The sequence below is a fragment of the Bos indicus genome, chromosome 7 (assembly GCF_029378745.1).
Source record: "Bos indicus isolate NIAB-ARS_2022 breed Sahiwal x Tharparkar chromosome 7, NIAB-ARS_B.indTharparkar_mat_pri_1.0, whole genome shotgun sequence".
In the NCBI taxonomy this organism is placed as follows: domain Eukaryota; kingdom Metazoa; phylum Chordata; class Mammalia; order Artiodactyla; family Bovidae; genus Bos; species Bos indicus.
The window spans coordinates 59,871,502-60,078,395 of NC_091766.1; the positions used below are offsets into that span (position 1 = coordinate 59,871,502).

At 42.7% G+C, this 206,894-nt stretch overlaps 1 protein-coding gene and 1 long non-coding RNA gene across 2 annotated transcripts; one reads left to right on the top strand and one right to left on the bottom strand.

Moving 5' to 3' along the window:
* Window positions 1–20,389: 20,389 nt before the first annotated feature.
* On the bottom strand, window positions 20,390–139,688 carry LOC139184196 (uncharacterized). The gene is made up of 3 exons (XR_011567741.1): window positions 138,942–139,688; window positions 42,998–43,106; window positions 20,390–20,803 (listed from the first exon to the last, which is right to left on the bottom strand). It is a non-coding gene; the product is annotated as an uncharacterized lncRNA (long non-coding RNA).
* ADRB2 (adrenoceptor beta 2) lies at window positions 52,288–54,353 on the top strand. The gene has a single exon (XM_019965194.2). The coding sequence runs from the start codon at window positions 52,547–52,549 to the stop codon at window positions 53,801–53,803; it is 1,257 nt and encodes a 418-aa protein (XP_019820753.1). The 5' UTR covers window positions 52,288–52,546; the 3' UTR covers window positions 53,804–54,353.
* Window positions 139,689–206,894: the final 67,206 nt, after the last annotated feature.

The following is a 206,894-nucleotide window of genomic DNA, read 5'->3' on the forward strand; positions in this document are numbered from 1 at the left end:
GGATGAAATGGCTGGATGGCATCACCGACTCGATGGACATGAGTTTGAATGAACTCCAGGAGATGGTGATGGACAGGGAGGCCTGTCATGCTGCAGTCCACGGGGTCGCAAAGAGTCAGACATGACTGAGCAACTGAACTGAACTGAACTGAATGACATAGGTAAAATTTCATGTCCAGCATATATTATTTATAGCAAAAGATGTCCCAGGTAATAATCAACGGACACAATGTATTTATGACTTCTTTCCTAGATTTGAAAGTAAGCATAACATTCTAGTGGTGATGAATAGCTGTATCTTTGCTTTTTAGACCTACTGTTGGTCCTTCTCTTGACTGGTTTGATGTAGAAACCTTGTTTAGCAACAAAGAATCAGTGATAACATTATTGGGAAAATTAAGCCTGCTGTTTTGCAATCTTCTTTTCAACACGGTATCCAGGAGGGCATCATAGTGAAGAGAATGCACTGTCTGTACACATAAACATGGATGTCCCGAGTGGCCCCAACTCAGAGGAGAGGCTGCAAATGCTACTGAGAGCTACCTCGTTGCTGAGCATGAAGAGGCCCTGGCTGGCCTGTGGAGAGTCTTAACTGATATCCCGGCAATTGAGTCATGTGAGTTACCAAGGGTGAGGGATGTCAAGTAAATAAAACATTCTCACCACAAAAATCCTCTCCAGCTCTACAGGGAAGCCTGTGACACAGACATCCCCAACAACAGTAACAGCATCAATGAAGTATTTCCTAAAGGCTCAGGAGCTGAGAATCCCCAGGCCACAAATGAAAGAAACACTCTATAGTTAATGATATATAACTCATCCATTTCTAGGAAGAATCTGGGTAACCTATGACAATATAGGTAAAGAGCTGGGATTGGGACTTCCCTGGCAGTCCAGTGGTTAAGACTCCATGCTTCTGCTGCATGGGGCATGGGTTCAATCCCTGGTTGGGGAATAAAGATCTCGCATGTCACATAGTGTAGCTAAAAAATAATAAAAATTATTTTAAGAAAGAGCTGGGATTATATACAATGTTTTCTTCATGTATGGGTGCAATCCAAAATTTAAATTCACTCACATTTCATAAATTTTACTTTTTAATAACATAAATTATACATCATATATGTGTATATAGAGACATAGATATAGATTCACACTTGCATGTGTGCATGTATGTGTGTGTGTGTGTGTGAGTATTTTATGGGAGTTAGTATAGTCTAGAGAAGAACACTAACTAGGAATGAAATATAAATTATAATCCTAGCTTTTCTAACAACACATTGCAAATCGCTAAACTTTTCTGGGCCTAAGTTTCTTCAGCTTTAAAGCAAAAATGTTAGATTTCTTTTAGTATCAGCTGGTACATCTTAACTACATGCTCTCATGACAAAGCTACTTCATTTAGTTCCCCCAGAAAATTAGGCGAGGTTGGCCTTGTTTCGGCTTCCTAGGTGGCTCAGTGGTAAAGAATCTGCCTGCCAATGCAGGAGACATGGGTTCAGTCCCTGGGTTGTGAAGATCCCCTGGGGAAGGAAATGGTAATCCACTTCAGTGTTCTTGCCTGGGAAATCCCATGGTCAGAGAAGCCTGGTGGCTACAGTCCATAGGGCTGCAAAGAGCAAGACATGACTGAGAACAGTCTTTCATATGTTTCCAACACACTTTCCTTCATAACACTTGCTGCAGGTGAAATAAAACAATACTTTCCATAATTTTATTGGTTAATACTTGTTTCTTTGAATGCAATTTAAGCTCCAAGAGGACAGAGACCATGTCCTCTTGTTTCTCACTGTACCCCTGTACTGGAGCAATATTGGCTTAGGTTTTGGGCAATGAATTAACAGATAATAAAAGACAATAACCTGTGAGGAAGATATTAGTTCTGAGATTTCAGATAAATGACACTTTAACACATTAAAGGCCCTTACCATTCTTTTAAGTCATCTATGACCTCAACTGTCTAATCCAAAATGCTTCCCAATTCAAATGGCCCCTTCTGCAGTTTCCACCACCAACCATTCCCCTCCTGGCCTCAGTGATAAAGATCCATCAGTTTCCCTCTGTGTCCCCAAAGACTCCTCTGTTTGCTTCCTCAACTCTTCTTTCAGGCTTGCCCTCATTATGGTATTTCCTAAGACTCACCATCTCATCTTTTTGCCTTTCATCACATCTTTTTGCTCTTCTCAACCTGGGCATCTCAGGATGTGAGTATATTGTTATACATACACGCACACACACACACAAACACACACACATGATTTATCCCAGTATTTACAAGATATACACCAAAGAGGAGTTCAAAACTTTAGGGAGTAAATATTTTTTGAATGACTGAAACTACAAATTACCTTGACTTTAAACGCCATCCCTCAGTGTTTCCATACAGTGCCAGCTCTTTGTTTTTGTTTAGTCGCTAAGTCATTTCCAACTCATTTGCCAGCCCATGGATTTTAGCCCTCCAAGCTCCTCTGTCAATGGGATTTCCCAGCCAGGAATACTGGAGTGGGTTGTCATTTCTTTTGCCAAGGGATCTTCCCAACCCAGGGATTGAGCCCACATCTCCTGCATTGGCAGGCAGATTTTTTACCACTAAGCCATTAGGGAAGCCCAGCTCTATATTCTAAATAAGAATTTACTCATTTTCTTGGGCTGCCATAACAAGCTACCACAAACGGGGTGGCTTAAAGTAACATAACTTTATTCTTTCATAGCTCAAGAGGGCAGAAGTCTAAAATATCAAGGTGCTGGCAGGGTTGACTTCTCCTGGGGTCTAAGGGTAGTGTTCCATACCACTTTCCTAGCTTCTGGTGATTGTCAGCAATCTTTGGTGTCCCATGACTTACAGATGCAACACTCCAAGCTCTGCGTCCATTTTCACATCACTTTCTTCTCTGTGTCTCCTTTTCTATCTCTTGGAGACATGGAGTTCAATCCCTGGGTTGGATTTGGGGCTTACTTTAATCCAGTATGATCTCATTTCAACCTTCACCTTAATTACCTCTGAAAAGACCCTTATTCCAAATAAAGTCATATTCTGAGGTTCCAGGTGGACATGAATCTGGGAGAGACACTATTCAACCCATCGCAATCTACCTTCTGGCTCCTCAAAATTCATGTCCATCACATGTGCAAGATATAGTCACACCATCCCAACATCTTCTAAAGTCTTAATCCATTCCATCAACTCATCTCAAATCTCATCCAAATACTATCAACTCAAAAAGCTCTAAATCTCATGACCTAAATTATTTAAATCAACCATGACTGAGACTCTGGGTTTCATCCATCCAGGGACAAAATTTCTGTCTATCTGTAATCTTATGCAACTAGATCCGCTCCCAAAATGCAGGGATGAGTTTAGGATAGACATTCCCATTCCCATAGTGGGAAATGGGAGAAATAAAATGGCCTCTGGTACCCAACACATCTAAAACCCAAGATGCAAATTCCACTGGGTTTCACGGTCTATTAAAAAATCCTTTGTGGCTTGGTATTTGAACAATTTGACTACATAAAACTTAAAAATGTCTAGACAGCAAAATAAACTATGAACAAAATTAAAAGACAAATGACACATTGGGAAAATGTAATTCATATGATCAATCACGTTTCCCTAACATATATATGATAAATGATAAAGAACAACACTCCTTACAAAAGTAGGGAAAGAATAGATGAAATATTCACAGAAAAGGAAATTCAAAAGCTCTTGATTATATGAAAAGATGATCCACATTACCCACAGTGAAAGAAAGTGAAAGTGTTAGTTGTTCCATCATGCCTGACTCTTTGTGACCCCATGAACTGCAGCCTGCCAGGCTCTTCTGCCCATGAAATTCTCTAGGCAAGAATACTGGAGTGGGTAGCCATTCCCTTCTCCAGGGAATCTTCCCAACCCAGGGATTGAACCGGGATCTCCTGCATTGCTGGCAGATTCTTTATTGTCTGAGCCACCACTTTGCCAAGATGAACAGCGTGAGTTGAACAATTTATTTGGAGGGATATTTAGCAGATTCTAACAAAGTGACAAATGGGTTTATTTTGACACAGCAACTACATTTCTGGGAATTTATCCTACAAATCAAATAACATACTTACAAAATGACCAAAAAACAAGGTAAATTACTGCAGCATTGGTCATGAGGGCAAAATATTAGAAAATATATGAGTGAACATTAACAGAGGAACTACTTAAATAAATCATGGTACATTATGTAGCCACTAAAAAATGAAAAAGCTGTTTATATAATGATTAAAAATATTCTCCAAGACATATTGCTAAGTGAAGGTAACAAAACAGTGTGCAGAATTCTGTGTATAGAGGGATTAAATAAACATAACCACATGTGTATATTTGCACAATACATGCATAATGTATCTCTGAAGGCTGTCCAAGAAACCACTGATATTGGTTGCAGAGAATTGGTTGGCCAGAGGCAATGGTAAAAGGAATGCTTTCACTCTAAAATTTTTTATACCTTTTGAATTTTGAGCACTGAGACTAGTTTATCTATCATAATTAACTAACTTATCAGTTAACTGAATTCTTTGAAAAGTTAATAGAGACTACTAGTTAAGCATGGCAGGTTGTAAATACCATTTATCTCTATTTCCTCCTGACATCTACTACAGAGATAGAACAAGACATTTTTTTTTAAAGTAGTAAGTCAACAAAGAAAGTCAAAAAGAAGAGACAAGAAGACAGTCTCCAACATAAAATGCCAACAAAATCTTGGAAGGAGAGGGCAGCGGTAAAACCAGCCACCCAGGAACTAGGCCCCAGGATTTGTGAGAGTGAGAATAGGGTGAAACCAAAACACATTTTGTTTTTATTGTTTAGTGTCTAAGTCGTCTCTGACTCTTTTTCGACATCATGGACTGCAGCTCATGGACAGAGTAGCCTGGTAGGCTATAGTCCATGGAATCACAAAGAATTGGACACAACTCAGCAACTGAGTGTACACACACACACACACACGCACAAAACACATGTAAATTACTTGAAAAACTAACTGCAGCATAACTAGGTTATTCAGAAATATTGAGAAAGGTAATAGAGGTTACAGTTAAAAGGGTTGAAAGTGGTTGGCTCTGGGAGTTGAAGCTATTAATAAGATACAAATATGTGGGGCAGAGGATTTTTTCTCATTAAAAACTAATAGCTTGAATTTTAAAAATATATACATTTTTGTATGTATATATGCATTATGTATGTACATATGTATGTACATATGCATTACTACTATTATCTCCCTACTTCTTAAGGAAAAAGGAAAAAGTACCTTAAGAAGTTAGTATTATTCAGTGTCATGCTAATATATTTGAATTTTGAATTGTCAGTGGCACATTTGAGCCTTTACAAAACTAAAAATGACAGAAAATGATCAAAAAGAAATAACAAGGTGTAAATTTACTAAAGAACCAAGAGAAAATTGGGGAAAAAACGGAATGAACTGTTAGTGATATTACAGACAGACAGTTGGTATTACAGGATATTTTTCTTTCAAATTTTCATTTAAAAAATTCTCTGTTCATAAGTAACAGAAAACTTTTATAAACATTTTGTTTTATTATGAAACTATTTTAAATTGAATCTATGCAAGTAAAATTCATCCATATAGTAAAAAAAATTATTCTCTGTGGTTAAATACAATTTATCTTATCAAAACAAATCTGGAAAAATTCAAAGAAATCTACTAGCATAGTAAAGAAGAACAGAAGCCATCAAAAATACTTTCGATAAAATTCTCTATCAAACTTTGACAGAAAGCATCCTGGTATTAGGAATAAACAGAAAAATAAGATGTGTTTTCTGTCCTCCAGGAATTTAATGTGATATTTTTAAATTAAAAAAAGGTAAAAGGTAATTCTGAAGGCAATCAGCCTTGGGATTTCTTTGGAAGGAATGATGCTAAAGCTGAAACTCCAGTACTTTGGCCACCTCATGCAAAGAGTTGACTCATTGGAAAAGACTCTGATGCTGGGAGGGATTGGGGGCAGGAGGAGAAGGGGACGACAGAGGATGAGATGGCTGGATGGCATCACTGACTCGATGGACGTGAGTCTGAGTGAACTCTGGGAGTTGGTGAGGGACAGGGAGGCCTGGCGTGCTGCGATTCATGGGGTCGCAAAGAGTAGAACACGACTGAGCGACTGAACTGAACTGAACTGAACTGAAAAGGTAAAATGAATTGTTATTTAACATGTGGAAGAACATTCGATAAAAAATAACATTAAAATCATTCATTCATTGAGCAAATAACTTTGGGATGATGTCTATGAGTCAGATACTTTTAGGCAGTGAATTGGATAATGATGAATAAGACACTGACCCTGAATTCAATACTCATAATTATCATCATAGTCATTACTATAATAGCTGTCATTTCTTGAGCAATCCTTACATACTAAAGCGAAAAGCCTTAAATAGCAATAGAGAACAGAGAGAATTTGTAGTCAGGGAAAGGAGTTTCAGAGCCAGGAATTCTTGAGGTGGGGCAGTTACAGGTGAGGGTGAGTACCAGATGGTACATGGCAACACAACGCACCATGACAAAATGGAAGCCACTCAAATGCATAACGACAAATTAGAGTCAGATAAAGTCTACTATGGGACATTAAAACAAAGAAGTACCTCACAACCATTAAAGAAAGAACTACAAGGCCATAAAGATGCATATATAAAATAATGCCAAGTGGAAAAAAATAAAACAATAGATTGCATAAACCCATGTGGAGCCAAATAAAATCTCCATTTGCACCTTGATAATGACACGAAGAAAACAGAGATAAGAAAGACAAGGAGTCAATAGCTTAATAGTTTAAAAAGAGGGTTTTGTTTTTGTTTTTGTTTTTAATTTCCTAGTATTACATAAGCATAAACTTTTTTTAAAGATGGAAAATTATCTTTGGCCATTTCCAAATTATCCCCTCTGCTAAATCAGAAGATTTAGCATACCTCTACAACTTCCAAATGTAACTCATTTTTTTACTCTTGTGCCCACATTAGCTGTGCTATATGCAAGGCTAAGGAAACATTCATAAATAACACAGATCTAACAAACTTCTTTTAACCAAATAAACCTCAGTTCAGAAATGCCTGAAAATATCTGAAACAGTAAAGAACAAAAAGCAAAGATATTGCTTTATTTTACCTTGAATATCCATGGGCTCAATGAGTTTTTACAGCTGGAAGAGAGTCGACAATTTTAGACTCAGTTCAGTTCAGTTACTCAGTTATGTCCAACTCTTTGTGACCCCATGGACAGCAGCACGCCAGGCTTCCTTGTCCATCACTAACGCCCAGGTCTTGCTCAAACACATGTCCATTGAGTCAGTGAGCCATCCAACCATCTCATCCTCTGTCGTCCCCTTCTTCTCCTGCCTTCAATCTTTCCCAGCATCAGAGTCTTTTCACATGAGTCAGTTCTTCATATCAGGTGGCCCAATTATTGGAGTTTCAGCTTCAGCATCAGTCCTCCCAATGAATATTCAGGACTGATTTCCTTTAGGATGGACTGGTTGGATCTCCTTGCAGTCCAAGGGACTCTCAAGAGTCTTCTCTACCACCACAGTTCAAAAGCATCAAGTCTTCAGCACTCAGCTTTCTTTACAGTCCAACTCTCACATCCATACATGACTACTGGAAAATTCATAGCCTTGACTAGACAGAACTTTGTCAACTAAGTAATGTCTCTGCTTTTTAATATGCTGTCTAGGCTTCCCTGGTGGCTCAGAGGGTAAAGCATCTGTCTACAATGTGAGAGACCCGGGTTCGATCCCTGGGTCAGGAAGATGCCCTGGAGAAGGCAATGGCAACCCACTCCAGTACTCTTGCCTGGAAAATCCCATGGATGGAGGAGCCTGGTAGGCTGCAGTCCATGGGGTCACAAAGAGTCAGACACGATTGAGTGATTTCATTTTCACTAGGTTTGTCACAGCTTTTCTTCCAAGGAGCAAGTGTCTTTTAATTTCATGGCTGCAATCACCATCTGCAGTGATTTTGGAGCTCAAGAAAATAAACTCTGTCACTGTTTTCATTGTTTCCCCATCTATTTGCCTTGAAGTGATGGGACTGGATGCCATGATTTTTGTTTTCTGAATGTTGAGCTTTAAGCCAACTGTTTCACTCTCCTCTTTCACTTTCACCATGAGACTCTTCAGTTCCTCTTCTCTTTCTGCCATAAGGGTGGTGTCAACTGCACATCTGAGGTTATTGATATTTCTCCCAGCAATCTTGATTCCAGCTTATGCTTCATCCAGCCTGGCATTTAACATGATGTATTCTACATATAAGTTAAATAAGCAGGGTGACAATATACAGGCTTGATGTACTTCTTTCCCTATTTGGAAGCAGGCCATTGTTCCATGTCTGGTTTTAACTGTTGTTTCTTGACCTGCATACAGATTTCTCAGGAGGTGGGTAAGGTGGTCTGGTATTCCCATCTCTTTAAGAATTTTCCACTGTTTGTTGTGATCCACACAGTCAGAGGTTTTGTTGTAGTCAATAAAGCAGAAGTAGATGTTTTTCTGGAACTCTCTTGCTTTTTCTATGATCCAACGGATGTTGGCAGTTTGATTTCTGGTTCCTCTGCCTTTTCTAAAACCAGCTTGAACATCTGGAATTTCTCAGTTCACATACTGTTGAAGCCTGACTTGGATAATTTTGAGCATTACTTTGCTAGCGTGTGAGATGAGTGCAACTGTGTGGTAGTTTGAGCATTCTTTGGCATTGCCTTTTTTGGGGTTGGAATGAAAAATGACCTTTTCCAGTCTTGTGGCCACTGCTGAGTTTTTCAAATTTGCTGGCATATTGGGTGCATCACTTTCACAGCATCATCTTTCAGGATTTGAAACAGCTCAGCTGGAATTCCATCACCTCCACTAGCTTTGTTCGTAGTGATGCTTTCTAAGGCCCACTTGACTTCAGACTCCAGGATGTCTGACTCTAGGTGAGTGTTCACACCATCATGGTTATCTGGGTCATTAAGACCTTTTTTGACTAAGATCATTTTAGACTAGTGGATTTTAAATTCTGTCCCACATAGCTGGCTTAGCTACCATCTTTATGAGAATACGGTAACAGGGTGAATAAGCAAACTCAGTTTATTTGTTTCTACCTGCCTCCCACATCTTCCTCTGGTGCTTCAACTACACAAACAATTCAACCAGAGCAGGTTTGTTAATATCTGCTTCATATCTCAGATTTCCAAACCTGGCAGCATATGAAAATCAAATAGGCAGATTTTAAAACATAAGAGTCCTGGAATGGAGTCTTCACTCCGGACATACTGAATCAGAACTTCTAATAACAGAGTCCAACAATTAGTATCATTTTAAGGGTCTTCATTTAATTCTGATATGATCCAAATACAAAAAAATAAAAATAAAAATTCTACAGAATACTAGAAAGAGACATAAAGCTTTGCTGGAATGTTTCTAGTTATGGGCCCACAGATAAAGCTCAGTTCCCTTGACCAGGGATTGAACCCAGGCCCTCAGCAGTGAAAGCATGAAGTCCTAACCATTGGACAGCTGGGAAATTCCCAAGAGAACATGTTTAGTTACTAACAGAGAATTGGGGATGTCCCTGTAGCTCAGATGGTAAAGAATCTGCTTGCAACCCAGATCAAATCCTGGGTTCAATCCCTGGGTCAGGAAGATCCCCTGGAGAAGGAAATGGCAGCCCACCCTAGTATTTTTGCCTGCAGAATTCCATGTATAGAGGAGCCTGGTGGACTACAGTCCTTTGGGTTGCAGAGTCTGACATGACTAGGTGACTAACACACACACACAACAGAGAATTAACTTTCCATCTAATCCTATGCAGAACCAATGAGCTCCCTCCTTCTGGACAAGCAATGTGACAAAGCTGGCTGCTCCCACAGTATGCTGTCACTCTTCCTTTTGCTAACCAGTTCCATCCACTTTGCCACAATGGTCAACCACGTTCAAAAATCAGTCATAATTCCTCAACTACTGGCCAGAGCTGGTGACTCAAGCCAATCCACTCAGGGTACTTCTCCAAGACTTTTAAAAGCCAAAGCCAGAATTGAGACTATTTTCTCTGAAGTCACAGGGCTTATGTTGTTCAGTCACTAAGACATGTCCGACTCTGCAACTCCTTGGACTGTAGCATACCAGGCTTCTCTGCCCCCCACTAGATCCAAGAGTTTATTCAAATTCATGCCCACTGAGTCAGTGATGCTATCTAATCATCTCTTCTTCTACCCACTTCTGCTCCCTTTTGCCCCCTTCTCCTTTTGCCTTCAATCTTTCCCAGATTCAGGGTCTTTTCCAGTGAGTTAGCTCTTCACATCGAGTGGCCAATGTATCAGCATCAGTCCTTCCAATGAATATTCAGGATTTATTTCCTTTAGTTTTGACTGATTTTATCTCTTTGCAGTCCAAGGGACTCTCAAGAGTCTTCTCCAGCACTACAATTCAAAAGCATCCATTCTTTGGCAATCAGTCTTTTTTAGGGTCCAACTCTCACACCTGTACATGACAACTGGAAAAATCATAGCTTTTACTACATAGACCTTTGTTGGCAAAGTGATGTTTCTGTTTTTAAATATGCTGTCTAGGTCTGTCATAGCTTTGTGAAAATATAAATCTAGGGCTACTGGTGGCCACGTGTTTGGCCTCATTGTAGTGGATGCTGTGATGGCCCAGCAGACATGCTACCAGATTTAGGGTTGACACATTGCATTTACTTCCCCTAATGCTGTGAGAGTTACCTGCTGGAGGCTTACAGCTGAGCATTTCCTCTGAGCTAAGGGAACTCAGGATATGTCCTCTTAAGCATGATACACCCTCTCCAAGTGCAACCAGCCTATATCCAGTGACTGGCTAATACAGAGTATAAAGACTTGGCTCCTGTGCTTCAATCCTGACAACCCTAAAGAACTTCCCCAGCTTTCGGAGCCCCTAAGTGGTAAGTGGGCTAAGGCCTTTGCTGTGAAAGCACTGCAACCCAACTTTTCCCTTAACCCAGCCCCACTTCCTTCATTTTTGCAGAGCTGTTGTTTTGAAAAACACTACAAACAAATCTCCATCTTAGAGTCTGTTTTCCCAGAAAACCTGGCCTATGTCACTATGGAGGAACCCTAACTGTAGAAGGAGGAAATGAGGCTGAGCAGTGACAGCTGAGATGGGAGACACCCAGAGGAAACCCAAATAAAACTCTGGTTCCCCAATTCTCTGTGACTTTCTAATTGTGTGTAATCACAGCTGGTATCTTACCATCCTGATCATGGGATGCTCAGGTGTGAATGTAATTGTCCATATGTAGACCTGTTAGGCAGAGAAGGCGATGGCAGCCCACTCCAGTACTCTTGCCTGGAAAATCCCATGGACGGAGGAGCCTGGTAGGCTGCAGTCCATGGGGTCGCTGAGGGTCGGACATGACTGAGCGACTTCACTTTCACTTTTCCCTTTCATGCATTGGAGAAGGAAATGGCAACCCACTCCAGTGTTCTTGCCTGGAGAATCCCAGGGACAGGGGAGCCTGGTGGGCTGCTGTCTCTGAGGTCGCACAGAGTCGGACACGACTGAAGCGACTTAGCAGCAGCAGCAGCAGACCTGTTAGGCTAGAGTATGAGACATTTTACACTGATTGTACTTCTATTAATTTAGCTTAAGGTTAGCTCAGCTTTTTAGCAGCCCAAAAATCTAGTTGGTTTATTAGAGCTTGTGTTTACCAAAGACTCCTACATCACTTTCTGTCAAGCCAGCAACTGCACTCTGCATCCAAACATCATTTACTCTTCTCAAAAAGCTGCCTCAGCTTTACGACTGGCAATATTTCTTACCCCTTCTAAACACATGCCCCAAATATGAGTCAAGATGTGAAAGGGGTGTCAGGGAAGAGGAGGTGGTAAGGTTGCTTTTTTGAGGTTTATAATACTAAACAGTAAATATTGAGAACACACTTCTGAATTTCTGAAACTGCACACACTGTTCACCCATTCTATGCTCAGTCATCTTGAGAATTAGAGAGGACTTTTTATAATGACTTGAAATTCTTATAGTTCTTATTTAGAATCAAATCTAACGTGTGTTGTGTATTTAACAAAAATCCCAGAACACTGACTTTTCCTATAATGTAGCTATATTTGACAATTAGATGCGCTGGTGATCAAGTCCCACTGAGAAAATTGAAGTGGTGACAGATTTAGGACAAGTTTATTTTCTTTAGTTTCTAATTATGAAGTGTTTGGAGCTAAAGGGAACTTTAGAGACCATCTAGTACCTGAATGACAAACACCCGCCTTCCCTGACACTCTTGTTCCTAGAACCAAACGTGAACATTGTTAACTGAATTCATCTATCTGCACACAGAGCCCGAGTGCTCAGAGTCTTCTACCCTGGAGCCCAAATCATGCCACATAGTTCTTAGCATGCCACATCAGACAACAACAATCAATTAACTGTTTCTGGCAAACTAGACAAACTTTATTTTCTCCGTCTGTCCCAATCACTCTGCTCTCTTAAAGCCATGAAATCATTGACCATGATTTATACAATGGTTAATAATTGAGCTTGAACTCCTGGTTCCCTATTCAATGTTCTCTCCATTTTCCCCATTCTGAAAATTATCCAATCTTTTCAATTATTATAACCCTGCAAACTTGCCAGGTATGCAGAATTCTGGCCTAACTTCAACAGGCGTGTCTTCCAGTACTGAATGTCTACATAGCTATTCCTCATCACACTCGTGATGCATATGGGAACATGAAGACCATCTGGAGAAGTGGTGGAGCTAGGGCTCAGTACCCACGGGGCCTCACACAATTCAATAATAATAATAAAACACTAAGGCAAATAAGAACATGCCCTGTACCCAGTGACTCACAGCTCTAAGCTAATCCCACGATAGCCCCACCTCACTATTAAAAACTTGAGAGAGAGAGGGGAAAAATACAATTCCATGTATGTCCATCTGTTTGGTAACCACAACAACCAGCCATAAATGGAAAGTGGCTCCTGATGAACGGTTTTGTTTGCTGTTGAAGCCATCCCTGTGGCTCCTGAGCTATTACCTGGGGGCTTAAAGAAGCAAGTGGGCCTTGAGGTATTTGGTCCCCTTAAAATTCTACATGTCTCTAGCACCAGCACCATTTTCCTCATGTCAGAGAATGGCAGAGTTGTAGGGAGGATGGAAAATAACTGTCTGGCATGAGGCGCCCTGGGAGCCAGTCAGAAATTACAGGATGTGTCAGGGTCCAGGAAAATATGGGTGTGCTGATGGTGTCATGCTTTCTCCTTGGCACAGGAAGAACACACCTGAGTCTCCAACCCCCTACCCCAGAGGGTCTGAATGCAACAGAGGAATGAATCTTAGGGGTATCAAACACAATCCCATCACTTAACAGATGAGAGTGAGGCACAGAGAGGAAAAGAGACTGGCCAAGGGGCACATAGCAAGTACAACTGATGTTTTTCCAAGGGCAAGTTTTTGCGAAGTAACAAGAAAGGAGCTAGGAACATGGAAACAATGGAAGCAATGATAAACTGAAATAATTTGTCCAGTGAAACACCACTTGGTCTTTACAGAGCTGCTCTCTATGGAGAGCAGAAGTCCCATCCCTAACCCCTACCCCACTGATGGGTCTCCTTTCCTCCCCAGCTGACTCTTACTGAGGCAAAACGCTAGCTACAAAGTGACTCACTTTGGAAATGGACTTTGTGACTCAGACTCTGCTTTCTAAACACTAGATCCAGCTCCTAAAGATTTTAGGGATTTTACTAGATCTACAACAAGCTGGCAAGAGGTCGTCCTTGCCAATGCAAGGACATTGTCCTTGCATTAAAGATAAACAGTTGGTTTGTGAACCAGAAAGACTATATGATACAAAAGAAGGAATTCATAATTAATTCACTGATCTTAAGCTAGGATCAACCTAAATAAAATTCCTTATGATTATACAGTGGAAGTGAGAAATAGACTTAAGGGACTAGATCTGATAGATAGAGTGTCTGATGAACTATGGACGGAGGTTCGTGACATTGTACAGGAGACAGGGATCAAGACCATCCCCAGGGAAAAGAAATGCAAAAAAGCAAAAATGGCTGTCTGGGGAGGCCTTACAAATAGCTGTGAAAAGAAGAAAAGTGAAAAGCAAAGGAGAAAAGGAAAGATATAAGCATCTGAATGCATAGTTCCAAAGAATAGCAAGGAGAGATAAGAAAGCCTTCCTCAGAGATCAATGAAAAGAAATAGAGGAAAACAACAGAATGGGAAAGACTAGAGATCTCTTCCAGAAAATTAGAGATACCAAGGGAACATTTCATGCAAAGATGGGCTCGATAAAGGACAGAAATGGTATGGACCTAACAGAAGCAGAAGATATTAAGAGGTGGCAAAAATACACAGAAGAACTGTACAAAAAAGAGCTTCACGACCAAGTAATCATGATGGTGTGATCACTCACCTAGAGCCAGACATCCTGGAATATGAAGTCAAGTGGGCCTTAGAAAGCATCACTACAAACAAAGCTAGTGGAGGTGATGGCATTCCAGTTGAGCTATCTCAAATCCTGAAAGATGAAGCTGTGAAAGTGCTGCACTCATATGCCAGCAAATTTGGAAAACTCAGCAGTGGCCACAGGACTGGAAAAGATCAGTTTTCATTCCAATCCCAAAGAAAGGCAATGCCAAAGAATGCTCAAACTACTGCACAATTGCACTCATCTCACACGCTAGTAAAGTAATGCTCAAAATTCTCCAAGCCAGGCTTCAGCAATACGTGAACCATGAACTTCCTGATGTTCAAGCTGGTTTTAGAAAAGGCAGAGGAACCAGAGATCAAATTGCCAACATCCACTGGATCATAGAAAAAGCAAGAGAGTTCCAGAAAAACATCTATTTCTGCTTTATTGACTATGCCAAAGCCTTTGACTGTGTGGATCACAATAAATTGTGGAAAATTCTGAAAGAAATGGGAATACCAGACCACCTGACCTGACTCTTGAGAAACCTGTATGCAGGTCAGGAAGCAACAGCTAGAACTGGACATGGAACAACAGACTGGTTCCAAATAGGAAAAGGAGTACATCAAGGCTGTTTATTGTCACCCTGCTTATTTAACTTATATGCAGAGTACATCATGAGAAATGCTGGGCTGGAAGAAGCACAAGCTGGAATCAAGATTGCCGGGAGAAATATCAATAACCTCAGATATGCAGATGACACCACCCTTATGGCAGAAAGTGAAGAGGAATTAAAAAGCCTCTTGATGAAAGTGAAAGAGGAGAATGAAAAGGTTGGCTTAAAGCTCAACATTCAGAAAACTAAGATCATGGCATCTGGTCCCATCATTTCATGGGAAATAGATGGGGAAACAGTGGAAACAGTGTCAGACGTTATTTTGGGGGGCTCCAAAATCACTGCAGATGGTGATTGCAGCCATGAAATTAAAAGAAGCTTACTCCTTGGAAGGAAAGTTATGACCAACCTAGATAGCATATTCAAAAGCAGAGACATTACTTTGCCAACAAAGGTCTGTCTAGTCAAGGCTATGGTTTTTCCTGTGGTCATGTATGGATGTGAGAGTTGGACTGTGAAGAAAGCTGAGCACCGAAGAATTGATGCTTTTGAACTGTGATGTTGTAGAAGACTCTTGAGAGTCCCTTGGACTGCAAGGAGATCCCACCAGTCCATTCTAAAGAAGATCAGTCCTGGGTGTTCTTCGGAAGGACTGATGCTAAAGCTGAAACTCCAATACTTTGGCCACTTCATGCGAAGAGTTGACTCATTGGAAAAGACTCTGATGCTGGGAGGGATTGGGGGCAGGAGGAGAAGGGGACGACAGAGGATGAGACGGCTGGATGGCATCACTGACTCGATAGACATGAGTTTGGATGAACTCTGGGAGTTGGTGATGGACAGGGAGGCCTGGCGTGCTGCAATTCACGGGGTTGCAAAGAGTCAGACACAACTGAGTGACTGAACTGAACTGAAGCTAGGATCAGTGCTCAGATGCACAACATCTTTTAATTCTCATAACAACTCCATGAGTTAAAATGATTCTTCTATGTTTTCAGAAGCTAAGGGGCAGAGATTATAAGTAACCGGAAATGGAGTTTTGAAGAGGTTAGGTGAGTTGCCCAAGTGAGTAGAGTCAGGATTCCAAGACTTGTCATCCTGGTTTCCTCTGTCCTCCACCCTTGCTTCCCAAACCCCACACCCTACTATAGCACTTTCACATGATCAAGGCATAATCACCTCTCTTATTTTATCAACACAGCAGTTCTTTGATGGGTGTTAGCAGACTATATTTCACATAAAAAAGATTTTGGAGATAGAAAATCCATGTGGCCTTGAACATATTACCTCTTTTATGTGGTTGAAGTTTTCCTCATCTATAATATAGGAGTAATAAACTCATCTACTTGATGGGTTTGCTTTAAAAATGAAATAATGTAAGCAAAAAGCACTTTGTATAAATTGCTAAGTGTCATTCAGTGAAAAGTGAATAAGAGAATGACAGAGATGGGAAAAGAACAAGCCAAAAGCTAACCTAATGAGCTGGGTCTAGTATTAATTTAAAATCATTCATTGGCTCATAGCAAGTAATAATACTAATAGACAATATCTACATAATGCTAAAGTTCTATGGCTTATATCAAGTTTTTGGAACATAATTCTGTTTAAACCAATAACCAGTAGCCATGGTTTGACATTTTCTCTTTATTTTGTATAGCTATTTATAGTTTTCAGGATGCTAATGTATATGTTAGGGAAATTGCAGCAGCCCTACATTAGAAACTTTACTTAATTCTAACAACGCTCTTCTGAAGTGGGTGCTGGTTGTTATAGAAACTGAGGCATGAGGATTCCCGGCCCCTGGCTCCACAGCCAGTAAGGGGAGGAGCTGAGTTTGAACCTGTATCTGTTCTGCCTCTCAGGTCCACTGAGGACCCTGCTTTCATGGAGTCACAACCTTACTGAACCCTAAGCAGGTCCAGATCTCAGAGTTCCCCACTCAGGAAAGAGCAATGCTCAGTCTACAGAAGAGAGTCTGAAAACCCCTTTCCCAAACTCTAAAAGACTGCCCTAGAGATGAGGATAAAAGCCTTCCTGTGTGTCTCCAGGCTTCATCTCAAATGTGCTGCTCTGAGTTAGGTCTCCTTTTTCTTTCTCATTTTTCTACTCCATATATTTTCCCACAGTGCTTTTTATTGGACCTCTATCCTTCAAACCACAACTCCCCCTGCAGTACTCTGCTCTCTCCTTTACCCCAAAACCCACTTTCCAGTTCTTCTCTCAGCTTATGACTTATTCCTCAGTTAACTCCAGCCTCACCCCTGCATGTATCACAGCCCTCCCTGTCCTTGGACAGCCTTCAGCAAAAGGTTTGGCGAGTGGGTTCTAGAGTCTGATCCTGAACCAAAATTTAGACTTTGTTCTTAGGTGTTGTGTGACCCTGGACAAGCAAACTTTATTACTTGGTTTTTATGTAAACCTCAAAGCATCTGTCTTACAGAACCATTATGAACATTAAAGGAGATAATACTTGACAAGGGCACATAATCTGATAACTAGTAGCAATGTACTTTTATGCATATCTAACTCAATCATTGGTATTACTCTTCCCCCATCCTTCTTTCAGTCTCTGGAGAAGCATTCTCTCTCTTTTTCTTTTCTCAAGCCAAACCATCCATTTCTTCAATCCTTTCCACCTTCCTGCAGGAACCTAGTCCCAGTTCTACTCTCCTTCTTCTCAGCATCATTTACTTCCTCTCCTACTCACACTCACTCCTCCTTTTGGACCCCCATCTCTGTTATAGACACCACGACCCCCTGCTGGTAGCCCAGGCTGAACCCTGACAATCCATCTTTGTCCTTTGCCTCTACTTTACACATTCATGCTCACCAAGTCCCCATGATTCTTCCCATGTTGCCTCCCTGGCTTTTCTCTCCTTGAACATCTCACAATCCTCCTGGCTATCAATCTCCCTTCTTTCATCACCACATCGCTCCCTTTTTGATCTTGCCCCTTTTCTCTCCATATTCTCCATCCTTGGAGAGCCCTCTCCTCTCCCTGTATGTCAGGTAGTATTTACCCTTCAGAGCAAGACTTGTCCAGGTGTCTCATCATTTAGAGTCCATGTTCAAGTCTTCCCAGTTTTCAAATGATACGATTATACATTTATGCTTATTCACTGACTTAAAATCATCTCAAGTACATATCTCATATGTCTACATACCCTCTTACAATGCCTTATAGAGTGCCAAACACAGGAAAAGTTTCTTAAAATATGCACTGATTGATTGGTAAAGGATCTATCTGCAAGCTTTAGGAAAAAGGAAGCATCTGAATAATAGCTAACGTTTTCTCCATCCTTATTATGTGCTAGGCAATGGAATAAGTGCAGGAAAAATAAAATAAAATGAAAGACTAGTATCTATGTGCCCAACATCTTATGTGCATTGTTCATTTAATCTTCATAATAGCCATATGCAGCAAGTATACACCCATTATATCCATTTTGTAAACGTGGTTCACTATCACAGCAGAAATGAATATTAGGGCTGGGCACATTTCAATCTACCAATTAATTCAACTCAGTGTTTATTAAGGCCTCTCATCTCCTTTTTTCCCCCAAGACTCACTCAAGATCAACAGAATCCTAAAAATGACTGCAGATGCTTCAGTAAGTCAAGTGACTATGTAGTCTATGGTTTTCTAGCCTCAGTACCTTTGTCCCACTGCCTGCAAACCAGAAAATGCCTAAAATTCAATACAAACAACAGTAAAGAACACCTACACCTATATTTAGGAGCCATGGAGACTATAGATTCTTCATAAGGAACAAAGTTGGCATGCTGAAGGTTAAAATAGCATTTCACCTTTAAAAATAATAATAGTAAACATAATAAAGCTTTCATTACTATCAAACTGAAATACTCCAAAGAAAGTTAAGTGCCTCAAAGTTTTAGTGAGTTGTGCTAATCAGAACTAGGAGGAATCAAGTTTATGTGCCTTTACTTTGTGTCAGTGGGCTATGGAATGATAAATAAAATACCATCCCTTTCTTCCCAAATGTATAGTCTAGCAGTTGGGTTACTGAGCTAAGTGAAAAAATAAAAATGCTCAGGCAGTCCTATCTATTAAAACAATTAGCTGTGTGGGAGAGAAACATAAATAAGAGGACCAGTCATTTCACTAAACCATGCAAATGACCATTTGAACCTTGACTAAGCGTTTTTATTTATTCACTTATCCCATAAATATTTCTTGAATTCCTACCATGTGCCAGCCTTTCTTCCAGGCTCTGGGGATAGAGTGATGAAGAAGGGAAGCAAAGTCTCTTCCATTTTGGGTCTTACATTCTTGTGGGAGAGGAAGACAAGAAATAAATAATGATAGTATGGCACAACAGAGGTAGTGGCAAAACTATGGAGAAAAAGCAGCAGTACATGGAGCCAGAAAGTAGCCAATGGAGGGACTAGGGCTTGAGGTCCATAGGTCTAGGATGACGTCACTGCAAAGATGTTCTGCGAGAGAATCCTGGGCAAAAAGAGGGAGTGAGCCATGTGGGGAATGTAAGCATCCCAGGTGTAGGGGAGAGCAAGTGCAAAGACCCCCCAAACAAGAGTAAACTGGCATCCTTGAGGGAAAGCCAGTGTGACTGGAAAGATGTAAGAAGGGGATGAAAATCAGGTTGGAGAAGCAGATGGGGCAGATCACTGGGCTCCAGGGAGGCTCTATTCTCTTCTGTATGGTTTGGAAAGCCATTGAAGGGTTCTGAGCAGAGGAAGACCATGCAATCTACACTTTTAAAAGACTACTCGGACTTTCCTTGTGGTCCACCTGCCAATTCAGGGGACATGAGTTTGATCCCTGGTCCAGGAAGATACCACATGCCACGGGACAACTTAACTCATATACCACAACTACTGAGCCCATGCTTAGACCCCACAAGCCACAACTACTGAGCCCACTTGCCCAGGAGCCTATGCTTTTCAACTAGAGAAGCCTCGGCAATGAGAAACCCTGCAACTCACTGCAACTAGAGAGTAGCCCCTGCTCACCACAATTAGAGAAAGCCCATGTGCGATAACAAAGACCCAGTGCAGCCATAAATAAACAAATTTATTTTTTTAAAGGCTACTGTATAACTGATTGTTACTGATTGTTTCATGGACAGAGCTGTCCATGAAAGACCAGGTGATTTCTAAAATAATAATAAAGTTTTGTGCTTGTCATGATCCATCTGAGATGATCTCAGATCATGGATCCCAGTGCAGAAAAGACACAAGAAGGAGGAAGCCATATTTTGTGATGGCAAATACATGTAGTGATGCAGGCAGAAGCCAGTAAGCAGTGTAACTTAGTATTTCCCAAAGAATCTTATGCTAACAGTAGTTTCAAGGTGTGTGAATAAATGTTACACAGTAAATGGTAGGGTCAGCCTGAGAAATGCTCCATTTTCCTTTTCACTAGAGCTTTCTTAGAATCTTCAGGGTGCTCATTTACATAAGGACTGCAACAAGACCGAAGTTGGCAGGGTTCTCTGACGTAATTCGACCGCAGGACTCTTCACATAAAACATGCACTGGAAAACCAAAGGGTAACAACTTCAGCTTAAAACCAGCTAAGACCTATTTGAAGGGATATAATGAGTAACAGACCTTGAATCCAGGGGCTGGGCATTTTGGGTTAATATAAGGCTAATGGAAACTTACCAGAACTCATAACAAATAAAAACATGAGAAGGTCACTTTCGGTGTCCTGTTTAGAACTATAGGTAGAGCAAGGTCTCCAAACATTCCACAGAGTTTGCAAGATGATCCACTGGAATGTGGGAAGAAAAAATATCATGTCAGTTTTATACTGTTTCAAAAACCCATAAAAGAAGATAATATTCTAATGCTTAATACATGGGTTGTAAGTAGCACATATGATTTATAAATACACACATTGGGTTTGAATGTTACGGATAAGGATGTATGTCTGATCACAAAAATCTTGGAGGTTGCTAGATTAGATGACTGGAAAAGGAGATGCACGGTGCTTGCATCAAGATATGGTTGTGAAAGTGAAGAAGGACTAAAATCAGGGACTTGATGGGAGTGGCATTTGGCAGGAGAGGCTATTAGGGAGCTAGAGGTGGTCAGCTGTGGCAGCTATGACACAGTGGACGTAGAATGGAATGAATGAGGGCTCCAAGCCTAGGAGCTCTGGAGATTACCGAAGTTTCTATTGGGGAAATTGAGAAAGAATAGAACAAAAAGGCAAGTCAATCATTATGAAACCTTAACTGTATGCAGCAGTAACTGTTATTTAGCCCACTCTCCAGACCATTATAAGTGTTCAATACATGTTGGCAAGATGAATGAATGAGTGAATGAGTATATGCAGAGGACTCGGCAAAAAAAATATAGAGCAGGAAAATCTGGTCTATGAAAATAATCTAGATCAAGATCTCACACTATTATCATTTCCTTAAAAAATTATAAAATATCTCTGATATTTATTAAATTGTTTTAACATGTGATCAATACTACTTTCAAAAGAACAATCTCTTGAACATATCTTTTTGAGGATAGCCTTTAAAAAGTTATGTCATATATATTCATTGTAGAAAAATCAGAAAATGTAGCTAAAATCCAAAAAAGGGGAAAAAAATAAAGCTTATCATATCACCATCCAGAAATAACCCATACCTATTTTTACAAAAATGTGCTTAGACTATATACACTACTTTGTAATTTTTACTCAACAGTATGTTCTGAGTATCTATGCAGGGCAATGAATGGGCTTCCATGAAGTCATTTTCAACACATTCCATCAAATGGAGCTATTACAACCAATGCTCAATCAACCCTCTACTATTAATTTAGAAAGCTCATTTTTGCTAGTTTGTTTCATTATAAAGGTGCTGCAATAAAGACACAGCAACGACATCTTATCTTTATTCTTAATTAGTTTCACAGACATAATACCTGGAGGTTGAGTTACTGAGTCATTTTAAACATCTTTGATTTACATTTTCAAATTGTTCTATGGCAATTTTGAATGAGATTTCATAACTTTTGTGAACTCTTTAGCTTACACTGCACTTTCTCCTATACCTAGACCCTACTTGATTTCTGTGGCCACCCCCATGAGCAGGTCTTGCTGTCCGTATTCAACAAATTAAAAGAATTTCTCAGAAGTCAGGAGCCTTTCTCAAGGTTACTCAGCACTCACACTGAGCTTCCATGAGGGCCCTCTCTACATCCCTGCATGAAATGACAACATGTCAACAAAAATACAGTACCCTGATCTGTACTTTCCTCTTCAACAGAAAAACACACTAGCTCAAGTTTCTAATGAGGGTGTTTCAAAATTAAACAATACTTAGATATTGTCTGTTTGACACTGAATTCTCTTTCCTTGTAGAGAAGTTTCTTGATATCTTGCCAAAGTTTATATATATAAACTTTGTTCTTGAGTCAGTCCATTTGATAAAATACAGTTGTTTATAACTGGTGCTTAGTTGCTGGTATCTTGTGGTGTTTGGATATTCTTGTTTACATTTAAGCAGAAAAAGGATCAGAGAGATACAGAGCTCAAAAGAGCTTTGCCCATCATTTCAACTACACCCTAGCTAGTTTAGAGAAGAAAGTCTGTGTCTGATTGGGAAGTGACTTGCCCAAGGTTACACAGTCAGTTAATAGCACAGGCTCAGAGAAGAGTCTCCCAATCCCTAGTCACAACTCTAGTTAACATCACAGATTCTTGTGATTAGTTTGTACCTAAAAATCATAGTCTATACACATAATTTAGCAGTTGAAGAAACTGAGACACAGCAAGAGGAAGTAACTTACTCAATGATACACAATAAATTGATAGTAGAACTTGATATGACCCAGGAATCCTGATTTCCAGTTATAAGGCTGATCCCAGACTCTACTCTCCCCCAGCAGAATCCACACCAGGACCAAAAGCCAGGACCAGGGTGGGTTGGATGAGGCACTCACCTAAAGGGCACCTTTTAATGGAACACTAAGATAATATTTTCATGCAATTTTTTTAAAAATCAAAATTAATACAGAACATTTAAAAGGAACAAAATGTTTATATTTTAAATCAAGATAGTATCCGACCTTGCTTTTGCATGATTCACTTCACTCACCTCACTCTAATTCTGGTCTTTATTTAAAATTTGGATTTTGCTCATCGTGGATATGTTTGCATTAACTTGTGCCCGAGGCAAATGCCTCATTCACCCCACCCTCATTCCAGCCCTGTCTGGGGACCTCCACCTGGGTCTGAAGAGACCTTACAAGTCTTCAGTGTTGGGACATATTGCTCATAAGGAGCTACAGGCTTATGATTAATGGGACCAATTGCTTGGACAGAATAGACCTCTAACTGGGTCCTGGGGCCACAGGAAACCAGCAACTAAAGAAATTGTTTCTGGACCTAAAGTTGTTAATAACTTAATTTCTCATGATACTAGCCTAAGCCCTTCAAAGATTAACTGTTTAGCAATTTGTAAAGTTTGGTACTTAATTTCATAAATCAGCTGTTAAAGCCCTGGGTGTGATGAACTGGTTTGTCAACTAGTATGAAAGAAATATAGGCCTACATTTTAATTGACCACAAGCTCAACATGAGCCCATGATGAGAGGTGACTGCCAGAAACACAAATAGAATCTTGGGTTGTACACATGGGCTCACAGTTTTCAGGAGCTGAGAGCCTAATTCCATGGGAAGTCAAAGCCAAGAGAACATATTTTGGACTCTGCAGGAAAGGCTCAGGGTTGCTATTTAAGGCTGGAAGGGTGCTTGTTATGGCTTGAATTGTGTCCACCACATAAGAAGTTGAAGTCCTAATCCCCAGTACCTGTGAATGGGACCTTATTTAGAAACCAGGTCTTTGCCAATGAGAAAGTTATGGTTAAGGTCATTAGGACAGATCCTAACTGGGTATGACTGGCATCCTTATGAAAAAAGGAAATTTGGACACAGAAACAAACACACACACTGGGGAAACATCATATGATGATGAAGGCAGAGATCAGGATGAAGTATCTACAAGCCAAGGGATGCCAGAGATTGCCACCAAGCTGAGAGGAAAGAGGAGCAAATTCGTCCTCAAAGTACTCAGAAGGAATTAACCCCTTTGATCTTGGGCTTCCAGCCTCCCAAACTGTGAGACAATGAATTTTTGTTATTTTAAGACACCCAGTTTATGACAGTTCAAGGAAACTAATACAGTGGTTTGGACAGCATTTGGCCCAGAAGCACCCTTGTCCCTGCAGGGAATGGGACAAACCCTCCTTTCAGATTCTCATAGACAAAGTCATTCTCAGGTTCATCACAGGGCTCAGCACGTCCTTGACATGTGGTGACTATTAATTAAGAAAGAAATGAATTTCAAAACAATCCACTATTGTTAGGGGGGAAAAAAAGAAAAGGTTGAAATACCAGGTTACCTTCCTTCAACTTCACACTCATATTAAGCATGAACCATTTTAATCTCATTCCATTTTCAGGATATGAATCATAGGATGCCAGACACATGTCATAGATATTATGGAGTTCAGCTCTCCACTCTACAGATGAGGAAAATCAGATTTCATTGAAGAAGGGACTAGTTCTCTCCATATGCATGTCTCCCTTCCATTTGGTGGAATCCTTTTTCTTTCATCATTACATTAACATATCTTCTAGTACTCTGCTGTCATTGACAGCTTAAAAGTTAAGTGAGAAATTATTCCAGTTCACCAGAAGTTAGGAAAGATATGATGCCCATGGGTGGTTCTCCTATAAGAATAGAAATATCTAATATTTAGGGGGAATTTATTTATGCCAGGCTACCTGCTGAAAGCACTTCAATTGAGTTATCACATTTAAGGCTCACAGCAATGCTACTAGGTAGGTTTTATTTTTTCCCTGACTTACAGGCGAGGAAGACAAATCCAGAGATGTAAAACAACTCCCCAAGTGGTAGAGTTTAGATTTAAACCAAAGTTTGGGTTTTGAGGTCCATGTTCTTAACCCGCTCTGCTGTGAGCTGAACAGGTTTGTGTGACTGAACAGGCCTGTGAGGTCATATAAAGCAGTGGAAAGAGGTCTTGGCCAGGAATCAGGGAACTTAGGGGACATCTGGGCCAGCCATGAACCTGCTTGGAACCTCAAACATATCTTTGCATCTCCCAAGGCCCTAATTCCAGAGAAGGCAATGGCACCCCACTCCAGTACTCTTGCCTGGAAAATCCCATGGATGGAGGAGCCTGGTGGGCTGCAGTCCATGGGGTCGCTAAGAGTCGGACACGACTAAGCAACTTTACTTTCACTTTTCACTTTCATGCATTGGAGAAGGCAATGGCAACCCACTCCAGTGTTCTTGCCTGGAGAATCCCATGGATGGAGGAGCCTGGTGGGCTTCCATCTATGGGGTCGCACAGAGTCAGACACAACTGAAGCGACTTAGCGGCAGCAGCAGCAGGCCCTAATTACCTCATCTGCAAATCCAAATGACTGGATGTTGAGATATTTCTTAGTGAGCCACAGCTTTATTCATTAATTCCACAAATATTTATTGCATGTCCGTTATGTGCCAGGCACCATTCCAGACACTGAGAATGTAACAATAACCAATATAAACAAAATTCCTATATTCATGGAGCTTGTATTTTAGGCATGTTGAGAAGGTGAGGAAGACAGAATTAAAAAGTTGAAAGTTTCAGAAAAAGATAAGCCCATGAAGAAAATAAAGTAAGGATAGATTGAAAGTGACAAACTATTGAAAATGCCTCAAATTTAAATTAGATGCATATGGAAGCTTGGTTTACACCTGTGCTCTCTGTCAATAAATCTTTCATCCTGAATCCAGCTTCATAATTTAATTTTAGTATTGAAAGTGAAGTCATTCAGTCGTGTCCGTCTCTTTACAACCCCATGGACACCAGGCTCCTCTGTCCACGGGATTTTCCAGGCAATAGTACTGGAGTGGGTTGCCATTTCCTTCTCCAGGGAACTTCCCAACCCAGGGATCGAACCCAGGTCTCCCACATTGTAGACAGACGCTTTACCGTCTGAGCCACCATAATTTTAGTATTATGTGGTCTCAAATTATATAATTTGCTCAGGTTTAATCATAAATATTCATTGTTTTAAGCCTATTTGAGAGACTCCTGGCCAGAGTAGGTTACAGAAAAGGAGAAACAATGGATGGTATGTTAGTCAATTGGGTTAAAAATATCTTTACTGAAAGATTGCAGATGATCTGGGGTCATTCAGATTGCATTTGATCCAAGAAATGGTCTTCGAGGTCCACAGATTCTCCCTCTTACAGGTCTCTAACATTCATTCATTTCTGTCCATGTTCACCACCATTGCTCATGTCCAGGCCATCAGCATCCTCCGTCTCTGCCTCCATGCTCACCCTCCTCCAATTTATTCTCCACACGGTGGCCAGGGCTGTGTTTCTAAAATGGAAATGTTATCATGCTACTGTCCTCCTGAAGTCCCCCGAATGGTGGCTACATCACTCACAATGGTGGTGGTTGCAAATTCACATGCATTTGCCAAAATTCATAGAGCTGCACACCTAAAGAGAGTAAATTTTACTGTGTGTAAACTACATCTCAATAAATCTGACTTTAAAAATCTCTATCATAGGTGTTGTTCTCCAGGTAAAAATTAAACTTTTCACAGGGTGATGGTATTACATAGCAGGTTAGATATTCCTTCTCAGCCTGAATTCAAAGTCCAGCCTCATAATATCACTTACTAACTGTGTAATCTTAAACCCTCTATTTGTCAAAATGAGGTAATAATACTACCTACATCTTTGAGTTGTCATGAAGTTTAAATGAGCTAACTCCTATAAAGCACTTAGAACAGGCTCTGTTAAATATATAGTATTTCTAACAAACCTTATAATACTCTTCAAGATTAGAATCTATATTAGTTCGAAAGGGTTGCCATAACAAAGCACCATGGACTCAGTGGCTTAAGCAACAGAAATTTTTGCCTCACAGTTCTGGAGGCTAGAAGTCCAAGATCAAGATGTTGGCAAGGTGTCGCCAAGATGTTGGCAAGATCAAGATATTGGTCCCTCCCTAGAGCTGGGAGGGAGAATCTGTCCCAGGCCTCTGTCCTAAATTCTGGTGGTTTTCTGGCATTCTGTCATTCCTTGGCTTACCAATACATCACCTCGATATCTGCCTTCATCTTTTCATGGCATTTTTGCTGTCTGCAAATTTCTCCCTTTTTATAAGGACACCACATCGCTCAGGGTCTTTCCACTCTGCCATCTTGGCCCCTTCTCTCCCTTGATGGAGACAGCATTTTAGTTTCACCTTAATATTTGCCCTTTGGTATTTTCATGGTGCTGTCCCATTTTCATGTCTAATTTCTGATACAGGCTCTGGGGTTTATCTAATTGTTTTGTGTATATATATATATATATATATATATATCTTTATTCTGGCTTCTTTCCAGATTTTTCTTTATCATTGGTGCTCAGCAATTGGATTTTGATATGTTTTAGTGCAGTTTTCTTTTTGTTTGTCCTTCTTGCCTTTTTTTTTTCTTTTACATTCTTGGATGTATAGGTCTAAAATTTCCTCAAGTATGGAAAATTTGTGAGAAATTTTTTTTTTAATTTCTGTCTGCATTTTTTCCTTTTCTTACTCCTATTACATGTGTGTCCAGAGGCTTAATATTTTCCCACAAGCGAATAAGACTGCTTTTTTTTTCCCCTCTCAGTCTTTTTCTTTCTGTGCTTCCATATGGTCATGTGGTTTCTTTTACTATGTCTTCGTGGTTACTTATCTTTTATTTCTGTAATATGTAACCTACTCTTAAATCACCCTGTTATTTTTGTATTTGATATGCTATATATTTTTTGGAGAAGGAAATGGTAACCCACTCCAGTATTCTTGCCTGGAGAATCCCATGGACAGAGGAGCCTGGTGGGCTACTGTTCATGGGGTCGCAAAGAATTGGACATGACTGAGTGACTAAGCATTCATATTGTAGGGATCTACCTTATTCCAGTATGACCTCATTTTAATTTAACTACTTGCATCTACAGCAATCCTATTTCCAAATACGGTCACATTGGGAGATTGGAACTTCAACATATAAATTTTAGGGAGAAAAAATTCAATCTATAACAGGCTCTGCCATGTTCTTTTACTATTTTTGCCCATAATATCTTTTCCAACAAACTACAGTAGTCACCAATTTGTTTGGCAAGCTCTTACTCATCCCTCAAGTTTCAGTTAGATAGTGCTTTCTTGGAGGATTCCTCCTAACGTTTTGCAAATCCATCAATCATAGTAGAGTGTTTTTCACATTCTTCTAGAGTCCCTGTGCTTTTGCTTCCCACAAACTTTATCTCTTTGCACTGTTCTTGCCTGTTTACTGCTTGTCTCACCACAGACTTCAAGAATCTTCTCAACAAAAATTCCCTAAAATTATTTCTTAGACCACAATTTTTTGTTGAATTAATGAATGTTAAGATCTCTTTCCAGATTCTGGGCATCACCTATTTTGTTTCTGTGGATGTTTAGAGGAAGAAATTTGCAAAAAAAAAAAAAAAAAAAATAGAAAGCAAAATTTTTAAAGCAGCATGTCAGTTCAAATTTAGTTTGAAGATAGGTATCCGTGATAGTTATTTCCAATAAAAGGTATTTAATACAGGGACTTAGTTGCACAGTTTTTGGAAGAAACATAAGGCCAAAAGAGAATGCAGAGAAAATTCAGATATTAATGACTGCAAGAAGCAGCTACTACCAATAGGGCTGAGGGAATAGAAGGGAAATGGAAATGTTACCAAAAACTCAGAGTTAGAGGAGGGTGTCAGGCATGGCTTAATCTCTGTGGCTGTAGCTTGGACCTCTGATTTGGACAACACCATGGGTGATAGCTACAGGATGTGCTGAAGGTTGCTGGAGAAGGCAGTGGCACCCCACTCCGGTACTCCTGCCTGGAAAATCCCATGGATGGAGGAGCCTGGTGGGCTGCAGTCCGTGGGGTCGCTAAGAATCAGACACGACTGAGTGACTTCACTTTCACTTTTCACTTTCATGCACTGGAGAAGGAAATGGCAACCCACTCCAGTGTTCTTGCCTGGAGAATCCCAGGGGCAGCGGAGCCTGGGGGCTGCCCTCCTTGGGGTCACACAGAGTCGGATACAAGTGAAGCGACTTAGCAGCAGTAGCGGCAGCAAAGGTTGCTGGAGATATAGCCATGACTGTCCACTGCTGTCAGAGGAAAACATCAAGATACCCAACAAGGTATCCAGGCAATGTAGTTTGCAGACTCCTAGCCCCAGCATCACAGAGCAGGGATAAGAAGGTGGGATAGGAACTGAGAGCCAATGGATACATAAAAAGCACAAACCAAGAACCTGATATAAAGATAAACTGATTTCACATAATTACGAAAGATTTCCTGCCAACAGGTTTCAAATCCCAGCTCTGTCACAAGTTGACTGTGTCATTTGGCAAGCAGCTTCCCTCTGCTGAGCTTCAGGCTCCCCACCCATGGCAGGGGGAAGGAACTTGATGATCCCCTAGGGACTTTCTAAGTATGAGCAGGGATTTGACAGCAGAAGCACCAGGGAGTTCTTGGGGGTTTCTGAATGATGTTGTTACTCTAGAGGATCCAATCTCAGGCTTTAGCCATCACATAAATATGACATTTCCTTTTTCCCATTCTGCAGCTACTGTTTACATGATCCAAAGAAGGCAGAGGAAGGAAGCTAGGGCTGCATTTCTCCAATATGGTGACTCTCTTAGACAAACTGATTCCAAAATAGCCATTAAAGGGAATGTTTCCCATTTAGTTAAGTGATCAAGTAACTGAAATGCAGGGTGGGGAGGTCAGGGTAGGGAGGAGCAAGTGGGAGGAGGCAAGTAAAAATGGCAAGCGTATCTGTGCACACAAAGCCTAAGTCTACTATGTGTCTGATCCACAGTAACAATATTTCTCCAGTCCTCTTGGCCTGGCCTTGCTCTTTGCCTCCCATGCATGGTCTTGCTGGGAGTTCAACCATGATGTAGAAGATTCAGTTCAAGTCTCAGCACAGCCACACACTAGTCAGGAGACCTAAAGCAAGGCATTTATTTTTGCCTCCTGTGAGCCTTATTTTCCTTGCCTGCAATTCTGCCTGCCTCTCATGATCGTAAGGATCAAATGAGCTAAACTGTGTGGAAGAGTCTGCTCACTGTGGGTACTGTCTATAAAAGTATAGTTGTTTAAAAAAAAACACATAAAGCATTAAAGTGCATTTGTAAAACTGTACTAAGTATACTTACGATTTTTGCACTTACATGTATGCTTTTTACTTCAATAAAACAATGACCCAAAAAAGTGAAACTGTAAGAAGTAAAAAGGTGGTTTAAATTTAGTTTATGAATTAAATAGTATTGTGTGATAAGAAATGATCTACTTAGATAACAAAGCCTATACTGTACCGTGCTTAATTGTGTCCGACTCTTTGCAACCCCATGGACGGCAGCCTGCCAGGCTCTATCCATGGGGATTCTCCAGGCAAGAATACTGGAGTGAGTTGCCATGCCCTCCTCCAGGGGATCTTCCCAACCCAGGGATTGAACCCAGGTCTCCTGTATAGCAGGTGGATTCTTTACCATCTGAGCCACCAGGCAAGTCCAAGAATACTGGAGTGGGTAGCCTATCCCTTCTCCAGGGGATCTTCCTGACCCAGGAATCAACCCGGGGTCTCCTGCATTGCAGGCAGATTTTTTATCAACTGAGCTACCAGGGAAGCCCCAATAAAGCCTATAGTGTAACTCTATAACACAGAGCTAAATACTCTAGATTTTATAGACATAGGTAAAATTCTGTAGGTAGATCATTTACTTTATTCTAGCTTTACAAAAAGGATGAGTGTTTAGTGCAGAAAACTTGGGAACCATAGGAATGCACAGAGAAGAAAATAAAAATTAATTATAATGTCACCCCTGTATACACAAAATTAATATTTCTCTGTAAATTACAAATGCTACTGGACCAGGAGGGTCTGACCGGTGACAGTGTTCTTTATTCTTTTTCCTCTTTTCTATTGATACTTCTTAACAGATTCAAGAATCAAAAATTCTTGTAAGCCAGGTGGCAATGCAAAGGCCTATAGAAACCTCAAAGCTGGGATATCAAGTGAAACACCATTACAAGTGTGATGATAAATGGCAGCAGAACACTGGCCTGAAAGGAAGGGACTGTTGGGGAGTGGTGTCGGCTGTGGCAACTCCAGACCATGTGCCCCAAGGGCTACTTAGCTCCAGCTCATTCTTCTATATTGCCAGAGAAGTTGAGTGTATAAATATGTGGAAGACCCCAATTTTCAAATGTTAGTGCCTAAATAATGTGTTAACTCTATAAGCCAAACCAAAGACATATGCAGGTCAAATGTGGTCTATGGTTTTCAGTTTGAAACCTCTGCTAAAGACAAAGAGAGTAGAGGTGGGTACATTGAAGTTCTTAGCCAGGGAAGTAACTGGAACAGAAAATTTCTGAGGCAGCTGGTATGAAGGAGAGATTGGAATGGGAAGAAACTAGAGGTATTAGAAAGACAATATTCCAGGTGAGTAATGACTGGTGCCTTTACTGGAGCAGTGGAAACTGGGGGGATGGTCGGTAGTTTCGAGAGAACTGAGGCAGGGAGGGGTTGGGATGCTAAGAGGGGCACCAGTGTTGCAGTTTTGCCTAGAGCCCCGGGGACCCACTGTTCAAGTTTGAGGAAGGAAACGCCTTGTTTGATAACAGACGACTGTAGAGGAGGAACTGCTTAGTATTAGAGACGCTTCCTCCCAAAATAGCAAAACGACTATATAAGCCACCCATTAGTGGGGTTGAGGGAAGAGCTGAGAAGGTAGCAGAAAGGGAAGGGCACGTGGGCTGAGTGGTCTGGATCAGAGGTCAAGAGAAGAAAGGAGGAACAAAGTCAGACCAAGTCCTGTACCTTGAAGGGACTGGGGATGCTTAGTCTGAAGAAAAGGCACAAAGGAAATGGTAATTGGCTGGTTTGTCGACAAAAAAGTATTTACTGAGCATCTACCTGTGTCAGGGTTTTAGCTGGTGCTGGTGTTTTGGGGCAACAGTGATAAGCAAAAACAAATAAAATTGATGTTGTGCTTAAGGGAGTCTTCTGGAAAGATATTGATTGAATAATCTCACAAACAATAGGTGATGGGAAGGAGGAGGGTATAGTGTTCTGAGGGTGTGTCCCAGAGGGTGGGGACCTGTACTTCCATAGGAAATGATGATTCATCTGAGAACTAAGAGTTGAGTAAGCGCTAGTGATAAAAACATAGGGGAGGAAAGGCTCATAGGCTTCTAGAACAGCACGTGCAAACACCTAACTCACAGGAAGGACTGAGGAGGCCAGTGTGGTGGGAGCACCGACGAGGGACATGGCGGCTGTCTTCAAAGGCCCACAGGGCTGTTGAGTGGAAGAAAGACAAGGTTTGTTCTATGCAGTCTATAAATGCATCCATTAGGGGTGGACTTCCATAAGAAACTGATGGGGGTGCTTAGGATCTGTTGTTTGCTTTTAGTTAAAATAAAAATTCAGTTCGTTTCACACGTCCTAGACCCTGTTCTAAATAACTGTCTCATGATTCTACACAATAGCCTCAGAAAGTACATGTGCCCTTAACCACTGCTGTGTAACAAACTCTGCCAAACTCTGGCTTAAACAGCAATCATTTTATCATCCCCTCTCTTGACTATGAACGGGGTTCAGCTGGGTGGATCTTCCTAGGGGCTTGTCATGCATTTTAAGCCAGCTGGTGGCTGGGGCTGAGCTAGAATGGCTGGAAGAGCAAGGGGCATATCTCTCCAAGGGGCTTCTCTACCTCGTAGTTAGCTTGGACTGCCTCTTCACATGAGATCTCCAGGCAGTTATAGAGCAGAGGTTTTCCTCCAGAGTAAGTCATTCAGGAGAGATAGACAGAAGTTGCCAGTCTTTATGATGACTAGCCCCCAATATGCTGCAGTGTCACTGCTAATGTATCCATTGGTCACAGCAGTCACAAGTCAGACCAGATTCAAAGGGATGAAAGAATAAAGCCCATCTTCTGATGGGGCAATGCATGTGGATAAAGGAGGGAAGGAATCAATGATGACTGTGTTGGAGATAAAACACCACAATACTACTGTACAGATGAAGGGACTGAAGCCAAGAAAGAAAGCTGCCAAGATCACAAAGCCAGCAGCAAGTGGGAGAAGTAGGATGCAGACCCAGGTCTACATGACCCCAAAACATCCTGCATTTTAAGCCCCGAGACATTCTTTCAGGGGCAGGATGGAGCAATAAGGAAAACCCTGCGTTCTGCTCCCAGTATGGCCTCTGACTTGCTATGCAACATAGACAAGCTCCTTCCCGCCAAAGGCCTCAGGCTCCTCCTCTATGCAGTGAGAGCCAGGTGGCTCTAGGATTCTGAGTGTCTGAGAATCTGTACTGCTTCCTCTGAGCTGGGTGGGCACCAACTGGCTCCTTCTCCCACTTAGCCCATCAGCCTGTCATCTCCACAGCCAGGCAGGAGCCTCTGTTGTTCCTCCTTGCCTTTCCTCTTAGCAACACTCTGGTTTGCTCTCCTAGCTGCTCTGTTTACCCAGGCCCTCCTCCACTTTCCCGTGGTAACCATAACCAGTAAGTAATGCCTTAGGTCTCTCCAGCCACCCTTAAGGGCTAGTTTCTCTTGACAAGGGACTTCATAGAGGCTGAAGCCAATATCTTTTTTATGCCAGACACACAGCAGACTTTGCAGCTCTTTGCAAATAATCAGTAGGTCACAAGGATATGTCAAATGAAAGCTTACATAAATGAACCCATGGTCTTGTTTTGTGCAAACTGCCAAGCTGTACACTAGACAGCAAATTCATTGAGTACAGGAACTGCAGCTGATTTATTCATCATTATATCAGCTATAAAAAGAAACTGGGCCAGAGTGGGTAATCAAAACATACTTGTTGGTTGCACCAGCTAACATATTTTTTAATCCCTGCTGTTCAATTCTGTAAGTTTCCACTTTATGGTCCAATTCATCCTCAAACATATTTAGGCTTAAGTTACCCTTCTTTGTCTACTCTCCTCTGTCATTCTGATTTTTTTCCTCTGTCTTTGTGAGTCTAGTTCTGTTTGTTTTTTTTTTCCCTTCCCCTAGGAATATTCATTTTCAACTTAAGCCACTGAAATTTAAGCTAGCCTACATGCCTGTTCCTCTCCTGTTCAGTCTCAACTAAAACATAAGAATAAAAAGTGAGAAGGAAGATTGAGAATCAGAAGCCCTGGCTTCCAACCCATTCCTCCATCTTTGCAATGTTTCTCAACTTTCTTTCTTATCATAAGTCTCAGTCTCCCCACTCATACTATAAGAGGATTGGAATAGCTTTTTAATGGATATCTTTTTAGCAATGGAAGGTTTGTACAAATCTAATTGTATGCAGAGGCAGGATGAAGGAAAAAACTGAAAATGTTAGTCGCTCAGCCGTGTCCAACTCTTTGTGACCCCATGGACTGTGGCCCACAAGGCTTCTCTGTTCATGGAATTCTTCAGGCAAGAATACTGGAGTGGGTAGCCATTCCCTTCTCCAGCGGATCTTCCCAAGCCAGAGATTGAATCTGGGTCTCCTGTACTGCAGGCAGCTTTTTTTGCCATCTGAGCTAGTAGGGAAGCTCTGCAGAGGCAGGATATAGAAAAGCAACTACAAGGGGAGCAGCACTGGTTGGGGTGGGGACCCAGGACCTCCCACCACCTCCCTGTGTCTGTGGCTGCCTCTGAAGGTCCTCTACTGAAGCGGGGGCTCCACGGAGCTAGGCCATCCTGAGGGCACTCCCGTTGCAAGGTGGAATGGTTCATAGTCCTGTTAACTCATCATACTGTCAAAAATGGCCACATCAGTAGAGATACATATTCAGTGAGTGTGAGTGAAGGTCGCTTAGTAGTGTCAGACTCTTTGCAACCCCATGGACCATACAGTCCATGGAATTCTCCAGGCCACAATACTGGAGTGGATAGCCGTTCCCTTCTCCACAGGAATCTTCCCAACCCTGGGATCGAACCCAGGTCTCCCACATTGCAGGCAGATTCTTTACCAGCTGAGCCACCAGGAAAACCCAAGAATACTAAACTGGGTAGCCTATTCCCTCTGCAGTGGATCTTCCTGACCCAGGAATCTAACTGGGGTCTCCTGCATTGCAGTTGGATTCTTTATCAGCTAAGCTACCAGGGAAGCCCCAGATACACACTCATGTACACTCCAAATAGAAGACAGGCCAGCCCCAGAAACTGCTTTAACAAGCCTTGTCTTCTCTCTTTTTGCTTCCTCATTAGTTCAAAATTTTTTGCCATCTTTATTTTCATTTCCTGGTTTCTTCTCACATCCTTCCTCTTCCCCTCTAAAGAAGTTACTAAAAAATTCTAATCATTTCTACTTTTACTCCTTTGATGTTATCTATTGTACCTCCCCTCCCCACACCCACCCTCAGTGTCCAAAATTACAGAGAATACACTAACTTTTGCTTAAATTGCATCTCAGTTTCTTCACCAACAAAAGTTAGTCAAAGGGACAGACTCTTATGGCCATGACAGTATATACCAGAATTCTGTGGGTATTACATTTTTTTAAAAAAACTACACATTTAAAATGGGACTTCCCTGGTGGCTCAGACAGCAAAGAATCTGCCCACAATGAGGAAGACCCGAGTTCGATCCCTGGGTTGGGAAGATCCCCTGGAGAAGGGAATGGCTACCCATTCCAGTTTTCTTGCTTGGAGAATCCCATGGACACAGGAGCCTGGCCAGCTATAGCCCATAGGACAGCAAAGAGTCAGAGGCAACTGAGCGACTAACATACACACACACTCACTTTTTAATAGTACTCAGAATGAAATTCAAATAGAGCAAATGAGTAAAAAAATGAAAGCAAAATTATACATCCCACCTTCCCCACCAGCCCCATCTCCCAGTCCCTGGCCCTCTATATACTTCAGTTGAGTTCAGTTCAGCCACTCAGTCATGTCCGACTCTGCGACCCATGAATTGCAGCACACCAGGCCTCCCTGTGCATCACCATCTCCCAGAGTTCACTCAAACTCATGTCCATCAAGTCGGTGATGCCATCCAGCCATCTCATCCTCTGTTGTCCCCTTCTCCTCCTGCCCCCAATCCCTCCCAGCATCAGAGTCTTTTCCAATGAGTCAACTCTTCGCATGAGGTGGCCAAAGTACTGGAGTTTCAGCTTTAGTATCATTCCTTCCAAAGAACACCCAGGGCTGATCTCCTTCAGAATGGACTGGTTGGATCTCCTTGCAGTCCAAGGGACTCTCAAGAGTCTTTTCCAACACCATAGTTCAAAAGCATCAATTCTTCGGTGCTCAGCTTTCTTCACAGTCCAACTCTCACATCAATACATGACCACTGGAAAAACCATAGCCTTGACTAGATGGACCTTTGTTGGCAAAGTGATGTCTCTGCTTTTGAATATGCTATCTAGGTTGGTCATAACTTTCCTTCCAAGGAGTAAGCGTAATTGTTTCTAAGTGTTTTTCCAAAAATGTTTGTGAAAATAGAAATACACGTTATATATACAAAAAGGTGATACACATACTGTTTTGTTTCAACTCTTTTCATTTAATATCTTAGAAATCTTTATCACATTTATCTATCCCATCCTTTCGAACTGCAGCATAAAAGTCCACTGTAAAGTTACCCTAATTTGTTTAGTCAATTTACACATCTCCTTACTGATATATATTTGTGTTTGGGGAAGATGCCACATATGATAGTTTGCTTATATAAATGGGGACATGTTACACTGTTGTTCTATTGGCTTTTTTGCTTTATGATATATTTTGGACATTGCTTCATATCAGCTGGTACAGAGCTACCTCTATGTGATAAGAGTTTTTTTCTAGAGCAATTTTAGGTTCATAGCAAAATTGAGAGGAAAGCACAAAGATTTCTTATGTGCCCCCAGCCCCACACACGCACAGCCTCCCCCAACCAAGTGCTACATTTGTTAATAGCTGATAAAGCTACACTGATAAAGCATCATCACCCAAAATCCACAGTTTAGGTTTCACTCTTACACAGTTCATTCTAAGGACTCTGAAAAATGTAGAATGACATGTATCCAACTTGTAGTAACATATGGACTAATTCCACTGTCCTAAAAATCCTGAGTTCTGCCTATTCATCTTTCTCTCACCCTTCACCCCAGGAACCACTGATCTTTTTACTGTCTCCACAATTTTGCCTTTTCCAGAATGTCATAGAATTGGAGTTATAGGTAGCCTTTTCAAATTGGCTTCTTTCACTTAGTAGTATGCATTATGTTTCTTCCATGTCTTTTCATGGCTTAATAGCTAATTTCTTTTTAGTGCTGAATAATATTCCTTTGTCTAAATGTACCACAGTATATTTATCCCACTTACCTACTGAAGGACATCTTGGTTGCTCCCAAGTTTGGCATATATGAATACGGCTGCTACAAACATCCATGTTTGCATAATAATCCATTGAATGTCAGCATACAAATTTATTAAGCCATTTTCTTTTTACAAACATTTAGTTTATTTCCAGTTTGGCAGCTTTTTTAATTATGCTAAACAACACTGCAAAAAATATTCTTTATATATATCCTTTGCATATCCATGTGCGTATATCTCCAAGAGAAATTTCTAGATTCCTAGCAGTGCAATTGCTGAGTCAAAAGATATGTGCATTTTAAATTTCAATGAGACAATAACAGTGTCTACCTGAGTCTGGTTCCAACCCCGAGTTTTTGCAAAGCACTCAATTTTGCAGCATGTTAGATAAAAAACGGTTTTTGCTCTTGTTTCTGGATTTTGCATGTCAATCTACTCACTTCCTTTCCTCCCTCATTGCCCAGATGACCACACCATATGCTCCCACAGCTTGTCACACGTCCCTCTCCCTGTGTCAACCTGAATTCTCTGCTTGTGAGGTCTGTCCTGTATTTTCTCGCAGTGTTAATCACAATCCTCTATAGAAAATCAGCCCTTTGCAGGCACCCAGCCCCACAACTGCATACACATAGTGCATTTGATCTCACCACCAGGGTCTGAGGGCAGGTGGGAGAGGAGTAAAATTGCTTTACAAATATGGAAACAAAGATCTGTTACCCTAAGACCCACAGGAGCAGTGCCGGGGTTTCTTTCCTTATCTGCTCCTTGGGCACAGCACTGCTAGGCAAATTTCTGTGAAATAGCCTCATTTATCCCACTATCAACTTCTTTTTCTAGATTTTACCTTTTCATGGCCTGCCTGCCTCCTTCTTTAATTTCTCTTAAACCTCAACTGCTTATCCCAGCATTCAGGGGTTTTCAAAATACATAGCCTGACTCACATCTTACTGTTCCTCTCCTGATATATCAGGTGTTATCAGCTGTCCTGCAAAAGCTATTCTCCTGCAATATGTTCCTCAAACATAGTTCAAGGTTTCCCACTTCCACATTCATTCACATCATCTCTCCTCTATGGTATTCTCTCTTTCTGCTCCCTGGTGACCCAAATCACATCCATCCTCAAGCCAAGCTCCATGGTCACCAACTGAATGATACATTATAATTTCTCTTTATCTTCACCCACATAACGAACAAGACCAGCCCTCTGTTGATTTCAGATCTCCTTTATACCTTTTTGGTAGCCTTTGTCACACAGTCCATCATATCATAATTTTCCTACTTAACTTCACTGTGTTACAGTAAATCTTTGGGAGGCAGCTAACTGTGTCCCCCAGAGCTTTCAGCAGTACCTGCAGTTATAATAAGGCAGCCACCAAAACTCCCATATGCATGTCTTTAACATGAGAAAAATGCAATCATTTCATATAATTTGCTTTTATACCTCAGTGATAAAGCATGAACAACTTTCTGAGTCTGCAAGTTTTGGTTACTTCATTCTTTTTAATAACTACAATTCATAATATGTTTCTTTTAATTCAGTGAACGATTTTCCCTTTCTGAACAATTAGTTTCATTTTCATCACAAGTGAAACAGTATCTTTACATAAACACCTGACATTTAAGAAACAAATTTCCAGCAACAGAACTGCTAGGTGAAGGGATATATACATTTTAATAAATTCTACCAAATTACTCTCCAAACAGCTGTATCAATATATTTTCTTTTTTAAAAAATCTTATTAGTCCCTTGGCTAAAGACTCTATTACCCAATGCTCTCTGCTCTTTTGGAAGACTTCCCCATGCCTTCTCCCCAGTGTTATCTGGGGTGATGGAGAGCTGAATTAGTCCTCTTCTATTCATAATAGCAAGTTCCTAGCTCATAGCATTTACTTCAACTACATGGAAATGAAGCTTACATACTAACATCCACTACTACCCTGTAAGTTTCTTAATTGCAAGAACCTTGCCTCTTTCATTTCTTTATATTCTCCAAACCTATACAGACTGGTTCCAAATAGGAAAAGGAGTTCGTCAAGGCTGTATATTGTCACCCTGTTTATTTAACTTATATGCAGAGTACATCATGAGAAATGCTGGACTGGAAGAAACACAAGCTGGAATCAAGATTGCCGGGAGAAATATCAATAACCTCAGATATGCAGATGACACCACCCTTATGGCAGAAAGTGAAGAGGAACTCAAAAGCCTCTTGATGAAAGTGAAAGTGGAGAGTGAAAAAGTTGGCTTAAAGCTCAACATTCAGAAAACGAAGATCATGGCATCCGGTCCCACCACTTCATGGGAAATAGATGGGGAAACAGTGGAAACAGGGTCAAACTTTATTTTGGGGGGCTCCAAAATCACTACAGATGGTGACTGCAGCCATGAAATTAAAAGACGCTTACTCCTTGGAAGGAAAGTTATCACCAACCTAGATAGCATATTCAAAAGCAGAGACATTACTTTACCACAAAGGTTCGTCTAGTCAAGGCTATGGTTTTTCCTCTGGTCATGTATGGATGTGAGAGTTGGACTGTGAAGAAGGCTGAGCGCCGAAGAATTGATGCTTTTGAACTGTGGTGTTGGAGAAGACTCTTGAGAGTCCCTTGTACTGCAAAGAGATCCAACCAGTCCATTCTAAAGGAGATCAGCCCTGGGATTTCTTTGGAAGGAATGATGCTAAAGCTGAAACTCCAGCTCTTTGGCCACCTCGTGCGAAGAGTTGACTCATTGGAAAAGACTCTGATGCTGGGAGGGATTGGGGGCAGGAGGAGAAAGGGACGACAGAGGATGAGATGGCTGGATGGCATCACTGACTCAATGGTTGTGAGTCTGAGTGAACTCCGGGAGTTGGTGAGGGACAGGGAGGCCTGGCGTGCTGCGATTCATGGGGTCGCAAAGAGTCGGACACGACTGAGTGACTGATCTGATCTGATCTGATCTGATACTTTAAGGATGTCTAAGTAAATGGGCCTGTGTGTGTGTGTGTGTGCATGCACACACACGCATATATGTAAGGTATCTGCCCTCTGTATTCTGGACCCTGTATTGGGATATTGGGGATACAAAGATGGATAAATTAGTATTAGAAAGCAATGAGGAATGATGCTAATATAGGATAGGTGCTACTGTTTGGGGAGATGCAAAAGCAAATACTAGAGACATCTATCCTGCTCTCAGAGTTAGCAAGTCTTCCTGGAGGAAGCTGACAAAGTATGAATAAATGTGTGAGTGGTGCTGGCAGTGGGGACCATGCAGGAGATGAGGGGAGAAGGGAAGGAAGTATAGTAGTCAAAAGAGGCTGCCATGAGTGGAGGAAAGAGGCTGGATGAAGCCCAGAGGCTCAGCGCAGATAACGTCCAACCAGTCTCCCTACTGCGATAGGACAGTGCTGCCTCTTCATTGCAGCCTGCAGCGGCATGGTAGAATCTAGCTCAGAGACCCTGACAACCAGGGTGGTTCTACCTCAGCAGCCTGAATATGCAGTCCTTTCACTGAGTCTGAAATATGAGTTAAGTCGTTCAGAATCAGGCTTTTGATCAGACAGAGCTGGGTCAGAAGAACTTCTAGTCCTCCATCTACCTATGGTGTAATCTGTGGCAGGCTGCTTAATTTCTTTAAATCTTAGTTTTCTCATCTGTGAAATGGGAATAAGTGTGCCACCTCATAATGCTCTATGAGATGAGATAAAAGTTGAGAGTATGTATGTAAGGTGCCTATGGCCAGCTCCTGGTATGTAGAGTACACACATAATAAATGAAACCTATGCCTGCTGCCTTTCAGATCCCTTCACAATCACCAAATAAATGACTAGGAAGAGATCGCTTGACTCAACCTTCCCATTTTACAGATGAGGAAACTGAGGCCCAGTGAGGGGCAACTGTACAATGTGAGGCTAGACTCTCTTCCTCTGGGCCAGCATGTGTTTCACCACCCCACAGTGATCAGACTCCACTGAGCACCTGCACCTCCTCCTCTTGAACCAGTGAAGTCTTTTCCCCTGTGGCACCAGCAAAAGGCACCTTTGGCGGGAGGCCAGCCCTGCTCCCTTTTAAGCTCCTGAAGGCATTTCTCCTTCTTTGCCCATCCTCCCCAGCTGCAGTTGGCTTTACCTTCGCCCACGGTTTCACTGTCACCCCTACGTCTTGCCTTCCTCTCTTCTAGTAGATACTTCTTGATCCCTCCAATCATTTCATCTCCACTTTCCTGCAGGGCACACAATTTCACTTTCTTTCCTTGGGCTCCAGTGCTGGGCCATTTGCAGTTAGGGGGTCTTCAGCCCAAGAGACTTCATGCACAATCTCTTTCCTGTGAGAGGTTTCCTGAGTGCTGTGGCTAACAGATCTTTCCATGGCTTTTCTAGGTTTAATGTTAATAATTAATTCAGCACTTACTATATAGCAGGGCAGTTCTAACCATTTTTCAGATATTAACGTATTTGTTCCTCTAAACACCTGCAAGGGGTTGTAAGATATTGTTATCAGTAGGCCCAATCTACAGATGAGGAAGTCGAGACACAGGGAGATTAAGTAACTTGCTTGGAGTTTGACAGCTAAGAATTGGAAGAAGCAGGGCTTCAAACCAAACAGTTGGCTCCAGAGATGCTCTAGAGTGTCTCACAGGATCAAGTCATGCTTGGGCTTCTGTCTGAAACCATCACTGACTGGCTTTGCTTCTGCCACTCCCTGACTGGTTTCTCTTGGGAGCCCATCCTTCATCAATTACTTGCACACAAACCCTCATCTCAGCAGCTGCTGCTAGGAAATCCAACCTGAGACTTCTTCCAACTATTCACTCCAAAAGTTACCACTATTAGTAGTTTGATATGTACAAAGGATTTTTTCCATGTTGGATAAATTTATTTATTCATTTAAACGACTGCCCTTAGAGAAATATGTCGTGAAATTGAAACTGCACTAGAAAATGTAAGATGACAATAAGGACAACAATGATGATGATGACAATGATAAACACTTTTTCTGAAGCACTGCGCTAAGTTCCTTAAATGTATTATTTCCTTTAACCATCAAAAAGCATCCTCTGAGAGCACCACTATTCAGGGAATGCTTACACTGTAATGACAACCACCAACAGACACATTACCCCAAATCTATTCATCTTTCAAACATTATTATTTTTCTTTTGACCATGTGGCATGTGGGATCTTTGTTCCGACCAGGAATCAAACCTACACCACCTGCATTGGAAGTGCAAAGTCTTAACCACCGGACCATCAGGGAAGTCCCTAAACATTTTAACTTTCATTTTGATGTCCAACCAAAACCTCCAACTCAATATGGCTATATTGAAATTCATCACTTCTTCCTATCCTACAAACACTTAGGCTAAGCTGCTCTCCTCACCTCTGCTTAGCAATGGCCCCCATTCCTTTGATTCATCTCCTCAATCTCCAGCAATCCAACTTGGGCTGATTTCTTCTGTTGTCTGGTCTCTTGGTTCTCTCCCTCCCTTTCCAAACCCAGTTTTTCATACATTCTTTCTATTCCCTTAACAGTCAGCCAAGAGATTTTATACTTATTTTATACACAAACATTCTGAGGTCCAGAGACCTCAAGTATATTACCTGCAGCACTCTGTTAAGGGCAGAATCAGGACTGGAATCCAGGTCCACTTGGCTCCAAAGGCCAGGTTCTTTGCACGACAGCTGTGTGTTCCATTAGTGTGGCCTAGGGCTGAGACACCAAAGGTATAATAAGGAATTATTTTAAACACTTCAGTAACACTACACTTAATAACAGTGTAGGAATTATTTTTACCCTTTTCAATTTTCTTTTGATCTTTTAAAATATGGAGAAGGTCCTACTGAATGTTAGAACACCATTAAGTTCTCCCTGGAACTTGCTAATCTTACTTTTCAGTAAAATGAAAGCAGACTTCAGGCTTAGAACTTGGAAGGCAACAAAGTCTAGCTAGAATTTATTAACATTGCTCTGTGTTCATGGTTACCTTCTATTTACGGCTGGTGACACTGGTTTTCCATGTGCAGTAGTGACAATAGTACAAAATTTTCTTTAAAAATAAATGTATTTGAGTTTTAGAAATAAGTCAGCATCAAAAAAAAGTATTCAGTAAGTAATAGTACACCTCCTACTCAGAATAGCAGGAATCTCAATGGTGAAATATGCCAAAAAGAAACCAAACAAACATAGCCAAGTTGCTTTGTGGGGTAGTGACAGTTTTTGCTTGCCAACTCTTTGGTAGCTCTTCAGAGCAGGAACTCATCTCCTCAATGGCCCTCAATGTGCTTCCTTCCCACTACAGGCTTGTTCAGTTCAGAATAGGAAGGCCCTTAGATGTCATCTATCCCTACCTCCCATTTAATGGCCAAAGACTACAGCTCTAAGAAAGGTGACTTTTTTAAAGCTATCCAACCCCAAAGAAAGGCAATGCTAAAGAATGCCCAAACTACGACACAATTGCACTCATCTCACATGCTAGCAAAGTAATGTTCAAAATTATCCAAGCCAGGCTTCAATAGTACATGAACTGAGAAATTCCAGATGTTTTCAAGCTGGATTTAGAAAAGGCAGAGGAACTAGATTCAAATTGCCATCATCTGTTGGATCATCGAAAAAGCAAGAGAGTTCTGAAAAACATCTATATCTGTGGTATTGACTACGCCAAAACCTTTGACTGTATGGATCATAACTGTGGAAAATTCTTCAAGAGATGGGAATACCAGACCACCTGACCTGCCTCCTGAGAAATCTGTATGCAGGTCAAGAAGCAGCAGTTAGAACTGGACATGGAACAACAGATTGGTTCCAAATCAGGAAAAGAATACGTCAAGGCTGTATATTGTCACTCTGCTTATTTAACTTACATGCAGTGTACATCATGAGAAATGCTGAACTGGATGAACCACAAGCTGGAATCAAGACTGCTGGGAGAAATAACAATAACCTCAGATATGCAGATGATACCATCCTTATGGCAAAAACCGAAAAAGAACTAAAGAGCCTCTTGATGAAAGTGAAAGAGGAGAGTGAAAAGGTTGGCTTAAAGCTCAACATTCAGAAAACTAAGATCATGGCATCCGGTCCCATCACTTCATGGCAAATAGATGGGGAAACAGTGGAAAAAATGACAGACTTTATTTTGGAAGGCTCCAAAAATCACTGCAAATGGTGACTGCAGCCATGAAATTAAAAGACACTTGCTCCTTGGAAGAAAAGTTATGACCAAACTAGACAGCATATTAAAAAGCAGAGACATTACTTTGCTGACAAAGGTCCATCTAGCCAAAGCTATGGTTTTTCCAGTAGTCATGTATGGATGTGAGAGTTGGACTATAAAGAAATCTAAGTGCCAAAGAATTGATGCTTTTGAACTGTGGTGTTGGACTCTTGAGAGTCCCTTGGACTGCAAGGAGATCCAACCAGTCCATCCTAAAGGAAATCAGTCCTGAATATTCATTGGAAGAACTGATCCTGAAGCTGACACTCCAATACTTTGGCCACCTGATGAGAAGAACTGACTCACTGGAAAAGACCCTGATGCTGGGAAAGATTGAACTTGGGAGGAGAAGGGGACAACAGAGGATGAGATGGTTGGATGGCATCACCGACTCAATGGACATGAGTTTGAGTAAACTCTGGGAGTTGGTGATGGATAGGGGCCTGGTGTGCAGCAGTTCATGGGGTTGCAAAGAGTCAGACACGACTGAGCAACTGAACTGACTGACTGACTGATAGTATTATAGTTGTCCTGGGACCAGAACCTAGGTCTCCTTATGCCCAATTCATGCCCTCTCCTCTGCATCAAACTGATGATGACTTTCACTTACCATCACACCCTTGTTCATTCCCAGATCTAAAGGAGACTCCCAGAAATTCTGGTTGGATTCAGTAAGGGAAATTAAGCCCCATTCCCTAAAGCAGCTGTTACACTGCAAGCTCTTAGGAGGGTAATACTTATGTAGCACCCTTGGGAAAACTGGGAGGAACAGGCACTCAAACACTTTTCTGTGGGATTTAATTCTCTTATAAAACCCCAATGGAGGAAAGCTGCTAGAGGCTAGCCCCTTTGGATGACTGACTGTCCTCCGGCCAAGAAGTCCTTCATATGACCATCTGAAGTTCCTCCTGTTTTAATTTAATGCCGTCTCTTTTTGTTCAGTCCCCCTGAGATGCAGAGAATTTATTAGCATGTATCTCATAAAACACCAGTATAGCAGGAAATTACATTAATCTGATACAGTTAGCTGCTCTGAAAGCTTTGCTGTTTGCTCTGCTTGCTTTATGGTTGCCAAGGTAATTGTAAATTGATTGTTTGATGACTTGCTCTAGGATCACTCTAGGTATTGATATTGAGACACTGACAAGCCCAAGTATGACTAGTAAGATATCTGATGGTGAAGAAGACTCTAGACCCAAAGGAACAGAAATATTTAACCTAAAGAGTAGAAGACTCAGGTGAACTCGAAGGGATTCTACCAAAATCTCAAGGACAATCTTGAAAGAGAGAGTAGACTTGTTCAAGTGCCCTCAAGGGGGCAGACTTAAGATCCATGGGTAGAAATTATCAGAAGATGGATTTCAGTTCAATATCTGGATAGTTGGAGAAACGTACACCAATGAAAAGAACTGGTGTGCTTGCTTTCATTAGAGATAGCTGTCAAAGAATTTTGGCAGATGCACTATGTAAGGAGCTACCTAGGCTAAGAGATGCTTCATTCAAAAGTCACTAACATCCCATCCAGCTATATAACTCAATGATGAAAGTCATTTTCATCATCATTTTTCTTACTAAGGAATCAAGTTTTATTCCTTTCAAAAGTCTTTTTCACAAAAATTCAAATTAAAAATAAATTACTCATTATTTATATTCAAAGTGGCCTTTCACAATGTGATCTGATAAGACATACATTCTTTAAATACATTTTGATTCAAAAATAAGATTTCAATAATAGCTATCTCTTTTCCAAGGCAATATGCTAAGCTTGCATGCATTTAGTCTCATTTACTGTAAACTTAATGAGGCAATACCATACAGAGATCATACTAAAGACAAACATTTGAGATCATCATTTAAAAAAAAGAAAACTATAGATTTTCTCAGTTTAGAGGATCATAAAGATGGAAAAAGTCTTCAAGATGGAGGTCAAAAATATTGTAAGCAATTATCCTCCAGTTGGGAAGATCTCCTGGAGGAGGGCATGGCAACCTACTCCACTATTCTTGCCTGGAGAATCCCCATGGACAGAGGAACCTGGTGGGTTTGATAGATAGATCACAAAGAGTCAATACATCACAAAGAGTCAGACACGACTGAAGCAACTGAGCACATCCCCCAACTATAAATAAATTTTTTAAAAAAGAAAAAAAGACTGATGTCAAGTAGCTTACCATCTGTTTTCTTCTAGGAAACATTCAAGTCTTTCCTCCATTTTAAGTTAATTCTTGCATATGGTGTATCATTGTGGTCTAGTTTCATTCTTTTGCATGTGTCTGTCCAGTTTTCCCAATGCTGTTTATTGAATAAGCTGTTCTCTCCTCCACTGAATATTATTGCCTCTTTTGTTGTAAATTAATTGACCGTATATGCAAGGGTTTATTTCTGGGTCTTCTACCCTGTCCCATTAATTATGTGTTTGTTTTGATTACTACAGCTTTGTAATATAGCTTGAAACCAGAGAGCTTGATGACTTCCAATCTATTCTTCTTCCTCAAGATTGCTTTGTCTATTTGGGGTCTTTGTGGTTCCAAAGACATTTTAGGATTGTTTGTTCTATTTCTATGAAAAATCCCGTTGGGATCTTGACAGGAATTGCATTTCCATTTCCTTGTGTCTTCTTGAATTTCTGTCATCATGGACATCATTTTCTGATAGTTTGTTGTTAAGGATATAGAAACGCAATTAATTTTTGTATGTTATTTTGTACCCTGCCACCTTACTGAATTCAATTGTTCTAACAGGTTTTGGGTAGCATCTTTAAGGTTTTCCACATAAAGTCATGTCATTGTTAGAACAATTAATTGCATTTCTATATCTTTAACAACAAACTATCAGAAAGAGGAATTAAGAAAACCCCATTCACAACTGCATCAAAAAGAATAACATGCCTGGGAATAAATTTGACCAAGGGGGTGAAAGAAAGACCTGTACACCAAAAATGATGTCAATGATAACAGAAATTCAAGAAGACACAAAGAAATGGAAAAATATTCTGTGCTTATGGAGTGGAAGAATTCATATCATTAAAATGACCATATTACCCAAAGAATGGACATCTTTGCCATCTTGTCCCTGATTTTAGAGGAAGAACTTTCAACCTTTCACCATGTAGTATGTTTGTTGTGAGCTTGTTATATGTGCCCTTGGTTAGGCTGAAGTACATTCCTTCTGTATCTACTTTGTATAAACCTCCTAGAAGAAAACATAAGTGGTAAGCTACTTGACAGTGATCTTAGCAAAAAATCTGTGAATCTGAATCCAAAAGAGAGGCAATAAAATGAAAACCAAGCAAGTGGGACTACATCAAACTAAAAAGCTTCTGCACAGCAAATGAAACAATCAACAGAATGGAAAGGCAACCTACTGAATGGGAGAAAATATTTTCAAATCATATATCTGATAAGAGATTAATATCCAAAATATATTAAAAACTCATAAAATTCAATAGTAAACAAGCAAACAATTTGATTTCAAAAAATGAGCAGAGGATCTGAGTATACATTTTTCTAAAGAAAGCATACAGATAGTCAACAGACACATGAAAAGAAGCTCAACATCACTAATCACCAGGGAAAGGCAAATCAAAACCACAATGAGCTATCACCTAACATCAGTTAGAATAGCCATTACCAAAAACAAAAAAAGCGTTGGTAAGGATGTGGACCAAAGGGAACTCTCACGCACTGTTGGAGGAAATGTAAATTGGTGCAACCACTATGAAAAAAAGTATGGGGTTGAGTTCCTCAAAAAATTAAAAGTAGATCTAACATATGATGCAATTATTCCACTTCTGGGTGTCTGTCTGAAGAAAACAAAAACACTAAATCAAAAAGATGTGTGTACCCCCATGTTCTTTACAGCATTATTTACAACAGCCAAGATAAGAAAGCAACATAAATATACACTGATAGATGAGTAGATAAAGGAGATCTGATACACACACATAAATGGAATACCACTACATCATAAAAAAGAATGAAATCTTGCCATTTACAACAATGTGGATGAACCTTAAGGGAATGATGCTAAATGAAATGTCAGACAAAGACAAATGCATATGATTTCATTTGCAAGTGAAATCTAAAAAATAATACAAGTGAACAACAAAAGAAAACAAAACAGAAGTCATAGATACAGAGAACAAAATGGTGTTTGCCAGAGTGGAAGGGTCATAGGGAAAGGGTAAAACAGGGGAAGGGGGTCAAGAGGTACAAACATTTAATTATAAAATAAATAAGTCATGGGGATGTAACGTATAGCATGGGGACTGCAGTCAGTAATATTGTAGAGCATACTTGAAAGTTGCCAAGAGAGCAAATCTTAAAAGTTAACTTTTAATGCATGGTGATGGATGGTAACAAGACTTATTGAGGTGATCACTTCACAATGAATACAACTACTGAATCATTACATTGTACACTTGAAACTGATGTGTTATATGTCAATTACACCTCAACAATAAAAATAAATGTTTTAAAAGATGGAAATAATCTTGCCTAAGCCAAGACCAGTCTAAGAGTTTTCTAAGGCATCCAGATATTCATGTGAGAGCATTCCTTGGCTCACAGAGCCTTACTCCTCTTTAAACATTTGTTTGGTAAATCAAAATGTGACTTTTTTTCCTGTTTGGCAGGCAGGAAATGACAAATCAGAGTCGTAAGGGATTGATAAAATATGTAGTTAGACACTATCAATCACCATAAAAGAGCCTGCTTTTCCTTACATCTAACAAAGGTACATTTAGAACTTTCCAGTTCAACTAAAACATTAACTCTCTAAGACCACAAGCCCAGTAAGCAGTGCTAGTCACACTCCTCCACTGGGAAATGAAGCTACAATGTTGGGCGGTGAAAACACGTGAGACCAGGAACAGACCTGGACTCCCAGTCTTCCCTGTCACCTTCGACCAGACACTTTCCTAATTTTCAAACTGGAAGCGTGGAGAGAATAAATGATCTATTAAACTCTTTTCCATTCTGTCTTTAATCTTACAATTCTAAAAAAGGAGGTCAGGTAAAAGACTCCTGGCATGAAGACATTTTGAAATTTCTATCAGCCACAGTGATATAAGAAAAGAAAGGGGAAGAGATTGAGAGGGGTGCCCATTTGGCAAAGCTGATGAGGCAAAGGCCTGGAACTTTGTTGACATAGCAGCCTCCCTTCTGGATTTAGTGTTTGTGGGTTTTTTAAAAGGTGCTTCCCAAAATAATCAATGTTAAAATTTTAAGTGACTTACATGTATATCTAAATGATCAATTAATGTTTGTCCTATAAGGGCTTTCTTTGTTCCTTTATTGTTATAAGAAGGTTAAACAATATGCTTATTTATTTCATAGCTTCACAAACAGGAAGGAGGCTTTAAATGGCCCAGTTTCACAATTTGGGGTAGATATATATTTAAAGAAATATTGCATAATTGCATAATGCACACTGCCTCTTCCTAAAATGCATCATACCAGAGCCAATTTTGGAAAACACAAATATGGGGTGGGTATATTTTGAAAACTATGTGAACATAATAGATTCTTAATTAATATGTGTGGCTTTTATGGGAAATATTTGTTATTTTAAGGCATCTGTCATGCAAAAACAATTTCTGCTAGTGAAGAAAGTTAAAAAGAGCATGTAGTTTAAATTTTGTTTCTGAGTTATACTTCTTGTGTAAATGCCCATGTTACTTTTGTCCTAAAGCATTTTAGTGTTCTATTAGAGAATATGAACAATATCTTCTAAACTACTAAGTAATTTATATAAATTTATGTATAACCTTTATTTGTGTGGCATTTATAAGTGCAAATCATAATTACATTTGTCATTATATCATCTGATTCTCATTCAGCACAATGGAAGTGACTTAATTCCTCATTTAGACATAGGGGAAATTAGGCTCCACATTTTTTATTTGCCTAAGGAATATGAGCTAGAAAGTTCTAAGATGAGAATTTGAAACCTGGTATTCCAATTCCAGTTGTGGTCCTTCTTCCCCATCCTCTATTCCTTTCTGCACTGTGGTGACACGGTACATTGAAAGGATTAAAAGATGGATTTTAGAGTCAAACAGAACTGAGTTCAGCTTCTGCTTCTGGCACTGCCTGGTCTTGTGCCCATGGGCAAGCTATTTTCTTCTTTGAGACCCATTTGTGAATTAAGCTAAAAATAGTTATACCCCACCCCACCCTAACAACACACACCATGGGACTGTGGGAAGGATTAAATGGAATAATGCATTAAAAGCACATAGCAGAACGTTCCATAAATGTTAGCCATTGTTATGTTATTATGTAATCTAGAAAATATGTTCAGTTACACTGCATGAAATACTTTCCATGTTTCAAAGACACAAATGATACATGGGAAATCAAACCCTGAAAATTAATTTTTTAAACAGTAAATTCATATGCCACATGCAAAGGATAGTATTTCATGGACAAAGACTCTAGTTTTTTAAGAGAAGTTATCTTTTGCTTTCTGTGGTTTCAAAACATTTCTTAATGTTAACACCTTCTTAATAATCTGAGCCATATGAAATTGTCATCTATTTAAAGTCAGATACCACAGAAAAGTGGCAATTTCATATGGCTCAGCCCAACAGATCAACAAACTACCGAACAGAAGATTTTTTCTAGTTGCAAAGGGATTATTGAAGAAGTTGAACTTGAAAATTATTTCATTTTCAACATATTCTCATTTTAACGGAGAAGGAAGGAACGATGCCACACTCCCTAGAATTAAGAATTAAAGCATACAACGTTCTCTTCCTATCCTCAAGCACATACATGTATACCCCAGCTCCAAATGAAATCCCAAGAGTAAAATTAGGTCTCAACCCCTGCAAATTCCCAAGGAGGGCACCAAAAGTACTGGACAGCAAGCATGCTGAGGAGATTGGCTGCTGCTAAAGTCACCACCTGTGGTCTTGCCAAATGTCTGAAAGGGAATATACCATGAGTCCTGTGTACTGGGGAAGATGGAGTGGATGTCCAGGGGGCAAGGGTAAAGAGTTTGGAATATCCAGATGGGGAAGTCCTTCTCTGTGGCACACTGCTTGCCTCCAAGTGGGCGTTTGTATGCTATTTGTTTACTTTTTTTGTCTGTATGTCCGTGTCTTTATGCTTCCGGGTGCTCCTGGTTTGCTCCTGGCCATGTCTCTTGTGTTGGACAGGGGTGACTTTGTGCCAGTCGGCTTCTGTGCCTGCGCGCTCGTTAGTGCGCTGGATGGGTGTGTCTGAGTGTCTGTGGCTGTGGTTCCGTATAAGTCTAAGCATGTATGTCGGGGTACAGTGCGCCTGCCTGTGCGTGTCTCGGTGGGCACGATCATCTATTTCCGAATGCGAGGGAGTGCCGGAGTATTGCCATCTACCCTGAGACCAAGCCGCACAGGCGCCCCAGGCAGACAGGTAGCAGTCACGAAAGAACTGGCACCTTCTAGTTGGCTGGTAAGCTCGCCAGAGCCGGCTTCAGCCTCCGGGGCCAGCCGAGAGAGCCCCGAGGGAATGGTGGCCGACCCGCCCTCCTAGAGCAGTTGGGTCCCGCCCGGGCCAGCCCCTGGAGCAGGCAGGAGAAGGGAGGGAAGGGGCGGGAGAGGGCGTGGGCCTCGCCCCTTTGGGGCTTCCCGCGTTCTATTGGTTGAAAGTTGTAGCACGTCACGGGGAGGGCAGTTCCCCTAAAGTCCTGGGCACATAACGGACAGCGCGCACTCAGAGACGGCTTCTCCAGAGCGCAAGCTGGAACTGGCTGAACTGACAGGCACTGCGAGCCCAGAGTAGCCCCGGAGCTGAGTGCACCACGCACCCCTACCACACCCACACCCACCCACGGCCGCTGAATGAGTCTTCCAGGTGCTCGCTTGCTGCCCGCAGCGCCCCGCCGGAGGTCCGCTCGCTGAGGGCGGCTGGTGCGCCGGCAGCCTGTGCGCTCACCTGCCAGCCTGCGCGCCATGGGGCAGCCCGGGAACCGCAGCGTCTTTTTGCTGGCGCCCAACGCAAGCCACGCGCCGGACCAAAACGTCACGCTGGAACGGGACGAGGCCTGGGTTGTGGGCATGGGCATCCTCATGTCGCTTATCGTCCTGGCCATCGTGTTTGGAAACGTGCTAGTCATCACAGCCATTGCCAAGTTTGAGCGTCTCCAGACGGTCACCAACTACTTCATCACCTCCCTGGCCTGTGCTGACCTGGTCATGGGCCTGGCAGTGGTGCCCTTTGGGGCCTGCCACATCCTCATGAAAATGTGGACTTTTGGCAACTTCTGGTGTGAGTTTTGGACTTCCATTGACGTGTTATGCGTCACGGCCAGCATTGAGACCTTGTGCGTGATCGCTGTGGATCGCTACTTAGCCATCACGTCACCCTTCAAGTATCAGTGCCTGCTGACCAAGAATAAGGCCCGGGTGGTCATTTTGATGGTGTGGATCGTGTCTGGCCTTACCTCCTTCTTACCCATTCAGATGCACTGGTACCGGGCCAGCCACAAGGAAGCCATCAACTGCTATGCTAAGGAAACCTGCTGTGACTTCTTCACGAACCAACCCTATGCCATTGCCTCCTCCATTGTGTCCTTCTACCTTCCCCTGGTGGTCATGGTCTTCGTCTACTCCAGGGTGTTCCAGGTGGCCAAAAGGCAGCTCCAGAAGATCGACAAATCTGAGGGCCGCTTCCATGCCCAAAACGTCAGTCAAGTGGAGCAGGATGGGCGGAGCGGTCTAGGACAACGCAGGACCTCCAAGTTCTACTTGAAGGAACACAAAGCCCTCAAGACTTTAGGCATTATCATGGGCACTTTCACCCTGTGCTGGCTGCCCTTCTTCATTGTCAACATTGTGCACGTGATCAAGGATAACCTCATCCGTAAGGAAATATACATCCTTCTAAACTGGTTGGGCTACATCAACTCCGCTTTCAATCCCCTTATCTACTGCCGGAGCCCAGATTTCAGGATTGCCTTCCAGGAGCTTCTCTGCCTGCGCAGGTCTTCATTGAAGGCCTATGGGAATGGCTGCTCCAGCAACAGCAATGACAGGACTGACTACACAGGGGAACAGAGTGGATATCACCTGGGGGAGGAGAAAGACAGTGAACTGCTGTGTGAAGACCCCCCAGGCACCGAAAACTTTGTGAACCAGCAAGGTATTGTGCCCAGTGATAGCACTGATTCACAAGGGAGGAATTGTAGTACAAATGACTCACTGCTGTAATGCCGGTTTTCTACTTTTTAAGACACCCCTTCTCCCCAGTACCCTGCAACAAAACACTAAACAGACTATTTAACTTGAGTCTAATAAATTTAGAATAAAGTTGTACAGAGATGTGCAGGAGGAAAGATATCCTTCTGCCTTTTTATTTTTTATTTTTTTAAGTTGTAACAAAATATATTTGAGTAACTGTTTCTTGTACAGTTCAGTTCCTCTTTGCCTGGAACTTGTTAAGTTTATGTCTGAAGGGCTTCAGTCTCAAAGGACCTGGGGCTGCTATGTTTTGATGACTTTTCCTGCATATCTACCTCATTGATCAAGTATTAGGGGTAATACATTGCTGCTGGTAATTTGTATCTGAAGGAGACCTTCCTTCCTGCACCCTTGGACTGGAAGATACTGAGTCTCTCGGACCTTTCGCTGTGAACATGGACTCTCCTCGCCCCTCTTATTTGCTCAAACGGGGTGTTGTAGGCAGGGACTTGAGGGGCAGCTTTGGTTGTTTTCCTGAGCAAAGTCTAAAGTTTACAGTAAATAAATTGTTTGACCATGACTTCATTGCACCTGTTTCTCCAAAACCCCTTGACTGGAGTGTGCTTGCCTCCCCCACTGGAAACTGCAGGTAACTATTTGTAATAACTGCCCGGTGACTTAATGTGGAATGACATGCACTGATTGCTTAACCCTTTCGTTTGCCTTTGAATCTGCCACTGCAAACCTGCGTCTCTTCTAACGCTGCTGCTCTCACATCAGTTCTTTCACTGTGTGCTCACCCAGCATAGCTCATCTTGCTCTTCTTACGAGTATTATTCCTATGTTGTAACATCAGAAACACTGACTCATAGAACTGGAGTTATGGGCATCTGTTGTGTGCTTCCATGTGCCTCTGCTGCCCACCTTCCAGTTCTACTTGTTTTGCAGCTGCTTATATTTTTATCTTTGTCTTTTCTCATAGTAGAGATCATAGTGCATCAGGGCTTGGCATTTTGAGGATAAGGAAGTTCTTGTGAAAAAGTTGCTCAAACATAGCCCTGAAATTCCAAGGGAAATGAAAAAGTCATGGGTTATAGGGAGAAAAGCTGGAAAACATGTCACTGGTGAAAACCTCATGATCTAGAAACAGGGTTTGAACCCTCCTCCTTTTGAACCGCTGTCCTTTTTTGCCCCCTCTCCCTGTGACTCTAGTCACTTCAGGACAAATCAAGATTTCTCAACCTCATACTTTTAACATTTTCAGCCAGAGAATTCTCCACTGTGGAAGACTGTCCTCCACATTGTCGGATGTTTAGCAGCAGCCCTGGTCTCTACCCACGAGATGCCAGGAGCATTCCCTGAGCTGTGACAACCAGAAATGTCTCCACTCACTGCCAGATACCCCTACCTTGAGGGATGAAATTGCCCCTGGTTGAGAACCAGTTATGAACTTCAAAAATCTAAGCAGATGTTTCGATTCTGCCTAATATAACCACTTCATTTTGCAGAGCACCAGAGAGGCATTTTTCACACTTTACCCAGTTAGCGACCGACCCTGGGCCAGTGTTCTACTCCATCACACTGCCTTCCAAGCTTATTCACCAGCTGCCCACAGACTGACTGTGAGACATGAATCGTTTGAGAGGGTTTATCAATGAAGGCGAGGCCTCTGAGCCATTACTGCCTGTTTGTGGAGAGATTATAATACTGTTAAGAGGGACGTAAGGGAAAATCATGAAAGTAAACACATTTCTTTTCCCACCCCCTTTCTATTTTTGCCTGTGTGTTTGAGCCAGAGCTTGGCCCAGGTTTGACGGAGTGGATCGTCCTCCTTGGCAGCGCCAGCCAGGAGAGGTTCAGCCTGCAGGGTTCATTGCCATTTCACTCGCTTACAAAGCTGACTCTACTTCTTTCTTCTCTTCTATCCCAGCCAGGGTGCCCAACCAGAAAAGCATTAGTCTCCTCTGCTTCCCATCAGCTCAGTGATAGTGTGTTTCCAGGCGAGCCCTGACATCTCAAGAGAAAGTTAGCTGCCCGTGTTTCTAGAACATGCCATCAGGCTTCAGAGAGTGTGTGCCATTCAGCACTTCTGCTCTTTCTCCAAGGGCTTTCATACCTATTATCACATTCTTCTCCTGGTCTGGCCCCTACACTCAGAGATGCAGGCAGCTTCTGCAGTTAATCTTCACACTCCTCATAGCCTCATGGGATCTTGGACTTGGAAGGAGAAAGCATAAAAAGCATTTGACATCCAAAGAGACTAAAAGCCTGCAAGGGGGATGACCTGCCCAAGGTAAGAAGCCAAGGATGTGAGAGTCGGAGCTAAAGCCAGGGAACCCGGCTGTCATACCAGGAACTGGCGTATTCTCTCCACCACATTGTCATTGAATTTTGCCCTCACCCTCAATCGTGGAATCTTTTCCCTGGGGCTGTCACATTAACAAATTCATTTAAGCAGATGTTTTTATTTCTTTTGAGTCCTTGATAAAGAACACAGGCAGTACACAAATAATCTGCAATAGGGACAAGTGAAAGAATTATTCCTTTTTCTCAGCAAGTGTTCACTAGGATATCCTCAGCATTTAGAGAAACTGGAAGATTCCTTGACTCTTTATGACCTGAAGGGATTTCAAGCCACTCCAGGTAGAAATTTCCTGTCTTATTTAGAAGAAAAAAAAAAAGGTGGAAACTTTTCTATCATCATTTGTAAGTCCCATGGACAATAAATATTATTAATAAACAATGTTATATACATCCTTGTTTGACTAGAGGAGCAAACAATGTAATTTCAGTTAAACACTCTGCTATGAATGTTAGTTCATAAAGTCCCAGCTAAAATGGAGTTTAGCCTAATTCATGTTCATTTAGAAATACTTCAAATATAAGAACATTGATCTGTTAAGAGTTTGGACAAGCAAGAGCATTTTAAGCCTATCTCAGTTCCTTGCTTTCTATATCCTTTTGTTCTGCTTTGTTTCTTTGTGGAGGCAGGCATTTGTCAGTGTCTCTCTGTCCCTCTGTTTGCTGACAGGTTGGTTACATAAGGTTTGTGCTGGATTCATCGTCATAAAGTTGTCTTTGCCTGGACAGCAAGTTCTCGAAGTCTGTCAAATGAGAACCTTATCCTGAGATGCGAGCTGACAGGTGTGCAAAGTGGCAGGCCAGGGTGGGCCTCCTTGGTGAGATCATTATTGGAAGAGGGAATCTGGGGAATAGGGAGCTGGGAAATAGGAACTGTCCTTACACGCTGCTGAGAATGTTTCTGATGTTTCACTTCTACTGCCTAAAGAAGCCTAGGCCGGTATCAGTCAGGTGGTATTTACAACTACTGTATGTAGCAGGGGAAAAATATAGGTTTTAGTCTCTGAATTCTGGAGCATACTATTAATAATACTATGTAGATATCTTCTATGAAATCTTACTAAATATTAGGGACTGTATTAGATACTTTTGGGGGCTTCCCTGGTGGCTCAGATGCTAAAGAATCCACCTGCAATGTAGGAGACCCAGGTTCAATCCCTGGGTCGGGAAGATCCCCTGGAGAAGGGAATGGCAACTCAACTCCAGTATTCTTGCCTGGCAAACTTCATGAACAAAGGAGCCTGGTGGGCTACAGTCCATGGGGTTGCAAAGAGTCAGACAGGACTGAGTGACTAACACTTTCACTTCTTTCACTTTAGGCACCTTTTAGGCACGGAGAAGGCAATGGCACCCCACTCCAGTACTCTTGCCTGGAAAATCCCATGGTCGGAGGAGCCTGGTAGGCTGCAGTCCATGGGGTCGCTAAGACTTTCACTTTTCACTTTCATGCATTGAAGAAGGAAATGGCAACCCAGTCCAGTGTTCTTGCCTTGAGAATACCAGGGACGGGGGAGCCTGGTGGGCTGCCGTCTATGGGTCGCACAGGGTCGGACATGACTGAAGTGACTTGGAGCAGCAGCAGCAGGCATTGTGTGACCTTGACAGTCTTATGAGGTAGGTAGCAAAATTGTATTCATCTAACAAATGAAGTAATTGAGTTTCAGAAAGGTGAAGTCACTTTCCAAAGTCACATAGCCAGCTAGTTGCAGGGTTAGGACTGGAACCCAGGTCCGTGTGATTCCTGAACACACGGAAACCAGGGAGCAACATGTGCCAGTTTATAGTCCACGCCAGAGCAAGTGTTAGAACTGGAAACACAATACCTTGTTGAGAGAAGAGGGCGATTGCTGTGGGTTAGGGCAGGGAGGAATGTTCCCTTGGAAGCATGTGACTGCAGGGTTTGTTGGGAACTGGGATGGGAAACCAATCACTGAAGTACCTGGTTTGCTTCCCTGAGTCTCTGCTTTGTCTTCTCGTCAGAGAATCAGGCCAGATTGAAAAGAGGATATGAAACTTTAAAACAAGCACAAGGTAAAGCAGGAACACAGCCTCACATCCTGGAAAATTCATTTTCTGGTTCCAAAGTTGGGAAGGTCTGCTACATTGAGCAGGTAGCTGGACGTTATGGAAAATATGACCTGCCTTGGTGGCCCTCTGCATGTGCTGGCCATTTTGAGCTAGAATTCTAGGTCAATGGAGATGAACTTCTGACAACAGAGAGCAATGAGGGTTAACACACCTGGAAGGATGCTTTTTATTAAATTCAGCCCTATGCTAACCCCTACTTCACACAGTGCAAATACAATTTGAAGGAGGAATTTTTGAAATACCTAAGAGAACAAACTTCCCAACCACTTTCAAGAACTTGAGAAATTCTTGTGTTTTATGAATAATAGGAGGCAGGGTGGGGTGAAAGAGGCCTGGACTAGGATTCATGCAACTAGATTTCAGGTCTCAACTCAGACTCTCCTCTGTCTGTTTGCCTGTCTGTTTCTCTCAAGTTGGGTAAGGCAGTTTTCCTGTTTTCTCAGTGCACCTCACTTTGCTCATCTGTAGAATAGTGAGGCTTGTGCAGGCGGTCTCTAAGCTCTGCTCAGCTCTGAATTTATATAGCCATTAATTAAGAGGCTAATTAGAAGACAGCAGTTTGTTTCTAACTAGAGCTGATGGCATTTGTCATAAAAAGAATGGTTTAATATACCAGGGGTGTTCAGCTTGCAGAAGAGAATGCCATGAAGCACAATTTGGTGCATGATCATTGCCTTCAAATATTCAAGGACCATCTGGGGAAGAGGAGCATATCTGGTTTATATGAATAGCAGAAGGCAAGTAGAACCTTTCAGGAAGATAGATTCATGTTCAGGGAAAGGAAAACTTTTCTGAGAGTAAAACAGCTTCTCTATCAGAATAGTGTCTCCTCTCATTGGAAGCATTCAAGAGAAGTGCAAATAAAGCTCTGTGTGGGATGAAGCACAAAAAGTTCCTACACTGAGCAGGGCTTGGACTAAGACCCTTTCCAAATCTGTGATTCTTTGTCCCAGAAAACAATAGACCTAAATGTTCTTAAAAAAATATTCAGACCATTCCCTAATTCCAGCCGGCCTTCTCCCCAATTCCTCTGGACTTCAGAGGTTTCACTGCATTCCTAACCAGGAAACCTCCGGGGGAAATCAGGATCTCAAAAGTCCTTGGCCATGGGGGGAAATCCAGAAATAGAGCAATAAGGTTAAGCAGTTTTCCAAACTATTAGACCTTTTCATCAGCTGCTCTTCCCATGCCTTTTGCAAATGACCTACTAACTCCCAGAGAGAAAATACTGAGAGCTGAAAAGTCCTCTCTGCAAAGGCTATTACATCCTTCTCCACCCTTTGAATCATTGCACTTCCTGTGGTCTTTCCGTCACCCTCACAGGACAGGAAGGAAGGGAGGCAGGTTGCTGGCCAGCACAGGGAGCACTTCAAAGCCCTCTGGCCCAAGATTCTGAGGACCTGGGAACTATGTAGTATACCCCTAACCACTGAGCAGCCTCAGGCAGATCACTTCCTTTCTCTAGACCTGTTTCATCATCTCTTAGCAGAGAGAGTTTGGTTTACCTAAGTCCCACCTTTCCTTCTTTCTCCAAAATTCTGTAAGATTTCAGGAAGTATTCAGTGCTACACATCTGGTTGTATGGCTCTTATTTTAAAAGTACATTTTTATCTTGCTAAAAAAGGAATAGAACTCATTCTGAAACTTTTAAAAATCTATTAAAACACAAAATGAGACGTGTGTGTGTGTGCACGCACTCAGTCGTGTTGTACTCCTTGCAGCCCCATAGACTATAGCCCACCAGGCTCCTCTGTCCATGGAATTTTCCAGGCAAGAATGCTGGAATGGGTTGCCATCTCCTGCTCCAGGGGGTCTTCCCAACCTAGGGATCACACCCATGTCTCTTATACCTCCTGCATTGGTTTCTTTACCACTAGCACCACGTGCGAAGCCCCACAAAATGAGATAAATCACACATAACATTATCACCTAGAGATACATCACACAGTTAAATGTGATGTTATGCTTTCAGTCTTTGTCCTAAGCATGGCTATACAAATGGGCTGAAATATATTTTAAAATAAAAAACAGAATTAGATTATTCATAAAATTGTGGGCCCATTGATAATACTTTAATAGATGCCCCCTTGAATATGTTTTATGTATAATATGATCTAGATATCACAATTGCTACTGGCCTGGCAATAGAGTATTTAGCAGTTTTTTGACTTTGGAGTACAAAGTATCATTTCCAGAACATCTGGATCAAGAAATCTGAGTTAGAGCCTAAGAATCTTCATTTTAGCATGATCCCATGGATTTTTCCAAGGACCATATTTTTAGGAATAAGGTTACACAGATAATTTTGTACATTAAGCAGAACTCCTCCTCTCTTGTTGCTTGTGGATGAAAAATATGTTTCTGTACTATACTTGTCTCTTTGAAAGCATGCTTTCTGCACCTGGCCTCTGATCTGCTTTCAGAGCATGGGAAACTAACCATAACTGCCAGGGCAGGGCTTTATCTGCATTGTTAAGTGTCTCTGACCCACCCCGTTGACTTGTGTTAAAATCAGTCTATTCAAGTTATATAGTGACCAATACCTACCATTTGAAAAGTGCAACAGCAGGTTTCTATTCCATAGAGCACCTGTTGTGATCATGATGGCTAATAACTACAGTGTGTTTACTGGGAGCCAGGCCTTGTACTTGGCGATTCTCCTGCATGATCTTGTTTAGTACTCACAGCAACCCTACAAAACAGGTACTATTATCTTTGTCCCCATTTTATGGATTAGGAAAGTGAAACTCGAAGGGGTCAACTAAGTTGCTGAAGATTACAGACCACACTGAAATAAAACCCACATATCCTGAACAAAAGCCCAGTGTTTTACCACTAGGGTAGGCGATCTTTCCCCTGTAGGGGATCAGGTAAGAGAGGAGAGAGACAATGCTAAGAAGAAATTTTTAATGGGTGTTTTATTTGTGTTTTTATTCCCTGGGGATTCTTTTCAGAGAGGTTTGATCAATTTCTGAGCCTTGAAACTAAGGGGCAAGCCTATATCCTCTAGGTAAGCAGTGGCTAAGTGTAGACTAGGAAACCAGATTGCCTGAAATTTGGCAGCATACTCTTTCACCATTATTCAAGCTCGGTTTGAGTGATCTTCTCCCAGGGCCAGGGAGGAGGCAGAGGGTGGCGCTCACTAACAGCACATGGGTTTGTGTGAGTCCAATCACTTTAGAGGCAGGGAGCCCCTGACATCTGGAAAAGGGGTGCCCCTCCCATTTCTCTGCCCAGGTGTGTGTCTGCATCAGAGTCTCCACAGTAGAGAATATCAGGGAAGTATGGGTAATGAGAGAATGCATACCCTCTTAGTGTGCTAAGAAACCCTAGATTCCAAGAGGCAGGCTCAGTATCAAAGTAATACAGGGGCTAGGAGATGACCATCTCTCCTGGCTTGTCTTATTATTTTTCTGGTGCTATGGGGGAAAGGGGGCTCCCTGGTAGCTCAGCAGTAAAGAATCCACCTGCAATGCAGGAGACGTAGGCAAAGTGGGTTCAATCTCTGTATTGGGAAGATCACCTAGAGTGGGCATGGCAACCCACTCCAGTATTCTTGCTGGGAAACCCCTGTGAACAGAGCTTGGTGGGCTATGGTCCATGGCGTCACAAAGACATGACTGAAGTGACGGAGCACGCATGCATACATAAGAAAAAGACTGGAGTTTCTGAATGTGTTCATTTCTCCAGGAAGAGAAAACAGGTTTTTGAAATCACAACAGCAACACCCATGGCAAAGCAGAATTGGATTCCTAGGTAATCCCTGCTTTCTTTCGATCATACCGTGTTGGCTTTGCAGCCTCAGGACTTGTGCCCAGAAGCCACAAGTGCTGTTGGGGAGCTTCCTTCATTATTAGACAATTCTGTCTCTCCACTACTGCCTGGTGTTTCTCTTTATAAAAATTATAGGGGTGTCTCTAGATACTACAGTCAACCCTGACAAGCTGCCAGGTTTTTATTGTTATGTTTAAGAGCGGTTCACAGTTCTCACAGAATGTATGCAACAGTAAGTGTGTTCTGCTCACAAATATTCAGACTTCCTTTCTTCTTTCAGTTCCCACAGCGTCTTTTTATAAATCCAAATGCTCACCTAGCCTCCTCTCTATGAGAATCGAGGTTCAGTCTCGAGTGTGTGGTGAGCAGCCTTAGAAACCACTTTCTATGAAATTGTGGAAGAGTTGGTGGTCTCGGTTTAGGTAGTGAGCCTTCTGACATTATTTTATGTTATTGCAGTGGGTCCCAAACCTTACAGAGTCCCAGAATGATTTGGGCTGAGAAAACGCACATTCCTGACCCTCATCCCTGAGATTCTGACAGGACTGTAGTTGGGGGCCAGGAACCTGCATTTTATCACTATTTCCCCAGAGGACTGTGATGCAGATGCTCCTAAGATTGCAGTTTGGGGACCTAGGGATCACACTGTCTTCCTCTCCCCACCCCTCCTGCTCAAGAGCACAAAGTGGAGATGTAAAAATTGATTCTATACAGCTGCATACATTCACAAAAGTAATCATTCTGTCAAATAAACAGAATCCTAATTTCCCTGTGTTATCAAATAAAACAATGTAGTTGAAAATAATTTATAAATGATGAAAAAAGAAAGTTACTATGAAAGACAGCAATGATAATAAAGTGCATTGAGCAATTAGGCACTTGATTAAAAATGTGTTTGTGACAGCATGGCATCAACATAATTATACCCCATAATAACATCACTGTCCCAGACCCTCGGCATGTAGACCAAGAAACAGCAGCATAGAAAGAAAAAAGGATCTTGCTGCAGGGATGGACTCTTTGTCCAGTGCTCCTTCCTCTTGGACACTCTGCTATGATTGAGTCAAATCATACTGAGGTCTATCTGAATCAATTTGCCTAATTCACATAAATCCTATCCTAGTTAACAGTCTGAAGAGGAACCCACCCAGCTTCAGAGAAGAGGGTGATTCATACACATACATACACCTCCATGGATGCACACACCCAAATAAATACACATAATACACATGGACTTTTACACTGATGCCTGCACCTGTATCAGCACAAACACATACACATGCATTTTCACTTAGATGTATGGACACGTCTCTGTTCTTCTGTTTATACTCCCAGATGAATGTGTACACAAGTATTAGGACTACACCCATATCAGCACAAACACATACACACTCACCTTCACTTAGATGTATGGACACATCTTTGTTCTTTTGTGTATACTCCCATAGGAATATGCACACAGGTACTAGGACTACACCCATATCAGCACAAATACATACACATGCATTTTCAATTAGATGACTGGACACATCTCTGTTATTCTGTGTATACTCCCATAGGAATATGCACACAGGTACTAGGACATAGACCTGCTTAACCCAAACATTCTCCCTTAGATAAATACACTTAGGGATTCATAAGCACACTTTTGCATGCTCCAAATGAGAAAATATGTCATGTCACATAATCATGGTCCCATTGCTACCTAAGAACACACAGGTTCCTGTGCTGGCCCTTCTTCCTGGGTAAGTTTATATATACCCCTGATTCAATACATGTCTGTTGAGTCCTAACAAGTGGCAGGAATTGTTAGGTGCTGAAGATCAGTAAGTGAACAAAAATAGTTTATCTTTGCCCTTATGGAGTTTGTGGTTGAGGGATTTTTTTTTAATGCATGCAGATTTTTTAACTGTAACAGTTTCTATGAAGAGACTCAGAGTGTTTTGAAGGAATCTGTCTAATTCTGAGAGATTAGTAAACATTCCCCCAAAGAAGTACAGTTTCAGCTGAGAGCTGAAGGAGGTCTAGATAATTTCTAGAAAAGGAGAGGAGGGCAGAACATTCCACTCAGGGAGAAAAGCATGTACTAAATCCTGTAGTGAAAGGAAACCTCATCCCTAAAAAGGACTAAGCAAAGGTCAATGTAGAAAAGATGTACAAAGAGGTGGAGTGTAACAGGACTACACATAAAGGGCCTTTTAAGCTGCATTAGGATTTAGTTATTTATCCTAAAAGCATTTAAAAGCCACTTATATGTTTACAGCAGAGATCAGATTTTGTATTTTGAGAGATCAGATTTGTATCTCTGAAGATATGACTACCCACACAAAAGCATTCTCAATACAGGTAAGTGCACACATATGGGTTCCTATGTACATAGTTTCCTATGTATACTTGTACATTTTCCTAAAATGCATATTTACATGTAAGTATTCACTTGATGGGACATAGATGGGGAAACAGTGGAAACAGTGTCAGATTTTATTTTTCTGGGCTCCAAAATCACTACAGATGGTGACTGCAGCCATGAAATTAAAAGACGCTTGCTCCTTGGAAGGAAAGTTATGACCAACCTAGATAGCATATTCAAAAGCAGAGACATTACTTTGCCAACAAAGTTTGTCTAGTCAAGGCTATGGTTTTTCCTGTGGTCATGTATGGATGTGAGAGTTGGACTGTGAAGAAGGCTGAGCGCTGAAGAATTGATGCTTTTGAACTGTGGTGTTGGAGAAGACTCTTGAGAGTCCCTTGGACTGCAAGGAGATCCAACCAGTCCATTCTGAAGATCAGCCCTGGGATTTCTTTGGAAGGAATGATGCTAAAGCTGAAACTCCAGTACTTTGGCCACCTCATGCGAAGAGTTGACTCATTGGAAAAGACTCTGATGCTGGGAGGGATTGGGGACAAGAGGAGAAGGGGACGACAGAGGATGAGATGGCTGGATGGCATCACTGACTCGATGGTCGTGAGTCTGAGTGAACTCTGGGAGTTGGTGAGGGACAGGGAGGCCTGGCGTGCTGCGATTCATGGGGTCGCAAAGAGTCGGACACGACTGAGCGACTGATCTGATCTGATCTGATTCACTTGCAAACTCTGCCTCTGTGAACACACCCCTATGTATTTATATGCATGGTATATATAAATCCAGTGGGCATTAGGAGTCAGAGAAACACCTTCCTTGCTGGGTACCACAAGTTCTAGCTAAACCGGCCCCTGGTGCAGGGACAAGGGAAGTGGCGTATCAGATCTGAGCCCTCTGACTTTGGAGCTCTGGGCTTTGCGGCCTGGCTTCATGACTGTACTTCCAGCTCTGCTCCCCCTCTTCTTGGCTCAGGGCACTCAGTGACAAGGTGGGGTTTCTTCCAGAACAGGGTAATTCACTATTCTAGGCCCAGGCCAGGAGGGGAGGAAGGGCAGGTCGGGTTGCATAAAGATTGCCTTGTGCCCTCCCAGAACTGTAAGCGGAGCCTCTGCCCAGCTCTAAGCATGAAGTAATCTTTGCATAGAATCAGCAATCTGAGATATAAACACAAGGATCCACAATCAGACGATCATAATGGGGCTCAAAGTAGTGTGTTCCATCAGCAACCACTGTGTGAAATGGGACATGGAGGAAGAAAAAGAGAAAGCCTCGCAAGAAAGCCTTTTCAAGGCAAGATGTCTGTGACCTTCATTGCCCCTGGCACAGAAAACGCATGTAAATACATATTTACACATACAAATCTTCCTCAAGCAGGTATACCATCTCACAGCAAGTAATTTATGAGCCACAACACCCTGCATTATTTTCCCCTCCAAAAAACTCCAAAGAACTTCTAGAAGTACTAGAAGTATATTTATGCACATTTTGCTCCTGTTTACCAGCCAAGCCAGCAAGGCCCTTGATCAAAGGGAGTGACAGCCTCCAGGGAGATCAATAGAAACATTCGTGCAGAATTAAAGACTCATCTAGAGCCAGTATTCTTGCCTGGAGAATCCCATGGACAGAGGAACCTAGAGGACTACAGTCCATGGGGTCCCAAGAGTTGGACACAATTTGGCAACTAAACTACTACTAGACTCTTACACCTATACTCTTAAGGATGTTCCCAAGTGATTTTTTTTTATATTCTAAAAACTCTTACACACTGAGATTTTATATTTTCAAATATGTGCTTGCAAAATGTTTTCCTCCACAATTAAAAGGAATTATATAATGTAATTTGAAGCTCTTTTTATTTGCTTCAGTCTATGTAAGGAACAGTCTTCTTTTCTTTCAGTCAGGTGTTCTTTTATGCTACTGCAAAAGCAAAGTATTACTTTGCCAACAAAGGTCCATATAGTCCAAGCTATGGTTTTTCCAGTAGTCATGTATGAACGTATGAGTTGGACCATAAAGAAGGCTGACACTGAAGAACTGATGCTTTTGAACTGTGGTGCTAGAGAAGACTCCAGAGAGTCCCTTGGACAGCAAGGAGATCAAGCCAGTCAATCCTAAAGGAAATCGACTCTGAATATTCATTGGAAGGACTGATGCTGAAGCTGAAGCTCCAATACTTTGGCCACTTGATGTGAAGAACTGACTCACTGGAAAAGACCCTGATGCTGGCAAAGATTGAGGGCAAGAAGAGAAGAGGGCAACAGAGGATGAGATGATTGGATGGCATTGTTGACTCAATGGACATGAGTTTGAACAAATTCTGGGAGACAGTGAAGGACAAGGAAGCCTGGCATGCTGCAGTCCATGGGGTCACAGAGTCAGACATGACTGAGCAAGTGAACAACAGCAAGCAGTAAAGTACCGTATGCATCAAGGACTGACTGAAGACCACAGCACTGTGCCCACGGGGCTGCAGGATAGCAATTCCTCATATTTATCTAGCACTGGGCAGTTTACAAAGGGCTTTTTTATAAGATATTTTATCTAATCCTCTTAACTCTGAGATCAACATAGCTGTTCCCATTTCACAGATAAAAAGATTGAGGTTCAAAACTTGCTTAAGGGCATGGCACTAAGACATAGCAGGGTCTTCATACTCAGTCTTCATTCTCATATGCAGAAAAAAGTACAAGTTTTTTCACACTCTGGTATCCTCCTAGGACCCAGGGCTCTTCTTGCTGTATTTTTCTGTTTTTTGCTGGAATTTAACTTAAAATTTTAGAGTTAACACTCACCAGCACAGAAACCACAGCTGCTGAGCTGCAGATAAGTGATTACCAGCTCCAGGGACAGTCCCCAGGATGCTTTCAACACTGACAAGCCCTGAGCTTATGTGAGCTCATGCTAGATGTAGGCAGGGCCTCGCTCTATCAACTATGACTCAGAGCAGAAGCTCCAAGCCTTCTGGGTTGCTCGTGTCAGTCACCAGAAGCACTTTCACCATGTCAGAGCTAAAGAATCACATGTCCTGCTTTACATACATGCCCTCCTGACAACTTAGGGCTCCACTGAGGCTGTCCTTGTTCACTCTGCCTAATTTCTCTTGGATCCGGATGTTCCTGTGGGAAGACCCAGTGTGATTTGCTGCCCCAATCCCACATCCATTGAGCCACAGCCTCGCCTGCTTTTAAAGGCCAAGTTCCACACCTTGATAAAAATTGCAGGTTCCAGGAAATATTTCAATTTCTTGAAAATGGCTTGTGTTGGGTTGAAATTATTTCAGTCAGAGCAATTAAGTGTTCTTGTTTTACACACATATCTTCCAACAGAATTGCCTTCAGCACAGGTGAACTCTATTTAATGGATCTGGGCAAGCTTGGAGTGAATGACAAATCTAACCACAAGGAAAGCTCCCGTTGGCCATCTCTTTTCCACAACAGAGTATAAGCTTATCTGGTTTACTTAGCTTTCTAAGCAATGTGTGACTAATTTGTTCATTCATTCATTCAAAAGACGTTTCAACACTTCTATATGCCAGAACCTGTGATAACTACCAAGGATACAGCAGTGACTGAGGTAGGCATGGTCGGTGTTGTTTTCATTTCTTACAATCTAATGGAGAAGGCAGACAATGAGAAGGGAATTATAAATGATGTTTGGATCAAGTTCTGTATACTCACACCAGAAAAACCTAAGTATACTAATGAACAGGAGTAAGGGGTGGGAAATTGGCTTCTGAATTTTGCCAGTACATTCAGAAAGTTATCTGCTATCTGTCAATCTCAGACTGGCCTCTAATAATGCATAAAAATATTACTATCACCTCTTTAAAAATGTCTCTGGGAAAATTGGAGTTGATGGTGTCTCACAAAGTTATCAATTGTCGCTATCTTGACCCACCTCTGAAATACTGTGCCCAGTTCTGACGGTCACACATTTTCAAGGGAGCATTTGAAGCCTTTCTAGGCTTGCCAGATTCAACAGATAAAAATACAGGACATCCAGTTTCAGATAAGCAATGAGTTCTTTTTCATATAAGCATGTCCCAAATATTGCACAGAACATGCTGATACCAAAAGTTATTCACTAGTTATCTGAAATTCAGTTTAACTGGGCACCCTGTATTTTAAACTGACGGCCCTGTTATAGAACCAGAGGGAAGAATGTAAAGAAACCCAACACCCTGTCTCAAAATGAATAGTTGAAGGAGACTGGTTTTTAGCTCAGAGACAATAGTAAGAATCTCGACCTGTGTAGGGAAGCATTTTCCAGTGTTTCTAAAAGCATATATGGAAAATAGTAAAAGTATATACTAGGAGGGGAAAAAAAGATTTTGAGATTAAAAAAAAAAAATCAGGAGGTTAAGAGTTTGGGAAATATTGCATGCCCAGTATTTCCATTTTGGAATCCATACTCTGCATCAGCATAGTAAACATTCTGAGCAGCCTTGCAGGAAACATATCTGGTTGACCTGATTTAACCTAGCATGCCCACAGAATGCTATTTATGGGCTTTTGTCTGTTTGTTTTGATATGTTTGTTTTATAGAGGACACCTATTAACACTGTGCAAACTTACTCCGCTCAGCACACTTTGGAGAATGCTGGTATAAAATAAAAACATCGTCTTCAAATATCCAAAAGTCTTGCTGAGTAAGAGGGAAGCAGATTCAGTCTTTGTAAACCAAAGGGCAAATCTGGTCCCAGTGCATGAACACATTTGGGCAACAGATTTTTGACCCAGTTTGAGGGCTAGAACTTTCTAACAATTATAAGAGTCGTCTGAAAGGTAATGAGTTCCCTGTTCTTGGAGACATTAAAGCAGAAACAAAACTGCCATCCGGGATAGTAGAGGAAACTCTCATTATATGTAGGAAATTCTCCAGGGGTCTGCTATGAAAGGCATATTTACATAAAACACAGAACAGCAATCTGTCTTTAAATCTTTGTCCCACGATGTATATTATACCCTTTCTGTTTCTGAGTCCATCCATCTTGGAGTCACTCTTTCTCTGTTCCTTTCACATCTATGAGCCAAAACCTTCTAGGAGACTGGTCCTCACAAGTTAGTGACCTTTACTGAGATCAGGGCATCTTCATAGTCTCGCCCAGCTACCTTGGGTCCTGGCTTTTGGGAACTCTACTCTGAGCCTCTGGGAGGGCCTTATAAATCTGAGATGTAGCACAGAACTCAGTTAAACTTGGCAGTCCAGAAAAACATGGGATCTGGAGACACCCAGCCCAACATAACTCTAGGACTATGAGACTGCCCTATATAGTGTCCATGGTCCAGTACAGATCACTTCATATCTAAGGCACTCGGCATAATAAAAGACAACAGAGAGTCAGATCCCAGCTCTGCCCCTTCCTGAGTCTATGACCTGGACAAAATGCTGAACCTCTCCAAATGGTATTCCCCTCTGTGGAGAAAAAAAACAACAGAAATGATGACACGTGTACCATAACATTATGAAAATTAAAAGAGATTAAAAGTGCGTAAATGACCCAGCAGAATGCCCAGTACACAGTGGATGTTGAGCAAATGTTTATTTAATGGATGACTGATTGTTACTATTATGGTAAAAAAACTTCCAAGTAAGTTAAAAGACTTCTCTAGAAATTCACTAATCAGTGTGCCAAGATTTCAGGCCCCAGCCAAAGTGACACACTGGAAATTGTCTCCGACACCTTCCTTTTGAGAATCCATGCTTAAGAACATAAAGTAATGCATTCGTATTAAAGATTACAGTTTTCCTGCCTGTGGTGCTAGGGCCAGGGCAAGAAAGAGCACTGAATGCAGGGGCAGGTTGCCCTGGTTCTTGATTTAAAGGACTGCAACTCATCCATTCTGGATTCCAGTTCTTGTCTATAAAATAAAGAAAGGGGTTGGACTAGGATAGTTTCTAGGTTCCCTTAGCTGTGCCTTTGATTTGGGGCAGTGAATGCAGATATTTAATTGATCCATAGTACTTAATGAAACTAAAGGGGTGCGTGTGTGTGTTACAGAAGCCCATGTGTGTTTGCACATGGCCACACTGAGTATACACAGGGTGCCTTGTAATCACTTTAAGAGTTGCCTGTTCTTGTGCCTGTCAGTAGATTTGGGAAATAAAAAGTTAGACCTAGAATTAGTTTTGAAGCAGTGATATGAGCTCTGACCTCAGAATGGGGAAAGCTGGGTTCGAATTCCAGCCTGACTCTGCCAGCAAAGCTTGTCTCCACCTATAGGGTGTGATGCTAACCTTCCTTCCCACCTCTTCCTCCCCATCTTTCACGTGAGAGGTTTGTTTCCAGGATCTCCAAGCTTTGTGTCTCTTGGGAAAATGTCTCTGGTCTATTTTTGCTTGGATTTGCATGCTGTCCACAAGGATTATCATCTGACTGACTCAAGTTTTGCTTATTTCTTTTGTTTGACCTGCTCTGGTTTCATAACACAAGCTCTCCAGCCAATTTTAGCCCTTCTTGGATTATGGGAGTGTCGAAGTGAAGGTATTTCAGCATTTGTCACAGTTTCTGCCTAGGATCTCTGTCTCCCCCCTTCCCCACCCTGCCCCACCCCCTGACGCTCCCTTTTCTTCTGCACAAGCAAAAGTCCTCCCCGTCCCTGGATGACAGGCTAAGCGCAGTCTGGTTTTCACATTAGCTGAGTGGAGGCCCTGGAGTCAGAAATCCTTGGCACATGAGTCACTTTGTCTCTTTGTGCCTCATTTCCCCCAACTATAAATAGGCGGAGTCTCCTGCACTTTCTCATCTCCCTGTGTGTGAGGGCCCCCATGGAGGTGGTTTTTTGAGATGAGGTCTCCCTTTCTCACTGGCAGGTCTGAACATCAGAGCCAGGAAGTATTCTCTAGGAAACAATGTGTCTCTGTCTCTGTGCTTCTCTTGCTTGTGGCCCCCTCCACACCCACTTCATCACTGTCTGAATGAACCTTCTACCACAGAGAACTCAGTCTCTGCTAGAAATCCTTCAGTGGCTCCCTATTCCTCTCAGGATAAAGGCTTCAGCAGATGAGCCCACAAGGAAGCACAGTGGAAATTCACATTGGGAAGTAATGATGCAGCCCACAGTGTATTCCTTCATTCAGTCCTGTGAGGTTCCACAGGCAACGTGCTGGGAATAAATAGAGGAGGAAGACCTGGGCCCTGGGTTTAAGAAGCTTACGCATTTTGTGAAAAAGTATGGAAAACAATAATGTTTTTAGTTTTTAAGTACTGGAAGTGCTCTTAGAAATCACTGACCTTGCCCTACTGCCTCATTTTTACAGTAGTGGAAACTGTAAAATGTCACACAACTGGCAAATTATAAGAAAATGTGTCTTGTAATAGGTCTCCCTGCATCTGCTCTGCCTCTGTCACCAGGAATCATTCTGCAGCCAGAGTCATCTTTCTGAGGGCCATGCAACCTTGTCCCTCCATGGGAAAGCTCTCTGTGGCCCCCACTGCAGCTAAAATAGAAGCAGAACTTCTTCCCAGGCCTATGTGTGGACTGGTCCGTGCAACCTGCCTGGCTGTCCCCTCTGACTAGAATGCTCTTCTCCCAGATTGTCAGGCTTCTTTGTGCTAGTCAGTCTCACCTCTAAAGACACTGCCTCAGGGGTGCCCTCCCTGACCACACATGCAAGACTGATGTACGACTCCAGTCATTCTCCTTCCCATCCCCTTGACTGGACACATTCACAGCATGGACCACCATCTGCATCATCTTGCATGTTTACTGATTTTTCTCTATTATCTGTGTCTACTCACTAGAGGGTTTGCTGCAGGGGAGCTGATATTTGCTCCTGTCTTTAGCAGAATTGGCTCATAGTTGATACATAAGAAATATTTGCTGAATAAATAAACTAACAAATGAAAACATATTGAAGGAAATTTGAAAATGCAGAACAGTATAAAGAAGTAAATAAAAATCACTCATATTTTCCTTTTCTGGATTTTACTTCTGTTAATATTTTAGATTATTTTTATAGGTTTTTTATGTGTGTGTATATATATACATACATAATAAATAATATATATTTAAAATTTAAGATTATACTAAGTTGTGGTTTATATCCTGCTTTTAAACTTAACTCTATTTTGTATCTCATGTGAATGTATCAAAAGTAATTTAAGCATTTCCCTATTGTTGAATAATGATAATTTAATTTTTTCTAACTGATCTGCTTTCTGCCCAAGCCATTCTGATAGAACTTGGCCTTTAAGATACTTGTGGTAACTGTTCCTTGCCATGAGTAGTTGGCAAGGAACAGGAAATATCTACAGACCAACTCTCAGTCTTGTCTGTTTTTTGTGACCTCTTTCTGTAGGAATTGACTTAGTTGGTAATCTATTTATTAAGATTTGTGGTTAGTAAACTAAAGAGCTGTGTTTCTACCCCTTCCTGTTTGAAAGATAAGCCGATGTAAGTGTTCACAATTGAATGGAGTAAATGGAGAAATGGAGACAATCAGGGTACATTCAACGCAGACTCAACCCAGGGGTGTTTTTCCTGTTGAAATTAACACTCAGGGACACTCAGGGACAGAAGATTCAATTTATAGACATAAAGTCTGCATGAATTGAAAGGAATATTGAAGATAAAACTTCCTCATTTTAAAGGAAAGGAAACTGAAGTTCAAACTGGGGACAACTCCTTACTCAGGGTCCCATAACAAATAATGGGGGAGCTTCTTTCCACTTCTCTCTCCCCTTTTCCTGCCTTCCTCTGTCCCTTCCTTCCTCTTTTCAGTATTGACATTAGTCTTTCATTAACTAGATTTCAGAAAAGATTACAGAGAGCTGGGAAGGATCTTAGAGATGAACTGCTCCAGCTAGACGAGCGAAGGGCGTTGTAGCAGGTCCCATATCAACAGCTTGTGGCTGGGCTAAGATAAGAACCACTTCCTCTTCCTTCTCATCCCTCAGGCCTTCCACTGCCCCAGCTTTGTGGGGCCCTATAAACAGTCACACTTGGCAGCATCTGCTTGTAGGCTTTTACCTTGAGTGCTAAAAAATCCTATTATTCTGCATGAAGAATTGAGAGATCAGAACCTTCAATAAAAGCCAACCAAGATTTACTGAGGACTGGCTGTAAGTGTAGCACTGCAGCAACCGTGCTAAGGATAAAATGTGCATGCAACTAGACATCCCTCTTTTACCATCCGCACTCTATCCAGACTCATGCACCCTCAGAGCACACCAAGCTCTCCCTCATTCTTACCACACTACTCATGTGACCTTTTGATTGTCCCTCTCCCCTACTAGGCTTCCTAAGAGCAGAGGCTCTTTTTCTTTCTTTTTTTTCTCAGCACTCTAATACCCTATGTCACAGATCAGTACCTGGTATGTAATAGATGCTCCATAAATATCTATTGAATGAATGAATAAAAACATAGTCTCTGGGTTAGTTTGCCCAGGCTACCGTAACAAATACCACAGACTAAGTGCTTTAAATAAACATTTTCTCATAGTTTTGGAGACTGGACATCCATGATCAAGTGCCAGCAGAGTTGGCTTCCTCTGAGGTAACCCTTGTACCTTACCACATGACCTTTCCTTTAGGTACCCACAGCCCTGGTGCCTCTCTGTGTGTCCTAAATTTTTTTCTTAGAAGGATACCACTCAGATTAGATTAGGGTCCAATCTGACTTAACTACCTCATGAAGGGCTTCACCTCCAAATATAGCCCCATTCTGAGATAAGAGTGTTTAGACTTCAGTGTATGAGTTTGAGGAGTACACAGTTCAGTCAATAACAGTCCTCTCACACTTGACCAGCTCACAGTTTAATGAAAGGGATGGACATGCCCAAAAATGGAATGATAAGACAATGTAATAACTGCTGTAATACAGGAAAGTAGGAGCACTGTGGAGCACAGATGACGGTTAATATTCATAATAGCTGCATCACCAAGCATCTCTGTGTACCATGTACACTTCCAAGCATAGAATGTATTAATTTAATACTTGTCAGGATAAAATTCAGAAAACTTTCATTAGTGCCTGCCATGTCAATCACTATGCTTCAGCCTAGAGGTCTAAATTATACATAAGCTAAGATCACAGTGGACATACTCATGCTGCTTAATAAGGAAATGCACACACTCGTATGTCTAGATACTGTCCTAGTCCATTTCTGCCATGTTTACAGCTCCCACACTAGTTATTACTCACCAGCCAGGTAATTTAGTCTGTGCCTAACCAGGAAAATGGGAATCACTTTAGTCTTTGCACATGAGAAATTTCATACGGGTACTGTCATGATCAGTACTTTGCAGATGAAAACACTAAAGCATAGTCAGCATGTAGCTTTCCACATGTCACATACCTAGTAAATTGCAGGCCCAGAGCTCAAACACACTTAATCTGGCCACTACGTCCACCTTTTAACCAGGAGCCCACGTTGCCTCTTCATGACAAGTGATCATATTCTTTTTATCCCATCAAGAGGAGAAACATCAGATCCCCGCAAAGAAAAGGAGGGAAATCTAAGCTGAGTCTTCTCACCATAGTGAGGTGAAGAGAACAGAGAAGAGAATTGCAAATAAAGAATGCAGGATTAAAAGTCAAGGGCTGGAAGGAGCTGGCTGAGCAGGCAGCATAGAGGGCTGGTGGTGAGTGAGGCTAGAAGATAAGCTGGGGTCAGACCAGGTGAGGTCTTGTTTCATATGATCATAAAATTGACCTTGATTCTCCAACCACTGACAAGCTCTTGGATATTTTAGCAAGAGATTAACTAATTAAATAAGATTAACTAATCTTATTTTTTCATTTTACCAAGAAGGAAACCAAGGGCCAGAGAGAAATGACTTGCCCAGGTTAGTGGCAAAGATGACACAAACAGCAACTCTTCCAATCCCAGCCCTTTTATACTCTGTTAAACTTTGCCTATATAAGCATATGAAAACTAACATAATTAGATAAAACATTTTTTTCCTGTTTTTTCCATGATTTCCATCCAGTTTTCATCCACTTTTTTTTTTTTTTGGTCAATTATGTATTTTTCCAAGTTTCAACTCATTAATATCTTACCATCTGAATTGACTACTGTGGTTCAAAGTCAGAAATATCCCATAGAAATTGCAAATAACACAGTTTCCTGTGTGGCTTTACAGTGTCGCCGAATGGCTCACTGGTACACCTTATAGACTAACAGGACCTATACATAGAGATATAGAGGTAATGGCTGGGTTTGTTTTAGCAAACAAATATATTAGGTCAACAAGCATTTACTGGTGCCTGCTGGGTGCCAGGCACTGTGCTAGAACCTTAAGACCCAAAGCTGTATAAACTCGGTTCCCAAATGAAAAGGCTCTCACCGTTTAATGATGAAGTGTGCACACATACAAGTATAATATACAGTCTCAACTATTTCTGCTATGCCTACAGCTCCTCATAGTAGTGATTACCCAGCCAGAGGAATCAGGCTGGGTCCAATCAAGAAACGGAAACCACCCTTGATCTTTCAAATAAGAAATTTAATATAAGGAATCAGATGCACAGATGATAGAAGAGCTGCAAAGCCAAACAGGGGATGCTGAGGAATCAGGGATTAACAACAGCAGGAAGATGCTGCTGCTCCTGGTTTTGGAGAGACCCAGGAGAATGTGGTGGTATAAGATCCCAGCAGCAAGGGCACTTATTTGGCAGGAACTTGAGGCACAGAGTACATGAAGCCATTTGTCAAAGATAACACTGGAGGCAGAAAGAGAGGAGAAACAGCCACTTCTCCCCTCCTCACCTCTAGTTTTCTGTCATAGATTCCCATTAGCCAAATTTTCCTTGAAGCAACAGCGGGGGGAACCTTCAGCGTGGAGATCCCTGTGATGCAGAGCAGAGCCATGGAAATATGCAGAAAGAAGTGGAAAGCAAACAGGGGCTGATAGGCACCCCAGGTGACCTTGGGCAAGTCACTTCATCTCTCAGTCTTTGTTTCCTCATGGGCAATTTGAGAAGAATGATTCCTCTCACATTTGTTTACGAAACTTACATGAAATAAAATCTGTGAAAGCACTTTATAAGCTTCAAAAGGCATGTGTACAAACGTAAGGACTTTTATTATTGGTTTTTTAATCCCAAGTGTCTTGGACTTTAGGCTCTGCATGGGGGCGATGGGAATATGATGGTGTTCAGGTGTCACTGGGAACTTCATAATGCCTAGTTAACCACCTAAGTAGAAGGAAGTAGCTCTGCTTTTTACTGCTGGCTATTTCAGTCTGTCACTCTGGTCCATCAGCCTTTGAAATCTCTAACTGATTTTGAATAAACTGGCACATAACCAAAAGGGTATCAGAGCCTGCTCTCAGTTCTATTTGGGGATCTCTCTGTGGTTTTGAAACAAAAAGTGACAAATAAATAGGTCCCTAGAAATTACTGCAAGATCATTTGTTCCACAATTTTCATTTTACACAGGACCAGAGAAAAGATGGGGCTTGCACATTGTCACATGACAAATTCTTGGCAGAGACAGGCATGGCACCCAAGAGAAGTCGCTCTCCTTTTTTTACACATCCTCCCTTCCTTGGAACTTCGGGTTTCAAATTAATCTCAGATAACAGTTTGTACTTTCAACTTTTCCTTCTTCTTTTTAAGTCTTTAATCTCCTTCATAATAATCTTTGACAACTCAATTTCATGGGCTTCTTCCTCTGTACTCAGCTGATTGTTAACAAAAGCTGAGTACTAAGCCATATCTATTTTAAGTTGAGAGGGTGTAAACTTGTCTAAATAACTCAATTTCCCTTTGATATCAGGCATAAGAGAGTACCATCACAAATTGTTTGAGATCAGCCTTTCTGCCAACCTCAAGGCTTCTGGGGAAAATCATAAAGTATGATCCCTTCCTTTCTGCTTTTTTTGTAACCATAAAGTAGAGGTCATGGCCAGAACATCTATCTAAGCATCAAAGCACTCTCATCAGGCTCAAGAGAAAGGCATTAGTTTTTACCAATGGCAAAAGGTGGTGTGACTCTCTTGGCAAGAATGGTCCTATGTTCTGTAACATTTAATGTATCTCAATTGTGGATGTATGTATGTCAGTGGATGAAAATTTAAGGGTTTATTTCTCACTGACAAGTGAAGAGATTGTGCTTTCATTCTCTGTAAGTTCCTTTCTGGTGCTAACATTTAAGAAATCAGTATCCCTCTACCAAAGAAGGCCTATTATGGTAACAGAGGCACTAAGATAGTAATAATCCCCTGAGTGACTCATGGAATTCCCAGTGGCCCAGTGTGAATTGACATTTTAATGGTGCAGAGTTTGGGCATCTTAAAATGTCAGTTCTGGAATAGCATCGGTCATCATCATTCACTATGGGTGCATTGAGGAGTCTGGGACCTGAAGGTTATGGATATCCATTCACTGGTTCCTTTAACAGAAGTTTGTTGTGCCTGTGCTATGTGCCAAGCACTGTACTAGACCCTAGGGTACAGAAACCAATAAAACAGATGAGGTATCTTTACTCAAATATGCTAGTGGGGCAGGAGGTGTGATAACAAGGAAACTAAAACACAAGCAAGATAATTACAGTTTGTAATAACTGTTTGAAAGTTAGTAAAAATATATCATGGATTCATTCATTTTATTTAATGGCTATTGAATAATTTGGGATGGGGGAGTGACTCTTTGCAGAAGCAGCAAGTAAGGTAGAATCTGAAACTTGAGAAGAAAGCAGCTGTAGAAACCAGGAGGTAAAAAAGCTGTAGGCAGAAGGAATAGTGTGTGCAAAGGCCCTGAGGCAGGAAAGACTCAGGAGAAGGCTTTAAGGAGCGGAAAGGGGACCAGTATGGCTGGAAGGTAATAAGGGAAAAGTAATATGAGGAGTGTCTGGGACCATGTTGGTCTCATGGGCCCTTGTAAGGCCCTTGTAATGGCATCACCGACTCGATGGACATTAGTTTGAGTAAGCTCCAGGAGCTGGTGATGGACAGAGAAGCCTGGCATGCTACAGTCCCATGGGGTTACAAAGAGTCAGACACGACTGAGTGACTGAACTGAAGGCTCTTAAGCGAGTAAGCAACTTGATCTCCAATTTCTGTTTCTTAAAGACCCCTCTGACTGCAGGAAGGAGAATGTATTGTAAAAGGCAAAATGAGGCCATTTAAACAGCCCAGATCAAAAATAAATAAATAAATAAATTTATAGACAAAACTAGTAAAAATGGAGATGGAAAGAAGTGGAAGGATTTGGAGTATGTCTAAACATAGATCCTGTTAAGACTTGCTGATGGCCTGGATATGGAAACTAAGATCAGAGGACCCAAAGGAAATGTCTAGGCTTTTCAGCAACTGGGTGAATTGATGTTCTCTTATTGATGTAGTAAAGGAACATTAGAGGTGGTTGGGACTAGAGAGACCTATTTACTGCAAAAGGAAATGGAGCTCTAGGTTGGAGAGTGTATAGGTATATGGATGGCACAAGAATTGGAATATTAGCAAATGTCATCTATGCCTTAAGAGAAAGTGAGACCTTGAATTACTTTATAGCAGTGATAGTCAATGGGTGTGATTTTTGCCTCTAAGGGACATTTGCAATGCCTGGAAAGACTTATGGTTTTCATAATTTGGATTGGGGGAGCAGCAGATTGAGGTCCTTCTGGCATTTAATGGGTAGAGGTCATGGATGCTGCTAAACACGTTTCAAAGCACAAGACAGCCCCCATAACAAAGATTTATCTGGACCAAAATATCAATAATGCTAAGGCTGAGAACCCTGCTTTACCAGTTGCTTTTTAAAAAAATTTATGTAAATGAATGTCCAGGGACGAGGGTCCCATATTTGTCAGTCCAGAAGAACTGTTAGGAAGGAGCCTGGACTTGCTTCTGTGGCAGAGACTGACAGGAGCCGGTGAGTTTGAGGCTTGCAGAGTTTCCCTGGGCATGGGGTGGGGTCCCTAGGAGAAGGTTCTGAGCCCTGGGGGCCTGGCAAGAACAAAGCATTGACTGAATTCAACAAAAAGCACTGCACCCACAGAGAGGCCAGGTGGATGTTCTGCCAAGTGAGAATCTCTAAACAAGTAGGAAGATTGACAGGGAGACTTCCTTTTTGATGCAGCAGTTAAGACTTCATGCTTCCACTGCAAGGGGTGCAGGTTCTGTCCCACATGCCACAAGCTGGGGCCAAAAAAGGCCCTAAGCCAGACTAATTTAATAACTGTCTCTGGGCGAGGGGCCTATGTATATGAGTAATTTTAAAACTTCACCAGGTACTGTCAGGTGGGGCCAAAAAAAAAGAAGATTCATGGAGTTGAGTCTTGGAGAAATCAAAGGTTTCCAGAGGAAGAGAAGGAGGCTGGGGACCCTAAAAGAAGTAGAGAGGTAGGGAGCAGGAACAGACACCACCACCCCAACACACACACCATGAATTTAGACTTCTTACAGGTGGTTTCCGGGTTTCCCAGGTGGTACAGTGGTAAAGGATCTGCCTGTCAATGCAAGAGACACAGGAAATGCAGGTTCAATTCCTGGGTCAGGAAGAGTAGGAAATGGCAAGCTACTCCATTATTCTTGCCTGGAAAATTCCACAGATGGAGGAGCCTGGTGGGCTACAGTCCATGGGCTCACAAAGAGTCAGACACAACTGAACGACTGAGCACTCACACACAGGTGGTTTCCAAACCTGAGATGCTCTAGAGTCTGCTGGTTCTGCCCCAGGACAGTACCTGGGGAGGTTTTAAAAGGACTCATACTTAGACCCCTCACTCAGAGACAGTTATTAAATTGCTCTGGCTTAGGGCCTTAGTACTGGAATTTTAGAAAACTCTTCCAGGTATTCCAGGTTGAGAACAAACGTTGACACCACGACGCCTCCAAGGCCAGGCAAGTAAAGGAAATGGGGGACAGGACAGGCCCCACTTCAGTGGGTAGCCTGTGCGCAGCTACAGCCCACTGTTGCCTTGTAGAAATCTGGGCTTATTGTTGCCAAATCTCCCTGTCTTCTTTTCTGCTTTTATTTTTATTTTTTTCCCAATAAGCCTGAAATCCAGATTTTTTTTTTTCAATGTTGCTTCCAAATATCTTAAAATTCCATGCCAAACAATACATGTATGCAGAGTACATTGGACCCTTGGCTGTCATTTGGGAACATCGAGTCCAGTACAGTGGTTTTCATGCTTTTTTAAAAGAAGTTCTTAAGATATAGGTTTTCTCCAAACAAGTTATAGATTAAATAAATCCAAGCAGAGCTTTGGACAGATCAGGGGAGAGATATAGCCTTTCTTTCCAGCCCCAGGCAGTTCTTATAGCTTCAGAGTGAAGGCCCTCTGGTTCTGAAGACCCTCTCTTGTTCATTTACCAGATAAAGAAATCAAGGCCCTTCAGGACACAGTCCCTGAGCAGAACCAGCCTTATGGGCCCATTTGAAAATGTGTGGTGCTTAAAGTTGTCACTGTGATGAAGCAGACACTCTACTGGCATTTGGTATCTGGGAACCAGGAACGCTAAACTTCCTGCAATTTTCAGAAATCATTCCCACACAAAATGCCAACAGTTTGCCTTCTGGGTAACAAAGCAGAGATCCAGAGAAGGAACACCAGCTGGCAAAATCATGGCAAGTGCACACTAGAATATTGGGCCTTGCCCCACAAGCTTGGGACTTTCAGTTGTACCCATAAAGAGAGGTCACTGTCTGGGGTCAGGTTGGCCTTACTCCAAAACACAAAGGAGAAAGGGATATTTTAAAAGTTAAAACCAAGTGACCTCCTCAGATGAAGTAGTAGGTACTACATAAAAAGCTAAGTGTCAGACTTTGACTCTGAGAAAGGAGATGGAGGTATCCGGGCTGGAGGCCAGCGGTCACCACTAGGAGGAGGCAGGTCAGCTGCTGCAAGAAGCGGAGGTGCCGGGAAATGCTGGAGGCAGGGCAGTCGTGCAGGTTTGCTGGCCCCAGTGGTCATTTAATCCCTAGGCCAAAATATGCCAGGTTCAAAAATAGGATGTGGGAGCAGAAGGTGAAAGAAGGGTGTTCCCCAGCACTTCAAGGAAAGTAGAGCCAAAAGAGAGTTCATCCTCTATTTTTGTCATCATAATGCCACATGTTACACAGTTTTCCCACTTATAAGATCATTACTGCAGAATTACCTTCTCAACAACAAATGGGTAAAGGCAGACTTACCCACATTTTATAGCCAAGGAGATGGAGTGCCTCAGTGGCACTTATATGATGCCTTCCTTTTAAAAATATGATTTTGTTTGTTCATGCTCCAATAATCAGTCTTGTGGGGAAGGTCAGGGGAGGGATTCCTAGTCCCAGTCTTCAGACCAAAAGTTTTCAAACTGGGAAGGGTATCAGAATCATGGGGAAACTTGGTAAAAACACAGTAAGCCCTATTTTATTTTAAGAAATTTGGGCCTCTGTTCTCTCTCTTAGAGCACTTACTCACCAACACCAAACCAGTCTAAGCCAGCTCAGTGAGACAATTTCACTTTTCATGTACTTTAATGTCACAGCAACGCCACAATTACTATATGGGTTTTTAAATGTTTAGTGTCTCGGCTGATGATGGAGATGAGACAACATCCAGTGGTGTGTTAGTAAGCTGACTCTTGGTGAGAGGAGAGTCCTTGGTTTGTAGTATACCTCTTTCCATGGGGGAAATACTCCTACCATGGCCATGGCATCACTGAACGTGGAGTTGAGAAAGAGATGCACACAACCAACTGTTCTGAGACAGTATGAGACTGCTGCAGCACACATTTCTATGTTCCATCTCCAAAGCTGGGGAATCTTTCCCCTAAAATATCTAGAGCTAGGACATGGGACAGGTCCATGGGGAAAACAAGGAATGTATATTCAAGGACAGCATCATTTTCAGTGGCAAGAATATTGCTCCCACTATTTTATCACAGTCTTTGAAGGACAATAGACATGACTTTGAATCCCAATTTTGTGATTGGCTGTGTGACCCTGGAGGAGCCTGAACCCTCTCCAGATCTCAGATTCCTCGTACCTAAACTACGAACAATAACACAGTCTTCATAGGGAAAACTTAAAGGCTACAGGATATAAGATATAGATTATATATATACATATAAAATATAAGCTAGTACTCCTCAGCAACTAGTGATAATGAATGTTCATGCTCTCCCTTTCCTCTCCCATATGCCCCACATTTCAGACTAAAAACACCCCATAACTCTTCCCACAAAAGACTCAATTAGGGCAGTCGCTTCTCCGGGCAAACCACAGCCAATTGAAGTGGAAACCATCTGCATCCTTGCCTCTTGACTCAAAATGTCTGGAAATTTGTCATTGGACTACAGTCTCCCCATCCCCACTCCTATTCTCAAAGTATACACAAGTTGGTTTCCACAGACCAACCTGGAAGCCAAGCTGTGGAAATTTAGCATATTTGCATTGCAGTGATTTTGTCATTGTCACTTTATATGCAAAAATTTTAACGGAGAAGTCCAAAGGCATTTTGCTTAAGTCGTCTGGGCTTTAGACTGGGGCTGACCCTGCAGAAAGTCGCCTTCACCATTCTGCTACAGATGAAAAAACACTGAAGCTATGGATTATGTCTCTGCATGCTCCTCCCTTCACACCAGCTAAGGTGTTTTCCATTTCTCTTGGCGGGGTCAATTTCCCACATGTTCTCCTAAGCTCTTCCTCTTGCCTCCCCAGGGCTTCTCACAACAAACCTATGTGCTTGGGCGGTGGCGAAGGTTGGGGCTGCTGAAACGTGCACCGGATATGCGTCTGTCTTTTGTTTATCAGCCCCAGCCTGGCCCCTGTGGCTGGAGCAAAGGGCCTGACTGTTCAGGTGACCCTGGTCTGCCTGCGACCTGCCCCTCTGGCCTGAGGACATGGAACCTTCCTCTCAGCTCTGCCGTTCATTTACTGCTCTGGGTCCCAGGCAAAGACCTTCCCCTCTGTCCCTCAGTTTCCCCATCTCTGAGGAATGGTGTCTTTGTTTCACATGGGACATGGTGTATTTTACATCAGTCTTTTTACCTGTGGTTTCCTGTTTAACCGCACTGCAACCTGTGACAGAGAGACCTGTGACAACTGGGAAGGTTGGACTGCACCCCAGGTCTGAACCCCAAGTCCAGAAGTTTTGCCCTACTCCCAGCTGGCTTTTTTTAAATAAAACTTTATTGTTTAAACTAAAACTTTATTTTTATAGAATATTATATTTAAATTTCTGTATACATGCCAGCGTGCTCACTACAAAAAGTTTAGTATCCTTTCATCACCAAACAATTGATACCATTTACTCACTTTGCCCTCTTCCCAGCCCCTCCCTCTTCTCTGGTAACCAGTACTCTGTGCTCTGTATCTATATGCTTGTTCTTGTCTGGTTTGGTTTGTTTATTTTTTTTTAATATATTCTACATATGAGTGAAATTGATAGTGTCTGTCCTTCTCTGTCTGACTTAGCATAATACCCTCAAGATCCAGTCCATGATGTGCCAAATGGATTTTTCATTCAAAGGAGGAGGCTAGGCTGAGGCACCAAGTCAAGGGCTCTGTTCCACTGTGCATGACTTCCTCATTGCCTTGGCCTCTCCCCAACTTCTCGCTGCCCTTCTCTTCTATGAGAAGCTGCTTTGCTACCTGAGAGCCTTTGGTGTGGCTGGGCACACCCAGTTTGTGTGATGTGAGCCTCATATTGCAACCAAAGAGTTATGTAGGAGACATTCAGCCTTTAAACTCCCCATCTGAGTCCCAGGTTAGAAGAGCCATCACAAATTTTCCTGATCTTTTTTTTCTCTTTTGTGCACATGTATCCTACCACCAAACACTCTTTTGGGATACAGGATGTGTGTGTGTGTGTGTGTGTGTGTTTCCTTTCTTTCTAGTTCATTTTGGCAGAGTGGAGAAAAGGTAAAGTATTTGTGAAATTCATCAGTTCCACAGACACCTGGGTAAGTGTGGACCACAGAGTTAACTTGTTTGTCCCATGTGATTGCCACTTAGGAGAGTAAAGATGAGGGTGCTTAGAATCCAAAATACATTTTTTAGGTGAGGGAATTTCCCAGCATATCCTGAAACATTCCTAGCCCCTACCCTGCTTTTTCCACCAAAGATTTCTCTGACCTCTCTAGCTGGGATGAATTTCTTCATCCTAAATGCAAACCCCACCTAAAATCTCAGTGACCATGCTTCTATTTAGCACTTCATCATTCTCTGTATCACTTATCTGGTTCTCTTGGCAGATTATAAATTCTTCCAGTATAAAGACCACTTCCTAATCACACTACCACCAGCACCATTACCCAATACCTAATAATAATATTGATAGGGCTTCCCTGGTGACCCAGTGGTAAAGAATCCGCCTGCCAGTGCAGGAGATGTGGGTTTGATCCTTGGTCCGGGACTATCCCACAGGCCATGAGACAACTAAGCCCATGTGCCACAATTATTGAGGCCACGCTCTAAAGCCTGGGGGCCGCAACTACTGAGCCCACGTGCTGCAACTACTGGAGCCCAAGCACTCTGGAACCTGTGCATCACAACTAGACAGCAGCCTCCACTCACTGCAACTAAAGAAAAGCCCGTGCAGCAATGAAGACCCAGCACAGCCAAAAATAAATAAATACAATAAAAATATTGATAATAATAACACCAGCTTCTATTTATCAAATGCTTATTCTGTGTCTGAGACTAGTCAAATAATCTCTAATTTCATTTTGCACCAGCCTACCGAGGTAAGTAATATTACTATTCTCATTTAAGTAACTATCCAAGGATTATGGGGGCTTCCCTGGTGGCTCAGTGGTAAAGAATCCTCCTGTAACGCAGGAGACACAGAAGACGCTGGTTCGATCCCTGGGTCAGGAAGATCCCCTGGAGGAGGGCATGACAACCCACTCCATTATTCTTGCCTGGAGAATCGCATAGACAGAGAAGCCTGGAGGGCTACTGTCCATAGGATCGCAAAGAGTCAGACACAACTGAAGCAACTAAGCCCCCACGCACCAAGGATTATGTAGAAGTAAAAGGAAGACCCAGGGTTTTCAACATAGGTTTATCTTAAATTCTTTAATTCCCAAGCTGGTGTTCCCAACTTTTAGGATTTTCTGCCAACAGAGTAGTTGGGAAAATAGACCCTCAACAAGGGAATTCCAACCTTGTCTTCCTAAGAATCAGCATTGTCTGAACAGAAAGAACCTTCACTGTCATCTCACTGATGAGGGAATTAAAGCCAAAGAGGGCAAAGTGAGTCAGCTGAGGTGCCCTGGCCAGCCAGTTGGTAGCACAGCACAATAGCCAGCACTCGCCATTTCCCGTGCTGCCTGCAACTTCTCTGCCTCTTACCTTCCTAAAGAGTTTTCCGGGTACGGGAATTGCTTGGTATTGGAATACTTAAGCAGGAAGAGGGTGTGGACACAAAGGTATGTCATGCCCTGTGATCACTCTGCATAGGAAACCACCCAGCCTCCCCGAAGCTTTATTTTCCTGAAAAGTTGTGTGTAGATCAAATGCTTACTTTCCCATTCCAGTAAGTCAGCCTCCAGAGTGTGAGTCAGTCTGGTTTGTGGCAGGAGTCTATGCCCAGACTGTCTTTGTGTTGGCTGTCATTAACCTTATGTATAATTGTATGTATATGGACTTTACATACAGTATACAGTCCATATACAGATACTATATATTGAGACATAATGTGTATATATATGCATGTATATATATTTTATATACATATATTCTGTCATTTTTAAGATTGCATACAAGTACTGCATTTCAGACTCTTTTGTTGATTAAGAAGGCTATTCCATTTCTTCTATGGGATTCTCGCCCACAATAGTAGATACAATGGTCAACTGAGTTAAACTTGCCCATGCCTGTCCATTTTAGTTCACTGATTTCTAAAGATTTGAAATTCACTCTTGCCATTTCCTGCTTGACCATATACATGTTTTATACATATATATATAACACACATATATAAAACCTCATGAAATTATTTTCTTTCATTGTAGTCTGTGTCCCTGGGTTATTGTTTAGCCCACTATCGACATTTCATACCAGATAACTCTTTGTTGTGGGAATTGCCCTGCACACTAGGATGTTTAACAGCATCCCTGGCCTGTATCCACTAGATGCCAGTAGCGTCTCCTCGCCCTCCACCATAACAACCAGAAATATTACCAGACATTGCAAAATGTCCCCTGGCAGAAAAGTGTGCCCTGGTTAAGAACCACTGATTTAGCCTCCTGTCTTCCTTAGTCCTGTGGTAGAGAGAGGGTTGCTAACTGGTGAAGAGAGCAACTATCCAAGACTTCAGCTAGGATTTACACAGTAAGGTGCCCTAACCTGCAATACGAAAATATTCTTACGGCTTCCATGTGTTGCATGCGTGTGCCCAATAAGTGATTTAGCACACAAATCTCACAAGAACCCTGTGGGGCAGTTATTTTTTTCCCCCACATTACAGAAGGAGAAACCGAGGCTCAGTGTAGCTTGTCTAAAAAGTCACATTCATGTAAGTGTTTCTAACCAATGGGTCCAGTTCATGCTAGGTGCATGCTGCAATCTCTTAGGTGAGTGGGGCAGAAATAAAGCTTCAGAACCACTCCTCTGTGTTCTTCCTCTTGTTGTTACCAGAATCACTGACTATCAGGGTTGAAACAGACCATCAGGATAATATATCTAATGAGATAGTAACCTGATGATTGTGCAAATAAATGAGTAGGACAACTATAGGGAGTACTCAGATGGAAAGGTGCATGTAACTAGGGAGGAGACCTGGTCTGGGGTCAGCATAAGCTTGTGTAGAGTGGGTGAGTAGTAGTTAGTGGGTAAAGTGAAAAGGAAAATGTTACAAGCAGAGAGATCCCTAAAGTGACAGGAAGGGGCACCATGACCCAGGCTGGCACTGCAGAGGGATTTCCTAGGGTTGGCAGAAGCTCACTGCAGAAAGGGCACAGGGTACAGGGACTTGGAAGTCCTATAAGGGTGGTCGAGAGTGAGGAGGAGTGACTGTGATAAAAATCACACAACGTCATGCAATACCACCTCCCATTTTATAAAGTAAGAAACAGACCCAGAAAAGTAACTTGTTCCAGGACAATGAGGGTGATCACACGGGTGATGTGAGAACTCAGATATCTTGCCTCTGAGTCAATGATGTTTCAAGGTACAATAACATCTCCTTCAGGTTCCCTGGCATTGCCTGTCCCCCCTGCACCCCAGAAGGAGCCCCCCAGCTCTTGGAACTTTCCACTTTGCCCTAAAGAGAGGTGAAGATGCTGGACTAAGTCCATGTGTACCCTGAACACCGTTCACAGGACCATGCCACAGGAATGATATCCAACAAAAGACAAGTTCATGCTTGGGCTCAAGTACTGGATCAGGAACCAGGAACCCCTAAATAACTCATGAACACAGAAGAAGTTACAAAATAGTTGTCCACAACTGGGATCTGACTCACAGGTATGTTTTGTTTGGCCAAGAAATGCTTTCACATGTTTTTGAAATATATTGCCACCATTTAAAATTAGATTTCATATAAGATTCAGATTTTTAACCTGCATGACAACAATTACCTGGAGCTACTGCATACGCCTCCTCACTTTCTGCAGGTGACCACCTGTCCACTCTGTTTCATCCATCTGCTCTGTGGACCTGAGCTGAGCTGACCTGCAGCGCCATGTACCTGCCCTAGCCTGCACTGCAGAGTCCCACAACAATCCTTCAAAGATCTGCAGACAGTGACCTTGGAATGGCCCCTCAAGTTCTCTGCCCGCAACTGAAACTCTCCACACCAGTTCCTTCAGTTGTCCCTCCTTTGCTTCTGGCAGTAGTGTCCTCCCTGTCCTGTTACTCTCTCTGACCGCACTCCCGTGGTCAGCGTCCCTCTTAAAGGGATACATTCAGAACAATGCTCCCTAGGGTGCGGGGCTGACCCAAGCAGAGGATTTAAAAGAAGTTTTTATATTACACACTACTAATTTTTATCCTGGCAAACAGACCAGCAAGAGTATGCCAACTTAAATTGAAAGTAGCCTTCAGCAAGCAAAGCTCACGCTCTCTCTCTTAAGACTCCAGCTAAATAGAGTAATACCTGGGGGAAGAACATCAAATCATTTCCTGAGACTCTATGTGGGCATACCTGGAACAATGTGGGAGGAATGACAAGCATCCTGAAACAATTTTTCATTTGTAAATATAAGCACTGAGAAGAATCTAAGGAAAATAATTGTAAAAGCCCTTGTAAAATGAGTGATCTAACTGGCTATCTGAGGCTACTGCTGGTTCTCTCTGCTCTCACCGTGAACCTGGGTAGACTCCTTTTGCCCTCTAAAGTTAAAGCTGCATGGGTAGGAAGCAAGAAGACTAATGGTGCTTGTAGGAAAAACACTACCCTTACTCTGGGGACTTTCCTGGAATGGTGATCATTTACTTAACACTCCCTTTAAAACTGACTTCAACCCTAGTCATAATTTTTTAGCTTATCCTCATCCTAGAACATTTACATTATCACAGGTGTGATGTGTTGACTATGATTCTAATGCATATTAAAATGAATACTCAGAAAAAAAACTTAAAATAAGATTTGTCTGCATACCACCTAATTATCTTATTTGCATACAACACTCTGGGAACATCAAACTTTGGGTTCATGAGTATACTTCAGGAATCCCTTGAATACCCTAAAACCGTATACTACACTGTATGTGGGGAGAGGGGGGATTTTTGTTGGAAGAGATTGCATAAATTTGGTGTGATGCTCAAAGTTCTGTTCTGTAGAAAAGCTGAGAACTAGTGCCTCCAGTTGTATCCCCAAGAACCTGTCAGTTCTTCAGCAGGGACTGCGAGAAAGGACTACTGCTACTGCTAAGTCACTTCAGTCGTGTCCGACTCTATGTGATCCCAGCCCACCAGGCTCCCCAGTCCCTGGGATTCTCCAGGCAAGAACACTGGAGTGGGTTGCTATTTCCTTCTCCAATGCATGAAAGTGAAAAGTGAAAGTGAAGTCCATCAGTCGGGTCCGACCCTCAGCGACCCCATGGACTGCAGCCTACCAGGCTCCTCCATCCATGGGATTTTCCAGGCAAGAGTACTGGAGTGGGGTGCCATTGCCTTCTCCGGGGCAAAAGGACAGCAGTTTCTAAATAGCCTGCCTGGAGCTCTTTTCAGCAAGTTTCCTCCCATCCTCCCTTTTAAATGTCTTCTAATTGATTGAGGAAATACAAATCAGTTCCTTGGTGGGGTGGGAGCGGGAGGGCTTCACTTGGACCTGAGCCTGGGAATTCGACAGAGTGTAGCCTAATCCCGGCTCCTTCTAAGTTCTGAGCGGGTGCTGGAGTGACAGCACCCTGGAGAAAGAAGCAAGGCTTTGTTTAAAGTGACTTTGTAAACACTTGGTAAAAGCCTGCAAAACCTGAATCACACTGAGTACACACAGCTTCAGCAGATCACTCTTTTCTTTTCGGAAGATGTTCAGTTCTATGGCTTGTTGCAGGGAAAGTAGCAAGAATTAGAAAGCCTCTCCCTCCAGCACTGCTTTGCCTGGCGGAACTCCCTGCTGTTTCTCCACCTGCTTGTTTTGCAGCTTTTCAAATTTCCATATGTCTGACCTGAATTAAGTGCCTTTGATGGTCTGACTGTAGGAAAAGACCCATGACTTTCTCAGGCTCTGTAAGTGAGTGTACTGCTCCAAGCAGACCAAATATATCCCATAGTAACCTTGATCCTACCCTGGAGTCTCTGGACAGGGAGTTTCCCAAGAGGAGAGGCAGAGTTGCTCATCAAAGAGCAACTAGTGGATATGCAATAAACGTTGAATGAATGAATGACAGCTACGACTAGGGGCAATTATATGTGCCATATACAAGGATGGAAAAGGTAATCAAAGAAATCTTCATAGTAGAGATGATACTTGAACGAGACCTTGGGGTTGGGTATAATTTTAATAGCACAGGAAGATGCTATGATATGATTAAACAAAGCGGTTCTGGAATCTGGCCTCTGATTGGTTTTGAATTCTGATGCTCCCATGTGCCTATTGTGTCCTTGTGCGAATTTCTTAACCTCTCTAAGCCTGAGAGTTCTCACTTACAAATCAGCGATAAGGACTACCTGAGCATGAAATGAGAAAAACCACCTAGCATACTTAGCACAGAGCCTCAGTAAATGTCAGTATTGTCAGCAGCCCACATCAGAGAGGAAAGCAGAGTGTGCATTCCATGGGGTTGGACTTGACTGGAGCACAAAGGAAGCAGTCAGTTTGCCTATGATGTCTATCATATCCAGTGTGATCAGCTCACCTGAGCTACTCTTGGCTGAAGCTTGCCATCCTGCTCAAAGACTTCAGAGGGGCACATAGAAAGAAAGATCAACCCACTCACCCTTCTTTTCAGGCTTTGTTCCAACTGGCTGCATTGCCCTATGCTGTCCAGTGGTCGACTGCATTTCCTCTTCTGCCTACAGGGTGCTTGGCATCAGGACAGAACCTCTAGGGTCCAGCCATGGGGACTTCTACACCTGAAGGCCTCAGAAGCAGACCCTTCTTGTGCTTGCATTTCCTTCGGAGAGAACTAAACAAGGAGGCCCAGCAGCCACAGTGTCAATCTACATCAAAGGAGTCAACATGCAGAAAGAGTCATAGAATTGCCAGATGCTGATGCTGAACTTTGATTTAGGCGAGTCCAACTAGGCCTGCACATATATGGAGCAGGTGTCTCTCGGTGCCTTGGGTCCTGGTAGATCATGTTCATTCCTCCCATGTTCATTATTATCTCCTATGTATCTGACCTAGCTGCTTTCTCTTTTCTTCATTACACTGATATTATATCATGGCAGTAAGTGTTATATCTCTTGTATCAAGATAGTGCAGACCACATACTAAGCACTCCATTAGTATTTGCCAAAATTTGGAAGAATGAATGAATGAGTATTCACAGTACCTGGCACATGGTACATGACACATAAACAGTTATCAAATGGTGAGAGTTTGCTTCCCTGGCTGGGGAACAGGAATGAAGATGGTATTAAGTAAGTAAGTGTTAGTCGCTCAGTTGTGCCTGACTCTTTGTAACCTCAAGGACTGCAGCCCACCAGGCTCCTCTGTCCATGAGATTTTCCAGGCAAGGATACTGGAGTGGGTTGCCATTTCTTTCTCATGGGATCTTTCCAAGCCAGGGATCAAACCCCGGTCTCCTGCACTCCAGGCAGATTATTTACCGACTGAGCTATAAGGGAAGCCCAAAGATGGTATTGGAGGGAGACAATTTTATTCAGAGAGGGCTTCCTAGAGGTGGCTTTTGAGCTAGACCTTTAAAGATGGAACAGAGGCCCAAAAGGAAGGCTGAGAAGTAGAGCATTCCAAGCAAAAGGTAGAAGTAGTTAGATAGGATAAGTATTGGGGACATTTGAGAAATTAGGAATAGTTTGGCTTGGCAGGAAGGCTAGAAAGGTAAAAAGGAATTATAGGAAACTACACTTGGAGACTGGAAAATTCTGAAAGAGATGGGAATACCAGACCACCTGACCTGCCTCTTGAGAAACCTATATGCAGGTCAGGAAGCAACAGTTAGAACTGGACATGGAACAACAGACTACTTCCAAATAGGAAAAGGAGTACGTCAAGGCTATATATTGTCACCCTGCTTATTTAACTTATATGCAGAGTATATCATGAGAAACACTGGGCTGGAAGAAGCACAAACTGGAATCAAGATTGCCGGGAGAAATACCAATAACCTCAGATATGCAGATGACACCACCCTTATGGCAGAAAATGAAGAGGAACTCAAAAGCCTCTTGATGAAAGTGAAAGTGGAGAGTGAAAAAGTTGGCTTAAAGCTCAACATTCAGAAAACAAAGATCATGGCATCTGGCCCCATCACTTCATGGCAAATAGATGGGGAAACAGTGGAAACAGTGTCAGACTTTATTTTGGGGGGCTCCAAAATCACTGCAGATGGTGACTGCAACCATGAAATTAAAAGATGCTTACTCCTTGGAAGGAAAGTTATCACCAACCTAGATAGCATATTCAAAAGCAGAGACATTACTTTGCCAACAAAGGTCCATCTAGTCAAGGCTATGGTTTTTCCAGTGGTCATGTATGGATGTGAGAGTTGGACTATGAAGAAAGCTGAATGCCGAAGAATTGATGCTTTTGAACTGTGGTGTTGGAGAAGACTCTTGAGAGTCCCTTGGACTGCAAGGAGATCCAACCAGTCCATCCTGAAGGAGATCAGCCCTGGGATTTCTTTGGAGGGAATGATGCTGAAGCTGAAACTCCAGTACTTTGGCCACCTCAAGCGAAGATTTGACTCACTGGAAAAGACTCTGATGCTGGGAGGGATTGGGGGCAGGAGGAGAAGGGGACGACAGAGGATGAGATGGCTGGATGGCATCACTGACTCGATGGACGTGAGTCTGAGTGAATTCCAGGAGTTGGTAATGGACAGGGAGGCCTGGCATGCTGCGATTCATGGGGTCACAAAGAGTCAGACACGACTGAGTGACTGAACTGAACTGACTGACACTTGGAGAAGTTTCCCCAGTACCATACAGCATCTTAAAGACCATGCTAAAGAAGAGGAGCCTATCTCCATCTGGCAATAGAAAGACAGTGATGGTCTTTAACTACAGAATAGGAAAAACTAGAGATTTCAAGAATATTAGAGATACCAAGGGAACATCTCCCACAAAGATGGGCACAATAAAGGACAGAAATGGTATGAACCTAACAGAAGCAGAAGATATTAAAAAAAGGTGGCAAGAATACACAGAAGAACTATACAAAATAGATCTTAATAACCCAGATAACCACAATGGTGTGATCACTCACCTAGAGCCAGACATCCTGGAGTCTGAAGTCAAGTGGGCCTTAGGAAACATCACTATGAACAAAGCTAGTGGAGGTGATGGAATTCCAGTTGAGCTATTTCAAGTTCTAAACGATGATACTGTGAAAGTGCTACACTCAATATGCCAGCAAATTTGGAAAACTCAGCAGTGGCCACGGGATTGGAAAACACAGTTTTCATTCCAATCTCAAAGAAAGGCAATGCCAATAAATGTTCAAACTACTGCACAAGTGCACTCATCTCACACGCTAGCAAAATAATGCTCAAAATTATCCAAGTGAGGCTTCAACAGTACATGAACCGAGAACTTTCAGAGATTCAAGCTGGATTCAGAAAAGGCAGAGGAACCAGAGATTGAATTGCCAACATCCACTGGATCATCAAACAAGCCAAGAGAGGTTCAGAAAAACATCTACTTCTGCTTTATTAACTACACCAAAGCCTTTGACTGTGTGGATCACGACAAACTGTGAAAAATTCTTCAAGAGATGGGAATATCAGACCACCTGACCTGACTCCTGAGAAATCTGTATGCAGGTCAAGAAGCAACAGTTAGAACTAGACATGGAACAACAGACTGGTTCCAAATAGGGAAAGGAGTATGTCAAAGCTGTGTATTGTCACCCTGCTTATTTAACTTATATGCAAAGTACATCATGCAAAATGCTGGGCTGGATGAAGCACAAGCTGGAATCAAGATTGCCAGGAGAAATATCAATAACCTCAGAAATGTAGATGACACCACCCTTATGGCAGAGAGCGAAGAAGAATGAAAGAGCCTTTTGATGAAAGTGAAAGAGGAGAGTGAAAAAGCTGGCTTAAAATTCAACATTCAAAAAACAAACATGGCATTCAGCTGCATCACTTCACGGCAAATAGATGGGGAAACAATGGAAACAGTGACAGACTTTATTTTCTTGCGCTCCAAATCGCTGCAGATGACGACTGTAGTCATGAAATTAAAAGACTGTTGCTCCTTGGAAGAAAAGCTATGACAAACCTAGACAGCATAAAAAAGTAGAGACATTACTTTGCCAACAAAGGTCCATATAGTTAAAACCACAGTTTTTCCAGTAGTCATGTATTGAAGTGAGAATTGGACCATAAAGAAAGCTGAGTGCCAAAGAACTGATGCTTTTGAACTGTGGTGTTGGAGAAGACTCTTGAGAGTCCCTTGGACTGCAAGGAGATCCAATCAGTCCATCCTAAAGGAGATCAGTCCTGAATATTCATTGGAAGGACTGATGCTAAAGCTGAAACTCCAATACTTTAGTCATCTGATGCGAAGAACTGACTTATTGGAAAAGACCCTGATGCTGGGAAAGATTGAAGGCAGGAGGAGAAGGAGATAACAGAGGATGAGATGGTTGGATGGCATCACTGACTCAATGGACATGAGTTTGAGCAAACTCCGAGTATTGGTGATGGACAGGGAAGCCTGTCGTACTGCAGTCCATGAGGTCACAAAGAGTAGGACACAACTGAGTAACTGAACTGAACTGAACTGTGATATGATCTGACCAATACTTTAAAAAGAATAACTGGGAGTGTCTTGCAGAGTGTATGTGAGCTGGGAGGGAGACAGAAAACAAAGACCTGAAGCCAGAAACAGAGAACATTGAATGTTGACTGAGCAGTGAAGGGAGTGTCTGAGATGAAGTTTAAGTGCCTTTGCGGTGAGTTGAAATGGGAGCAGCCTGAGTAGAAAAAGAAGTCAGGAGGAGCAGCAGAAGGGGCTGGGAGTCTAGATGGTGTTGAAAAGATAAGCACTGAGAGGGGTCCAGGGCTTGGTGAGCTGCCAGGGATGTCAGGAGAGAAGACCATGGTTATTTACCCACTGTGAAATAAAGACTAGCAGAAGATGTGGTGAGGCTGGACAGAGAGGAGACAAGCAGGAGATCTGATCTGACTAGTTAAACCACTTTACTAAGAACCACAGCTGAACTGAACCAAGTCTGAATCAGAGAGAGAGAGAGTGTGTGTGTGTGTGTGTGTGAGTGTGTGTGTGTGTGTATGCACTCACCTGTCTGAGCTGGGGAGGCACAGGGAGAACAGGCCTGAGTGTATATGTCCTCCATCTATTTACTCTTCTCAAGTTTGCTCCTGTGTGAACAGACCTTTTTAATCCCTGTGCTCACAGAGAAGGAAATATCAGCCGTAGCTCTGTTTCCAAAAACCTTCACATCACCCCTCTCCCCGGCCACCCTTGTCCCCAGGTTTCCAGGACCAGAATCTGCAGCCAGGTCTCTGGGTTGTAGGACCCAGAGTGAAGAATCCTATAGGGCAGCCTATATATCAAGACCCTCCAACAAGCTCAGATCCTTGTGCCAAGGGAAAGCTGGGCAACCCAGGGCCTGCATTGCAAAGACGGGGCAGGTCAATGCATGTCTAGCAGGGACAGGGGACATGTTGCTGTTGTCCCAGCAGACTGAGGTGGGAATGCTGGGAAGGCAGGATCACCTTTCATCCAAGTGTCTAGTTAGCCCAAGGTGAAGATTTCATTTCCTCCACTTTGCTGGGGTGCTTGACTTTGTTTTATGATTACTTTCTACCTCTGAGCAGATGTAACCCATAGCTCTGGGATCCATATTTTAGAAAAACAGATTCGTAATCTTTTTTAGCAGCAGAACTCTTTCTTCAAAATGACATCTTGCACTAAACCCCAATATATAAAATATATTTTTAAATGGATGATTAATGTGTTCCTTAGTTTGAATATTTGTTTTTTGATGGCAAAGATAATATTTTCCAAATTTCAGAAGTATATACAGGAGACTGTAGGGTTCTTTATGGAGTGAAAACCACTGACCAAGTCCTCCTCCCTTTTCTGGGGTGATCAAAAGTCACGATCTCATCTTTCACAAAGTGAAATTAAAAACACAAGGTCACTGCCATCATGTCTCATAAAGAGAGACAAAGACAACACAAGGGCATAATAGCATCTCACAGCATTTTCAGTGGTTAAACCGGGATAGGAGGGGACTAGCATTATGTGTTGGAAAGAGGAAGGTCTGGGCCCTGTGTTTTACTGTGGGCCCTGGAGAGTTTTGGCTCTAGTCTTTGCAGAGTTAGCACACACTGGGTGACTCCTGAGAAGTCCTTTCCTGTCTTTGGACTCTGAGTCCCCAATCATGGAGGCCACTTTCCATGAGGGTCTAGGCTGTGGCTGCCACTCACCACATTTGGCACAGAAAGCTGCACAATTGCAAAACCACCAGGGACAGTAAGTGTGGCACAGAATGGATGTAGCTCCTCTATACGTCCAAATTTACATATGATAATGAGTTCTGTAGGGTGACCACAGACCAAGCAATGCAAATGAACTTTTGGACCACCTCAAGTGGTCCCAGGAGGAGCAGAAGCATAGCAAAGAAAGACGCAATTATACTCCCAGCCCTGAAGCCAGACCTAGATGTCAGCCATGACTGTATCAGTTACTCACTGTGGGTTCCTGGCCAAGATGCTCGCCCTCTCATCTGTAAAATGGGAACAGCATGATGCCTCCCTGGCAGGGTTGCTGGGCTGGTCAGTATGAGGCTGTACAGTGGGGAGGGCTCAGATTGAAGCCAGACCTGGGTTCAGATTCCATCTCTTCTACTGATAAGCAAAGTGACTCTGTAAATCTTAGTTTTCTCATTTGCCAAACAGAGATAACAATCAAATCAGACATGTTTGTAAAACACTATAATTAGCATGGTACTTAGAATACAGAAAACATCCAGGGGGAAAAAATGATATGACCAAGTGTAAGGAAAATTTGGAGGAAATAGTGCTAGCTATAGATGAAGATGGGGGAGACTAGAATGAGGACCTAGCTTGGCACCCTAGCCATACCCTACTTCCTGAGTGACCTCCAGAAGGGCTCTTCCTCTTTCTGGGTTACTGTTCATCTGTACAAAGAGGATGTTGCACTCCACAACTGGATTCTAATAGTCTCTGGGTTTTTGATAGACTTTCAGCTTCTAGTTACAGACTCACAGAACAATCTAGGAGTCAATGTCCACAGTTCCAACTAAATGTCTTTGGGATCAGGTGTACATTAGGCATGAGTGAAATGAGCCATCTTGAATTATGTTGTTTTCTATACAGTCACAAAACTGATCCATTAAACACGAAGGGCTATTCTTCACATCTACCAAAAAATGTACTCACTCCCATTTCTCTTGAACCACTGAAAGAAAGTGAAACTCACTCAGTCGTGTCCAACTCTTTGTAAACCCACAGACTATACAGTCCATGGAATTCTCCAAGCCAGCATACTGGAGTGTGTAGCCATTCCCTTCTCCAGGGGATCTTCCGAACCCAGGGATCAAATCCAGGTCTCCTGCACTGCAGGTGGATTCTTTACCAGCTGAGCCCCCAGGGAAGCCTAAAAGTACTGGAGTGGGTAGCTGTCCCTTCGCCAGGGGCTCTTCCCAACCCAGGAATCGAACTGGGGTCTGCTTCACTGCAGGGGGATTCTTTACCAGCTGGTAAGGGAAGTTGACACAGTTTGAACCACTGATGCAGCCTCAAATTTGAAGAGACTAGAGGGGAAGAGGAGTAAATCAGGGCACTCAAGCCCCACCTTAAGGTGGCATCTGTTAGCAACAGTCAATTGTTGCCAGACAGAATGAAGGTGTGCTACTGGAGCCTCCAGATGTTCAAAAGTTGGGAGCTAGTATGTTTTTGTGTGAAATCTTCAGTTGGCAAACAATTCAAAATTTTTTAAATACAATACTTCTTCATTGTCACTTGAGCTCATGGAGGCATTTTGCAATTTCAAGTATAATCAGTTTCTAAAACATAAGAGCAGGTTTTGGCTTCTGTGGTTCAATACTCCCCATCTCCATTCCCCCAACAGAACTTGGGCACGTGCTCCAGAAAATATGCTCATCACATATGGTAGAACCCAGGAAGAGCTTCTGATTGAAAAGCACCTCTCTGTGGCCATTGTTTTCAAACTTTAGGGTCATAAAAATCACTTGGGAATAAAAGCAGCCTAGGAGTTTGGATACATGAATCCCTTAGGCACCACCTGCGGAAACTGATTTGGCAGGTCGGAGGTGGGCCTCAGGAATCTGCCCAGATAGATGGTGGCTAGACCTCCCTTTGGGAAGATGATCTCTTGTCCAGCCAGGGGCCAGTAAAATGGGCAACTGTGGAAGTCCTGGCTGACATGGGTACTTGGCACTGCAGGGTGAGCAGACAAATTGACTGCTATAACTGATGGGACACAGATGAAGGACAGTTATCTGCCTCTTCCATGGAGCATGGACAGAGACTCACTCATTCACCAGGTGTTTAAGAATTCACAGAGATGTGAGAAAGATAAGAAACCATCTGAGCCACAGAGCCAAATCAGATGGAGGCAAAAATATTGTTCAGCGCCTGGACTGTTTTCACTCTTGGTGAAAACATCTCTCCATGAGCAGTGGGCATCTGACACTGCCTCTCTGAGTAGGAGCACTGTTCTGCACCTGATTGATCCCTGTCTTACTGCTCTCTAAGAAACAAGGTCTGATGGGTTCATCCAGTCCCAGCCAAGGCACAGTGCTCCTATTGGACAGAGCATACACACTGTTATGTCTTTGGGTCATTGCCCCATTCTATATTGTCACCTATAGTCAGGGTACCAAGGTCAGGTGATGCTAAGAACACCAACCAATGTGTCAGGAGCCTCCCAGAGGAAGGTTAGGGAGCAGGCTCCTTGCCTGGACCACCTACTTTGATAATACAGGTGAGGAAAGTATCCAAAATGGCCAAAGAGATAGAGGCTCTATGAGTCTGAGGGACAGACGCTCCAACAGAAGTGCTTTCAGTACTGGCTGGTGCCAGACACTACACACAAATGGTAGACCAGCCTAGTCGGGGAGGGTACAGGCTCTGGAGTCACACTACTCAGGTTCTTATTCCAGCTCCACTTGAGTTTCCCAGTCTTCCAATAAGAAGGATTATAATAGTACCTCACAAAGGGTTTGTAAGGGTTAAATAAAATCTTGAGTGTAAAGCCTTTAGCACAGAGCCTGGCATAGAGCAAAAGATAATATTTAGTTTAAAAGGGAAAAGAAAGAAACCTCCAGAGAGATTCTCTTCTCAGAAAACCTTCTCAAGAAGAACAGAACAATACTGCAAGAGAAAACCCAAGTTCTGCAGAAATATGAGCTAGTATTGCTATTCTGCAGTATAGAAAAGAAATGTGGATTCAAGGGCATCTGTGTGTGATGGGGGGGTGGCTGTGGAAGACGGAGGCACTGCACTAGGAGGACACCAGGGTCTGAGTCCTCTCTCTACTGTCTGTGCCTAACCCTGTGACCACCCATAAGCAAGGCCCTTCCTATGCCTGGGCCTTACTTTCTCCATTTCTAAAATGACCCCATAGGACACTTCCCACTCTAAAACACTGGGATCTTGTGAGGATCAAGAATGAAAGAATAAAAAACAGAGATTTAGTCAAATAACGTGAGATTCTGAAACAGATGTTTTTTAAGGGGAATTTACTCTGAAAGGTAACTTTAGGCTGAAATAACAGCCAATTTTGCTGTTATAAGATGATTTAATTAGGACCTAGGAATAGTCTTCAAGAATGTAGAGAAGAACATTACCTAGAAACAAGATTAAGATGGTCCTGTGCCATCCTAGGTGGATAGCACACCCTGGCCCATTTCCTGGGGAACCATTCCCACAAGTGGGAGGCATCGCCCAGGTGGCTTTAGGGCATGGTCTCTGACTTCATTTTGATCTCTACTCAAATGCCACCTCCTCAGTGTCTCCTCCTAACCCTGTTCCTGACTCTAAGTTTACTTCTAACTACCCAGTCTCATAATAAACTGTGGAAAATTCTTGAGATGGGAATACCAGACCACCTGACCTGCCTTCTGAGAAATCTGTATACAGGTCAGGAAGTAACAGTTAGAAATGGACATGGAACAACAGACTGGTTCCAAATAGGAAAAGGAGTATCAAGGCTGTATATTGTCACCCTGCTTATTTAACTTATATGCAGGGTACATCATGAGAAACACTGGGCTGGAGGAAGCACAAGCTGGAATCAAGATTGCCAGGAGTAATATCAATAACCTCAGATATGCGGATGACACCACTCTTATGGCAGAAAGTGAAGAGGAACTAAAAAGCCTCTTGATGAAAGTGAAAGAGAAGACTGAAAAAGTTGGCTTAAAGCTCAACATTCAGAAAACAAAGATCATGGTATCTGGTCCCATCACTTCATGGCATATAGATGGGGAAACAGTGGAAACAGTGGCTAACTTTATTTTTCTGGGCTCCAAAATCACTGCAGATGGTGATTGCAGCCATGAAATTAAAAGATGCTTACTCCTTTGAAGGAAAGTTACGACCAACCTAGATAGCATATTAAAAAGCAGAGACATCACTTTGCCAATAAAGGTCCGTCTAGTCAAGGCTATGGTTTTTCCAGTGGTCATGTATGGATGTGAGATTTGGACTGTGAAGAAAGCTGAGTGCCGAAGAATTGATGCTTTTGAACTGTGGCGTTGGAGAAGACTCTTGAGAGTCCCTTGGACTGTAAGGAGATCCAACCAGTCCATACTAAAGGAGATCAGTCCTGAGTGTTCATTGGAAGGACTGATGTTGAAGCTGAAACTCCAATACTTTGGCCACCTGATGCAAAGAGCTGACTCATTTGAAAAGATCCTGATGCTGGGAAAGATTGAGGGCAGGAGGAGAAGGGGACGACAGAGGATGAGATGGTTGGATGGCATCACTGACTTGATGGACGTGGGTTTGGGTGGACTCCGGGAGTTGGTGATGGACAGGGAGGCCTGGTGTTCTGCAGTTCATGGGGTCACAAAGAGTTGGACATGACTGAGTGACTGAACTGAACTGAACTGAACCCAGTCTAAACTGTCATTTCTGTCATCCTTAAGGCCCTTAACTTACAATGTGTGTCATATTATATATCATCTGACTCCCTCAAAGGGCCATCAACTCCACCTCCACTGGGGCAGAGAATGTTTTCTTCTTTCATTGCTGAACCCCCAGATTTTAAAACAAGGCCTTGAACATAGCAAATTCTCAATAAATATTTGGGGATAGAAAAGAAGGAGGAGGAGAAGGAGAAGAGGAAGAAGAATGAGAGGGAAAGTAATTCTACATATAACATTCTCTTTTGTCCAGGGGAGCAAAATCTGAAGTTAAAGAATTAACTTCTAATTATTAAGATTCAGAACTCAGCCTCCTAATGAGGAAAGGAACTGAGCGGGTAGCAATCACCGCCTGCCCCACCCCCCGCCCCCCGCCTCATTCCTACAAAGGTTTCTCTACATGGAGCAAAGGAGCCACATGTAGAGGGCAGTGGAGGCACTGCCCCAGGGCAGGGAGGCCTCAGGAGAATGCGGACTTGAAAATAGACATTCCACCTGGAATAGACCCTGACTAGGGAGGCTCTCCCCCTTGATTGTGGAGGCTGTTTGCCGGCCTTGCATGGGGCTTTGAAGGTTTGGACATTCAGGAACTGTCCTGAAATTTCCCCCTTCCGTATCCAGGAGCCCTGTAACTTTCAGGAACCTGATTGTCTAGGGAATATAAACAAAAGAACAAAGGCAAAATCGACACGTTGGAAGGAAAGGAATCTCAGAGCGCACGGAACATGAAACGTGCTTGGAATGGAAACACCGCTCAGAGTGGCATGCAGAAGGAATACCAGCACAACACACACACTCCACCAGGGAAGGGTCCAGACAAAACAACAGAATTCTATCTTGGATCTCAGTCCGTGTTCACAAGAATTTCACAGAAGGGGCACGTGCCCAGAGTTTGGGCTTCTCCTTGCAAAGCAAACTTGGCTGTCAGCTGCACCTCTGCCTGCTCTCAGAGAACAGAAGGGAGATCCAGGCAGGCTTGCTTTATTTATCAAACATGGTCTCTTTCAGGGAGAACTGTGAAGCAAACATCAGGAGCCTAGGGGCCAGCACGGCATTTTCACTTTACAGTGTGTATGACTTTTGGCAAATTCCCTCCCCTCTGCAGGACTCAGTTACTCCTTTCACAGAAAGATATCTGGGCTGCATTTGGGCAACTTTTTCTCTCTTCTTTCAAACCTCCTTGTCAGTAGTTTCAAAGCCTTCAGTGTACTTTTCTGGCTTGCTCCCTCTCCTAACCCCTCTATATCTCATTTATCATTGGCAGATAAATTGCTTCCTGCTTGATGGGGCATTGCCTCTCCAGAATGGGGAACCAGTTTGAGTCTCAGGCACAGACAGCCAGGGTGAAGTGAGCTCTCATGGCTGCCCAGCCTTGGGTCAATTTTCATCTATGGCACCAGGACTATCGGGCTTGCCCTTTCTTTCTCTTTCTCTAGAATCAGTGGCAACACTACCTGCTTTGCCATGTTCCCCACCATTGCTTGTGACAGTGGGACACATCAAGGGGAAAAAACTACCAAAAAGGACCCTGCTGCTGCTGCTGCTGCTAAGTCGCTTCAGTCGTGTCCGACTCTGTGCGACCCCATAGATGGCACCCCACCAGGCTCCCCCCCTGGGATTCTCCAGGCAAGAACACTGGAGTGGGTTGCCATTTCCTTCTCCAATGCATCAAAGAGAAAAGTGAAAGTGAAGTCGCTCAGTCGTGTCCCACTCCTAGCAACCCCATGGACTGCAGCCCACCAGGCTCCTCCTCCATGGGACCCTGAGTCCTTGGCTTTGAGTGAGAAGGAGGAGCTCTCCCAGTGTATGACTCTGGGGCTTCAAGGGGTTCCTTCTCTGCTAAGCAGCATCAACTTCCTGAACTATGAAATAGAAATTAGAACTCTGACCAGCCAACTCAGTGTTTTGTGAGAATCAGTTGGAAAAATAGATTCAGAGGAAACCTTTGAATTGCTGCTTAGACCCTTGGGTCCAAGACGCTCAGCCACTGCTCTGACCTTCTGACCCTCTGACGTGCTAGTCCCTCACCGTGCCCATCCTGTTAGTGTCTCCGGCAATAACAATGCCATTTGAGCAAGGGCTCTGGAGTCAGACTGCCTGGATTTTCATACCAGCTCCCCTGTTATCATCTGTGTGATCTTCAGCAAATTAATTTACCTTTCTGATCTTCAGTTTCCTCATTTGAAAGTGAGGATAAAATAGAAACTACCTCAAGTGTTGCTGTGAAGATAGTGTGTTAAAAAAGCATCTGACGCAGCACCTAAGATTTGTGAGTTCCTCTTGTGGTTAGTGTTCTCTCTTTAAAGACATCCCCAAACTGTTGATGACAGCCTGGCCATCACAGATAGGATTAGTGTAAGACCTGACGTAACTAATGAAACTACTATACTGAAGTGAAGTCGCTCAGTCGTGTCCGACTCTTTGCAGCCCACCAGGCTCCTCTGTCCATGGGATCTTCCAGGCAAGAGTACTGGAGTGGGTTGCCATTTCCTTCACCAAGGGATCTTCCCGACCCAGGGATGGAACCCAGGTCTCCTGCATTGTAGCCAGACGCTTTTACCATCTGAGCCACCAGGGAAGTCCACTCTACGCCTGACATTACTAATGAAACCACTATACTAGGCATCCTGAAAATAGTGAGTTCACAGGGTATGGTCCACAGACCTTGGAGAAATCTCAAGACACTTTCAAGGGATCCCCAACACCAAAACTATTTTTAGGGTAATACTACGTGGGCTTTTTCACTGCAGCGATTTTTACACCAATGATGCAAAAGCAATGGCAGGCAAAACTGCTGGTGCCTTAGCCTGAATCGAAATAGAGATTCCCAATTGAACATTTCATCACTGTATTCTTTACTGCTAGGCAACAGAAAGAAAGAAAGAAAAAAGGCTGTTTCACTTAACACTGTGTTTTACTAAGCAATAAATATTGTTGATTTTATTAAATCCTGACCCTTGAGTATACTTCTTGTTAATATTTCTGTGATAAAATCAAGACAGGCATAAAGTACTTCTGCTGGACAGTGCAATATAATAGCTGTCTCAAGGAAAAGTACTGCAGATGTTGGATTTGCAGTATGATTCAGCCGCTTTTGTCACAAAAGAACATTTTTACTTGAAAGAAGGATGGACTGCCTAACAAACTTTGTTATTAAGATAACAAAGGCATTTGGCAGACATTTCCTCAAAAATAAATGAAGTGAGTCTGTCACATCAAGGAAAATCACTACCAATGTTTGTTGCTAATAATAAAATTCAAGCTTTCAAGTGAATTTTGGAAGACTTATATTAGCTACCACAAACTCATTAAATTCCGGAAGACTTATATTAGCTACCACAAACTCATTAAATTCCCAATACTTAAAAGATTTTTCTAAAGATGTTGAGGTAATATTAATTAAAGCAATTTTTATATTACAGAATGTAATGTGCTAATATTTGGAAGGTCAGCATAACTCAGAGATTTTTCCAAAGGTGTTGAGGTAATATTAATTAATGCAATTTTTATATTACAGAATGTAATGTGCTAACATTTAGAAGGTCAGCATAACTCAGTGACCTAATTTTTTTCCAGAGAACAATGCATGATGTTACAGAATCATGCATGGGTAAAAGATCCATTTAATGTTAGTTAGACCAAATGAGTTATATGTAATAAAATATGAAAAGTTCATTGATATGCTTCCCTATTCCACATGTCAAGTTTTAATGTAATATCAAAGAATACCTATAATTATCTTAAAAACCATTAAATTATTTCTCCATTTTCCAACTATGCCTCTGAGCAAAGCCAGACTTTATTTAAACACTTCAACAAAACAGCACATTGCAACAGATTAAATGCAGAATCAAATATAAAAATCAAGTTGTCTATTAAGCTAGATGCTAAAAAGATATGCAAAGATATAAAATGCCATTTTTATCAATATTAGTTCTTGGTTTAAAATTTTTTCATAAAGATATGTTAATTATGTTAACATGTAATGGGTATATTTTCATTATTTCTGTTATTTTTTAATGAATTAATAAATCAATATTTTTAAAACTTATGTGTATTAATTTCTTACATGGTAAATATTAGTAGATATAATCTACATAAACAAAATCCCTTTGTGGTCCTCAATCATTTTTTATGAGAGTAAAATGATCCAAAACCAAGAAGTTTTAGAATCACTTATATAAATGTTTGAGAAAGAGACAGCAAAAGAGTAAATAGAAGCTCCATGTGCCAAGCACAGGGAGTAACTGTCTATTGTGCTCTCTGTACATCATCCAACACCAGGAACACTCGGGAATATCCTGTCCAACTCTGTAATAGGGAAGCTCACAAACTGACTACTACCCAAAAAGGGTAAATAGACCATAGAGGAGTATGAAAACTATGTCCCCAGAGGAATGGTGAAAATAAGTAGGCAAATTTACCCTGGAGAAAAGCAAAAACAAAGATAAAAATGAATCTTATGGAATATGAATAGCTTCCTCAAATCTTTGAAATAGTATCAGTTAATCAAAGGGATGTAAAAGAATGCCCCCAAATGTGTATTTTGCTGCATCAGTATTTTTCTCCCCTGTTGTCTCCTCTCTCGTTCTCTAATTATTCTATCCTAAAATATTGTTTCTGGTCTCTTTCATTCCCTTCTGTTTTTTCTTTCTTTTCCCAGTTTTACTTCTTTTTCACACTCTCTCCTTTCTCTTTTTCCCTTTTTTTCATTTTTCTCCCTAATTACCCAATAATATATGAAAAACATATTTTTGTTATTTTTTTTGAAGAGTTTCCTTCTTCAAAATGGTGAGTATGAAAAGAAGAAAAAGAAGAAGAAAAGGAGGAGAAGGATGCAGGAGGGGAAGACAAAAGAGAGGGGTGGGAAAAGAAAGAAGAATAATAATAATTTAAAAATCTTCTTTTATTCCCCCTCTGTAACCTGATATATTTAACAAGTCAAAGGTTTAAATGTTGGTAGCTTCCAGTGTAAGAGCAAGAACATCCACATCCACCCCAGCATGGAGAGCAGGAGGGTTGAGGAACGCTCAGGCCTGGGCTTTAGGTACTATTTATCCCAAAGCTATCAAAGAGAAAGAAAAATTCACAAAACATATTTTATAGGCAATAAAAAAGTAAATAGAATAGAGAGCTCTGAAACATTTTCAAAATAAGACATAATAAGAAGATTCCTCTTCTAGCAAGGTAATTTAAAGATATAGACATAAAACTATGCATAAAAATATTTGTCTCAATATTACTTAAAATGATTAAGAACTGAAATACCCTAAATGTCCAATAATAAGTGAAGAGTTAAGCATTTCTTGAACACTTATGAATAGACTATTAAGTCACCAAGATTATGTTAGATTTTTTCAAATAATCAAAATATCAACTTATGTTTAACAACTTATTAAATTTCTTTTTGTTGAGCTGCTACCCTACAGCAGATACTGGGCATTCAGTGGTAGCATAGCCCCTGCCCTTACAACTTAAATCCAAATGAAAAATATAGATTTTAAACAATTAATTACACAAATAATTAATTAAATGCCACTTAAGTCCTATTTCAATAAACATGTAAATCTATAAAACAGTTTCTATTTAAAACCCTGGAGAAGGGAAAGGTTACCCACTTCTGGCCTGGAGAATTCCATGGACCATAGTGTCCATAGGGTTGCAAAGAGTTGGACACGACTGAGCAACTTTTCACTCACTCACTCACAGATTTAAAAAATAAGGCTTGCTGGGCTAAACAGAATCTAGTAGGTGGCAGAGCTGTAATTCAGACCCTTATGACATGACTCCAAAGCCCAAACTGTAAATAAATCACAGGGAGGGAACAGAACTACCAGAAGAGCCATCCGAGGCCCCACCAGGGAAAGGACCTAGCCCAGACCTGTGTATAAGGAGAAACGTTATGGACGAAGCAACCTCAAGAATGGGCTGTAGTTATTTATGAAGAGGCTTCCAGACAAGGACCTGCAGACAGTCTGAGAACTGAAAGACCAGGAAAACTGTGTGTGTGATACTGACAGGGCTATGGGAAGTAGGTATGAGGCCAGAAGGGTAAGCAGGGAACTGGGGAAAGCTCAGTTAAAATATTTAAGTTTATCCTTAAAACTATTGGTAGTTTTCTAAACAGAAAAGCATCAGGGTCAGTTTTCCATTCACAAAACAGAATTTTGGCAACTTGGTGGAGAATAATTCGAATGAGTCAAGAACAAAGGCCCAACTGACAAAGCTCATTAACAATTCTTGGGAACTAAAAATACAGTCTGGGCAATAAAATGAAATCTAACCTTTTCTGCTTTGTGCTAGGTCTAGTTTCACTCACTCTTGGAGGGCTACATATATTTGCCTCACGCCCAGCACCTCAGACCAGAGTTCTTAGTGTGAAAGCGGTGGCTGGATACCTCCACCTGGCTGGCGGGCCGTGTGCAGAAGCACTGCCCACAGCACCACAATTCAAGATGACGGTAGTGGGCTGTGCACAGCAGGTCTGTGCAGAACACTGCAGAGCAAGGCAGTGGCATTGGTAGGCTGTGTGCAGAGACGCTGCACAAGGCACCACAACCACCCAGAGCCACCAAACCTACTAGAACTTACAAGAGCCCTAAAAGCAGCCCTGCTCTATGGCCTTTGCCAGGACGAAAACGTGTGCTCTAGAGCAAGAGCTTGCACCTCTCCATTCTTTCATCAAAGAATACAGCTTTCAGGACTTCCCTGGCAGTCTGGTGGTTAAGACTTGGCCTTTCAATGCAGGAGGATGCGGGTTTGACCCCTGTTGGGGAGCTAAGATCTCACATGCCTCTCACCCAAAAAACCAAAACATGAAACACAGGCACTATTGTAACAAATTTAAAAAAGATTAAAAAAAAAAAAAAAAAGAATACAGAATACCTTTGCTTCTGAAAAAAAGAAAGAGTGAAGACCCAGAGGCCAATTAGGAGGCTATAGCAATCAATCCGTAGACAGATGATGATGATAAGAACTAAGAAGAAAAGGACCAAGGAGAGGACATCCCTGGCAGTCCAGTGGTTAAGACTCCACACTTCCATTGCAGGGAGTTCGAGCTCAATCCCTGGCCAGGAAAGTTCCACACACTGCACAATGTGTTCAAAAAAATAAATAAAAATGCATATATCTTTATTAAAAAAGAGAGAGAGAGAACCAAAAGGAGAGAAAAGATATCTGTTCCCAGAAATACACTGAAAGGAAAGTTGACAGATACAGAGATTAATTGAGTATGGGGAGGTAAGACAGAAAGGCAGAAGTGGGATGCTAGGATGATTCTCAGGTATAGGCAGATCAAGTAATCTGCCAATTGAGGTACCATTTGCTGATAGAGGGGACACAGGAGCAGAAGGATGCCATTCTGTGGGAGGAGGTAATGAGTTCACTTTAGGACAAGCCAAGTTTGAAGCACATTTGTGACATCTAGGTATCAATGCCCAGTGAGAAGGTTCAGTGTGAAGCTCAGGAGAAGAAGCTGGGCTAGAGTTCTGTATATCTAATGATTGAGCCTTGGGAATGGATGAGATTTTCTTGGGAGGAGTGTGTAGTGAGAGGACAGGAAGGACTAGGAGAGAACCTAAAGAATGCCAACATGTAAGGGTTGGGCAAAAGAGTGAAAAGCATAACAATGCCTGGAGAATGAGCAGCACACAGAAAGGTAGTAAGGAAAATGCCTACAAAGGAGAAGCGTGGTGTCCTGGAATTCTGCCAGGAAAATAATTCCAGAAGGTAGAAGATGCCAGAAATAAAATTATGCCTGCATGCTCATGTCCAACTCTATGTGACCCCTTGGACTATAGCCCACCAGACTCCAGTGTCCATGGGATTCTTCCAGCAAGAATACTGGAATGGGTTGCCATTTCCTCCTCCAGAGGAATCTTCCCAACCAAGGAACCGAACCTGAGCCTCTGCATTGCCAGGTGGATTCTTTACCACTGAACCACCTGGGAAGCCCGAAATAAAAATATAGAGAATATCATAATATTTAATTCAGACACGGAGGAGGTTATACCTGACCTTTTGATTCTGTACTACTAATAAAAATTATTTTAACATAATATTAGTTAACATTTGTTGATCACTCACTATGTGCTGTGCATTGTTTTAAAGACTAGACACATATAAGTAATTTAATCCTCACTACAATCCCATGAGATAAGTAATTATCCCATTTGGCAGATGCAGAAACTGAGAGGCAGTTAAAGTAACCTGTTCACATTCACACAACAAGCAAGTGTTGGAGTCAAGATTCTTTAGGGGAGTTTCTTCCTTACTTGTCCCAGGGACAGAGGAGAAAAAATAAACTGAAAGAGCCCTGGGCAAGAAAAGTGAAGTAATTCTGAGGTTGCCAGTACACTTCCATTCCAGAAAAGTCCAGGCATGAAAGGAGAACAAACTGGTCTTTAGACACTCTCGGTTCCTTTTTCCTAGTGGCTCAGGAGCAGACAATGGTTTTCCCTGAGCCAACTGCTTTAGGCCCTGCTGGCTTTAACCACATAATTAGGTTATTTGAAATTCTAGTTGTCAGATGGCTGGAGCACATAGGTGAACTGAAGATCTCAGAGGATTACTAAAGAGCAAAAACAAAAAGATTTTCTTAGAAAACCCAGTTTGATTCCATATCTTCTTACCTTTATACTCATCAACTCATTTAATTTTCACAACAAGCCTAAAGTAGATAAAGAGCAGGTGTGACCTCTGGACCTTTGCACATCCTGTCCCCTCTTAGAACATTCTTTCTCCTCTCCCCTTTTCTCATGTTATTGCTTGGTCATTTAGCTTATTTTCTATGCCTTGGTTTATTGAGCCAAATGAGGGGATAATTGTCTTTGGTTCTGAACCAGATGAGATTATGGTCTATGTATGTCTCTTCTTAAAGAGAAGAAATATCAATATCGGTCCATCCTTAGCAGCCTGGTTACACCAGAAACACTGAAGGATAAGTAAAACCCAAGCTACTTAGAACTTTATGAGGCTTGAATCAGTCAGTATTCAGTTGGGGGTATATTCATTATGAGTGTTACAGAATACCTTACACAACTGTGAGTGATGCTGGGGAAATGAAAGTCTTGAAAGCATATTTAAAGGATTAAAAAGGGAGCCATAGTAAATTTTAAAAGTCAAGCATGTCTAGCCACCAAAGTAGGCTCACAAAGGGATAATGCATGAAGAGGTCTGAAAGACCATTATCTCTCAGAGGTAATGGTACTGCTTTGGGGGGTACCAAGGTAAGGTAGTGATCCTGGAGCTGCTAGTTATCGAGAGGAAGAGCTGACTGAGCTGAACCCTACTAGGTACCTCTGTGCCTGTCACCACATCTGATCACAGTGACCTCCAGACAGCATCAACGGCTGCTTCCTCACTTCCTCCTTCTGAATCTTATACAACTTCCTCTTTTGCACAACTCTGGTCTGGGACCAAAAAGGGAAACATACATAGTTTCCAACTGAATTAAGTTGACATAACCAAATCCAGCACACTTGAAAAGTAAAAAGTAAACTAAGTTAAGGGTTCACCAACATGGGAAGGGTTATCATATTACAGTCACTGTCATCCATATTACAGTCATCCCAGTTTGTTGTCATATTCTATAGCTTTTATCTACGCAATGACACACTCATTTATCCCCTCTTCTCTGTTACCACAGCCATCACCCTGGTTCTTGCCCAGGTCACATAGCTAGCAAATGATGAAACCAGTATTTAAGCTTACATATTATCTTGCTCCAAATCAAGATTATAAGCACTCTGTACCTCCCAGATGGTCCAGTGGTTAAGAATCCACCTGCCAATGCAGGGGACACGGGTTCAATTCCTGGTCCAGTAAGACCCAACATCTCATGTGGCAACTAAGCCTGTGAACCACCGCTACTGAACCTCCATTCTAGAGCCTGCAGGCTGCAACTACTGAAGCCGGCCACAACTAGCAACTAGCCCCTACTCACTGCAACTACAGAAAACCTGCATGCAGCAACAGAGAGCCAGCAGAGCCAAAATTAAATAAATTAATTAATTTTTTAAAAGTATAAGCACTCTACTGCACCACATCCTCCTCTAAGTGGTTCTCAATAACTGTTTTCTCATCCAGCTAACCATTGCCAGAATCAACATCACTGTAGCTGGAGCAGCTCTTAATTATCCTACTGTGTAAGGGCCTTTGCTTTACAGATAAGGAGATCATTCCCAGGAAGGTTAAATGACAGCCCCTGATGGTGGTAAACTGGACCTCTGGCTTGCTATCAGTTGCTTTCCATTATAAGAATTGTCTCCTTCCCTGACTAGAAATTGATCCTAGGCTGTGGCATGATGAGACCCATGTCCTCCCTACTGGAAAGCAGGAAGAAAACCCAGCACACTTAGCCTTTGCTCATTCTGTACCGTCTGCCTACTAAAATTCAGCTTTACTATGCTGGTCCTCAAGCCATCTGTTTCCTGTTTACTAAGAGTATAGAGAAGTGTGAGTCAGAAAGATAGCATGCCTGCCTTCCAGGAGCTTCAAAATAAATAGTGACAATTCTGATAGGAACACTGCGAGCAGTAGACAAAGGTTCCATGAAAACAAACACTTAAAACTTTCCATTCATACAAGCAATGGAGTCAATGAGTTGAGTCAATGCAGTCAAAGGCTGCATGTGGAAATTATAATTTTTCTGGAGGAGATAGAATTTTGAGAAAAGTTTAAATACTTCAAGATATGGAGTCCATCCAACCAGAAACTGGACAATGGGTGGAGCACAGGTGCATCATGAGAAGACATGGAGATGGGAAAGTGTCTCAGACTGAAGGGGAAGTGAATTTTCTCACTCATTCAATCATTTTGTTTTCAATATATACTTAAGATGCACTTACTGTGAGCCACGAATGGTATGAGAGCTTAAAACAAAGGGGCCTAATCTAGAACAGTACTGAACGAGGACATTTACGCTAAAATCTGAAGCTAGGAGACTGGATAAAGTCAGGGAGAGCATTCCAGGTAGGTGCAAATAGCAGGTATAAGAAGGTGAAAGAGAATCCTCAGACATCGGAGAAACTAAAAGAAGGCTATTTATTGTTCACAATGACATATTATCATGAAATGAGTAATGGGTTGGTTAACAAGTACCAAATCATAGAAAGTCCTTTAGTTTATTTTATGGATTTTTATAGTTGCTGTGGCAAGTTAAAACTTAACCCCCAAATTCTTTTGATATTCCTCCCACTGGGTTCTGTAATGCTATGCCAGATTCTTCGTTCAGGTCTTAAGAAATGGCAACTTCTACTTCCTGTCTTTTTGGACACTTGAAATCCAGCCACCATGTTGCAAAGAAGCCCAAGCAGATTATAGGGAGGCCCACATAGAGAGACCATATGGACAGGAACTGAGGACCCTGACCCTTGGCCCTGGCTGAGCTTATAGACAATAGCTGGTACTAACTTGCCAGCCATTTTCCAACCCCATTCAAGCCACTTCAGTTGATGCTGAAAGGAAAAGAGATGAACCTCTCTTACTGAGCTCTGCCCAAATGGTAGATTCTTAATGTAAATAAATAATCATTATTGTTTTCAAGACAGTAAAGTTTGGAGTACTTCATTATGTAATAATAGATGTCAGGAGTGTAGGGAAATAGGAGGCCATTGGAGAAATTTGAGTATTAAGAATTTTGCTTCTAATTAAAGCTTCCCCTTCCATTTGCTGGGGAATATCACAGTTATTGAGGCTTCCCAGGTGGCACCAGTGGTAAAGAATCCACCTGCCAATACAGGAGAGCAAGAGACACAGATTCAATCCCTGGGTCAGGAAGATTCCCTGGAGAAGGAAATGGCAACCCATTCCAGTATTCTTGCCTGGAACATTCCATGGACAGAGGAGCCTGGTGGGCTACAGTCTATGGGACTGCAAAGAGTCAGACACAACTCAGTGCAAGTGCAGGCACGCACCCACGCACGCACACACACACACACACACACACACACACCATATCACAATTATTTACTTCATAGAGTTGCTCTGAGAACTGAATGAGACAGTGAAAGTAAAGTGTTTTACAGAGTTGCATATTTAATAAATCCAGACTTCCCTGGTGGCTCCGATGGTAAAGCGTCTGTCTACAATGCAGGAGACCAGGTTTTGATCCCTGGGACGGGAAGATTCCCTGGAGAAGGAAATGGCAACCCACTCCAGTACTCTTGCCTAGAAAATCCCATGGACGGAGGAGCCTGGTGCAGGCTACTGTCCATGGGGTTGCAAAGAGTCAGGACATGACTGAGCGATTTCATTTTCACTTTCACTTTTAAACAAGTGTTGGTTTATTATTATTGTTATTTTTTGAGTTTAGAGAAAAGAAAGAGAATGTAATAAAAACTATTGCATGAATCGAAGATTCGTGTTCAGTTCAGTTCAGTCACTCAGTCACGTCCAGCTCTTTGAGACCCCATGGACTGCAGCACGCCAGGCCTCCCTGTCCATCACCAACTCCCAGAGTTCACTCAGACTCATGTCCATCAAGTCAGTGACGTCATCCAACTATCTCATTCTCTGTTGTCCCCTTCTCCTCCCGCCTTCAATCTTTCCCAGCATCAGGGTCTTTTCAAATGAGTCAGTTCTTCGCATCAGGTGGCCAAAGTATTGGAGTTTCAGCTTCAACATCAGTCCTTCCAATGAAGGTTCATGTTAATGTTTACTTAATTTAAAATGGTGACAGGAGGGATAAAGTGGGTAGATTAGAAAACTATTTAGGATGTAGAATTGATGGACAGTCATAATTGATGTATGTAAAGGATGAAGAAGGGAAAAAACCTCAAGAATAGTTTCAAGGTTTCTGGCCTTAGAACCAGGTCAACAAGTGTAACAGACAACTGCTGAATATATTTTTCAGAATCTTTTCACTGTCCAAGTAATTTTACCCTAACTTCCTTCTGAGGAATCAACCTGCCTCCACTCTCAATCCATTTATTTTGAGCAGGGCTGATCTCCTCCACTTCCCCCAGGTTAGACATGTTACCTAGCCCTAAGCTCATTTCCCATGTAAGTAGTTCCAGGATTTGCAAATGCACTGAGACTCAACTTTAGGGCTCCTTGTTTCTTTGTCTTTGGAGGAGCTGTATCTTTACTTTGGAAGTTGAACCTGTAACTGTACAAACTGGAACTACTGCAGCTGTCTCCCTTATGAAGAGCCAACACTGTGGTAGCAGAGCCAGAGATGAGAACATCTGAGTGCTGAATCAAACTGTACCTGAGGTACATGACAATACCTTTCAGTTATGGAAACCTAAGAATTTCCTTCTGTTTTCTTTCACATAAGCCACTTTGCTTTGGGTTTATTTACACTTACATCTGAAGGAGCCCAAACTGATACCTTAGTGATGCTAGGGAAAACTGGAAGAGGGACAAGTATTATGCTATAACTGAATGGGACGTTGACAACTTTAGAGATAGCAATGTTAGTGGGGAGGTTAAGGTTGAACATAAATTGGACAAAGTAAAGGGTAACTGAAAGGGGAAGAAATGGAGATGAAAAACCTAGACTGGTGAAAAAGTGTGGTCATTCCCAACTTTACTAGTCATCAGAGAAATCAAATTAGAACCAATGTGATACCATCACACACACACACACACATATACCAGAATGACTAAAATGAAAAAAATAGGCAGTTTCAAGTATTGACAAGGATGTGTAACAATTGGAACTCTCATACACAGCTAGTGGGGTTGTAAATCTATGGAACCACTTTGGAAACTAACAAAAATGCATGCTTATTGTACCATAGGGCATGTAAAGGAATGGTCATACTCTCTACTTGTAATAGCTTTAAACCAGAAACTACTCAATCCCCTTTAACCATAGAAAATACCATGGTATATCTCCTCAATAAAATACTATACCACAAGGGAAATAAGTGAACTACAAAGCTCAAAACCAGGCAGAACAAATTTATGGCACACTGAAAGTCAGAATGGAGGGTAATGACTACAAGGAGCAAGGTGGGATCTTCTGGGATGCTGGCAATTTTCTATTTCTTCATCTGGATACTGGTTACACAAGTGTGCTCACTTTGTGAAAATTCACTTAACAATTTATGCACTTTTCTCTATATTTGCTATACTCTGCTTAAAAGTTTAAAAAAAATAAGAAGTGTAGATACAAGGAGTCATAAATGATGGAGTATATTTCCCGTAAAGTTGGAAAGGAGGCTGGAGATCTGAAAGTAGGTGATATAATTGGTTTCATGTCTAGTGTCTCCAAGTCTTAGAACCCCAGAAACGTCAGGGACTACATTAACCTAGAACAGGTAGGCTGCTGTCTATGGGGTTGCACAGAGTCGGACACGACTGAAGCGACTTAGCAGCAGCAGCAGCAGGATAATCTTCAGTCTTCACTTATTAAGCTGTGCCAGTACTTGGCACTAGGGAGCTCAATGTTGAGGCTTCCCTGACTAGAGCAATGCCAGGCAAGTCTGGTTAAGTAGCCCCTTGACCTCTCTAAAGGTGAGACCCTGTGCCATGCTGGGGTCTGTAGTGGGAAACCAGAGGGGCTGGAATGGTATCACTGTAGCCTTGGTGGTCTGATAAGTTAGGATACCTGTTAGGATCGTAGATTGCCTTGTAGGATTTGTTTCAGTGAACCTAAGAGAGTCTTACTGGGAATAAGTCTAAGGCATTGGGGTCCCTAGACCTGAGGCTTGGAAGCTTTCTACTCAAGTTTCACTGCCTCTCAAGAATGAAGGGCTTCCTTTGATCTCCTAGAACTGATTGACTGAAGTTGCTGAGAGAGCCATGCAGATTCCAGCTCTGAATTCCTCAATTCCAATTTCTTCACATCTTCATCAGCCTCACTGTCTCCCCTGTAGAGTCAGTTCAGGCTCCCTTACCTTCTCTTTTGAAGCCCCAGGAGCCTTCCAGATTCGTGTGTTACCGCTCTCCATTCACAGAGTCTTCAGAAAGATCCTTCTAACATGCAAATCCAACCATGTCATTCCCCTGTCTTTGGCCTTTAATGGATCCCCTCTTCTTTGGTTTCAACCCAAACTTCATCAAGAGGCACAGGGACCTGGTACTTGATCACCTGTCCAGTATCATCTCTGGCCACCTTTCTGCACAGCCCCCAACACTTGCCACAGTCCAATCAAGATGCTGAATGTGGAGGCTATTTCACATCTATTGCCTTCAGCCCAAACACCTTCCTTCTCTGTCTATCTGTTAAATACTTATTTATCTTTTAAAATCACAGCCAGGCATGACTTCTTCTAGGAAGCTTTCCTTGACAGCCCCTACTCCTTCTCATTCTGATTTTGTACTTTCTTCCGCTGTAGATGTTACATGGTGCTGTGTTTACTCACTGTGTTTGTATTCCTAAAAGTCCAGATGATGGGTGGCCAGGATTTGGTCTTACTCATAATCCCTATTCCCAGTACTTGCAATGGCATTTGGTATGTGATAAAATCCCATAGGCAGAGGAGCCTGGTAGGCTGCAGTCCATGGGGTCGCTGAGGGTCGGACACGACTAAGCGACTTCACTTTCACTTTTCACTTTCATGCATTGGAGAAGGAAATGGCAACCCACTCCAGTGTTCTTGCCTGGAGAATCCCAGGGATGGCGGGGGGGGGGGGGGTGGTGGGCCTGGTGGGCTGCCGTTTATGGGGTCGCACAGAGTTGGACACAACTGAAGCGACTTAGCAGCAGCATGTCATTTTTCAGTAAGGTTTTGATGACCCTTCAAAGTACAGCTCTATGGCTATCATTGAACCATAACTTTCAGGAAGACTTTATCATTATTATTGCTTATGTGCATACATGGGTTAATGATAAGCAAACTAAAATCCTATAACTACTTTATGAAGGAGGCTATTTCATCTGATCCTTGCAACAGGGAGCTTGATAGAACGTCCCCTCTCTCAAGTCCACAGTCCTACCCACAGACTAGCAGCACAGAAGTCTTGAAAGAGGGAGAAAGTATTAGAGCTTCTCTCGATACTCACTTTCACCTCAGTTTTAATTTTTTTATTTTGCATGTTTTGTAGTATACCTGATAATATCTTGGTATATATGTAAAATGCTCATATTATGTAAGAGTATTCAAAATTATCTTACTGATAGAGGGCATGATCAAAAAGGTTTGAGACACTGTGTTAGGTACTGTGGTCTCCATGTTAGAGCACTTGAGCAAGGAACAGGATGTGATCTGCCAGCCATGTTGCAAGGTGTGCATTTCATAGTTTGGTGACAAATTTCTGGCTGGGTTAAATGCTTGAAATCAATTCCCATCTCCCCATTTTTCCTATTCCTGTTTCCCAACTACTAGTAGTGGCAGCAGGACCAATTAACATGCAGTGAGTGCTTGCTCTGTGCCAGACACTGTATTAAACATTCTTACATGTCATCTCACTTAAAACTCATAAAAAACTCTGAGGTAGACACTATTATCCCTGATTACAAATGAAGAAACTAAAGTATAATAACCTGTTCAAGAACTACCAGTGGCAGAGCCAAGATTCAGCCCTAAGCCATTTAGGAGTTCCTTGAATAAGCAGGTAGAGCTGAAGGGGTAGTTCTGGATTCAAATACAGACTTAGTCATTTATTAGGGGGGCTGTACAACAGTACTGTGTCTACTTAGAGATACGTGATACGTTGTTTTAATGTCTAGTCCAAATCCTATAGTGGCCCTCCCAGGCAGAGGCAAAGAAAACATGATGCACACGGGATCCTGCATTTCTGATGGATGTTGTATGCCTCACAGTACCAAAGGGAAACTGCTCTTATAATAAACAGTATAATTCTTCACCACCACTGCCCCACCACCACCTGCATCATGGCAAGAAGCCCAAAGTCCTAAGCAGTAAGTACATCAGTGTTTAAAGTGAGTCTCAAGTGAAAAGCACAGCAAACCAGTATGTCTTGTCTTCTGATGGCACGACCTCACCAAATTGTTTACTTGAAACCAGCAACTGAGAGAAGGCAGAGAGGGTGAAAGATTTTCCAAGGCAGGTAGCAAGACAAGCACCAGAGCAGCTGACAATGGCTCTACCTGCTTCTCTAGCAGTCCCGGGGCATGGGTCCTGGATTGTCTCTGTATCCTAGCACGCTCCCTTCATGCCTTGAGACTGCCCTGTAGATCTCAGTGCTTCAAGAGTAACACCAAACAAAGCTCACCTTCCCACCTAACATCTGTATCCATATCATGCTCTTTTTCAGCCAGCTCCCCCATCCCCTACTGCCTATGGACATATGACACCACTTCACTCTACCCAGGAAATTCTAAGCAAGGACAGAGGAGGTCAGTGTATCCCTGTGATGATGAAATAACTTGGCCAAGTCGTGACGGACTTAGAAATGAAACTGAAGCTTGGTATCTGTCTACTGCCCTTTATGGAGAATCCCACTGGGTTCAGAACCTGAATACCGTAAGAATGTCAGGTTCATAATGTACTTGAGGAGCTTAACTGAGACAGAGTATTCTCTTTTCCTTCCCTCTTCTCAAGGAATGGAGTCTGGCTAGGAAACGGCATGACCATTTCCCAGGCATTCAAACCTGGGTTGGTTTATTTCTGGTACCCAGGCTGGAACAGGCCAGGAGACCCAATTAGCAGGATTCCCACTCCTGCTGCTAGGAATATAGTCAGGAAGGATTCCTTCTCCTGTTGAGTCCAGGCTGTGATTGAAACCAAGTACAGAAAGAACATAGATCATCAGAGCAGAAAGGGTCCTCTGAAAAAGTGATGAAGTTGATAATGATAATATGGAAAATGATTACAGTAACAGCAGCTAGCTAGCATTTATTGAAGCTTGACTATGTCAGGCACTGTGATAATCATTTTACATGAATTAGCTCATGTAATTTAACCTCTTGATACTACTGCTGGGCCTCAGTTTCCTTACTTATGAAACAGGGGTGCTTTCCCACAGTTCTCTGGCTCTAACAATCTCAGCTCCTATGACAATTTTGAAGGTGGTCCCTGACTACCTTCAAAACAAAGCTCAAAGGAACTTGACAACAGCAATGCTTCCTTCTTCAGAGTGCTTTATAGTTATTTTACAGCACTCTTTCTCCACTGAGTTGAGCCCCCAAATAGTCCTGGGAAATCAATTAATGGGTACATAGAATAAACAATTTAGTTCGTGCTTCTTATAAAACATTTGGCTCCCAGGCTTGTAAGAGAGCATCAGAAAGCATAAAACTTTGTTTAGTAAGTACAATGTACTAAAAATATCCTTTACTAAGACACTGGAGAAAATTAAAAGGGCACCGGCTTAAGAATCAAGAGTTCCAGATGCTGATCCCTGCTCAGTCACAGCCTCAATCGTGTGACCTTGGGCAGACACTTCAACTTGACCTCAGTTTTGCCATGCATACAATGCTTTCTTGACTCTGCTATTCTGGGATTCTGTCATGTAGAATAGGTCTTCTCAAAGCGGTATGGGCATTCCCTGGTAAATGTGAGTGACCTTTTATTTGTTTATTCGGTTTGTGGTTCTTATTGTTGTTGTTAATTTGTTTAGCTTGTTACTACCAGTGTAGTCCATACCTCATGCAGCTAGAAACCCAGGACACATTTCTCATCAGTCAGATGAGCCGCTAACTCAGGAGTGTCAGACACTTACTTCTATTAAAGTGTTCAATGCTGAGGAAGGCTCCCAGAGCTGTCTGAGACCCTGTTGGAGTCTCAGGTTGGAGCAAGTTCACACCCTGCTCACAGATCATGACTGATCACCAGTTCCATCTCCCAATCTGGAAATGGACCCCACCGATGGTCTGAGATGTAAATGGCATCCCCCCCCAAAAGCATTTATCAGAAAAGCGTCCATTACTGTCTCAATTTCTAAATCCTCTGGGTGGAAAATAAGATCCAGAGATCTGTGGGTCTTTGTAGGGCTGAGCAATTATACCTGTGCTCTGCATAGCACTAATGAGAGTTCAGTGTAAAGGCTACTTGTAAGGGAGTTTTAACACAGAGGTTGACTGGAGAAAAAGTAGGGAAGGAAGTAAGGAGGCAGAAGAGAGGAACAGAAAGAAAATTAGAGGAAAAGGAAGTCTGTACGATTAAACACTTGTGTGTTAGTTGCTCAGCCATGTCTGACCTTTTGTGACCCTATGGACTGTAATCCACCAGGCTTCTTTGTCCATGGAATTCTCCAGGCAAGAATACTGCAATGGGTTGCCATTCCCTTCTCCAGAAGATCTTCCCAACTCAGAGGTCGAATCCAGGTCTCCCACATTGCAGGCAGATTCTTTACCATATTAGGGGATATAAGATGAGTCTTTGAGTTAAAGACCATGGAGGGTTCAATGTCCAAATAATTTTAGACAATGCTGACTATTTTATTTCCCCTCATGGAAATTTATAGCATGCCTTAGCATGTTAAAATCCTTGTAAAGTTCTGCAATTAAAAAAAAATTTTTTTAAGTTTGTCTTAGTCCTAACCAAACTTTTTGGAATCTGAATTACAGAATCCAGTTTTCTTGTAATGCTTATTAATATTCCTGGAATGGATAGTCAGGAAAATTGGTCTAAGGAAACTCAGGCTGCTGGGGTGAAGAGGTATAAAAAGGTCACTGGTTCTTATTTCCAAGGAGTTTACAAAACTGTGGGACAGTATTTGCCTAAATGTGGAATTTTACAAGATTAAAACCAGTTTAGGGTAATAGGTCTGTCTGAGAGTGTTTAGTTGTGTACAACTCTTTTGTGACCCCCATAGACTGCAGTCCACCAGGCACCTCTGTCCACGAGATTTCCCAGGCAAGAATACTGGAGTGGGTTGCCATTTCCTCCTCCAGGGGATCTTCCCAACCCAGGGAACCTGCATCTGATCGGCAGGTGGATTCTTTACCACTGAGCAACCTCTAATACAGCCACCCCATTTTAGATAAGAGTAACACTACACTTCCCAGGATTCCTTGAAGTGAGGCTTGGCCATGTGATTAAATACTGGCCAATGGGATGTAAGCCCAAGTAGACAAGTCAGGCTCTGGAATGTGTCCCTAGGAGAGGGAGTGTGTCCTTCCCTTCCCTCTCCCCCTGCTGTCTGGATTGAAGATATCACAGTTGGGTTTCCCTCCTGGATCTTGAGGACAAGATTCACCCCCTAGGGGTGGTGAGCAGAAAGAAGCCTGGGTCCCAAATGACTAGGCTGTCCCTTTGGTGTTTTACGTGACTGAGAAATAGACTTCTCTGTTGTTTAATTTAGGGCTTCCCAGGTGGTCCAGGCTTCCTAGGTGGCTCAGTGATGAAGAATCCACCTGCCAATGCAGGATACATGCCTTCAATCCCTGGGTCAGGAAGATCCCCTGGAGAAGGAAATGGTTACCCACTCCAGTATTCTTGCCTGGAAAATCCATGGAGAGGGGAGCCTGGGGGGGCAGCAGTTCATGGGGTCCCAAAGAGTTGGACATGACTTAGTAACCGAGCATGCATACACACACGCACACACACACACTCGTTTAATTTAGCTGCTGTTTTTGTAGGTCTTTGTTATATACATGCAGACTGGATGCTAACTAATATAGCCACTGACTACAAGTTGTAGCAGTGGATAACATTGACCAAGTTGTAGCAAGGATAATACGCAAGTGAATAAAAATCTGAGTATTGCAAAGAAAACGTGGAACCCTAGACATATTCCATATACACATAGAGTCTATATATCATTATATTTCTTAAGAAAAATCTTTTAAAAATACCAGTACTTTTAAATATTTTAAATATTTTTTTTTTATCACAGGTTGTTAGCATTTGCAAAACCACTCACAAAGGATCATAACAGCATTAGCCTCATGACACTAAGATAGAGAACTCCAAATGAAATTTGATTTGATGAGGCCCTGGAGTAGGGCCCAAATGACATCTTTTGTGACATGCTCACAGAAGAGCAGCTAGAGCTGGGGTCTCATTAGAAATCACACAATTCCCATCAAAAGGGACATAACCTGTGGATTAGTGCTGGTTTCTCTCAAAGTTAAACAGACATCTTACCATATGACCCAGCAATCCCACTAGTAGGTATTTGCCTGAGGGAAATGAAAACAATTGTCCAAGCAAAGACTTGCACGTGAATGTTCAGAGAACTTATGCAAATAGCCAAAAACTGGAAATGTCTCAGATATCCATTAACAAGAGAATAGATAAACCAAATGTGATACATACAGTGGAATGCTTCTCAGCAAGTAGAAGGATTAAACTATGATACATACAACATCATAGATGATCTCAAAATTATTATGGTGAGTGAAAGTAGTCAGACATCAAAGAGCACATTCTGGATGATCCCATTTACATGATATTCTAGCAGAAACAAGACCAGTCATAGAAGTAACAGACATCAGATGAGTTACTGCCTCTGACTGCAGGTAGAAGTGCAAAGGAATGCAAGTGAATTTTCTAAGGTGATGAGATCATTTTATATCTTAACTAGGGCAGTGATCTGATAAGTATATTCATTGGTCAAAATTCATCAAATTGTACACTGAAAATAAGTGCACTTTATGGTATGGAACTTCACTTTCAATAAAGTTGATTTTAAAGTGTTTTTTAAGGTACTGTGCTAAATGGGGGAAAAAGAAATGCCTTGGAGAAAGAAGGCAAATAGTGATTTGAAATGGATATCCTAAATTTAATGTTAAAGGGGCAAATGTTCTGAATTGCCAGTATTTTTTCTGTCTTTGTTTCTTTCTTTCTTTCTTTTTTTTTTTTTTTTCTTTTTTTGAAGCAAGCTTCTTCTTGCATGAAGATTCTGGATAGCTGTGCTCTAAGAGAAGCTGAAAGCATTGATTTCATGAAAAAGCAACTCTGGGGCTGCCAGTAGGTAACAGAGAACAAATGAGGGAATGCACAGGAGGACCAGACTTAATTGTGCATGAGCCTTCCCTAGGGCAGAGCTTCTCAAATCATCCGTGGTAAAGGACCAGGTGCTTTATGCTGGGGCAGTGGCTTGTTCGTTTTGTAAAATAAAAAGTTATATATTCTAGAGGTCATGTGTCTCCAAACACATCTTCTCAGTGATGTCTGGCCTGTGCACAGACCATTAGCAAACATGCACAGACTGGTCTGGATGCTCAGAGCACTAGCTGGGGGCTTCCCAGAATTGCTTTGAGTCAGGTCCCATATCAGCAGAGAGGCAGAAGCCAAAGACAACTGGGTTGTGAATATGAATGTGGCCTTGTTCGAACACAGTGGACAGTGAGGTCTGAGGAAATGTGCTCACAAAGATTTCAAAACAGGTGCACAAGGTCAACAAAACACTGTTTTGGAAAGTTTCATCTGGCAGCACACACAGGACAGTAAGCAACGGAGAGGCCTGAATCACAGGACTGACGTGGAAGTTATTGCAAGTAACTATGTGGGAGATGACTGGGATTTGAACCTTGATGGTGGCTGGGGGACTGGACAGGATCAAGTGTTGGCCAGAGGGCTAGGAAGGGATTCACAGAGACTGGTGATGGAGTGGAGAGGGGCGAGGGGGTGAAGCCGGGTCAGAGCAGGTCCTTTGATATAGGAGGACGCTGGGAGTCTGAGGAATGAGAAGGGAAGGGAAGAAATTTGTGTCTGCAGCCTCCACTTGCTCTGGGAAATAAGAACGAGGTTCCTGGGTATGCAGGGGCTCCCTGGGCCCAGCAGTCTCCTGAGGGCTGATTTGTTTGTCTTGGCTTCTGGTCCAACAATCCCTGACCCACTGCCACCCACGGTACCACTCACAGTGGGTAACAAGGGGAGACCATTAGACGGGGTGGGAGAGAGCCTTTATGTGTGCCACTTTTCACACCTGGCATGCCTGCTTCCCAGGTGGCTCAGTCAAAAAGAATCTGCCTGCCAAGCAGGAGATTCAGGAGATGCAGGTTTGATCTCTGGGTCGGGAAGATCCCCTGGAGAAGGATATGGCAACCTACTCCAGTATTCTTGCCTGAGAAATCCATGGACAGAGGAGGCTGGTGGACTACCATCCAGGGGGTCACAAACAGTCAGACACGACTTAGCGACTAAACAACAACATGCCCACTTCCAGCTCCTCCTCATCTTCTAGGCCCCACCCAGATGTCACCCTGGGGGTGAATGACTCACCCTCAGTTAAGCTGCTATGGCTCTCCAATGTGTTAGAGCACAAAAACCACATCCCAGCACAGCTGCTCATGTCAAGCTGCCCTGCCACATTGTAGCATCACTGTAAGGGTCACATCCAACACAAGCTTCACCAACCCGTAGCACGTTGCCTAATGCAGATGACCATGCTCAAGATGCAACATAAATGGATGAGGGAGACACCAGAGGAAGGCACAGAATAGGCAAGGAGGTCACGTGAAATGTACTCAACAAGCATGGAGGTGAACAAGGACCAGAAGTCACATGAGATTTATTTCCTCTGCTCTTGATACAGGTATGGCAACCATTATTTGAAACTTGAAACTTCTTCAGCCCCAAATACTTTAGGGGCTCCTCTCTGAATGAAAAAAAACAACTGGCAGGCTAGGTAGAAACTATACTCTGGATTTAGTCAGCAGTGCCCAGAGCAGTCTCTGCTTCAAAGACTGTAAGAAGCTGGGCTGAAGCTGATCTGACCAGTAAACTGAGGAGTCACTACCTTCAGTCTGAGAACAAAGATCAAAAGGGAAGCTGGGCTAGGACTTCCCTGGTTGTCCAGTGGTTAAGAATCCATCTAGCAATGCAGGGCATATGGGTTCAATCCCTGGTCAGGGAACTGAGATTCCACATGCTGTGGGCATGTGGCAATGAAAGATTCTGAATGCAGCACCTAAGACCCTGATGCAGCCAAATAAATAAATAAAAATATTTAAGTAAATATGAAAGAGAGAAACTGGGTCACCCTTTAGCTCTACAGTCCTGAAGTCACTGGTGAGACTATAGAAAGAGGTGGAATTATCACAGATCTGGAGATGGAAGCCCACTTTTGATATGAGGCTGCCCATGCCTGGGGGGCCAGAGAAGGCAATGGCACCCCACTCCAGTACTCTTGCCTGGAAAATCCCATGGACAGGGGAGCCTGGTGGGCTGCAGTACATGGGGTCGCTAAGAGTCGGCCACGACTGAGCAACTTCACTTTCACTTTTCACTTTCATGCATTGGAGAAGGAAATGGCAACCCACTCCAGTGTTCTTGCCTGGAGAATCCCAGGGATGGGAGAGCCTGGTGGGGTGCCGTCTATGGGGTTGCACAGAGTCAGACACGACTGAAGCGACTTAGCAGCAGCAGCAGCAGCAGCAGCATGCCTGGTGGGTGGGGAATAGCCTGGGGTTTATGGTTAGGTCTTTCCTGATGGGTTGATGCCCTGGCCATATAGGAGGTGACATGCTTTGACACCCCTTCAGCAGGAACAATCATCCCAGGGATTTTCTGATCCAGAGAAGAGGCTTCTACAGTACAGAGGAAAGGGACTGAGACCCTGGAGGGAAGATACTAGAACAATCAGAAAGGGGAGTTTTCAGTAGGAAGCAGAGATTCCTGGATGGGAAACAGTCAGTAGTAAAACCAAGGCAGTCCAGGGCAAACTGAGATGATTAGAAGGTACCTAAGAGATCATTGCCTTGTAGTTGTTTTTCAGTCACCAAGTTCACACAGAGGCTAATAAGCAGGGTTGGGACTGGAGCACAGATCTCCAACTAGCCCTGCAGGCCTTTCCCTCAATGGTGTTTGCTTTCAGCATCCTCTGGACCCTCACTTTTTCACTTCCATGACTGCAGCTCCTTCCTTGGTACTACCCTAAACAGAGTATCTTTTGACAGCTGATTACCTGCTACTTGTTAGACAGGAGGGATACTGATGTGCCCTGGGAGCTCTTTGGCTTGTTCTCTGGCAACCTCTATCCTCGTCTAACGAAAGAAATGTTCTTACCCAAGCCTGGGCCAGTGGCTCTGCTTCTCTTTTCACCCCTGGGCCCCAAATTAGACGTAAAGCCTCAAAAGAAATAAAACCCTCTTCCTGTGCCACCCTTAGCACAGCCAGGGGAGAGGGCAGGGTGTAAATAAATGCACATCTGGGGAAACTCAGCAACCAATGGTACAGACCATCTCCAACCACCTGCAAATGGCACCTTCAGTTTTCATCTCTTCTCATTCCTTGGAGGATTGTATGGTTAAGTTAGAAAGTGATTCCCCTGCCCAACCCTCTCAGAATCAGCGGTCCAAGAGTGTGAGGCCCTGGGTGACGCAGTCCGCAGATGTGTGGCAGTGCATGCTTCCCAAGGGACGTAAGATCCAGTGATGGGTGAATAGCTGTACTTCCACAGGCTTTCAAAACAAGCACGTAGAAAATGAGCCCCAGACTGTCTGTTTACAAATGTGTTTTCTTCTTCCCTCTTCTCATGCCTGAGTCTGTTCAGGAATGTCACATTCCAGGCTTTCTGGGCTGACCACGAGTCACAGTGGCAGCCATCGTAATGCCACATAGTCCAGAAGGTAGTACTTCTGAATGAGTCAGGCAGGAGTGCCCGGTGTAAAGCTGCCTCATACTGCTTCATCGTGGGACTCCAAGGCTTGGATCACTGGGTGGTGTGTTTCAAGATTCTTGAAGATAACATGCAGTTTGCTGTCCAGTTCAGTGAGTAACAAAAACAGAGAACTTGGACCACAATAAGAATGAGTCCATTTCTATCACTTTCATAGCCACTCTCTCAATGGATTCTTACAATATCTTTGTGAGGAAAGCTTGGCTGGTGAAGTTCAGAGGGTGGAAATGCCTCAGATCAGATGACTGGTAAGGGCCAGGTAGGTCTAGAAGCCAAGTTATTGGAGGTAAACATGCTTCAGAGCTTTTCCCACTGCACCATCCAATGTCTGTCTACTCCATCCCCTTTTATAAGTGGATCTGCTCTTTAATCCATTATGTGGATTGGCAAAGTCACAGAGGCTTTTCTGAAGCATTGAGGTGGAAGTTTTGCAGTAAAGCAAATGAGGATTTAAACAAGGATTAAATAAAATAAGGTTTGGGAAACAGCAGAGTGTCCTGGCTGAGAGCCATCACTCTGGAGCTTCTGGACCTGGATTCAAGCCCCAGGTTTGCCACTTACTAGCTGTGTGACCTTGGATATGTCACATCACCTCTCTGAGTTTCATTTTCCTGAAGTGTGGATAAAATCAGTACCTGCTACATAGGGCTGTGAGGATTAAATGTGAGAATGTATGCAAAATAGCTTAGCAAAAAATGGGCACTTGATAAATATTTGCTGAATAATGAACTGAAATGATTGGCAAGGCTGGGATATGAAAAAAAGAGCTGGTTGACTCTGCAGCCAGGGCTTTTAACTTTTTATGAAATGTTGATGCCCAAACTTGTCAAACACCTACCACCAGACAGTGAGGGTAGGAGGCACTCTTGAAAGAGTTGGGTGGTTCTCCTTGAAGCCCCTTCCTGGCCTCAAACATCCATACCTCTCACCTGTTTCCTTGGATAAATTACAAAGACCTTCCAAAATGAGGAGTTTGGGAAGGGAGTATAAACTTCATACCAGAGGTATGAACTCATAGCTGATGAGCAAAAATAGTTGGGTAGATCTAGTCTCATTCTACACCCAAGATGGGCTGTTTCTGCCTTAGGGGTTAGAGTTGTGGTGTGCCAGGGCAGGAAGGGACCAGACAGAGATGCTGTTTGGTGAGAACATGGAGGCCCAGAAAGATGAAGCAGCTTGCTCGAGACTGCACAGCCATGCTGTGGCAAAACCATGACTGCAGTCCAAGCTTCTTGCCCCAGACTCCCTGCCACCACCTCCCTAAATACACAGGCTTTCAAAATCATTAAGGCACAGAATCAGTCCAGCACTAAGCTTCTGAAATCCCCATGGGCCCTCCCACAGTTCCTCCTCAGGACAAAATCGCTCAGGGGTAAACAGTATTAAAAAGCCTTTTGAGATGGCAGAGGAGGTGTTCTCTCAGACAGGGGCTCTGAAGAGAAATTGAGCTGAAATACTGATTCGATCCTCAGATCACCTGGGCTCCACATCGTGTGCAATTTTACCTTTTCAGTATTTCAGATGGTGAAGTGTCACGTTTATGAGCCTGATGTGCCCTGATAAGTGCATTCCAAATGTCTCTGCAGTGATGCCAAAGCAGGGACACACCTTGTTCAGCCCTCACTGGAGTCTTGGGGAAACAGGTTGCTCCAATCCTTTGTCAAGTTTATTAGGAGGTACCCCACCCACCCCACCCATGAATTCCAAACAGCTTCGTTCTCACTGTCCTTCACAACTAGGTCACTGGCCTGGCAGGGGAAAAGATTCTGAAATCCCAGAATATTAGAGTTCAGGAACACTCAGAGGAAACTCCTTACCTCTCAGCTGAGGGAACTGAGGCTCAGGGAAAGGGTCACACTTTGGGCTCAAGGTGAGTGTTTTGGTTGTTTGGCCCACAGTTTCCTTCCTGAGTGGTGGCCTGAGCAGTTCAGATAACAGAGTATCTTACCAAGAAGCCAGGGTTCCAGGGAAGCAAGGAGCAAAAAGAAGCACCCAGCCCTAGGAGCTTCTAGGAGCACTTGGCAGTCCAGGGAGGCCTGATTCTTACTGCACATGTATTCCAGAGTAAGCAGCCAGGAATTTGCATAACATGAAGTCATGCCTCCTTCAGACCAAAGAAAAGGAAACTTTTCCCTTTTCACGTCTTCTTTCATCCCTAAAGCTGGATTTCCTAAACAAGTATCACTTGGAAAAGGGACCCCCTTCATTTGTAGTAAGAGATATGTACTTTACATGCAAGGAAAGATAATCCCTAGTTTCAAAGCTAAGCCACATTCCTAAGAAATATTTCCTCCTTTTGAGGTAATTCAATTAAAACAGTAGGCACGGTTCTCTGGGAATATATAGTTCTAGAACTGAATAATCCATTAGATCTAGAAAGCTTGCTTGTCCAGAGTCATTCATTTTTGGGGGATTTGAGTTTAGGGCTGGGGATTTTCTTTCAGGTTTGTTTGGTTTTGGTTGCCGGGGGTGGGGTCATTCTCAAATATACTTGGAAAGACCCAGTTAAGCCCAAGCAAAGTAACAACAATCCCTCTGAAAAACAAATACTCACAGGTAAGAATATGCACAGACTCAGGAAACAAATGTTGATTCCTAAACTCATCTTTGAGACCTTCTGAAAGCTTTTTGCCTAAGAGAACAAAGACAGCATAGGTACCTCTATGAATCAGACCTTAAAAACTATCTGTTCCTTCATGTATCACTGTATAATACCTTCAGACTTTGATGAGAAAATACTTTAAAACAAATCCATGAAATTTGAAAAGAAAAAGGTGTGTTTTCCAGAGAATCAAGTAATGTTCTCAGCAGTAAAAAGCAGGAAAACTTTATCCTCCTCGGGGCTGCTATCCCAGGCAAGGCTTATCGTCTCTCTGCAGACTGCGGATTCTCCCTGATAATTGAAGGACGAATCAGAGAGGAGTCTGGTAAACAGAAGGCACTCAATAAATGTTTGTTTTATAAGTAAGAGCCAGAAAGAGAATTTTTATAGATTGGAAGTAAAAAAAAAAATAAATTTACTTTGGAGAGTGGTAAGAGAAATGAATGCTTCATCTATTTCACTTTGAGCAAAGATTGACAGGGGTTAATACTGGTCCTTATAACAACATCACAACTAACACTTACTGAGTGCCTTCTCTATGCCAGGCACTAACATACAGTGTTTCCTATCAACTTCTTCATCTAGCTCTAAATAACTGTCATCATATCCTTTTTACTGGTTGGGTAACTTAGGATTATGGAAGTTGAATAACTTGTCTAATACATGGCAGAGCTGGGATCAGAACACAGGTCATCTCATTTCAGAGCCTGTGTCTTAAATCATTATGTTCTACCACCTGCCAATCTACAGAGCTTTTTGTAATTTAGTTAATTAGGGCCCTGGGAGTAGGGTATTTTATTTTCATTAATTAGCAGAAAATAAACTTCAAGTTCAGCATGTGCTATTGAGTGCTGAAGTGTGACTCTTGACCTGGTTCAGGAACTGTTGGAATTCCTCATTCAGCAAACCTAGGTTCATTCATTCAAATCCATATCAGCACCTTAGATAAAACCAGGTTCTGTACTCAATATGGGAAATGCTGAAAGAAGAGACACAGGGCCTGCCTTCGGGGAGTTCCCAGTCTAGTGAAGAGAAGCAAACCTGTGAGTAAGTTGCCACCATTCAATCTGGCAAGTGCTGTAGTCAGTGCATGTGTGAGGTCCTATGAATAGCAGAGCCGAAGATGTAGTGAATGTAGTGCTTTATGTGAATTCATGATACACAGCAGGAGAAGCCTGAGATTGAATCCTGGCTCCTCCATGTAATGAGTTGAATGACCTGGACAAGTTCCGTAACTTTCTAAGCTTCAGTTTTTAATCACCTTTAAATGCTGACAGTAGTATAATTCATGCTTCATCCCACTGTTACACGATGAAATGATACAATGTCTGCTGCAGCACATGACCTAACACATAGTAAATGCTATATAAATGGAAGCCATTAGGGAGGACTAGTCTAGGGAGTCAGGTATGATTCTACACAAGCCTGGGATAAGAAGACTTAGTTGAAAGTGGTCATTTCAGGAGAAGAGACTTTGGAAAGAAGCAAAAAGGGGTAAATATGCATTGTGTGCTATGGGGAAAGAGTGGTTTACTAGGACAAAAAGGAAAGCAATTAGCAATGTCCAGTACTCTGGGCACAAGTGTGCAAAGACACAGGTACAAGGAATTTTTTGTAATGGGATTATGGATGAGTGAACACACAAATATACACAAATATATAAGTAAACAAATAAATAAATTGAAACAGCCATCAAAGAAGACTGGTGAATAGATGAATGAATGAACAAATAAATAAATGGTATTTCTAAACCTCAGTATTTATCACAAGAAGATTGGCTAAATGAAGTGTGATACAGTTATGAAATGGAACACTGTTAGGACATTTTAAAAATTATATATGTCTGTATATACTGCCTCTTGAGAAACCTATATGCAGGTCAGGAAGCAACAGTTAGAACTGGACATGGAACAACAGACTGGTTCCAAATAGGAAAAGGAGTATGTCAAGGCTGTATATTGTCACCCCGCTTCTTTAACTTACATGCAGAGTACATCATGAGAAACGCTGGGCTGGAAGAAGCACAAGCTGGAATCAAGACTGCCGGGAGAAATATCAATAACCTCAGATATGCAGATGACACCACCCTTATGGCAGAAAGTGAAGAGGAACTAAAAAGCCTCTTGATGAAAGTGAAAGAGGAGAGTGAAAAAGTTGGCTTAAAGCTCAACATTCAGAAAATGAAGATCATGGCATCTGGTCCCACCACGTCATGGGAAATAGATGGGGAAACAGTAGAAACAGTGTCAGACTTTATTTTGGGGGGCTCCAAAATCGCTGCAGATGGTGATTCCAGCCATGAAATTAAAAGACGCTTACTCCTTGGAAGGAAAGTTATGACCAACCTAGATAGCATATTCAAAAGCAAAGACATTACTTTGCCAACAAGGTCCGTCTAGTCAAGGCTGTGGTTTTTCCAGTAGTCATGTATGGATGAGAGTTGGACTGTGAAGAAAGCTGAGTGCCGAAGAATTGATGCTTTTGAGATGTGGTGTTGGAGAAGACTCTTGAGAGTCCCTTGGACTGCAAGGAAATCCAACCAGTCCATTCTAAAGGAGATCAGTCCTGGGTGTTCTTTGGAAGGAATGATGCTAAAGCTGAAACTCCAGTACTTTGGCCACCTCATGCGAAGAGTTGACTCATTGGAAAAGACTCTGATGCTGGGAGGGATTGGGAGCAGGAGGAGAAGGGACGACAGAGGATCAGATGGCTGGATGGCATCACCGACTCGATGGACATGGGTTTGGGTGAACTCCGGGAGTTGGTTTTGGACAGGGAGGCCTGGTGTGCTGCAGTTCATGGGGTCACAAAGAGTCGGACACAACTGAGCAACTAAACTGAACTGATATACTTACATGGAAAGACATCTGCAGCATAGCATTAAATAAAAATACCAATTGTAGAAGGGTACTAAAATAATCCCAAATTTGTAAGTAACAGCATAGTGGAAGGTTTACCAAACTATTTTATAATGGTTGCTTCTGGGGAATGGCTTAGAGTTGGGGGTCAGGGAGTGTTGGCTTAGCCACATAGTGCTAACAGGTCCCCTGGACCACAAGGGAATTCCCAAGGTGATGTTTCATTTTCTACTCTACATACTTCTTCAATATTTTAATTCTTTATAAAATGAGTATTATTGGGGGTATTTTTATAATAAATATTTTAATTTAAATTTTAATACTTTGAAAGAGTTGAATAGATTTTTTTTTTTAAAGGATTTATTCAGAGGTCATTTGTTACCCATCAAAAAGCAGGTTCAGTGGCAGAGTAGTGGTGCAGATTGACAAAGGAGTGCAGTGAAAAGTGGAATCAGCAGTGGTAGCTCTTCTTTGCCCACATGTCAAACAGAGGACAAGGAGCCAGAGAACAGCAGAAAGTAGGGGTGCTGCAGAAGTCTTGAAGGAAGGTCCAGGGTGGGACCAGGGAAGAATAAGACAAAACAGGTGACAGGAATACATTTAGTGGGGAAGAAAGGAAGGAAGGATGGAGGGAGGGAAGGAGGGAATGAGATGGTGGTTGACAATCCTGAGTTCCAAGAAAATGGAGGGTAGTCTCAGGCTTATCAGTAGGGCAGGTAGGAGGTGGTTTCCTGATTAGGTAGGTGAAGTGGTGAGATGGTGACCTCAGGTTAGAGGCTTGATGCGATAGATTGCTGTTCAGTAGCTCAGCTGTGTCAAACTCTTTTTGACTCCATGGGCTGCAGCAAGCCAGGCTTCCCTGTCTTTAACCATCTTCCAGAGTTTGTTCAAACTCATGTCCATTGAGTTGGTGATGCCAACAAACCATCTCATGCTCTGTCATCCCCTTCTCCTCCTGCCTTCTATCTTTCCCAGCATCAGAGTCTTTGCCAATGAGTCAGCTCTTGAGATTAGTGGACATGATTTCTGACTACTCAGAGGGGATGGGATGAAGCACCTCCTTATTACTCCCAGCTAAGGCCTTCCCATTCCTGGACTCCCCATTCCAGGTTTCCAGGCTTCCTTGTGCCAGCCCACCCTTGGCTTTCTCCAGACACAACTCTTTGTTTGCTGTAGTGCCCCTGGGGATATAATGAGGAAGGGCAGAGGGTGGGTGGCCTGTGACTACAACTACTAACAATGCTGCTTCCAGGTATTTTGTCCCCAGTGGAATAAAACTTTTTTTGTTGTTGTTAAGGAAAGGAGACTGGGACAAGCTCTCTAGAGTACACTAGAAGTACCTGAAGGTGCTCAGAGCCAAAGTCTTTCCTCACACCCTGGGTCACCTGGGGATTAGCAGACGTGTGTCCTCATTTTTCTACTTGAAACTATAACCAGCAACTCATTAGCGTTGACAATTTCACTATTGCTGAAATCACCCTTGGCTCATGGTACTTGGAAATATGGAAGGACAGAAGAAAGAGGAAAAATAGTAGGAGAAAAAAAAAAATGGGAACAGGGAAGAATGTGAGTCTCCAGGTCTCAGAAGGAAGTAAAAAGGGGTGCCCTGCAACCGAACCAAGAGGGTTTGGGGTCTTGGGTGAAGAATTTTAGATGTTTTCTTTGGGCTGTTCCATGTGAGAATCCATCCTCCCCTCTCAAACTAGGAGGCTGTTCCAGAGACTGAATGAGATGCACACAGTTTCTGCTCCTCTCCAGCCCAAATGTCTAAGGTAGACTGGGTTCAGGATGGGCACACACCCCTGCTTGGGGGAGTGGAACAGGATGATCCTGCCAGCCTGGGCTGAGTCGGGGTCTGTGCCAGGTGAGGTTTAGTCCAGAGGAGATCAGCTAACAGTCATCTAGCACTCAGTGACAGAGTTCCTCCACCTTCTCTGCTGTGTTGAGGATCAGAAGGCTCTGGGCCAACTGCAGCAGAGGTATGGTATCTAAGAATACTTTAAGAGCTTGGAGGAACCTTAAAGATCATCCAGACAGAAGTGATCACTTCCTCCTCTTGGTCTCTACAGCACTTCTTGAAGGTAGCATGCTGTATTTTTAATTTATTATCATGCATCTATTCAAAAAACCCTATTGTATTCACTGTGGCATTGCCAAAGCGTGGCATCTACCCTGAGGTAGATTCAGCTTCCCTTTGTGTGTGCTTGTTGCCTTTATTGGTGAGAAAAAAATGAGTCCAAAAAATTGGAAAGACATTCCAAGCTATTAACTTGAGCAGGCTAATGACATGCTGACCAAAGGATTAGCTCCAGCCTGTAGCATTCAGGCCAAAACATGAAGGCTTTCTACAGGGTATAGCAAGATGGAGAGAAAGCAGTTCCAACACAGTGTGTCCTGAGCAGGGGCAGCCTGGGAGCCACATCATGGAAGCAGCCTTGTAAGCAAAAGTAATTTACAGGAATATCTGACTAAGGAGGCCAGATCCTCCAAAGATGCTCTAACCCTAAGGTAGAGTATACAAGTTACCATCTTTCGTTTTTGCATTAAGAAGTGACCCCATCTCCCTCCAAGGAGAGTAAGCAGTCCTTCAAACCTTCTCAGATGTGTTTAAAAAGTACCTTAAGTAAAGTTAGGCGTCCAGGTGGGTTGCTGAGTTGTGTGTCAGGGACTCTGTCTGTGTGCTCAATCGTGTCAGACTCTGCTACGCCATGGACTATAGTCCACCAGGCTCTTCTGTTCGTGGGATTTCCCAGGTAAGAATATTGGAGTGCTTAGCCATTCCCTTCTCCAGGGACCAAAACTTCTTCACCCAGGGATCTAACCCCGGTACCCTGTGCCTCCTGCATTGCAGGAGGATTCTTTACCCACTGAGCCATTACCAAGGCTCAGACTTTGAATTAAGCCTTCATATGACAGCCTTCAGAACACTTTCAAACAAAAGAAAGGAGAAATCCTTTGAAACAGTATCTGCCAAAGTGTTTCCTCAAAATACTAGTCCCCACATATGTTTTTGAAAGAAAAACATGGTTCTGTGACCAAAAAAGATGAATAAATGCTGCATTCTACCCCTGCTCTGCGGGAGTCATCACATACATTAGCACCTCAAAGTCACTGAGAAATCCTGTAGTAAGGAATCAGGTTGAATTTTGTTCAACCCAGTATTGCACAAAATTATGTCACCAGGGGACACTTTGTTCCATATTAGACTTAGGACAATGGTTTTCAGATGTTTTATTCATAGTACACTTTCAAATTCTGGAATTTGGGGCAGCACACTTGAAATCAGTAAAGCAGGCAACGGGCAGGGGCAGGTCCGATGTTTAAGGTCTCTCCACGGGACCATCAGAACTGTGTGGTTCACTCAGTGCCCCTCAGTCCTGAGTTGAAGGCTGACTTGAACTTTGCTTTGCCCTAATCATGCTTTCTCATGAACTCCAAAACCAAGTTGCCACCTACCCCAGTAAAGTCTTCGCAAGTCTTCCTTGAAGTGCCTCAGCTTTACACAACACCTCTTTACAGCCAGTTGACCTGGCTCTGCGGCACATCCCTCCATCTACTTAGCTCAGCAGGCACCCTTGCAACAGTGTGATGTGCAGCTGAAGCAAAAATAAATTTTACACACATTCAAAAGTTTGGCAGCACATCCATAAATAATTTAAACCACACAGGCTGAAAGCACCAGCCCTGGAACTGGTATTCCAAGAAGAAACTAGAAGGGCTGTTGCAAAGAGGCATTTATGCAAGGTTATCTCGAGGATAACACTTGCTCCTCAAGAGGCATGGGCGGTTGGAGGGGGGATGCCGGGCTGCTGGATCCCTGGGAGCTGGGATCCAAGGTCCTCCCAAACAGGGAGACAGAGAGTAGTATATAAATATTATTTTCCTGTTTCCAGTTCTTCAAACTATAAATTTCCTTGGAAGCGTTTCAGTATCTATTTAGTTAGCTACATGCTTGTGATGTGTTATTTTCTTAAAGCAACCTACGAGGAAAATATGGTAACCTTTAATTAATTCTCATTAGGGGATAGGGATATGTGAAAGAACGTCCGACAAGAGCGAAGGCCCCTGCACCCTCCTCCTGCCTCTGCCTTATGAGCAAATAGCTGCACTCCTCTGAGGCTCAATTTCCTTAGCAGTAAAAAGGTGGGTTGAATTTGATAACTTCTAGAACCCTTTCAAAGCTGATATTATTCTGACTTACGGAATGCACAGGAAATAGTTCTAAAAATAATACATAAATAATAAATGAAGTATATGGATGACATTATTATTGAATGATTATTTATTTACCATTAACATTTATTGAAAACAATGTACCAGCGTTGTTCCAAGTTCTTTGCATGTTATTATATATTTAGACTTACAACATTCCTATGAGCTATATGTCATTATTACCTTGTTTTACAGATATTAAGATATTAATTTCTTACAGAGATTAAAAAGCTTGGCCAGGACAACACTGATAGTAAGTAATAGAGATAAGATTTGAACTCAACATCTTGACTCCAGAGTGACTATGATGTTGATTTTTCCAAAATATCAAGCTTAAAAATGTAGTAACAGATGCTGGTGTATCTTTCTATATGAAATGTGTGTAAAATATAAATCTAGGAAAGAAAACCCAAATACCTAAAGGGGGAAGATTTCTAAAAGGGGCTGATATGATAACAAAACTAAAATTTCCAGCCAAAACACAGACTGAAATCTATTTCACATATGCCCCAGTGGCCTGACACGTTGGACCCGGGTTGTTAAGTTGCCATGGCAAAGTTCCGGAGCTAGGTTCAGGAAGGAGTGAGGTAAACTGCAGGGTGAGCCCCAGAGGGAGGAAGCTGGCAGGCATCCAAGGGAAGGTAGTGTGAGTTAGACAATGGAAACAGAATCCTTGCATCGAGAAGAGCTACTAGGAAGCTTAGAGGTCACCCTATCAAAGCTCCCCCCCGAATCAGGCATTCCCTTTACAACAACCTGATGTGTATTTATGCTGAGCATTCCTAGAGATGGAGCTTGCTCTGATTACCAGAGAGCCGTTTCCAATTGCTAGACACCCAAAGATATTAGAAAGATCCATTCCTTTAATGAGACAAAATACGTCTTATGGTGATTTCTGCCATGGGCCCTGGTTCTGCCTCTGAGGGACTCCAAAATAACATGTGACCCACCCCCCTTTCCTATGATAGCCTTCAGAAATTAGAAGGTTCACTGAGTCCTTCACCATCAAGCTAAAGAGACTGGTCCCTGCAGATATTCCTCACGGGGCAATTCTAGTGCCATGACCATCCCAGTTGCCATCCTGTGGGCACTATCAGACTGACTGAGACCACAGCTTACTCACCTTGGGGTCCTTTGCAGGACCTAGCTCAGGGCCTGCCACATGGTAGTAGACACAATGTGATTTTTAATTTGAACAAAATGGAACAAGGAAACTGCAAAGGGGAAATATGGTTAAAAAGTGAGAGCCTACGTCCTTGATAGCGTCATTCAGACAGCAGCTAGATCCATTTCTAGATCTGGGGCCATTTTCTAGATCCTGCCTAGGGGTTTCATTTTCTTCATGTGCTGCCACTGGGCTTTGGGAACACTGATCCCTGCCTGACACTTAAAAGGGGCATTTTAGGAATCAGCATTATGATCCTGGTGCCTAGCCCAGGGCCTGGCGCCCAGTAACTACCAGATAAACACCGAACAAATGACTAGCAATGGCAGGTTATTATGCACCTACCACGTGCTGAGTTCTTATGTATATTATGCATATTACCTGATTCAAACTTGCAACTCCATTTTAAAAAAGTAATATACCCATTTGGCTAATGAGGAAACTCAGAATCCAAGAGGTTAAGAAATGTACCCAAAGTGACTCACCCAGCAAGTGGAAAAGCCACAATTCAAACCCAGACCTGCTGATTTCTAAAGCCTATTGCTTTTAACCACCTAATACCCTCCTAAGACAAAAAATGAAAGAAAGATGGAGAAGCAGAACAACAGAGAGACAGGAAAAGGAAAGAGCATTGAAATTAGCTTTTGAACTATAAAACTCTCTGTGAGAGGAAGCTTTGAGACCTGTGTAAGAGAGTGTTGCTTTCTAGATCCATCATGTCCAGGTTTTTCTAAACTGGAAATCAGAGGTGGAAAATTCTAGATTCTGATGGCCCTGCTTGGCATGCGGAGGCTGTTGTGGGGCTGTTTCCGTAGCTCTCAGGGAGCTCCAGAGAGCTCCATTCATCTATTGATGGACACTTAGGTTGCTTCCATATCTTGCCTATTGTAGATAATGTTACAATGAACACTGAGTGCACATATCTTTTCTAGTTTCTGCATAGTCAGATAATACCCAGAAATAAAATTTCTAAGTCACATGGTGGTTATGTTTTAAATTTTTTGAGGAACCTCCATACTGTTTTCCATAGTGGTTATACCAATTTACATTCCTACCAACAATGCACAAGGATTCCCTTTTCTCCATACCCTCTCCAACATTTATTTCTTGTCTTTTTAATAACAGCCATTCTGACAAGTGTGAAGTGATATACGAAAGTGGTTTTTAATGACCTGTTTAGTCGATATCCCCTATAAAGTCTGAGTTCCATGAAGCAGTAGACTGTATCTGTTGTGCTCACATTTCTGCCCCCAGAGCAACAGTAATCATGGAAGAAACATCTGAAGGTAGTCAGATGTTCTAGCCCAGCTTTTGTCTGTAGCTGGCTGTATGCTTCAGGAAACTCCCTCCCCATCTCTAGGCCTGTTTTGCCAAAAATAAAGTGAGACAGATGGGCTAGATAACCTCTGAGGCTTCTCACCATCTTTATGTTCTAGATTCAACAACTTGAGAACATCAGCCCAAAGCAAAATAATTTTAGAGCAATATCACTTGTGAAGGAAGACCCTGGGAATGTAATTCCCTCCTGTGGTATGGGCTGTGTTTACAAAACAAACCCAAGAAATCATCATAAATCATTCCAAGTGGAGCTTTCTGAGCTGAAGCAACAAGACAAAAATACCTCCGGGCACAGCTCTTCTGGGCCCCCACCCAGCTAAAGGGAAGCAGGGCCAGCCAGCGCTGTACCCTCTGAAGAGTCACTTACCGGGTTTTTTCCACACTGGGCCCCTCAGCAGAGCTTCTCTCCTGACCTTAAGACTTCTCACTCCTTCTAGGACCTTCACCATTCTAGTTCCTGGCAAAGAGGAAGTGACCTGAAAAGACAAGGGATTGAGTTCTTGGTCAACCACTTCTGAGATGTGTGTAACTCTCCATAAATTTTTCCTTCATTCTGATCTGATCTGTCAAATAGGAGTTGACATAAGGTTCTAACAACCTTTAAAATACACAGAGGGGAAATGCTTTGAAAATCTTAAAAGGCTATAAAAATTCAGGGATTACTTTTGACCATTTTTTTCTGACTTGTTCATTGACTAAAAGGCAGCCACCAAGAATCTCAGTATTTTATCTCTAACTGGGGAATGGAAGGCTTGGTCCCCAGGTCAAAGAATCTCAGGCACCCAAGCAGCAGGTGGTTGAATCACCCTGGACTGGCTTAGCTTGCTGTAAAGGAAGATCTAATTCAAGCTTCTTGTGGTGTCCCTGAGTCGAGGTCACAGGCCCTTGCTCTGAGGCAGACCCAGCCCCAAGAGCTGCCAGTGGGTACAGAAATGCCTGAGTCCCAGTGATTCTGGGGACTCTGAAGTCACAGTGTAGCTGAAGGATTTAGAGCATGTACTTTGATGCCAGACAGACGCTGGTTTCCTCTCTGCCACTTACCAGCTCTAGAAGGTTCTGTTTCCTCTTCAGTGAGAAGAGCTGATTGACCTCAATATTAAAAATGATGCTGCATGTAAAGCATTGAGCTTGTGAACATGTCACATGTGAGCCATTCAAAAAATAGCATTATTGCTATTGTTATTTTTGTTGCCATTTTTATTCCAGGGTCAAAAGCCTGCCTACTTTGGTATACACAGTACCCCATCCACCCACAGACACCTATACACACACACACACACACACACACACACACACACAGGTCTTCTCTAAATGTCCTGAGTACTCTTTCTACTTCCTGCCTTGTCTAGCTTTGCCTCGTCCTTCCTGTTTTCCTCTAACAACTCTGCAAGACAAATACTTCTAAATTTACCTGTAACTGACCTTATTTTACCCAGTATTCCTCAGAACATACATCTGGAAAGTTTGGACAAAGAAGTCGTGGTCAATAAGTTATACCAAATTTAAGAGCCATTATGGAAATGCTGGGCTGGAAGAAGCACAACCTGGAATCAAGATTGCTGGAAGAAATATCAATAACCTCAGATATGCAGATGACACCACCCTTATGGCAGAAAGTGAAGAGGAACTAAAAAGCCTCTTGATGAAAGTGAAAGAGGAGAGTGAAAAAGTTGGCTTAAAGCTCAACATTCAGAAAACAAAGATCATGGCATCTGGTCCCATCACTTCATGACATATAGATGGGGAAACAGTGGAAACAGTGTCAGACTTTATTTTGGGGGGCTCCAAAATCACTGCAGATGGTGATTGCAGCCATGAAATTAAAAGACACTTACTCCTTGGAAGGAAAGTTATCACCAACCTAGATAGCATATTCAAAAGCAGAGACATTACTTTGCCAACAAAGGTCCGTCTAGTCAAGGCTATGGTTTTTCCAGTAGTCATGTATGGATGTGAGAGTTGGACTGTGAAGAAAGCTGAGTGCCGAAGAATTGATGCTTTTGAACTGTGGTGTTGGAGAAGACTCTTGAGAGTCCCTTGGACTGCAAGGAGATCCAACCAGTCCATCCTAAAGATCAGTCCTGGGTGTTCTTTGGAAGGACTGATGCTGAAGCTGAAACTCCAATACTTTGGCCACCTCATGCGAAGAGTTGACTCATTGGAAAAGACCCTGATGCTAGGGGGGAATGGGGGCAGGAGGAGAAGGGGACGACAGAGGATGAGATGGCTGGATGACATCACTGACTCAATGGACATGAGTTTGGGTAAATTCCGGGAGTTGGTGATGGACAGGGAGGCCTGGCGTGCTGTGGTTCATGGGGTCACAAAGAATCAGACGCAACTGAGCGACTGAACTGAACTAATGGAAACACCCGGGCACCCAAGTAACTTGGTTTAGGAATTAGATTCTGGACTGTTTGGAGTTGAGATTTTTAGACCTGGCTTAGCCACTGATGATAACTGCCAAGGGATTTAACGCCCCTAAAATCTTCGTATCCTATCTGTAAAACTAAAATATCTATCTTTTTTTCCTAGCTATATAAAACCTTGTTTCTCTAAGAAATATTTTTGCAGAAGCCTGATATGTAAAACATTTAACAGAACAACAGCTCTGGATACAGGAGGGGAGGGCAGGCTCTTCCTTGATGACCTTCCTTGCCTTCACATGGTCTTGCACCTTCCCTCATTCCCAGAGAAGCCTAGAAGCACCCACGTATATATCCAGAAGGCTTCAGAGAGTCCTGTTGATGTAGCTGTTTGTACCTCAGTTTCCTCAGCTGTTGAATGGAAATAATAAATACCCCCACAGCATAGGTTATAGGAATTTAGTAAGTTAATACAAAAAAAGTCTTGGCACAGAGCCTGGACTAAAATATCCAGTAACTGTTAAACATCAGTATTATCATTACTGCCACTTGATTGTTAAGGTCTCCATCAACCAGAAGCATTAGGAATCTGTGATCATGCAGATGCACCATAAACATGCACTCACACACCCATGCGTGCATGCTAACTGACTTCAGTTATATCTGACTCTTTGCAACCCCATGGACTGTAGCCTGCCAGGCTGCTCTGTCTGTAGGATTCTCCAGGCAAGAATACTGAAGTGAGTTGCCATGCCACCACTCAACCTCCAACCTCCACTCCTTTCAAGACACAGGAGAGATATGATATTATTTCACAAAATGGATATATTCTGTTTCTATTGAAAGTAGGTTTTATAAAACAATATTTCAATATTTCTTTCACTCCTTGATTCACTTGACAAACATTTACAAAGCTCCCATTTCGTGTGCCAGGACTGGTATTAGGGATATAAATAGAAGAGACAAGGAAAGAAAGAGAGAACTCACATTAACAATGCTAGTTGGGCTGTGTCCAATGGCTAGTGACCCATGCATTCATTCACCCAACAAATATTTATTGTGCAACTACTATGAGCCAGGCAGCACGCTGAGGACACAGTGACAGTGAAGAAAAATCAGGACTCAGCCCTCTGGGGTTTTCATTTCTAAGGGGTGTAGATAGCAAGGGCTAAGAAATTACATGGAAAGAAAGAGCCATAGGGTGTGGGAGGAGGAGTGGAGGGAAGGAAAGGCAACCTGAGTGGAGAGAACAAGAGGACTTTGGCTGAGTTGATTCAAGAGAGGAACAAGGGTGTGGCCCCAGAAAAGGCGGGGCTAAAGGGAACAGTATGTACAAAATTATTTATCCAAGGAATTTCCAAAAACACTACTGTTTGCTTCTATTAATTTGTTCCTAGAAGGACACATATTACTTTTGGGGGAACTAACTTTTTTATTTTAAATGAGCTCTTTTATAAACAATTAGTGAAAGGACATTTGATACAAGAAATATGACTTTAATTATAACCTAGAATTAGTCTTCTTTTCATGAGAAATTGGCTAAGGTATTGTTTCACAGAACTTTTCATTCTGGAAAGTTAGTTTGAAAAGAAAGTAAATAAATGCTTTTAAGAGACACTGAGCATGACTTTCAATAGGGTGCCCAAGATTTACATTCAGGAAGCTGGGTTGGAAAGCTCCTTTATGCAGGAAAGAGCTAGAGATTTGGAGAAGACCCAAATTTGAATCCCCAATTTTTAGTAATTGAAATTCCTCTCTCTGAACCTATTTCCTCTTTGGTGAAATGTGGAGCCTGACATCTACCACAGAATGAAAATATCACAAGAGATAACAGATGTGAAAGTGACCCATAGATGTTAAAGCATATAAAAGCTATTTGTATTTATTTTAACTTCCTTTGTTTTCCTTGCCACAAGCATCATAAGATCAGATTATTTTTGTGACCCCGATTGCTTTGTATTAGGAAGGAAGAATCAATATCTAACAATGGCATTGGAATTGTCTTGGGCTCACATGTCACCAAGCACTCTCCAATATGATCTGTCAGTGAAGCCCATTCAAGCAAAGAACCTTCCGAAGCTGATCCTAAATTACTACACAAGTAGGACAGTTAAAGACAGACGTTCATTAAGACTCTGAGCCAGAGTCCAGCTTCCAGGACTCTGCCATCTGCCCTCACACACACCATACAACCTTGAGTTTATTCATCACCATCTACAATATCAACTCTTTCCTTCTTTTTTTCCCATCTGAATCCACCAAAAAACAACCTGTGTGTTCTTATACTGGTTAAGGTCTCTGATCTTTAGGGGGTTTTTTTGTTGTTGTTTTTTATCCATAAAAAGGACATGATAAAGGAAAACTACCCCATGAATTGTTTTCAGGATTAAAGGCGATTATGCATTGTAAGGATTTTACACAATTTGAGACTACTGTCAATACTCAAAATGTTTGCTATCATTACTATTACTTGTAGTATTTCCTTCCATCCCTCTCTTGCTTCCTTCTCCCCTGTTCTGTCACTAACTTGGCTCCTCCTTCCTCTGCACTCCCCACTTCCTCCTGCCTTCCCCTGTCTGCCTGCCCTTGCCCTGTGTGTCCTTGCCTCCCCTCACCCTGACAGCTTCCCCAGCCATGAGTCATGGGAGTTTGCTCCCACACTGGCTCCCAAAAGGCTGTCACTGGCAGGCTGGCAGGCTGCAGAGGAGACACAAGCCTGGGGCAGGAGACAACTGCTGCCAGGCTTTCATTCGCCAGATGGAGCCAGCCTGGAGCTTGACTTTAGGGACATTCTAGGACGCGAACAAGCATCTGTGGTGCCACCAGCCATTATTTTGGGGGACTGAAAGAGGACCAGAGTCCCTGAAGCCTGGGAAAAGAGAAATGTTGTATCACCCATCTTTGCTTAAAGGGGAGAATGATTGATTCTGGTCATTTTAAACCATTCTTTTAATATCTGGGAAACTCTCCACTAAGTCCTCTCTCCATCTGTAAGTGCCAGGGCCCTTAGCTGAGCCCTAAGCCTCTTCCCATCTCCTTCCACCCCTTATTTATCTCCCAGTTTGAATTTGGCATCAGACACTGACACCCACTGACTTGTCCTCTCTCCTCTGTGGGACTCAGAGCTCCTAGAGCACAATCCTCTGTCCTGTGACACTAATTGTTTTAGTCTTGTGCATGTGGGTAAGGAGCACACTTGGAATCAGAGAGACCATAATACTGTTTGCCAGTTTGTTGTTAGGACCCTGTACATAGTGTTAAATTCTCTATTTGCTCATTTATTCATTCAACAAATATTATTGAGCACCTACTGTGTCCCAGGCACTGTGCCAGGTGTTGGAGACAGAGGACTGAAGAAGGAAGGCAGTCTTTGCCCTCAAGCAGCCCACAGGAGGGAGACAGATGCAACAGAAATCACAAGCAGTAAAAATAATACACCGGGATGAGTCCCATAAATGAAACATTGAGGAACTAAGCTAAACATAACTGGGTGAGAAGGGTGGTGTGCTTAGTCACTCAGTCGTGTCTGACTCTTTGCGACCCCATGGAATATAGTCCACCAGGCACTTCTGTCCATGGGCATTCTCCAGGCAAGAATACCGAAGTGGGTTGCCATGCCCTCCTCCAAGGGATCTTTCCAACCCAGGGATCCAACCCAGGTCTCCGCATTGCAGGCAGATTCTTTACCATCTGAGCCATCAGGCAAGCCCTGTTTTAATGAAGTGGACAGAGATGGTCTAGAGCAGCAGTTCTCAGCCTCAGCACTATTAACATTTTGGGCCCAATAAGTCCTTGTTGGGGTGGAGGTGAGGCTGACCTGAGCACCGTGGGATGCTAAAAAACAGCATTGGTGGCCTCTACCCACTAGATGCCAGTGGCCATCTCTCACACTGTGGCAAAAAAAATGCCTCGAGACATTGCCAGTGTCCCCTGGGGAGTGGAGGAAAGGGACCAAAATTACTCCCAGTTGAGAACCTCGGCTTAGAGTATGAGTCACACAGACTCGAGTCTTTGAGTCCTTCTTCTGCCATCTATTTGCCATGGTGACTTGGAATAGGTAACTAAGCTCTGTGAGCCTGTTTCCTTGTGCATGTAACAGAGAGCTGCTGTGAGGCGTAACGTCTCTTAGTGCCATTATGAGGAAGAAATGAGGTTAACAGTTCACAGAAACCCCTCAGTAGCATAGCAGTTGCTGCTGCCGTCACTAACACTGCGTGTGTGTCTCTCCAACTGGCCTCTGGCCTCTGGCCTCTGGGGGACAGGAACTGGCTCACAAGCCTGTCTGTGCCCCCAGAGCCCACAGGTCAGAAGCCAGGACTCCTGACAAACCTGGTGAACCTCTGAAGCATAAATCTCACAGTCCCCCCTCCCACCCACCCACTCACACAGGACAGAAGAGATAATCAAGGCCAACACAGTGACTGGCTCTGATTGGACCCCAGGTAGTCCCAGTTCTCGATTTGATATCTGGTCAGAATCAGGCTTTTTTAGTGAAGAAAGAGGAGGCTCCTCCCTTCCCTGCTAAGTGTAGTCTGTACACTTTGGAAAGCTCATTCCCTCATGGGGAGTGGCTGATGAAAGATAATATTGCCTCTGGTCTTCCTCTTCTCCCTCAAACAATTGAAGGGGCCTTTCCTTTTCCCGTTTGGCTGGTTTGAAGCCCCTGATATGTTTCTGCATGTCAAATCTTGCCTCTGCACAGGATTTGAGGCTCAGCCAGACTGAAAAGCATTTGTTTTCAGACTTCCATGCCAATCTGGGGTGAGCGGGCTGGCATCTTGTGGCCTCTCCAGCTCTTCCTGAGTGTTCCACAGAACTGGTCTTGAGAGGAGGGACAAAGTCAAACTTTCTTCAGCTTCCTCATTCTTCTTGTTTGTTGGGGAATGTGTGATTGCAACCACTTTGTGCAAACTTCACACGCATCCTCACCTCATCATCCTGAAACTCTTTACAGATCTAATCATCCAGGATTCATTCATCTTCATAATGTTAGTCACTCAGTCGTGTCCAACCCCATGGACTATAGCCTGCCAGGCTCCTCTGTTCATGGGATTCTCCAGGCAAGAATACAGGAGTGGGTTGCCATGCCCTCCTCCAGGGAATCTTCCCAACCCAGGAATGGAACCCACATCTCCTGCACTGGCAGGAGGATTCTTTACCACTGAACCATCAGGGAAGCCCTCCTCCTTGACATAGATAAAAGCAAATCAAGAAGGGCATTTACAGAGTAAAGTAAGTCAGAAAGAGAAAAGCAAATATTATATATTAATGCATATATGGGGAATCTAGAAAAATAGTACAGATGATCCTATTTGCAAGGCAGGAATGAGATGCAGACATAGAGAATGGACAGGCGGACATGGAGAGGGGAGAAGGGAGTGAGATGAATTGGGAGATTGGGACTGACATATATACACTACCATGTGTAAACCAGATAGCTAGTGGGAAGCTGCTGTATAACACAGAGAGCTCAGCTTGGTGCTCGGTGGTGACCTACAGGTGTGGGATGGGAGTGGAGGTGGGAGGGAAGTCCAAGAAGGAGGGGATAGATGTATACATATAGCTGATTCACTTTGTTGTACAGCAGAAATCAACACAACATTGTAAAGCAGTTATGCTCCAATAAAAACAAAAGAAAAACAAGTGCATTTACCTTAGCAGTTTCATCCCCTAAGAAATTATTTCAAATATGCTCTGAGGCCTTGCTTGTCCTGTGCCTGGCAATTTTTGCTCAAGTCCTTCACAGCTTCCAGATCCTGTGCTGAAGCAATTTTGGCAAGAGAAAATACGGCCTGATTTAAAAAAAAACAGTGTTTCCCGAAAAACGATAATATACAAGATTCTATTCTGAGCACTGTGGTGGTTACAGTAACAAGTTCAGCCCAGTGCTCTGTGATGCCCTGTTATGGCTGCACAAAAGTGTTCAATGAGTGTTCATTGGGTGAGGGTGTGGCTCTCTCTAGAGGGGAGCGAGGATTAGAGGACGGATGTCTGTTGAACACCTGCCATGTACCAAGACCTTTCTGGGCACTCTTGGTCTGAAGGCAAACAAGACGATCCTGGAGACAAACTTAGACCTGGAAAAGATAGGTCGGTCCACAGCAAATGTAATGTCATTTGGTAAGTGCTAGGGCTGGAGAAGACTCATGAGAGTCTCTTGGACAGCAAGGAGATCAAATCAGTCAATCCTAAAGGAAATCAACCCTGAATATTCATTGGAAAGGCTGATGCTGAAGCTGAAGCTCCAATACTTTGGCCACCTGATACAAAGAGCCGACGCACTAGAAAAGACTCTGATGCTGGGTAAGACTGAGGGCAGCAGGAGGAGGGGGCAACAGAGGATAAGGCATTGGATGGCATCATTGATTTAATGGATATGAGTTTCAGCAAACTCCAGGAGGTAGTAAAGGATAGAGAAGCCTGGCATGCTGCAGTTCATGAGGTCACAAAGAGTCAGACATGATTGAGTGACGAACAACAGCAAAGGAGAAGGCTATGAATACTGGAAGAGTGGTGCTCGGCCAAGCCTGGGGGTCAGAGAAACCTTCCTGGAGGAAATGATACCCAAACTGAGTCATGAGAAGTGAGAATGATAGATCAGAATAGATATTTTAGATGACAACCAGAGGCATGAGGGCTGGTGGGAAGTAAAACAACTGGGCTTCACTAAAGTGTCAAGAAAAAGGCAGGCAGTTGCAGAGAAGGCAATGGCGACCCACTCCAGTACTCTTGCCTGGAAAATGCCATGGACAGAGGAGCCTGGTGGGCTGCAGTCCATGGGGTTGCTGAGAGTCAGGCACGACTGAGCGCCTTCACTTTCACTTTTCACTTTCATGCATTGGAGAAGGAAATGGCAACCCACTCCAGTGTTTTTGCCTGGAGAATCCCAGGGACAGGAGAGCCTGGTGGGCTGCCGTCTCTGGGGTCGCACAGAGTCGGACACGATTGAAGTGACTTAGCAGCAGCAGCAGCAGAGAATGAGACAGCAGGCAGAGTCAGGGACTGTGAAATGAAGGGCCCTCATGGCAAATGTGCACACAAGCTGCCCAGAGCCTGCAGACCAATCAATGGCTCCTGTAGGGTCGGCCTCAGTCACAGAGAGTCATGGGGTCTGAGTCCCAGCCAGCAACAGAGGGAGGCAGGAGCATTTTGGTCCACTGTGGGGTGACACTGAAGGGTAACTTTCACTCCCAAGTTCCCTACCCGATTGTCTCAGGTTCTGTCAGGCCTGCTTTGGCTTCTTCCTCTGCCCACTCCTACATCCTCCTCTTCTTTTCACACGTATCGATCCTGTATCAACATCTCACACCCCAAACTCCATCCCCATGTCTGCTTCCAGGAAACACAGCCTGCTTTAGCCTACAATGACAAACTAGAGATTGGACAATATTCCACCACCATAGCATTCAATCATTTTTCCTTTGAAACAAAGACAATCCAGGTAGAGGTTTACACAGATTCTAACATTCTTCAATGTATATAGGATACCTAGTTCACAACTTGTGAAGAATTCCCAGAGAATCGGCTGGAACTAGTTATAAATTCCTTCACTCCTTTCTCACTGTTAAGGTGGAAATCTTCCTCATCACCCATGCATGCATGCATGCTAAGTCAATTCAGTCATGTCCAACTCTTTCCAGCACAACTATATGGACTATAGTCTGCCAGGCTCCTCTGTCCATGGGATTCTCCAGATAAGAATACTGCAGTGGGCTGTCATTCCCCTCTCCAGAGGATCTTCCTGACCCAGGGATGCAACCTGCGTCTCTTATGTCTCCTGCCCTGACAGGCAGGTTCTTTACCACTACTGCCACCTGGGAAGCCCTTATCACTCATATTTCCATATAAAAGAACTTCATCTTGAAAACAGTTCTGCCATCTTTCCTCCCACAGCCCTCCTTACAGGAGGAAAGGGGATTTATCTGACTGCTCAGTGTAGAAGAGATTCAAGGTTCTGGGTACACCCTCTCTTCTCCTGGGACAGGTTCTAGCAGAAAGGGGACTGCTATCAATCTGTGCCCGATGCCATGCAGGAAGCTTGGGGCCAGTTTTGTACCTGCTGGAAAGCCTTTGGTGGCCCTGTCCTGCCAGGCACTGGTGAGACACATCAGCACACCCATTTGACTCCACAGCTAAGGAGAACCCCCAACCCAGCTTCAATCAGTAATAATGCTGACATCTCAATCTGCATCTTCCTGACAGTTCTCAGCTCAGCCACGGAAGAGGGATGCTATTTTTCAAGCCCTCTAAAATACTCCAACACTCATAATCCAAAGGTTTAAAATGTATTAGTTTCTCGGCACTCAAAGAATATCAATAAATTCCAAGTAAAGTAAATAAATGATCAAATAAATGTATTTTAATCTATCTAAAAATATAATGCCACCAAGAGGAATTGCGATGGTATAAGTCAGTGGAGGGCTCCACCTGCACATACCAGGGATGATGGACAGAAGCTTCAATTTAAATTCTGCTTCCAATTGCATAATATTGCCTTAGTGGTGAGCCACAGCATACTTAAACAAGGGACAAGCCAATGAAAACTTCAGAGTATTTTGCGTTAGGAATTTGGCCAAATATTCTGTGTGAGGACCACAGAACTTTCTAAAAAGGTTAAAGTGTCTTTTCCTCTAATGTATGTGAAAAAACAAGCAACAAGTCAGATGAGCATCTTTTTCAATCAATGACTAAAAGGTAAGCAGAGTGGTGGGCTTCCCTGGTGGCTCAGCAATAAAGAATCCGCCTGCAATGTGGGAGACACAGGTTCGATCCCTGGGTTGGGAAGATCCCCTGGAGGAGGAAATGGCAACCCACTTCAGTGTTCTTGCCTGGGAAATCCCATGGACAGAGGATGCCTGGCAGGCTACAGTCCATGTGATTGCAAAAGAATTGGAAACAACTTAGCAACTAAACAACAACAAAGCATAGTTAGTGGTAGGGTATCAGCTTAAAGAGCGTAGGATGTGAAGTCCACAGACCTTGTTCCTGAGCCTAGTTACCATCACAGACTTGCTAAAGGGCCACACTCTAGTCATTTTAACTCTCTCAGCTTCAGTTTCTGTACCTGTAAAACGTCCTTGAGAGTACCTGACACATTCTGCTCACAGGGTCTTATGAGAATCAAGCATGATGTTATATTCTAAATCATACTAAAGGATAACATTTATTGGAAGCTGGGTGCTAAAAACAATGCTTTGGTCCTCACACCTGTAGTCCCTGCAAAACTGCCTTCTTTGTGCTGCTTGACAGACATCAGTCCAAAGTGACCACTTATTTTAAAAGATGAAGAATGAAAAGAAATATGAAGAATTGAGAGAGGCAGGGATTCTGTCACCACCTCGACCCCACCTTTCCCATCCCCTACTCCCCGCCCCCCCACCTTCTACTTTCTCTCTCTCCCCTTCCCCTGCAGCTGTTCCACATTCTGGCTACATTCCAAAACTTCTTGAAACAGAACCCTGCCAAACACCACACGGTCCTCCTCAGAGCATGGTCCCATCATGTTTTCAGGAACCGCAGGGATCTATGTGAGAAGGAGTCAGCACGTGTGGAGGATGTTGGTGACTAGCAAGAGGCCATTATCTGGGGCCAAGGTCTCCAGGCATTTCAGGGAGGAGAGGTGGGTCTTAAAATGAATAACTGGAGGAGGGCTACAGGCAGGGTGCTGGGCTACTGAGGTTTCTGAGCAGAGTGGGGAAGGGACATGAGGCCAGCATCCTTCCAGACTGGACATTCTGGAAAGCTTGGTTGGGGCACCTGGCAGCTGCAGTGGGCTTGAAGATCTCTGCAGGATGATGCCTGTAGCCTTGTCACTAAATCTGACAGTTCCACAGGAGCACAGGGATGACAGAACTTCCAGGCTGCAAAGTCCGTTCTCGCACCACATTCTCCATTTTTGCTTTAAGTCTATGTCTTCTACACCATTCTTTAATTTTTTTAAATGACTTATTTTTTTCCTTCAGGAAATTTATTTTTTAAAGGACATTTTAAAAATCACTCTCTGTGATAGAACCCTCTGGAACTCACCCTTTTCAGTGCTCCTCTTTCCAGGCATGCGGGAAGGCTGTAATCCCAGCACCTCCCCCTCCTTCACTGCCTTGATGTGGGTGGAGCCTCCTGGTGGTTCTGGCCAATGGACTGTGGAGGAATGATTCAAGCGTTCAATGAAACAAGTTCAACAGATTGCTATATTTATTAAAACACAAAACTATTCTATGTACTTTCTACATTTTCATATACTCTCTAGTGAAAAGTATTAGTCACTCAGTCACGTCTGACTCTTTGCGACCCTAAGGACTGTAGCCCACCAGGCTCCTCTGTCCATGGAACTCTCCAGACAAGAATACTGGAGTGGGTAGCCTATTCCTTTTCCAGGGAATCTTCCCGACCCAAGAATCAAACTGGGGTCTCCTGCATTGCAGGCAGATTCTCAACTGCAACCAGCTGAGCTACCAGGGAGTTGTGCCTAAATAGTAGCAGTTCAGTAACATCTACCATACCTGCCTCTCTAAGTTGTTTCCCCCAGTCCACTGTGTGTTTGTCAAAGCATCCTGTTGGTTTTCTTTGGGACACGTCACAATTTGTAGTCACATCAGTGGGGAGTTTTGTTTTACCTGTTTATTCTTTTTCGCCTCTACTCACAAGTATATAAACTTCACAAGGCAGGGACAAAGTGTTTTGTGTTCACTGCTGTTCCCCCAACACCCAGCAGCATCGTTGGAACAAAGTAGAATTAGAAGTAGCAATGTAATAATAATCATCATAATCAGATCAGATCAGATCAGTCGCACAGTCGTGTCCGACTCTTTGCGACCCCATGAATCACAGCACGCCAGGCCTCCATGTCCAACACCAGCTCCCGGAGTTCACTGAGACTCACGTCCATCGAGTCAGTGATGCCATTCAGCCATCTCATCCTCTGTCGTCCCCTTCTCCTCCTACCCCCAATCCGTCCCATATACATCGGGCATATATTTACACGTTTTACACATACTAACTAATTTAAGTGTTCTAATAACCATTTTGAGTAGACATTAACATTGCCCTCATTTTATAGGTGAGGAAACTGAGACAGACATAAGAGAGATTAAGAAATTTGACTCAGATCACACAGCTGGTAAGTGTCAGAGCTGAGACTCCGTCCTTTAGTGCACCACAAATATTTTATTGAATGATGAATGCATTAGTTAAAACAATAATGGTTTGTGGTCTTCCTGATGTCCTTATATTCCAAGTACAAGTAGTGCAATTTGCCTTAGAACAAATGAGAATGATTAGCCAAATCAATAGAATGAGTATGTGCAGGGAGGTCGTAGACATTAAGAGGAGCAGGCAGCTGTTTTCCATTAAGAGGCAGTAACTCAAGCTTCATGAGACAGATCTGATGGCTGGGCTGCAGACAAGAAGAAGGGTGTGCTGGCAGAGACATGGGAAGCTCACTGGGCTCCAGACCATGTTACCTGGAGGACGCTCCCTGCCAAACCCAGTCACAGCCAGAGCTCCGAGAAAGGAGTTTGGGGAGCAGCTGAGAACTGACTGCCCCAAGAATTATGCCAAGGAAGTAAGAGAAACCAGCCTCTGAGTCAGGCCAGGGAGATTTCTGTTCTGTTCTGACCTGGCCTTTAGAGGCAAGACCTTCCTGGAAGCCACACCTTACTGAGTCCTGTGAGGTGGATCCCAACAGCTGCCGATGTCAAGAAGAAAAATAATCATAGTACAAGGCAAAGAAATCCATCGTGTTCTTGTCATTTTTCAGGTACTATGTGAGGCAGGGGCTTTAGATAAGTTATCTCCTTTAATTCTCGTAATAACTCTGGTGGTAACTTCAAACTTCATTTTGTCAATAACTATTTTTCAAGTCACTGCTTATGTTGAGGAAGTAAGTACTATTTTTAATTCTCTTCTACAGATGAGGAAAAAGAGACTTGAAAAAATTAAGTAACTTGCCCAAGTTAGATATTAGAACTTGAACTCAGGTCTGCCCAGTGCCAAAATCGTGTTTCTTAACCTCTACTCTGAATTGCCTTCTGATTTTTAAAACCACCTTTTATTTCTATCTATGTGTGAGGTACTGTACTGTAATCATTAGAAAAAAATCATTCAAGGAGATAATGTTTCCTGGCTCATAACAAATGGTCAGTAAATATTAGCTTAACAGAAGAAGAAATATTAGCTTAGACCTAACAGAAGCAGAATATATTAAGAAGAGGTGGCAAGAATACACAGAAGAACTGTACAAAAAAGAGCTTCACAACCCAGATAATCACGATGGTGTGATCATTCACCTAGAGCCAGACATCCTGGAATGTGAAGTCAAGTGGGCCTTAGGAAGCATCACTACAAACAAAGCTAGTGGAGGTGATGGAATTCCAGTTGAGCTATTTCAAATTCTGAAATATGCTGTGAAAGTGCTGCACTCAATATGCCAGCAAATTTGGAAAACTCAGCAGTGGCCACAGGACTGGAAAAGGTCAGTTTTCATTCCAATCCCAAAGAAAGGCAATGCCAAAGAATGCTCAAACTACTGCACAATTGCACTCATCTCACACACTAGTAAAGTAATGCTCAAACTTCTCCAAGCCAGGCTTCAGCAATATGTGAACTGTGAACTTCCTGATGTTCAAGCTGGTTTTAGAAAAGGCAGAGGAACCAGAGATCAAATTGCCAACATCTGCTGGATCGTGGAAAAAGGAAGAGAGTTCCAGAAAAACATCGACTTCTGCTTTATTGACTATGCCAAAGCCTTTGACTGTGTGGATCACAATAAACTGTGGAAAATTCTGAAAGAGATGGGAATACCAGACCACCTGACCTGCCTCTTGAGAAACCTATATGCAGGTCAGGAAGCCACAGTTAGAACTGGACATGGAACAACAGACTGGTTCCAAATAGGAAAAGGAGTTCGTCAAGGCTGTATATTGTCACCCTGCTTATTTAACTTGTATGCAGAGTACATCATGAGAAACGCTGGGCTGGAAGAAGCACAAGCTGGAATCAAGATTGCCAGGAGAAATATCAATAACTTCAGATATGCAGATGACACCACCCTTATGGCAGAAAGTGAAGAGGAACTCAAAAGCCTCTTGATGAAAGTGAAAGAGGAGAGTGAAAAAGTTGGCTTAAAGCTCAACATTCAGAAAACGAAGATCATGGCATCTGGTCCCACCATTTCATGGGAAATAGATGGGGAAACAGTGGAAACAGTGTCAGACTTTATTTTGGGGGGCTCCAAAATCACTGCAGATGGTGACTTCAGCCATGAAATTAAAAGACGCTTACTCCTTGGAAGGAAAGTTATCACCAACCTAGACAGCATATTCAAAGCAGAGACATTACTTTGCCAACAAAGGTCCGTCTAGTCAAGGCTATGGTTTTTCCAGTAGTCATGTATGGATGTGAGAGTTGGACTGTGAAGAAAGCTGAGTGCCGAAGAATTGATGCTTTTGAACTGTGGTGTTGGAGAAGACTCTTGAGAGTCCCTTGGACTGCAAGGAGATCCAACCAGCCCATTCTAAAGGAGATCAGTCCTGGGCGTTCTTTGGAAGGGCTGATGCTAAAGCTGAAACTCCAATACTTTGGCCACCTCATGCAAAAAGTTGACTCATTGGAAGACTCTGATGCTGGGAGGGATTGGGGGCAGGAGGAGAAGGGGACAACAGAGGATGAGATGGCTGGATGGCATCACTGACTCAATAGACGTAAGTTTGAGTGAACTCCAGGAGTTGGTGATGGACAGGGAGGCCTGGTGTGCTGCAATTCATGGGGTTGCGAAGAGTCGGACACGACTCAGCGACTGAACTGAACTGAAATATTAGCTTATGTTATCCTACATATTGTATGTTTATATACTGTGATGGTTAGTTTTATGTGTCAACTTGGCTAAGCCACAATGCCCAGATATTTGGCCAGACACAGCTGGATACAGCTGTGAAGGCATTTCTAGATTAAGTTAACATATAAATCTGTTGACTTCGAGTAAAGCAGATTAACCACCCCTCATAATGCGGATGGGCCTCATCTAATCACTTGAAGAATGTAAAGGAAAAAGACTGTCTTCCCCTAAGGAAGAGCGAATTCTACCTCCAGACAGGCTTCAGACTCAAGTTGCAACGTCAGCTCTTCCCTAGGTCTTCATCCTGCTGACCTCTCCTAAAGATTTTGGACTTGGCAACCTCCACAATCACATGAGCTAATCCCTTAAAATCAATCAATATTTATCTATAGATATATATATCCATGATGTATATATTACTGCTTCTATTTCTCTGGAGAAGCTTGACTACTATACTGGAGTGGGTTGCCATTTCCTTCTCCAGGGGACCTTCCTGACCCAGGGATTGAACCCAGGTATCCTGCATTGCAGGCAGATTCTTTACCATCTCAGCCACCACGGAAGCCCAGAGATATATAAAATAATGAAATAATCAGATGAGCAGATAAAATCTGGAAAGGTCTATATGAGAGGCAAAGAATTCAAACTGCCCAAATTCTTCCTAGAAATCTAGCTCCTAACGAAGAATACAGCCTACAACTGTCACAATCGTCTCTACTTATGTGAAAAGCTGGTTTTCCTAATTTGGTTAGAAATTAATTAGAGATTAATGGTAGCTCTTCTCATTCTCTCCTCCCTCCAGGCCTGTTTTCCATCAATGACAACTTCAGAAATGAACAGGCAAGTCTGCTGAAAGGTCAGGTCCTTCCTTTGCCCTCTCCCCTGCCCCCCGAGCTCAGTGTAGGGATGGGGGCTGGCAGTGGAGGTGCTGAAAAAAGAGCTCCTGTCTGGCAGCCAGAAATTCCGTGGGCTGGGCCCAAGGTCACCACTCACCAGCCTAGTCACCTGGGACAGACCTCTTTCACAGGTCCCGGCTTTAGTTTCCTCTTTACCACAACAGTAATGATGATGATTACTCTGAGGGTGACTACAAAAATCAACATGAAATCCTATTTGTGACACTATTTCATGAAGAGTAGGTTTTCTCTCTCAGAAAGCAGTCCATGTGTTAGTCATTCCATTGTGTTCGACTCTTTGTGACCCCATGGACTGTAGCCCACCAGGCTCCTCTGTATATGGAATTCTCCAGGCAAGAATACTGGAGTGGATAGCCATTCCCTTCTCCAGGGGATCTTCCCGACCCAGGGATCAAACTCAGGTCTCCTGTATTGCAGGCAGATTCTTTACCATCTAAGCCACCAGGGAGTCCCTAGGAAGCAGTCTGGTTGTTGAGTAAATGTCAGCATATCAGCGCAGGCTCAGCCCTGGGTAGTGCTCTGGAGTCAGTTGGCCAGGATGGTTGATGGTCACAGCTCATGTGCCTCATTGCTACTGATAGGGAGGGCATGAATGGTCATAACAGCCCCTCCAGTGGCAGGCATTTCAAGCTCCAAATACTTAGCCTCATGTTCTCTTCCTAATGGCCCCATCAGCTAGGCAGCCCAGGGAGGAAGAGGTTACACTCATGACCACACACCAGGGACAAGACCTGGCTTGGCTGCAGCCCCATCCAGAAATTCAGGGTCTGTCCCTCCCGAGCTCCAGGTAAGGTCAGCTGACAGAACTTAACCTAATGATTCAGGGGCCAGGAGAACAAAGTGACTTGGTCACAAATCCTCCTTCTAAAGCCAAGGCCCTCTCACCACAGAGGAGAATCGGAGATAGATGAATTCTGGAAAAAGAAATTAATTTGAAAAAAAAATAAAATAAAGAAAGTGCCAGCAAGATTCTAATCCAAGAATTCTAATCCAAGAATCTATCCAGAAGAACCGAGAATCATTCATCAAATGTCTCCTGGAACTCAAACCTGATACATTACTTTCCCTGTTATCTTAGGATTTGGGGGAAGTGGCACAGATTTTCATATGACTAAGCTTGGTCACCAACTCACTCTGTGACATTAAACAAGTCATTTAGTATCTCTGAGTCTCAGTTTTCTCTTCTAAAAAAATCTAAAGTGGTACAAAATTAGTTTCTCAAACTTTAGACATTAGACTTTTGGAATCATGATTTTTGTCATCACACAGCTAATGTTTGCCAACTATTGGTCTCTGAAAGTGAAAAGGGAAAGTATTAGTCACCCAGTCATATCTGATTCTTTGCCACCCCATAGACTGTTGCCCACCAGGCTCCTCTGTCCATACAAGAATTCTTGAGGCAAGAATACTGTACATGTATTTATATATTTTAAAAGGAAGGAAACATGCTATCACTTCATAAATGTAAAACAGAGTCTTTTGCATTAATAATTTGCAATGAATACATAATTATTATAATTTTTAAAATTCTCACATGCCAGATTCCTAAAAGCATTCCTCGTACTCCCTCTGGGGGTCGCTTTCCCCCAGTCCGCCATTTCGCCAGTGAAAAATCTTGATCCCTTGCAGCACTGCTAACTCCCAAGGAAGCCTTCCTGAACCCCTGCATTAGGCTAGTTCCCTCTGCCAGTCCCTATGGAGTCATTCATTGTGCTTCTCTGTCGTTCACGGAAGTCTGTCTTCCCTGCTAAAAGGTGGTGGCGAGGGTATTTGCTCTAGTGCGCATTGCTACGGAGAAGGCAATGGAAGCCCACTCCAGTACTCTTGCCTGGAAAATCCCATGGACGGCGGAGCCTGGTAGGCTGCAGTCCATGGGGTAGCACAGAGTCGGACACGACTGAAGTGACTTAGCAGCAGCAGCAGCAGCGCATTGCTACATGTATCACCTTACTTAACAGTGTTACCTTACCTTATCTAAGACTCAGCTTCTTTAGCCTCCGAAGGAGGTTTATTTTTTCTTCAGTGAATGGAATCTGGAAAAAAAAAAAAAAAAAGTTAAAAATAATTTGGGTGAGAAAGGCAGAAGAGACTTAAGGTAGCCCAGAAGAGTTGAAATCAAGGGAATAATCTGTCAACTGGAGGAGATAGGAAAATGCTTATATTATTCAATATAATCTACAATATTCAACCTAATTCACTCCATTCACATTATTCATTACAACTTTTATGACCATAGCTGATAGTTATTTAGTGGTTACTATTGTGCCAAGTACTTCTGTATGATTTCACCTAATTTCCACAACCACTATTATTACCACTTTTTGTTGTTGTTCAATCGCTTAGTAGTGTCTGACTCTTTGTGACCCCATGAACAGCAGCACACCAGACTCCTCTGTCCTCTACTATCTTCCAGAGTTTGAATTGCCCTCTGCTCTTCCCCAGTAGCATATTGGACACTTTATTCTCACTTTACAGATGAAGAAATTAAGAGAGAGACTACATATGTGGTCCAAGAACACAACCAGTAAGTGGCAGAACAGGGACTTGAACTTGAGTCTGCATGACTTGAGGCCCTATGCTCTCACCCCAGGTAGTACAGTTCTGGTACTAGGCGCCATGGTCACACCTCCTCCAGGCTCCAGGCTGACCATCTGCTCCCCTCCAGAGGCTGCTCGTCTTGTGACCAGCTGAATGTGATTGATTCCTGAGAGGACACAGCAGCACATGTCTTATCTCTTCTTTAACTGTCAATTTCCTTCTGAGCTGTCCCTCTTCCTTTCTCTCCCTTTCTGATCCTTCCTACAAGCATCACCAGATTAAAGTTTGTTGCCCTCATCGTGTTGCAGGAAGCCAGCGAGTGCCCCTCCCTCACCAAGGAGTGAGAGTGGCTCTGAGTCTGTCCCACAAAGCAATGGGGCCTCAAGTCATGCAGACTCAAGTTCAAGTCCCTGTTCGACCACTTACTGGTTGTGTTCTTGGACCACACACATAGTCTCTCTCTTAATTTCTTCATCTGTAAAGTGAGAATAAAGTGTCCAATATGCTACTGGGGAAGAGCAGAGGGCAATTCAAACTCTGGAAGATAGTAGAGGACAGAGGAGCCTGGTGTGCTCTAAACAGAGTTCCTGGTGGCTTCTAAACAGAATTCCATGATGGGAACTCAAGGAGAGAGCATCTGAAAGGGTAGGTCAGCTTCATCTTTCTTACACAATTACTCCCTGCATTGCATCAGTTGGACAAGGCTAAACTCAGGAAACTACTAACAGAATGGCCCTGGGCAAAGAATGCAAAGACCCAGGATTTCTTCTGGCTAGGCCACTAAGCAGGTATCTCTGGGCTGCAGTTCTCCTCATTGGTAGTATGGAAATGCCCAACCTGTCCTACAGCACTAGTTGGGGACCCAAGCAGAGACAGTGGACAATATTGTGCATGTGAAGTATGCATGAGGTGTATGGGTAAGCAAACCCATGTGAAGAATTATGTTTACTTTTAAACATGTCTCTCTCTCTAACATTTGAAAACCTCTTTTCCCTTTTTCCCTTCCATGGGTCCTGGTTCCCATTAATACTGATCTCCTGTTCATGCCATTTTCATTTCATCTTCCCGGGTCCTCCAGATGCCATCTCCTCCCTCTGCCTCAGTGCAAATTATAGGTCTTTGGGCCCTAAATCCAACTGACTATTTTCTCTGATCCAACAACCTGGACTGCTGATTCGGCGTGACCCAAAGTAGACATCAGCTTAAACAGACCTGCCACCTCTGTGGTCCTTTACATTGTCTTGGCCCTCATCACCTCCCTGTCTCTTCCTTAGAGATTTCTGGCCATCCTGGGACAGGCAAAAGCTGATTGGGTCACCATCTCCATTATTCATCCTCTATGCTCACAAACTCTCAGGTGAGGCAACCACATGGAGGTGGCCCCATCCCTGAGAACTACTGCCCTCAGCTCTGCTCCAGGCCAGCCTACCACCTGCTGCAACTGCCCCACAAATTTCAGAAATTTAATGGACAAGCCAGGTCCTGGAGCAGCAGGTCAAAGAGATAAATATTCTGATTAAAATATCCCTTATCAAGAGCCAAGATATTTGCATGATGAAAGACATGCCTGCATGTGCCCTTCTTCAGCCCAGAGTAAGAGGGTCAGAGCTTCCCAGATCCCACAGGGAATAGGAATGGTTGCCCGAGGCAGAGCCATGGAACTGTAGCCTCCTCAGCAACAGCAAACTCAAGGGCATCAGGTTCTTAGCTGTATTCAAGAGACCCTGAGCCAGGGCTCACCTGTCCCAGATGGACAGTGATTAAAAATTTAACAATAAATAAATGCTTTAACCTGGAGGAGCTTAACTCTAGGTTTTGAAATTTAATCCTTTTTGCCTCCTGCTACAAGTCTTTCCCACCTGCCCACTTTCTGGAAATTCAGACTGAAAACCTTCTGCAAAGCTAAATTCTTGGTGTTTTTAATTAATTAGTCTGGGAGATGGTGAAGGACAGGGAGGCCTGGTGATCTGCAGTCCATGGGGTCACAGAGTCGGACATGCCTGAGTGACTAAACAGCAAGTTAGTCTCTGAGACATCAATAGGTGTGATCCTCACTTACAGAAATTAACACATGAAAAAAACTCCACTGGAGTGAAAATTCACATCACAAATGGTTGACTCTTTAAAGTGAGATCCCTATGTATATTGAGGATATAATTTGAACTCCAAAAGTTCAGGCTCCTGAACTGAGAAGGCACCCCAAGTATTTAAGGTACAAGCCCCTCCTAATCAAAAGTTTTAGGCTTGAAATGCTTCTATAATTATACAGATGGAAAAACAGAAGACAAAGAGGGGAAAGGACTTGCCCAATAGCACCTGGCAGCTCAGATGGACCTGTGCACAAAAGCCTGGTCTTCTGATCCCTCTGCCAGTGGCTGCTTAACCTCTGGATTTCTGCTATATGACCGTTCCTTCAAGAATGAGCTCAAGAAAGAATTAGGTAGCCCTAAATGGGCTCTGTGGAGAAGGCAATGTCACCCCACTCCAGTACTTTTGCCTGGAAAATCCCATGGATGGAGGAGCCTGGTAGGCTACAGTCCATGGGGTCGCTAGGAGTCAGACACGACTGAGCGACTTCACTTTCACTTTTCACTTTCTTGCACTGGAGAAGGAAGTGGCAACCCACTCCAGTGTTCTTGCCTGGAGAATCCCAGGGACGGGGGAGCCTGGTGGGCTGCGGTCTATGGGGTAGCACAGAGTCGGACATGACTGAAGTGACTTAGCAGCAGCAGCAGCAGCAAACAGGCTCTGACTTTTTCCATCGCACTAATCAGTTTGTAATGATATATGATTTCTCAGTGCCCCTCCTTCCAACTAGACAGTGCTCTCCATGAGACAGGGACCTGTTTGGTACACCAGAGCTTCTAGCACCTAACAGTGCTCAGCACGTAGTGGAAGGTCAATAAATATGTATTGGATGGTTGGACAGATAGGATTTACAATGATGTCTCCCACATAATAGAAAATAGGAATACTGAAAAGAGGGGGGTTTGCCCACAACCAGGAACAAGTCTGTGCCATAGGGCCAGTGAAGGCAGGGGAACCTCACTCTCCCTCAGGCCTCAGTGTCCAGGATTGGACCGAACAGGCTTTGACAAGCCTTCCAACTCGTAATGGTCTATGTATATTTTGAATTTTATGTAATGAATCCAGGATATGGATAGAACACAAAGTGCTGAACATTATGCATGCATGTGTGCTAAGTCACTTCAGTCATGTCAACTCTTCGCAATCCTATGGACTGTACCCCACCAGGCTCTTCTGTCCATAACACTCTCCAGGCAAGAATACTAGTGTGGGTTGCCATGCCTTTCTCCCGGGGATCTTCCCAACCCAGGTATCGAACCCTCATCTCTTACATCTTCTGCATTGGCAGGCCAATTCTTTACCACTAATGCCACCTTAGAAGCCCCATTCCAACTCATAAAAGGGCTGGGGACCCTGAGGCCCCCACCCCACCAGCGTTATGGTTTCACACCGCCCTCTAGTGGCTAGAACATGTTACTAAACTTGTGGTTTGTTTTTGTTTTTGGGGGGTTTTTTTGGAAAACTGAGTTTATTATACTCAGCCAGTTTGTAGGCCTGGCTGAGTATAATTAATAACTTACATATGTATGAAATATATTAAATCCATCAGGATATTCATTTATCCACTGAACAATTCACACCCAGGGCCTACTATACACCCAGGACAGGTGTCGGATATATTCCCTGCCCCTGCTTGTACCTCAGAAAGGGAAATAGTTATCACACACAACTGGGTAAAGGACCGCTGTGATGAGTGTTAAGAAGGAAGTATACAGAGTGTTAAAGTGGAATACAGCAAGCGATAGACCCCCTTAAGGAAGGCTTCTGTGAAGGAATCTTGCTTAAGCTTCTATTTGAAAGAGAAGGAAGAATTAGCATGACAAAAGTGAGGGGGTGGAGGCTGGGGGAGAAAGAGGCAAAGAATTCCAGGCAAGAAATAGCTGGAGAGAGAAGGCCAGGTGGCCTGGATGTAGAAAGGCACCAGATGAGGAGGAAAAAGTAGGTGGTATTATCACCCCCATCACTTCCTGTTAGTGTGGAAACTGAAGCCCAGAGATGTGATGTGAGTTGCCTGTAAGACACAGCTTCTGAGTAGTGATAGAGAATATGAGGCCCAGGGGGCCAGGGTAGACACTGAAGGGTAGAAAGAGCTGTGGGGATGGGAGGCGAGGCAGAGAGTGGCTGTGGGGGCTGGAGGGTGTAGCACACAGCTCATTCAGCCTAATGAAAGCTTAGGCAGTAGCCGCTGGAAGGTACTTGAAAGGTCACCTAGGCCTCCCTGGTGACAGGTGAGAAAACGGGCCCAGAGGATGGTCAGTCACGTAGCCAGTGGAAGGCAAAGCTCCTTCCCCCACACCCTGAATCCTCAGGTCTGCAGGAGATCCCTGCCCCCGGTGCTCTGGTCCCCTTTGATGGACTCCTCTTGTCCCCAGAATGGTCTTCTCCCAGCCTATGAGTACTTCAGTCCTAGGATACATCTGCCACACCCTGGGGGCAGGGGCTTCCGAGTCCACACGGATGAACTCTGCATCCCGTGGACCTTGCCCCCAGGCCCACACAGCAGGACCAACCAGCTATTGCTGCACTGAGTTCCTGCCATCTCTCTTGGTGTACCGTGTGCCCTCTTTCCCTTTGGGGCCTGCCCGCAAACACTTCTCTCCACTCACACTACTCTTTCCTCTTCTCCCAGCCTGGATAACTGTGGTCCTTCTCCAGGTTTTAGCTCGGAGATCTCCCTCTACAGAAGCCATCCCCATTCTCCCTGGAGCTCCCCTCTATCAAACTTCCCCAGTGGAGCACTGATCACACTGCATTCTAATTGCCTGTTGTCCTTTCCATCTCTCAAGTAGGCTTGAATACCCGGAGGCCAAAGACCACATAGATCTCATTTTCTCCTAATTCTCCAATTTCCAGCAACTGGCCCAAGTGCCTGGCACTTAGAAGGTGCCCAGAACTATTCCTTTAATAAATAAAGGAAGGAAAATAAATTACTCAAACCTCCCAGCTCTACGTTCTTCATTTCCATCAGCCCATCATCCTCTGCCCTCTTTATGTCCATTTGGGCCTGTTCACTGCTATCGTCTAGCCTGAGAGAAAGAAAACAGCTCTGACCCAGCCCAGGCAGTGATTCATCAACCTTATTACTTGTGGCAGCTGCTGGTGTCCCCTCACCTCCCAGGGAAAACAGAGCGAGAAGTAGCAAGTACTAAGTGCATTACTAAGTAGTACTTAGTAATGTAAGTAAGTAGTACTTAGTACTACAAGTACTAAGTAGCAAGGCTACCTTTCAGACTTCTTAGCATTCCATCCACCGCTGACACTTGTTTGCCTGGTGACTCAGAACACATTTGAAAGGTGAATTTTCTTCCTAACCAGCTTCCACAGCATTCTGAGGCTTGGGTTTCACTGGGTGAGCCTACAAACCATCATGGACCCAAAGCCCAAAACTCACACAAGGTGGCCCACAGTGAATCAGCTATCCTCCAGCTTGCATGCAAAATGGAATCTGATGGTCCTGTTCAATCAAGGGTGTGTATCTGTTGAAAGCCTACTATGAGCTAGGCTATGTTAGCAGCTTTCCACCAGTGGAAAATAGTCAGACTTTGTCCCTCCCCTCTGCAGAACAAACTTCTGGTAAGAAATCCAGAATTAAGCAACTTATTACACAATTGTTCAATGACAATTAAGATGCAAACTGAAGAGGAAAAATGCACAGTGCTAAGAACACAGCCTGAGTGCCCCAGCCTCACCTGGTAGGTCAGGGCAGCTGCCCCATGGCTGTGACCTTTGGGTTGAAAGCTAAAGGAGTAGGTGTTAAGTAGGCAAAGTAGGGTGAGAGTGTGTGTACCTGTGAGTATGGGCATGCACACATTTGGGTACATGCAAACATGTATAAGCATGTACAACCATAGGTGTAGTATGTGTGTGTGTGAGCATATATGTGCCATATATGTTTTTTGTGTTCACTGTTGTTTAGTCGCTAAGTCACATTTCAGTCTTCTGTGACACCATGAACTGTAGCCCACCAGGCTCTTCTGTCCATGGGATTTCCTAGGCAAGAATACAGGAATGGGTTGCCATTTCCTTCTCCAAGGCATCTTCCCCACCCAGGAATCGAACTTGCATCTCCTGCTTTGCAGACAGATTCTTTACCTCTGAGCCACCAGGAAGGCCCACATATTGTGTGTATACATGTATGTATGTGCATGCATGCACAAATGTGTGCACACATATGCCATAAGTATAAGTGTGTCCAGGTGTGAAGGCATGCAGGTGCATATGTGTGTGTGTGTGTGTGTGTGTGTGTGTGTGTCCCAAACACATATGTGTCTCTTAGAGAGTAAGACACTCTTCAGCTTCTGGGCCTCTTTTCCACCATAAGAAATCATCCTTGTGAAGCAGATTTCAGTGCTTCTCCGTGTGGAACTGAGGCTCTCAAACCTCTTTCAACTGTGGATCATTTCAATGACAATAACAACAGCTAATCTACGTTACCTGTGTGATGGTCTCAGTGCCACATGCTTTGTGTTCCTTTTCTAATTTACTCCTTCTGCAACCTCAGAAGCAGGCCTGGCTATTGCTCCATTTTGTAGAAGAGGAAACAGAGATTTAGAGAGAGGAAAGGTTATTCCTAAGGTCATCCAGCAAGTTAGTTTGGGAGCTGTGATGTGAACACAGGTCTGACTCCAAAGCACGTGCCCTATTCCACTGAACTCTCTTTCCTGTCGTGAGGGCAGGGGACATGGTGGATTGGCGATATAGCAGGTCCCCTCCCACTGTTACTGAACAACACCCTCCCAGCAATGACTGGAAAATGTCTTCAATGAAACCCAGACCCAGTTCAATCACTGATTCATGATGCCTTTGGAAACATCTCTCCCTCTTTATTACCCTTGAGTTTTCTGAACTCTGCCATTGTCCAAAGATAACTTGGCTCCACCACACACAAATTATAGGATGGTTACATATCTCCCAAAAGCTCTGCTTCTTCATCACTAAAATGGAGCTAATACTGCACTGCAGACAGCATTACTGTAGGGATTAGCTGAGCATATGCATGCAAAATGCTCAACCCGGTGACTGCCTCCTAGCATATGCTCATTAAATGTACTGTCACTGATGCCGAGGAATCCACTGGACCTCTACTGAATGTCCACCATGCCTCCTAATAGCCATGTGACCTTAGCAAAAGTTACTTAGCTGTCAAATTTTCCTCACTTGTAAAAGAGGAATAAAAATAGGACCTACTTTATAGGTTTCAGGACTAAATGAGATAATGCACTTAGTACAAACTAATTGCCCTGCAAGTGTTGGGTAACATTATTATTATTTGAGTATATTGTGCAATAATATAAGCAGGGATTATTTAGGGTCTAATTTTGTCCCAATTTGAGGGTTTAGAAGAAAATTCAAGGAAGGAAACAGGGTTTGCTAAATATTGGATTGTTCATAATTTTTTTTTTCCTTGCAAAACCAAACCTGGCTCATGGGTCAACAGAAAGTCAGTTTCCTTTTGGCTCTGAGGTCAGTGGTTGAATGCAGTTTATTCTTGTGCTGGCTCACAGTTTGGTTCAGTTCAAGGCCATGACCATGACTAAGTGATTCACCCTTGCCAAAAACCATAATAATGGTTATATTCTAAATATTTATACTACAAGAAACCAAACTGGCCCAAACTTCAGGGGTCATAGGTGCCACTCATTCACTCAATGGAGTTCATTCATCCAACTCAGAATTGTTAACCATGTACCTTGTGCCAGGCACTGGGTCATGCTGGTGGCTGATGGGTTGGAAACCCATATACAACCTTGGCTGATTTTGGAGAAGACTGAATCAGGACTCTCAGAGACGGTAACAGCTCCTGAGCTGTGCAGAGTCCTGGAGAGAAAGCAGGCCGATGTGTTTGGTGCATCTCACAGTGTGTCCTATCTGACCTGGGAAAGGTCCTTAGAGGTCATCTCAGCAAATACATGCATTTGACAGGTGGGAAAACCTAAGCCCAGAGAGAGAAAGGGAAGGCCCTGATATCCCCAAACCGGGCTAGCATCCTGCTCTCCTGACTTCTATGTCAGCACCAGAGTGAGCCCCCTCCTTTACTCCCAGGGTTTCAGGTTCACCTCATACAGACATGTTGTTCCACAAACAGCCTCATAGTGATAATAAGAACAAAAAGGCAGGACTTCCCTGGGGGTCTAGTGGTTAAGAATCTGCCTACCAATGCAGGGGACACAGGTTTGATTCCTGGTCTGGAAAGATCCCATGTGCCATGGGGCAGCTAAGCCTGGACGCCACAACTGCTGAAGCCCGCTCAGTATAGAGCCTGTGCTCCCCAACAAGAGAAACCACGATGAGAAGCCTGTGCAGCATGATAGAGAGTAGGCCCCTCTCACCACAGCTGTCCAAAGTCCACGTACAGCAAAGAAGATCCAGCACACCCAAGAAACAAGTCGATTTTTTTTTAAAAGACAGCTCTTATAAAATGACTTTTAAAAAAAGAATAAAAAAGCAACCTTACTAATAATAGTATCTACCATTAACTGGGTAATTACTTGATGCCAGGTATTTTGTTAAGCATTTTATACCTCTATCATTTTAATAATCAAAACAACCACAGTGGAAGGTCATTGTTACTCCATTTAAAAGAAAGGACACTGAGGTTCAGAGAGGGGAAAGGATTCTCCTATGGTGACACAGCTAGAGGTTGCAGAGCCATAACTGAACTTGATTTTGCCTGGCTTCAAGCCCAGTATCCATGTATCCATGGTCACCATGAAATGTCCCTCATTAGGATACAGGACACAGGGTACCTTCCTGCACTTTTCTAGGCTGGCAATGGTTTGATGCCTACAGCTGAGAGGGGAAACAAAGAGCAGCAGGTGAGCAGCAAAGGGGTTTGAATCCAGTCCAAGGATTGAGCACTCACTAAGATCCAGGCTGTAATAAGTGATGAGGATGGAGAGTGATGGAGCACTCACTGTCTGATAAGGATGGACAAGTATAAGGTCTGTTGCAGTGTCTGACCCAAGAAGGGATATACCAGATGCTGTGAGATAGCAGACCATTTTCTTTTCTTCTGTGCAGAGAGAGAGCACAGTAGAGTATTAAGCCCATGGGCTCCAGAGCCAGACTGGGTTAATTCCCAGCTCTGTCTCTTACCAGGTATGTGACCTCATGCAGTATTAGCATTTATTAAGTGTCATTTTTTGCTCTATAAAACTGGGATAATAATATGTACTTTTTAAAATTGAAGTCTAGTTGATTTACTCTGCTGTACAGCAAAAGTGACTCAGTTATACATATATAATCTTTTCTTATTCTTTTCCATTACGGTTTATCATAGGACATTGAATATAGTTTCCTGTGCTATACATCAGGATCTTGCTGTTCACCCATTCTAAATGTAATAGTTGCCTCTACCAACCCCAAACCTCCACCCCCTCCCCGCCGCCGCTGGCAACCACAAGTCTGTCCTCTGTGTCTGTGAGTCAGTTTCTGTTTTGTACATAGGTTCATTCGTGCCATATTTTAGGTTCCAGATACAAGTGATATCATGTGGAATAATACCTATTTTCTAGTATCATTATAAAGACTAAATGAGCCACTATTTAGAACTCAAAATAATACCTAACACATAGTAACAACTAAATATATATTAGCTACTTTCAAAAAATTATGTAAACTAGAGGTAATAGCTGATCATTCAAATTAAGATACTTTGGCCTATATAATAACAGAGTATCTGACCCAAAGTGGCTTTAACAAGAAGCTTTTGTTAGTATCTCTCACAATGAGAACCATCTGGAAGACAATGATTCCAGGCTCAAGGATGTTCCCAGGAACTCAGGACTGTCTCATTCTTCTTCCCAACATCTTCCACATATCACTGACACCTCTCTTCATATCCAGAGATGGCTACGGCAGCTCCAAGCATCACATCTTCACAGAGCCACACCCACAAACAGAACAGAAGGGACATAGAAGTCTCTCTTACACGTGTCACTTTCTTATGAGGAAGGAAAATATTCCTTCAGAGCCTCTAGGAAGACTTCCCTTGTCTGTTATTAGCCAGAACAGGAGCATGGGATCCTTTCAGCCATGTAGAAGGCCAAAAGGCAAGATTCTGGCATTTTCGGTCACTACCTACAGCTGGGCTCTAGAGCAAGGAATATGGGAGGAAGAAGAGCTGCTGAGTGGGCAACTGACCTGCCTTGCAGGACAGTCTTGAGAAGGAAATGTGAGAAAAGGTGCAGGAATCCTGTGGAGTTAATCCCTTTCACTATACACATGTAAGCTAACATTCTCATAATTAATAATTGCAAGGCTAATTAGAGTCTGCAGAAAAGCAGGATGTCAGTGATTCTAGGTAGTGCTGTTCTTTTTCTGAGGCCATGACAGATGAGGGGAAAATAAAAGGAAGCCAACTGCCTCATGGCCAGACACTAAAACTGACATTGCATGACTTCCTAATAACCCAGACCCAGGGAACAACCAGTCGCCAAATTCCCCTGTCAGTTTGGTAGGTTATAAATAAAGTCTGGAGAGAGAGAAAGTGAAGTTAGTTTAGAACACTGGTAAGAATTCCTCTGATAGGTGAAAACTTTTGTTTAGAAAACATGGTCTAGATCAGGGATCAGATAGGGTCTCTGCAGGGCCAGATAGAAAGTATTTTAGGATTTGCAGACACTATGATCTCTCTAGCAAGTAACCATTGCACTGAGTACTATGAAAGCAGCCAATATGACCCAATAAAACTTCATTTATAAAAACATGTGGAGGGCCAGATTTGGCTCACAGACCATAGTTTGCAACCCCTGTTCTCTATGCCAAGTTACATAAGACACAAACCTAGGCCAAGGGTCTCAAACTCAAATGTGCATGGGCCTACTCAAGGCACATAAAGAAGTAAGCAGGCTGGGTGGGGTCTCTGGTGGTGTGGAGAATACATGACTCATGGAAAGAGGGCAGTTGTAAAAAAACCAATATAGTCAGATCCTCCAGTTTTTCAAGAAAGCCAGAAATGCAGATGTTTATATTTTCTAATTTTTTTTAGTGTTGGCAACTAATTCAAAATTTTAAATCTGATGCAGACCAAACAAAACCCACTGGGTGCAGACAGTGTGTGACCTCTGGCTTAGAAGATCATCCTTCTTGAGCAACATGCTATGACTACCAAGTACGCATGACACATTTGAGTGACACGATCCAGGAAACTTAGCACAAAGCCATTCTGACCTATTGGGAATGGAATGTATAACCGCTACCATCCTGCCCGGTGGCCAAGCCTAAGTGGGAGGCCGTACACAGGAGAGTCAGCAATTAGCCTGTCTGTACTGTTTTCCTCTCCCTACCTCATTTATGCTCTGCTTTCTCATAGGGGTGGCATCTGCAGTGTTCTGTGACGTTGGATGCCGTGTAACATTCCTCTTACACACCTTCCCAACATACCTCAGAGGAGCAATGAGGTCATGTATAGAAAGGTATTTTGCAAACCATAAAATCTTGGCCAGTTTCTGACTTTCACTGACCCAAATTCAGAGGCTCCAATGATGGGTATATTCTTTAGAGACCCCAAGAAGCAAGGCAAGGAGGACAGACACAAAGAAAAAGGAACCAGCCACTTCTGGTACAAACGCCCTTATGCTGTGTCTGACCCTACTCTGAGGAAACCCGGGAATCACGTAAATCCCTGGGCTGCAGACAGCTCAGCATGTGACTCCCTGTCCTTGGCTGTCTTTTAGCTGCTGCCCTCACCTATTCTTAACTTCTTTACCCTTCTTCCAGTTTCTGTCCACCTGAGGGATCCTAAGAATTTGCTGGGAGCCTCTTCTCACCCAGTTCAGCACTCCATCTTCCCACCTTCTGCCTGGAATCTCACCTTTAAAGGATATACTGGCCTGCCTTTCTCATCTCTCAAAACCACTCTCTTGTTTCCCTCAGCCTTATCTTGGGACGAGGAAGGGAGCACCAGGCAGAGACAGAGAGACATAGAGAAAAAGAACAATGCAAATTTTCTAGCCCAGATTCTGTTCAGATGCCCACTTGCCCCATGCTCACTTTGGTTCAAATTAGGTCAGTAGTTTTCCAGTGGCTCCTCAGCACCTGTGATTCTTCAGAACTGCCTTAGGGACCCAGGTAGGAAAAGTAAGGGAGATGCCACAGGTCAGGGGTCACTTCAAGAGAGAAGTTCTATCGTACCTGTTTTGTATATTATAGTCCTACATAAAACTATGATTGAAGAAAATTATTCCATTGCTTAAAAAAAAAAGTTTGAAAATTTCCAAGCTAGCCACCGTAGCTAGATCACATGGAGAAATTCAGGCTCCTATACTGAAGAATCCTATAGGATACCCAAAGGTAAGCAGTATTTTTTGGCAAAAGGCAACTCAGGGAATATTGGGCTAAATTTTTGCCCAAAATTAAAATAATTTTATTGAGTCTCATATGGGGAAAATGTATCTGTTCACACACAATTCAAATTATCTATGTCATTGAATGAAGAATAGCATTGAGGAAATGAATGACCACTTAAAATGAATATCTGTTTATATCTACTTAGTGGTGATAGTACTTTTGCCTGGAAAATCCCGTGGACGGAGGAGCCTGGTGGGCTGCAGTCCATGGGGTCACTGAGGGTCGGACACGACTGAGCGACTTCACTTTCACTTTTCATTTTCATGCATTGGAGAAGGAAATGGCAACCCACTCCAGTGTTCTTGCCTGGAGAATCCCAGGGACGGGGAAGCCTGGTGGGCTGCCGTCCATGGGATCGCACAGAGTCGGACACGACTGAAGTGACTTAGCAGCAGCAGCAGCAGTGGTGATATGGTGGAACATTTCTAGTTTTTCACTCTGCAGATGGGTTGTGGAGTGCTTCTCAAAGCTACCGTGAGATCCCAGTCATTGCTGCTTAGTGGATAGATCATTCCTAGGTCTCTCTGGGGATTGCCAACAGGGCAGAAACTCTATAGTGTCCAAGGTGCTGTTTTCTTCCCCTTTTTGCTCAAGTTCAGATTCTTCCCGTGTGGCCTGCAGATTTATCCTACAAGGATCATAAACCCCAGGTCTGTGAACAAGCAGGCAGATCAGGAAGGCAGCGCCAACTACAAGGAGCCTGTGGGCAGAAGCCAGAATGAGTAAAGGGATGTGTTCTGTCAGCTGTGCTTGAGTCTAAAAGCCCTTACACACCCACTCTGCTGCTAACTCAGCAGACAGCTCAGACCAACAGCTAACTTGGGAGGAGGACCTACAGGTGTGAACACTGACCAGCTCCAAAAGAACAGAAGAGGCATTAATCATATTTTAGAATTGTACATTCTCAGACTTTAAGAATCAGAGCCTCTTAGAACCTCTGGCCTTCAAGGAAACAGAGAGTTTCTCTCCAATACTGCTTAACGGTTAAATTCCTGGGCTCTAGAGGCAAACAGACTGGAACTCAAGACCACTCACATTCACTGGAGGGTGTGGGGCTGCTCACAAAAGGGAAGATAAGAGAAGGCTCGAGACAACCTCAGAGCAGGAACAGAAGTTCCCTGGCAATCTCCGCCAGGAAATGGAGCTATCATCCAGTCCTAGGAATTCTTCTGCTCTCAAGTGATAAGCTCAGGATTCCAAGTTCTGGAAGAGGGAAATTCCAACTGGACTTTCCCTTGCCTTCACAGTGTGATTTGAAGAAACCTCGGGTACCACAGTGAGAGAGGGAGACAGCTGATTTACCATTCCAACAAGACCAGAAACAGAGAGGAATATAGCTTCCAGAGAGAAACCAGGACTCATGAGCAGAGTATGAGTGCTGCCTGGGACCACAAACCACGAGCATCTATTAATACCACCACACACCTGCCACAGGGCTGCTCAGAGGATTGACAGAGACAATCCACGTGAAGGACTGAGCATGCTGCCTGGCACACAGTAAGCTGTCTGTTAGCCATTAGCATCTTTTGTGACATCTTATGCTTCTTGTGACGCCCCCTCCACAACGGGCCTGTCATACAATTACCTCTAACTGAGGCCTTTTCCTCTTTGGAATCATGGCTCCCTAGCTACCTTTTGAATGTAAAGACCACTTGACTGGGGAACTTGAAAAGATTTTGCTGACCACAAGATATAATCCATGCCACTTCAGTTCAGTTCAGTTCAGTTGCTCAGTCATGTCCGACTCTTTGTGACCCCATGAACTGCAGCACACCAGGCCTCCCAGTCCATCACCAACTCCTGGAGTCCTGGAGTGAGACCAACTGTGGCTCAGAAAGAGACTTTCACATGGATTTTATTCTCTCCATTATCTGAGTAATGTCCTATATGTCATCTCCCTCTAATCCAGTCAACCTGAGTCAAGTGTTGAGTTCTGGCAGCTTACTTTCATCACACTGTTAAGTCAGGAAAAGAGAAACAGAAACCCTTATCAGAAGACATGACTCAGAGACCTTAACTCCTTAATATTCCACTAAGTTAGGAACAGGCTCCTTGGAACATCACATCAAACCTCAAAAACCCAGGAAAGCACGTGTGAGAAAGGGGATACCCACCTGCTTCACTGCCCCCAACTATTGCCCTATCAAAGAGCTGCTGCAAAACTCTAGCATCTGAAGGCATGATGGCTTAATTTGAGGCATATGCTCACTTCAACCTCAGTCATGCAGAAAGAGGAGAGTACATGCAAAGTCATCCTTGTCTGGCCAGTTGAAGCCACTTTACCTTAAAGGACAACTAGGCTAATGGGTGACAGATTTAAAGTGCTGCCTCCAAACTCACTTCCATTTTTTATTTTGATATTTGATTGGGAGTATCAATACCATAACTCGGTAATATATATCTTCAGCTTGGACATCTCTAGTTTCCTCCCTCTAAAGCAGCCAGTTCCATCCTTAATTCCCTCAGCAAACATCTACTGAGGCCCACTAGCAGCCAGTTACTGTGGAAGGAGTTAAATAATAATCATAACTATTATTTATGGAGGTCATCCGATGGGCTGGACACAACTGCCATGCTTTACTTATAGCATCTCAATTCATGACAACAGCCCTGTGATGATATCACTTTGTTCTTTTGTGATAACTATTCTCACTGTTTAAGTAACTAGAACGTTTTTCATTACGTTTCAATGATTCTGCTTCCACTTACCTCACTCTTGATGTTCCTTTGCCCTCAGAGGAGGCTGACAAATGAAACCAAACAGGAGCAGAGATGGCAGTATCTAAAAGATGACCTCACACTCCCCTACCTTCCCGCATGTAGGGAAAAGCTTCCACCTGAAACATGAGGTGGGGCTGATGAGAAAGTCCAATCTATGCTCTCTGTTGCACTAACTCTGCTTGCAGAAGCAGCAGTTCCCAACGACTGAAAGTCAGAACCATCTACAGCTCTGAGGTGAAAAGGGAAAAGAACACAGAGGTGAATGAGGGTCAGTGCTGGCTCCCCTGAATCCACTGGTCTCCTTGGACCCTCAGATGCCCCTGTGGGAGCAGGGGTACCCAGGCCAAGCCATTGTTTCTGTGGAATCTTCTCACCAGTGTCTCCCCTGGCAGGACCAGCTGTTTGGCTGTGTTTAAACTGTCATCCAGCCAAAGCAGCTTGGTGGCACGCCCAAACACTAACCCAGAAGACACACCAGGTCTATAGACCATGCCAAAACTGTTTTCAAACACAATTTGAACCAGCCAGTCAATTTAAAAATGCTCCAAGCAGAGAGCCAATGAGATTTGAAAACAAGGAAAACCAAAAATCAAAAGCAAATACACACACACACACACACACACACACACACACACTTATTCACTCATTCACTATTTAAATCTTGCCTTTTTCCAGAGAAGATCTAAGATGTCACGAGCCAAATTATTTAAAAACAAAAATAGTATTAAATTTGTTCTGCACATGTCAATGGGATCACAAAAGTTCAACTTAGGTTAAAGTTCAACATTCAAAGTATAGAGCATGTTTGCATGTGTGTGTGTGTCCATCTGTGACTGTCACAGCTCCACAGAGTCTGAAATGCAGGAGGTTCTTTCTCTTTTGCAACAAAACATAGAAAGATACCACAGTGCAGTATTTTCCAGCCAAGTCATGCATTCACTCCTTCAGAATCATACAGAGAAGTCCAACCATTGCTGCCCACTGAATGGATACAGTGGTTACAGATGTTTTGAATATAGTGACCCAAAAGCCACACACAACCACTGCACACACAAAGCTTACATTTAAGGCAGTTGGAGGCCAACAAAGTATGCTCTGTGCTGAAACCAGGGCATTCACATCCACAGGCCCAAGAGATGGAAAGGCACTTAGAAGTCATCTAGATGGGTTTTTCCCAAGTGCAATCATTCAAGTACCAACCTCATGGTTTTTGCCATATGCGAGTATCACCTTCATAGATTTCTTTAGATGGTCTCATCTACATAAACACTTATTTTAAGAGAAAACTCTATATCATTGCTGTAAATGGAAAACTGGGGTCACTTGTTTTAAAAACAAAAGTAACCATAAAAATAAATGAAACAAAAATAAAACAATGTAATTAGAGTCTCATCTGGATACATACATACAGTCTTAGGAAGCCTGAACCTTAAGTCGGATCTCACTATCTAAAAAAGTAGGATCAGGAAGAATTTGTAAGGTGTTAGAGCTATATTAACACTACTCTGAGATGTTCTCCTTTCCTTAAGCAAGAGGATTAAAGGAGAATTAAATTTTGCACAGTCATCTACTATGTGATTTAATTGTTTTTAATTATTGTAATAAGCAGTTACAGGATTTGGGAAATCATGTCTAATCCAGCCCTCTCGTTTTGGAGAAGGAGCTGGGGCCCAGAGACGGGTGGCAACTAGACCAAGGGTGAACAGCACCTGAATGGCAGAGCTGAAACCAAACCCCAACTCCCTACGTTTCTATCCAGACCAGTATGTTCTACTACAGTGAGCTGCAGATCAGCAAACAACTAAATAAATTCATACATTTGCTCTTCATCATGACTGAAGACCAGTCTTGATCCATCTCACTTTTGGATGGGAAGAAACCAAAATCTATCTCAAACTGGCAGACGTGGTGATCCCTCTCATTAACAAAAATCAAATTTTTCTTTTCCTCTTTCTGTTTTCTCCTTCCACTCATTTTCCACATGTTATAGAAGTTCTTTTGGTGGAAATATCCACCAAGATCCCAAATAAAACCTAGCAAGTTTGTAGAAACTTCTGAATGTCCTACATCCTTAGCTAACTTGCTATGGTAAAGTATTCTGTGAGGAAAAAAACACCTAGCCCCACCCTTTAAGGACACTTGTCCTCTAAACTCTCAGTGTGCACATCCTATACTCAGCAGCCATCACCACATATTGATGGTAACACTTTAAATCAAGTCCAGGAGACAGAAGTGGGGCGGGGGGAGGCGGGAATCCTCTCTTGTCTTCTGAGGTCACCTTCATTTTGCCTGCCCCCAACCCATCTCAAAGAGCAGCTCTTGGCGTGGTCCCAGGGAAAATCATTGATGCCAGAGGCACAGGAACCATCTGCCTGTCAAGGAGGGTACATTCCAGCATCTCTACTCCTTCCTGGGAAGATGAGGCCAGGGTTGCAAAGCACCCCTCACAGGACAAGAGGGAGGGAAAGTGGGATGTGACAGTGCCTGAAACCTGGCTGATTTTTTTCTCTTTACTTGGAATCTGGCACAGGACATTTTAAGGCTTCTCAGAGGGACTGAAATCCATGCTTTATGGTGAAGACTCTCAAATTCAGCTTCTCCTTGCCTGCCTAACCTCCTGGGGTAGACTGTACCTACTATCTTACATGAGCAGCACAATAGCCTTGTGCCCTCTAGGACAAGTGTCATGTGAGCATCCAGAAAGCAAAGAGAAGTGACTCTTGTTCCTAATGTGGAAAGAGCAGGACTTCCTATGATACAGCTGGTGTTGCCTGAAATAGAACAGGATTTGAGCAAACGGTTTTCACTAGGCGGGCAGGAAAAGCCGAGTGTGGCTTGATGTCTCATTAGTGGTGACTCAGACCCTCACTCCTGGGTGCCTGCTCATCCTGGTTGGGTCTGACTCTTTTCCAGTCACCAGGCTCAACAGCCAGATTCCCTCTTTGCCAGTGCTTGTTGTCCTGCCAGCCTATTTGATTTCCTGGGGAGGCCACGCCCCTGTCCTTCTTCTTATGTCATTTACACTCAGTTCCAGTTTCTATTTTGAAGTTGGCTAGGTCTTGGTCAAACACTCCTGTTGGTTTGCAGAACACCTTCTGTCCACCTCTGCTCCATATGGGAGAGATGGTGATTTATATTTATCTCAACCAGAGGCAGGACTTTTTTTGGAGCTGTTTTCAAATCTGGGGAATATGCCCAGCTGCTACCAGAATTAGTTGGAGAAAAGTGTACCACAGGTGTCAGTTCAGCCAAGATTGCATCAGACATGCTGCATCAAAAAGACTCCATTCCTCAGACTTTCCATCCTTTCTCAAATCAACCCTCATTCAGTCTATAGGTAGTGAATCCTGACTATGAACCAGACACTGTGCTGGGGCTACAGACAAGGGAAAAAAAAAACCCCAGTCTCTGATGCCCAGATTATGCTTCAACATGGAAAGCATTTCACAGAGTTACTATCAAAACACTGTGAGAGTCATAGAGAGAGGCAGCATGAGCAAACCCCTATCTGTCTCTCCAGCTTGGCCCTTGGCACTCCTAGCCTCCTCACCCGGCTTTGGCTTCTGTGATCTTCATTCAGTTCATGTGAAGCTCTGTGCTCCTTAGAACAATAGCTTCAGCATCACCTTAAAGCTTGAGAGATACACAGGATGTGGGGGCCCATTCCAAAACTGTTGAATCAGAACCTACATTTTAACAAGATTCCCAGGTGATATGCATGCACTTTAAACTTTTAAGATGCATTGATGTAAGAGGTTAGTAGCAGTGAATTGTTAAGCTGGCACCTGACTCATTACCATCCTCTCAGTTTGGTTGTGTGTGCATGCTAAGTCACTTCAGTCAGGTCTGACTCTTTGTGACCCTATAGACTGTGGCCCGCCTGGTTTCTCTGTACAAGAAATTCCTCAGGCAAGAATACTACAGTGGGTTGCCATTTCCTTCTCCATCTCAGTTTGGTTAGAAGAGTCTATTACTCCATACCTTCACTGGATTGAGTCCTTCTCAAATTTTAACATAAGCACAAATCAATGCAGGGAAGAGATTCTGAGTCAGTGGGTCTAGTGGGCCCCTGGAGTCTCTATTTCTAACATACTCCCAGGTAATGGCAGCAGAGGCTCATGTACCACTCTCCCAATAACAAAATCGAAAGGAGCCTGACAGATCAAGAATCTGAATTGGCAAAGCAGAAAACCAGACCATGCACTTAGGATGACTTCACTCAGCAGAGGCCCCTCTGTTTCCCCCGTACACCTAGAGGGCAGGCAGCATCTCTGGTCCCTGTGTTCTCAGCACCTCCTTTTGTATTATCACAGAGGCATGTGTCATCGCTGAATGAATGAATGAACATCAGTCAGTTTTCACCTCTCCCCTGCTTACCAATGTCTAGTGGTTCCTTATATTTAACAAACTCCATGAGACCCAAGCTGACCTTGGTCCTGCCCACCTCCTTGATGCCTTCTTACTTCTCTCGTCCCATTCATGACCACCACACTAGTTTTTTCCTATTTCTCAAACACACCAAGCTTTTGCCTGCCTCAGGATCTTGGCACATGCTCTCCCCTCGACCTGGAATGCCCTTCCTCCAGCTCTTTCCATAGCTAGCTGCTTCTTGTCATTCACAGCTCAGCTCAAATTTCACTTCCTCAGCAAGGCCGACCCTGACTGACCTGTCTAACCCAGCATACACACAATCTACTCCCAAACTCTCTGTTCTAAATTTTTTTCTTAGCCCTTATCAACCTGAAAATACTTCATTTGTTTATTTACTTTTCTGTCCTGATTCTCCTAAAAGAAAGCAAACTTCAAGAAAGCAGGGACCTTGTCTACAAGCTCCAGTCCATAGTAGACAGTTGTGGAATAAATGGATAAACGATCTAATACACACCATAATCAGCTTCTATCGTTACAGCAAGAGAGGTAGAAACTGAGCACTATGTGAGGCCAGCAGAGGAAATGATCACTTCCTCTCAGGGTAAGGAAGTGGGGGTGGTGATCAAGGCAGGCTCCCTGAAGGAGGTGGTATTTCAACTTCGCCTTGAAGTATGGAAAGGATTTTGGTGAGCAATGAGAGATAGAAGTGGCCACCCTAAGCAGGAAGAACAGTTTGGAAGATGGAGTGGGAGGAGAGAACAGAGCATTCAGCTGATGTGGGGACCTAGTATCTGCCCAGCTCAGGGCTCCAGGCAGAGACAGCACTCACTATAGTTGTGACAGAGCGTAGCAGGGCTCCTGCAGCTGAGCAGCTGAGGTCACTGCCTCCCCTCAGGAAGTCCTCGGTCACTCCCTTAGCCAAGATGATGAAGGCCAGATCTCTGTGGCAAAACAGGGCACGAGGAAGAGACAGGGCCCAGGAATCAGGACCCACCTCCACCCCACTCTGCACTTACTCCAGTGTGCCACTTTTAGACCTGCCTGACTTCTGTCCTCTTGCCTGTGTGGGGCCAGATAGTTGTAATTATTCATTAAACCCCTGTGATCATCGGTTTCAGGTTCAAGTCCTTGTTTTAACTCTGAGCTCCATAAGAGAAGGACCCATGTTGGTCAGCCTTATTCATAGTTCTGTTCTGAGAGCTAAGGGCTGGAAGAAGACTGGAACATAAAAGCTCTTCAGTAAGACTCATTCATTCTTTCATCACTACTGATGAAGCATCCAGGTCATGCCAGGCACTGCATTTCTACACGAAGGATGCAAGAATTACACAGGGCAGTGAAGGTCTCCACCCTCTCAACTGTAGAATTCACATTCTATTCTAGAGGCTAGATTTGGCCAGTCTTACTGTGTGACCTTAGCAAGCCACTGAATTTTGTAAGCTGCCTAGAAAATTGAAGGGGATAGATAGATCACCTAGTTCATAATTTTGGACTAAATTTTGAGGGATTCTAGGATTCTGTGGTACTTGCTGGGTGCAGCAAACAATGATGTGTTTCTCTTAAGAAAGATTTAATTAGCCTAAACAAGCTTTTATTTTCTTTTCTGTTTGGGGTTTCCACCTAAAAGTTGATGTTTAAAGTAAACTCAGTTCAGTTCAGTTCAGTCGCTCAGTCGTGTCCGACTCTTTGCGACCGCATGAATCACAGCACGCCAGAACTCCCTGTCCATCACAAACTCCTGGAGTTCACTCAGACTCACGTCCATCGAGTCAGTGATGCCATCCAGTCATCTCATCCTCTGTCGTCCCCTTCTCCTCCTGCCCCCAATCCCTCCCAGCATCAGAGTCTTTTCCAATGAGTCAGCTCTTAGCGTGAGGTGGCCAAAGTACTGGAGTTTCAGCTTTAGCATCATTCCTTCCAAAGAAATCCCAGGGCTGATCTCCTTCAGAATGGACTGGTTGGATCTCCTTGCAGTCCAAGGGACTCTCAAGAGTCTTCTCCAACATCACAGTTCAAAAGCATCAATTCTTCGGCGCTCAGCCTTCTTCACAGTCCAACTCTCACACCCATACATGACCACAGGAAAAACCATAGCCTTGACACTGTTAATGAAAAAGTTGTTTGGAAGCTACCACTTTTAGTCCAACCCCTCATTCTGGCCATGGTAGGGGCCAGAGGGGAAGAAGGTAGAAACTAGACATGCTTTCAGGTCGAGCGCAGCAGTAGGTGTTGGGAAAACACTCTGGGAAGGCAGTGCATGAGGAAATGCAGAAATGGGGGTGAGCCAGGGAAAGAGCAGGCTTATAGAGGTCAACAAGACAAGGTAGAAACCAGCACTCTCCAGCTCTTAGGGGTGTTAAACTACACGCCTGATAGCTGGTTATGACCAAAGAATTTTCTGGGAGGTCTAAGAGCAGGTCAGAGGACCAGGGTCTCAAGGAAAGGGAAGAAGGAACTAAATAAGGTCCCTCCCTGGGAAAAACTAGGACTTAAATACATACAAGACTTACACCAGAACTGAAATCCAAGGTGGGGATTTGGCTGGTTTATGAAGGAGGAACCATGACTCACAGCAAAAGTAAGAGTCAGAACTGACTCTACTTGGTATCACACTTCCTGCCCAGAATACTTTAAGTCTCCCACTAAGGCTTGTCCAAAGTCACATGGCGAGTAAGGGGTAGGAATCAGAAACACAGCTCCCTGTACCTGATCCACTGAGCAGGACTCTTTCCACTACCTAATTCATGTGATGCTTGCTGGGCTAGACTCCAAATCCAAATGGGATTTTCTAAACCTCAAGACAATGAGTTGTTTATTGCTTGGTGAAAATGAGGAGATCATTTTCTTTTAACTGAGTTCTGGCTCGTGTCCTCAGGAATTAGACTGACATTTGTGTTTTTAGCCCACTAGGGAAACTGGAAGGGCTTTTTCTGTCTCTAGCTCAGCACCTCTGAGGCGATCTTAAGGCTGATCTGAATTCTGTCTACATAATACCAGAGGAACAGGTCAGTCCAGGCCAAAACTAACAAATGAGAAATCACTACTGGATTAACAGGGCTTCCCCGGTGGCTCAGAGAGTAAAGAATCTGCCGGCAGTGCAGGAGACCTGGGTTTGATTCCTTGGTTGTAAAGATCCCCTCGAGAAGGAAATGGCAACCCCGTTCCAGTATTCTTGCCTGGAAAATCCCATGGACAGAGGAGCCTGGTGGGCTGTAATCCATGAGGTCACAAAGAGTCGGACACGACTGAGTGACTAACACACACACTGGATTAACAACAAGGTCCTAATGTATAGCACAGGGAAATACACTCAACATCCTTTGATAAACTATCATGGAAAAGAATATATATAAAGAAAAGAATGTATAACTGAGTCACTTTGCTGTACAGCAGAAATTGGCACAACATTATAAATCGACTGCTGCTGCTGCTGCTGCTGCTGCTAAGTCGCTTCAATTGTGTCCGACTCCCAGTGACCCCATGGATGGCAGCCCACTAGGCTCCCCTGTCCCTGGGATTCTCCAGGCAAGAACACTGGAGTGGGTTGCCATTTCCTTCTCCAATGCATGAAAGTGAAAAGTGAAAGTGAAGTCACTCAGTCGTGCCCAACTCCCAGCGACCCCATGGACTGCAGCCCACCAGGCTCCTCCATCCATGGGATTTTCCAGGCAAGAGTACTAGAGTGGGGGTGCCATTGCCTTCTCCAATAAATCGACTATACTCCAATAAAAAATTATAAGATCAAATAAATTCCTACTATTAATAATGTTTGCTCCCTTAGTAGCCATTGTCCTGTTTGTTCTTAACAATCTTAGATGCAGGGGGTTGGTCAGGCTGTATCCCCACCTTAGCACCTCTGCCAAGCCACCCTGTGTATTCTTCAAGGGACTTAACATTCTCTTACATAATAGTCTATTTGGTTTATCCATTGCTACATGTCTTCCCCGGAGAAGGCAATGGCACCTTCTCCGGGGAATCCCAGAGACAGGGGAGCCCAGAGAATCCCAGGGACAGGGGAGCCTGGTGGGCTGCCGTCTCTGGGGTCACACAGAGTCGGACACGACTGAAGCGACTTAGCAGCAGCAGCAGCACATGTCTTCCCAACCAGAATACAAGCCCCTTGAGACATGGAATGTATCTGTCTTGTTTAGGGCTTTATCTCCAGGGCCTAAAATATGATAAATGCTCAGGAAATAATTGTTGTATGAATGAATGAGGCAGATCTGTATGTTTTGAATAAAACTAATGATGTATTTTGAGTAAAAAAGAAAAGTTAGCTAATGAGAACTTATTGTCAAAATGATCATAGAAAGTATCCTGGAAAAGAAATTCAGAAGTGAGGAAGGGAGATTCAGTTATTAATGTTTACATTTCTATAGTTTGAGTTTTAAAATACTGAGATACTTTATTAGTACTATCAAATATGCAAAGATACAAATTTTGGTAACAGGCTGTGTTGGAGAAGACATGGAGAAAAAGGCACTCTCAAGTATTATAAGAGTCTACCTTATAGGAGACTATTATTGGGGGCAATTTGACAACATCTATAAAAACAACAAATGTACATACCCTTAAGATTCTATTTTATTTTTGTGGAATTTATCTTATATATTATATATAATATTATATATATAATAACAAAAACATGAAATGACATTTATATAAAGTTTTTTGTTGTTGTTGCAGTGTTGTTTACAATGGCAAAATGCTGGAAACCATCAAAATTGACATCATTAGAGACCCAGCTATATAAATTAGGGTCCCCGTTGTGCAATGGAAAACTTGGCATCTGTAAAGATGAATGAGGATGCTCTCTATATATTTATATGGAAAGTTTTCCAAGACAACAACTTGAGTGTAAAAGCCAAGTATATAGCATGCTATAATTTGTGTTTAAAAAATGGAAAGAGTATGTCATTAAATTGCTTATTTATGCACAAAAGATTTCTGGAAGAATACACAAGAAACTAATAAAAAGCACTGCTATGGATAGATGAAACAGGGGTAAGGGAAGGAGACAGGATTTGTATGCCATTCCATATTAATCTTTTACTTGGGAACTATGAGAATGCATTACATGTTTATGTAGTTTTCTTTAAAAATATTTGCTTGCATAGAGATTGCTAAAAAAAATGAGCTGTTACAACATATTTTGGTCTTATGAAAGATCATTTTAGTAGGTTGGACCAGCAGAAGCATGATTTTTGGGAAAAGAACTGAACCAGGAAAAGTCACTAATCCTGGGCCAGCTCTGACATTGACATTGACGTTGACATTGACATTGACGTTGACATTGATGCTGATGCTTGGGGAAGTTGTTCCCTCCCAGGGCTTCAGTGCTCCCACCTATAAGATAATAAGGGTGAACTGGAAACTTTTTAAAGGTCCCCTATTGCTCTGACATTCTGGGATGTATTCAATGGCTAAGCTTTAGTTAATTTTAATTAAACTACATCCTCTATAAAATATGTCCTATTAAGGCATTCTGAATACTTTTTTTTCACTTTGCTTCATTGGTGTTCTTTTTTTAAAACTGCCTTGTTACGGTTACTTTTGAGAAGCTCTCATCTTGCATCTGCTAAGGTTACATGGTCATGAAGATGACTACGGCCTGGGATATGGCAATAGAGGACAGGCCAGGTCCTGAGTAGAAGATGACCCAGAAAGAGACAGAGAGTAGGAGCCACCAAGAAACAAGATTCAGCGGGGTGGAAGCAGCCCATAAATTCATACTGAACCAAGAGACTCAGTTCATCCAGATGGATATTCTAGGAAACCAAATGCAGCTCCCTTTTTCCCACTTCTGCGTAATTGGGAGCTGAATTGCTCTGATTGGTAACATTTTAAATGAGGTAATACACACTGGTTTTACCTCACCAAACAGAAATGTTCCCCTTCTATTAACAATATTCTACATTCCTATTTCTGCTGCAGGGGTGGGGGGGGTGGAGTTTTCTGCCCCTTCCCTTGTGCTTCATCCCTAGGTCCAGGTGTCCCCAGCTGGCCAAACAGTAGAATTCTACCCTGCCACAGTGATCATCAGACCCAGGGCTTTTCTCCAATGCATCGTGAAATAAGATGGTTTCTTTACTGTTACTATCAAATCTTGGGGGAGAGGGATGTAAGAGAGATGCTGGTCACCATGATGAAATTGCATAAAGCTTGAGGATAGAGGAAAGCAGAAACAAGAGATGGCAACAGCTTTGACATTTTGTTAACATGCTCCTGAAACCTTGTTGGTTTCTAAGTCACATGGAGCGATACATTTTTTAAAATTATTTAAGCCAGTTTACTTCACCTCTGTTTCTTGCAGTCAAAGGACCTGCATATAAATGCCAGCTCCAGCAGATTGACAGTGACTGCCTGAAGAATTATATTGAGAAGAATCTTGAGGGCCTTATCTGGGCTCATGACTCATGAGAGAGAAGAAAAAGATGTAAAATGGTACATCTTTTTGACTAAGATGAAACCCCTGACTCATCCTCTGCCTCACTCTGGACTGGGCAATACTTCATTTCTTTTCAAGGCATAGTCTTTCAGGTTGGGATATGGGAAGGAATTTGTTAGCATGTGTCCCCAGAAAGGTAGATGTCCACATTTACCTAGAGGTTTAGTGGGGGTTCCTACTTTCAAAGAAACGTGGTGCCATAAGTAAATCTCTTCCTAGTTGTTGTTGTTGTTCAGCCACCAAGTCTCTTCACATCCGACTCTTCTTAACCCCATGGACTGCAGCTCACCAGGCTTCCCTGTCCCTCACCATCTCCCTGAGTTTGCCCAAGTTCAAGTCCATTGAACCAGTGATGCCATCCAACCATCTCATCCTCTGTCACCCTCTTCTCCTTCTGCCTTCAATTTTTCCCAGCATCTGGGTCTTTTCCAATGAGTCAACTCTTTGCATCAGGAGGCCAAATTATTGGAGCTTCAGCATCAGTCCTTCTAATGACTACTCAGGACTGATTTCCTTTAAGACTGACTGGTTTGATCTCCTTGCTGTCAAAGAGATTCTCAAGAGTCTCCTCCAGCACAAGTTTGAAAGCATCAATTCTGCACTCAGTCTTCTTTATGGTCCAGCTCTCACATCCACACATGACCACTGCAAAGACCATAGCCTTGACTATACTGACCTTTGGCAGAAAACTCATGTCTTTGCCTTTAACACACTGCCTAGGTTTGTCATAGCTTTCCTTCCAATAAGCAATTGTCTTCTAATGTCATAGCTGCAGTCACCACCTGCAGGGATTTTAGAGCCTAAGAAGAGGAAATCTGTCACTACTTCCATATTTTCCCCTTCTATTTGCCATGAAGTGATTTCACCAGTTGTCATGATCTTCGTTTTTTAATAGTCAGTTTTAAGCTGGCTTTTTCACTCTCCTCCTTCAACCTCTTCATCAAGAGGCTCTTTAGTTCCTCTTTGCTTTCTGCCATTAGAGTGGTATCATCCACATATCTGGGATTGTTGATATTTCTCTCAGCATTCTTGATTCCAGCTTGCCACTCATCCAGCCCAGCATTTTGCATGATGTGCTCTGTATATAAGTTAAATAAACAGGGTGACAATAAACAGCCTTGCCATACTCCTTTCTCAATCCTGAACCAGTCAGTTGTTCCATACAAGGTTCTAAATGTTGTTTCTTGACCTGTATACAGGTTTCTCAGGAGACAGATAAGATGGTCTGGTATTCCCATCTCTTTCAGTTTCCCACAGTTTGTTATGACCCACAGAGTCAAAGGCTTTAGTGTAGTCAATGAAACAGAGGTAGATGTGTTGTTACTGTTGTCATTGTTGTTGTTGGAATTCCCTTGCTTTCTCTAGGATCCAGCGAATGTTGGCAATTTGATTTCTGGCTCTTCTGTCTCTTCTAAACCCAGATTGGACATCTGGAAGTTCTCAGTCCACGTAATGTTGAAGCTTAGCTTGAAGGATTTTGAGCATTACCTTACTAGCACAGGAGATGTCTAGTGGTTTGAACATTCTTTAGTAATGCCCTTCTTAGGAACTGGGATGAGGATTGAACTTTTCCAGTCCTGTGGCCACTGCTGGGTTTTCCATATTTGCTGACATATTGAGTGCAGCACTTAAATAGCATCATCTTTTATGATTTAAACAGCTCTGCTGGAATTCTATCACTTCCACTAGCTTTATTGACAGCAATGCTTCCCACTTGACTTCACATTCCAGAATGTCTGGCTCTGGGTGAGTGATCACACCATTGTGGTTGTCCAGGTCATTAGGATCTTTTTTTGTACAGTTCTTCTGTGTATTCTTGCCATCTCTTCATGATCTCTTCTGCTTCTATTAGGTCTTTACTGTTTCGGGCCTTTATTGTGCCCAACTTTGGATTAAATGTTCCTTTGATATTTCCAATTTTCTTAAAGAGATCTCTTGTCTTTCCCCTTCTGTTGTTTTCCTCTATTTCTTTGCACTGTTCATTGAAGAAGGCCTTCTTGTCTCTCCTTGCTATTCTCCAGGACTCTGCATTTAGTTGGGTGTACCTTTCCCCTTCTCCCTTGCTTTTTGCTTCTCTTCTTTCCTCAGCTATTTGTAAAGCTGCCTCAGACAACCGCTTTGCCTTCTTGCATTTCTTTTTCTTTGGGATGATTTTGTCTGCTGCCTCCTGTACAATATTATGAACCTCTGTCCATAGTTCTTCGGGCACTCTGTTTAGTAGATCTAATCCCTTGAAGCTATTTATCACCACTACTGTATATTCATGCTATGCTATGCTATGCTAAGTCACTTCAGTCGCGTCCGACTCTGTGCGACCCCATAGACGGCAGCCCACCAGGCTCCCCCGTCCCTGGGATTCTCCAGGTAAGAACACTGGAGTGGGTTGCCATTTCCTTCTCCAATGCATGAAAGTGAAAAGTCAAAGTGAAGTCGCTCAGTTGTGTCCGATTCTTAGCGACCCCATGGGTTGCAGCCTAACAGGCTCCTCCATCCATGGGATTTTCCAAGCAAGAGTTACTGGAGTGGGGTGCCATTGCCTTCTCCAAGGATTTGATTTAAATTTTACCTGACTTCCCTAGTGGTTTTCACCACTTTCTTTAGTTTAAGCCTGAATTTTGCTATGAGGAGTTGATGACCTGAGCCACAGTCAGCTCCTGGTCTAGTTTTTGCTAACTATATACAGTTTCTCCATCTTTGGCTACAAAAAAATGTAATCAATCTGATTTCTGTATTGATCATTTGGTGATATCCATGTGTAAAGTTGTCTCTTGTGTTGTTGTTCAGTTCAGTTCAGTCACTCAGTCAAGTCCGACTCTTTGCAACCCATGGACTGCAGCATGCCAGGCTTCCCTGTCCATCACCAACTCCCAGAGCTTGCCCAAACTCATGTCCATCGAGTCGGTGATGCTATCCAACCATCTCATCTTCTGTCATCCCCTTCTCCTCCTGCCTTCAATCTTTCCCAGTATCAGGGTCTTTTCAAATGAGTCAGTTCTTCGCATCAGGTGGCCAAAGTATTGGAGTTTCAGCTTCAGCATCAGTCCTTCTAATGAATATTCAGGACTGATTTCCTTTAGGATGGACTGGTTGGATCTCCTTGCAGTCCAAGGGACTCTCAAGAGTCTTCTCCAACACCACAGTTCAAAAGCATCAGTTCTTCGGCGCTCAGCTTTCTTTATGGTCCAACTCTTACATCCATACATGACCGCTGGAAAAACCATAGCCTTGACTAAACAGACCTTTGTTGGCTAAGTAATGTCTCTGCTTTTTAATATGCTGTGTAGGTTGGTCATAGCTTTTCTTCCAAGGAGCAAACATCTTTTAATTTAATTTAATGTGCTGCTGTACCTATCCTCAAAACATACTCTGAAAGAGAAATCTCCTTCCTATATGACCTGGTGTGCCTGTGCTCCACTCACTTCTCTGACCTCAAAGAGTCTGCAATCTTGTATGTAGTCAAAATGAGTAATGATACTAAAAGCATAATGGATTACAGAGGTAGCATTTTAAAAGTTTACAAAAACAGAAGATAAGAAGTGAGTCCTAGAGACTGAAGCAATGAAAGGTTTTTCATTGATTATTTCTAAACTGGCTTTCATGGTCTCCTGAATTTGGGCAAGTTGATATGTTTAACTGAGATGCTTCTTGTTGGAAATTTTATTAATTCTGACCCCAATTGACATCCTCAAAAAATAGACACTGCTGCATAAGAATGGGATGTTTTTCTGACAGAAAGCTATTCACTCAAAACATTTTAAAATCAAAGCACACAGGTACATACTGCTACTTTGAGGCATTCAGGCTTTTAAGGCATAATTTACATACAATCAAATTCATCCTTTTTAGTTACAGAGTTTTGTGAATTTAGACAAATGCATTCTGTTGCACGATCACTACCCCAATCAAGATATAAAACAGTCTCATCACTTCAAGCAATTCCCTTGTGTCCGTTGCTAACCAGTCCCTGCCCCCAGTCTCAGCACCTGCAACCATAGATCAGTTTTCTGAACTTAAGGGTTTCCCAAAATGCCATGACAGGGGAATCACATAGTAAGTAACCTTTGAAATCTGACTCACTTTAACTGGCATAATGCATTTGAGATCCATCCAAGTTGTTGCATCCTATCAGGAATCTGTTCCTCTTTATTATTGAGAAGTATTACATTGTGTGTATGTACTATAGTTTGTTTATCCATTCACCAGGGAAAGGACATTTGGGTGTTCCTGTTTTCGCAACTATGAATAAAGCCACTACAAACATTTTTTTACATGTTTTTGTCTTCACAAGTTTTTGTTTCTCTAGTACAAATACCTAGGAGAAGTGCGGGTTGAGTGTGTGTTTAACTTATAAGAAACTGTCAAAGCATTTTCCACAGTGACTGTTTCATTTTGCATTCCCTGCAGCAATGTGGTCACCTTCATTCCTAAATAAGTTGAATGTTGTTTTGTATAGGTTTAGCTATATCATCATATCTCCATTAAGCCTTAGGGGACTTTGTGTCCTTGGTAAGAGCACAGTAATCTATAGCTATCACTCAATCATTTTTGTGACTTGAGACTCAAGAGCCCTAGCTCAAGTGTGATTTTTTAAAAAGACACAAATGTATAACTGTGATATTTGAAAGGAAATTAAAGTTCACTGCGTCAATATTTTTGAGTAGGGCTGGTTTTTTCCTTTTTTTAGCTTTCTTGAGGTATGACTGACAAATAAAAATTGTATGTACAATTTTGTGCAATATGATTATTATACATATACACATATACATATTGTGAACTGTTTACCACAGTCAAGCTAATTAACATATCCATCACCTCACATAGTTTTCTTTGTATGTATGTGTGCAGGGAGGGGAGTGACAATTAAGATTTACACTCTTAGCAACTTCCAAGTATACAATACAGCACTGTTAACTATAGTCACCAAGCTATACATTAGATTACCAGCACTTACCCAGCCTGCATATATGAAACTTTAACAAACATTTCTCCATTCCCCATACTTCCAGTCCCCTGGTAACTATGTTCTCTCTGCCTCTAAGAGTTTGATTTTTCTAGATTGTACACATGAGTGATATCATGTAGTATTTGTCTTTCTGCATCTGAATCATCTCACTTAGCATAACACCCTCGAGGTTCATCCATGTTGTAACAATGGCAGGATTTTCTTTATTGCTCATCGCAGCATTAATCACAATAGCCAAGGTATAGAGACAACCTAAATGTCCATCATCAACTGAATAGAGAGAGAAAATGTGAGATTGTACATATATAAACACACAGTGGAATATTATCCAGCCTTAATGGCAAGAAATAAATCTTGCCATTTGAGTAGGGCTGTTTTGACCCAATCATAATAGACTGTTTCCCTTTCAGGCCCTGTTCAATAGACCCCATGTTTACTGCCCATGTGAAATTGCACATGTTCTTTAGCTGCTTTAAGCTCGCTTCTTCACCTCTAAAGGGTTTTTGTGAGGATCAAGAGAAAAATGTATGGGAAAGAATTCTGGAATCAAAAAACAGTTAAATACTAAGCATTAATTTAAAAAAAAAAAAAAAAAACAGACATTGCTAGTGTTTTGCTTTCTATAGGCAATCTTACCAAACCCAGGTAGGCTTAAAACCGAAAGCACGTATTAAATGTTAGCCCAGATAATGAGATTTTCGAAGGTTAGAACTAAAAGAACCTTCAAGATCTTCCACCAAGTCCTAGTTCTTAATGATAATGAAGAAATGGAGGCCCGAAAAAGCTGAGATCACACAAAGTTACTAGTTGCAAAGCTAGTTAGAGAATTCAGAAATTTCTGACCCAATGTCCAATTCTCTCATTATTCTGCCCAACTGTCTTCTCAAGACTGGTTTGAACAGCAATTAAACACAACCAAATTTTAGGTTGCGTCCTAAAAGATGATGCTGTGAAAGTGCTGCACTCAGTCAGTTCAGTTCAGTCTCTCAGTCATATCCGACTCTTTGAGACCCCATGGACTGCAGCACACCAGGCCTCCCTGTCCATCACCAACTCCCAGAGTTTATTCAAACTCATGTCCACTGAGTCAGTGATGCCATCCAACCATCTCATCCTCTGTCATTCCCTTCTCCTCCTGCCTTCAATCTTTCTCAGCATCAGGGTCTTTTCAAATGAGCCAGTTCTTTGCATCAGGTGGCCAAAGTCTTGGAGTTTCAGCTTCAGCATCAGTCCTTCCAATGAACACTCAGGACTGATCTTTAGGATGGACTGGTTGGATCTCCTTGCAGTCCAAGGGACTCTCAAGAGTCTTCTCCAATATCACAGATCAAAAGCATCAATTCTTCAGTGCTCAGCTTTCTTCATAGTCCAACTCTCACATCCATATATGACTACATGCATGGATCATAACAAACTGGAAACTTCTTCAAGAGATGGGAATACCATGCCACCTTACCTGCCTCCTGAGAAATCTGTATGCAGGTCAAGAAGCAACAGTTAGAACTGGACATGGAACAACAGACTGATTCAAAATCAGGAATGGAATACATCAAGGTTGCATATTGTCACCCTGCTTATTTAACTTATATGAAGAGTACATCATGAGAAATGCTGGGCTGGATGAAGCACAAACTGGAATCAAGATTGCCAGGAGAAATATCAGTAACCTCAGATATACAGATGACACCACACTTATGGTAGAAAGTGAAGAAGAGCTAAAGAGCCTCTTGATGAAAGTGAAAGAGGAGAGTGGAAAAAGTTGGCTTAAAACTCAACATTCAGAAAACTAAGATCATGTCATCCACTCCCATCACTTCGTGGCAAATAGAAGGCGAAACAATGGAAACAGTGTCAGACTTTATTTTTCTGGGCTCCAAAATCACTGCAGATGGTGACTGCAGCCATGAAATGAAAAGATGCTTGCTCCTTGGAAGAAAAGTTATGACCAAACTAGACAGCACATTAAAAAGCAGAGACATTACTTTGCCAACAAAGGTCCATCTAGTCAAGGCTATGATTTTTCCTGTAGTCATGTATGGATGTGAGAGTTGGACTATGAAGAAAGCTGAGCATTGAAGAATTCATGCTTTTGATCTGTGATATTGGAGAAGACTCTTGAGAGTCCTTTGGACTGCAAGGAGATCCAACCAGTCCATCCTAAAGGAAATCAGTCCTGAATATTCATTGGAAGGACTGGTGCTGAAGCTGAAACTCCAATACTTTGGCCACCTGATGCAAAGAACTGACTCCTTGGAAAAGACCCTGATGCTGAGAAAGATTGAAGGCAGGAGGAGAAGGGGATGACAGAGGCTGAGATGGCTGAATGGCATCAGTGACTCAACAGACAATGAGTTTGCGTAAGCTCCAAGAGTTGGTGGTGGACAGGGAGGCCTGGTGTGCTACAGTCCATGGGGTCTCAGAGTTGGACACAACTGAGTGACTGAACTGAACTGAAATTTTCAGCTAGTCCCCACCACAATGGAATAGCCACCCAGCTTATACTAACACCGAGGTGCTCCCTATCACAATCCCTTGTCTTACTCTCACCTGGTACTAATTCCCACCTTCACCCATTTGTTGTACTGTCTCTCTGCCCCAGTGGAAGTTAAATTCTGCCAGGGTAGGAACCTCTATTAACTACATTACCTGGCACACGGTAAATCCTAAATAAAATTTTGTTGAATGATGATTAGAAAAACAGACATTAGTAAAATCATTCATGCTCACAATAGTTTTGACTAAATGACAGATATCTTCTCTGACAACTTTTTAAGTCATTTGTTCGGGTGACTTGAAGGCATCACAAGCCCAACGGGAGAAAGATAATTGCTCAGGGAACCAGACTCAAGGGGCCTAAATCCCATTCCATCCCATCATTGCCCAGTCCTGCTCCGTCTTGCTCCTGTAAGGGACACATTGTCTAAACAGCATCAAGTGTTAACTTGTTAAATCAGTTACACCCAAAAGGGTTGAGATTATTTAACAATGCAACAAGATGAGGTAATATCAAGAATTCTGAGGAGAGGCAGAGTTTTCAAAGACTCTAGTTCCATGCCAGGGAGCTATTGTTTATGAAAAGATTTTTGGAAAATGAAGAATTAACTCAGTAACTAATCTCTTTCATGGGAATTCATTGTGCTTAGTTCTCACATTTGAAATTCTTAATTTTATATCCATTCCACAGTCATCTTATTAGTCTAACTTTTTAGAAGAAATGTGTAAAGCAAATGCTTCTAAATTTAATTAGAATTTTAACCATTGTAACTCATCCATGTGGAGGAAAGAAATACATAATTGCCAACCTTATTTGTTCTGAACAAAGATTGGTTCCATTTGCCACCAGTGGGAATTTTTAGGAATATTCTCTCTGGAGGTCAGGGATTCTGTGAGTTTTTTCACTGGTCTATTTCTAGGACGTGGGATGGTATGAGGCTCATAGAAGAAATCTAATAACTATTTACTAAGTGCATGAAAAAATGTGGTGTTATTTACTCAAGTCAAAACTCTCCCATGGCTTTTTCAAGGAGAGATAAGCCTGGGCCTCTAGCTCCCAGCACCATTCCAGAAGAGACCTGTGTGGTCTTTACATCCATGTTCTCAGGCACATTTCATATAAATCCCATGAATTCAACTGGGTTTCCTACTCAAGCTACCTTATGGTACTTTTCTGAGAGCCTCACTACATACAAACTCTGGGAAAAAAACTAGGTCCCAGGAACGAGTACAGAAACAAAGGGAAACCTTAAAAGGAAGCAGTGGAGTGATTCAGTGAGGATCATCAGATTAAAACTTGGAACAAAGTTCTGGTCACTCCCACACCACTTAACTCATATATAAATGTCACCAAGTCACATCCTCATTCTAGACCTCATCTGAAAACTGAGGAGGTTCTTTAGCACATGGGTTTCTCATCTAAAAATCATTCTATGGACCAAGTAAGTTTTTATACAGAGTGCACTTAAAGGTGAACCCATCTCTTACTTTCACCACTCCTCCAGATGCCCACAAGAAAAGCCTGAGGTTGCTGTAGCACCTGCCTCTCGCCAGGGGCAGAGTCATGCCTGCCCCATTTGGGGCAGAAAACGTGATTTGTTTATTATCACTGCTGCATCTCTTAGAGATAAGGTTGATTTATTCCAGCCTCACTAGATAATAAAAACCTGTGCATCTGTGCTAGGAGCTCCATGGCGGAAGTTCCAAGGAAACCACAGCATTTTGTGAACAGCAGACAACAAAGCACCTTTCTCTTTTTTCCATGGAAATGAAAGTAATTTTCAAATATCCTCCCCTAGATGGGAATGCCACCTGATCTCATAAAGCCCCTGTAGGATCTCTCTCATCTTCAAAGATGTCTCCCAGTGAACCACACATCCCAGTATTTATACCACCATGTAGTCCCCTCCCTTTACCAAATCTAAGCTAGACCTGTACAACCAACATGATGCAGCAGAAGTAACACTGTGTAACGTATAAAGCTAAGTCATAAGTCTTGTGGTTCCCACTTTAGACTCCTGGAAAGCTAGTTCCTGGAATGCTCTCTTTCGGATCCCAGCCACCATGTTGTAAGAAGCCCAAGCTCCATGAAAAGGCCACATCTCAGCACACCACAGCCATAGCTGAGCTCTCAGCTAGCAGCTGGCACCCACCCCTAGCTTACGAGGTAGCCATCGTGGATGCCCAGCCCTGTCGAGTCTTTGGACTACTCTAGTCCCAGCCACCATCTGACTACAACTACGTAACACTCCTCAAGAGAGAACTTCCTGGTTGAACCTAGTAAATCCGAGAAATAATAAGGTGTTACCTAAAGTCACAAAGTTTTGATGCAACAGTAAGTAACTGGATGTCATGTGTAAATACATGTGTAAATCAGTCATATTTGATTCTTTGAGACCACATGGATTATATAGCTCACCAGGCTCCTCTGTCCATGGAATTTTCCAGGCAAGAAATACTGGAGTGGGTTTCCATTTCCTTCTCCAGAAGTAACTGGAACACTGCCTCAAATTCCTTTACAAGTTTCTATGACCTTGAGTTGCTCTCATAAGTCATTTACGCTCATTTATGCAAGATTCTGCCCCTTCCTGAGCTTCTCTGGTGGCTCAGATGATAAAGCATGTGCCTACAATGGGGGAGACCTGGGTTCAATCCCTGGGTCAGGAAGATCTCCTGGAGAAGGAAATGGCAACCCACTCCAGTATTCTTGCCTGGAAAATCCCATGCATGGAGAAACCTGGTAGACTACAGTCCATGGGGTCACAAAAAGTCAGACATGACTGAGTGACTTTACACACACTGCCCCTTCCTAGCAGAAGTTTACAAATAGCTGAGTTTGTTTTAAATACTTCTAAATTAAATTTTGAAGTTAGGATTTTCTCCTATTGAATTTGAAAAGATTTGCACTGAATGCAAAACAATGAGGTTGAGTTTTTAAAAATATAATACAAAACTAGTTTTATAAATTTGGCTCCAAATACATGTCTGCGATTATGGTCTATGGCTCTCACAATTATGTTCTTCAAAATTATCCTGATTTCAAATAATCTTTCCATTAAATTACAGGACTTGGGGGGAAGCTGAAATATTGTGTCAAATCTGCATCTTGCAAGCTGCATCTCACACCAAAGACAAGCACAGAAACCCTAGGTCAGGTCACATATTCCTTCTCATGTTTCAAAAAGCATAATCCCCATGACTCATTGTCTAGGGTACTAGCTTTGCTTTCTTTTTTGGATTTGGGATGCTGATTTATCTGGTCTAGTTGTGCCCTACTGAACCCAATCATGACAGAAATGAAAAACCTCTAACACACACTCATAGAAACACACACAAATACACAGAAAACAAATATCTTGGATCATGGAAGAATTTGATGTTGTCATTGTTTTGTAACTTATTTTCTTTAAAGTTCTCTCAGTTCCTTTTGGAGACATTGAATTCCACTTGTGAGTTGTTAGTTAAGTTATGGCTCTTGTATTCCAGGAACTGTGCTAAGTGTTTTAGATGCATTTACTCATTAACTTCAGAACCTTTTGATACAAGGTTGTTTATTATTATTATTATTATACAAGGTTTGTTATTTATTATCCCCATTTTACAGCTGAAAGAACCACGGCTCAGAAAAGTTAAGTGATTTGCTAAAGTTTCACAGATATTAAGTACTCTGAACCTAGGTCTACCTCTCAAGCAACAGAAACATAGCTGGAAAAATCTCTGAATTCCCACACATCCAGAAATCACACCTTAATTATTGAATCATTAAGCAGGAACCACAGCTTGGCCAAAATAACTATATATTCTTGTGGATCACCCTGAGGAGAGAATTTGAATCTAAGTTTGGGAAACTGCAAAGTGCTGACAATTTCAGACTGCTTATTTATATTAGTACAGTCATTGACAGAGTTCTGTATTGTCCAGATTGCACTGGTAGTTTCCCTATGTAAGTTTTATCCCGTCCTTCATGTGCATGGGCTTCCCTGGTGGCTCAGACAGTAAAAGCGTCTGCCTGCAATGCGGGAGACCCAGGTTTGATCCCTGGGTCAGGAAGATCCCCTGGAGAAGGAAATGGCAACCCACTCCAGTACTCTTCCCTGGAAAATTCCATTGGTGGAGGAGCCTGGTGGGCTACAGTCCATGGAGTTGCAAAGAGTCGGACACGCCTGAGCGACTTCACTTTCACTTTAATGTGGACAGACATTGGGGATTATCCATTCAGAAGACTTAGAGCAGGGACACAAAAGGCAATTACAGGGACCCAGGAGATTTAATAACTGGGAACTCAGAGGCTGCTGGCATGAACTGAATAGCAACCAGGACATTTAGAAACCATTCCTATGGATCAGTCCATATGCACTGGGGAGAGAATGGGATACACAACAGAAAAGAATGGGTTTTGAGGGGAGGGAATGGTATATATGTGTGCACACTTTGTGTGTGTGTGTGTGCGTGTGTGTGTGCATGTTGAAAGGGTAGGGGCTGCTTTTCCTCTATGAGTTGTTTCCAAACAACCTTTCCTCTCATTCCATCTGTGTCCCTTCAAACCAATTTTCTCTGCATTCTTTCATAGCCAAACCATCTTGGAGAAACTGAGACAGCCTCAGATGAGATTTCATGGTAGAATGTGCAGGGGTGGGATGGGTTGCTCTATTTGTTCTTTTTCTCTTATTCCTATCTCTAGTCATAACTGCAGTACCTCTTTCCCTCTAGGACATTTGCCATTTAAAATATATTCAAAAATAAGTAGAGTATATTTATATTACAATAATCAATAGTTCCTCTTTGGAAATGCAAACATGTGACTCTGACTCTCAGTTTCCTTGTGAGTAAATGTCCATACTTGTCCTCCCACATAAGTTGGCCTTTGTCAACACACACACACACTACATTGTATTTTCAATTAACTGAAAAGAGACTTGAGTGGATGATTAGGGTTACCTGGAGACAAGACTGCAAAGAAGCCAAGTCAGGAGTAAATGTTATCAGGACAGCCTGGAAAGCACATGGGCTGAGGTCAGACCAGCCCACTGCAAACCCCACCCCTATGACTCACAGAGTGTGAGATCTTAGGCAAATTATTGAAATTCTCCAAGACCTGGCTTCCCATCAGTAAAATGGAGATATTAATAGTACCTACCCTCAAAGTTGTTTTGAACATGAAATAAGTCAATACATGCCAAATACTTAACCCAATGAGTGATACACAGAAAATGCTCAGTAAATATTAGCTGTTGTCATTTACTATATAGAACACAGAATAAAATTTATAATACCTATTAGTTATTGAATATTTTCTACACACAAGACTGTAGGCTATTTAAATACACTATCTCTCTCAATCTTCAGAGCAACCCTAATCTTCTAGAACAGCAACCCTGTTCTAGAATATCCCCTTTTCCAAATGAGAAAACAGATGCAAATAAGTTAAGTCATGTCTGCAAGGTCCCAGTGTTACTAAGTATCACAGCACAGTTGGTCCGACTTCAAGTCTGAGGTCTAGCCAAGTCTCACACAAAATTACCTTCCTAAAACCCAGAGCAGAGTTTCTTTGAACATCTGTCTACACTTTTCATAGGCCTTTCAGGACCCCAATCCCTCTGAACTCCCCAAAACCTTTATGGCCCTTTAAAACATCAGGGGTAAAAAAAAAAATTTTTTTTAATTAAAAAAAAAAAAATACCAGGGGTATCCACTGTGGAAGTCAGATAACTTCACATGAGGTAAAAACAAGCATGTGTAGAGGACTCTTTCTTCTCTATGAGCTTTCACACCCACACACTATATTGTGTGAGGATAAATGTATTTATTATAAATGCTTTTAAGATGTTGCAAGTCCTGACACACGGTGAACATGGCAGAGAGCAAGTGAGGCAGCGAGAGAGCGTGAAGGATACCTGCTCAGAGCTTGGAGTCAGACTACCCTGCATTCAAGCCCTCTGTCTGTCTTTCATCAGCTTTGGGCAGCTCATTTCTCCTCTGTGAGCCTGCTTCCTCATCTCTATCGGTAACAGGACACACCTCTCCCCAGAGGATGTTTCTGAAGATTAAATGAGGTCATCCCTGTGAAGCACATTACACAGTGCAAGACAAATGGGAAGTCTTTGGTTAATACTCCTAATAATAATACTGTGATTGTTAAGTGTTCAAAAATGTTATTTGTAATTATTATTAATATTTAATTCTCAAAACAGTTATACCATACATACAAGGATACCATGACTTGGGGAACCTGGGTGCCCTGCTCAGGACCCCTTAGGGGCTGGCAGTGTTCTTCTCACAACGTCCTACCAGCTGCTGAAATCAGCAGGGCAGTGAAGTACTCATGGGTGGGTAATGTGCTAATGGGTGGGCTCTGAGGAAGGAGTCTACTTCTTTTGAGAGAGTAGCAACACAGGCCGTTACCAGTTCTATAATCTACAGTTCCTCAACAGCAAAGTTAACCCCAGTCTTCAGGGACCATCCTGTATCGTTGGGTGCCCAGTAGAACTGAGAAATGTCTTGGGTGGGCTTCCACCTTAGTTTTTACCTTGAGTCAGATACTAAGGTGATTAGGTCAGAAAAGTTTCCCCCAGAAGCTCCAGTTCTTTGAGTGGTGGTGATATTAAGCAACCCCTAGATGTTGCAGATGGGTGGTTGAAATACCTGCTCTGGGAGGGGTGGCCAGTCACAAAAGCCGGGGTCATAACAGCCTTGTTATTAGAATTGGGGTGACTAATTTCCAGGTAGAATCAGAGACTCTTACAAATTGCTTTTGTAGAAATCATACCCTCAAATGTCCAACCTGCCCTGAATCACTCTACACTCAAAGCAGGAACAGCTGGCATCAGAGAACTCGATAAATATATTACAGAAACACATAGGATTTGGTCCGAGGAGATGGGCCTTCTCTTGCCTTGAAAAGTGGCATGCCGATGACATCATGTGAGTTGACATTTTTCCCAGTGTCTAAGGGTAGTTTCAGAGAGCAACACAGACTCCAGTGAGTTGAGCAACCTTGGTGAAAGCTCTTCCCTTTCTGATTCTCCTTTGGTAAAATGAAGGGTTGAACTAGATGGTCTCTGAAGCCCATGGACTGTAATATTACCACATGTTATGATAGAAAATTCTCTGAGCATTGGTTCCTCTAAGAGGTAGTAAGAAGTAATAATTTAATATCTAACTGTTTCATACAACAACACTATGAAGTTGGTACTATTAATATTCCCATATTACAGATGCAGAAACCAGGGCCCAGACTGTGAAGTGTTTTGCCCAAGACACTTGTGCAGAGCTGGGATTTTAACCCAGGCAGCTCAACCCATAGGCCTATGCTCTTAATCATTAATATTATTAATGAAAACACTAATGAACAAGTCATGCAAACTAAGGGTTCCAGATGCTTCTTTTCAGGATTTCTCCATTTCTATGCCATCAACAGTGTGTGTGTCAGCTCTCAGGCATCAGCTGGCAGATGTACATACAAAACACCTACCTAGGTACTGGCATGTCAACGCCAGACAGGTCCTAACAGATCATCTGGGTTGGGTGTTCTTAACTCATTATCCTTGAGCAGCCATTAAAGGGCACATAAACTCTCTAAAGTTATACACAAAATAAGGGTGTGTGTAATTCTGAAGACAAATGTCATAGATTTCTTCAAATTTCCAAGAAGATCTAAAAACTTTTAGAGATCAACCCATGTTTTGACAGTCTGAGACCACCAGATGAAAATGAACCTGACCAGGTACACACAGCAAGGAGTGACAGAGCTGGGTTCAGACCCCAGATCACCTGACCCAGAGCCTGGGCTCTTTGGCTACATCATGCCCATTCAACTCAATTCTTTTCAACATGCATCAAGGGCCTGCCAGGGTCAAGAAGCCTTAATGGGGATTACACACACAGCTCACAGACTTTGAGTAGTTTTAGAAAATTGTCATGCTTCATGCTTAATGCAAAATGGCATTTCATTGTTTCTCTAAAGTTCTTGTCATTGATAATTACCACTGATCTGCCTGTCTGCTATTCACAAAAACTTAGCCCATGGCATTTCATTCATATTTGGTCCAGTCTGCCTTTACTAGCTTCACTCCTGACCTGTATAGATGCCTAGCTGGGAATTTCTCTCATTGTTCTGTTTTAAAAAAATCAGTTCAAAAGAAAACTGACAACAGCTAAACTACATAAAGCAAAATATATTAATGACTAAACATTGAATCACATTGTCCTGACAAAGTTCAGATCAACCAAATGTGTTTCAGGAAAACTGGACTTAGTAGAAGTAAAGCCACAGTAGAAAATTCACCCTGGAAGAAGCTAAAATTTGATACAATTACATTTGATACAGATAAATCACAACTGATAATTAAGCCTTCCTTGTAAAAATTCACATAAAGGAGTGAATTCCTGTAAAATTGATTTTGATAAAATAAGAAATGACAAAAAGTAGAAATAGTTTCACTGTACTATACTGAACATTGATTTTTAAATTGAAATGGCTTAATGAGACTAATTAAGAAAAATACGTTCTTGACAAAAAATCAACCATGTTGGTGCTAGTTATAAACATGGAGTCAAAGCATCCTTGGTGCCAAAGGACAGAGGTCAAAATGTCTGCCATGTTAAACACATGTCAAAAGGAAAGTGCTAATAGAGGGAGATCAAAACTTCCCGTAGTCTATTCCGAGGATTTGCAATCATTTGCAGGCAATGCTCTGATGAGGCAGACAAACCGACATGGCCACTGACTTTGCAAAGCTCACTTGAAAAGCCAAGCAACTAGCACAGACTATATTATTTTAGGCATGCTTTAATCCTACAAGTTCCATGAAGACACAAAACATCAAGGAATAAATGTTGTCTTTATGGGTGGAGTGAGTGAAGAATTTCTCAAACTTGCAAGGGGTTTCCAGGAGAATTTACTTTTCTTCCTGAACAAGAGAGGTCTCTTTCCTCTTTGTCTTCCTTTTCTGGTGGTCCCAGGAGTTACTTGCTCCAGGTCATCTCCAGTGCTAGGCACTGGCTTATCCACCAGACCTCTGGGCCTCATGCCTGTGCACTCTGATCTTCTTTAACAAGGCTGGAGTCAGTGGTATGCCAGAGCTGGTTCAAAGCCACTCCTGAAAGCCAGCTATTAAATTTTAAGGATTTGATAAGGTGGGTGTTAAACACAGCCATTATTAAAAGTGAAATTATAACTGTGAAGAAAGCTGAGTGCCAAAGAATTGATGCTTTTGAACCATAGTGTTGGAGAAGACTCTTGACAGTCCCTTGGACTGCAAGGAGATCCAATCAGTCCATTCTAAAGGAGATCAGTCCTGGGTGTTCTTTGGAAGGAATGATGCTGAAGCTGAAACTCCAGTACTTTGGTCACCTCATGCGAAGAGTTGACTCATTGGAAAAGACTCTGATGCTGGGAGGCATTGGAGGCAGGAGGAGAAGGGGATGACAGAGGATGAGATGGCTGGATGGCATCACCAACTCCATGGACATGAATTTGAGTGAACTCCAGGAGTTGGTGATGGACAGGGAGGCCTGGCATGCTGCGATTCATGGGGTCGCAAAGAGTTGAACACAGAGTGACTGAACTGAACTGAACTGAAACTTATGATCAAATATACCACCTTAAAAATAGGTAATAAATATTCAAAACTCATCACTTCCTGATTAGTTTAGTAGAATCTGCTTCTAAGGTCATTTACATCTATCACATCTGTATGGTAGTCACTATATGGTGGTGTGCATATCTTTCCCAGCCCCATATTCAGTAACATCACACTAGTAGATCGAAATTAGCCAAAGTAGGAGTAGTTATACCACAGAAAATTGCAAATGCTACAAATAGAGACTTAATTATGGTTCTGTTGTTTGTCTAGATTTAAGAAAGTGAAACTAATAATGTAGATTATACTTAAAGCTGATAAGTCTATAGCTGTTCCACAGTAATAAGCACAAAAAGCAGGCAATATTCTTTCAAACTCAGAAAAAAAGTCACTCACACTATTGACAAATGAGTGGTTTCCAAGCTCTTTGTTGTTTCACTTTTGTCTTACTTGTTAGTGAAAATATCAATGAACATTCTTGTCAAAACTGTTCTCGTTATCCAACTGCAACCATGATTGACACTAGATACAAGAGTTCTGAATTATCAAGGAATGCATTGTCTGAAAATTAATATGGAATTTACCTTAGCATTTACATTTTATTATTTGTAAATTGGGTGTTGTACATCCTTCATAAAAGTAAAAAGTATCATAACCTTGAGTATGCATTCACACACACATTTCCAGAGTTGTCACTTACCTCTGACGTCCCTCAGAAGCCTCCCATCTCTTACCATGAGACCAGGACCTGCTGCAGCCACCAGGCCACTAGGCCAACTGAGGTCATGATGGGCCCAGGGAAGTACTGGGAGCTTCAGACTAGAGGAAGGGAAGGCCAGTGTTTACAGTGACGGCTGGCTGCAGAATGGCCTTTGTCTGCTCTGGGCCTTTATTTATTTTCACACCAGCCTAAGGCCTTTGACCCCAGTTTGAAGTCAAAGGACAGGAAGAAAGATTCTTTACTTTCATGATGATTGGCAACATAGTTTGGCTGGCAGAGAACGCCAGGGCACTATGAAGCCCTGGCCGAGAACATCTCAAGGCCCTGGAAGGACAGCTCGCACAAGAATTGGAAAGAGAACAACCCCACTTCTTCCTTTAGGCAATACACCGTTTGGAGTCTCTGTAGGAAGACCACATTCACTCACATTCCTCTCTATTTCTCATTTGCTGGTGTCCTTTTGGGGAGAGGGGGATCATACTTAGTTATTTAATTATTTTACCCATGTATAACTTATATCCTAAATAATGCCTACCATGCAATCACATATTCATTCAATCATTTATCCAATAAATCAATATTGAGTACCTTTGTGAGTCAGGCACTTTTCTTGTGCTGTAGGTACAAGGGTGACCCAGGCAGTCTCTGACCCCATGGCGCATAATGTCAAGTGGACAATATGGACATTAAATGGTTTTACATCCAGTTGGATGCAAACTCTAAGTGCTTGTTCCACATGTTCCAAGCTGAAATTCATTATTTTCTTCACACAAATACTCTTCTCAAATGCCTGTCAATAGAACCACAGCAATCATAGCCACTACTTATATGACATGTGCCAGGCACTAAACACTTTACATACATTAACTCACTTATTTCTCACAAAATTCCCACAAAGAATTATTAAACCTATTATCACCTTCATTTTACCAAGAGCTTAAAAGCTTCTCTGATAAGCAGTGAAATTGTTCAATGGTACCACTATGCACCTTGGGCAGGATGTTCAGGTAAACAAGATCAATCCAGCTGAAATTCCATGAAATTTAGCAAATGTCGAGCTTCAGTTTTTATGCAATACCTGCAGTCTGGATGAGTTTCAGATGGTAGGTATCCTGACTCTGCCACTTTCCACCTGAAGGACTTTGGGCAAGAGTTAATTTCTTACTTAACCTCGCTGAACTTGTTTCCTCATGTGTTCTATATGAACAATTATACTATGCAGTTACTTCCTGGGTAGGGTGAGACCATTAACAGGAGTCAGTGATATAACGGGACTGCATATCTGGGACCTTGGCCCACCCAAGAGTCCATAGACTCCTTGAGGTCATGGACCTTGATTACCTTGCTCACTGGAATGTGAGCCTAGCACATAAGAGATGTTGAATATTGGTTGGTTGAGTGATTGGTTGGTCGGATGGATAGATGGATGGTTCTGTTTCCATTGTCCCACAGGAGCTAGCCCCAGTTCAGATTCTCCTTCCGCGAGTTTCCCATACATGAATCCATTCTCCCCCAAGAAGACCAACAGATACTCAAAGGCAGGTCTTTTGTCCTACATCTCACCACAGCCCCAATTTATGATTCACCCATGAAGGAGCCTTGGAAGTCTGAAACAACACTGCCCACTCAGGCTTCAAGACATCCTAAAATTTCACCTGTTCCCTGCTACCCTTACTTCCAAAGAACTTTCAGAACTAAAGGGATTTCCTGTAATGCTTGGTAAATTAATGCTTATAAAAACTGAGTTTCCTGGTCATTCACTTTCTTAAGACAAAGGGGAACCATCAAGTGTTCACAAGGGAAATCATTCTCTTTAGGATCCTAAGTTCTAAACAGAAAATGTGAAACCAGAATTGCATGATTATTGAAAGCACTGCTTTTCAGATCAGATAGAACTGGATTTGAATCTCTGCAAGTGTCTTAACTTCTTTGAACCTGTACTCTTTCATCTGGAAAGTGGGAATAATAACACATGCTTTGTAGGGTCATTTGAAGGATCAAGTCAAATACCATAAGTATATTACTTAACACCATGCCTAGTACAGGGCAGGGACTCAGCAAAAGACTGTGATCATCCCTGATCATAATTGTTACTGAGTTGAAAATCAGGAAGAGACTAGCACATCTAGAACAATACATCCTAAGCAAATAAAAACTATGTCTATTATTCTCAATAAACTTTTACTGAGCACCCACTATGAATGTGAGCAGTCTTATCTAATTCTTTATGTTTCTCATGAGCAAAAAGCAGGTAGATTATGGTCTTAATACTTTCTCCCTCTCATAATTAACAAGAAGGGGCCACAACCTGAATCAAAAGTTTCATTCATTCATTTTTTTATTAACCCATTCACTCAACCTTTATTGAGGTTCTACCATATGTCAGACACTGGTAATGACTTTGGGAATATAGAATTGAGTGACTGAAACAAAGTCCCTGCTCTCATGGAGCTTCCAATCTAGATGGTGCACAGGAATTTTTTTTAAGTCACACAGACAGTATAACTACAAACTATGATAAGTGTCCTAATGGAAAAGTGCAAGGATCTACAAGCATATGAAAGAGGGAGAGCATAATATAAAGATACAAGAACAAAGGAAGACACAGACTTTGTATAACTGGAAAGAAAAGAAAGGAATGCCATGGGACTTGGAAGAGGGTCAGGTTATAAATCTGAATAATCCCTTAGAACTTTAAAACTACCAAAAATGCAGATCCTCCATGTCATCTCTCTGTTTGGCCATCCTTTTCTCTGCTCAGTACAGTCCCAAAGCTACATGTTCTAGGATAGACAAAAATCTGTTTTGTTTGTTTCATGAATAAGTAATTGGTTGTCAGGATTACCATGCAGCTGTTCTTTCAGCCTGGCCCTTGGCAGTCCCCCTGGGGAAGAAAGCAGATGTGGCTAGTGTCACTGCTGTCTGGGGCAATGTGCAGACATAAGGGGTGTTCTTATGAGCATCTCTGTGAAGCAGATGTCCAGTATACTCCCAGATGAACAAACATCAAAGCTCTCAATTTACAAGAAAGTTCAAAAACAAAAATGTTACTTTCACACATAATATTTGGCCCATGCAAGAGGTAAAGTAATTGAGTCATATAAATCATGTTTAAAAATCATATTCTAGATCTAAAATGTCAGAATCAAAAACAGAAGAGATCACCTACTTAAAATTCTTTCCATAGATAAAGAATTTGCAGTAGGTAAAAATTTGCATAGGCAAAAATTTGCAATCCCAAATAAAAATAATATAGAAGTTTAAGAGAATAAATGTGTTCCTAAATATTGTGAGTTGGTTAAAAAACAACAACAACAACCCTGTTCCTAACAGTCTTCATGCATATGAATTAAAGCATCTCAACATGAACAGAGGCTTCTCTCTGGCTATTTGTTTCATAAGACACATTTGGAAGATAAGGGTATCCCCACCAGCTTTCCAGGATATCAAAAGCAGGTAAACTCTCTCATGTCAGTGACCTCCCTTCTGCGCTGCCTTTTCAAGTACCACAAAATTCCATCTACCTGGCTATCTCACTTACTCAGGTGTCCACAGTCTTCTACTATTGACCCTGGGGTCTCCTGCAAATTCATCCCATTCCTCACCTGGAATCTTTAAAATCGAATTTATGATTTGTTCTGATGTATCGCCATTGCGTGACTATAAGCTTTCTATTTCTCCTCTCATTTTCTATCTGGGAAAGATGGTCTATCATTTCTTCTGGACTATTGAAAGTGGGTGAAAGTGAAAGTGGCTCAATCGTGTCTGACTCTTTAGAACCCCATACAGTCCATGGAATTCTCTAGGCCAGAATACTGGACTGGATAGCCTTTCCCTTCTCCAGGGGATCTTCCCAACCCAGGGATTGAACCTAGGTCTCCCACATTGCAGGTGGATTCTTTACCAACTGAGCTACTTAACTGTAATCCATGAAAACCTCCGTATTTTCTCAAGATCCCCTAGAAAATCAGTTCTCTCCAACCCTATTCTAGACCCACCAGAATCACCATATTGATTTCAGCCTAGCATTCCAGGCTGCTGAAACAAGTTTTAACCTTGCTTCTCTTCATGATCATATTAGTGGTGGTATCTGTCCCAAAGATGTGTCCCCTGACTTAGATGCACAATATAACATAATAGTTTCTTCATTCTAGTTCCAGCATCTGGGAGACAAATCTCACCTCAACCATGTACTAACTTCGGACATATCATTCTCTAAACCTCAACTGAGATAACAACAATAGTATCTTCCTCAAAATGCTGTTGAATTACATGAGAGAGTTCTCAAAAAGTTTTACATAGGGTATAGCACATAATATTCATTCATGATGTCAACTGTTGTTTTTATTTTGAAATGTACACATTCTCTGGTCTCAATAAAGTTGTCCCAGCAAATGATGTATATGAAAGAACAAAAGCCAGAGCCCTCAAGGTCAGTACTTTTCAAACGGTAGGTTAGTAAGCCTAGAAATCAATTTAGGAGGTCATAATCTGAATATTCTTAATTAGCATAGAATGTTCTTTAAAATGAATGGAATAGACTACATTAAAGTGCATTTCATATTGTAAGCATTAAATGATGTTTTTTCAAATATTATATGTATGTTTGTGCATATGCATACTGAGATACAATGTAAAATGCATTTCTTATTGTGTGTCATGGTTTAAAAAAAAAAAAAGTTTTGAAAGACATTGCTGTAGGCTGATCCAGAGCTCCCAAACACACTCTGGTAATGAGATACAATTTAAGAGAGACATTACTGCCCTCTGCTGGAACTCTTTATTTCTCATGGAGAAGAACTACCGTAAAATGGCAGAGGCCTTCCTTCTCCTAGACCACGACCTCATCCATCCTACCAGTACCTTGTTTGGAAGCTTGCCTGCGAGGAATGCACCCCTTGAGCTATCCTGACTCCCTGGGCCATGAGTCCA

What these genes read in the sequence shown, in the direction of transcription:
- ADRB2 (XM_019965194.2), top strand. Translation starts at nt 52,547, where the DNA reads ATGGGGCAGCCCGGGAACCGCAGCGTCTTTTTGCTGGCGCCCAACGCA.